Here is a 272,858-nt window from a genome sequence, read left to right on the forward strand (position 1 = left end):
AGCTAGAACCAGTGGCACTCAGCCTAGAGCTCAGAGCAGATTGCCAATCTAGAATGCGCATATTTCTGGTATTTTTACTGGTGGAATAGCTGCGCGGTATAATATTTTCCCTTCCCGAGAGGCAGCTACAGGTACGCGATTCTTTCATGGCATTCATGCATCCATTCAACCAGTTGGTGTTTCACACTCACTTTTACATGTAAATGACATTGCGTAAAGATAAATCAGTGCATGGCATGACCCATGTCCCATGACATGTTCCAAAATCCTCATTACTGTGCTGCCCAAGCATATTACATTGGGTTAGATGTAAGGTAAGGTATTTTGGTGTAATATATTTCAGGTGTAAGGTATTTTGGCATTCATTTATAATTTTTAGTTAATAATTTAATTATTTCAAGTTAGGAACCATTCACAATAAGCAATTAATATTGTAGAACAAGAGGAGATATATCATGCCAGGTTATAGCTGTTCGCTATTTTCCACCCAAATTAAGGGAAAACTGATAAACTAACTTACAACCATATATTCTTTAAAACCATATACCCTCAAGTTATCATTCATGAACTGTGGCATTTTCCATTTAAAAGTCTGGCTGATCCCTGTTTATTACAGCTGATTTTATGCATGTTCTTGATCTCAGCTAATTTGATCAGAGAAAAAAAGCTAATTGTTCATCAATTCCTTTGCAATTTAGGAGAAATAGGGTGAGAGAAGCTGTTTTATGAATGGTAAGGGCAGTGTCCCCGTTTTAGAATCAGCTCTTTTGTAGGTGAATCTCTCTGTTTTTTTGTAAGTCTCTCTCTCGCTCTCTTGCACTCTCTCTCTATTTTTCTCTCTATCTGTCGCTCTCTCTTCACCCTCTCTCTCTCTCTCTCTCTCTCTCTCTCTCTCTCTCTCTCTCTCTCTCTCTCTCTCTCTCTCTCTCTCTCTCAGTTGCTCTCTCTCTCGCTCTCTCTCTCTCTCTCTCTCTCTCTCTCTCTCTCTCTCTCTCTCTCTCTCTCGCTCTCTCTCTCTCTCTCTCTCTCTCTCTCTCTCTCTCTCTCTCTCTCTCTCTCTCTCTCTCTCTCTCTCTCTCTCTCTCTCTCGCTCTCTCTGCACTCTGAAGTCTATAGTCATAGACATTCTCTGCTGTCAGTGGCTCTGAAGTAATGTTTTCAGCTTGCACATAATTTCCCCAAGTGAGCCATATACAGCTCCTCCAGTCGCATCCTTCAAATACGATTAAATAACAGCAACTTTATAAAAAAATTCCTGCTTTAATGTGGATTTTAATAAATATTGTTTGTTGGCCATTTGAAATTGGATTAAAATTATATTGCGTTGGAAAACCCCAAAGCTAAAGATGTTAAGTAACAAATGTTGGGGTGGGGAGGGCGGGGGCTGAGTGACATGGACAGCTCTGCTCTCCTTTTGGTCACCGGCTATTTAATGACTCAGAATCTCCTCCCTTCAACAGAGAGGCCAGGTCTTCTTAGTTGTTATGGTTTGAGTTGATCGATGCTTAGCTCTGGATGCTGACACGCCATGTAGAGTGATCATACTGCATGAACTACACCAGATCAATACAGATTAACAGAAGGTCTCTTGAGTGACAGCTGGGTGGTTTCATAAATGGCTGCTCATCCCATCATGCCCTCTGAGAGCTTAGCCAATAGGGAGAGGCCCTGGAGTGATGATGCTGATTTCCCCCCTGGTATATAAACTTGAACAACCATGTAGACACTTCTGAGCAGTTGGAGCATTCCCAGCCTTGCCTCGGGTGTAGGGATTGCAAGGAGAAAGCAAAACTGCACGGCCTTATCACTGTGTAGTTTTGTTTTTAGGGGATATTTCGAGGTTCAACCGTTCTCTTCTTGGATTTTGTGGAATCTTCTTTGGATACGGAGACTGTTGCTTAAGTCACCTGGGCCTAGTCCCATCAATTGAAGGCATCCTTGTGGATACAAGTGAGTAGTTTTCCCCTTGTATCCATCTGATAGCTGCCTGCTTGTTCAAATTTATTATTTTTCAATCTGGTGGAGAGAAGGGACATAATTATTACACAGGGATGGGCCTTAATCAGGTTGGCACAAAAACTGGACTGGATGTCTTCAAGAAACTGTTATGAAACATTCCCTTTCCTTCATTTCTGTTTTCATATGAGGTATTTCAAGGTTCATTTCACTTTATGCCTGTAATTTGGTGACATGATTTCAGAAAGGCCAAGAATAGCCGCTGATAGCATGAGTGTGGCTTCTCGGCTGGGTGGCCATGTCTTTTTAAGGGAATCAGCAGCAGGGCTATCAGTTACACCTCCAGCTATGTGCCACATGGTGGCTGTCAATCAAGTCGGGGTGGGGGGAAAGAGTATTTTTGGCTACTGCCATATCTGTCCCTCAGATTCCAATCTGCAAATCTGCTTCTCATGGGCCTTTTCTGAGATTCTTGATTTAATTGGTAATTTCAGTTTAGTAACGATATTATGTTGAATGAATTTTGTGCTGGATGGTGTCAACCTCCGTACAATTTGTAAGATAACTATAGACTTCAGCTAATCAGACCAGTCCAGACCAAAATAAATCTCTTTCTGTTGGCCTGGCTTTGTTCGCCCTGTTCTGTTATACTGGTTCTGTTTGCCTGGTTCTGTTAGCTAGTTCTAAAGGATAGGTTGTATTGGGTTGGTTCCTTTGGCCCGGCTCTGGTCTGGTTATGTAGGCTAGCTCTAGGGTTTTGGTTCTAGTGGTCTGGTCCTGCTGGCTAACTCTAGACATGTTGCTCCTGTGGTCTGATTATATGGGTTTGGTTCTTGTTGTATGGTTCTGTTGCTTAGCTGTATTGGTTTGATTCTAGGAATCTCTTGAGGTTGGTGGGTAGAATGGGTAGGTGGTATTTGATGGACAAGAGTCTGTTGAGCTGGGTCTGAGTTGCACATCAAGGCTAATGACACTATTCCAGGATCTTCCCTGTTTGCTAACCACATGTGTTGGCTTGCTCACATGTTACAGCCATCTGCTATGTTAATCAGGTGTCAGGTTAACTTCAACTTTATCATTGTGCATTCGTATGCTGGTATTATTACTTCCAATTAATTGTTTTGTCCAGTTAAACTGCATTGTTCTGAATAGCACCTCCTTTTTGTAGATGTTCAAATGTTCAGAAAACAAACCCCAAACCAGATGCCGGTATGTTTAAAAGTGTTGAGGCCTGGGTATGTTAAAGGCTGTCATTGACGAATAACCAATTAATTAAAACTAATGACTGCAATATGCTGGAGCACTTATTATTCAAACTTAAATTGTGTTCAATAATTATCAATAAACACTAAATTGTGTTTTATCTTCAGATAACCTTTACTTCTGTTTTCTTTACTTCTGGCTATTAAATGAAAGTATTAAATCAAAGATGATGATCAATATGGCTGCCATATCTAAGTTGTAAACCTGATGTGATGTCATTATGTCTTAGAATATGCATTGGAGGATAACATGAATGCTGACATGTGCTGTGCTTCAAAGCTCAGGCCTCTTTCCATGTACAGGCTGACTGTTGACTATTAATAGATTCTGACTTGCTGTGGGAGACTAACCATGTCAGTCTCAAGTTATTCATTAATGGAAGTCTGTTTGTTAGCCTTCCATCAGACCCAAGTGTTGACTGTTGATTGGATGACTCAGGAGACTGCTTCTGATTCACTGGATCACAGTCTCAGCATAGAAGATTAACGCACAAATAGACAGGAAGTTAAAAACAACAGGCTCACTCTTTCCCATGAATGATTTGATTGACTCTGAGTCTACGGTGCAGAATACATAGAGCCTACAGGTCCATGGTGGCTGACTTTATAAAGTCTAGAGGTCCATGGTGGCTCAGTTTATACAGCCTACATGTCCATGGTGACTGACTTTATATGATCTACAAGTCCATGGTGACTGCGATATACAGCCCACAGGTCTTTGATTGACTTGACAGCCTACTGGTCCATGGTGGCTCAGTTTATAAATCAGACAGGTCCATGGTGGCACAGTTTATAAAGCCTACAGGTCCATGGTGTCTCAGTTTATAAAGCCTACAGGTCCATGGTGTCAGTTTATAAAGCCTACAGGTCCATGGTGTCTCAGTTTATAAAGCCTACAGGTCCATGGTGTCAGTTTATAAAACCTACAGGTCCATGGTGTCTCAGTTTAAAGCTTACAGGTCCATGGTGGTTCAGTTTATAAAGTCTACAGGTCCATGGTGGCTCAGTTTTTACAGCCTAAAGATCCATGTTGGACAGCAGGTGCAGACCAACAGAAGTGATGACTTGGGTCCTTCTGGTCTATATATACCCTGTTGCTTCCTCTCAGCTGCTCTCAGACATATCTGTCCTCCTCCTGTCTCTCTCTTCATAAAAGCAATGCTGATATGTTTCACAATTCTGGTTCAACCAATCCTTTAGGATGCGCTTCCATAACATTGCATAGCCCCAACCCTGGCTTTCATAAGAGCTAACCACATACTTATGATATAAAGTTTCATGACATCTAAAGGTCATATTCGACCAAAGTACACGGTCAAATAAGTAGTTGGTTTTGTTGCTCATCAAACTTTATAAATTCACTCATCTTTACCTTTACAAACATACTATCCTGTAAAATAAGCCTAGCATATTTTTAACCCAGAGACACTTTAAACACTTCAGTGGTAGCACACCAAAAAAAGTATAGCGTGTTTGCACACATTTAAATGTATTTTCTTGTAACATTATCTCTCTCTCTCTTTCTTTCTCTCTCTCACTTTCTCCCTCTCCCTCTCTCTCTGCAGGGTGCCGAGCAACATGTCGACACAGGCGCCAACATTCACACAGCCGCTGCAAAGCGTTGTGGCACTAGAGGGTAGTGCTGCAACGTTTGAGGCTCAAGTTACTGGTAAGAACAATCACTTCCTGTCCAATATATTCCTCAAATTAATCTTTAATCATTTTAAAATAAATTGAACCAAAATGGAGGATTACAGGATCCAAACACATAGGTCTACACTTATTCACTGTTCAAGGTTTAAGCATGGAATAGTTTAAATAATATTTCCCAATGCTACATAATCTACATAAGCTACATAATATTGATTATATAAATATATATGAAGTAGAGCTTTTGGTCTTCCATTTGTTTTAAATCTGTGCAAAAGGTCCCCTGTTTCCAGTTCTGCCAATCAGTTTTTCCATACGTAGTGCATCAGCCTGACTGAGATTTTTGCTGTTTGTAATGCCAACTGGTGAATAGTGCTAAGTGGTGGATCGTTCTAACTGGGAGATTGTGCTCATGGCGTCTGCTAACTGGTAGATAGTGCTAATTGCTCATGCTAACTGATGCCTAATGTCCACCAGGTTCCCCAGTTCCTGAGGTAAGCTGGTTTCGTGATGGCCAGGTCCTTTCTGCTGCCGCTCTTCCCGGCATTCAGATCTCGTTCAGCGATGGCCGCGCTGTTCTGAGGATCCCTGCAGTGACTGCCACACACAGTGGAAGATTTTCTGTGAGAGCCACCAATGGTGCAGGACAAGCCACTAGCACTGCTGAGCTCCTAGTTACAGGTGAGACATGACAAATGTACCACTTCTGAGCCCATAGTTACAGGTGAGACATGACCAACTAGCACTTCTGAGCTTATAGTTACAGGTAAGACATGAGCAGGTAGTACAGACAAGCTCCTAGTTACAGGTAAGCCATGAGCAGGTAGTACTGCTGAGCTACTAGTTACAGGGACGACATGAGCAGGTAGCACTGCTCAGCCCCTAGGTATAGGTGAGACATGAGCAGGTAGCACTGCTCAGGACATGACCAAGTTGCACTGCTGAGCTATTAGTTACAGGTGAGACATGAGCCGTCAGCACTTCTGAGATATAAGTTACAGGTTAGACATGAGCAGGTAGTACTGCTGACTGAGCTACTAGTTACAGGTGAGACATTCTTTCACCTGGTAGAATGGAACCGTTTCAACAGGAATTGACTTGAATCAAATATAGTCAAAACATACAATCAACATTTTAGCAGCTGCAATAAAGATATCATGAAGTCGTATATGTCGTCATTCAAAGTTAGTATTTTGTAGATGTGGTGAGTTGTAGTTGTTGGTCTTGGTTGAGGGCCCGCTACATGAACTTGGGTCTGGGCGGGGTGTTGTTAGGAGCTGCCTACTACGTTGCTTCCCTTAACGAGACCCTGAAGCTTGTTAAAAAGGAATTAATGAGGATCGTAATTCTCCCCACCATTCTTTGCTAGGATGTTAAAGTGTACAAGAGAAGGATAAAAACATGTCCAAGCACAGATTCATGTGCCCCGTGCAATTACTCCAGCGTTCTTTGACTTGTGCTATATTTCGGTTTTTCATCAGAATAAAACAAACTTAGACTTATTCAAATCTCTTCCTTTTGTTGACAGCTGAGACTGCGCCACCCAACTTTATTCAGAGACTTCAGAGTTTGACAGTAAGACAAGGAAGCCAAGTGAGACTGGATGTTCGTGTGACAGGAATCCCTACACCTGTGGTGAAGTTCTACAGGGAGGGAGCTGAGATACAGAGCTCCCCCGATTTTACGATTGTTCAAGAAGCAGACCTTTACAGTTTACTGATTGCTGAAGCCTTCCCAGAGGACTCTGGGACATACTCTGTGAATGCCGCGAACAGCAGCGGAAGATCTACCTCTACTGCTGAACTCCTGGTTCAAGGTATTGTTTCACTCCACACCTTTCTGATCACCTCACACTCACAGCAACATAGATACTTTTGATAAACAGCCATATTTCAATAAATGTCCATGGTATCTTCTTAAATTTGACATGTAAAACATTTCTAAAAGCTTGACATGTAATAAATGGCTGCGGTTTCCATATAAAAATGCTTGAATGGGTTTTGAATTTGTCCTTGTGTTCAGGTGAAGAGGCCGTGCCTGCGAAGAAAACCAAGACTGTGATTTCCACTTCTCAAATGTCTCAGAGCCGCCAGACCAGAGTGGAAAAGGTACTGCTGGACAAACTCGCTCTAAGTCTTAACCTAGCCCTAATGCTAACCCTAGTCCTAATGCTAACCCTAGCCCTTAGCCTAGCATTGATCACATCCCTAACACAAACCATTTTTGAGATACTAGAGTAGCATTCTTTTTGTACTGTCATGGAGGACAAACTATGGAATGGAAAAATGTAATAATCGAATAGCAGACTTTAATGCATGGTTGCTGAACAGCTGTGGGAGACAGTGTAGTGGGATAAACAGTGTGTTGGTGGGATAAACAGTATGTCTAGCCCTGCAGCGGGATAAACAGTGTGTCAGTTGGATAAACAGTATGTCTAGCCCTTGAGTGGGATGAACGGTGTGTCAGTGGATAAACACTATGTCTAGCCCTGTAGTGGGATGAACAGTGTGTCAGTGCGATAAACAGTGCGTTAGTAGGATAAACAGTTTGTCTAGCCCTGCAGTGAGACAAGCAGTGTGTCAGTTGGATAGCATGTGTGTCCTACCTTGCGCAGTTACAAACTCTGCTCTCCTGTGTTCAGCGGGCCGGGGCTGGTTTCCAGACCACCACCATGACTGAGATGCAGGTAGCAGGAGGCGGCATGACTCAACATTTAGCACACAAGACTCCCCCAAGGGTTCCTCCCAAACCCACCTCCAAGTCCCCCACCCCACCGTCTCTGGTGGCCAGGGTGGCCGGAGGTCGCCATCAGTCTCCCTCCCCGGTCCGACACGTGAAGGCCCCCACGCCCACACCTGGCAGGTAACATCTACACCCCTGATGCACTGGATGGGTTCGGCTATCTTCTTAATCAGAGTACAGTTTACAGTTTCACATGAACGAAAAGTCATGGTCTGTTTCATTAACTCTGTTACTCTTAAAATGTGAAATAATATAGTGAGGAGCTAATACTGCACCAATATTCACTGATCAATAAATGAAATAAGTACTGGTGCAGTGCTAACTTATGGTTATCTTATTATATACCTGCAAAGCCTAGTGCTGTGACAGGAATGAGCAGGTCTTCTCCAATCCCCAGGCCAATTTCTCCCTCCTCAAGAGTCTCGGTGTCCCCCATCAGGCCTGTCAAGTCCCCCCTCACCACCCGCAAACAGATGGCTTCAGGGGCCGACGTCCTGCCCCCCTGGAAGCAGGCCGGCTTCATGAGTGAGGCCAGCTACACCTCTATGACCTCCACCTCTACCCAGCTTAGAACCTCCTCCACTCAGATGCAGATGGAGCAGCACTGGGAACAACAAGTGATGGCTGTCAAAGAGGTAGGAGCCCTAGTGGTTGGAGGCAGACAAAACATGGCACTCGAGAGCTGGTTGTCTAACGTAACCTTATTCACCTCTTCCTAGAAAAGAGAGACCGACTGGGTCTCATGTCCCAATATCACTCTACATATCTTCTATCCCTATCTCTCTTCTCTTATTCAATGCCTCTTCCAAGACCATATCACACTGGCTTTGCCTCTTAGAATTTGCCTCTTAAAATGTGTAAATTAATCATCAATCAGCATTGTGTGAAATGGACCTCCCATTGAAGAATCCTGCATATTTGTAATAATGTCTCATCATCACCATCATCTTCATCTTCCTCCTCATCATCATAATTTAAATAATGCCACTTAACTGTAAATTGAGCCTCAACAGTTTACAGTAGAGCCTCAACAGTAATTACTAGCCTCAACAGTTTTCAGTAGAACCTCCACACGAGAGAGTAGAGCCTCAACAGTTTACAGTAAAGCCTCAACAGTACACAGTGGAGCATCAATCAAAGACAGGATTGTCTCAACAGTACACAGTAGAGCCTAAACAATAAAGCATCAACAGTAGAGACAAGGGGGCCTATGGAGACCTGGAGTGACGAGGTATTCAACAGTCTCTTCCCTCATGGTCTTCTACTATCTGTGGTATTTATGTCGAGCAGGTGTTTCTTTCTTATTGGCTTATCCTCCTCCATAATGTTCAGGTTGCTGTCTGAGTGAAGGTCGCCGCTTCAACTTGTTAAATCGCTCCGGTTCATCTGGCGATCTGAATTTATCAAGCTGATGATTTTGTAGCCATGGATACGCTGAGATATATGTTCTGTGTCTATCCAGCTGATGCTGATATTGCCATGGATACTATATCTATGTGCTGTATCCAACAAGCTGCTTGTTCTGTCTCCAGGGGGAGGGAGTTGGAAGAGTAGGGGCATTGGCCACCGTGATGGCTGCTGTTGACCTAGCTCGTGTTCGTCAGCCTGTGCATGTGGAGCAATCTGGAGCTGAAGAGGAGCCTGTAGCCCTACAGCTGCAGGCTGCTGCTCCACACGTTAGCCTTGATCTAAATGTGCCACTCTCCCAGGTTAGAAGGGGTCTTGGCAAACAGAAATGACAAACTATCAATTTGATTATATGCTATTCTCCATTATAATATCCACATGCCATGAATTTGAATAGAAGCTACTTCAAATGATTATAAATCAAGATCAAAGTCTTGTCATTTTTGCGTTGTTTTAAATTAAGAAATCATATAAATTATATACTGTTATATGGATAATGATAACTCTGTTGGTCACTCTAGATTCAAAGAACCACAGAAACCAGCAGCCAGGTGGAAGCTGGTCTTACCCCTTCCCCACTTCCAAAGTTCACAGTTTCTAAAGTTACTGTTCCTAAACATGACTCTAGCTATGAGGTAAGGACAGGCACCTCCAGGCAAGCAGTATAAACTAACCTAACCTAATACAGTTACCTGTAGAGGAAGTGTTTATTATCCTTTACCAGCCAGTCACCCAAAAATATTTACACATTAATGTGTGGGTAGGGTAGCAGTAGCATGTAGCTTCCTCTTTTCTAGTGCTCACTGCTTTCCTGAGATGCTGAATAGCTAACAGTAGAATAGAATGAACAACTCAAGTCAAGGATGACTTTCCTTTTCGTTGATAGTCTTAACCAAACTAACATAGTCGTCACCCAAAGGTCTTGGCTTCTAAACCTCAAGATATCTCAAAAGCTTTTCTCTGGTTGACGTTGGTAACACTGTTCTCCCCGGATCGGTCAGGTCTCGAGGGCAGGCTCTGCCATCTCCTCTCTGCAGAAAGACTTATCCTCCCACTCGACCACTAGAATGATCATCAAACCAGTCAAGTCTCCAAGTTCTTCTTGTAGGGTTGTGGAGACACGAGTGACCACAGAGCCCTCTCTGTTCAGAGATGTGGTGTACACAGGCAGCATGGAGGGGATGTATGAGGACTGGGAAGCCCTGGGGAAGGTTGGTAGTCCAGCGTACCAAAATCCTTGGGATTTCTGTCATAGACCAGTTCATACTGGCTTCCAAATCAGAAATCCCTCTTTCAGGAATAATGTTTTCTATGAGACCAGTAGCTACCGACACAATGTTAACTGTCTTCAACTCTTTCAGGAATGACAGCTCTTACTAGACCAGTAGCAATGACCATCTTCAAGTCATTCAGGAATAGCGTCTCCTACTAGCCCAGTAGCTATTACCATCTTCAAGTCTTTCAGGAATAGCATCTCCTACTAGCCCAGTAGCTATGACCATCTTCAAGTCTTTTAGGATTGACAGCTCTTACTAGACCAGTAGCTATGGCCATCTTCAAGTCTTTCAGGAATGACAGCTCCTACTAGACCAGTAGCTAAACACACACTGCTTACTATCTTCAACTCTTTCAGGTTATTCCTCCTTGTGCCTCATGCTGTTTTCTACTGCTCAATGTATTGATGTGTATGATTAACTGATAAATGTGGAGATAACGTGTTTATGAAGCGAAAGGTATAGCAAAGAGATGACCTATCACTGTCTTGCAGGAGACTGAGGGTGCTGCTGTACCCACTCCCACAGAGAGTGTCGTTCCACCCACGCTGCTGGCTGTAAGTCTTTCTCCTCATCACAAGACCGTTTTGTCATAGTTAAAGCATGGCGAAAATACAGCTGGTCTTCAACACTTTGATTCTGGATTCATATTTTCTCTCATAGGGCTTAAAGAACCTGACTGTTACAGAGGGCGAGTCTGTGTCTCTGGAGTGCCAGATCACTGCTAATCCCAGCCCGATCATCATGTGGTTCAGAGAGGACTACAAGATCGAGAGCTCCATTGACTTCCAGATCAGCTATGAGAATGGATTTGCACGTCTGGTGATCCGTGAAGCCTTTGCTGAAGACAGCGGCCGCTTTACCTGCACAGCAACCAGCGAGGCTGGGACAGTCAGCACGTCCTGCTATCTGCTCGTACAGGGTTAGCACCAATTAACACACATGCACAACATTTCCTGTTATCTATTGGTGCAGGGTGCCTCCCAACATAATAATATGTTCAATCCGAGGATTTTACCACTGCAGCAGATCTTTACGTAGTGAAAACATATCTTCATAAATCTTGAGAGACCTTTATCTATATTTCTCTGTGTTACCATCATCAGGTGTTCAAAACCTTTATATCAGTATTTTTTATAACAATCGGTGGACATTGCTTGTGAATACTGGCCCTAAACACAATTCTTCATTGAACCATTCACCAGTCTGTATCAGAGCATGGTGTATATCCATTATTATTGCTGATTATTTCAAGGTTTGGAACATTGTAGTAAATGTATTTTTCTTTTTAGTGTCAGAAGAGATTGAGAGCCGAGAGGAAATGGTTGCCATCTCCGAGCAATTGCACATTTCTCAGTGAGTAGAACAAACCAGTCCCAGTTGGTATGCAGATCACCAAGTTTGTAGTCATTGTGTGTAATAGTACCAGTACTTGATTGAGCAATATCTTTTACTAGAGTGACAGAGGTGTCAAGAGAGGAGACAATGTCCGAGATCAGCATAACTGAGTCTGATACCAGTGCTGCCATTGCACCATTCTTCATCAAGAAGCCCAGCGTCCAGAAGCTGGTGGAGGGAGGAAGCGTTGTGTTTGAATGCCAAGTCGGAGGAAGCCCTAAACCACATATTATCTGGAAGAAGAGTGGCTTGCCCCTCACTACCGGATACAGGTATATTCCAAAACATTTGACCTTTGTTACAATCTGCTGGATTATGAATTTATGCATCAATAATCTGCCCCATGTCTTTTTCAGATATAAAGTAGCCTACAAGAAGGAGACAGGAGAATGCAGATTGGAGATCTCCATGACCTTTGCTGATGATGCAGGAGAGTACTCTATTTTTGCCAAGAACCAGCTTGGAGAAGCCTCAGCTTCCGCCACTCTGATGGATGAAGGTTTGCCAACAATTTTATCTTCAACACAATCTAACAACACAAATGGGTCCAAATGCAGGAAAATAAATAATTCAAGTCAATTGTTTGGGAATGGTTGTCAACAAAAGTGTTTACAATGCGAGTGGTTTCAATGTGTTGTGTTGCACAGAGGAATATGAAGCCTTCATGAAGAAACTAGAAGCTACCTTTACCACTCAAGTGACCTCCATGGTGCTGGAACCCAGCGTGGGCGATGTTGCTCCTGGTGTTATGTCCTCTCAGAGGACCACCACCATTACATCCGGACAGGTCAGTCCTCTATCATCGGTCAGACGAATTGAAACCTGAGCTAAAGTAAGGTCCTTAAAGTAGTATTAAGCTCACATTAAGTCACACATGGTAGGAACATACGTTCTCAGTACACAGCTTGTGTATTGTGGCCTAATAGTAATAATGCATACTTACTATGCATATTCTTTTATAAATGTACAATCTACAGGAATTTCATCTTTCTGCGATTGAGCAGAGGATCATCCAGGAGATTGAGCTCAGGATCATGACAATTACCTATCAACACATTGTAACCGAGGATGGAGAACTAATGGTGACTGCAGCAGAATATGAGGCCTTGCAGCCAGGATTTGCCACACCAGTCAAAAACTACAGGATCATGGAGGGAATGGGAGTCACTTTCCACTGTAAAATGGAAGGAATCCCACTTCCCAAGGTAAGCAACTACGAAAATGCTAATTTTGATGAAGGCTCAATAAGAATATACCAGAATTCTTAGACCTTTTTTAACGTCAACAGATTGCATGGTACAAAGATGGCAACCGTCTTCAACATGGCGGCCGTTGTCAGATGGAGGTTCTCCAGGATGGCAGAGCCAGCCTTCGTCTGCCTGTGGTGCTTCCAGAGGATGAGGGCGTTTACACCGCCTTTGCCAGCAACATGAAGGGTAATGCTGTCAGCTCTGGGAAGCTGTATGTCGAACCCTCTGGAGCAGCAACTCCTCAGACATACAATCCCCAGCCAGCAATGCAGAGAATCAGGTATGTTACCAGAGAAGAGATGAATTGCAGTAAAGCTTCCTTTTTTTTGGATATGATGATACTTAGGAATTTCTTATATTTTCCAGGTCTACCTCTCCTCGTTCTATGAGTCGCTCCCCTGGCCGTTCTGCCAGCGGCTCTCCAGCTCGCAGGCTTGATGAGACGGATGAAGCTCAGCTGGAGAGACTCTACAAACCTGTCTTTGTCCTGAAGCCTTCCTCATGTAAATGCACTGAGGGGCAGACTGCCAGATTTGACCTGAAGGTTGTCGGAAGGCCGATGCCTGAAACATACTGGTTCCACAATGGTAAGCACAAAAAATTCCTTTTAACAATCAATTATTATCATGCAGGTCATGCGGCCCACTTTTGAACATTAACTTATCCTCTTCTACACAGGTCATCAAGTTGTGAGTGACTTCACCCACAAGATTGTTGTTAAAGAAGATGGAACACAGTCTCTGATAATTGTAACAGCCATGCCTCACGATTCTGGAGAATGGACAGTTGTTGCTCAGAATAGAGCTGGAAAATCCTCCATCTCCATCACTCTGACTGTCGATGGTAAGATTTCAGATAAATTACTGATTTAACATATTTTCATACAAACGTGAGAGACATGTGATGCAATGAATGTTCTTAAACATCCACAGCTAAAGAAAGCCTGATACGTCCCCAGTTCAGCGAAAAGCTGAAGAACATCAGTGTGAAACAGGGAACTCTGGTGGAGTTGGCTGTCAGGGCCATCGGAAACCCCATTCCTGACATTGTCTGGATGAAAAACAGTGATATTATTACTCCACACAAGCATCCTAACATCAGGTATGATTTATACCATGAGGTTTTTGTGATATTTTCTTTATGAGATAGTCCCTGATAGTGTCTGGTACACAGCTACAGCCAGTCCCTCTATCAACATTGGCTAATTCACCTTTGTTATTTTAATATTTCCCATGTAAGTCATCATCCACAGAATATTGGGCTTTTGAGATTAAACTCAAGACGGATCATATGAATATTTAAAAGAAAAACATAAAGTAATTGTATTTCAATATTGGTATTGGCTTCTTCAGGATCGAAGGAACTAGAGGAGATTCCAAATTCCAGATCCGTTCATCTGTTGGCTCTGACAGTGCCTGGTACACAGCTACAGCCATCAACAAGGCTGGAAGAGATACCACTCGCTGTAGGGTCAATGTTGAGGTAGAATTTGCTGAACCTGAACCAGAGAGGAAGCTGATTATAACCAAAGGAACCTACAAGTCAAAAGATATTGCTGCCCCTGAATTGGAGCCCCTTCATCAACGTTATGGCCAAGACCAATGGGAGGAGGGAGACCTTTTTGACAAAGAGAAGCAGCAGAAACCACAGTTCAAGAAGAAGCTGACTTCTGTCCGAATGAAGCGTTTTGGGCCAGCTCATTTTGAGTGCAGACTGACTCCTATTGGTGACCCCACTATGGTCGTTGAGTGGCTGCACGATGGCAAACCTCTTGATGCTGCCAATAGGCTGCGCATGGTCAATGAGTTTGGCTATTGCAGTCTGGACTATGAAGTTGCCTACCCTAGAGACAGCGGTGTTATTACCTGCAGAGCTACAAACAAGTTTGGTGTTGATCAAAATTCTGCCACCCTTGTGGTTAAGGATGAGAAAGGCCTTGTTGAAGAGTCCCAGCTCCCCGAGGGAATAAAGGGAGCACACAGAATTGATGAGATGGAGCGTATGGCTCATGAGGGAGGACCCACTGGTATAAGTGCTGATGATGAAACAGAAAAGTCAAAACCATGCATTGTTCTGGTTCCAGAACCAGCTGTAATTGTGGAAGGAGAAACTGCGAGATTCCGTTGCAGAGTGACTGGTTATCCAACACCAAAGGTAAACTGGTACCTTAATGGACAACTCATTCGCAAGAGTAAGAGATACAGACTGCGTTATGATGGCATTTACTACCTGGAGATAGTTGATGTCAAATCGTATGATTCGGGAGAGGTCAAGGTGGTTGCCGATAGCAACCTGGGCTCAGCTGAACACAAAGTGAAACTGGAGATCCAGCAGAAGGAAGACTTGAGAACACTTCTTCGTCGTTCAGATGGCAAAGTTCCAGAAGCTGTTTCTGAAGCAGGAAAAACACAATTCGAGCTTGTGAAGGTGGAGAAAACTGCAGAGGACTCTCAGCTGAAAGAAGTTGTTACACTGAAAAAGACCCAGAGAGTTGTCCATGAGAAATCCACAGAAGAAACAGAGGAACTGAGAGGCAAGTTTAAGCGCAGAACAGAGGAAGGATTCTATGAGTCAATCTCTGCTGTGGAGTTGAAGTCTCGCAGGAAGGATGAGTCTTATGAGGACCTACTGAAGAAGACAAAGGATGAACTGCTTCACCGTGCCAAGGCAAAAGAGGAGGCTGAGAAGTTAAAGGAAGAAGAACGTCGTAAAGTTACTGCTACCCCATTAAAACCAGAGAGGATTAAGCTCTCTGCAAGCATGGTAGCCCCGAAGATCATTGAGCGCATCACCAGCCAGACAGTTGCACAAGGTGATGAAGTTAAGTTCAGGGTAAGAGTTATCGGAAGACCAGAACCAGAATGTCAGTGGTTCAAGAATGGCGTTCAGCTGGAGAAGTCAGATCGGATTAACTGGTACTGGCCCGAGGACCAGGTTTGTGAGCTGGTGATCACAAATGTGACCCCAGAAGATTCGGCCAGTATCATGGTCAAAGCCATGAATTCTGCTGGGGAGACTTCTGGTCATGCTTTCCTGCTAGTGCAAGGTAAATTAACATTGACATCATGACAATATACCTGTATAACATTTATTTATAATTTACGCAATGTTTCAATGAATCATCCTCAATAATACTTCTTCCTATAGGAAAGCAAGTCCTCACCTTCACACAGAAACTTACAGAGGTCAATGCCAAGGAGAAGGACACCATGGCCACCTTCGAGTGTGAGACCAACGAGCCTTTCATTAAAGTGAAATGGATGAAGAACAACATGGATATCTTTTCTGGAGACAAATACAGGATGCACTCTGACAGAAAAGTCCACTTCCTGTCTGTGCTGATGATCTCTATGAAAGACGATGCAGATTACAGTTGTGTTGTTATCGAAGATGACGCAGTCATAACCACTTCCAGGCTAAGCGTTGAAGGTAACATTTCTGATATGTGATCTCATTATTTAGACAGACTTGAATGTATGTAGATAAAACATTTTCATCTCACGTATTTTCTCTCCTAAACTAAATATGGCATTAACAATTGATTGTATTAAATGATGCATAAATTAATGATTCTTCCAGGTGCTCCGTTGGAGATAGTGAAGAACCTTGACAGCACTGAGGTTCCTGAATCCTACTCTGGAGAGTTTGAGTGCATCGTGACCCGTGAAGATGCTGAGGGCACTTGGTATTTTGGAGACAAAGTGATCTCTAGTAGCAACAAATACATAATTTCCTCCCGCCGTGGAAGACACACTCTGTCAGTCAAGGAAGTCAAGAAAGAGGACCAGGGGAAATACACCTTCAAAGTGGAAGATTTCAAGTCAAGTGCATCTCTCAAGATGAAATGTGAGAAATATCATTGTTACATGAAAAAACTATTGTTATTGGTATTTGGGGTTTTGAATAACAAATTTGCTAATCCCAGTGTTCCAGATTAGAGCTGCGCACAGGTGCATGGTGTTTACAAATGTCTATGTCCTTGCAGTGCGACCTGTGACACTGATGCAGCCCCTGAGTGATCTGACAGTCTGTGAAGGAGACATTGCTCAGCTGGAGGTGAAGTTCTCCCAGGCGAACGTTGAAGGAACCTGGATGAAGAATGGCCAGGTCCTGTCATCCTCCAACCGTGTCCACATTGTTATCGACAAACAGATACACAAACTCCTGATAGAGGACACCATCAAAGATGACTTTGGAACATACTCCTTTATGATTCCTGCTCAGGAGATCTCAACCTCTGCAAAGCTGACCGTCCAGAGTAAGAGTCTTAACGTATAACATTTCTTCACAATTATCGGGGAATTATCCTGAGATGGAAAACACATTTAAAGTACATTTATAGGTGGCTAAATAATATCATATAATCATTGATGTTATCTTTGTGATCATAACACAATCATGTCCTCTGTGGTTTAGCTATCGGAGTCTTGATCACGCTGAAGGATATCAGTACTATTGAGGGAACCAAGGCTGTTCTGGAGACAAAGATCTCAGTTCAGGACATCACCGCTGTCAAATGGTACCAAAATGATGAACTGCTGATAGCCAGTGAGCGAGTTCAGATGGTCTCCAAGGGGGCCAAGCAGCGTCTGGTCTTCAACAGGACCTTTGCCTCCGATGAGGGACAGTACAAACTGGTGGTGGGAAAGGTTGACACCAGCTGTAGACTGTCTGTACAGGGTAATCTGTTCAATTAATTCCATCATTGTTTTTGAAAAAAATAAAATAAAAGTAAATCTGTCAGTGTGAACGTCAAATTAAACACAAATTTTTCCTCACAGAGGTCACGATTGTTAGCCCAATGAAGGACAAGGTGTGCTCAGAATCTGAAAATGTCACCTATGAAGTTGAAGTCTCACACCCTGGCATAGATGCTTTTTGGACCTTCAATGGTCAGCCCCTCAAAGCCGGACCGAAGTACAAGATGGTGTCCAAGAAGAAGAGCCACTCTCTCACTGTGCTGAATGCCATGAAGGATGAAGAAGGGGAATATATGTTTGGTGCTGGAGAAAAGTCCTGCTCTGCCACACTTACTGTTTCAGGTATATTATTTTATATAATAATGGAGTCGTTGGAAACCTGGATGAACCTCAGACACAAGAATTGTTCTAGTTGACCTCAGTACAGAATTTTGTGTTTTCAAGCCTGATATGAAACAAAGTCTGTGGTTTCTAACCCTAACCCTTTGTTACATTTTCTTTATTGTTAAAACAACTGCACTTATTTTCCCATACTAGGTGGAGCTATCAGGAGGCCCCTCTTTGACTTGGTGGTTGCCGACTCCCAGACTGTTGAGCTGGAGTGTGAGGTGGCCAATGCCTCTGTCGAGGGGAAGTGGCTAAAGGACGGCCAACAGTTGGACTACAGCGACAACGTTGTGAGTGAGGTGAATGGCGCAGTAAGACGCCTGGTGATCATCATTAGTAAAGCTTCAGACATTGGAGAATACACCTACCAGGTGGCCAACTCCAAGACCACAGCCAGTCTGAAAGTCGAAGGTTTGTCCTCACACAAGTTACATAGACATTGAAAAAGAAAAAACATAAAACAGAACTTCAATTTCGAAAAACTTAAATAATTGTTGGGCTTAACTTGGTCTTTACATTTGCAGCTGTGAAGGTCAAGAAGACCTTGAAGAATCTCAATGTGGTTGAGACCAAGGATGCGGTATTCAGTCTTGAGCTGACCCATGAGAATGTGAGAGGATCTCAGTGGATCAAGAATGGTTTTGAAATCCTCCCTAGTGATAAATATGAAATCTCTGTTGTGGGTACAGTCCACACACTGACAATCAAGAACTGCAACACCCAGGACGAGTCTGTTTATGCTTTCAAATTGGGGAAACTGTCTGCCAACGCTAGACTCAATGTCGAAAGTAAGTGCCTGCATTAACGTTTTTGTGGAAAGCTGGACCTGAGTGCCAATGTCTTTAAAAATCAATGGTCAATGTTCTTGCAGCGATCAAGATCCTGAAAAAGCTGAAGGATGTGACCTCCCTGCTGGGAGCGATGGTAACCTTTGAATTGGGGCTGTCAGAGGATGACATCCCTGTGCGATGGATGTTAAATAACGTGCCGCTGGAAGCCAACAAGCAATTTAGTATGCTCTCAGAGAAGAAGAGTCATAAGTTGATCATCCAGGAAGTGGACTCCAGTAAGAAAGGAGAATACACTGCTTATGCAGGCCACCTGCATTCCAGTGCTCACCTCATTGTGGAGGGTAAGGGTCAAATAATTGTTTAGCCAGAGACTACCTCAAAGGATTATTTGGTTTGGATCACTTCCTGTTGCATACTATGCACACAACACGGTGTGTTTACCATGAAATCAACTCAACCAATCCAAATCAGTCTTCTCCAAATAATAAAGCATTTTTTCCATTCAGCTCTCAGTGTGACCAAGCCCTTGAAGAATGTGGAGGTACCAGAGACCCATGTGGCCACTTTGGAGTGTGAAGTTTCCCATTTTAATGTCCACTCTACTTGGCTGAGGAATGGTGTGGAGATGGAGATGAGTGAGAAGTTCAGTATTGTGGTCCAGAGCAAACTTCACCAGCTCAAGATCATGAACACGACCACTGAGGACTCTGCAGAGTACAGCTTTGTCTGTGGAAATGACAGAGTCTCTGCGACTGTTACTATTCTTCGTGAGTATCCACTACACTAAACATTAGTTATTTAGTTTGCAAGCATTTTATAGGAATATACCATTTGCCATGAAGCAGCTCTGGAAGCCATGCGTGTAAAAGAAGGTACACATTAAAAATTGACATGTGACATTGTGTTTTCAGCAATCATTATCACCAGGATGATACAAGATGTGAATGCTCAGGAGAAGGAAACTGTGACCTTTGAGCTTGATGTTAACTATGAGGGAATCATCTATAAATGGCTGAAGAATGGTGCAGAGATACGCTCCACAGAAAGGAGCCAGATTCGCTGCAAACAGCTAACACACTCTCTTACCATCAAAAACGTCCACTTTGGAGACAGCGCAGAGTACACGTTCATGGCTGGTTCTGCCCTTACTTCCGCTAAAGTCTTTGTTGAAGGTAAACTGACTTGAGACAATATGAGATTTTTATCCATAAATGGATCTTTGAGTGAACCTGTATCTGGTATTATTTCATTGTCATCATCCAGTTAGCATGTTCTCTTCCTTTATCTGAAACAGCCCGTGTGGTAGAATTCACCAAACACTTGAAAGATTTGAAGATCACGGAAAAGAAGAGGGCAACTTTTGAGTGTGAGGTGTCTGAGCCTAACATCCAGGTCATGTGGATGAAGGATGGTCAGGAGTTGGAGATGTCTGGAAGGTAGTTATTAACCTCAAAACTGCATAGTGTTTCTCTGATAGAACCCTAAATAAGCATTAAGAGAATGTGACGGGGTTCATTTCAGACTGAAGATGACGTCAGAGAAGTTCTTGCATCGCCTGATCCTGCCATCGGTGCGTCTGTCGGACTCTGGGGAGTTCACTGTGGTCGCCGGGGCCAGCATGTCCAAGGGTCATCTGACGGTGGAAGGACGGGACGTTAAGATCTCTGAGCCAGCAAACCGAACAATCACCGTGAGTTATTTGCTAAGCAAAGTTATCCAAGGTCACAGTTATTATGAATGCCATTTTACATGTTATCAATGGAATCATTATTAATTTTATTAAGGTTGTGGAGAAACAAAGAGCCACCTTTGAGTTTGAGGTGAATGAGGATGAAGTAGAGGGCCGCTGGCTGAAGAATGGAATTGAGATCCAGTTCACAGTTGAGAAGAGGTTTAACTACGTGAGCATCAAGAAGAAGCACCGTCTCACCATCTCTGAAACCTACAGAAGTGATGCTGGCGAATATACCTTCATCGCTGGCAAAAACAGGAGCACAATGAACCTCCTTGTCAAAAGTAAGAACTAGTTCAGTTTCCCTCCATTTTCATCATGGAGACAAATATTGGACTTAGATGATTTCAACAGTGGCTGCATTTCTCTACCTCTCTAGTCCCAGAGCCCCCTCAGATCGTCAAGCACATGGAGCCCCAGTCGGTGGAAGCTGGAAAACCAGCTCGCTTCACGGTCGCAGTGACTGGTGTTCCCCAGCCACAGGTCTCCTGGTACAAGAACTCCCAGGCTTTGTCTTCTGGCTTCAAGTGCAAGTTCCTTTGTGAAGGAAACGACCACACTCTGCTGCTGATCGAGGTGTTCCCAGAGGATGCAGCTGTGTACAACTGTGAAGCCAAGAATGACTACGGAGAGGCAACTACCTCAGCTGCTCTTAATGTGGAAGGTTGTCACACTATTATTATTAAGTGTTATTGTTCAATGAAATGAAAACAATAATGATTGAAGAAACAACTATCAATATGCATGGTTACACAAATGGGATGTTTGTCCTAATTCTACAGATCGAAAATTTTACTGGTAGAAGTGGTTTTCTTGTAGACGTTACAGGGATGGACTCTTGACTGAAATGTGGTATTGTCTTGTAGTTCCTGAGGTGGTATCGCCAGAGTCTGGGCCTCAGATGTCAGCTCCTGTGATCTCCAGACCACTGAAGGACCTACTGGTGTTCCAGGGTAGACCTGCTCAACTCCAGTGCACTGTCTCTGGAGAAGGTACTGCAGATATTATTTACTTCTTCTGAAAAAGTTACAGCCGAAAGAACATAATCATGGCAAGCATTTGGATTTGTGGTTATTTCTGCTCCGCTCACTCCACAAGAGCAGTTTCACATTATAGCATGTTAATATTAGCCTATGAGAATGTAGAGGGATCAGTTTGCTCTGGGTATTTGGTCTCAATGAGTTAAAGTCAACCCTGTCCTTACAGACTTGCAGGTGGTGTGGTATTGTAATGGGAAAGAGATCAAGGACTCAGACATCTACCGGATGACTCGGTCCGGGGAGACCTGCCAGCTAGATGTGTCTGGGGTGCAATCAGCCCAGCAGGGAGAGTACATGTGCACCGCCAGAAACACAGCAGGAAGGGTGTCATGCAGTGCGAAGCTGAGCCTAGATGGTACGTTTGAACTCAGAGAACAACATTAGCAGATAACCGCCTGATTGCTGTTGGAGCTCAGACCCTGCATGCGCTTTATTTATCAAATTCAGAATCCCCATGTGATAGAGGTTTTCAAAACCTACATATTGTATGTGATAGAGGCTTTATTTAGTACACATTGTATGTGATATGGCTACATCTTTTAACATATGTATATATATGAAGTAATCTCCCTAGATAATCCTACTTTATTTTGAGACTCATTTATTCTGCCAAAACAGAATCTATTGGCTAAAATTCTATCTTAATGGAGCCAATAGAAGCCTTAGGATACGTGGCTCGGTTTCTCAGTTTGTTTGTCCAGCATGCCAGGAAGATATGAGTACTAGAACTAGAATAGTATATGTTAGTTCTGGTGCCAGCTCTGTCTTTATGTATAGTATATTTAAGTATACTATACATAATAATAATAATAATAATAATAATAATAATAATAATAATAGTATATACACTATACACTATGGTGTATATACTATTTATGAGGGTTTCTTAAACTTTGGGTCAAGACCCACCATAAAACACAGTTGAAGTTCTGACAAAATGTAAAAGTCTTTTGGGTCCCGAGATGAAAGGTTTAAGAAGCCCTGCTCTATACTATGATTATAAAGTCAATCTAATGTCTGATTGGAAGTTGACTTTGTAACCTGAAGCACGCTGAACAACAGAAGCAGCCAACCATGTTTGATGTTTGTCTCACGGAAATCACACTTTTCTTAATGCGTGTCTTGCATGATACACTTTCTTTCCAGCATAAAACACACTTTAACAATAAGAGATTAGTAAAGAATGAATCTTTTTCAGCGGAATGCATCACTGACTTGCACATGGAAACTTTGGAACTTTGTTTTCTGGTTCTGTACACACAAATAATTCATAGGTGTTGTCCTGTCAAAGCTTGCATGGAAAACAGCCACTGAGCCACCCTATCAATGATCAGAACTCAAACCGCCTTTCAAAGCACCACAAACCGCAACCTGCCAGGCTTTGATGCAGTAACCTGAAGAAGTCCCCAATGATGTTTTGACCTAATCCCTCTACTCTTTCTTGTTGCCCAGATGAAAAGGCACAAGCCTTAGCTAGCTCTGAGTGTGAAACAGTGGTCATTCAGAGAGAGCATGTTCAGTCAGAGAGCTCCCACAGTGTGGAGATGGTGTCGGAGATGTCCTCCATGTCTACCACGATCTTATCCTCTTGGAGGAGTGTTGATGTTCAGAGCTTCTTGTCTGAGGGTCTCCCAGCCGCCCCCAAACTGCTCCTAGAGATGACCGATGTCCAGGTAAAAAGTGGTGAGATGGCTACGTTTAGCTGTTCCTTCGATGGGCAGCCCTTCACTTGCATCGTGTGGGACCATAATGGCCATGGCCTGGGGGAGACGGAGAGGAGGAGGAGCTCTGAGAGAGGAGGGCTTCTGTCCCTGATCATCCAGAGTGTTAGCCTTGGAGACCAGGGAGAATATCGCTGTACGGTCAGCAACACACATGGCCACAACAGTAACTCTGCCCAGCTCATTGTGGAAGGTGGTTACTCTCTATTGTCCTTCATCTCATCTTTCCATCCGCTCTGCTCACGATACTGCTTTGTCCTTTAAGATGACCTTTAATCTTAGCGCACAATCTCTTAAGATATGATGAAATAACACTGCTAGTTTATAACATTTTCTACCATTAGTTTGTCAATTTGTAGTTTCACGCCTCCTGTTACCAGCTAACATCATCCATCCATCCTACTTACCCCTTTAGTTTTTACATCTTCAATTAATTCTATTTTTTGCCCTTTGATCCCTAATCCCTCTCCCTAACTTTATTTTCAACCAGCAAAAGAAGCGATTATCAAAGCAGAAAATTCCACCCCAAGCGATTGTGTTCGTAAAGTGTCCCAGACAGACAGGGACACTCCTGGGCTCTCTGTTCGGGAAAAAACGCTAGAGGAACTGGTTTCTGCAGAACTCCCTGGTTGGGACAAGCCACTGGAGGAACTGGCTCCTCAGTCTTTCCCAAGAACTCACAACCTCCTTAGCCTTCTTTACTTCCCTGATGTGGTGCCAGGAGAAGCCGTATCCAGCCAGCGTGAGCTGTTCCTCAAACTAAGCCCTGATATGCTCCTCAAAAACAGAGAGCTTGCTCTTTGCTGTGTCTTCGAGGGGGCTCCCACCTCCTTTGTTCTTTGGCTTCACAACCGGTTAAATTTCAACAACTCTCTGTCATGCCTAGACTTTAAGAATTTTGGGTCTGGACAAGGGAATGGTTCTCTTTTCCAAAATGCCAGCTCAGCCCTGGACGCTGAGGGCCACAGAGTAATGAAAGGTTTGCATCTGCATGCTTTCTGCTCAGCACTGGTCAATGCTTCCACCTCCACTGAACCAGAGCCTCAAGAGAAACACACAATAAAACAGCACAACACAGCACAATAGGATTCCCTCCACAGCCCCACACCGTAAACAATACAGGATCACTCGACAAAACTAATTAACACCAGACCGTACCATGCAACAAGAAGACAGATCTCAATCAATTGGTCTATTTGGAACATAATAATATTTTTTATTCCAGAGAGAGAGAGAGAGAGAGAGAGAGAGAGAGAGAGAGAGATTTACACCACCCTCTTTAATGCCCTCGACTGCCATCGACTGTCCAAAAGCATGTGACAAAGTCAACTAGAGGATAAGGATGCATGATCACTGATCCTAACAGTCATGCATCTCTTGTAAAGTTTGGGGACACTTAGATTAATTTATCTTTGTATAATTTCAGTTCCTGCAGCGGCGGTGGGAACTATAATGGAGCAGAAGGAGGAAATTAAAGGTAAATATCATTATATTTGATACCTAATGTAATTACATTTATCTGCTCATGTTTGGTTCAAATGTTGTAAATAAATGTATATGTTCTTCTGTTCAAATTGTCAAATGCTCAAGCACATGTATGCATATGATTTTAACTTGTTTTGAATGTAACTGAATGTATGGGCAGGTGATGTAATGTCATTATTCTACTCAGCTTTCTCCAAGGTGGATGAAGAGACTTACAAAACTGGTCTTAACCTGCACCATAGAACAACAGCATTCCAACTCAAGCCAGAGCCCACACGTAGTTCTTTAGAGAGGAAAAAAGAAAAGCCAGTTTTCCTTAGCCAGCTGTCTCCAGCTGCTGTGACCGAAGGGGAAACAACTAGGTTTACCGTCACAGTGGCGGGCTTTCCCAAGCCATCTGTTCAATGGTTCCACAACGGGAAAGGCATCACAGCTTCATCTACACATACATTCACTCATGAGCAAGATGAATACAGTCTGATCATTAACAAAGTTGAGAGAACATTTGAAGGAGAGTACTCGTGTACAGTATGCAACCGGTTTGGTCAGTCGAACTGGAGTTCATACCTGCATGTTCATTTGAAGGACCTAGTGGGATATGAAAAGGAGGTTGAAAAGGGGGATGACCCACCCAACAAGCCCCCTGACTTCAGTCAAAAGATTGAACCTCTTCATTCCCCTCAGGGGGGTCAGGCGTTGTTTAGATACAAGGTAACAGGAAGCCCCTTGCCTGAAGTTCAGTGGCTTAGAGGAAGCTACCGCATCAAACCAAGTCAATTCTGTATCATAGTCAACAACTCAGATGGCTCTGGCCTCATGCAAATAAAGAGCATCAAACAGGAGGACAGCGACATCTACACTTGTAAAGCCTCAAACCATTTTGGAGAGGCTTTATGTAGTGCTGAATTGGAGGTTTTCAGGGAGGCTGTTCAGCAGGAACAGCGCACAGTTATTCAAGAAAGAGGCTACAAGGTAACCATGACTGAGAAAGCCACAGAGTCATGCTTATACCCGGTCAGCCTTCTAGGACAGGAAATATCTAGTTCAGATCAGATGGTTTACACCATTGGCACTGAAGACAGGCAGGTCATTACCAGTGAGCAGGTGGGCACCATTAGAGATCTGAATATTTCTGCCACCAGTCTTCAGAGAGAGCAGGTCACCCACCAGGCTGCCGTTCTGCAGTCCCATGAAGTGGAGGAGAGGGTGTCAGTGGCTCCTGCCCATCCATCGTACATTTCAGCAGTCCCACTCAAACAGCTTCACATGGCAGCGTTTACCTCTTCTGTCCTGGAGAGTCAGCAGTTTATTGAGCAGCATTTCAACCGCATCCTGAGCCCTGAGCTGGTAGAGGTGGAATTTGTTAAAGAGCAGCCGTCTAGGCTAATGTCAGCCATAGCTCAAGAGGTTGTTCCTTTTACAACAGTCAAACCAGAGGTCCTTCCAGACAACGCATCAGAGCAGCTCCTCACATCTTCTGAACCCCAACAGGTTGTGTGTGGTTACCAGGTGCAGTCTGCTTTACCTATCAAAGAAACATCTGCCCTGATAGTGAGGCAGGAGGAACAGAAGTGCTTTAGAGTGAAAGAGGGCATGAAGATCCTGTACACATCCAATTGTGCTGGGCAGCTTCCGATAAATGAAAGACACGTAGAGCCTCTGGTTGCTTTAGAATCAGCCACTGAACCTCTGATAGACAAGGAAAGGCCTGAGCAAGTTCTAGCACCTGTCAGTGAAACAACTCTGATTTTAGCAAAAGAAAATAAGTTTGCAATGTGCCGATCAGAGGAAGAGAGTACGATCCCATGGAAAGACACAGTATGTTGGTCAGCTCAGTGCATTGAGGAAACCTACAAGATCCAAGCAGAGTACTCAGGGTTAAATCAAGGGTTGGAATCCTCCTTATCTCTGCAGTCCCAGAGAGAAAAGGAACGACTTCTGTATTTACAAGTTATCTGCGATCAGGACATTTTACAATCTGAGGGAAGATTTTTGAGTGAGGAGCCTTTATCAGAGCAGGCAATTGCCGGTAAGAATACTGCTTTGCTTTATCCAGTCACCCAGACTGAGCAAAAGTCATTGGTTTGTGAAACTACTTCTGGATTATCTGTAATAACCAAATCAAAAAGGGTTCAGCCTAAGAAAGAGGTGCCACCAACCTTTTTTCTTCATTCAGTCCAAGATGTGACTGCTTTACCTAAGGAGGGTTTTCTTAGCATTACCAAACCAGAGCAGCAGGTGGCAGCACAGAAACAGACGAAGACCAGGAGTCATGCAGCCACCTATGAGGAGCGAAGGGAGATCACAGCAGATAATCACAAAGATCTTGATATGTCGGAGACAGGAGTTAAATCAAAGCTAGGGTCGGAGCCTAGACCTCTTAATATCCTACAGGTGACCTCCCACCCCATGGAACTCCCAAAAGAGACTCCTTTCCCCCACGACATGAAACAGGAGCGTGCCTTAGTTCAGAGGGAGGAGCGTTGGAATTTGATGAATGTCACCACCTTAGAAGACATCCAGGCTTTGGTGGAGGCCCATACTGAGAGTCTGGCTGCTGAGAATACATTCACCTGCCAGACAGCTGTAGAGCCAAAGGTTCCCACAGAGCCGGTCCAGGTTGAGAAGAAGGAGATCTCTACTGAGATCAGTTTGTCTATAGAGGCAGCAGAGCAGGACGTTGCGGTTCAGATCCAGGAGGGCCAGTCAGTTAGACAGTCAATCATGATGGTCGAAAAGCATGTGCTGAAAGGAGAGTTTTCCCATGAGATAATCAAGTCAGAGTCCTCTAAAATCAGTGTTATCACACAGCCTGAACTATATTTAATGGCCCCACAGACTGAGGAGAGCACAGCACTGCCCAAAGAGCTGACATTTGTGATTCAGATTCCCAAACCATCAAGTGTAAATATTAGACGTCAGCTGAAAGATGCTCTTCAGTCTGCTGTGGCCCAGGAACAACCACTGCTACTGGCCGATGTGGTGGGAAAGTTAGAGGCAGCACAGATCCAGGAAGTTAGGGTTCAGAAAGAGCCAAAACTGGCAATGTTCACATACCTTGTCACGTCATCTGGTGCAGCCATAGAAATCTCTCTGGCTTTTGACGGTGAGTACCTCCAGACAGCTGACCTGAGGTCAGAACTGCAGGCAGCCTTCCACTCTATAGTTTACCAGGAGTCCCAGGTTCTGACTCTAGGGCCCAGTACTATTTTGCTAGACAGCCCTCAAAAGTTACAGGCAGCCTCTGCACTTTCCAAAGAGCTGCTGACATCTGTAGTGGACTCTATTACTGTATCAGAAAGAACAAGGGGATGGCATTCCCCTGTGTCTCATTCGGCTTCTGTGAAGACTGAGGACGGGGTTACCTATAACAGTGTTTCTGTTCATGAATGCGCAGAGATCCTGGAGTTAGGGTTAGGTCCCCAGCAGGATGAGGGAGCATCTGATCTGACCACCACTGTGGCCAAGGTGTCTGTTGAACAGCACGTTCATAGAGAAACCAAGGAAGAGTATCTCTCTGAGGCCTTTATGATCAGTGGGTTCTCGGACAGTATCGTAGACTATCCCATAGTTATGAACCCTCTAGATCATGAGTGCATTGAGGAGCACAGTCATGCTGTTTTAAGCACCACCATAAAGTACGTCACCAAGGTTAACTGGCTTTTCAATGGTAAATTGGTCAAATCTGGCAAAGACTTCACGTGCTCTAAAGACAATGACACATACACACTTATTATCAACAAAGTTATCAAGGAGCATCAAGGAGAATATATCTGTGAGGCTGAGAATGAAGCTGGCAAGACAAGAACATCCTCAAGACTAACTGTGGTCTCAAGAGGTTTGAAAATGAGGATTACTTTGATATCACCATCCCATAATAATACTACTGCTGTCATGTGAAAAACTTGGAACTCATTTCTTTCCCTTAGGAATGTTTACATTTAAATCAGGCTTCATGGACTCAAACAATGTCTGGCTTAAATGAAGTGACAATAAAGAAAATACTTTTGCTTAGGTATAGATGTATGTATTCATACAAATATATATATATATATATATATATATATATATATATATATATATAATTATAGTGATAGTTTGTTGTCCAAAATTAGTTTCAAGGTTTTCATCAGACTCTTACCTCCAAGATCATCTTTTCATCAACACCAGAATCTCAACAAGTCTTCCTCCCATCCACTCATCTTCATCGGGGAATCTACCATGTCTTCCACTCTTTCCTCACACCTCCTGAGCCTTTGTCTGCATGCATTCTCTTCTCTTTTCCCAGCTCATCCATGCTTCCTAACAGCATTTCCTCCTCCAATCACATTAGGTTAACCTTCCATCCTCGGTTTTCCTGATTTCACCAGTTAACCACCACCCCCTCCAGTATAATCCTTCCATGTTTCATATCCTAGGTTCACCATCTCGCCAGTTAAGTGTAACCCTTCCATAGGATCCATGTACTGAATGTTTTTCCTTTCCTGCAGTGAAACCGGTATTCAGGCACAGACCAGTGCCCCTGGAGGTCAATGTTGGGAACAACGCCAAGTTTGAATGTGACACTGAGGATGCTCCAAATGTCAACTTCAAATGGTTCAAGGAAGGAAAGCCTATTAAAGATGGGGACAGATGCAGGATCATCAGCCGCTTCAATGTCTCCTCTCTAGAGCTTATAAGCCCCACTAAAGCTGACAGCGGGGAGTACTGCTGCAAGGCCTCAAACCAGCACGGCTCCGACAGCTGCTCCATCACCCTGAACGTCACCGGTAAGAGAACCACAGCGTGGTCTTTAAATCCTCTTTCTGTATGAAGTACTTTTTTTATTCATTTTTGCGGCTGAAACCTTTCCTTTCTATTGGTGTTGGCTAAGTAGGCTTTTGTTCCTCATTCCATTATAAGCCTGGCAACCATTATGCTGGGGCTGTTTTTGTTATTATTTTTGGCTTCTCTTCAAGGTTGAGAGGTTGGCTTTTTCATTTTTGGACAGGGTATAATATCTTTGTGACAATTTTCTTTACATTTTTCATAGAAACCTTCCTTCCAGCGTTTATACGTAAGCCTGAATCTCAGGTTGTGTGTGTGGGAAAGAAGTCCACCATGCAGTATGTAGTAACAGGATCGGATCCACTCAGTATTGTCTGGCACAAAGACGATCAACTCGTACCTGATGTACCACACTACCACACCTCTTCAGAAAAGAATAAACACACTCTTGAAATCCCCAATGTGGAGCTGTCAGACCAGGGGGTTTACCTCTGTAGAGTGTCTAATAGCGCTGGGATCGCTATGTGCAGCACAGAGCTCAGTGTCATTGCCACGCCCAGCTTCGTGACGCCCCTTGGCTCTGTGGCAGCTGTTGTTGGGGCTTCTCTCCACCTGGAGGCCCAGGTGGACAAGGACACTGGGGTGACCATTATGTGGACCAGAGATGGGCGAAAAGTCCACCAATCTCCCGATTGTAAACTCTCTTTTGAGAGGAAAAGGGTCACGCTTGATATCCCAAAGATCACACTGAAAGATTGTGGCCAATATGTATGCAAAGCCACAAACGACGCTGGAAGTACAACATGCTCTGCCAAAGTCAGGGTGCAAGGTAAGACCATTTAGATAATTTCATGAGTACTGCAGCTGTTGAAGCTCTTGCAAATATGCAGTACTGGAAATGAACAACCCAGAAAGAACCCAGTAACCTGCTTCCCCCCTTTTGATGGTCAATTCTTAGTTTATATTGTGTTATATGATGCCGTCTTGATATTTTCCATCTCTGTAACCATGGGACCATCCTGTGCAGAGGCTCCAAGCTTCATAAAGAGGCTGGAGAGCACTGTAGCCTGGAAGCAGGGCAGCTCTGCTCGACTGCAGTGCATTGTTAGCGGTTCCCCAGACCTTCAAACATCTTGGTTCCTCAACGACAGAGAGCTGTCCCCAGGGGAAAGGTATAGCATCAGCCTGAAGGACAGTGTTGCTACTCTGGAGCTGAGAAGTGTCATGCTGTCAGACAGTGGAAACTACACCTGTGAGGTCCTAAACGAGTCAGGCTGTGAGAGCTGCACCAGTAAAGTTACTGTGAAAGGTCTGTAAGCTTGATAGGCATTATTGGGGACTATAAAGACATTTTAAATAAATGTACTAAGCAAATTGTGTGTTCTCTCTCAGAACCCCCTAGTTTCATGAAGGACCTGCTTTCTGTTGAAGCAGTGAGAGGATCTGTTGCCATGTTTGACTGTGAGATTGAAGGCTCAACACCATTTGAGGTGACCTGGCTGAAGAATGGAAAACGTATTTCTGCAGGCGGGAAATACAGAATAGTGTCACAGGGCTCCATGTCTTCACTTGAGATCCATTCTTTTGAAAGTTCTGATATTGGAGATTATAAGTGTGATGTATCAAATGCAGTTGGTGTAGCATCCTCCAAGGCAATGGCTAAGCAGAAAGGTTGGTGTTAAAAAATAACCAAATGTTTGCTATTTCTCTTTCGGTAACAATCATCTCTTAGTATGAATATTTGATTGTTGCAAAAATGATTTCAGAACCCCCAGCATTCTCAAAGAGAGTTGAGAGCATTGTGGCTGTGTTAGGAAACACAGTCAAACTTCAGGGCAGTATAAAAGGATCAGCTCCCCTCACTGTTAAATGGACGAAAGACTCTGAGATCCTAAGAGATGACAATGCCAATATCAGCATGAGGTTGGAGAACAATGTTGCCAGCCTTACATTCTCATCTGTTGAGGTGGCAAATGCTGGAAAGTATGCCTGCCAAGTTGAAAATGCTGCAGGACGTCAGACATGTGAAGCTGTTCTAACAGTCCAAGGTTAGTTTTGGTCAATCTTTCTTTGAACAAGCCGATTGTTTTACTAATGTAGAGGCTATTAAAGTGTTATATTAATAAAATGATAATATCTTACCTCAGAACCCGCCAGAATCGTAGAACCTGCAGAGTCCATTAGTGTGACTGCAGGAGATTCAGCCACCTTGGAATGTACAATCGCTGGAAGCCCAGACCTCAAGGTGCAATGGTTTAAAGATGGAAAGGAGGTGACGAGTGGTCGTAAATACAAAATCACTCTGAAGGAGAAAACTGCTATGTTAAAAATTCTGGCAGCAGAAAAAGAAGAATCTTCTGAATTCAGGATGGAGGTGTCAAACAAAGTGGGCAAGGACCAGTGCAAAATCTCTGTTACCGTCCTAGGTTAGTTTTAAGTGCAAATAACGTCCAGAATTTCTTAGTTGAGAGTTTTTAAAAGTACTCCCAGTGACCATCCATTTTCTTACACAGGTCGAGCAGTTCCCCCTTCCTTCACTAAAACTCTAAAGAAACTTAATGCAAATATTGGTAATGATATTACCTTGGAATGCAAATTCTGTGGGACCCAACCAATTGATGTTTGTTGGTACAGAGATGATAAAGAGATCCACAGTGATACAAAATATAAGGTTGAAACGAGGGAGAACATGGCCGCTCTCCTTATAAGGAGCCTGGGGCAAAGTGATGGAGGCAATTATAGATGCCGACTGACCAACGTTGCTGGTCAAAAGGACGACACTGGAACTCTCTGTATCAAAGGTCAGAAAAGTTACATTCAAATACCATTGGTCAGTGTAGGAACAGAGAGATCCATTCCGACTATAAGTTGATGATGACCATGACCATGAATTTTTTAACATTGTTTTTCTAGAACCCCCAGCTTTTACAGTGAAACCAGATAACCGGGAGGTAAAAGAAGGCTCCACTATTTCTTTGAAATCAGCCTTCACTGGAACAGTTCCTCTGGCTGTCAAGTGGTTCAGAGAAGAAAAGGAAATTTCCACTGGAGGCTCATATTTAATTAAGAAAGATGCCTTATCCAGCACCTTGGAACTCCACTCAGTGAAACCCAGCGACTCTGCTAAGTTCACATGCCAAGTATCCAACGATGCTGGGAAAGTGGACTGTACTGCTGTCCTCGTTGTGAAAGGTGCTGTTTACATTTTTCTCTCAGACGATGTACCCTGCTGTTCTGTCTTAATGTATGTTTATTTGTCCTAATTAATGCTGTTATTTACAGAACCACCAACCTTTTCATTGAAGCTTGTTCCCTCACGCCTAGTGAAAACGGGACAGCCTCTGACATTGTCTTGCAAAGTAGAGGACAGCCCTGGGCTTAGTGTGAAGTGGTTTAGGAATGGCTGTGAGATCATTTCAAACTACAGACAGCTGGTGCGTTTCTCTAACTCAGTGGCATCTTTGGAGGTGATAGACAATAGCGTGGACGATAGTGGAGAATATGTCTGTGTGGCGTCGAGTGCGGCTGGTAGCAATCACTGCAGCTGTACTGTAACAGTCAAAGGTTGGTTTCATCTTTTCGTGTCAAGGTTACGGGTGTGTGTGTGTGTGTGTGTGTGTGTGTGTGTGTGAAAGTGAAAGTGACAATACCGTTTCTCCACTGTAGAGCCCCCTGTTTTTGTGAGGCCTCTAAGGTCTGCCACCCTGGTAAAGGGATGCGACATTGTCTTGGAAGGAAGAGTCTCAGGCTCTTCCCCCTTTGAAATATATTGCTCCCATAATGGTGAGCCCATCCAAAATGACCGAAGGCATTACATCCATTTTGAAAAAGACACCATTACACTTATGGTCTCCAAGTGTGAGGCCAGAGATGCTGGGAAGTACCAGTGCACTGTTACAAATGAAGTCGGAGAAATATCTAGTTATTGTCACATATCACTGAAAGGTTAGTTTTCAAGGCGTTTCATGTATTACAACGTACTCTAACAAACAAGCCAATTTATTGAACATCTGTCGCTAAACATACAGGCTCTTGTGGAAGCTGTTTACTATGTAAATATCTATAGATAAACATGGATGGACTCTAGATGTCTGTGTGATCTTCTTTCACTAGAACCACCATCATTTGTTCAGAGACTAGAGGACCTGACGTACCAGGTGGGCTCAGAGGTCTCTCTCAAGTGCATGCTAACCGGATCACTCCCCATGGAGGTATCCTGGGTCAAAGACAACTGTGAGCTCAAAGAAGATGAGCACATCAAGATGTCTTATGAGGCCAAAACTGCCGTGTTGAATTTGAAAAACACTCAGAAGACGCACAGTGGGAAATATGTCTGTCATGTCCACAATGAAGCCGGAAGTCAGAAATGTGTTGCTGTTCTCACAGTGACAGGTTTGTTGGACCTTCTTCACATGCATTTACTGCATTTGTCATTGTCTTAACATTTGCATTGAAATGTTGGTAATTTGTGGTACAAAGATGAGAAGGAGATCCAGAATGTGGCTTTCTGGGAAATCTCTCGTCTTGACAGTAAAGTCTGTGGCAGCTGTACCTGCACAGCTAGAAACAAAGCTAGCTGTTATCCTTAGCATTGTTCTGGCATCCTTTTAATCAAAGGTTAGGTTTAATTTGTATAAGTGAAATATCACATTTCATCCACTAACAGAACCAACAGGTATAAAAAAGCTAGAATCCATGTCTGTTTCACCTGGGTTAAAGGTCAAGTTGAATGTGCTGATCTCCGGCATCCCATCTTTGACCCTCTGACTTGCTCTTTGGTTGAGTCCAACACCTCCACCTCGATTGAGCTCTTATTTGATAAGACAGAATCTGGATACTATATATGTGAGATCCAGAATGAGGATAGCTTTGCATGATACGCATTACTTATCACCCTTGGTTTCCATAGCACTACTTCAAATCAAAGAAACGCAAGAGGTGGTCAAATCGACTGGGGGATCCTGTCAGCTTGGAATGCAGGAACACCTAAGATAGGAACAAAATGGGGCAAAGATGGCAGAAATCTGCTGTTGAGCAGATATTATACCCATTCTGAGGAACTCAGTTAACTTAATATTTAGTCTTGTCAGTTGGGAGACGCAAGATGGTTGAGGCTACAGACTCTAGTTCTTTCAGGTGGAAGGTTAATTTGCTTGTTGCAGGTCAGAAGTTCATTTTTGACATCAAACAGTCTTAGGGTTTGAGAACCTTTTTCCCTCCGTTTCTTACCATTTGTTAATGTGACTCTTTAATACAGGTGGAGCAATTCCTTCATCATTCATTAAGAAATTAACCAGCATTCAGGAGATCTGGGCATCACATGTAACCTTTGAGTGTAAAGCAGCTGGCTCTCTGCCAATATTCGATGATTGGAAAAAAGGAGGCAAGAGGAGCCATGCAGAAAATACCATCTTATTGCAGCTGAGACTCAGTGAGAGCAATGACACAGGGGAATATTACTGTAGAATAATTAACCAAGCAGGGAGTTGTGTATGCAGTGGAGTACTTACAGCTAAAGGTTAGAACTTATTAGTTTAATCTATTTATTCTCTGTTTAAATGTCGATCGGCTTTATCATAATGTCTTTTCTGTGTGGGTTTCGGTGCCACCCAAATTCATAGATTGACCGGAACCTCAGAATGTGCTTCAAAACTCTTCTGTCCATCTGAGGAGTATGTTTGAAGGAACTCCTCCTTTCACTGTTAAATGGTTTAAAGACAACATCAAACTCTTCAGCAGTCCGTCATGTGTCATCAAAACAAATTCATCCTCTTCTACAATAATCCTTCACTCTGTTGGAGCATTGCAAATTGCGATTTATTCTTGTCAAGTTACCAACCAAGCAGGCACTGAGAAATGTGCAGCAGAGTTGATTGTGAAAGGTTGGACTTTTCTTTTTTGTCCACCTCCACTGAATTAACTATTTTTCTTGATTTCACTTATTCCATTCCACGGATCATGCCCCCTCCAAGTGACTTACCATGCTTCCTTTGCAGCCTAAACTGCAAAATATTCTTTCGGTATCTCATTCTCAGGTCACATCTTCTATTCACCCATTAGACAAAGTCTGGATTTCTCCCATATTAACCTCTTGTTTTTTTTACCTTGCAGAACCCCCTCAGTTCTTGGTGAAGCTACCTCCCAGTACGTTTGTAAAGCAATGCGAGAGCCACCGCTTTGAGTGCAAGACGAACAATGCAACCTCTATAAAACTATGCTGGTACAAAAATGACCAAAAGCTTACCGTGGGAGACAACTATAATATAGGATTTGCTGATTCTACTGCATACCTTAAGCTGCGTACCACAAGTGTTGAGGATAACGGAGTCTACACCTGTGAAGCGTACAATGATTCTGGTAATGCAAGCTGCAGCACTGTACTCACAGTTCAAGGTCAGACCCTGAATCGATTCATCATGTAACCCTTTTTTCTTCGTGTGGGATTCTGCAAAGAATTGAAGGAGCATGAAAGTCGAAGACTGACGATCCCTATGTACAATATTTTAATCAAGTATCCTCGCTGTGTTCACATTTATGATTTGAAATTCCTCAAGCATGGAACATAGATGTCTCATTGTGTTGGAAAGCATGATTCTTTAAAACACAAATATTTATCCCAACCACTGATGAAATGGTCTACAACTTGTGGCATGATAGGAGCTACATTCCCATTTCAGTAAATGCCCTCCATCACTAATGATGTCGACTGATTCTGTCTGATGTTATTCATGCATGGATTGAACACAAGCATGACAATCTTTCTTCCCAGTGTGCAAACAACACTGCTTGACAAAGAACATCACCCTTGTTAACAGCGTTATTTTACTTTCTAGAGCCTCCATCTTTCATTAAAATGCCGGAAATACTGGAAGTCGTCAAAGGAAAAGATGGTAGCTTGCACTGTGAGCTGTACGGAACTCCTCCTTTCCAAGTGAACTGGTACAAAGAAAAGAGAGCCTTGAAGGAGAACCATAAATACCGCATGGTCAGTGAAGGAGCTTCGGCTGCTCTTCACATCATGAAGCTAGACATGACAGACGCTGGTTTATATGAATGCAGAGTAACAAACAATGTAGGAAGTAACACCTGCCATGCCACCGTTAACTTGAGAGGTTTGTACTATTTCCAGCAATTACCAGCAGGGACTCTTACAATTATGCCAAAACCTTGATTCAAATCATCTTCCCACGCCAACATATTTCCTTTATCAATCATCCAGAACCACCATCTTTCGTCCAGAAACTGGCGGAGCAGTCGATAAGAGCTGGTCAGCAACTCACGCTGACAGCTAAAGTTAAAGGCTCTGAACCTATTACTGTGTCCTGGGTTCAGGACAAGGATCACATCCTCAGGGAGGGTGAAAACAGGATTATCAGTTATCTTAATGGTGAGGCCACCCTCACAGTTCCAACAACAGACCACACCACATCTGGTAAATACACCTGCCAGCTCAGGAACGACTCTGGCCAGGCCGAGTGCGTCTCGCTGGTCACTGTTCTAGGTCTGTATACCATTGGACTTCATTACACTTTAGGTCAAGCATATTATCTTATAGGATCAAATTATTTTTACCTGTTCTTTCATAATTTCTAGAACCTGCTGCTATTGTGGATTACCCTGAGACTTTAAATGTGAAGTCAGGAGACAGTGCAGCTCTTGAGGTATCGGTATCAGGCTCAGCAGAGCTCAAGCCCAGGTGGTTCAAGGACAACCAAGAGCTGTCTACCAGCACAAAGTTGAAGTTGTCTTTTTCAAATAAAGTGATGATTCTGATGATTCAACCTGCTGACAAGGCAGATACAGGAGTGTACAAGCTAGAGATCCAAAATAACATTGGGAAAGCATCCTGCAATATTAAACTCTCTGTCTCAGGTCAGTATACATCACATCTTTAGTCTAATTATCATCCAATATGATTCCATCCTGATGATGTGCCAGCACATATTTGAAAGCAAAGTATTTTTGTATAACAGATAAGATGATTCCAGCAACATTCATACGGAAGCTGAGAGACATTAATCTAGTTGCTGGTCGACCAGGAGAGATGGAGTGTAAGGTGGCTGGTTCAGCTCCTTTCACCACCACCTGGTTCCACAATGGCCAGGAGATCAAGGGTTGCCCAAGCTTTGAGTTAAGCCTCATTGATAACACATGTAAAATCAAAGTTCCAACTGTCCAGTTGTCTGACTGTGGGAAATACACCTGCAAAGCTACTAATGCTGCAGGAAGCAGTGAAACTAGCGCTTTGATGACTGTCAAAGGTTTGTAGTTAAAGTATAGAAGGAATCACCATGGCTCAAACATATTTTAATCCACAATGGGATCTCCTGCATACCAGAAAGGTCAAATGTATTTTACAACACTTCCTTTCTTCAAATTAGAATCTCCCTCTTTTCTGGAAACACCTGACATGAAAGAAAGTCTCCCTGGAAAAAATGTCACGTTCTCGGCCAGAGTGAAGGGCAGTGGGCCTCTCAAGGTGAGATGGTTCAGGGGAGCTAAAGAAATGCTCCATGGAAGGGGCTGTGATGTTTCCCTGAAGGAGGGTGTAGCTACTCTTGTGCTGAACGCTGTGGAGAAGAGCCATGCAGGGGAATATACCTGTCAGGCCATCAATGATGCTGGGAAGGAAAGCTGCTCATTCATCATGTTTGTAAAAGGTTGGTTAGAATTACAATTAACCTCAGAAAATCAATTCTTTTTCTTGTCAGCGCCTGCTTGTGAATGAGATATTATTGAAACTAACCAACATTATTACTTTACCAGAACCGGTTCACTTTGTGAAGAAGCTAAGGAACATTTCCTGTGAAAAAGGAGTGCCTCTGAGGCTTGAAGTCACATTTGCTGGCACCCCCCGGGTGGAGGTGACCTGGTGGAAAGACGGTGACTTCATTTGGGCTTCTTACCAGTACAACGTCATAAAAACAGACACCTCTTGTGTCCTGGAGGTCCTCAACAGTGACAAGATGGAGGCAGCTGGAACATACTCTTGTAATGTTGACAACGGAGTTGGAAGTGACAAGTGTGAAGCTCAAATCTCTATTTTAGGTAAAACTTCACAAGTCTTGGTCTACTAGTAGTTTAAACATTCAATCATTACTTTATCCTCCCGGCTATAACTAACCACTTCATCTGTTACTGTAGAACGACCTTACTTTGTTGAAGAATTGAAGCCATCAGAAGTATCTGCCGGTGATGCCCTTACCCTGAGCTGCCGTATCGCAGGAACACCTGACATCTCAGTAGCTTGGTTTAAAGCAAACGGAAAAATATGCAAGTCCTATACTTGCTCAATGGACTTTTCAAAAGGTGTTGCCACTCTGAAATTGAGTAAGACAACCACATTTGATGATGGAGAATATATCTGTAAGGCTGAAAACCGGGTGGCATCTGAATCCTGCAGGTGCATAGTAACTGTTAAAGGTGATGCTCAAATCTTCTACCTAAACATTCACTGATTACTGCATTACTAAAATGTTCTGCCCAGTAGGAGGTGACCGGACACAGTAGATGGGACAATAGATGAAACAAATGACCAGTAGTACTATACAGAAGAAGTCTTACTAATGCCACATTGCTCTTTAATACCTAACTAACCTTGCTTCTCTCATCAATGCTTCTCAGAGAGCCCGTTCACTTAATCGGGAAGACACTCATTTCTTAGTAGGTCAACCTCTTAAACTAGTGTGCAAGTACAGTGGAAGCCAGAGGGTCCAAGTCACCTGGAAGAAAGACGACAAGATGATCTGGGTGTCATACCTGTATAATGTCCTAACTACCGACTCCACCTGCTCTCTGGAGGTCCTCTACAGCGACCGCCCAGCAGCTGCAGGGAAATACTCTTGTGAAATTACTAATGGTGCTGGAAGTGATGTCTGTCAAGCTCATGTTAGTCTAGGTAAAGGCAAAAGCACTGACCTGCCAACAGCTTTCCATTCCTCTGCTAACCTCCTCAGTCACTATCTCCATTTGCTCAAGTGGTGCATGATTACCATCAAGAGCATGCTTCCAGAGAATATCAAAACTAGTCTCTTGACAATCAGAAGTTCATGTCCTTGTCCACTACTTTGAGGATGTTGTGGAGATACAGTTCGCTGCACTTCTAGGATGGAACTGGAAGAACTCCTTGACTAGTTGTCTTGTTTTGGCCTTTCATCAAAACCAAAACAATGTTTTAGGGCACTGAAAACTGAGCTTTTGAAAAAGTCTTTCCAGGGTGAAAATGTTTTAAACCCTTTTCTGTCATTTTCTATTGACCGGTGAAACTCAGCTTTTTGAAAACACTGACCTCATGTCCTTGAATTCATCCATGGCAATTCAGAGCCACCTAGAAATAGCTAATCATTACTGCGCCTTGTGGAGGCTTATCATATACTGAACACAATAATTTTTGTTCCACATCGCCATCAGACTTTCAATGTACACCTTTACCAAACTTTAGAATTGGCCCAGCTGAAAAATGTACTCAATGGTTAGACTTCCTGCCCCCTACTGACCCGGCAAGCTTATCGGAGAACTACCAATAGTTATTGCGTTCTCCAGTGGATGGTATATGGACCTTCTCCTGACGATATTTTGTTAAACAGATGGTGTGAACATAAAACTCCAGAATGAGAGGAACAAATAAGCTTATAAAAAATACCCACATTCATGTGGACTGGCCTTAGAACGTGATGATGGGTTAACCTAGCTTCTCCTGATGAGAAACTACAGATAAGATCTCTGATAAGACCAAGGCATTCCATACTGTAGAGGTCTCAGCGTTAATGCTGACTAACGGCACATTGCTCATTAATACCAAACTAACCTTGCTTCTCTCATCACTGCTTCTCACAGAGCCCGTTCGCTTCATCAAGAAGTTGGAGGACACTAGTTTTAGAGTCGGTCAACCTCTGAAACTAGTGTGCAAGTACACTGGAAGCCAGAGGGTCCAAGTCACCTGGAAGAAAGACGACAAGTTGATCTGGGCATCATACCAGTATAATGTCCTAACTACTGACTCCACCTGCTCTCTGGAGGTCCTCTACAGCGACCGCCCAGCAGCGGCTGGGAAATACTCCTGTGAAATTACTAATGGAGCTGGAAGTGATTTCTGTCAGGCCCATGTCCGTCTAGGTAAAGACAAAAACACTAACCTGCCAACAGCTTTCCATTCCGCTCCTATCCTTCTCAGTCACTATCTCCATTTCCTCAGATGGTGCTGGTTCCCCTCATAAGCCTGCTTACAGAGAATAACACAACTAGTCTCTTCAATACTGGAAAGATAAAAATCTTTCCAGTATTGACCTTCGGTTAAAGTCACCTTCACCTTTTGCGACGGTGTGATTTTCAATCTGCACCTTCACTGAACTTTAGAAATCGGTGCAGCTTAAAACATGCTCAATACACTCTAAATGTTTAGAGTTTTTGCCCCCTACTGACGGGGAGAGCATATCGGAGTATTTTAAATTGTTTTTGCATTATTCTATGGACAGCAATATTTTGTTGAACAGATGGCGTAGAAAGGACCCTTTTCCAGAATGAAAGGAGTAAATAAGCTTTATAAATAAGCATACACATGTGGACAGGGTTTAGAAGGTGGTGCAGGGCTAACCTTGCTTCTCTCAGTGAGACAGTTTAGCAGTCTCTGATAGGACCAAACCATTCTATACTCAAGTAGTCTCAGGGTTAATCCTGACTAACATCACATTGCTCTTTAATACCTAACTAACCTTGCTTCTCTCATCACTGCTTCTCACAGAGCCTGTTCGCTTCATCAAGATGTTGGAGGACACTAGTTTTAGAGTCGGTCAACCTCTAAAGCTAGTTTGCAACTACATTGGAAGCCAGATGGTGCAAGTCACCTGGAAGAAAGACGACAAGATGATCTGGGCTTCATACCAGTATAATGTCCTAACTACTGACTCCACCTGCTCTCTGGAGGTCCTCTACAGCGACCGGCCAGCAGCTGCAGGGAAATACTCCTGTGAAATTACTAATGCAACTGGAAGTGATGTCTGTCAAGCTCATGTCCGTATAAGTGAAGCCAAAAGCACTGGCATCGCAAAAGCTTTCCATTCTCCTGCTAACCTTCTCGGTAACTATCTCCTTTCCTCAGATGGTGCTTGATAACCCCCATAAGCCTGCTTACATAGAATAACTAAAATAGTCATGTCCTTCCACTACTTTGAGGATGTTGTGAAGATACACTTCACTGAACATCTAAGATGGACCTCAAAGAAATCCTGACAAGTTGTGTCATGCCTTTCATCCAAACTAAAACACTGTTTTAGGTCATTGAAAATTTAGCTTTTGGAAAAGTAATTTCAGGGTTGAGATGTTATAAAAAAAATGAATACATTATTGCTGACCGGTGGAACTCAGCTTTTCAAAAATGTTTACCACCTGCCCTCGAATTCGTCCATGGCAATTCAGAGCAATCTAGTGTTAATTAATCATTATTGCCCTTTGTAGAGGCATATAAATATACTGAACCCAATACTTCTTAGTCCACATCTCCCTCAGACTTTCAATGTACACCATGACCGAACTTCAGAAAATGGCGCAGCTGAAAACTTGCTCAAAACGCACCAAATAGTTAGACTTCCTTCCTTACTGACCGGGCAAACTTAACGGAGTACTTCCAATACTTTTGGCGAACCCCTTGGATAGAGATATATTGTAAAACAGATGGTGTGGACATGACAATTTTTAAAACCGAAACTGACAAACTGGTTTTGAAAAAATACAAGTACCACGTGGACTAGCCTTGGAAGGCAATATTGGGCTTGTCCCTCTATCACCTGGTGAGACAGTATAGCAGTCTCCGATAAGACGAAGCCATTACATACTGTCGTAGTCTCAGGGTTAGTGCTGACTAATGCCAAATTACTCATTAACACCTTACTAACCTGCTCCTTTCATCACTGCTTCTCACAGAGCCTGTTCGCTTCATCAAGAAGCTGGAGGACACCTCGCTTTTCAGTGGGTCAAGCTCTGAAGCTGGTGTGCAAGTACACTGGAAGCAAGAGGGTCCAAGTAACCTGGAAGAAAGACGACAAAATGATCTGGGCATCATACCAGTATAATGTCCTAACTACTGACTCCACCTGCTCTCTGGAGGTCCTCTACAAGCGACCGGCCATTAGCTGCAGGGAAATACTCCTGTGAAAATAACTAATGAAATTGGGAGTGATTTCTGTCAGGCCCATGTCAGTCTAGGTAAAAGCAAAAACTCTGACCTGCCAACAGCTTTCCATTCCTCTGCTAACCTGATCATAAGCCCCCTTACAGAGAATAATTAAACAAGTCTCTTCGATACTAGAAACATGAAAACATCACTACTGTAAACGCAATCTTTAACAGTTAGGAAATATTTCCTTCAAAGTAATGTCTTAAGCAAGGATGACGATGAGAAGTTCATCTCCTTCCACTACTTTGAAGTTGTTGTGGAGATACACTTCCCTGCACATCTGAGATGGAATCAGTAGAGATCCATGACGATTTGCCTTAGACCTACTCGTGTGCAATTTAATTATTTGAAAATGTATTGTTTTCATTGTGTTTTGGCATTTCATCCAAACCAATACCAAGTTTTTCGGCCACTTCAATCTGAGCTTTTGGAAAACTCCTTCTAGGGTGAATAATCTTGAATACTGTTTTCTGTGTAATAGTGTGGACTGGTAAAACTGAGCTTTTGGAAAATGCAGACCATCAAATTACTGCAAAGCAATTCAAGGCTACCTGAAATAACTTAAGAATTTCTGCGCCTTGTGAATGCATATAGATGTATTGCTCCCTATATTTCTCAGTCCACATCTCCCTCCTCGTTTCAATGAACCTTCAAAATGGGGCAGCTGAAGAAGATGCTCAATATGCTTCAAATAGTTCACTATTCCGTCGCTACTTACCTGGCATGCCTATCGGTATGCCTCGGACCGGTTTTTACATTCCCTATGGACAGAGATATATTTTTTTATGCAGACGGTGTGATGTGAATATTTCTGATAACTGAAACGGACAAATAAGCTTTAAAAAATAAGCACATAAGTTTGGACAACCCTTAGTAGGTGATGCCTGGCGTGTCCATAAATCTCCTCGTGAGACAGTACAGCACTCTCTGACAGGATCAAGCCATTCCATACTGTAGTAGTCTCAGGGTTAATGCTGACTAACGGCACATTGCTGTTTAATACCTAACTAACCTTGCTTCTCTCATCACTGCTTCTCACAGAGCCTGTTCGCTTCATCAAGAAGCTGGAGGACACTAGTTTTAGAGTCGGTCAACCTCTGAAGCTAGTTTGCAACTACATTGGAAGCCAGATGGTGCAAGTCACCTGGAAGAAAGACGACAAGATGATCTGGGCATCATACCAGTATAATGTCCTAACTACTGACTCCACCTGCTCTCTGGAGGTCCTCTACAGCGACCGCCCAGCAGCGGCTGGGAAATACTCCTGTGAAATTACTAATGGAGCTGGAAGTGATTTCTGTCAGGCCCATGTCCGTCTAGGTAAAGACAAAAACACTAACCTGCCAACAGCTTTCCATTCCGTTCCAATCCTTCTCAGTCACTATCTCCATTTCCTCAGATGGTGCTGGTTCCCCTCATAAGCCTGCTAACAGAGAATAACACAACTAGTCTCTCAGTATTGGAACATTTTATCAATCATTACTATAAAATAATTTTTACCATTTAGGGATCTTTCTTTCAATACAATGTGGAAAGCACCGATGATAATCAGAAGTTCATGTCCTTCCCCTACTTTGAGGAGGTTGTGGAGATACACCTCACCGCACATCTTAGATGGAACTTTAAGAAATCCTTTACTAGTTCTAATAGACCTAGTACTACGTACCCAAGTATTTTTTCAATATCACAGTATTTTGGCCTTTCAACCAACTAAAACAATGTTTTAGGTAATTGAAAACTGAGCTTTGGCAAATGTCCTTGAAGGATGGAAATGTTTTCAACTATTTTTTCAGTGTGTATAACTCAGCTTTTGGAAAACGCTGACCTCATGTTCTCAAATTTCGTCCGTGGCAACCTAGCATGACTTAATCATTGCTGCCCCTTCTGGAGGCATATAGATATACTGATCTGAATACTTCTTATTCTACATCTCCCTCAGAATTTCATATTACAACTTCACCGAACATTAGAAATTGGTGCAGCTGAAAAACATGCTCAATACGCTCTAAACGGTTAGAATTCCTGCACCCTACTGCCAGTAAATCTTATTGGAGTACTTCCAATAGTTTTTGCATTCTCCTATGACTGTGATATTTTGTTAAACAGATGGTGTGGACAGGTACCTTTTTCAAGAATGAAAGGAACAAATTAAGCTTTAAAATTACCCATAGTCATGTGGACTGGCCTTAGAATGTGAGGCAGGGCTAACCTTGGCTTCTGTTGGTTCTCTCAGACACCAGTCTATCAGTCTGATAGGACCAAGCCATTTGATACTTCAGTAGTCTCAGGGTTAATGCTGACTAACGGCACATTGCTGTTTAATACCTAACTAACCTTGCTTCTCTCATCACTGCTTCTCAACAGAGCCTGTTCGCTTCATCAAGAAGCTGGGAGGACACTAGTTTTAGAGTCGGTCAACCTCTGAAGCTAGTTTGCACTACATTGGAAGCCAGATGGTGCAAGTCACCTGGAAAGAAAAGACGACAAGATGATCTGGCATCATACCAGTATAATGTCCTAACTATGACTCCACCTGCTCTCTGGAGGTCCTCTACAGCGACCGCCCAGCAGCGGCTGGGAAATACTCCTGTGAAATTACTAATGGAGCTGGAAGTGATTTCTGTCAGGCCCATGTCCGTCTAGGTAAAGACAAAAACACTAACCTGCCAACAGCTTTCCATTCCGCTCCTATCCTTCTCAGTCACTATCTCCATTTCCTCAGATGGTGCTGGTTCCCCTCATAAGCCTGCTTACAGAGAATAACACAACTAGTCTCTTCAGTATTGGAACATTTTATCAATCATTACTATAAAATAATTTTTACCATTTAGGGATCTTTCTTTCAATACAATGTCGAAAGCACCGATGATAATCAGAAGTTCATGTCCTTCCCCTACTTTGAGGAGGTTGTGGAGATACACCTCACCGCACATCTTAGATGGAACTTTAAGAAATCCTTTACTAGTTCTAATAGACCTAGTACATACGTACCCAAGTATTTTTCAATATCACAGTATTTTGGCCTTTCAACCAAACTAAAACACATGTTTTAGGTAATTGAAAACTGAGCTTTGGCAAATGTCCTTGAAGGATGGAAATGTTTTCAACTATTTTTTTCAGTGTGTATAACTCAGCTTTTGGAAAACGCTGACCTCATGTTCTCAAATTTCGTCCGTGGCAACCTAGTATGACTTAATCATTGCTGCCCCTTCTGGAGGCATATAGATATACTGATCTGAATACTTCTTATTCTACATCTCCCTCAGATTTTCAATTTACAACTTCACCGAACATTAGAAATTGGTGCAGCTGAAAAACATGCTCAATACGCTCTAAACGGTTAGAATTCCTGCACCCTACTGCCAGTAAATCTTCATCGGAGTACTTCCAATAGTTTTTGGCATTCTCCTATGGACTGTGATATTTTGTTAAACAGATGGTGTGGACAGGTACCTTTTTCAAGAATGAAAGGAACAAATAAGCTTTAAAAATTACCCATAGTCATGTGGACTGGCCTTAGAATGTGAGGCAGGGCTAACCTTGCTTCTGTTGGTTCTCTCAGACACCAGTCTATCAGTCTGATAAGACCAAGCCATTTGATACTTCAGTAGTCTCAGGGTTAATGCTGACTAACACCACATTGCTCCTAAAAACGTAACTAACTTTGCTTCTTTCATCACTGCTTCTCACAGAGCCTGTTCGCTTTATAAAGAAGCTGGAGGACGCTCGCTTTTTAGTAGGTCAACCTCTGAAACTAGTGTGCAAGTACACAGGAAGCCAGAGGGTCCGAGTCACCTGGAAGAAAGATGACAAGATGATCTGGGCATCCTACCAGTATAATGTCCTAACTACTGACTCCACCTGCTCTCTGGAGGTCCTCTACAGCGACCGGCCAGCAGCTGCAGGGGAATACTGCTGTGAAATTACTAATACAACTGGAAGTGATGTCTGTCACGCTCATGTCAGTCTAGGTAAAGGCAAAAGCACTGACCTGCCAACAGCTTTCCATTCTTCTGCTAACCACCTCAGTCACTATCTCCATTTTCTCAGATGGTGCACGATAACCCTAATAAGCCTGCTTACAGAGTATAACTAAACTATAGTCTCTTCAATACTGGAAAGATAAAATCTTTCCAGTATTGACCTTCGGTTAAAGTCACCTTCACCTTTTGCGACGGTGTGATTTTCAATCTGCACCTTCACTGAACTTTAGAAATCGGTGCAGCTTAAAACATGCTCAATACACTCTAACTGTTTAGAGTTTTTGCCCCTACTGACGGGAGAGCTTATCGGAGTATTTTAAATTGTTTTTGCATTATTCTATGGACAGCAATATTTTGTTGAACAGATGGCGTAGAAAGGACCTTTTTCCAGAATGAAAGGAGTAAATAAGCTTTATAAATAAGCATACACATGTGGACAGGGTTTAGAAGGTGGTGCAGGGCTAACCTTGCTTCTCTCAGTGAGACAGTTTAGCAGTCTCTGATAGGACCAAACCCTTCTATACTCAAGTAGTCTCAGGGTTTAAATCCTGACTAACATCACATTGCTCTTTAATACCAACTAACCTTGCTTCTCTCATCACTGCTTCTCACAGAGGAGCCTGTTCGCTTCATCAAGATGTTGGAGGGACACTAGTTATTTAGAGTCGGTCAACCTCTGAAGCTAGTTTGCAACTACATTGGAAGCCAGATGGTGCAAGTCACCTGGAAGAAAGACGACAAGATGATCTGGGCTTCATACCAGTATAATGTCCTAACTACTGACTCCACCTGCTCTCTGGAGGTCCTCTACAGCGACCGGCCAGCAGCTGCAGGGAAATACTCCTGTGAAATTACTAATGCAACTGGAAGTGATGTCTGTCAAGCTCATGTCCGTATAAGTGAAGCCAAAAGCACTGGCATCGCAAAAGCTTTCCATTCTCCTGCTAACCTTCTCGGTAACTATCTCCTTCCTCAGATGGTGCTTGATAACCCCCATAAGCCTGCTTACATAGAATAACTAAAATAGTCATGTCCTTCCACTACTTTGAGGATGTTGTGAAGATACACTTCACTGAACATCTAAGATTGGAACCTCAAAGAAATCCTTGCCAAGTTGTTGTCATGCCTTTCATCCAAACTAAAAACACTGTTTTAGAGTCATTGAAAATTTAGCTTTTGGAAAAGTAATTTCAGGGTTGAGATGTTATAAAAAAAATGAATACAATGAATGAATACAGCTTTTCAAAAATGTTTACCACCTGCCCTCGAATTCGTCCATGGCAATTCAGAGCAATATAGTGTTACTTAATCATTATTGCCCTTTGTAGAGGCATATAAATATACTGAACCCAATACTTCTTAGTCCACGTCTCCCTCAGATTTTCAATGTACACCATACCCGAACTTCAGAAAATGGCGCAGCTGAAAACTTGCTCAAAACGCACCAAATAGTTAGACTTCCTTCCTTACTGACCGGGCAAACTTAACGGAGTACTTCCAATACTTTTGGCGAACCCCTTGGATAGAGATATATTGTAAAACAGATGGTGTGGACATGACAATTTTTAAAAACCGAAACTGACAAACTGGTTTTGAAAAAATACAAGTACCACGTGGACTAGCCTTGGAAGGCAATATTGGGCTTGTCCCTCTATCACCTGGTGAGACAGTATAGCAGTCTCCGATAAGACGAAGCCATTACATACTGTCGTAGTCTCAGGGTTAGTGCTGACTAATGCCAAATTACTCATTAATACCTTACTAACCTTGCTCCTTTCATCACTGCTTCTCACAGAGCCTGTTCGCTTCATCAAGAAGCTGGAGGACACTCGCTTTTCAGTGGGTCAAGCTCTGAAGCTGGTGTGCAAGTACACTGGAAGCAAGAGGGTCCAAGTAACCTGGAAGAAAGACGACAAAATGATCTGGGCATCATACCAGTATAATGTCCTAACTACTGACTCCACCTGCTCTCTGGAGGTCCTCTACAGCGACCGGCCATTAGCTGCAGGGAAATACTCCTGTGAAATAACTAATGAAATTGGGAGTGATTTCTGTCAGGCCCATGTCAGTCTAGGTAAAAGCAAAAACTCTGACCTGCCAACAGCTTTCCATTCCTCTGCTAACCTGATCATAAGCCCCCTTACAGAGAATAATTAAACAAGTCTCTTCGATACTAGAAACATGAAAACATCACTACTGTAAACGCAATCGTTAACAGTTAGGAAATATTTCCTTCAAAGTAATGTCTAAAGCAAGGATGACGATGAGAAGTTCATCTCCTTCCACTACTTTGAAGTTGTTGTGGAGATACACTTCCCTGCACATCTGAGATGGAATCAGTAGAGATCCATGACGATTTGTCTTAGACCTACTCGTGTGCATTTAATTATTTGAAAATGTATTGCTTCATTGTGTTTTGGCATTTCATCCAAACCAATACCAAGTTTTCGGCCACTTCAATCTGAGCTTTTGGAAAACTCCTTCTAGGGTGAATTAATCTTGAATACTGTTTTCTGTGTAATAGTGTGGACTGGTAAAACTGAGCTTTTGGAAAATGCAGACCATCAAATTACTGCAAAGCAATTCAAGGCTACCTGAAATAACTTAAGAATTTCTGCGCCTTGTGAATGCATATAGATGTATTGCTCCCTATATTTCTCAGTCCACATCTCCCTCCTCGTTTCAATGAACCTTCAAAATGGGGCAGCTGAAGAAGATGCTCAATATGCTTCAAATAGTTCACTATTCCGTCGCTACTTACCTGGCATGCCTATCGGTATGCCTCGGACCGGTTTTTACATTCCCTATGGACAGAGATATATTTTTTTATGCAGACGGTGTGATGTGAATATTTCTGATAACTGAAACGGACAAATAAGCTTTAAAAAATAAGCACATAAGTTTGGACAACCCTTAGTAGGTGATGCCTGGCGTGTCCATAAATCTCCTCGTGAGACAGTACAGCACTCTCTGACAGGATCAAGCCATTCCATACTGTAGTAGTCTCAGGGTTAATGCTGACTAACGGCACATTGCTGTTTAATACCTAACTAACCTTGCTTCTCTCATCACTGCTTCTCACAGAGCCTGTTCGCTTCATCAAGAGCTGGGAGGACACTAGTTTTAGAGTCGGTCAACCTCTGAAGCTAGTTTGCAACTACATTGGAAGCCAGATGGTGCAAGTCACCTGGAAGCAAGACGACAAGATGATCTGGGCATCATACCAGTATAATGTCCTAACTACTGACTCCACCTGCTCTCTGGAGGTCCTACTACAGCGACCGCCCCAGCAGCGGCTGGAGAATACTCCTGTGAAATACTAATGGAGCTTGGAAGTGATTTTGTTACGCTCATGTCCGTCTAGGTAAAGGCAAAGCATTCACCCACGCGAACAGCTTTCTATTCCTGTGCTAACCTCCTTAGTCAATATCTCCATTTCTTCAGATGGTGCATGATAACCCTCATAAGCCTGCTTACGGAGAATAATGTAACTAGTCTCTTCAATACTTGAAACATAAAACAATCATTACTGTAAACAAAATCTTTAACAGCTAAGGAATCATTCCTTCAACATAACTCCTGAAGCACAATGATCAGAAGAGGTTTCCCTTCTAATACTTGGAGGATTTTACGGAGATACAGTTCACTGCATGTCTAAAATGGAACTGGTAGAGATCAACGACTAGTTGTCTTTGGCCTAGCCCCTAAGGATCCCGGTATAAGAACTCATTTATTTGTCTTGGCCTTTCATCGGATCAAAAAACAATGTTATAAGTCGATGAACTCTGAGCTTTTGGAAAATAACTTTAAACAGTGTAGGAGTTTTTACCTCTATTTTTCTGTGTGTTAGAGAGGATCTGTGACAGAGATTTTTGGAAAATATTGACGGACATGGCCCTTGAGTTTGTGCATGGCAATTTAAGGCAACCTAGTATTATTAATCATTACTACGCCTTGCAGAGGCATATAGATATATTGAGGTCAATACTTCTCAGGCCATATCTCCATCTGGAGTTTCAATGTAAACCTTCACTGAGCCTGAGAAATGGTGAATCTCAAGAAGAAGTTCAATACTCTCGATATGGTTCACCTTGTTTCTTCCTACTGACCTGGCATGCTTATCTTTACTCTTCCAATTGTTGCGCATTCCCTATGGACAGATGTTTAGTTATACAGACGGTGTGACGTGAAGATTTCTGAAACTCAAATGAACAAATAAGCTTTAAAAAATAACCGTGTGTGTGTGTGGACTACCCTTAGTAGCTGATTCTGGGCATGTTTTTGAGTCTCATAGAGAGAAAGTATTGCAGTCTGTGATAGGACCAACCATTCCCTACTGTAGTAGTCTCAGGGTCAATGCTAACAAACGCCACACTGCTCATTAATACCTAACTAACTTGCTTCTCTCATCACTGCTTCTCACAGAGCCTGTTCATTTCATCAAGAAGTTGGAGGACAGTCGCTTTTTAGTGGGTCAACCTCTGAAGTTAGTTTGCAAATACACTGGAAGCCAGAGGGTCCAAGTCACCTGGAAGAAAGACGACAAGTTGATCTGGGCGTCATACCAGTATAATGTCCAAACTACTGACTCCACCTGCTCTCTGGAGGTCCTTTACAGCGACCGCCCAGGAGCTGCAGGGAAATACTCCTGTGAAGTTTCTAATGAAGTTGGAAGTGATGTCTGTCACGCTCATGTCCGTCTAGGTAAAGGCAAAAGCACAAACCTGGCAAGAACTTTCCATTCCTCTGCTAACCTCCTCAGTAACTATCTACATTTCCTTAGAATGTATATGATATCCCTCATAAGCCAGTTTTCAGAGAATAATGCAACTATTCTCTTCAATGCTGGAAACAAGAATCAAGCACTACTGTAAACATGACTTCCAACAGTTAGGGATTCTTTCCTTCAATGTAACGTCTGAAGCACAATGATCAGAAGATTTTCCCTTCCAATACGTGGAGGATTTTGTTGAGATACACTTCACTCAATGTCTAATACAACTACACAATTCCATACTGTAGTAGTCTCAGAGTTAATGCTGACTAACGCCATATTGCTCATTAATGCCTAACTAACCTTGCTTCTCTCCTCACTGCTTCTCACAGAGCCCGTTCGCTTCATCAAGAAGTTGGAAGACACTAGTTTTATAGTCGGTTCAACCGCTGAAACTAGTGTGCAAGTACACTGGAAGCCAAAGGGTCCAAGTCACCTGGAAGAAAGACGACAAGTTGATCTGGGCGTCATACCAGTATAATGTCCTAACTACTGACTCCACCTGCTCTCTGGAGGTCCTCTACAGCGACCGCCCTGCAGCTGCAGGGATATACTCCTGTGAAATTGCTAATGAGGCTGGAAGTGATATCTGTCACGCTCATGTCAGTCTAGGTAAAGGCAAAAGCACTAACCTGCCAACAGCTTTCAATTCCTCTGCTAACCTCCTCAGTAACTATTTCCGTTTCCTCAGAAGGTGCATGATATCCCTCATAAGCCTGCTTTTCAGAGAGTAACACAAATAGCATTTTTCAATACCTTGAAACATGAAACAATCATTACTGTAAATGGAATCTTTAAGAGTTGGGGAATCTTTCCTTCAATGTAATGATCAGAAGATCTTTCCCTTCTAATACTTGGAGGAATTTTGTGGAGATACACTTTCACTGCATGTCTAAAAGGGAACTGGTAGAGATCCTTGACTAGTGGTCCTTGGTCTAGCCCCTGAGGTTCCCGGTATTTGAACAAAAACACATTTTCAATGTGTTTTGGCCTTTCAGGGGTAATCAAACAATGTTTTAAGAAACTGATCTCTGAGCTTTTTGAAAATGCCTTCAAAGGTGTAGTACGAGTTTTGATCTCCGTTTTCTGTGGGTTAGAGGAGATCAGTGACAAAGAGCTTTTGGAAAATATTGACCTCATGTCCTCGAGTTTGTGCATGGCAATTTAAGGCAACTTCATATTATTAATCATTATTACATCCTGCACAGGCATATAGATATACTGAGACCAAATACTTCTAAGGCCATGTCGCCATCTGTGATTAAATGTAAACCTGCATTGAACCTTAGAAATGGTGTATCTCAAGAAGAGGTACAATACTCTCCATAATGTTTGTCTTGTTTCCCCCTACTGACCTGGCATGCTTATCGGTACTCTTCAAATTGTTACGCATTCCCTATGGACAGATATTTTGTAATACAGACAGTGTGACATGAAGATTTCGGAAAATTGTAAGGAACATTAAGCTTTCAAAAATAACTCTATGCTTGTTGACTACCCTTAGTAGGTGATTCTGGCCATGTCCTTGAATCTCCTATTTAGACAGTACAGCAGTCTCTGATAGTACCAAGCCATTCCATACTGTAGTAGGCTCAGGGTTAATGCTGGCTAACATCACATTGCTCAATAATACCTAACTAACCTTGCTTCTCTCATCAATGCTTTTCACAGAGCCCGCACGCTTCCTCAAGAAGTTTGAGGAGACTTTTTTCGTGGTCGGAGAACCTCTTAAACTAGTGTGCAAGTACGCTGGAAGCCAGAGGGTCCAAGTCACCTGGAAGAAAGATGACAAGTTGATCTGGGCTTCATACCAGTATACTGTCCTAACTACTGACTGCACCTGCTCTCTGGAGGTCCTTTACAGCGACCGCCCAGCAGCTATAGGGAAATACTCATGTGAAATATCGAATGAAGCTGGAAGTGATGTCTGTCACGCTCATGTCAGTTTAGGTAAATGCAAAAGCACAAACCTGCGAACAGTTTTCCATTCCTCTGCTAAGCTCCTCAGTCCTCATGATATCCCTCATAAGCCTGCTTCCAGAGAATAACACAACTAGTCTCTTTAATACTGGAAACACGAAACAATCATTACTGTAAACATGACCTCCAACAATTGATGAAACATTCCTTCAATGTAACGTCTAAAGAATTGTTGATGATCAGATGTTCATGTCCCTTCACCCCGTTGAGGATGTGTTCTGGAGTTACACTTCAATGCACATCTAAAACGGAACTGTGAGAGATCCTTGAATAATTGTCTTAGGCCTAATTTACATGTATCCCAGTATTAGAAAAAAAATCACACCTTGTTTTTGCTCTTTATCCAAAGTAAAACATGAACTAATAATCTTCTAAAAACAGCGTTAGTCCATGTGTGGACTAGACCTTAGAAGGTTTGCATCTTCCTTTTTTAGAGGGTTAGCAGTTTTGAGCATGAAGAAGCCATTCCATACTGTAGTAGTCTCAGGTGTAATGCTGATCAAAGCCACATTGCTCATTAATACCTAACTAACCTTGCTTCTCTCATCACTGCTTCTCACAGAAAACATGCGCTTCATCAAGAAGTTGGAGGACACTTGCTTTTTACTGGGCAAACCGCTGAAGCTAGTGTGCAAGTACACTGGAAGCAACAGGGTCCAAGTCACCTGGAAGAAAGACGACAAGTTGATCTGGGCGTCATACCAGTATAATGTCCTAACTACTGACTCCACCTCCTCTCTGGAGGTACTCTACAGTGACCGCCCAGCAGCTGCAGGGAAATACTCGTGGTGAAATATCGGAATGGCGTTGGAAGTGATGTCTGTCACGCTCATGTCCGTCTAGGTAAAGGCAAAAGCACTTGACCATGCCAACAGCTTCCCGCTCGTCTGGCTAACCTTCTCGTGTAACCATCTACATTTCCTCAGATGGTGCTTGAAAACCCTCATAAGCGTGCTTAAAAGAATAACTCAAATATTCTCTTCCATACCGGAAACATGAAACAATCATTACTGAAAACATGAGCTCCAAAGTGAAGTAATATTTCTTTCAGTGTAGTGTCTTTGGCAGGGCTCCTAAACCTTTTGGTTCTTTGACCTGCTTTCTAAATGTTAAATATATCTCCCACCCGGTGTACTTGTGGGAGGGGATGGAGGGCACGCAATGCAATTATTTTCTTCTTTGGCCATCGTTATTTGCCTGCTTCATCTAATCAAGTGGATGACATAATATTCTATACTTAGTTTATGTATCTTAGTTATGTATAAACACCAACCAGACAAATCTTCAAGCTCATGTTTACATTTTTTCTTTCATATGTGTCTGCATTGTTTTCAACTCGGCTAGATTTAGCGACTTTTTGGCCATCGCTGGCGACGGAAAGCTCTGTGGCGAATCTGGGAACTTTTTCTTGTTGACTGGCGACTTTTTTTCCGGGTTATCCCTCGTCTCTGCACTGCACTACAGTCTCTCTCTCCTCCTCCTCCATTCCCAATCCCAAATCCCTTTTTGCTTGCCTGCATGTTCCAACGAGTTCCGACCTGTCTTGCGACCCCGGATAACCTTGCGATCAAAGGATGCGTGGTGGCGTCACGAAAATGAACGTCAATCATGCAAACGCAGCGAGTTACAAGCGACTTCTTCTGATAACCAACAGTAACGATGTATGCAAATGAGGCAAGGTTTACGTCACATTGGACGTACACTTTGCTGTATTGCCTGGCACCTTCTCCTGTTCAGACAGACCTGTCTGAACAGACGTTTATACTAATATACGGAGCTGGTTTGATACGGGGCGGTATTTATACAATGACTGTGCTGAGGAAGACGCCCTATGTTGAGACATTTTGTCAATCAACAACCAGTATGGCGCACTGATATGCTCCACACAGTGATTCATTGTAGTTCCATCCAATTGAAAACAGACGTTTTGGTCTGTCAGTGGATAATCCAAAATAACCTGAGAGGCTCCAGACTAATACTCATTTGTGAATTGGTCTGGCGAAGTCAAGCTAGTATAACGAATCTATCCTCCATAACAAAGAGCTTTGATTACGTTCCCTGATCTCTGAACCATATATGGTCATGACTAAAATGACTAAATATGGATGTTTGGACAGGCATCATGTAGAGTGTAAAAACGATAATAGAACATATTCTATTCTATTATACTTTAGGATTTTGAATTTAATTTGATGGATTATTTCTAAATGTCTGTGGTTAAATGATGCTACTTTCCTTCACTAACAGAAAGTAAAGTTCCTCCGAGCTTCACCAAGAGGCCTGCCGAATCCATGGAGGATACAGTGGGTAAGGTGGTGAAGATGGAGGCTCGATTGTCTGGCTCCCAGCCCATCAGCGTCTCCTGGTTTAAGGATGGTAGTCAGATCCACAGCTCTGACAAACATGATGTCAGCCTCAGGAACAACACAGCCCTTCTCGCAATAAAAGACACCTTGGTCTTTGACCAGGGTCGTTATTCTTGTGAGGCAACCAATGAGGCTGGAAAAGAGTCCTTCCAGGTTTCCCTTACTATCTCAGGTGTGTATGTGTTCAAATTGAATACAGTAGGGTTTCACTCTCATATCATCTTTATTATTGAATGTAAGACTTACTCTCCTCCTCTCTTTACTGTTGTAACCTTCTTCAATCTACCTTATTAACGTTGTTTTTTAAGATTTTTTTAAGGAAAAACACAGTCCTTGACACTGATATGCAGTTTTTGTAAAATAATCTTCCAGAGGCTGCAAAGAAGCCTGTATTTGACATCCCTCTCAAATCGGAGACGGTGAAAGAGGGCGACAAGCTTAGCCTTACCTGCCACGTCTGTGGCTCTCCTCCACTGAAGATCCAGTGGATGAAGGATAGAAAGGAGCTGAAATCCAGTGGGAACACCAGGATTACTTTAGTGGATGGTACAGCAAGCCTGGAAACCAGCAAAGCGTCCAAGGCTGAAGCAGGAGATTATCTGTGCAAGGCCAGCAATGCTGAGGGCAGTGAGTTCTGCAAGTCCAAGGTCACTGTGAAAGGTAAACGCATTTGAATACAGGTACTTCTTCGATGATATGTTATGATGGACCTTGCATTTTATTTTTTGTCCAGCTCTTTTAACATCCACACGTTGGAGACCATTTCAACATAATTAGGTGTTTGAGGTTCACAACTGTTGTGGTTCTTAGACTTTATTCTTTCTTTCTTTCTTTCTTATTCTCCACAAATCTTTGGATCCTACTCCTTCCACAACCTAGAGACTCCATTCCACTTTTAAAATGTTCAGGTTAGCTTGGAATCACGCACTACTGTTCAGATTATATTAATATTTGTTACTTTTTAAGATATTCAAAAGTTACTAATTTAAAATATATTTTTTTACAATGGAAGGCAATGGGGGCCCATTCCCTGACACTTCAACTACTTCAGACTTCTTAACTTGGTCAACCATAACTTGGTCCGTTTTCAACCGTTAACCCTTTCGTTGAAACATTTAACAAATAAACACACTTTGATCTTCAAATATATGATATAAGATTTTCAATATCATTTGGACTTTTTCAGAATCAACAGTTTGATGTCAAACCCTATTCACGTTTGTATATTTTCAGTTGGTCTCATTGTCGTCCGTTGAGGCTAGAGCGTGAGCATTCCTCGTGCTATAGCCCAAGGCGGCTATCAAAAAAGCTGAATGATTAGATGAGAAGAGATATATTCAAACGTAATCACTTTAGCTATTTGTTTCACTTTTTGTTTAACTACATTCTTTAAATGGTGTACATGTTTATATTCTCTACTCCATTTAGACTCTGTTCAAATCTTTGCACTTGAATTCAGCCATTCAACATTTATTTACATTTTTAACTATGGGGCTTTATTAAAACATATTTTCAACCTCACTTTGCACTACAGCACTCACCACATTTTCTGCAGGAAATGCTTTTTCTAGTTGAAACTGCTGTTTAAGGCGTTATGGAGCCTTGTCTTCTAATCAGGTGCATTCTAATTTTGTGCATCAGAATAGGACTGTCTGCATCTTGGGAAACATGATTCATTGAGAATACCTGGTATAATATGATTCAATAATGTCATGACTGCCACCCTGATATCTGAATGTACTGATATCTGTACAAACCTATGCATTTAATAATTCGGCTTCAGTCTCATTAAAAATAATATTGAATTACTTTTGCTTGCAGGCCAAAGGATTCTACTTTCCATTAAACCGAGGTGCTGCTTCAGTGAATCAGTCATATTTTTAGCTTGTTTTCTAAATTACCTTTACTTAAGATTTGAAAAATTCTACTTCAGAAACCAGCTTGTCTTATACAAATGTATTAGAGGGTAGGGCTGCACGATTATTGCCAAAATGATTATCACGATTATTTTTCATCAATATTGATATCACGATTATTTACCACGATTATTCATTGAAAAAATTGCCGCCAGGCCACGCCCCCCCCCCCCGTTTTCACGCTTCGCGCCGCACTCACGCAGTCGCAGACAGGTGTACAGGGAGCGCTTGGTTTGCTTTGCAGCGGAGGTAGAGCGTTTACTGCATGGGCGGGGCTCGTTTCTTTTTTCGTTTTCTTTTTTTTGCGGATGCATTATTTAAAATGTAAAATTTAAATTAAAAAAAAATAATAAAATAGAATAATTATTTAAAATGTAAAAAAAATATCGCGAAAATATCGCGAGAACACTACGTGTCATCGTGGGACGCCAATATCGTCATCGCGATAAAAATTCGATATATTGTGCAGCCCTATTAGAGGGTGAAAAGAAAGGGTACGTATATTTGGTAGTTTAACCAATATCACCAGTTGTACTCCTTGCTTCATAATGATATAACTTGTATTGATTGCAGTGTGATCCTATTTGAATGGTTCTTCAGTGCTAGTATTTACTGATGACAATACTCCATCAGACAAAGGGACCAAGGCTGCACCTAGTGAGGCGGCAGCAGCTGCTGGAACTTCTCCAACAAAGCGTCTGGATAACCTCTTCTTCATCGAGGAGCCCAAGAGTGTCTCTGTCGCAGAGAGTGAGTAATTTCTAATGTTTGTCAGAAGCAATCTGACAAACAATCTGATAACACCTGTCAATAAAGGTGATGAAGGTTTTGAGACTATTGTTTGTTGTCTGTGTGTTGCAGAGGGCACTGCTACCTTTATCGCCAAGGTTGGAGGTGATCCCATTCCCAATGTGAAATGGATGAAGGGGAAGTGGAGGCAGATCACCCCTGGTGGTCGTATCTCTGTGGAACACAAAGGGCAGGAGGCCAAGCTGGAGATCAGAGAAGTGACCAAGTCTGACTCTGGCCAGTACAGATGTGTGGCCTCCAGCAAACACGGAGAGATTGAATGCAGTACAGACATGGAGGTCAACAAGAAGGAAGAGGCGGAAGGAGTTGGGGACTTTAGGGCCAAGCTCAAGAAGTAGGTGTTCATAAACACAGAGATTTATGCAGCCATGTTTCATCAGGTGTCATTAAGGCCATGTACAGTGGATGACTTGTGGAGGTGTGGAGTCCTCAATCTCCACCTCCTCTAGTGCTTTTTCTTGTCATGCGTCTCATGGTTGGGCAGGCTGGGTTTCTGCACTCAGTGAAGTGTGGCCATCACATGGGCCGCTACATGGGACAATATGAATGAATCAGTTTGTCTCCATAGGACTCCATCCAAGACGAAGAGTCCAAAGAAAGAGGGAGAGGTTGATATCGTTGAGCTACTGAGAGGTCATGACCCCAAAGATTATGAGAAGATTCTCCTCGACCATGACATCCACGACTACCGGGCAATTCTTGAGGCTATTTCTTTCTTGAAGAAAGAGAAAGAGGATGAGACAGGAAAAGTGGTGCGTAATAAACTGAGATCACAAAAAACACTTCTAATGCCACAAGGAACACATTTATGTTCTAGAGGTTTTGTCCCTGGTTTGATGGACAACAATCTACAGTAAAGGAGCAGACCTGAATCTGAAAGCTGTATCTTCTGTCCCTACAGGAAGTGGAGCGCGGAGGCCGAGTAACGAAGAGAGGACATGGCTAGACTCATCCAGCAGTTGGGAGGCCGCGCTGGCACAGAGGTACCGGTGGTCGTCTCCTCCGTCTCATCAGTCCTATAGAACATCAGATACACCAGTCTTATGCAAACATCAGATACATCAGTCTTATACAAACATCAGATACACCTGTCTCATACAAACATCAGATAGACCAGTTTTGTACAAAAACAGATACACCAGACTAATACAAACATCATATATACCAGGCTCTTCTGGCTCAGATTACAATGTGTTTTAGTTCAGGTTGATTGATCAATGTCTTCTATTTAGTGCTTTTAAAATGGCTGGCACGTTTCAAGGACTGAATAGAATAATTGTCGATGCATTCATCATTAATCCTGTGTTGGTTTGCAGCCTGTCTCTGTGTTAAAAGACATCAGTGACCAGACCACTGCTGAGAAGCAGGTGGCCACCTTTGAGTGCCAGGTCACCATCAACTACCCTGAGATCACCCTGTCCTGGTACAAGGGCACCCAAAAGCTGGACAACAGTGACAAGTATGACATTAGTGTGGTAGGGGATCGCCACTACCTCAGAATCAAGAAGTGCAGTGATAAGGACCAGGGCGACTACCGCGTGGTGTGTGGCCCTCATATCTCCAACGCCAGACTCACCGTCACCGGTAAGTCGCCATGCAGTAAAGGGTCCTGTGTTGTATTGTAATTTTCATCACCTTCCACTGTTCTTCAGTTCTTCTTTGGCTTTGGTATCCCACAAGCTGCCTCTCAGAACCAGCGACCTCTATCGTTGAATCATGTGATTTAGATGCTTTATCTGTGTTCTTTGGGTTTTGTAGTATGTTCTCCCTTGTGTTCTCCTTGTTGTCTTTATTTCCACACTTCAAACGGTTATAATGTCAAATCTTCTTAATATTGAGGTTAAATGTAGTACATAAAACATTGTCAAATGTTGCTACATGCTCTATTTTACCTTCTGTTTTTTAATTTACCAAAATCACTTCAACAAACGGATCTCAAGCATTGATGTGAAAGAGAAGCATTCTGCGACCTTTGAGTGCGAGTTGTCTTTTGATAATGCCCCCGTAGCTTGGTAAAAGGACACATGGGAGTCCTTTCTTCTTCAGGCGTGTATACTATAATACTCTATTGCTTCTTTGGCTTGTTCTCAGTGGTAGCGAGTGTGGACACACTGGGAGAGACCAAGAGCTCAGCAGAGCTCTCCCTTTCAGGCAAAGGTCCGTATGTCACAGCTGCTTCATAGTTGTGCAGTGATATTGAATATGTAATTCAATTATCTGGTTGTTAAACTTGATACCTTGTCCTCTTACAGAAATTGGTTTGGGACAGGTTCCCTATGGTGAGTAGATATTAATTTGAAGTGTTTCAAAGCAATCTTATTACCTTTCTGTAAAACAAAACTGTAGCATAATCTTTACATTTTATTAAATAGAAAATGGTTCAGTTCAAACTAATATTTCCTGAAGTTTCAGCCATTAGCTAAAATTGAGTTTATCTCCAAACATACCAGTAAATGAAGTGAAGGTAAACTTCCCAAAAATAGATAAAACAAAATGGATTTTATCTAAATCTTTAAATGGGTAACACTCTACAATAATGGTTTACTAATTAATCATTAATTGACCTTAGTTAATGGAGTAATTAGCATTATTATATAGCAATAGCATAGGGGTAAGGGGAAGTGAGTTAGAGGTAGGTTGTTGATTGTAAATCAGTTATTGTGAGTTTGAGGAACTCTGGTTCAATTGTATTATCAATTTATACAAAAGTTTACATTAATACCATAACCTTAGTTAAAATGTACACTATTAGGAAACATGAACATCATTCGTAAAATATTTCTAGATCATTAGTCAACTGTTATTACACTGTTAATTAATGATTATCACTGAATCATCTAATGTCATCATCTAAGTTCCTTAATGGTTCATCAATGTACCATTATAAAGTAATTTATGTATGGATACATCTCTAGATATCCAAGACAAAACAATTCGAGTACAAGAAACATCATCTCAGTTTACTTACACGGGTAAGACTAAACGTTAGTAATATCAATCATAAATCTCCAACTGAAATGGGACTTTTGAAGTTCACAAATGTTTGACGTTTCTACCTAAAGATTCGTCTGAGTTCTATCACTACGAAGAGAAAACGGAAGTAAAAGGTACAAATCCTTTACTCTGTATATTCTATAATCATATCTATAATGATTTAATAATCCTTGGATTCATGCCTGTTAATTCTAAATTAATTTAAAACCTGTTCTGTCAACTTCATCATCATCGTCCTCACCCTCCATCCTTAATACTTAATCCCAAAAACTTAAACAAAATAATAAAAATATTCTCAACTCATGATTTACCCCATTGAGTCATCGCTTTTAACCCTATCTGCGGAAAGAGCTCCTTTTGCACACGGGAAGTTGTCCTCTAACACCACAGCTAATCAGAGCTTCAGCACTGAAGAAAAAGCCATTTATTTTCAGTATTCTTCAACCTCAGTCACACAGGGCTGGAACTCATCTTCTCATTCTCATCTTTCATTCTAAACCCTGTCATGTCTCTAGCCTGCTGCCTGTCTGTCTGTCTGTGGTCTACATCACTTTGATTTTGATCTCATTTGTCTGAGTTGTATTCTCATTCCTAAATGTTTTTTTATGGCTATCAATGTTATTTGTACCATTGTGTGATGTATATTGTCTGATATGTGGGTGTTTCAAAAGGCCTATAGTTTGAGGTCCTAAGAAGTGGAGATCCTATATGTGGGTGTTTCCTAAGGCCTATATTTTGAGGTCCTAAGAAGTGGAGATCCTATGTGTGGGGTTTTTCTAAGATGACTTTCTTCCCTCCGCAGAAGAAAGGAAACCAGTTATAGAACGTGTTGAGAAGACACGAGTCAAAGGTACAGCTCTACCGGTTATCCATGCTAGTGTAGTGAACTAAACAACCTGCCACTCGTGCTTCTAGGCTTGTTTCCATGTAGACCTGCAGGCCTCCTTCTGTAGGACTTACAGCACTGCTTTCTGTTTGTGTGCTGAATGTGTTTGTGATCCACGTCTATGGACCAATTAGCAGCAGGTGTGGGCTGAATGTGCTAATTATTATTGGCTGTTTCACACTGTTTCAAACAAAGGCTTCTTTGTTCTGTTCAATGCTTTTCATTCTGCTTTACAGCAACTCTTTCAGCTCTTTTAAACCTAGACTCACTTTAACCAAATGTTATCTAGAATCTAATGGTCAAACTATCATTAAAGTTCCTGAAGCTGACCGCAGACCAGAGGAGAAACTCTCTGTAGCCCAGCCTCCTGTCCCTGTAGCACCGCCCCCTGTTCAAGGTATTCATACACATCTTTCTGCATTGTAAAATTCTGTCATTGTACTATTCTGAGTCTGTGTGGTGCGTCATGTAGACAGGTTCATTCTGCCATGCTTTTTGTTTCTCAGTTTCTTCCAATATTTCTTCCATTCTTGAACCTTTCTTGTGTTGAAGTCGAAATTCAGTGATGTTATGTGTGTCATTGCCTAGTTGAACTCGTTGAAAATGTTTTTAAGTACCTGAAATCAAGAAGCCTGAACCCCAAGTGAGCCCTGTTCCTTCGCGCAGAGAAGAGGAAACTGCAATCCCAGAAGGTAACATTACGGTATATTCCATATTCTTGGGATAGATACATTATCCAGCACACTTCAAGATCACAGTTTGCTATTGAAATTCAAATTATTCTTATCCACTCTTTACATTACATCTTGTAATGGTTCTATCTTGTCATTAATATTGTCACTGCCTAGAGTGAATCACTGTTGTACTGTTAGTAAACAATGCCTATTGTGCATTGGATTCTTTCTTCTTGCTTTCTTTTCTTTCGCTCTGATACTAATGTATTGTCTATTGTTCCTGTGGTGAAAGTCCCTGTGGCTCAGCCATCTGCCACCAAGGTCCACACTCCTAAAGCTCCTCCCATTACTGCCAAAGGTACTGCAGAGTTGATTTTACATTCTTCATCACATCTCTTGATGTTATCTGTTGTGTTTAGGAATGTGACAAAATGTAACAATGTAGTATATGTATTTTTTTTGTTTCCTAAATGTCTAATGCCAAGCACTCTTGAGTGTGATTCCTCAAATGTGCAGTGACATGTGTCGAATGTGTCAGTAATAAGTTAGCATTAAACGTGTGTTAAATGTTTCCTTAAAACCCAGTACCCAAGGAACCTGTTCAAACAATCACTCCTAAGCTTACCACACCAAAAGAACAAGTTCCTTCTGGAGGTATTTAAGTCTGTTAAGTACCTATTCTTTCTTCATTAAGTTTAACGCTGTCTCAGCCAGTAGGTTGGACAACATGTTTAATGTTGAATCTATTTGATGTAGTTGTTCCCAGACCAGTGGAACCAGTTGTTGATCGACCTGCCTCCAAGGTTACTCTGCCCATGAAAGATGTACCCCTACCTCAAGGTACTGCAAAGATGCTGTGATGCTTCCCTTTCTGGTCTTGTTCTAAGTTCTCTTCCAGAAGAGCTATCTGCTTCTTCTGCCTCTTTTTCATGTGCAGTTCTTATGAAATTGCACTCAGTGTGGGTTTACTTATAGCATCATATTCATAAACAATTATTTTTTCTTAAGTCTCAGAACCCAGAAAACAATGTGACCCACAACCTCCAAGCCGACCCCAGAAAACCCCATCAGAAGCTTTAAAAACAGGAGCTGATGTTAAACCTGATGCTGATCAGGCTCGGCCAGAACCGCTTTCTACTTTTAAAGTTCCAGAGCCACTGGCTCAGAAGCCACAGCAAGCCATGCCAGAAACAATAGCACCTGTTTCAGAAGAAACCAAGCTTGTTCCCAGGAGGCCCAGAGAGGAAACAAGCATTGTTCCTCAGCCAACAGAGCTGACCCAAAAGGCTTCTACATTTGTTCCATTCAGCCCAGAGGCCAGAACAGAACAAGTATCCAATAAAACTACAGAAATACCTAAACCAGCAGCAGTGGAACCAAAGCCACTATGTAAAGCTCCTGATAAGTCAAAACAAATCACAGAAAAACCTCAAGAAGGTAAATATGAGTTGAAATTTGATTCATATTAACTCATAGCCTCTTAACTTCTTTATCTTTCCTCTTCATATCTTCATATCTTTCTCATTCTTGCAATATTGTGTCTGTCTGTCATGAATATTTACTGTTTGCTTTGATGTTTGATGGATTAAAACAGTCAAACCAACGGAATTACCACAGGATAAATCTGGAGTAGATAAACCACAACTGGATAAGAGAACGCCCACCACAGGTATGCTTTGAACCAAACACTTTTCTGCAAGAAGTTCTGATAGTCTAGTGCTTCTAGATTACAATACAATTGCTGAAATGTGTGTTTTGTTGATTGTCTTGCGTCTTCAACTTTGTCACCGTTCTATGGTGTTTAAAATCTTGGTTGTATTCTTAAGATGCTCACCTTCTGATGAAGACTGAGCAGGAAGCAAGAATAAGAGCTGAACAGAGGAAGAACGTATCCACAGAAGAAATGAGGATTTATCTGGAGAAGAGTTCCAGTGAGCTGAATAGTCTGACAGAATTCAGATCCACTTCAGAGGAAGTGGGGTCATGTGATCACAGGAAGGAACCAATTAGAAGTGAGATGAGAAAAAAAACGGTGGCAGTAACAGATGAGGTTAGCACAGAGTACAGGGAAATACATAAAATACACAGCATTGAAGGTACCGTGGCCAAACCAAAGGAAAAACTTTACGAAGACATCAGACCTGCTGCCAAAGACGTAAAAGGTTTATCTGCTAAGTCTGTGAGTCCTCCTCAAATCAAGAAGGACTTAGCAACACCAAGTTCCTCACACCATTCTCCACTTAGCCAGTCTACAACAGCTAGTCCACCTAGCCAGTCTCCATTAGCTAGCCAGTCTCCAACAGATAGTCCACCTAGCCAGTCTCCAACGGCTAGTCCATCTCACCAGTCCCCGCCTAGCCACTCCCTTCCCAAGAGAGAAGTACTGATACCTGAGAAAACAGCAGAACCACCAATTCCAATATTATCAAGTAGAGTGGAAATCTCTTGTGAGAAGGCTATTTCACTGGAAAAGAGGGTTGATCAAAGACATGTGTGTCAACAAACTGAGAGATCCATTACTGCTCTTCCAGTGGAAGATTTGATCCTATTCAAAAAACCTTCTACCCATGCCGTTAAGATGCCACAAGCAACTAAGATGGTCCTTCAAAGGAAACAAGTTGACTCTGTTGGAGATAAGCAAGCTCCCAGAGCAAGGCAGTCTATGGGTGAATCAAGAGCAGTTTCTCCGAAACAAGAGACACCCGTAGAACAACAACATCCCACACCTAAATCTTCCCCACAAAGGCAAGACAGCAAGAAAACAAAGCAATTGGAGAACATCGAAGAGCCAAAGCAAATGAAAGGTATTCAGCAATCAATTAAAGAACAATTCACACTCTTATGATCTTATGATCAACCTGTCCAACGCTTTTAATGTAGAGATGTTATTCTACATCGCACTCTTGCCACACTTTCATCTGCTTTTAATCGTGTGTGTCTCAAGACACAAGAGTTCTTGATTAGCACCTCTTGATTAGCAGAAAATTTGCATTTGTGTGTAAATTGAACTCATCTTGGTGTTCATCTCTTCTGTATGCTTTGTGAACACCAGGAACATTGAACTTTATTTGAGTAGCACACTCTTGTCTGTTCAATGAATTCACGTTGTGCGTTATTGTGTCTTGTATTGTCATGTAATCACAAGGACTTCAAAGTATTCAGGAAACCACTTGTATTATTTGGGATCCCATTTATTCCTCATGATGGTCACTTTTTCTTTTGACACAGAGAATCCTGAAAGGTGTCTTTCTATTGTGTCCTAATGTTTGTGCATTATTTGTGTATTTGGTCGAAAAGCTTGTTGCTTTCTTTGTCTTGATATTGCACCTTATATTCCAAAGTGCCTCCTCAAGAAGAGAAGAAACCTTCAGAACCAGCAGCAAAGCCTGCTCCTACTCCTCCTCCTCTTTCAGTCACGGTGGATGTTCCTCCAGGTAGTTTGTTTGTTAGTTTGTGTTGTTGAGGTTTTGTTTGTCAGACATTCTGTTGGTAGTATCCATAGCATACATGTCCTCTCCAGTCTTTAAAGCTTGTGATACACGGCAGACATGTGACTGAGTTGATTTCTTGGTAGCTAAAGCCTATCCCGTGGAGAAGATAAAGGCTGCCCGGGTGGAGAAGAAAAGTCCCCCACCCGCAAGCATGGAGAACTCTCCTCCTGAAGGTACCATCTCTTGGCATCTATTCTTCTGTCTGTTGCTCGGCTGAAGCACCTCTTAAAATCCTCTTCCTGCATTGTCACATTTAGACAATATTATAATACTGTTATTATATATTATAATACATGTTCCATCAAATCGATACCCGAATCTTTAGTTTCATGTCTTTTATTAATTAACAATGCTTGGTTAAATATGTGTGTAAAGATTTTTCTTTTTGTATTTTATGTATATGTGAAGATGTTTTTATGTTCTTATAGTATGTATCTTATAGTTTGAAATATAAGGTACATTAAGGTGAAGTTGAATGGAAGGTAATTCTTTAAGAATGAGTTTTCCAACTCTCAACCCTATTTACTATGCCTGTCTATCCCCCTCTTCCTTTGTTTGTACTGTTGTCTGTACTCATGTTCCCAATTCTTAATTTTTTGCAGACAAGGGGCCTGTCACAACACCAGGACCAACTAAAGGTATTGAAATTTACAGTTTAAAAAAACCTATGACCTATTTACTTAATTGACAACTAAATTGTCATATATCTGGCAGTTTTGTATGATTTTCTAGTTGGCATTTCAAAGTTAATTTGTGTTATTGCAAATTAGCTCTTGGTTCTAGGTCTATTGATTCTCAGAAAAAAAAGGAAATGTGTCAACAATTCTGTAAAAACATATTTACTATCTTAAACACAGCTCTGTGTAGTAAACCAAAGGATAAGATTCCTGTTAAGGAGGCAAAGTATTCAGACACATCAAAGTTAAAGAAAAAAGTCCCACAATTGCCAAAAGAGGAGGATCCTGTCCCTGAAATGATCAAACTAAAGAAAATTCCGGTGCCAAGTAAACCCCAAGAATCTGATAAGGAAAACCTAAGGTCTAAAGTGGAGGTAACCAGGCGTCCTGACTCAGAACCCATAGCTCATGCACGTCATCATAGAGATCATCCTGAGATGAAAGAGAAGGCGGGAGAAGTCTTTTCAGCACAAGAAGAAGGGTCTGAACGGGGCCATTCTGAGGCACCTGAAATCACTGGGGCAGAAGAGGAGAATAATAGATGGACAAGTACCCCTAAAGTCTCGATGGAGGTAGAGCCTGAACCAGACCTTGCGAAAAAGAAAATTAAAAAGTTGTCAAAAGATGAAGAGGAGGAAGAAATGGTTAATTGAAAACCCATTAAAAAAGCATGTGAAACCAGAGGCGACCGAGCCCCCCAAAGCTACCAAAGACAGTGGTTCAAGTAAAGATATTGAGGCCAGACCACGGAGGACAGCTGGGACCGTCCAGATCGATGAACCCACTGTTAGGAAACCAGAGGGTGAACCAGCAGTTACCGATGGAACTGCTGATGCTGTCAGCAAACCAGGAGATGAAGAATCACCGCCACCTGCAACCAGGACCAGGAGGACTCCCGATGCCCAGGTGGACCAGGAGGTGTTCACACTTAAGAAGCTGCTTGATAAAATTCCCAAAGCAAGAGAACAAGATGCTGACAAGCTCCAACAAAGTTAAGGTTACTGCCGTACCAGATAAAGAAAAAGGGCAGGTTGCATTAAAACATTTAACCAAGATCCCAAAAGGATGACGAAAAAACTAACAACACCTCAATTACCTGATAAGAAACAATTGGCAGAGCCCACCGAACAGCAGCACAGGGATAGTCCTGTCAGTAGTGAAAAGGAGAAGGGCGTTAAGCCAGCCAAGTCCATCAAACATCCAAGTCCTCCTGGAGCAGAACCCCCAGCAACCAAAGAACAGCCCCTGCTGAAAGCAGCTGGAAAAACTGGAGAAGGAATTCAACAAAAGCTTCAAGCAGTTGGGAAGAAAGGTTTGGAAATGAAAAAGACTCCATCACCAACAGCAGTTAAAGAAATGCAAAAAGAGGAGGGACTTTTCGAGCTAGTTGAGCAGCTCAAGAAGTTTGAGTTGAAAATGACCCCGACACCCAAAGTTGATAAACCAAAGCCTGAAGAGGTGGAATCACTTCTAATTGAAAGAAAACTAAGTGGTTCAAAAGAAATCAGGATCCCGAAAACAGTTTCCCCAAAAGATTCAGTTGAGGCTGTGGCTCTCAAAACAGTTCCCAGGAAACCCTCCCCAGAAGAGGAGAAGGCTGGAGAGGCAGTGAAGCCCAGCAAAGGGAAGGTCCCATGTCCAAGGAGGTTTCTCCAGGATCCGTGAAGTTCCCCATGTCCAAGGAGGTTTTCTCCTGGATCTGTGAGGGTCCCCTTGTCCAAGGAGGTTTATCCTGGATCTGTGAAGGTCCCCATGTTCAAGGAGGTTTCTCCTGGATCCGTGAAGGTCCCCATGTCCAAGGAGGTTTTCTCCTGGATCCGTGCAGCTGAGGAAGGTCCCTACTCAGCTGGAGGAGGAGGTGTTTGGAGAGGAGTACGAGGGACAGCCAGACGAGGGGAAAGATAATGAGGAGGTTTGGGGCTGGGAGATGGTGCCCATAGAGGAATGTGAAGATAGAGAAGAGGATGGGTTTGTTGAAACCCCAGGCATGCCTGGAGCTAACGAGGTGAGAAGGAACATCCCTCCTGATGCCCGGAGCCTCATCAGTTCCTCACCCATTCTAATCATCTGACCCATCTGTGACCAATGGCGCCATCCTACCCATTCATTTCTTTACCTCTTTACAATCAACTCATCCATCATTCATCATCCATGATCTTCATTGTTAGTGTCAATCATTCTGATTCTTGATTTGGAGTTCTGTAATCTTCCTGAAATCCCATTCTATCATCCATATCATCATCATCATCATCATGCTTTTTCTGTATGTTCATCTTTGTATGTACATATTTGTTTGTTGCCACCATCATCCTCATAACTGTATTTTCTACATCTTCATCTTTGTTTTCAATGTGTTAAATGTATGTTTCTCAGGGAAAAAAATCTTTGATTATGTGTTTCCGTTTAGTCTAGTCCTGTGTCCAACTATCTTGAGTGTTGAATGAAACCTCACACTCTTGTTTTGTGCCCAGATGGAAGGCCAGCTGAAGAGCTTCCTAAAGGTAGAGGCCGAGGACTTGGGGGTGAGGTTATACTCTTATCTCAGACTAGATCACATTTTATACTCTTACTTTACTCTTCGGTGTGTCAGGGTGTTGACGACACTTCTTCTCTCTCCTTATTAACTCTCAGATCTTAGATCTATAATTCTGTTTCATTTCCTCACTGTGTTTTTCATGAATGAATGATCATTTTTAGAATTGTTTTCTGCCATTTCAGCCAAGCAGACCCCATCTCCTGGTGATGGAGGCCGAGGCAGGGGCCTGAAGCCTGGGGGAAAGGGCCCGTCCCCACCAGATGAGCCCTTCGCAGGATTCAAGCTCAAAGCTGTTCCTCTGAAGTTCATCAAAAAGCTTCAAAACATTGTGTTGACAGAGGCAGAGTCTATTGGCTCATCTGCTGTATTTGAGTGTGATGTTTCCCCCTCTACTGCCATTGCTTCCTGGATGAAGGATGGCAGCAACATTCGCGAAAGCCCCAAACACAAATTCACTGCAGATGGTAAAGACCGCAAGCTGAACATTATTGATGTGCAGCTTTCTGATGCTGGTGAATACACGTGCGTGCTCAAGAATGCCGGAAAGGAAATATCGTGCACAGCCAAGCTCATTGTTGAAGGTATGTTCATTTTTGTTTATCCAGCCCAGATAATTGAATGGGTCTGTACGTTTTTTAGGTGAAACAGCAGCACACATTCGTTCTAAGAAACATAGGCAAATGTTAAATTACGCAATTAGGTTTTTACTATGACGACGGGGCCTAGATTTAGCCAAAAGAATACCCAATAGAACATCCAGTCCTGAGTGTATGTGAATTGCCTGTGTCCGATGTTGTGTCCAGAGGCTGACTACAGATAAGGATGTGCTCAAAGCTCTCCTTCTGTGAGATAAGTTATTTTCAACGCACAAGAGATACATTGCTTTAGATCCCCTATTAATAAGAGGGACAATAACGTTACGCTAATTGATTTCTCATTATCTCATATTCCAAGACCAAGCTAAGACATATTAATTGTTACAAACCGTTTTATTGGCTAGATTAAAATGTATTTCAAGATTAGAGAACATGTGTCCCTCCTTAGTCTCTTGTAGATTGTAGAAGCAGAGAAGTTGAAATGCAGTTCAAATCTTTGCTGTTCTTCCGTCAGAGCTTCCAGTGAAATGGATCAAGGAGCTGGAGCCCGATACATCCTGCATCAAAAGTCAGCCCATGTACCTGATCTGTGAGCTGAACAAAGAGAGGGACGTGGTCTGGAAGAGGAACGGAGCGCCCCTCAACAGTAAGGCTGGCAAGATCGCCATTAACATCATTGGTCTGCAGCACGCTGTGACCGTCCAGAACACCACCGAGGAGGATGCCGGCCTTTACACTTGTGAGGTGGCCAATCAACCAGAAGTAAAAACTTCAACTGCTGTTAAGATCATTGGTGAGTATAAGCAAGAATTAAAGATGTAGGTGACATAGATTGTGTTTGATTATGATACTGCACAAAACTCTTGATTGATCACTTAATTTTTATTAATTAAGTGATCAATTAATTTTATTGCCCTTTTCAGAAATCATCAAGGACTGGCTGGTGAAGCCTCTAAGAGACCAGCATGTGAAACCCAGGTCTAAGGCCACATTCAAGTGCGAGCTGTTTAAGGACACTCCCAACGTGAAGTGGTTTAAAGGAGATGAGGAGATGGCTCCGTCTGATAAGGTGGAGCTGAAGAAAGATGGAAAGGACATGAGTCTCACCATCAACAACTGCCAGCCTAGTGATGTTGCAGAGTACACCATTGCGGTGGAAGATCGTAGATATGCAGCCAAACTCACCCTGGGAGGTCGGTTTCAGAGAAAAACACACATCCACATGTTTAAAGGGGCACTGGTAGGATTTCATGGCATCTAGCGGTGAGAGTGGAGATTGCAACCGCCCTCCTGCCTTACTTTCCACCAATGTAGGAAAAGCAATAGTGGCATATAGGCCTCCTGGCATGTAAGATATGAGTAGCTACTTAATTTATTATCTCATCCTCTACGACAGCATCGAGGGGCATAGCCAAATGGTCCATGATGAGGTAGATAGCAATTATGCATCCTCTTTAGAGCCATGCTGGGCTACTATCAAAACGAGCAGTGCAACTGCACGTTTCGGCATAATTTAAGAGGACCGACTCTCTATGCAGATAAACTATTAACTAAAGCTTATTCTAAGGTGACGATTATTTTGATTATTATTATACACTTATTGAAACATACTTCCTTCCTTCCGCTGGATGCCACTAAAGATAACACTGCACCTTTAAAAGAACAGTATGTCTGCATATTATTGCGTAAGTTGTACACTGTATTGTCTGATGTTGACATTGTGTTTTAATGCAGAGCGTGAGGCGGAGGTCCTGAAGCCACTCTCTAATGTGGAGGTGACCGAAAAGGAACAAGCTAACTTTGAAACGGAGATCTCCGAGGATGATGTGGTTGGAGAATGGAAGCTGAGAGGCCAAGTCCTGAGCAGGACGCCGGTAACACTCTCAATGCACAAAGCTTTACTTCGGATTCACTGCCTCTTAGAACCATTGAAGATGATTCATTGATCACTTATTTATCATCATATGGTAAGAAGACCATATGATGAACCGTATTTATCATGCTCATCGGTTCATTTTCATTAGACATGTGACATCCGGGCGGAGGGCCGAAAGCGTTTCCTGACCCTGAAGAACGTTCAGTTGGACCAGGCCGGGGAGGTGTCTTACCAGGCTCTCAATGCCGTCACCAGCTCCATGCTCACCGTCAAAGGTAGGCTCCTCTTCCTCATGTTCTTCCTCATCCTGCTGTTTATGACATGGGTGTTTCAACAGCTCTGCTCCTGCTGTGAATAACCAATGATAATTCATACCTCCCAGAAATCCAAATGGGCTTTGTTGTCCCACTGGAGGATGTTTCTGTGCATGAAAAGAAACAGGCTAAGTTTGAATGCATCATCACGAAGGAGGTGTCAAAGGTCATGTGGTTCAGACGGTCTGACATCATCACCCCGAGTCCCAAATATGAACTTATTGACGATGGAAAGAAACACATGCTGATCATAAACAGCTGTGAGATTGATGATGAATCCCAGTATTCTATTGAAGTGTTGGACCAAAAGTCCTGCGCTCAGCTCACTGTGGAAGGTATGTATGGGATAGCAGCCCAGGTGGATCTTAACCCCTCATTCTCTTTGCTGCTCGGAGTCTGGCCTTACACCAACCTGTCTGCTAACCTCCTGTATTCCAGGAATGAGGCTCAAATTTACCAAGCCCCTTCAGAACCAAACCCAAAAGGAAGGTTGCACGGCACTCTTTGAGTTGAAGCTGAGTCACGAGAACGTGCCAGTGGTTTGGTACCGTAATGAAGTAAAACTTCATGTGAGCAGAACAGTGCTCACCTATGTTGACGGAGTGAAACACAGTCTAGAAATGAGGATGCTCAGTCTAGACGACACTTGCCAGATTAAGGCAGAGGCCAAAGGCATTAACTCAATGGCAAAACTGACGGTCATAGGTAATGCACATCTTACTTCCATGTCTTCTGACTCACATCTCCAAAGTTATTTTCTTCTCTGCAGTGCTTCCGTGTTCCTTTCCCACAGAGACTGTACCGACTGAGTGGGTGATCAGATTGTACACTGTAGTTCCCCACCAGAGAGCTTCAGCCAACAGTTTGAATGTATCTTGTTGCAGAGGGAGATGCTCTGTTCACCGTCAAGCTCCAGGACTACACAGCGACGGAGAAGGATGAGGTGACGCTGGACTGTGAACTCAGCAAAGATGTCCCTGTGATGTGGTACCACAACGAGAAGGAGCTCATCACATCCAAGATGGTGCTGATGAAATCTGAGGGGTTGCGTAGAGTTCTGGTCCTGAAGAAGGTGGAGGAAAAAGATAAAGGACAATATGCATGTGACTGTGGAACAGACAAGACCACGGCTAAAGTTATTATTGAAGGTAAATCCATCTCATGGAAATATTTCACTGACCCCCCACTACAGTAAGGACACTTTAATGTTTTACATTTGTATGTTTGTTTATCTTTCCTCTGTAGCTCGTGACATCAAGGTGGTGCGTCCTCTGTATGGGGTGGAGGTGTTTGATGAGGAGACGGCTCGTTTTGAGGTGGAGATCTCGGAGGATGACGTCCATGGCCAGTGGAAACTGAACGGAGAAGTCCTCAGCGCTTCTTCTGTGAGTTATCCAACCAGGTGATTAAAATTAATATATCTGGGTGTTAGAATACCTGTTGAAAGAATCCGTTCTTTGTGTGTTGCAGGATGTTGAAATCGTTGAGGAGGGAGGCAAGCACACTCTGATCTTATACAACTGTAAGGTCCTCCAGACAGGAGAGGTGTCGTACAGCGCTGCCAATGCCAAGTGCTCTGCTAACCTGAAAGTGAAGGGTGAGATTACACTTCTCACAGGCTCACATTAACACTTCCAAAACTTGTGTCAACTTTAACAGCAGTACATACTTGGCTAATATTAGAACATAAAAAAAACAACGAAAGGGTTATCATGACAAATAGGTCCAGTTGCAAGGATACCTGGTCCACAGCAGTCTGGCTCAAAATCTCAACCTCAAGTATTTTCCTGATTGGTAATTGTATTGTGAAACCTTTATTCCCAGAACTCCCCCTGAACTTCACCACGCCACTGAGCGATGTGCTCGTCTACGAGAAGGACGAGGCCCGGTTCGAGGTGGAGGTGTCCAGGGCATCCAAGACCACCAGATGGTTGAAGGGAACTCAGGAGCTGGAGAATAATGAGAAGTACGAGATCATCCAAGAGGCCAACATGCACATGCTGGTGATAAAGTCTGCTGCCTATGAAGACGAGGCCAAGTACATGTTTGAGGCTGAAGACAAGCGCACATCGGCCAAACTTGTCATACAAGGTACAAGTCATTTCTAGATATATATATTGTAGTTCAAACCGTAGACTGATTATTGATCTTGCATTGTTCTGTCAGGTATCCGACTGGAGTTTTTGAAACCGATTAAAGATGTGACTGTGAAGGAGCGTGAGACCGCAGAGTTCAGCATCGAACTCTCCCATGAGAAGATCCAGGTCTCTTGGTACAAGAACGATGTCCGCCTGCACCCCAGCAAGGTGGTCCACATGTCGGACCAGGCCAAGACCCACACCCTGGCCTTCAAGGAAGTGACCATCGATGACACCTCCCTGATCAGGGTGGAGGCCATGGGCAAGACAGCCTCAGCCATGCTCACTGTCATTGGTTGGTACTTGTCTTATCCTCACCAAACCTGATGTTTAGATATATAGTGATAATGCCAGTGTTGTTCTATAAAGAGTATTTGGGATTTTGGCTAGTATCAAGTACATTTGATCAAGAAGTTTGGAAGATTGGGTTTTCAAATGCGTCAACATCTACACATGATGTTTTGTGATTTATTGCAGAGGGAGACTTGTACTTCACCACCAAGCTGCAGAACTACACAGCTGTGGAGAAGGATGATGTTTCTCTGGTCTGTGAACTCAGTAAGTCTGTAGCAGAGGTCAAATGGTTCAAGGATGGGAAAGAAATAATTCCCTCCAAGACAATTTCTGTCAGAGCCGATGGCAAAAAGCGCATCTTGACAGTGAAGAAGGCATCTAAGGCCAACATCGGGGCGTACACCTGCGACTGTGGCTCGGACAAAACCATCGCTAACCTCAACATTGAAGGTAAGATCAGACTAACACCCAAGTTATTTATTTTGATTTTCTAAATATTTCAGTGTCTCACTAAATGCTTTCGCATCTCCCTGCAGAACGCGACATCAAGGTGGCACGTCCGCTGTACAGCGTGGAGGTCACAGAGACAGAGACGGCTAAGTTTGAAACAGAGATCTCGGAGGCGGATGTGCATGGAAACTGGAAGCTCAAGGGAGAACCACTCCACCAGTCCAACGTGAGTGGTATTGGAGGATTGTATTGCCCAATGAAGGCCATGTTAGAACTACGGAGCCCTAGAAGCTTTGTTTGTTATTGCTGCTAGGACGTGGAGATCAAGGAGGAAGGCACCAAACACATGCTTGTCCTCTTCAACGTCCGCATGGATATGGCCGGAGGAGTGGACTTCTCTGCAGCTAATGCTAAATCTACGGCCCAGCTCAGAGTCAAAGGTATGGTCATAAAAAAGGCACTAGACTACGAATAGTATTGTATGACATGAATTAGGGGTGCAACGGTACACGTATTTGTACCAAACCGTCATGGTATAGGCACTTACAGAGGTGTACCGCGGTTCGTAAATGTGGCATACATAGTTAATATGGCGAATGTAAAGGCTTCTTTTGCGATGAAGAATTTAAAACTTGAATGCGGAGTTCCACCCAGACCGTATAGCCAAAGTATACTACTCTTGGAGCGTTTCCACTGCAGGGTGCGGAACGGATCGGATCGCAAAGGTGCGGATCGGGTCGCGTTTCCACCGCCAAAAGTGGGCGTGACCCGGACTTAGCCGTACCCGTTTTGGCCAGTTTCGGCCTCGTTTTCAGGACTCCTCCGTTGGGGTACTGAAAACGAGACGAGACGCCTGAAAGGGTCCCGGGAAATTCTAGCTACACACCCCCTCCGTTGATTGGTCGACAGAATCATCACTTCCGGGTGATGCGGGGATAAAAACAAACAAACAGTAGCCTCGAGGTATTATTCTTTACAATTAACATGTCGCGTAAAACGCTTGCTTGGGCGAACAAGGAGGTGGAGACGTTCGTCTGCATTCTTGGGGAGGAAGACGTTGTTTACGAAGCTGCCGCGGCGATCGACATCCGGCCTACCACAAGGGTACTGTTGGCAGTGGAAACGCGACCTCGGAACTGAGCTGGGCTATACCGCCCCCTCCCTGCCGCACCTTTGCGATCCGATCCGTTCCGCACCCTGCAGTGGAAACGAGGCAAGGTGCAAAGTAAAACCAGAGAAGTGATTCAGGAAATGATTTTTGAGGACCAATCACAGCCCTTGCCGTCTCCGTTGCGTCGACCAATAGGTCCATGGCCTCGACGGATAGTTAAAAAATATCGGATGCGCACGTTAGCTACGCAGAGGGTCTCCGACAGGCTCTCCGGCTATGGAGAGGGCTCTCCGTGTCTATGTACAGCACTTTAACACGCACACGCATTTGAAAAGGCACCATCCAGGTGTTACTATCACCGTTGCTGTGAAAAAATAATTAGCTGTGCAAACCCAGCTCACAACACTATTTCAACAACCTGTCTGGGAATTCAGAAAAGCAAATGCCATAACCAAGTTTATTGGTGTTTTAATTGCTGCTTATCTACGGGTTGAGAAAAAAGCAGGTTTTTTTTTATTCTCCCCTTCACTATTAACCGTACCGTACCGTGACTTATAAACCAAGGTACGTACAGCCCCGTGACTTTTGTGTACCTTTACACCCCTAATATGAATGTAGAATTAATTATTTTCTGAGACAACTTCATAGTCAAGTCTATCCAGATTAGAATGCAGCTGTAACAGACTGTTACAGGTTTTGGGTTATTGTGGTCTTATCTCAAGTGGCCTGAGAGACTCCTCTCCCAACAACAAAGTGATAGGGGCTGGGTCTGGGGGTCTGGGGGCTGGGTCTTGGTTTGGGGGTCTGGGGGCTGGGTCTGGGTTTGGGGGCTTGGTCTGGGTCTGGGGTTTTGATCTGGGGAACTGACCATCTCTGGTATCTCCTCTTCAGCCCGCAGTATCTGTTTGAGCAGACCTCTGAAGGACGTGACCGTGACCGCTGGAGAGACCGCCACCTTTGAGTGTGAGCTGTCCTACGAGGGCATCCCCGTGGAGTGGTTCCTGGGGCGGCAGAAGATGGAGGCCAGCAGCCGGGTGAGTAGAGAACCACTGGTTTACAACACTAGTGCTACTACACACTGGTTTAAAACACTAGTGCTACTACACACTGGTTTACAACACTAGTGCAACTACACACTGTTTGACAACACTAGTGCTACTACACACTGGTACACAATACGAGTCCTACTACACAGTGGTACAGACAAATGTATAGTCATGTATAACACCACATAGGTCTACACCCCAGTTTTGTACAAAGAATGCTGTTGAAGTATCTCAACAAGCTGACTACAGATAAGGATAACCTCAAAGCTCTCCTACTGAGAGATAACGGTTATTTTTAACGCACCAGAGGCACATTGCTTTAGATCCCCTTTGAATTAGAGGGACAATAATGTGACGCTAAATTATTCCTCATTATCTCATATTCCAAAACCAAGCTAAGACATTTTCAAAATCTTTTCAAGTTGAGAGAACACAGTGATGTTTAGAAAAAAAAAGTGGGTTTAGAAAGCGAATAAAAGTTAAAGGTTATTTTGTGGAAAGTGTTGTTGAGTTTTGTCACTGTGGTTTCAGGTTGTGACTCGCATGGAAGGCAAGACCCATTCTCTGACGGTCAGGGACGTTAAGCTGTCTGAAGCTGGAGAGGTCAAGCTCACTGCTAAAGACTTCCAGACCCAAGCTACGCTCACCGTCAGAGGTAAGGCTCAGTCTTTACTAACATTACCACAACACTCACCCACAGAGGTAACACTTAGTCTTTACTAACATTACAACACAACACTCACCTACAGAGGTTACACTCAGTCTTTACTAACATTACCGCAACACTCGACCACAGAGGTAACACTCAGACTTTACTAACATTACCAAAACACTCAGTAACAGAGGTAACGCGCAGACAACATTACTAACGTAACAACCCTCACTATCCCAAATAATATATCATGTAACAACGTTTTAAATACTTATGATAAAATGATAAAGCAGTGTTTCCAATTAGCCATAGATGCGGCATTCTGAAACAGTATTATTATAGTATTATTAAAGTGGTCATTATTGTGTCATTATTGTCATTGAAGAAATATATTATTCTGCTATAGAAGAATTAAAAATCGCATGATGAAACTGTAGGTGGTATTAGCTCATGAATGGCTTTAGACAAAATATAGGCAGCATTAAGAGAAGAACAAGCGACTTAATAACAGAAAATACCGTACAAATTGGATTGGATTGTGTAGAACCGAAGCAACACCATAATTCAACCCAGACGATTGTATGTCAACGAATTGCTAACTGAAAACTGAATTTGCACAATGCCTAAAATGAATTACTCCTGCATGCTATTTCATGTTAATTTATATTGTAACGCCATTGTATGAGACCATTTATTTTGGAATTCACTAGAACTATTGAAATCAATTATCAGATCAAAGTAGAAAATGCATTTCCTGCAGAAAATGCGGTGAGTGCCTTAGTGCAAAGGGAGGTTGCAAAAATATTTTTTAATAAAGCCACATAGATTAAGGCATAAAGAAACGTTAAATAGCTTAAATCAAGTGAAGGGATTTGAACAAAGTCTCAATGGGGTTAACAATGTAAACATGCACACCATTTAAGAAAATGTAAATGGTTGGAAACAAATAAAGTGACAGCTGAATGATAAGCACAAAGCATTGCTAAAAATGCAGAAATGTAAAATGAATTCAACTGAAGAATCTGAAAGGTCAAATGTATTGCCCTGCATTGCTTGTGAGTGTGCGGTGTGTGTGTGTGTGTGTGTGTGTGTGTGTGTGTGTGTGTGTGTGTGTGTGTGTGTGTGTGTGTGTGTGTGTGTGTGTGTGTGTGTGTGTGTGTGTGTGTGTTAGGGCTTTGACTTTTGCCCAAAAATCATATTTGAAGTTTGTTTGTATAATAATATTAATATTCGAATATTTAATAATAATATTTTGACCATTAAATGTTTTCAGTAAGACCTATGGTGTAATACTTAAGTTGTATATGTTTTGTCCACCAGAGGGCAAAAAGTCTGCAGCTTGCCGGGATGTAGTGTAGACGGGTGGGCTCTCAAGTTGCTGGTTGTCCCGTGGTATTGGTCCGAGAGTTTGGTCCTACATGTTCTACATATTACTTAATCCTTACCGGTTATTTTCCCCGGTATTTTTTCGAACCCAAAGTAGCGCCACACTTTGCTTTTGAAGTGGCCAGGAGTGTAAATTCCGATCTCCTCCTCGGGGGCTGTTGTAGGTGTTGACCATTGTTTTGCTATATAATACAAAATTGGCTCAAACCAGGACGCAACGCCACCTACAGGAGCCCAGATGACTAAATATAGCCTTGCTAATGAGCACGCGATTCACAACTTAACCAGGCGTAAAAAAAGCCTCGGAATCTCAATTGAAAACAACGTTCAAGCAAAGACATTTACAAAAAATAATGCCCATAACAGGTTTGAATTGCCTATTAATTATTAATATTCGTTAGAATATTGATTTATTTTTTGATATTCTAATTATATTCGAATAAAGAAGTTCGGAGTCAAAGCCCTAGTGTGTGTGTGTGTGTGTGTGTGTGTGTGTGTGTGTGTGTGTGTGTGTGTGTGTGTGTGTGTGTGTGTGTGTGTGTTTTAAGAGAATAGCGAGCTGATGCGTGATTAAAAGAAGCCCAATAGAGCGGGAAAAATAGCCCAATCTGGCAACACTGCCTGAACGTCCTCCAAAAGTAGCCCAAACTGGCGGGAAAAACGGAACGAACGTCCTCATGCTCCAGCGTCAACGCAAATCAATGAGGCCAACTGAAAACGAAGCCGGTGTTACACATGTGTTAGGGAGAGCCGGGTCGATTGAAACACTTTTCAGTTAAACGTCTTTTTCAAAGATGACGTTACGTATACAAATAATTTCAACATGTGATCAACAACTCACATGTGTGTTCTCTTAGTTACAAGGGTAATTTAATACATATGTTGGATCAGGGGCGCAACTGCCTACTTTCTGGGGGGTATGCAGACACATAGCAGGCGCCCCCCCCCCCCCCCCTTTGATCTGGGCACAAATTTGACCTAAAACACACTCTGATATTGAATCAAAAAATTCATTTTGAGTGCACCGGGACAGAGATGCCCTGCCAGTGTAACATCATACCGTGCTATATGAGATCAAGGATACCCAGAAAACACACAACTCAAGCCGCCCTCCAGTCTAGAACTCTGGCCCTCTTAAGAAGCACCAGAAAAGGTGTGGCTCAATTAATCTATGAGCCACAGCTGCAGACTATTACAGGGCTAACAGCCAGACTGGAACACGTGAATCTTTTAAAACATGTTAACACAGTGAAGATGCCATTCACATCTTCACAGTCCCCCTCAGTGGCAGGTTTCTTTCTGCAAGGAAGAGTATGCAGTCGATCACTCGAGTCAACAGGCTCTCTGCAATTCGCTATCAATAGTTTTACCTAGGCATGAGCGGGGTGCCAATTCTTTCCACATCAGATAAGCATTTATGTGGTAACCACTTGTTTCATGGTGCTTCAGTATCTTTGAAAGACACTGCCAGTTATTATACCCCACCACTCTAGTTTCACCAAAAAGCTTTCATGCAAAACAATAGACTCTGTTAGAGCTGTTGGAGTACAGTAACCAATAGGGTGGGAAAAATAATCGATTCTTCGATGCATCGTAATACTGTGTAGAACGATTCAGTCTCGATTCAGATACGATAACATTTTTATTTATTCTTTTGGATTATTATTTTATTCACTTTTGGATTATTAACGGAGTTATAAAGTATCAACTTTATAACTCTGTTTTTACTGGATCTATTGACATAAAACAAAGACTTGCATTGAAATTGAAGTAAAACAAAATAGCCACAAGCAAGTTCCTTTATTTTTCTTGTTATGATCCGTTATATTGTAGGCTCCATTCTGATCAGTACACAGTTGCAAGACAACAGTAACCTGTTGTTTTACTAGTAGTAGATTTAGCTAACCTGTATATTTACAAGCCTCCTCTTGATACACTGCCATAAAAACGACCTTCCCAATCTTTCTTTTTCTATGTTGTGACCCCGAGGGCTTTCTTCTCTGCCTCTCCATATTGAGCTACGTGTCATCCGATGACAATACGGTTCAAATGAAGACACTCTGGCGCTCGCCTCCAGGGCGTAGTCGAGGGGGCGGCCACTGGAGCGCCGTGTGGAGAGGAGGGGGGGAGGGAGGCGAAGGAGCGGGGGGGCGCCTTATCATTGACCTTCCTCTGTTATTGATCATCATATCATGTACACAAACGCTGTTAAATACAGAAAATGCAGACTCAAATAATTTTACTTCCATCGCTTTGGCGCCCCCTCTGGTGCGGCGCCCCTATGCGCCTCATATAGTGCATACCCACTTTTTGCGCCACTGTGTTGGATGATCGAGCTGTTTAACTTTGAATGTAAGTTGACATCTGTTTCAAACGCCCCGCCTAGTCGGGACGTTTGAAACACACATGCGGGACGAATGAAACAGCATATTTTAAAAATAAACTATTGACCTTACTCTTGTTATTATGCGACATACCGGACAACATAGTAGTGTACTCGTCATTGCTAAAATTTCACATAATTCTGCATAATATAAATAGGTTAAAATATATTTTTGGCACGTGCGTAATTGTCAAGATGCACATTTCGATTAAAACTCACCTTTCTTCTTTTGGACGACTAAATTTGCATTAATTGGGGGTCAAGCAGCGAAGCTGCGAGACAACCTATTGTTTTCGTACGTTTTCTTATTATTTTCCTGCCATGGCAGTCCATAGAATGCCTTGGTGAAAAGTTGTGAAATTTGGCACACTGGTTCAGGACAGTCCCATTAGCCCATGAAGCAAATTTGAGGTCGCTAGCTCATCAGCACTAGCGCCACCATCAGGTCAAAGTTGGACATGCATTCATGTTCATAACTTTCGACCCATTCGTCCAATATTCACAAACAAGGGATCATTGGAAGCCTTGGTCCAAGCCGAGTTCAAAGCACCCTATGACGTTATTTTGCGTTATGATGGATTTTCCGCCATCTTGGTTTATGTCAAAAACCTTCAAAATGCATCTTCTATCACAAATGTTCTCCAATCATCTCGAAACTTGGCACACATGATCTTCAGGCCATGCTTGATAAAAAGCATTGAATAGATTTTTCAAATTCAAAACCGTTTGCCCGCTACAGCCAATCAAATTTGACCGCCAAGTCGCCAAACAGGAAGTAAGCCGATATCTCAGCAGCCCTTTGACATATCATAACCAACCTTGGTACATAGACCCATGACATCATCATGGGGACACCCAATGAATCTGGTGACCTTTGACCTCTAGGGGGCGCTGTTATTAATGTAGATGTGTTTTAACTCCTCTCTCTTCACATGAGTATATTTCAAACTTATTTTCAATGTCTTGTGATGCTATCAGACCTCCCCATATAGTTAGTATATTATTTGTTGCAGAAATATCCGTGACAGCCAATCATATTCGACAGCGAAGCTGCCAAATAGGAAGTAAGCCAATTTCTCAGCAACCCTTTGACATATCATAACCAAACTTGATACATAGACCCATAACATCATCATGGGGACACTCAATGAATTTGGTGACCATTGACCTCTAGGGGGCGCTATAATTAATGAAGACGTGTTTTAACTCCTCTCTCTTCACATGAGTACATTTCAAACTTATTTTCAATGTCTGTTGATACTGTCAGACCTCCCCTTATAGCTTTTAAATTATTTCTCATGGCAACATCAGAACTTGGCTGGCATGTTGAAAGTTGTAAAAATCAGTTGTCCATTTCCACAGGCCACAAATTATGTCCAATCTTCATGAAACTTGATCTTCAGACCAAGCTGAACAAATATGTCAAACAGCTTCCTCAAATTCAAAACCGTTTGGCCGTGACAGCCAATCAAACTTGACGGCAAAGCAGCCAAACAGGAAGTAAGGAGGTTCTCAGCACTTCTTTAACATATCATAACCAAACTTGGTACATAGACTCATGACATCATTCTGGGGACATTCAAACTATTTGGTGACCTTTGACCTCAGGGGCACGTCAAACGAAGTGAGCCCATATCTCTGCAAGGCCTTCATGCATCCAAACCAAACTTGGCTCATAGTCTTATGACCCTATCCTGATGATGCCCAAATAATTTGGTGTGATTTGACTTTTAGGGGTGCGTTGTTAGCAGAAAGTCTATTCCAGCCCTTAGAAAGCAACTTCAATGTATTTTCATTGATACCCATTTGCCAATAACTATCATTGTCAGTAAAATCTAATCATATGTATTTTTTCATGTTCATATCATATACTGTTTTATATAAAACTGATAACATATCAATCATATTCAATCATCATGTACAACAATGACTATATTTACCATTCCGCCCACTTACAATATAAACTGCAATTCCCACTGGATTTGATGCTCCACAAACCACCTCCAGAACAGATGCTTGTTTACATTGTGTCTCTTTTAGGGATTGTGTTCCGAATACCCCTATGTATTTGTGACATTTGTTCTGTCAGGCAGACTGTATTGCGCCCTTACCTCTAGGTGGGGTAATTTTCCCATTTGGTAAAAATTGACGCGTACCCCCATAATGCTCATCCCACCGGCTGTCGGTATTACCAATTACCGAGACGGTAGTCATGTAGCCACCTAGCCGATTACGTCCGCCCAGCAAAATTAGTTTATCAAGTCCCATTATGCTTGACCCCCGGATTGCTGCTCACAGCTATATTTTTACTTATTTCCCTGTCTTGAGTCATGTTTAGGGATACAAGGTTGAACATCCTTTTATTTATTTTAAACAAAAACGACCACGTCAACCGGATAACATGACTCCTGTTGCGTTTGAAACAAGTGTTTCAATCGTCCCGACAGCGACTACTGACACTTAAACCTTTTTAACCTCTAAACTTCAAAACTCTGACATTGCACACTTTAGCACAGGTTTAAGTACTAATTCATCTGTTGCATAGTCATATTATTATGGCATGAAACAAAAAACACAACTATTTATTACAAAAAAAACTACCGCAGGAAGGATTTTACTTAGCGCTCTCGAAAACAGGTTCAGGTGATAACATTTGAACAGTGGGACGTCATCATTACATGAAATTTCGCGGGGTCGGTCAGTCTTGCGTGCTGAACGTAGTGACGGAATTTGACGTGAAAGCCTTGCATGGTTTTCGAGGAAATCACTGTGTTTCAATCGTCCCGTGTTTCAATGGACCTGGCTCTCCCCCACCGAATTCTCTCATTATAACAAAAACATAAATAAAACATAAGATCTCCCCCCACCGGTGGGCCTTTCTTTTCTTGATACTAACAATCATTCTAAACAGCGTTTTACACATTAGCTTATAATAGGAATTGCTCAAAGGTAAATCATCGTAATTTAACACTGACTGTAGCTTTTTATGGGTAAAGAAGCAACGGTGAAGGACCGTACTAAACGCCCTATCATTGTATGGGTCTGTAAAATGCTAATCAAATCAAAACAAATGTATTTATCAAGCACCTTTAACAAAAAGTTAATTGGTTGAGGGGAGATCTTATGTTTTATTTATGTTTTTGTCATGCCTGTCTACGCTTCAAACTCGCTGGTGCATGTTGCAAAAAATATGCAACAGCGCCCCCTGGGGTCAAACTTTTTGGTGGGTCGCAGAATTCGGTGTAACACCGGTATGAAACTAAAACTGTGATTCTGAATAAAGTTTAAATGATATCGAAATTCCGTTGGGATATTATTGAAGATACAAGTGTCGACATTTGTCAATTTGTTTGAACGAAGGTAAATGGTCGAAAAATTATTGAGTTACGATGTCTTAAAAGTACGAGTGTCAGAATGGACAGACGTCGTTCAAGGAAAACAGCTGAAAACGAAGCCGGTATGAAACTAAAACTGTGATTCTGAAGAAAGTTTAAATGTTATCGAAATTCCGTTTAGATATTATTGAAGATACAAGTGTGTAAAAAAAAATCTCATGGTCTCATTGTTAATGGTTAGAACGAAGATAAATGGTTGAAAATTGATTTAGTTAGGTCGTAAACACTTGAAGCACCAGAGTAGACTAAAAAAGATAGTATTTTAAAAGTAGAATATTTTAAAAAGTATAAATTATTTTTAAAATCTGAAAAGAATCGCGCGACTCCAAGCTACTCGGAACATTTTATAATTGGAATGGAGTCTCTAGGTGAAAAATGGAGGAAGCAGATAGGTCCCAAAGTTTGTAGAGAATAAAAAAGAAAGAAAGAAAGAATAAAACCTAACAAGAACAATAGTTGAGCGCTGCATGCAGCACTCACCTAAATAGTGCACCTCACACACATCTCAGCACCGCTACTGAAAACAATCATTGAGGAAACACTGAATACCTATTTCAAGAGCAGTAATTATACTTATAAATATCTGTTTGTGCAGAGCCACCGGTAGAGTTCAGCAAACCTCTGGAGGACCAGACGGTTGAAGAAGAGGCCACTGCCACCCTTGAGTGTGAAGTGTCCAGGGAGAACGCTGAGGTCCATTGGTTCAGAGATGGACAGGAGATCCGCAAGACCAAGAAACATGAAATTATTATTGATGGACGCAAGAGAGCCCTCATCATTCGTGACTGCACTACAAACGACGCCAAGATGTACACCTGCAACGCAAAGGACTTCAAAACCTCCTGCTTCCTGGAAGTCCAGCGTAAGGCCCTCACAACACTTTGAGGGGTGGTTGTTGTTGAATGTTGGACATGTTTTTTAACCTTGTTTCCTGTGCCTTCAGCTCCTCTTGTTGAGTTCACTAAAGGTCTCAAGGACGTAGAGGTTTTGGAGAAGGAATCAGCCAGGTTTGAGTGTGAAGTCTCAAGGGAGTCTGCCAAGGTACAACGATAATCACAAAACATGCATACAACCATACCGTAGAGTTAATTCAAGTGTGATAGCCAATTTAGTTTGTAATACAACGTATACTGTATGAGATGTAATACTTCTTGGTGTATAAAAGGTTAAAATTAAGGATGTGCTCATGCAGGTTTGCTGGTTCAAAGATGGAAATGAGATCAGGAAAGGAAAGAAGTATGAGATCATCGCCAAGGGAGTCCAGAGAACCCTCATCGTACACAAATCATGTTTTGATGACGAGGCGGAATATGAATGCGATGCAAGGACGTCCAAATCAACCGGCCTGCTGACTGTTGTCGGTAAGGAAACTATGGCACCACTATATTGTTAGTCTTAGCCTTTAACATATTGTCAGTTCTGGGTGTATGTCATCATTTATGAAAAGAAAAAGGGTAACCTCTCAATATATTTCTGAACTAGATGGTCATAAGGATTAGTTTGGAAGAAACCTGTAATAAAACGTGATCCACAGAGGAATGTAAGAGGGTCTGGCACTTTAAAAATATTTGTTTTATTTCATGGCTTCTTGCAGAGGAGGAAGCTAGGTTCACCAAGAACCTGTCCAACGTGGATGGGACGGAGACAGACAGTGTCAAACTGATCTGTGAAGTGTCCAAGCCCTGTTCAGAGGTCACCTGGTACAAAGGGGAGCGGGAGCTGCCTGAGGGAGGTCGCTATGAACAGATCATGGATGGAAAGAGAAGGATTCTCATCATCCAGGACCTGAAGATGGTAGATGTTGGGGAATACACCTGTAGACTGAGTCCCAATGTGAAGACATCAGCTAATCTTAAACTGAACGGTAAACTCAGTCCACCTTAACTATATTCATTCACAGAATAAGTTTGACAACAATGCTCACTTGTACTGTGTGCTGTACTGACATCTCCACATCAGTAAAGCTATCCTCCAGGATAGCTAACTTTCTGTTTGAGATCCAGAGATCTATTTCTCAAGAAATGTATACTTATACTTGGTTCTAAATTTTATCTTTAACTTTTTTGTTGAAATTGCCGATTTTAACAGTTGAGAGTTAAATAAGTGCATGGAAGGTAACAGGGTTTGATCTTCGTGTCTGTAGAACTCGCTGCTGAGTTCATCTCCAGGCCTCAGAACCAGGAGGTGGTGGAGGGAGAGAAGGCCGAATTCGTCTGCTCCGTCTCCAAGGAAACCTATGAGGTTAAGTGGTTCAGAGGTGACAAGGAGATAAACGTAGGTGACAAGTATGACATAGTGAGTGAAGGGAAGAGAAGAGCACTGATTGTGAAAAAATGTGAGACCAAGGATGAAGGAGGCTATGTTGCACACATTGGAGACGTCAAGGCCTCAGCTGATCTTTATGTAATTGGTGAGTCACGTTTTGCTTTTACCCTAACTACTAAGATTCTGCGATCTCCCCCAGAGTTTAAATGTTTTTCTTCCTTATTTCAGAGAAATTAAGAATCATCACGCCCATTAAAGATGCAGAAGTGAAGGAGGGAAGTGAGATCATGTTTAACTGTGAGGTGAACTCTGAGGGAGCCAAGGCGAAGTGGCTGAAGAACGTTGAGACCATGTTTGAGAGCGGCAAGTACGTCATGCTCCAGAGAGACCATGTGTTCTCTCTGAGGATCAAAGATGCCCAGAAGTCAGACGTGGCCAACTACTCCATCATCCTGACCAACCACAGAGGAGAGCAGGCCAAGAGTGAAGCCAGTGCTAAAGTAGCAGGTAAGACTAAACATCTGAACCTGCCCTGAAGCATGTAGATGTATGTAGCGTAATCCTGCTTACATGATGTGCCAACAGGGTTTTCCATAAGTCGATAAGGCATTTAGTATATAGTTTAAGATTCAGTATTTCTGTATTTAGTATCTGCAGATGGCTATGAAAACCAATCTAGTGACTCTTTGTTAGTTGTGTCATGAGGATATTTAGGGGCGCTTTCACAAACCCCAGAAATAGAAGTAGTGCTTAAGACCAAGGATGTTGTTTTGTTTCTCCTCCAGCGGAGAAGGTGAAATTCCTGGAGTCCATAGAGGATGTCGAGACCCAGGAGAAGAAGACAGTGAGCTTCAGCTGTAAAGTGAACAGACCGGAGGTCACGGTCCGCTGGACAAAGGCAGGGCAGGAGGTGGTCCTCAGCAAGAGGATCCTCTACAGGGTGGATGGACTCAAGCATACACTGACCATCAAGGACTGTGTCATGGATGATGAGGCAGAGTATGCAGCCATGGTGGGAGAGGACAAGTGTGCAGGAGAGCTGATCATCAGCGAGGCACCCACAGACTTCACAGCTCAGCTCAAAGACCAGACCATCACAGAGTTTGAGGATGCAGAGTTCACCTGCAAGTTGTCCAAGGAGAAGGCAGCTGTCAAGTGGTACAGAAATGGACGTGAGATCAGAGAAGGGACAAGGTAAGAAGCAAGACGGTTTAGTTCAATACTAGATCAAATGTGCTTCATACTGCAAAACGTGTTGTTTATATAGAAAACTAAATACAGATAATAGCCTATCCTAAATCAAATGCTGTGTCAATCAGTTGAGTTGGCATAATAAAGAATCCTGGCTAGGTAGCGTTCTTACTGGAGCACAATGCATTTGGAGTTCTAATGAATAGGTTATTGATCGGATTGAATTGCAGATACCACAAGGAGAGAGATGGCAAAACATGCAAACTGATAATCAAGCAGTGCCGACCGGATGATGAGTGTGAATACGCTTGTGGCTTGGATGAAAGGAGATCCAGAGCAAGGCTCTTTGTTGAAGGTGAGCATATTTTACTTGGCGGGTCAGGTGTGAATACATGAAGTAAATTTTTCTGGGAATCCTAAACATTTGTTTTCCTATTATCACAGAAACCCCAGTCGAGATCATCAGACCCCCCCAAGATGTGTTCGAGCCCCCAGGGTCAGACGTTGTGTTTGAGGTGGAGCTCAATAAGGACAGAGTGGAAGTCAAGTGGATGAGAAACAATATGATCATTGTCCAAGGAGATAAGTACCAGATGATCAGCGAGGGGAAGATCCACCGCCTGCAGGTGTGTGAGATCCGCCCTCGCGATCAAGGAGAGTACAGGATTGTGGCCAAGGAGAAAGACGCCCGGGCCAAGCTGGAGCTGGCAGGTAAGTCACCACTGTAAAGGTGTTGTCTTATACAGTCCTCTTTAGTTAAACTTAATAGCCCTACTCATTTATTTTCAACTGTCTTCATCAGCTTTGCCCTCAAATGTTTTGCAGCCGTGCCAAAGATCAAGACCACAGATCAGAACCTGGTTACCGATGCCGGGAAGCCCTTCGTCATGAGCGTTCCCTACGATGCGTATCCTCGCGCCGACGCAGAGTGGTTCCTTCAGGGTTCCTCTCTCCCAGTCCAGAACGTGGACACTACCACGGACAAGACTGAATACCGTCTGAAGTGTCCAACCAAGGAAGAAAAGGGCAGGTACAAGGTGATCATTAAGAACAAGCATGGAGAGGGAGAGGCTTTCATCAACCTGGATGTCATAGGTAAGGTTTTATTGCTTGAGAACATCATTAAGGACCATGAGATTTTGAAGATGTACGATTTGAAGAGAGATGTTGTGTTTTCAGACGTCCCTGGTCCTGTCAAGGCACTGAAGGTGACTGACACCACTGACGGTGAGGTGAGTCTGGCCTGGGAGGAGCCAGAGAGCGACGGCGGAAGCAAGATTGTTGCTTACGTGGTGGAGAGACGAGACATGAAGCGTAAGACCTGGACCCTGGCAACAGACCGTGCAGATACTCCAGAGTACTGTGTGAGCGGTCTGCAGAAGGACTCATGGTACCTGTTCAGAGTCTGCGCTCGCAATCGAGTGGGCAGCGGGCCCAGCGTCAGCACAGATGATGCTGTTCAGGCCAAGAATAAGTTTGGTGAGAAGGGACCTCCTCAGGATTGTCAGTAGGCCTACTTACAGTACTTACATGAGGTTGAAAAATTAAGAACACATGTGGTTTTCTTTCAGATGTGCCTGGTGCTCCTGAGAATGTCAGGGTCAGTGTGGTCAACAGGTTTGGAGCCACCATCACTTGGGAGCCTCCCATGTCTGATGGAGGCTCTGACATCACTGCCTACATCATAGAACTGCGCGATAGGACCTCCGTCAAGTGGGAGGTGGCCACTATTTGTAGTGTGTCTGACCGCTCTGCCGCCCTGAACGACGTGGTGGAGAATAAAGAGTACATCTTCAGAGTCCGAGCTGAAAACAAGGCTGGGATGGGCAGACCCAGCGCCGCGACCAAACCTGTCAAGATCATGGATCCCATCGGTGAGTCTTGGGATTCACTGTCATCATCGATTAACATGTCTGAATATAGCCATTGTTGCTCAACCTATCATCAGGTTTATAAGGATATGATGGAAACATAGATCTTTTAATTTGTTTTCAGAGAGGCCAAGTCCTCCTCTGAACCTGAACTACAGTGAGCAGACCAAGGCTGGAGTGTCCCTCTCCTGGGAGACCCCCACTAGTAATGGAGGCAGCATGATCACCGGCTACATCATCCAGAAGTGTGATGAAGGATCAGACAAGTGGCTCCGCTGCAACACCAGGCTCTGCCAGGACCTCTCCTACCGGGTACCCAACCACTCAGTTTTCTGACCTAAAGACGTAGCCTAACACAATAGTGGCTTGAGTGTTTAGGGTTAAGTGATGACTCTTGTTGATCTTCCATTGGTTGTTAAGTTGAATTGTAAGTCTGGCTGTTGTGACCTGGTGTATAGGTGACTGGTCTGAAGCCTGCTCAGAAGTACCTCTACAGAGTTTTTGCTGAGAATGCTGCTGGAATCTCTGATCCCACCGAGCAACTGGGACCCCTTCTGGCTGATGACACTCACGGTACCCAGAACTGACATGGCTGTGTTGTGGATACACATTATATCCATGTGCAAACAGGGATGTGGTTCATAGAACATAGATATACAATATATCCATGTGCACACAGGGATGTGGTTCATAGAACATAGATATACAGTACATCCATGTACACACAGGGATGTGGTTCATAGAACAAAGATATACAGTATATCTATGCGCACACAGGGATGTGGTTCATAGAACATAGATATACAGTATATCCATGTACACAAAGGGATGTGGTTCATATAACATAGATACACAGTATATCCATGTACACACAGGGATTGGGTTCATAGAACATAGATATACAGTGTACACACAGGGATGAGGTTCATAGAACATAGATATTTCCATATATCCATGTACTAGATCGGGACATGGGCAGAGGGCATAGAGTTCAAGTTCAAGTGTACTTTATTATTATTATAGATGTACAGAATATAAATACTACTATATATTGAGATGGCTCCTATAGCATACATATACAGTAGGTACAGGATCAGGGAAATTAGAAAGTAACTGACTTAATGAGGAGATCATTCTAAAAGTGTGTTCTCTCTCCAGTGGCTCCTACCTTCGACCTGAGTGCCTTCAGGAATGGACTGGAGGTGATAGTTCCTCAGCCTCTCACCATCCGCGTGCCAATCACCGGATACCCCACCCCGACTGCAAAGTGGACCTTTGGAGACAAGGAGCTGACTTCTACAGATGAACGAGTTACCATGGTGACCAAGTCGACCTACACAGAGCTGGTGGTGACCCCTAGTTTGCGTCCAGATCAGGGCACCTACTCCCTGGCATTGGAGAACGATGTCATCTCCGTCTCTGGGGAGATTGAAGTGACCGTCATCGGTACAGTACACTCTCCTCTCCTGCTTCATCAAACCTTCGAGCCCTCTAGCAAAGCCATTCTTCAGTGGAATGATGATTCAATGTTTTTCCCCAGCCTCCCCCAGCGCCCCCAAGGACCTGAAGGTAGCTGAGGTGACCAGGCGCCACGTCCACCTCATGTGGGAAGCCCCCGACCACGACGGAGGAAGCCCAGTCACCCACTACCAGATTGAGAAGAGGGAGGTGTCCCGCAAGACCTGGGTCAAGGTACACTTCCCTTCTCTTTTCCCAGTATGGCCAGGGTTACAGAAACACAACCATTTATCTGTTCACGTTAAGACTACAGTTACAGAAACACAACTATTTATCTGTTCAGAGTATTTAAACATTAAGATGTATATCTTCCCATTAGGACTAGAGCTTCATTAAGATGTATATCTTCACATTAAGACTAGAGCTACAGAAACAATAAGATGTATATCTTCACATTACGACTAGAGCTACATTAAGATGTATATCTACACATTAAGACTAGTTGTATATCTTCACATTAAGACTAGAGTTACATTAAGATGTATATCTTCACATTAAGACTAGAGTTACAGTAACATTAAGATTTATATCTTCACATTAATACTAGAGCTACATTAAGATGTATATCTTCACATTAAGTACAGTTAAATTAAGATTTATATCTTCGCATTAAGACTAGAGTTACAGTATCATTAAAATGTATATTTTCCCATTAAGACTACAGTAACATGAAGATGTATATCTTCACATTAAGACTAGAGTAACATTCAGATGTATATCTTCACATTAAGACAACAGTAACATGAAGGTGTTTATATTCAAATTTAGACAACAGTAACATGAAGATGTTTCTGTTGGGTTCCTCCAGGTGGCCGTGAACGTTCTGGACCTGGAGCACACGGTGACCGACGTGATGGAGGGTAAGGAGTACTTGTTCAGCGTTACAGCCTGCAACAAGTGTGGTCCAGGAGAACCAGCCTACATCGATGAGCCGATCAACATCTCCTCTCCTGCCAGTAAGGACCTCAACTATCACTCTACTTTGTCCAGATAGGAGCGGGATGCTTTGATGAGGGACATTAATGTACACAATGTATGCACCGTTCACATTGCAAACGACTTCATGAGTTCAAACTTCTCTGCTCCAAACCACGTTAACGACGGTAAGGCTAGGAAATAGAAGGACACCTTGAAATATCTTTCCATTTTACACAGTTTTGACTTGTCATTTTTGTATTGAACTTGACTCTTTTTTTTTTTAATCGCTGTCTGGTGTCTAGTTACGTCACTCTGAGAGATGCGCATGGACAGATTTTGTGGTGACATAGCCTAGGCCAGGGATGGGCAACTGGCGGCCCGCATCCTCACTCAGTCAGGCCCGCACATAATTTTTATTTAATCAAAAAAAAAGATAATAATAATAATAATTGAGTTACAGAAATCTTGGTTAAGAAAGAGGAAAAGCAGAGTATCTGTTCATACTATTCAAAGGCAAACCCATGTGTCTAGTTTGCTTGGAAACGATATCATGATATCAACGATACCACTTAAGTCGCCACTACAACTACTACAACTGCCCTGAAGTGAATATTATGCTTGTTGGGTTTGAGTTCATTGAGTTGTTGCACTTAATGTTGGGCCACTGTTTTTCAGTTTTGTGACATCATTGAATGATGATATATGTGAGCCCTTTGCACTGATCAAAATACTAACCAATCATATGGCTGTTTGAGCATGGAAAACATGAAATTAATGTATGTTGGTTCAATCAACATACCATACATAGGTTATGAATCTGGAAGATTTTGTAGGTAGTGGCCATCCCCAAAATGCACCAGAATACAGGAAATCATATCCAACAAATTCAAAAATGTGTAGCTTCTCTCAGTTTCCCTCTGATGGTGATGATGAAGAATTGTGGCCCTTTTTATCATGAAAGTTGCCCATCCCTGGCCTAGGCCCATAATCTATTAGTGAAAGCAAAACACCAAGCTCATTGATTTAACGAGGCAGGGTTATTTGAAATAATTAATTAAGTTAATTAATTAAGTTATACGTGAGAGGTCATTCCTCCTCCTTCCTATTTATGTCTAGTGTACGCACCCCTACTGTCCACAAGCACACCCCCCCCTCCCCATATGGATATGGAGAATTGTTGCCACGTCCCAGTGGTGGTGGTGTCATATATATGAAAGAGGGCATTCAAATATACTACAATGATCAATTAGGAGGCCGAAGCCCTAAAGGAAGTGATGCAATAGGTGACTGAGGCGAGGACATGAACAAGTAAGCTATAGACCTGGGATCTCTTTAGAGGGTCTCAAAGAACACACCTGATTATCCACTGGGGGCTCCAGCCCTACAGGAAAGGCTCACACAGCATAATCAAATGCTGCATTGAAACGCATTGGCAACAAGCCGTTACTAGAAATTAATCTAAATTAGTTGACAAGCGATGAAATCTTGTTCATTAGACCTTTAACCAGGGTGTATCTTAGAGTACCATATTAAGCGCTATATACATTTCATTTATTATTATTATTATTATTATCTTGGGATTGAAAATTGTGGGTCTCTGGAAAAAGGCCAGCCCTAATCCTTACCCTGACCCAAAACCTCAGATCCCCCCCCCCCCCCCCCCTCCCTGCCCTCGGGGTCAGAGAGGGCCAAGTTTCGTGTATATACAGCTGGCCTGTGGACAAGATTTTGAAGTCTTGGGTCAAAAAGTCAAAAGGATTTCTTGGCTTGATTCTCAGATATGAATGTTGGATGGCTAGGGTGTAGGTCTGGGAAGAATTTCAGGCCAAAATCTTGCAAGCGAGCCGCTGGGTGAGGTGCAACGAGATGAAGCACTTGCTGAGTAATTTCTTGTAGGGCTGGAATCCCTACATTGATGATCGTATGCATCCTTTGAGACCCCCGTTGATATAAAAGAGACCCCAGGTCTATAGATTACTTGTTACTGTCCTTAACTCAGAAGTTACCTATTGCATCACTTCCTTTAGGGCTTCGGCCTCCTAATTGATCATTGTAGCATTTGAATGCCCTCTTTCATAGATATGACACCAAAACCACTGGGGCATGGCAACAAATCTCCATATTCATATGGGGAGGGGGGGGGTGCTTGTGGACAGTAGGGGTACACTAAACATGAACAGGAAGCTTGCAATGAGCATTTCAATCAACACAAATAGTCAATACACACTCAGGGGGAGGAATGACCTGTCACACATGATATCTTAATGAATTATTTCAAATAACCCTGCCTCGTTCAATCAATGAGCTTGATGTTCTGCTTTCACGAATTGGTTATAGACTGTGTCACTACCAAATATTTCCATGCGCATCTTTCAGAGTGACGTAACAAGCCACCAGACAGTGATAAAAAAAATGAGTCAAGTCGATTTCAAAAGTAACTTATTAATTACAAGTCTAAACTGTGGAAAATTGAAAGATTTGGGGGGCAGTAGATGGCAACCACCATAGCAACCATGACAGTCACGTGACGTGGACACAGGCCCATTGAAAAGAATAGGCCAAAAAAACGTATACATGTCACATGTTTAGAGCCGTTATTGTAATGTATTTTCCGCTGTGGGCAGTTTTACTACAATCTGGTGTGGGACTGGGTTTAAAGAACGTGGTTAGTTTCAGTTTTTGAGGGGGTCTTCTCAAAAATCGGATAAATCGGATTCAGATATGACAATATTTAAATATTTATAATATTTAATATTTAGACTATTATATGTATAAGGTTATAGGCTGAATTCGGTTAAAATGGCCTAGCCGTTATTTTCTTGGCGTTATCATTACATCCTTTCTCGTTACATCGATATAAATTATTGTTATAACGAGATCTGTATCTGACCATTGACCATCCAAATGAATGAAATTCATATTGACGATATGGCACTATATCCCTATTCTCGCTGGCCCTTCTTGAAGTTAATAGACCGTTTTCGTTGCTTCGAGGAGGTCTGGTGGTCGCCGTATATAATAAATAAATGTATATAAATATTTATGTATGTAAATAGGTATATAGGCTACATACCTATTTATTTATATTTATTTATTCATATACGGAGACCACCAGACCTCCTCGAAGAATCAAAATAAATAAATATACAGGCCTATGTATAAATATGTATGTGTATATATGTATATATATTAGTGCTATATTAGTTGCTCAAAACAAAGAAGCAGTAGCCTGACTGCTATGTTCAAGGCAGTATGTTTGTATGTTCTTCGTTTAAATGCACTATAGGCTTTTTTTTTGTATCGTCCTGTTTTGATCAGTATATGCCAATGTTGTCATCCATAAAAAAACATTTGCACAAGGCAAGCCGATGCACTTATCCATGTTGATAAGAGCATTAAAATGAGAAAAATTAATGGGACAAAGAAATCAAGGGATATTTAGCATAGAAAAAAAATTGTTAGTTAACTATGAGTTAACTATGGCATTGATGCGATTAATCGCGAGAAAATATTTTTAGCGCTTGACAGCACTGATATATATATAAATACACATACATATTTATAGATATTTATTTATTTCGTTATATATAAATATTTATTTATTTATTTATTATACACGGAGACCACCAGAACTCCCTGAAGCATGGGCGAGAACAGGGATATAGTGCCATACCGTTAATATGAATTTCATTCATATATATATATATAGGCTATGGTCATTTCACGGATCCCTTTGAGACCAGGTTGACTCGGCCGTTGAGACGGGGATCTGTGTGTGTGTGTGCCACGGAACGTGAGTATCATTAACTTGCATCGGAGCAAATTCCGTTGGCATACCACAGACAATTTAAGTGATTCCATGAGGCCACCATGGATTATGAGTTAAGCGCCCGTGGTCGACTCGTTCATTTAAACGGGGATCTGTGTGTGTGCCACGGAATAGGAGTGTCATCAACTTGCATTGGAGCAAAATCCATGGCCATATCACAGAAATTGGCGTGTTTCCATGAGGATTCCACTGATTTTGAGTTAAGAGACCGTGGTCATTTCAAAGATTCCTGTTAGACCAGGTTGTTAAGAAGCCGTACGTCCAGAGGTAGCTGCTAGGGCAGAGGGGGTCTCCTCCTGGTGTGATATGTCTGGTAACCGTGCTATCCTGTGTATCCAGCTGTGCCTGACGCCCCGGAAAACCTGAAGTGGAGAGATAAGGGTGCCAAGACCATCTTCCTGTTTTGGGAGCCCCCCAAGTACGATGGGGGCTCGTACATCAAGGGCTATGTGGTGGAGAAGTGCCAGCGAGGGTCGGACAAGTGGGAGCCCTGCGGAGAGCCCATTCCTGAGCTCAAGTGAGACATCTGGACCTGGAGATGACATGGATAGCAAAGCAACCACACAACCAACTGCATAGCAATCACACAACCTACTGCATAGCAACCACACAACCTACTACATAGCAGCCACACAACCTACTGCATAGCATCCATACAACCCTCTGGTTAGATTAGATGTCATACTGGATGGCAACCACACAATCTACTGCATAGCAACCACACAACCTACTGCATAGCAACCACACAACCTACTGCATAACAACCACACAACCTACTGCATAGCAACCACACAACCCTCTGGTTAGATTAGATAGTGTGTTGTAACCACTCTACCTGAACCTTTCATGACGGCGTTCTGTATGTTGTGTGTGTGGCAGGTTCCTGGTGAAGGGTCTGATTGAGGGCCAGTGGTACTCCTACCGTATCAAGGCCTTCAACAAGCTGGGAGCAGGGAAGCCCTGTAGGGCCACCGACGAGATCCAGGCTGTGGACGCTAAAGGTCAGCTCACACATCCCTATGCATCTTCTGCCTCCAGGGGCTGGATCTTATAGAACCCTTCTCCACCACACAACCAAGGAGCATCTTTTGACGTGGTTGCTTCTGAAGTCTTCCATTTCCTTCCGACAGAGCCTCCAGTGATCCAGCTGGACGTGAAGCTGCTGGCAGGCCTGACTGCCAGAGCCGGCACCAAGTTTGAACTCCCTGCCGATGTTACGGGGAAGCCGGACCCCAGGGTGAAGTGGACCAAGGCTGACCTGGTGCTGAAGACCAACGAGCGCATCGCCATAGACACCAAGCCTGGACACTCCAAGCTGTCCATAGACAAGAGCACCAGAGGAGACACGGCGACCTACATCATCGAGGCCGTCAACACTTGTGGACGCGCCACCGCCACTATCGACGTCAACATCCTCGGTACACTCAGCTTGTGTTTCAGAAGTTGATTTAAAGTTGTTATAGTCAATAGGCAGAATATAGAGATATCATATTGGTGTGGAACAAAAGATGAGTATCAAATGTGTTGTCCGTCATGCAGATAAGCCTGGTCCTCCCGCTGCCTTTGACCTCTCTGAGATCACCAACGAGTCCTGCTTCCTGGCCTGGAACCCCCCGAGAGACGACGGAGGTTCCAACGTCACCAACTACATTGTAGAGAGACGACAGACAGACAAGGAGGAATGGGTCAAGCTATCAGCCACAGTCAAGCAAACCACCTTCAGTGCTTGTAAACTGACCCCTCTGAAGGAATACATCTTTAGAGTGAGCGCTGAGAACCAGTACGGAATCAGCCAGCCTGCCGAGCATGTCCCCATCGTGGCCAAGTACTCCTTCGGTAGGTTGGCCCCTGGAGAACATGTCATCTCTCAGTATTTGTCTGTGTGGAACAGGGATATTTACCAGGTGTGTCTCATGTTGGAACCTATAACCAGAAGAAGTAACGATGGTTCTTGTCTTTTGTTCCAGATCCGCCTGGTTGCCCAACCAGAGTCACTCCTTCAGACATCACTAAGGATGCAGTCACTCTCACATGGTTTGAGCCTGACGAGGATGGTGGCAGCCCCATCACTGGATACTGGATCGAAAAGTTTGACCGAGAGAGTGACAAGTGGATTCGATGCAACAAACTCCCTGTTAAGGATGCTACATTTAGGTAATGGTCAGATCTAATGTTCATGAAGAAAATTACATATGAATCCAATGGTTTCCAGTTCTTACCAAGAAATATGAGTAATACTGTTTATTCTTAGTAAGCTTGGGGACTTGGACAAAAATCCTGCGTGTGCTTCCAGGGTGAAGGGCCTGCCGACCAAGAAGAAGTATAGCTTCCGCGTTTTGGCTGAGAACTTGGCTGGACCCGGTAAACCCAGCGTGGAAACAGATCCCATCCTCATCAAGGATCCAATTGGTTAGTCACATAACCCCTACTATTCCCCACTTATTTTTGGTCAAGATACATACTAATCACCAAAAAACTGTTATTTGAATGAATGACCTGTAGAAATGACTCCCATGTTGACGTTGTGTTGTATCCAGACGCTCCATGGGCTCCAGGCAAGCCACTCGTGAAAGATATCGGCAAGACCACGGCCAACCTGCTGTGGACCCGGCCGGAGCACGACGGCGGTGCCAAGATCGAGGGCTACATCATTGAATTCCAAAAGGCAGGAAGTGAGGAATGGGTCCGTATCGCAGAGGACATTCCTGTGACGGAGCACCTGCTCAAAGGTCTGATGGAGAGGCAGGAGTACTGTTTCCGGGTCAAGGCCGTCAACAAGGCCGGAGAGAGTGAACCCAGCGAGCCCAGCGACCTTGTGCTCTGCAAGGAGAGACTCTGTAAGTCTAACCTCCATCAACAATAAGTCCCTTATCTCCTGGTCCAAGCTGTGATACCCGGCGTCATAATATATATAATAATAGCATTATAAAAATGCAGTAGGCTATTAGCCTACTGCATTATTATTATTGATGTAATATTAAAAAAATAACCCATGGTCCTAAACACACAACTCATAACTCCTGTTCCTCTATCTATCTGTCTGTCTTTCTGTCTCTCTCTCTCTCTTTCTCTTTTTCTTACTCCTTCTCACGTTTTCTCTCTCTCTCTCTCTCTCTCTCGTTGTCTCTCTCTCTCGTTGTCTCTCTCTCTCTCTCTCTCTCTCTCTCTCTCTCTCTCTGGCCCTAGATCCCCCGTCGGCTCCTCAGTGGCTGGAGGTGACAAACATCACCAAGGTCAGTGCTGACCTCAAATGGCAGTTGCCCAGCAGCGACGGAGGCTCCCCCATCACCAACTACGTGGTGGAGAAGAGGGACGTGAGGAGGAAGGGCTGGCAGGCGGTGGACACCACGGTGAAGGAGCTCAAGTACTGTGTGACTCCCCTCAATGAAGGCACCCTGTATGTGTTCAGAGTGGCTGCTGAGAACGCCTGTGGGATGGGGGAGTTCTGTGAGCTGGAGGATGCGGTGCTCGCCAAGGACACGTTCAGTGAGTGCTTCCTCTGTGTGCACTGCTTAACCAGTTAGACCAATGCTGTGGGGAATTGTGAAGCATTTGGCATTCACTTCTTGTTCATTTCAGCCACTCCTGGGCCACCGTACGCGCTGACGGTGGTGGAGGTTACCAAGAGACACGTGGAGCTGAAATGGGAAGCCCCCAAAAGCAATGGTGGAAGACCCATTACCAAGTGAGTCATCCAGCCAGTGTCTCAGTCCAGAGCATTGGAATACTGCTCAGACTAATACATTGTTCTGGTGATGTGATGTGGTTGAGAAATTTGTCTTCTAAACCAAGATTGGGGAGGCAGTAGATCAGGAGGTGGAGCGGGTTGGCTTGTAACCAGAAGGTTGCTAGTATGATCCCTGGCTCCTCCTAGTTGAGTGTTGAGGTGTTCCTGAGCAAGACGCCTCACCCTGCTCCTGAAGAGCTTGCTGTCTCCCTGTGTGGTGGACTCCGCCATCGGTTTGTGAATGTAATATGTAATGTATGAGAACCTTGTCTATTTCCAGGTATGTGATTGAGAAGAAGGAGAAACTGGGCAGCCGCTGGCTGAAGTGCTGTAAGACTCCTGACAAGCAGAGCCAGTACAAAGTGACTGATGTGGACGAGGGGACCGAGGTCCAGTTCCAGGTGCGAGCGGAGAACAAGGCTGGCGTCGGAGATCCCAGTGAGCCCACTGAGATCTTCACCATCGAAGACCCAACCAGTAAGTGTCCTATGCTTGAGACGTGTTCCTCTGAACAATACAAACCATCAGAGAGCCCGCCCTTAAAGTGGCCAACATTCGATTTAGCGTAGATGTTGCAAGATGGCCAACGGTTTTTCTTGTGCAGTTGAGTGACCAACCTAGACATATATGCAGTGGTGTAGTCTACGTGATACGCAGGTATACGCCGTATACCCACTAGGAACGCACCAGGATTTGCGTATACCCACTTAAAAATGTGCACGGATACGTATCAATCGTCTTGTGACAGATCTTTCACTTCTGTGTTTATTTTTCGCAAATACCGGTTGGGTATAACTAAGCAATAAAATACTTTAAGCAGGGGAAGTTATCTCCTACATTCACCATTCATAAAATTCCCCCTGCGTGCTCGCGCTCTGCCCTGTCTCTGTTACGAAGCGCGAAGCTGCCCCTGCATCTCTGCACGTTAGTTGGCGGGCCGAGCCCCTCCTTCTCGCGTGTGCGTGTGTGTGTGTGTGTGTGCGTGCGTGCGCGCGTGCGTGCGCGCGCGTGCGTGTGTGTGTGTGTGTGTGTGTCCAGTCCTCCCATATTAATGTGTAAACCACATAACAAGTAGTCAACAATGTTTTAATCCCACTTTATATCTCCTTGTTACTTTTAGATGAGAACCCCTGGCCACCCTTTCAGACTGGGTGTCAGTCAATTATTTTATTTATTTTGAGTAGATTTTGTCCTTGTTTAGCATGTGCTATTGCTACTATAGATATACACAGGACAACTTGTCATTTTTGTGTTCTATTTGTTCATACTGTTATTAAACTGATAAACCTACTCAGCTTTCCATGATTGTTGAAAATCGTTATACTCTTAAATCAGCGGGTTGTAGACCCCTGCTTTGGTGAGTGTGGTGCGACACCCCATAAGCGCCACACATGTACACGTACCGGTGGGACGGGTTTGTACGAGGCTGGGAGGGAATCATCACAGTATACCCACTACAATAAAATAGACTACACCACTGCATATATGCAACCTAACAGACTTTCAGATTGTCCACCTAGCCACCAAACTCAAAGCTCAACAATATCAACTTTGACCCCTAGATACAGACTACTGACGACCCAATCAGATAGAGCTTTATTTTACATTTTACAACCAGAAAATCGCTGTTATTTACTTTCTAGTTCTTTTAAAAATATTTAATATACATTTCGTGAGCTCATATGATTGTTCATAAAGATGATCATGTTACATTTGAACTTGTTGACCAACCATTTGTTTTTATCCTGTTAGGCCCTCCGTCTCCTCCCCAGCAGGTGGCCATCCCCGACGCCAGCAGGCTGCACATCAACGTGACGTGGAAGCCTCCTACTAAGGACGGAGGCTGCCCCATCACCGGCTACCACGTGGAGGTGGCAGAGGCCCGCCCAGAGCTTAAGTGGCTCCGGGTCAACACCCGACCAATCAAGGAGCTCCAGTTCCGCGTTGATGACGGAATCAAACCAGAGAAGAAGTATGTCATCAGGGTGCGCGCCATCAACTCCATCGGTGTCAGTGATCCCTCAGAGATAACCGACAAGATCTTCACCAAGGATCCTGACTGTACGTATAATCGCTTACACTCTTGATCCGTAGAGCTCAAGACTACTATGTTTCCACTTGTTTAGTTTGCGTCATCTTATAGATTACATCACCACCCTTCTTCCCCAGGCGCCCCGACCCTGAAGCTTGACGGAAAAGACATAGTGGTGGTTGAGGGGGAGAAGCTCCACCTCAACATCCCCTACACCGCCATCCCCACACCCAGCATGGTGTGGCAGAAGGACAAGGTGGAGTGTAAGGCAGACGACAAGACCTCCATGACCATAGAGATGAGCAATGCTCACCTGGAGAAGCTGAGGTGTTCCCACGGCGACGCCGGAGAGTATACCATCACCCTGAAGAATAGTCTGGGAATCGTCAGCGAGACCGTCAACGTCAAAGTCATTGGTAGGCCCCTCCCACAGTATCCACAGCCCACTGCTGATGATCTACTTTGATTGTGTTGAGGTCATTGGTAGGCCCCTCCCCCAGAATCCACAGCCCACTGCTGATTATCCACTGTCAGTAGGGATGGGAATCGAGAACCGGTTCTTGTTCAGAACCGGTGCCGAGTCAACCGATTCCTTTGAATCATTAGCAAGCCTGCTTAACGATTTCGCTTATCGGTTCCGGTCGCGGCAAATGCGTCATGACGTCACACACACGCTGCTTTGTTTTGGTTCAGAACGCAGCAAACATGGCGCTGTCACGTTACAATTGTACCGGGGGCGAAAATTGTACCGGCCTACGTCATCCAAAGTAATCCATTCCAAACCTGCCTGGCAACAGACGATCGCGTCGAATGACATGGAAGGTTCTTGAACATTCACGAACTCGTTCATTGAGCGCGACAAGACAGATAACACTTATTTTACAAATTACATTTATTAGCGTTCCTAACTTTATATTTGTATTGTATTGCATTGTATTTATCTATTTCCCTACACAGTAATAGCTAAATGTTATGGGGATAACGTGAATAATAATAATAAAAAACATTTACCAGTTAGTAAATGCCTGCTCACCTATCTACCCATTTATCTATCTATTATCTATCTATCTATCTATTACCTATAATCTATTCTCTAAATTTAATTAAGGAAATTAAATTAACACAAGCTAGCTAGACTATGATACACATTAAACACTCAGTTTACTAGCTAAATTCGATTAAACAATTAAATGCAATACAAATATAAAGTAAAAACAAGTGTTATCTAGCGATCCGTTATCTGTATTATATTATTTCGTCTTCGGCAACATGAGCGCGATTGAAACCTGCCTGGCAACGGACAACACCTTACGTAATATGTTGTCCGTTGCCTGGCAACGGACAACTGATGATGTAGGCCACACAATTTTCGCCCCCCGGTACAATTTTAACGTGACAGCGCCGCCGAGGAAGAAGGGCATTGTGCGTTCACACCAAACGCGACGGTGCGACAAGATCCCATACAAAGTGAACGTGGAGACGCGTAACAAGCGTATTTTTCGCGAGAGAAAACCGGCGACAAGTTTTGATTTGTCGCGCCACACTTTCGCTGTGCACAGGCGAGCGCGTTCACTAGGATTTGTGCCGCGACAAATTCGCTCGAGTTGAAATATTTCAACTTTGGCGCGAATTTCGCGTGATGACAGCCAATCAGCGTTCAACAGCGTGACAACTAAGTGACATGTGTAACGTAACAGCCAATCAGCGTTCAACCGTCAAACTCAGTGCAGTGCAGTCCGGGGTGAACTGCAGCATGGAGGAGAAAGTGATTGTTGTCGTTACCGACTCCCGGAGCTCTATATATAATAGTATATAATATAATATAATTGTATATATAATATCACAACCAAACAGCTCTGTGCGCCTCCGGATGGCCGTAGCGTGGGGAGCTCTCATAGGGATTGGGCTTCTCAGGGTTTGTTTACCGGCGTTGCCATGGTTTCCGGTTTTGTGTGTTCCAACGGTTTATTAGGTAGGCCCATCTAATAAATCTCTGTCTAATCAATACTTCATTTTGTTTATGTCAGTTTAATTTTTTTACAAGTTAAATGCAAATGAGCACTGTTAGTATTCCAAAAGGCACAAGCTCTTACTTGACTGTTTTCAGTCTGTGTTTTTAGTTTTATGGCACATAATGATGGCATTTGGGCTTAAAAAGCCAAACATATATTTTTTTGTCTAGACAAATTGATTTGAAAATGAACAATTTCCTAATACTAGACGCACCGATCAGATATTAAAGAGATTTAATACAAACAAACACATTTGTACTTATTTTCTCAGCCAATGAGAATCGATAAGAGAATCGATAAGGAATCGGATCGATAAGCGGAATCGGAATCGGAATCGTGAAATTCTTATCAATTCCCATCCCTAACTGTCAGTGTGTTGAGGTCATCGGTAGGCCCCTCCCACAGTATCCACAGCCCACTGCTGATGATCTACTGTCAGTGTGTTGAGGTCATCAGTAGGCCCCTCCAACAGTATCCACAGCCCCCTGCTGATGATCGACTGTCAGTTGAAGGTGCCCTGTCCGTTAACCCTGCAGGTCTTCCTGGTCAGTGTAAGGACATCAGCTCCAGTGATGTCACAAAGAACTCCTGCAAAATGAGCTGGAAAGCCCCCGAGAACAACGGGGGCACACCCATCGTCAGCTACACCCTGGAGCGCCGTGAGTCCTCCAAGAAGACCTATGTTCCGGTCCTGTCAGGGGAGGACCTCCTCTCCTGCTCCGTCAAGGACCTCTACGTCAACTGTCAGTACCACTTTCGGGTCAAGGCGCACAACAAGGTGGGGGCTGGAGAGTACCTCGAGCTGCGCAGCCCAGTGATCATTGAGGAGATCAAGCGTGAGTTCTTAATTCATATAGATCCTATGCATCAAATATAATGTACTAACATTTATACATTATACTATTGTTAGCACTGAAGAAATCACTTGTAATTTCTTTCATAATTTTTATCATATACCATCATATATATATCACATACTATCATATGTCATATACTGTTATGACTGAAGGAATCATGCATAAGTACTTCATTCATATATATTGCACTATCATATATAATATGCTATCATATATATACCAGGGATGGGAAACTGTCATGATAAAGAGGGCCCCAATTGAACCTACGTATATTATTTAATATTTTCCATTTTCAAATGCATTTTTTACGTGTCTGTACTCTTCTTAAACGACAAATACAACAAGTTTGTTTTAAAAGAACCAACAACAGGCATATGATTGATTCGTATTTTTTTAATGCGAAGGGCTCACATAAATCATCATTGAAGGATTGCACAAAACTGAAAAACATTTGCCCAATATTAAGTGCAACAACTAGCATTCAGTGCAGTTGTAGTAGTTCTAGTGGTGACTTACTTTGAAAGACCATGGCTCTCTGTCTTTATTCCTCAATGATGGGGAAGGCCCGGGGCCTTACTGCATCCCTGATATATATTTTATACTCTCATATGTATAATATATAGAAATCAACAGAAAACATTATTCAAATATATACTATCAAACAAATATACAGTTGTATATTAAATGTATGATCATTTATCTGATGTACTATCATATATGATTTACTGTGTTATTTGATATAAAATAAATACTGTCATATATATTGTGCTATCATATATTTTGTACAATTATATACTTTCATATATGCATAATACTATCATATATATTGTACTATCATATAAATTGTACAATTATATACTATTATATATATATATAATCTCTATTATATAATATATTATCATCTATATTGCACAGATAAGATACTGCATCATATCTGCATCAGATAATATACAACAAAATATTGTAATTTATAATATATATGATAAACTATAGACCCAACCCTGGACCTTATGTTACTGCCGTTATTATTGAAGAAATCAAGTTTAAAAAGGTTAATAATACACTATGATATGCATGTTATATATAATTTGGCGCAGACCTAACCTTAACACTGATGGATCCACAGAGAAACCAGACCCACCCATCCAGGTAGCGGGCCAGGACCCCACCTCCAAGTCCATCACGGTCACCTGGAAGGCCCCAGACTACGACGGTGGCTGCGCCATCCAGGGCTACATCCTGGAGAAGATGTTAAAGGACGGGGATCGCTACGAGAGGATCATTCCCAGCCTGGTCCATGGTCTCTCCTACGTGGTGAAGGAGCTCCAGGAGGACATGGAGTACCAGTTCAGAGTCCGCGCCGAGAACGCCGCTGGAGTCAGCGAGCCATCTCGCAGCACACCACTCATCAAGGCTGCTGACCCCGTGGGTAAGTACTGGACCCTGCTCGCCTGGGCCTCATGCCCCAGCACCACGCACGGAGGAACCGCCTAGAACCTCAAGACCCAGCACAATTCACTGAGGAACCTGCTTAGAACCTCATGACCCAGCACCACACACTGAGGAACCTGCTAAGAACATCATGACGCAGCACCACGCACTGAGGAAACGGCTTAGAACCTCATGACCCAGCACCACGCACTGAGGAACCTACCTTGAACCTCATGACCCAGTACCACACACTAGGGGCCCTATTTTAACGGTCCTAAACGCAAGTGGGAAGCGCAAAGCGCAAGTAGCTTTGTGGGCGGTTCTACGGCGCTATCGCTATTTTACAGGCGGATAAATGACACTTGCGTCGCGGCGCAAGTGTCAAAAGGGTTGGTCTGAAGCAGCCTAGTTACCCGTAGGTGTGGTTTGGGCGTAACGTCCAACAAACCAATGAGAGTGCCAGCTCCCATCCCCTTTAAGAGCAATGAGCGCATTTGATTCGGACGAGTTGATATTTTGACAGCGCGTCTGCAGTCTCCGATGAGACAAATGCACATGAATTTCAAACTGCAAATGGCTCAGTTTATTGCCAAATAATATGGCCTAATTCACACATGGAATAAGGAGTTTTCTTCCACAACTCCAGAAATACTGAGTCCTCAAATACATTTCGGCAAAGAAAACGTATATGATATAACATGTGATATGCGGTAACTGTGGTTCTATTTAATGATATACGCAATAGATTATAAACATTGTTTCTTATCAGTATTGTATGCTATCCTAATATGCATGTGTCCCCGCGGTAATAGACATTGCCATTGATTGTATTATGCGTTACGTCACGTGTTTAGTTTGCGTGTGTTTAAACAGAGCACACACGCGCGCATTCATTCATTCTTTACACTCACTCGCGGTAAAACAATGTTTTTCACGATCAAATACTCATCAATCCTAAAAGTTATGGGCATGTAGGCCTACACGATGTCTCTGTCAAGAAAATATGTGTTTGCTGTACGGTGTTTGCAGATGCATTGATTTAAAAGTACAACTTATTACCGCTGCATCAGCTGTTCTTTCCCAAATAATTTACCAAGAATGTGCGGCTAGGTAGATGGGAGAAGCAAAGTGTATACGCGAGGTGCACAAGCAATCCGTATGCATCGCATGCGCATGTATGCATGCGCCCTTAAAATAGCATCTGAACAACGCGCCACTGACTTTAAACCAGGTATTTCCTGGTCAGTAGCGCAATGGTATTCAGAAACGGCAAAATACCGTTTGCGCCAGAACACGCCTCCTCCTTCCGCCGAACCGCCCCTTGGGGCACATGATCATTCCCTAATTTACCGGCGAGTGGCGGTGGTGGGAAAAGAACGCTCTGCGCCAGTTGTAAACTAGCAACGACACATGCGCCAGTGACTAAGTCACTTGCGCCGGATGCAAGATAGGGCCCTAGGGCTTTGACTCCGAACTTCGTTATTCGAATTTAATTCGAAAATAAATCAATATTCAAACGAATATTAGGCAGCCCTTAACATTGCAAACTGTTATGGGCATTCTTTTTTATAAATGCCTTTGCTTGAACGTAGTTTTCAATTCAGATTCCGAGGCTTTTTCACACCTGGTGAGGTTGTGAATCGCATGCGGATTAGCAAGGCTATTATTGGTCATCTGGGCTCCTGTAGGTGGCGTTGCGTCCTGCTTTGCGCCAACTTTGTATTTTATATTTACACTCCTGACCAAAGTTTGGAGCTACTTTGGGTTCGAAAAAATACAGGGGAAAATAACCGGTAAGGATAAAGCAATATGTAGAATATGTAGGACCAAACTCTCATACCACGGGACAACCAGCAACTTGAGAGCCCACCTGTCTGCACTACATCCCAGCAAGCTGCACTCAATGTCAATTTGACGTTGACTGATACACTGCCCTCTAGTGGACAAAGCATATACAACTTAAGTTTTATACCATATATGTCTTACTGAAGGCATTTAATGGTCAAAATATTATTAATAAATGTTCAAATATATTCGAATATTAATATTAATAAACAAACAAACTTCGAATATGATTCTTGGGCAAAAGTCAAAGCCCTACCACGCACTGAGGAACCTGCTTAGAACCTCATGACCCAGCACCACACATTAAGAAACCTTATGTCCTATCAAAACCTACATAGAAACACAGGCCTCATACCCATCCACCACTCACTGAAAAACCAACTTGGCCTTGCAGAGAAACCAAAGGTCACCCTTCACGCCCGCGTGCAGTCCGGCGTGTGCGTCAAAAAGGGCCAGGAGGTCCGCATCGACGCCTACATCTCCGGATGCCCCTACCCTAAGATCAGCTGGCTGAGGAACGACGAGAACGTCACCAATGAACCTACCAAGAAAACTGCTCCAATCATCAAGAAGAAGAGCAGAGCCAAGGTCTTCTTTTCTCCATGATAACATGATGAAGTGTTTTCAGTTTGCATTGTCTCCTACCTCTCACCACCAGACCTTCTGCCTGCAGGTTCCAGAGCCTGTTGAGGAGTCTGTGACCCCGATGAGGGAGCGTCTGGGTCTGGAAGCCACCCAGAAGGGCCAGGCGGCCCTGATGATCCGAGACACCGTCCGGGCCGACCATGGGGTCTTCACAGTCCAGGTGGAGAACCAGCATGGAGCTGCCACAGCCACCTGTGTGGTCAACATCCTCGGTAACAAAGAACCCATTCATGTTATTCTCCCTCAGCATCGGACCCTCTAGTTCCACATCATTAGACACTAGACTACTGCTCTAGTGATAGACCACTACTCTGGTTAGGTAATTATAGTCTTAGATTCATACTCTAGTAAGAGACCACTTACATTGGACCGCTCCTGTAGTAGGAGACCAGTAGTTAGACTACTACTCTAGTAAGGGACAACTACTCTAGTAGGAGAGCAGTATTGTTAGACCACTACTCTAGTAGGAGACTAGAGCCCGACAGATTTATCGGCGGGCTGATGTTATCGGCGGGCCGATGTTAGCGGCCGATATTAGGCATTTTCCAAACTATCGGTATCGATAGTTTGGATTAATTAACGTTTTTGGTTCAGGACTTTGAGTTTCATGTCTTAAGTTTGTATTTCTATACATTTTATTTATCAGAACTTATCAGTATCAGTTTAGTGAAGTAATGAACGAGTCCGGGTGTGATAATAGAAGAAAGGAATAATTAAGTACCCAGCCTCGAAGAATCGAGAATCGGTGGCTGCTACATTCCAACCATATTCCAACCATATTCCGACCTATAAGCAGACCCACTGCCGATCAAAATGAAGGGTCTTGCCCCCGAGAGAGCATCGGCCCTGGAGGGAACGTCTCCCCTATGCTCCTCGACTACGGTCTGGGAGCCGACAGCAGGAAAGGTGTAACACCAACCATCACATAGTTGGAGGCGGAGCGCAAGAGGGTATACGTGCTCCAATAGTGCGAGTTAAAAATAAGGCACATAATTATATTTTAATGATTTTATCTTCTGATTTATCGCCGGCATGGGTCGGGTAACGGGCCAAATTTTAACGGGTCCGGGCGGGTGCGGATTTCATTTTGATATTATCACGGGTGACGGGGCGGATCTGGTGCTGAACTTTGCGGGTGCGGCGGGGGCGGGTCTCAAACAGTGGACCCGTGCAGGACTCCGGCCTAGGCTATTGGAAATAAACAAAATATTGGAAAGCAGAGTTGGTTGGGCCGCATTTGGGCACGTTGGTTGGGTCTGCACGAGAAAGTATCTCTAAAGGAATTGTAGCCCAAACAGTTGCATGGTATATCCATAGATCTAGTAGGTCAGATGGTTTTCCACGTCAGCTGAGCTACGATGCTGTCCATGATGCTGACTATGTCCAGCACCAGATCCGCCCCGTCACCCGTGATAACATCAAAATGAAATCCGCACCCGCCGATACCCGTTAATATTTGGCCTGTTACCCGACCCGTGCCTGCGATAAATCACACACAAGCAAAAATCATTCAAATGAATGTGTTTTATTTTTATCTCGCACTATTGGAGCACGTATACCCTCTTGCGCTCCGCCTCCACAGGGGGGACGTTCCCTCCAGGGCCGATGCTCTCTCGGGGGCAACACCCTTCACTTTGACCGGCAGTTGGTGCCAGAGCAGATTTACTGGAGGGGCATGGGTCACCAGCGGGGGGGCACTTCCGTTTCAGAAATATTTTAACTCAATGGTGACCTCATAGTCAAACACGGCAGAAATGCTATCAAAAACGACAGATATTTTTCTTTATTATTATTATTGGGCTAATTATTAATTATTTTTAGCACCAATATGTTCTTGTTGTCGAGGCTATGTGGTAGTAGCCCTATGCACACAGTTTACGCATCCACAAGCATGAAGACGAAAATAGAAGGCGGAGGGCTTTCGTGGAGGCTAAACGCAATAAATGCAGTTAACCCACCTCTGATATTTCAGAAATAGTTTATTCACCTCTCAACAGTTTATGCACCTTAAAAAAAGAACATTAAGTAGGCCTGCCACTGGTTATAGACCTTAGACAAGGTCATACACAAAAAAGCCAGGGCTGGCTTCAAGAAGTGAAATAAACAAACGGCTTACTGTCAGAAGAGTTGCAGGCGACGAGTAGGCCTACTGCTGCTGAAACACTTAAGTACCGTGTCCTTTTATTCGCTTGTGTATTTGCGTGTAAATGGTTAGCAAATTTCGTAAAACCATTTTTTGTTGATAATTAGGCTAACTGTCTTTGATGTAGGCGGACATATTATTTTTGATTCAAACCAGGATTTTGCGTGCTGTAGCTCAACGTTATGTTGAATCGATGTAACAAGTTTACTCAGCAGCCAATGAGCATTGACCAAGCCGAACCTGGTATGCATGCACAACCAAAGTGATGCGATTTCCACGCTTATTTATTTTATTAGGGGTCCAAGCCAACAGGTTGGATCCCTATTGTTTTTGTAAGGATTATTATTATTATACTATACGCCTTAGAAGTGGTACCACAGCCCAAACCGTAAATGGTGCCGACACGCCAATTGCATGAATAGATCCAGGTCCGGCACCGCTACTCAGATAACCAAATCCAGACACGCCGGCCACTAGGTGGCGCTATACCAAGGACAGACGCGTTTGGGGCTATAACTCCCACACCGAACCTCCCAGAGTCCAAAAACTTGTACACACAGATGCACTGGAGTCTGCTGCATCTTTTGGCCTAGGCCACGCCCATTTGCGTCTAGGAATATTTTTCGCTATATCGCGAAAACCGCAAAAATGTTTTTTCGCTACTCCTCCCACATTTCTCGACCAATTGACACAAAACTTTGCACACGGTATCTTCAGACCTACACGAAAATAATTCCTGCATTACTTTTTTGATCCGTCCTTCGATAACGAAACGGTAGCGTTTTGAATATTGGTTTATTAGCTAAATTAGACGTGGAATATCAAAAATCCAAAGAAATCCAAAATTAGACATCGGATCGAGTCCACATTTTACACACATGTTGGTGCTGACCTTATTGTCGTTCGATAAAAATTTCGGAAAATTTCGCCATTAGGGGGCGCAATAAACGAGGAAATTGTATATCTTCTACAAAATTTCGCCGCGAAAACGCTACACTGACTTCTCGCTACTCCTACCACAGTCAAATCCTTTGTATCCACAGGTTCAGGGTAGCGTTTTGAACACATGCTTCGCGTTGTGCCGGCGAAACGCACATTTCTTGTCGCGTTGTGCCGGCGAAATGCACACTTCTTGGACCCCTGCATAACTGCTTGCAGTTCTAGTTATATTTAAATTACAATTTGCACATTTAATATTAAAAGAATAACTAAAGGGGATATTTTTATTTTTGGCCATGCCATGACCTGTGGTAGGAGGGGCATTAATAACCGCTAGGGGGGGCACGGCTCCCAAATGCCCCACCTTAACGCCGACACTGCTGCAGTGGGTCTGCTTATAGGTCGGAATATGTTCGGAATGTAGCGGCCACCGATTTTTGACAGGCTGGGTGCTTTATTCTTTCTTACACACAACTGGACTCATTCATTACTTCACTAAACTGACATGCACACTCGCGCTCGTCCACTCACTAGCTGACGTCACACACACACACACACACACACACACACACACACACACACACACACACACACACACACACACACACACACACACAGCCAGTGATATGCGTACAAGATGTGCATACTTTCTCGTGCTCACAAGATACTTTCTCGTGAGCACCAAATACTTTCTCGTGAAAAAAAAAATACCCAATGTCGCTTTACGCGTTCCGCACTTTTCTGTTGTGACAATAAAACAATGAAATAAAGTTTATTTTTAAACTGACTTACCTTATTATTTTAGTGAGGACTCATAAATAACTACAAATAACCAATTTGAGGGAAATCTGTTTATGTTTTGTAACACGTTTCTGGAATTTATTTTCTAAATATATGTCGTAATATCGGATTTTTAAATCACCAAATATTTGTATCGTATCGGCTTTAAAAAAAATCCTTTATCGGTCAGGCTTTATAGGAGACCAGGAGTGTTTGACCGCTACTCTAGTAAGGGACCCCTCGTATTAGACCACAGTAGTTCTGAACCACTACCATTGACTGTGTCTCTTTGAAGACTCTGAGTGGGTCTAAGTGAGTGTCGTTGTGTTTTGTGATTGACAGACAAGCCTGCTGCTCCCATCAACTTCACATTCGATGAGATCAGGAACACCTCGTTGGTGTGCCAGTGGAAGGCTCCCGAGGATGACGGAGGCAGCGAGATCCTTAACTACATCCTGGAGAAGAAGGACAACAAGAACGAGGAGGTGGGCTGGATCACCATCACCTCCACACTGAAGGGCACCAGCTACCCTGTCACCAAGCTCATTGAAGGGAAGGAGTACATCTTCAGAGTCTCGGCGGAGAACAGGTTTGGCTGCGGACCCACCTGTGTTTCGGAGCCAGCGGTGGCCAAGAACCAGTTTGGTAAGTCATGACTCGTCCACACTATGGTCAAAGGTCTACCATGTGAGCTTCAGAATAGTCCTGAGAGTCCTGATACTGAGTGTGCTTCATAACGTCCCTCCCCAGACCCCCCAGACGCCCCCAACACCCCAAGGGTGCATGAGGTGACAGCCAGCAGCGCCCGTATCTCCTGGCATGAGCCCAAAGACAACGGCAGCCCCATCCTGGGCTACTGGATCGAGAGGAAGGAGGTGAACAGCAAGCACTGGACCAGGGTGAACCGCGTCCTTCTCAACTCCCTGGAAGTGAAGGTGATCGGCCTGATGGAGGGCCTCACCTACATCTTCAGGGTGTGTGCTGAGAACCTGGCCGGCCCCGGGCCCTTCAGTGAGCCCTCCGATCGCACCGTGGCCATGGACGCCATCTGTGAGTACCTTCCAGTGTTAACACGCCTCAGCGTACCTCCTACTTGGTTACAAACTCACAGACTTGACTGTAGCATATGCTTTAACACCTGACACGAAAATACAATAAAACAACGTAATGTATAGTTCATTACACCACAGAGACCTTATGGTAACCTATAGTTCATCACCCCACAGTAACATATAGTTTATCACCTTACAGTAACATATAGTTCATCACCCCACAGTAACATATAGTTATCACCTTACGGCAGCATTTCTTAAACTCTAGTCCGATCCAGTTGGAGGTGGCCAAACTTACATATATATATATATATATATGTATATATATATATATATATATATTAGTGCCCTCAGTTAAACGCGTTATTAACGGCGTTAACGCAAACCAATTTTAACGGCGTTAATTTTTTTATCGCGCGATTAACGCAATTCTTTTTTTCTTTTCTTTTTTTTTTTTTTTTCTTTGGCTCAAAACAAAGAAGCAGTAGCCTGACTGCTATGTTCAAGGCAGTATGTTTGTATGTTCATCGTTTAATTGCACTCTAGGCTTTTTTTTGTATCGTCCTGTTTTAATCAGTATATGCCAATGTTGTTATCCATAAAAAAACATTTGCATAAGGCAAGCCGATGCACTTCTCTGTGTTGATAAGAGCATTAAAATGAGAAAAATTAATGGGACAAAGAAATCAAGGGATATTTAGCATAAAAAAACATTTGCAATTAATCGCGATTGCTCGCGATTAATCGTGAGTTAACTATGGCATTAATGTGATTAATCGCGATTAAATATTTTAATCCCTTGACAGCACTAATATATATATATATATATAAAGGTTATCATACCTTAACAAATCATCCTCTTAATAATTTTCCTTCTCAGTGCCCCCTGGCCCCCCCATCCCCTGGGTGGTGGACACTGGGAAGGATTGTGTGATGATCGCCTGGAAGCCCCCTCTCTACAACGGTGGAGGAGACATCCTGGGCTACCATGTGGAGAAGGTACACACTGGAGATTGGATATAATATAGTACAACTACACCACCTGTGGCTCCACCACACTCCTACTTTATCACAAAGCTCTACCTACTAATACTAACACACTGGTAATTTGGTAACGGAGTGCAGTGACAGGGTAGTGGTTGGTTTTAATTTGGTACTACTACACTTCTACACCATAGTACTACTACACTATAATACTACTTCACTACCACCAGTGTTCATTTCGTTAACGAAAAATATGACGAAAAATGTTCGTCAACGACCTTTTTTCCGTGACTAAGACGAGACGTTGACGAGCTAAAAATAGATCTTTGATAATAAAAACTATGACGAAATGTCATTTTGTTTTCGTTGACGAGACGAGACAGGACGAAAATGTTAGTGGTGTGCTATTTGGACATTCAAAATGCACGATATTTTCCAATCAGTACACTCGTAAGGTTCTTATGCAACTGTTAACTCCTCCAGTAAATAGGACGGACCTTAGCTACGACTTGGCAACGGGAGGTATAGTCCACTCAGCTATGAGCGTTACGTTTCGATAGCAACAGATTTTCGGTTCTACACAAACCAAATTAACAGGGGGAAATCCTATGCCACACAAACCTTTTATAGAAAAGGAACAATCTTTTTGCGAATTGATTTGTGAGTTTGCTTTACCAATGATGTACGTAATATTGAGAATAGATTGTCTTGATATAAAAAAAAAACTAAACTAAACTAACGTTCACAAACTTTTCCTTTTAATACCCCAGGGGAATACATGAACGCCTTGACATTTTTCGATTGGTAGTGATTTTCACCTCTTGAAATTGATTTATTTTATTGAAAGAAACAACACATGGAAGCAATGGAGAACGCCATCTCTCGTTCGGTTGTTTAGAACTGAAAATCTGGTTGCCAGGACAACGTAACGTTTTCACTTTAGTACTCTATTTGAGTGGAACAACTTAGCAGGTGTCCATATATATAGGGTTAGCCTAATTGAATGAGTTTAAAAAGAGAAAACATTTTGACTAAAAGTTGACTAAAATGTAAGGACTTTTCGTCGACTAAAACTAGACAAAAACTACAAAGGAAAACAATGACTAAAATGTGACTAATATAATAAGCATTTTCATCAAAAGACTAAGACTAAGACTAAATCTAAAATAGCTGACAAAATTAACACTAAAGGTCTACCACACAATAGTACTACTACCCCATAGCAGGACTACTATGTTGAGGAGGTTCACAATGGGGAAGATACTGCTATATTCTGGTTTAGATACAGCTTGGTTGGGTTTGGTCACATGGTGTGGTGACATGGTGTGGTCACATGGTGTGCAGGTGGTGGCTGGGGAGAAGGAGTGGAGTCGCTCCACGGAGTTCAGGTGCAAGGAGCTGAGCTACACAGTGAGTGGTCTGACTGAGGGAACCGACTACTACATCAGAGTCCTCGCTGTCAACGACGCAGGTCCCGGAGCCCCTGGAGTCACCGAGCCAGTGACCGTCAAGGAGCCACAAGGTAGCCCCCAGACCCCCACTACACTGACCTTATCCATCCATACTACCACTCCACCCTGGTGACCCCTGCTGTGTTGCTCTGTGTGTGTGTGCAGAGGCCCCGGCGGTAGACTTCGATGTCTCGGTGAAGAACGGAGTGATGATCAGGGCGGGGGAGGCCCTGCGGCTGCCTGCCATGGTCAGCGGGCGCCCGCAGCCAGATGTGAAGTGGAGCAAGGACACGGTGGAGGTGGACAAGGAGAGGGCCCTGGTGGAGACAGAGGGAAGGAACAGTGTGCTCTTCATCAGGAAGGTGGTGAGGGCCGACCACGGAAAATACCAGGTCACCGGTACCAACAGTAGTGGAACTAAGTCTGCTGAGACCCGGGTGGACGTCATGGGTCAGTCACAACTACACTATTACTACTACTAGAGCTCAACTAACCAGCTACACTATTAGATTAATTTATTTACTCAAGTTAAACTATTATTGTAGGGTTAACCCTCACCCTAGAACTGAACTACTAAACCCTGTGTTTGATTACTATGTGTGTGTGTCTCTGTAGATGTCCCTGGGCCGGTTGTGGACCTGAAAACGGTGGTGGTGACTAAGAAGAACATCACCCTGACCTGGGCTGACCCCCTGGACAATGGAGGAAGTGACATCATGGGTTATGAAGTTCTAAGGAAGGACGCCAAGATGAAGCTGTTCCGCCAGCCGGTGGAGACGGCGGCCTGTAAGTGTGACATCCAGGACCTGCTGGTGGGCGAGGAGTACGACTTCAGAGTCATCGCAAGGAACAAGTATGGAGACGGAGCCCCTGCAGACCTGGGCCCCATCCTCGCTGTGGATCCCAAAGGTAACACCTTATCCTGACCCTTACCTTACCAGAGCCTTTACCCTGAAGGTCCTTTTACATTGAACACCATTATTCGTAGCGATTTTTTCCAACGTCAATACATTTATTCCAAATCATGGATCTGAATCGGACGGTTACCATATAAGGCTATTCTGATTTGCATAAAAATAAAAATAAATGTTATTCAAATCAAGGTCGACTTCAAGGTCAGCTATGTTGGTTGAATAATTTATCATTTTCAATTATGTATGGAAAATGCTGAATATATGATGCAAATATTTTTGTCATGACAATTCCGTGTGTGTGTTTTTTTGGTTTCTGCATCATTTATTCACAACGTGTCCAGTGGCCACAGTGGCTGTACAATATACATGACTTTATACTTTCATCAATCTGTCCTAAATTGCATGTCATTATTTAGTGTGAGTCAAAGTTAAAAGAAGAAAAGATGGCAGAATGAGGCCTGTTTTAGAGGGATCTGTGAACATCAGCATCACTATGTTGACCTTGGACCTCCAGGAACCCCCTCGGCTCCAGAGAAGCTGCACTACAGCGACAAGGGGAAGAACAGCATCAGTCTGGTCTGGCAGCTCCCCCGTACGGACGGAGGGAGCCCCATCCTTGGCTACTATGTGGAGAAGATGAGGTCGGACAGCAACGAGTTCGATGTGGCAGGACGCATGTTCCCAGGGTGCTGTGGAACCCTTGAGAACCTGTCGGAGAACCAGGAGTACCAGTTCCGAGTCTTTGCCGTGAATGAGGTTGGAAACGGCGAGACGTCCAAGCCCTTCTCAGCCAAGATCCAGGACGATGAACGTATGAACACATAAGTTAATTATTAAGTATTAAGTATAAACACTTGTTAATAGTGATTGCATGTCATATGCTATGGACACCTCTTAATGTTGATTACCTGGCATAAAGCATGAACAAGCACATTCTTATTTTTTTTCTTCTTCATATTGAACTTTTTCATTATAAAACCTTACAAAATCAACATTGAAATATATCAATATAATTCCGCACCCCAACCCCCTCCTGATGCACAATTAAATGCATGTAGACATAACATACACACACAAAAAAATGAATAGTAATAGTTGTAGTAGCATAGGAATAAATAAATATAACAAAAGTGATAGCACAATAAGTAAATAATAAAATACAATAAATAAAATGAAGAAATAATAAAATTAAAAATATGAATCATAAATTTAATTGAAACCACTCTTTCTGTCAGGGCATAAACACTTGTGGCACTACTCTATACTTTTGGAATCCACCCAGTCTGTAATTTGGGTAATGTCAAAATACGTGAAAAAGGCATCCATACTTTTTCAAATGTATTTGTTGCTTCCCTCAATGTGATTTGATCTTTTCAAGCTTTAAATAGAACATGATCTCTTTTAGCCATCTTGCATGAGGTGGTGGGACTGTTCTCTTCCAGTTAAGCCGTATAAGGTGGCGAGCTAGCAAAGTTGTAAATACGACCACATCATGCAACCCAGCCAGCCACATTGTATCTCTGGGCATCACCCCAAAAAGAGCAATGATTGACTGAGGACTAGGGTTGCCGCGGTATACGGTATTACCGGTGTTACCGGTGTTGAGGCCAACACCGTTTACTCTGTGTTGCACACCGGCAACACCGAGTATTCTTTTTTTATTTTTTTAGTAATAAAAAACAAATTCAGTAAAAATGAATAATATAATTATAATTAAGAAAATTAAAATGCGTAGAATAGGCCACGGTTCTGCTCTGTGCGGGAGAATTGTCGCGCCGAGAATTGACGTGCTTCCTTACAAGACCGGTAACCATAGCAACGCCGGTAAACAAACCCCGCGGAGCCAAATCCCTACGTGAGCTCCCCGCGCTACGGCCATCCGGAGTCGCACAGAGCTTTTGGCCGTGATATTATGATATATATTATCCTATTATATATAGAACGTTATAAGACGACGAGAATTGGCGCGCTGCCAGCCGCTGTCACCGAGTGTGAGAGGAAAGTTGACGGAGAAGATGGCGGTTGACCTATAGTTTCAAAGTTAATACCGTTTATACCGGTAATACCGGTTTTGACACGAGCGTATTACTCGGTGTGAAAATGTCCACAACCCTACTGAGGACTAATTTTATTACTGTAAATGTCGCTAAGAGAGCAAAAAATCTATGAGGGAATATGACGGATCTTGCCATCCCAATAAATGCACTTAAGTCTTGATCCAGTGTCAAAAATGTATTTTAGCAATGAAAATAGGAATACATTGAAATGAATAAAAAAACCTGGGGAGGATATTCATCTTGATTACATTAATCCGGCCAGCCAACAAAAGAGGCAATGTTTTTGAATGGAAAAACAGCTGGTGGTATATTGAGAGCTGCTGAATTAATGGGATAAAATTCGTTTTTTTGTCAATTAAATTTGTAACCTGAAAACTTTCCAAATTGTTCTAATGTTGACAGAACATGCAGCAATGATGATACTGGGTCAGAAATATACAGAAGAAGATCATCGGCATAAAGAGAAAGCTTGTGTGTAGTATTCCCTCGGGCTATCCCCTCAATTGCCTGCCACTGACGTAGGGAAGCAGCAAGGGGTTATATTTCCAAAACAAATAGAAGAGGGCTCAGGGGGCAACCCTGTCTCGTGCCTCTATATATTGGGAAATATTTGGATAGTAAATTATTTGTATTAACGGAAGCTAAGGGAGAGGCATATAATAATTCATCCCAAGAACTAAAATCCTTGCCAATGCGATATTTCCTCTGTCGGGGACAGCCCTATCTGCCACGAATAAATACGGTTTGGTCAGACAACACCAAATCTGGGAAAACGTTCTCGAGCCGCCTAGCGAGGGTCAGGATTTTATAGGCAAGGCAAGGCAACTTTATTTATCTAGCACTCTTTAAACACAAGGCAGACTCTAAGTGCTTTACATATAATCGTTGTCATACAGTAAAAGAAAAGAAAAGAAAATAATACAAAAGAAAACCTATGCAAAGAATATAAGTTAAAAAGGCGAAGTTAAAAAAGCATTTTAGAAAGTGCAATGTGTTTAAGATCAGATCAACATTCTCTCCGGTACTCCAACCTTACCTAAAGGAACTTGGTCCTTTCTATGGGCCTTTCTGTGGGACTCCAACACAGATTCTGGGACTCCAACCCGGATTCTAGGACTCTAACCCAGACAGAACTCGTGTCTCTAACCCTTATCCTTACTCAGATCAAATATCTCTGGTAATAATAGAAAATAAAGGTAAAGTAAAAAATAATTAGAATTTAAGAATTAGCAGAACACTAAAGCCAACATAAAGGTCTTCACTCTTGTTTTAAAAGTGGTCAGAGTTGGGGCAAGAAAAATTGTTGCATGGTAACTAAATCCTGCTTTCCCATGTTTCGTGTTTACTCTGGGGATAATTAACAGATTGGTCTCAGAAGATCTTAGTGGTCTAGAAGGCTTATGTAGTGGATTAATATCAGTTGAATATGTTGGCCCTAAACCATGTAGGGATTTATAGGTTAGCAACATGATTTTAAAATCAATTCTCTGACCTACAGGAAGCCAATGTAACAATTTAAGAATTGGTGTAAGATGTTCAAATTTGTTGGTCTTTGTTAGAACTCGAGCAGCAGCATTCATTTTTAAGGTGATAATATGCAGATTTTGTAACTGCTTTGATGTGACTGTCGAAATGTAAATCTGAATCCATGATAATCCCTAGATTTCTTGCTTTGAGGTTTCAGGGACAGAGAGTGAAGGTGTTGGGTTACTTTAAGCCTTTCCGTTTTAGTACCAAATACAAATATCTCGGTTTTTTCCTCATTTGGTTGAAGGAAATTTCGGCACATCCAGTCTTTGACTTGCTCAAAGCACCAGCACAGCAGATCTATGAGCCGATAGTCATTTGGTCTTAGCGATACATAGATTTGCGTGTCATTGGCATAGGTGGTCAATATTGTTATCTTGCATGATTTGCCCTAGTGGGAGCATGTAGATGTTGAATAAAGAGGGTCCTAAGATCGAACCTTGTGGGGCTCCACATGTCACAATCTAAATTTAGAAGGGATATTGGTCTGTAAGACTGACAACACAAAGGATCTTTGCCCTTTTTGTGTAGGAGACCAATAAAGGCCTGATTCAAGGTTTCAGGGAGATGACCAAATGAATACGATTCACTAAACGTAGACAGCATTAATGGGGTTAAATCCTTAACATTTAAAAAAAAAAAATCCACTGGAAACCCATCCAGTCCGGGGGATTTCCCAGATTGCATACTTAGAATGGAATTTGAAATTTCTTTCAATGTCAGACGGGAATCCAGGTCAATTTTCTGAGAATGAACAAGGGTTGGCAGTGTCAACTTGTGAAAAAAAAGAACTTGTGAACTAAAAAGCTTTTTTAGTGTATGAAGCATGTTCAATAATTTGGCCGCGTAGGTAAGCTTTTAGTGTTTCCCATATGGTACAATGAGATACTTCCGGTGAGGCATTTCTCTCACTAAAAGTCCCAATTTGTTTTTGAATGAATTTCACAAATGCACCCTCAGAGAGCAAAAGAGGGTTCAAGTGTTGTGATTTATACAGGGCAGGTTGATCAGGAAGATTCAGTTCAAGAATGAGGGGCGTGATCTGATATAACTATACTGTGATAAATAGGCGGGCTGGAAAGAGGTAAAAGCCTAGAATCTAAATAAAGAAGTTTATTCTAGAAAACGTATGGTGGACTGGCGAAAAGAAAGAAAAAATCCTATTTGTAGGGAAATGAAAACACCAAGGTCCAACCATTCCATACTGATCCATGGAAGTATTAATAGCTGCAGCAGTTTTTGAAAGGGGGGAGGGATTGGATGATGAGCGGTCCAGACCAAGGCAGAGCACACAATTGAAGTCCCCCCCAATAATCAACTGACGATTATTGATATCAGGGATAGTAGAGAAAAATGATTTACTAAAGCTACAGTCATCCCAGTTGGGAGCATACACATTAGCAAGGATGAGTCTTACTTAAAAGCTGACCGGTAGCAATGATGAACCTGCCATCTGGACTAGCAATTATTTTGTCGCTTTCAAAGGTTATGCCTTTGTGAATGGCCGTAGAATGGCCGTACCCCTAGCCTTAGAATTTAACTTAGAATGGAAGACTTTTCCCGTCCATCTCCTCTGGATTCTCATAACATCTGCCCTGCATAAATGAGTCTCTTGGAGGAATGCTATTCCTACCCCAAGTTGATCTAAATGGGCTAACACTTTATTCCTCTTTTCAGGGTGGTTCAGTGATTATACGTTCCAAGAGATGAACTTTACTTTTCTGCCACTCATCTTAACTGAGCTCAAACTTTTTTTATCACAGTAGTAATGATAAGTGTATGCCAATAGAGTAATATAAGGAAGAAAGAGGAGGAAAAAAATGTTGTATGAATATACATTATAATGACTCAAGAGGATGCCCACCCCCCTTCCCCAGTACTTACCCAAACTAAGTGCACTAAAACCCCAGAAAACACACAGGCACAAGAGGTGTATCCTTGCTCAACAATACTGTCTTGAACCTTAACTCCCCTCACTAGACCGAGGGTAAATAAACTTAAAAATACTCAATATTGTAATTTAGTACACAATTAGTTTCAATCATGTCCACTTTTTTCCCTTCAAATGTATTTTCTGACCATGACCTGCCCGGGCAGCCTCCACCAAACCAATAAAATAAAAATAAAGAAAGAAGGCTTTTCAAATACAACATGACACAAACTGTAAACATTGGCAACGCGTATTATTCAGACTAATAGCCTTGGATTAACTTTAAAGTAGACAGAAACGTTATGACCACAAGTCGGTTTGGGTAGGAATAGGATGATCACAGTAATTTACTGCATATGGTTGCAGTCCCACATACCATCACTCCCCGTTTTTTCTCGCCGTGCCCGCCGTATGAATCTTGGACTTACCAAACCAGCCGCCTCTGAGGGGTTAGCGAATTCCTGCTTCTTCCCGTCGAAAACGAACTGGAGCCTTGCTGGGTGTAGTAGGGAGTATTTCACGCCTGCCTCTCTCAGCTGATTTTTGACTGGAAGGAAAGTGGTTCTCCGGTGTAGTAAATCAGCGCTGAGATCAGGGTAAAAGCTGATCTCTGCTTCTTGGTAGGTCAGCTGGACTCTTTCGTAAGACATCCGTAGAATCTGCTCCTTCGTACGGTAGCAGTGCATTCAGACCACCAACGCACGTGGGGGACCAGTTGGCTGCGGCGGTCAAGTGCGTTGGGCTCGGTCTACCACAGGGGGGCGAGTGAAACTGTCCTCTCCAAAAACCTCAATCAGGAACTTTTACATAAAAGCAGTGTGGTGGTTACCCTCAACTCTCCTCAAAACCGGTGACACTAATATTATTCCTCCTGGAGAAGTTTTCCAGGGAGTCTAATTTAGCGAGATTGCAAGATTGGAGTTCTCATCTTGCAAAGCAGCGTAGCAAGTTTCCAGCTCACCCACTCTCCCATCCATGTCCGTCATAGAGGTTTCAATGTTGGATATTTTATCGGTGTGCACAGAAACGGTAGCTTAAAGGGATGAAATAGAAGAACGTTGCACTGATAAAATCTCGTCCTTCACAGCGGCCACATCAGCTTTGATGGCCTCCCGCAGTTCTTTCAGAGCCCTGTGCGATAGCTCCACACTTGCATCGAACACCGTTGGTTTGCTAGCAGCATTGCTCGTCGTTGTTGGTTTGCTAGCAAAGGCATCATGTAGCAGGAACTGCTCGGACTTGGCGTTTTTACCTCTGCTGGGTTTGTTCGACATGATAACCGGTCAGACAGTAAAAGTAAAGTGACAAAGGGCCGTGAGGGGGTAAACAACGTGACTTTAGGTGAGAAATAGGGCTTTGACGTCTTCACTCCGCCCAGTCCCGAACAAGCACATTCTAACACTTATTACATGTCATGCATCATGAACAGAGAAATGTTAATCCTGATTACTTGTCATACACCATGAACAGACACATGTTAATCCTGATTAAATGCAAAGCTGCATTAAAGTATTAGCTGTTTAGTGAATAAGATGAGCTAACTCCTGGTTTGTTTTCTAGTTCCTCCTGTCATTAGCATTATGAAGTACTTCAAGAGCAACACCATCACTGTGAAGAAGGGTGCCGTCGTGGACATCCCAGCTCAGGTCAGGGGCCTTCCCCTCCCAACCCTCCAATGGATGAAGGATGATGTGGTGATTGACAAGCCCGACCCGGAGAAGATGACCATAGACACAGAGGAAGTATGGCGATGCCATTCTTGAGGAAATATTATAACTAATAGATTTGTTTTTTCTTGTGTGTTGTTTTTGTATTCCAGGCTTTGAGATATGTTTTTGTGTTCAGGTGAACAGGACCACCCTGCAGACTAAGATCGCTCTCCTTGAGAGCATCAGAAAGGACAAGGGCAACTACACGCTGATGGCTGAGAATTGCTACGGGAAAGCCCAGCATATGATCCGGGTGGAGGTCTTGGGTAATAAAGCTTCTTCAACCTCAGCTTGGATGTGTTTGGTTAAAAGACGTGATAGAGCATACAGTAGTCAGTGAGTACTGAGTGTTGGATTGAGGTTGTGTTCTTTGCAGATCGCCCGATGCCTCCCAGAAATGTTGTGGCGTCAGACATCAAGTCAGAGTCCTGCTACCTAACCTGGGATGCGCCTGAGGACAACGGAGGAAGTGACATAACTAATTACATTGTGGAAAGGAGAGATGCCAGCAAGAAGAAGTCAGACTTTGAGGTTCTGACCATCAACCTGATCGACAGGAGATACGGGGTGAGTTCCAACACTAATAAGATACACTCACAGAATACACAATACACGTAAATCATAGGAATGGATAGCCCATTACATCTGGAGATAGAAATATAAGAGATGTAATCTGCTACACTGAGCTTCTCTGCTGTGTCCACTGTGGTCAGGTGTACAAGCTGTTCATAAATGGAGCCTACCAGTTCAGAATCAAGGCAGAGAACAAGTTTGGTGTGAGCGACGGCTGTGACTCTGAGAAGGTCCTGCTCCGGGATCCATTTGGACTTCCTGGTCCTCCACGCAACCCCAAGATCATCTCGGCCACAGGTTCCACCATGACCCTGACCTGGGAGCCTCCCCTGGACAACGGAGGATCTAGCATACAGGGCTACTGGCTGGAGAAGAGAGAGCGAGGAGCCGTGTACTGGGGCAAGGTGAACCGGGCTCCGGTCACCAAGCCTGCGGTGAAGGCCCTACAGTACACCGTGCTGAGGCTGATCGAAGGAACAGAGTACCAATTCAGGATTTCTGCTTGTAACGCAGCCGGCGTAGGACCGCACAGCGAGTACAGCGAGTGCCGCTTTGCAATGGACCCCTGCAGTGAGTGTCTTCTTCATCATGCATGCTTAGTTTCCCTAGTATGTTTTTTATTATTATTAATTATTATTATTCATTTATTCATCCATCAGCAGATTCAGTAAGAATAGTTATTATATCAGTAAAGTTTGGTGTGGATTCATAAGCACTTGAAGGATAGAGGTTCTCTAGTAGTGAATACTGCTACTCGATGAAGTGAAATGTGAACCAACTCGCTCCAGATCCCCCCAGCGCCCCTGGTTGTCCTGTAGTGAAGGACAAGACCAAGAGCAGCGTCACTCTTGCCTGGACCCCGCCAGACAAAGACGGCGGCAGCCCCATCAAGGGCTACATCATCGAGGTCCATGAAGATGGCTCTCCAGACTGGAGGAGGGTCAACCCTGCTGACAAGCTCCACTCCTCCACTGAGATCACAGTCCCTGACCTGAAGGAGAGCAAGAAGTGCCGTTTCAGGGTCTACGCCGTAAACGCTGCTGGCAACTCTGAGCCAAGCGCCAAGACCGCCGACATTCTGGTCCAGGACATCCTGAGTAAGATTCGTGTTGTTATTAAAAGTCTATTGGTAATGTCTGTTATTATTTCATGTTGTACACCTGAAGTCATATTTCCTACTGATACCTGAACTAGTATTCTGCGTGTCATACTGATACCTGACCTAGTATTCCAAGTGTCGTACGGATACCTGACCTAGTATTCTTTCTATTTGCCAGTTGAGCCCATCCTCAGTCTGGATGTGAGTGCCCACGATCTGCTGACATGCAGGGCAGGAAACAGCATCAATATCCCAGTCTCCATCAGTGGAAGACCAGTTCCCAAGATTACCTGGTCCTTCGATGGACCTGCAGAGACGGAGAAGAAGAATGAACTGCATACGCTGCCCATTGATTCTGAGGTCTGAACAAATTTTGTGGTTAAATGTGGTTGCCATGATAAAGTCTTCACTCTCTCTTCGACCCTCGAACCGGTTCAGTATTGATGGTTCAGTTCACTGATGATAATGAGGTATCATCAGGCTATCTTTGTCATGTGTTTGTCAATACCGCTTCATCATGTCTTGTAAATGTGTTGGTCATTGCCTCATCGTCCTTCTTGTATCTTGAACATGTTTTGGCCATTGCGTAGTCATCATGATCATATCTTGTACGTGTGTTTGTCTAGGTGGTGTCTACAGACACCTGCTCACTGCTGATGATCGCAGACAGCAAGCTGAACCACACTGGCCGTTACATCCTCAATGCTGAGAGCCCTGCTGGGCACAAGGTCCTCAAAGTCAGAGTCAACGTTCTCGGTGAGTGGGTTCCTCATTCCTACCTCCACCTCTTCAAACTCTCTCTCCAAACTATCTCTTCAAGCTACCTCTTCAAACTACCCCGACAAATAAATGAACTGAATATTTTCCTGAATCAGCAAAGTTTGAGAGTTGTAACTTAATTATGTTGTCCCTAGCTTGATTCCAAACCAGGGGTTAGGAATGCTGAGGCGTATCTCTGTAGACCAGGGGTTAGGAGTGCTGAGGTGTCTCTATGTAGACCAGGGTTTAGGAGTGCTGAGGGGTCTCTCTGTAGACCAGGGGTTAGGAATGCTGAGATGTCTCCATGTAGACCAGGGCTTTGGTACTGAGGTGTCTCTCTTTTCAGACCTACCCGGAGCTCCTCAGGACCTGAAGGTCAGTGATGTGACTCGAGGAACCTGCAGGCTGACCTGGAAGCCCCCACAAAGTGACGGAGGAGAGCGGGTTAAGAGTTACTTCATCGAGAGGAAGACTGTTCTGGGCAAAGCCTGGACCAAGGTACTATGATGCAACATCCACGTTTGCTCTAGCATGAACGTTTGCTCTAGATATCATGACCCTTGCTGTCGTCTTTTCCAGGTGAACCCATCTTGTTCAGCCCAATCTCTGGTGGTGGCTGACCTGATCAATGGTCAGGAGTATCTGTTCCGTGTCCGGGCAGAAAACCGCTTTGGATTCGGACCATATGCCGAGACCGTAGACGGCTCCATGGCCAGAGATCCCATCCGTAAGCCAATAACTTCATGTTACTCTTTATCTCGACAATACTTACTACATACTATTCTTTATATCAACAATACTTACCAGAAGAGCTTGTACTAAAAAAGTGTTCCTGTTGTCCCCAGATCCTCCAGACCCCCCAACAAGGCTGAAGATCCAGGCGGTGAAGAAGGACACCATCACCCTGACCTGGAAGGCCCCCAAGAACGACGGCGGTTCCCCCGTCACCCACTACAACATGGACCTGCTCTGCTGGGATTCCAGCGGCACCCAGAAGGAGTCTTGGAGAAGGTACCAGTATCAACATCTCTATCTACTAGAGTCTAGTAGATAGAGATGGTGATAATGGTCTAGTTAGACCATTATCACCATCTCGATCTACTAGACCATTATCAATATCTCTGTCTACTAGACCATATCATCATGTTTTTCTATTAGATGTTATCATCCTCCAAGTCAACTAAGGTTAGGGTTCTTCAACCTTTTCATCGCTGATCCCAAAAGTAAAATGTCCATGGGAGTGTTTTGTGCGTTGTCAGGTGATCCATGTCCAACATAGTTTGAGAATCACAATACTAAGATATCACTATCTCTATCTACCAACATATCACTATTTGTATCTACTCAAGTGTGACCATCTCTGTCTACTAAAGTCTCACCACCTCTATATACTAAGGTATCACTAACTTTGTCTACTACAGTCTCACCATCGCCAACTACTAAGGTATCACTAACTTTGTCTACTAAAGTCTCACCATCTTTAACTACTAAGATATCACTTTGTCTAACTTCTCACATATCATTATCTCTACTCATCTATCAGAGCCTTCGGTCTAAAGTTCTCTGTTAAAACTCTGCAGGTGCAACAGGCGAGACATCGAGACCACCTCCTACAAGGTGGAGGACCTGACGGAGAGAGATGAGTACGAGTTCAGAGTGACGGCGTACAACGACGCTGGAGCCAGCCGGCCATCGACCACCGCGGGTCCCATCCTACTGCAGGACCAGACCTGTAAGTCCTTAATACTTATGATGTATATCATGACATGAATGATGATCATGTTGTAACTGATTAACCTTGGTGGCAGGCGCTCCATCCATCGAGCTGAAGGAGTTCTTTGAGGTTGAGCAAGGATCAGACATCAACGTCAGGGCCACCATCCATGGCTGTCCCTTCCCCACCCTCACCTGGTTCAAGGCCCCTCCCCACAAGCCAGAGGACAAGTCGGAGGTCCAATATGACGAACACATCAACAAGATGGTTGCCGACGACAACTGCACGCTGCTGATCCAGCAGGGCAAGAGACCAGACACCGGCCTCTACACTCTTGTTGCTTCCAACAGCATGGGCAAGGCCTCCAAAGAGATGAGACTCAATGTCCTCGGTAGGCTTGACCATCTAGTTCTATATATCAACTGGTGAAGTTAGTCAGATGTTATAACTGTGGGGAATATAGTCAGATGTTATAACTATGGTGAAGTTAGTCAGATGTCATAACTCTGGCCAATACAGTCCGATTTTATAACTGTGGAATGCAGTCAGATATTGGTTATAGCTGTGTCGAAGACAGGCAGATGGTATAACATGTGAAATAGAGTCAAAGGTTGGTATAAAGATGTTTTATACCAAAGGGCATCCTGTTTCTAACACCCTGGTCTCCTCAGGCCGCCCCGGGGCTCCCTCTGCCCCCATCAAGTTTGAGGAGATCAGAGAAGACAAGATCACACTGTCCTGGCTGCCTCCTAAAGACGACGGCGGCTCCAAGGTGACCAACTACGTGATCTGGAGGCGTGTGGCAAACAGGAAGACCTGGGTGCAGGTGACCAGTGAGCCCAAGGAGCGGCTGTGGACGGTGGAGGGCCTGATGAAGGGCCACGAGTATGTGTTCCGTGTCATGGCTCAGAACAAGTATGGGGTTGGAGATCCTCTGGACAGTGAGCCGGAGGTGGCCAGGAACATCTGCAGTGAGTCCTACTACTGCAACTTCTAGTCCCTTATCAAACGTCTTCTAAGATAAACGACGGTCAGATTTGATAGTTTTCTTATCCTATAATATAATGAGGCAGATATAAATGACTGCAGCTCATTCTATAATATAATGAGGTAGATATGAAAGGCCGCTGCTCATTCTATAATATAATGAGTTAGATATGAATGACCACTGCTCACCCTATAATATAATGAGGTAAATATGAATGACTGCTGCTCATCCTCTAATATATTGAAGTAGATATCATTGAGGTGATATGGATGAGATGATGTGGAAGAGGGGTGGACCGAGCTGACTGTACTCTATGTTTTCCAGCTCCACCCGGTCAATGTGAGAAACCCAAAGTGTCCAACATCAGCATGGACTCCATGACGTTGAGCTGGGAGGAGCCAGAGGACGATGGTGGCACGCCCATCACCGGCTACTGGCTGGAGCGCAAGGAGACGGCCTCCAAGCGCTGGGCCCGCGTGACCCGGGACCCCCTCCGGCCCATGGCGCTGGGAGAGTCCCACGCGGTGACAGGACTGATCGAGGGGTCCCAGTACCTCTTCAGAGTTATCGCTATCAACGCGGCCGGGCCTGGCCTGCCCAGTCCCTCCACGGACCTGGCCTTCGCCAGAGACCCCATCTGTAAGGAACAGTCCTCCTGAAGCTAAGCTAGGCTATTTTAGACATGTTAAGGACGGAAGCGCTTAGTCTCTGCTGGAAACACTGTATTAACACTGTTTGTTATTCTGAGTGTGCAGTTCGTTTTGCATAATCTTTACTTGAAAAAGCTGTAGTCCTAGGCGTTGACCTCTGACCTCTGCACCAACAGCTCCTCCAACACCTCCGACCCCAAAGGTTTCGGACTGGAGCAAGTCCACCGTGGACCTGACGTGGATTCCTCCTCTGAAGGACGGAGGCTCGAGGATTATGGGGTACTGGGTGGAGTACAAGGAGGAGGGCACGGAGGCCTGGGTGAAGGTGAGGACCCTCATAGAGACACCAGAGAGAGACATGGAAACATCACACGACTGCTGGTTCTCACTACATGATGTGCATTCTCTATTTTTAGGCCAAGGAGAAGGAGGTGAGAGGCACAATGTTTGTCATCACAGGTCTGAAGACCGGGGGACTGTACAGGTTCCGCGTGATGGCCTTCAATGCTGCTGGGAACAGTGAACCAGGAGAGGTCCCTGAGGCCCTGGAGGTGAAGGACAGAACCGGTGAGTTATCAGGACCTCCTCAGAACTATGCTCTTCTTTATTCTTCAACTCCAATCCAACAGCCTAAGGCAAAAACCACCAGTCTGAGGCAGCTCAGTAATATTTGCAATGGGTATCGGTATAATCTATCCCACTGTAATGGTGAATATAAGAACACATCAGAACACAGGTAAAGGTAGAATGTTCTCCCTTATCTCCACAGTTGCTCCTGAGTTGGACCTGGATGCATCAGTGAAGGAGAGGATGGTGGTCTACGCAGGTGGGGTGATTCGGATCATCGCGTACGTCTCAGGCCAGCCTCCACCGGAGGTGACCTGGGGCCGGGACGGAGCAGCACTGCCAGCTGAAGCCACCGTGGAGACCACAGCCATCAGCTCTTCTCTGGTCATTAAACCCTGCACAAGGAGGCACCAGGGAGTCTACTCTCTCACTGCCAAGAATGCTGCAGGGGAGAAGAGCAAGAACATCACTGTTGATGTGCTAGGTGAGTGATTCTGCTGTCAGCACTATTCAAAAAACGATTAGGAACCTTACCTTTATAATATTATAGCTCAGGAAAACAGACCCGAAAGAAGTATATTTTTCTCTTCCGAAAGAAATTTGCTATTGATCTATCAATGTTAGTGACGTTGGATGTAGCGGTAAAAAGAGCTTTCTATGTTGCATCTGCTGCGTTCAGGAATCACTGTATGCAAGGAATTGTTATCAGGTTCTACATGGCAGATACAGATTGCAGTGGCGATCTGTGACTTTTTCCCCAGGCGTGCTGATAAGCCCTCTATTAACTAGTAGGCCTATCTGTCTGTTGTGCTGTGTCACCTGATCTTAAAGCTGAGCTGAATTCAGCTTTAAAAAACGACTAATCTAATATTTTAACATAAATAATGTTAATTACAGTAATGAGTTGATTAAATGTTATTTTCTTATCCCCAATTGTTCCGGACCTTGTTTGAGAACCCCTGATTTATCTAAACCAATGTTTAGAGCCGGTATAATAGAAAGCAACCATTGCAGATGTCCCTGGGTCCGTTGGCATCCCCTTTACGGCTGAGAACCTGACCAGCGACTCGTGCAAGCTCAATTGGTTCTTCCCTGAAGACGACGGTGGCTCTCCCATCACCAACTACGTGATCGAGAAGCGCGAGGAGGGCCGTAAGGCTTGGACTGCGGTGTCCACCAGTGTGGCGAGACACAGCGCTGTGGCCCATGGCCTGATGATGGGGAAGGCTTACTTCTTCAGGGTGGCTGTAGAAAACGCCATCGGTGTTGGACCCTTCGCTGAGACGCCCTGCGAGATCATCATCAAAGATCCAATCAGTTAGTCAACATTTACCTCGAAAATCCTGCTACAACTACCTTAGCTATACCACTTCATTAACCTCAGCATTACTGCTGCATAAACTTCGGCATTACTACTAGTTATGTCAACAAACCACACTCTACTGACAAATTAATTAGTTCTATCCGATTTTTGTCAATAAGAGGATTGTACTGATGCGTGGTGTATCTCTCTGCTCCAGCTGTCCCAGACCGTCCTGAGGAGCTGGATGTCAGTGCTGTCACCAGGGACTACATCAGCCTCACCTGGAAGGCACCCAAGTTTGACGGTGGCTCTGAGGTCATCATGTACATCTTGGAGGCCCGCACCATTGGTAAGGACAAGTTTGTCAGACTCACCAAGGAGAAGCTGATGGAGAGGAGGTATACATATGATGGTCTGAGAGACGGAGACACATACGAGTTCAGAGTCCTCGCTGTGAACGAGGTTGGCGCCAGCAAGCCATCCTTCTGCACCAAGCCCATCACCTGCAAAAATGAACTAGGTGAGGAATTTAATCTTGACTTGTTTTGTGTTTCAAGTATTAAAAATGTAATACACAAATTAAAAAATGTTATTCCTTCAATCAATGCTGATGATGTTTATTTGTTCAGAGCCTCCTACCATCGAGGTGGACTTCAGGGCCTCAGTCGTCATTCGCATCGGAGAGAGCTGTCTGCTGCAGGGTCGATACACTGGCAAACCCTCGCCATCCATTATGTGGTACAGGGACGACCAGGAGCTTAAGGCCGACCAGCACGTCATGTTCAAGAACACCCTGACCACCATGTCCTTGGGGCTGATGAAGGCCAAGAGGGAGCACAGTGGCCGCTACGTGGTAGTGGTGGAGAACAGCACCGGCTCCAGGAAGGGAGTCTGCAACATCACCGTAGTCGGTATGGACCAAGCTACCTATAGTTTGTATGTACTGTACATTATCTATAGTCGGTATGGACCAAGTTATCTATAGTTTGTGTGTCCTGTACATTATCTTAAGTTGGTATTGACCCAAAGTTAGGCATAATTGTACCCTACATTATCTGTAGTTGGTATGGACCCTAAGTTATCCATAGTTGGTGTGTACCCTACATTATCTGTAGTTAGTGTGTACCCTACATTATCTGTATTTTGCAAAGTCCCTAAATGATTTGTAGTTGGTATTGACCCTAATTATCATATGAGGTGTACGTCAAAAGAATCGCAGTGGTAAAAAAGTGAATCAACTGTTGCTTTCTAGACCGACCATCTCCTCCGGTTGGACCAGTGGTGTTCGAAGAGGTACACAGAGAGTTCATGGTGATCTCCTGGAAGCCTCCTCTTGATAATGGAGGAGTTGACATCTCCAACTACATAATTGAAAAGAGAGACACCAATAGAGATCTTTGGACTACAGTTACATCAGCATCTACAAAGACCATCTGCAAGGTGAGTCCCAAGGACTCTTGGCATGCCCCAATACAGTTGCTTTGTTGCTCTGCCAAAGTGTTTTTGGTTTAGGACAGGTATTCTGCATGGTTTTAATGCTGTTTGTCTTTTAGATTCCCAAGCTGACAGAAGGCAGGGAGTACATCATGAGGATCTCTGCTGAGAACATGTACGGCATCAGTGACCCGTTGGACTCAGAAGAAATGAAGGCCAAGGACCTCTTCAGTATGTCCTTCCTACTCCTTCTTCTCCCAAAACCTCCGTTATTTTCCCAAATAGCATAGTCAATGAGTATAATTAAAGCTCGTCATATATTGGTTCTGTACCAATCTTAAATCTGTGGCCCTTTTAGGAGTTCCTGAAGCCCCAGAGATGCCCTCAGTCAGAGAGGTATACGGCACCAATGCCCTGGTGTTGTGGACCCGGCCGCGTGATGGAGGCAAGCCCATTATCAACTACATTCTGGAGAAGAAGGAGCCGACCGCCAAGAGGTGGTCCAGAGCAACCAGGGACCCACTGTACCCCGCCACCCAGTACCGGGTGCAGGACCTTACAGAGGGCTGCCAGTACGAGTTCAGGGTCATGGCTGAGAATGAGCTGGGAACAGGCGACCCCAGTGTCCCATCAAAACCCATCCTTGCCAAAGACCCCATCGGTGAGTGGCCACATCCCTCTGACTTCATTGTTTTGAGTGTCATTGAAGTGGAAGCTAAGTGTTTTGTCTTGGTCTAGTTCCTCCCAGTCCACCAGTCACCCCAGAGGCCTGCGACAAAACCAAAGACTCTGTCAGTCTCAAGTGGCAGATGCCTCGTCATGATGGCAAGGGCAGGATATTTGGTTACTTGGTTGAATACCAGAGGCCCGGTTCAGTGGAATGGAGCCAGGCCAATGAGAGTCCGGAGCAGTGCCCTGACCTGCACTACGTGGCCACTGGCCTTGAAGACGGACAGGACTATACCTTCAGGATCTACACCGTTAACGCTGCCGGCAAATCTGAACCTGCTTACGTCAAGCAGAGCATCAAGGTTCACGATAGACTGGGTAGGTAGAGCTTTTTACTAACCTGATTGAATGCCAAAGGCAATGCTGGCCTCACCGACGGACCCACAATACGTAGGACCGGCATGGCCGATCACAGCTCAAGTTCTTTTTTTTTAATTGTCCCTTGGCGACAAAAATATAAGTTCCTAATTTGAACAATGGGTGTCGAATCCAATCATTATCCCCTCCTGATTCTACCGACCTAAGTATGCAAGAATGAGAACGGCAGCAACAGGAAAATAAATTCGGAATGCAGGAGATTTGATGAATCCATATTTTTTTATAATATAAAGGCAAATGTATCTGTTTCATTTGCCAGTAAACAATTGACCTGTCGTTCAGTCCCGCCCCCAAACGTTACCATGAAGAACTCGGACAGACAAACCAGACTAGATAACAAAAACATATGGAAAAATGTCAGCTAACAGTATATCAAGCAGGTTTTGGAGAAGTTTAGGGCGAAAAAGGATTTCATTTCTTCCAGGATCAATCAAAAGGGACTACATTCAAAACTTTAAAATAAATACAGAAGGTAACACAACAAAGCCTAAATTCCGTTGGTATTCTGACCTGCCACACAGTCTGATCCACATTACACATTTTTTCTTGTCCCGTTGTGGCTTGGGAAAAGGGATGAAATATACCCCATTCTGCAGCCTCTCGGGATACCGACCTTCCGTGTTACATGTAACCCAAGTACATCGTTTGACCATGTTTATTTTTTTTACAAAAACAACATAAATCCACCATTCAATTGTTATATTAAGCCTCCTCCATTTTGTTTTCAATGGAGTTGTCTGAGCTGATGACATGGGAAAAAAAAAAAAAAACATGGTTCATTACAGAGACACAAAATGCTTATCCACATATATTTATGTAGCCCACTACTTCTTAATGTTGCCTGTATCTGTTCCCCATTCAATTGTTTGGACACCTATAGGCTCCAAGGCTATAGGCCTTGGAGCAATCCAGGTTTGTTTCCAGCTTTCAGACGCATGCCAACCCACGTCATTCCCTCTCTTCCTCTTCCTCATTCCCTCTCTTCCTGATCTAATGTGTTGTGTCTTCAGAGGAGCCAGAGCTGTTGCTTGATGCTAACATGTCTCGTGACCACCTGGCCATGCTGGGAACTGACATCACACTGAGTGCCACCATCAGGGGTGTGCCCACTCCTACTGTCACCTGGAAGAAGAACGACGAAGATACCCCAGCTCATGCCACCATCGTCACCACCGCGAGCAGCAGCAAGCTCTTCATGCCCAAGTGTGTCCGCCCTGACTCAGGCAACTATACCATCACTGTGGAGAACACAGCTGGAAAGAAATCTGCCACCGTGGCGGTGCTCGTACTGAGTGAGTCAAACAACCAACCTTATTACACAAACTACCAAATTGGTTTACACTTTAAAATTTGAACTCTCTTCTATTCTTACCTTCAGACAAACCTTCCCCGCCAAGAGACCTGGTGTTGTCAGAGGTGACCAGCGAGTCAGCGTACCTGACCTGGAAGGCCCCTGAGGACAATGGAGGAGCCGTGATCTCCCACTACGTTGTGGAGAAGAGGGACGTGGCGGCAGAGCAGTGGGTTCCTGTGTCTGCATCCAATAAGAAGCCCAGCCTGATGGCCATGTACCTGATGGAGGGAATCCAGTACCTCTTCCGTGTGGCTGCCGAAAACCAGTTTGGCAGGAGCGACTACGTGGTGACCAAGACTCCCATCAAGGCCGTTGATCCACTCTGTGAGTGCCGCTGAACACAAGAAGCATAGACTATACAATCTTGTTGGGTTAGAAGTAGATTCATGTTAGATTCATAAAGATTAAGAACAAGAACTAGAACCAAATTAATTAACAAATATTATTAACAAATTAATTGACTTCCAGATCCCCCTGGGCCACCAAAGAACCTTCACCACACTGATGCTGACAAATCTGAGGTGTGGTTGGAATGGGAGTGGCCTGACAGGACAGGAGGAAGTGACATCACTGGATTCATCGTGGAGCACCAGGAAGACGGTCAAGCCGACTGGGTCGCGTTCAAGACAGTTCCCAACAACCACAGCCATGTGACCGGGCTTGTGGAGGGCAAGACATACCGCTTCAGGGTGAAGTCTCAGAACGCAATCGGAGTCAGCCGTCCAGATACCAGTGTTCCCGTCATGTGCCAAGAGAAGACATGTAAGACACATTCTTTTTTTTATATTTATAACATTTATGTATAAGTAATTAAAACGATGATTTCGACATGGTTGTTGTCTATCTTTCTAGTGCCACCAACTATTGAAGTTGACGTGAAGCTGATTGAGGGTCTCGTGGTGAAGGCAGGAGCTACCGTTGTGCTGCCAGCTAAGATGACTGGCATCCCAACCCCCAATGCCAAATGGATGAGTGATGGCAAGGAAATTATGTCTGAAGGCCACCACAACATAGAGTCTACTGGATCCTCCTCTATTCTCACCATCCCAGAGAGCGTGAGAGGAGACACTGGAGAGTACCTCCTTATGGTCTCCAACCCAGCAGGGAGCAAGACGGCAGCCCTGCACGTCACGGTCCTGGATGTGCCCAGTGCCCCCATAGGACCGGTCAACATCCTGGAGGTCACGCCTGACTTCATGATGATCCAGTGGAGGGCGCCAAAAGACGATGGAGGCACCTCGGTCACCAACTATGTGGTGGAGAAGAAGGATGTGAAGAAGCCCTGGGAGCCCTGGTCAGTGGTCAGCTCCAGTGGCACCAGCACCAAGGCCAAAGTGTCCAGGTTGGAAAAGGGTCGTGAATACATTGTCCGCATCCGGGCAGAGAACAAAATTGGCATCGGAGCTGGGCTGGAGAGTCCTCCCACTATTGCCAAGCATATGTTCGACCCTCCCAGCCCCCCTGGCCTGCCGGAGTGCTCTGATATCACAGAGAACGCTGTGACAGTGGAGTGGGCTCTGCCTGAGAATGACGGCGGTAGCCCCATCAGTGGATATGTGATTGAAAGGCGAGAGATGACCGGCAAATGGATCCGTGTGAACAAGACTCCTGTCCTGGATCTCAGATATAGAGTCTCAGGCCTATTTGAGGGAAATAGCTATGAATTCAGAGTGTTTGCAGAAAACGTTGCTGGAATCAGTGGACCTTCCCCTATTTCTGACCCCGTAAAGGCCACCCGTGCCCTGACCAAACCTGGACCACCTGGAAGTCCCAAACTCAAGGACTGGAGCAAATCATATGCAGACCTCTGCTGGATAAAGCCAACCAGAGATGGAGGCAGCCCCATCCTAGGCTATTCGGTTGAAGCCCAGAAATCAGGCAGTGCACAATGGGATAAAATTAACAAAGACAACATTAAGATCTGTGCCTTCAGAGTTCAAGGTCTTATTGAGGGAATGGAGTATAGGTTCCGCATCAGAGCCATCAATAAGATTGGAGAAAGTGAACCTAGGGAGCTCTCTGAGACGGTTCTGGCCAAAGATATCTTGGTGCCCCCAGAAGTTGTGGTGGATGCATCATGCCGTGATTCCCTCACGGTCAGGGCAGGACAGAGCATCAGCCTGATCGCCAGGGTGAAGGGCCGACCTGATCCTGAGATTACATGGACCAAAGACGCCAGAGCTGTGGGCAGAGACAGACGCACTGAAATCAACAATAACTACCCACTATGTGAGCTTGTCATCTCTAATGCTGTAAGGGAAGACTATGGTAAATATGCTATTTCTGCCAAGAACAGCAGTGGACTGGCCCAGGCTACCATCATTGTCAACGTTTTGGATGTTCCAGGGCCTTGCCAGAACCTTAAGGTGGCATATGTGACCAAGAACTCCTGTATGGTGTCGTGGGAGAACCCAGAAGATTATGGAGGTACTGAGATCACTCAGTACACCATTGAGTGTCGCCAGCCCAGCCAGAGAGGATGGACCGTAATCTCCAATGACTTCACCAAACGTCAGATGAAGGCTCCTCTTACTGAGGGATGTGAGTACTTCTTCCGGGTCAGTGCACAGAATAAAATCGGTTCTGGTCCTTCCATTGAGTCCAAGACCGCTGTACTGGCAGTGGATCCCATTGAGAAGCCCGGGGAACCCATTGACTTCCAAATCTCGGAAATTGGCAAGACCTTCTGCTTCCTTAAGTGGAAGAAGCCAGAGTATGATGGCGGTAGTCGGAATATAGGTTACCATGTGGAGAAGAAGCCCAAAGAAGCTGAGGAGTGGGAGAGGCTACACAAGGGAGCCATCAAGGAGACCTACTTCATGGCTGACCGATGCATTGAGAACCAGATCTATCAGTTCAGGGTCCAGACCAAAAATGAAGGTGGAGAAAGTAACTGGGTGACCACAGATGATGTTTTGGTGAAGGAACAGTTGGTGGAGCCAGGAATCAAGATTAAACTGGATGCGACTCTGGTTGTCAGGGCTGGAGACTGTATCGCTATTGAGGCAACTATCAAGGGCAAGCCACAGTGTGACGTCAAATGGACCAAGGACGAGAGCACCAAGGAAATCAGGAAGGGTCTCAGGCATCAGTTGGAATCTGGTGCCGACTTATCCAAGCTGCTTGTCACTGGAGCCAGGCGCACGGACAGTGGCAAATACATTGTAACGGCCTCCAACATCGCTGGAACCTGCTCTGCTGATGCTAAGGTCAATGTCCTGGACAGACCTGGGCCCATCAACAACCTCAAGATCTCAGGCATCACAAATGACAGGTGCCAACTGGACTGGGAGGTTCCTGAAGATGATGGTGGCTGTGAGATCTACAACTACATCATTGAGAAGTGTGAGACCAAGAGAGGAGTCTGGTCTGTCCATTCTAACGCAGTAATCACCAACAAGGCTAGAGTTACCCGCCTCATTGAGGGAAATGAGTACACCTTCAGAGTGCGGGCAGAGAACAAGATGGGCCCCGGCCCAGCAGTTCAGAGCGACACCATCGTATCTGGTACACAGTTCAACGTCCCTGGGGCTCCTGATACACCTGAAGTTACCAAAATCGTCAAGGAAGAGATGATTGTACAGTGGTCTGAGCCAGAGAGAGACGGGGGCAAGTCCATCATAGGATACCTGTTAGAGAAGAAGGAGGAGCATGCAGTCAGATGGTCTCCTGTTAACAAGGAGGCCATCCCTGCAACTCGTCTGACTGTGACTGGACTCCTGCCTCTCCATGAGTATCAGTATAGAGTCAAAGCTGTGAACGAAATCGGGGTTGGCGCTGCCAGCAAGCCTTCAGTGGCCATCACTGCTAGAGACTCAATTGGTAAGCAACAGACAATAAATGGAATGAAAATGTTTGAATGTTTTGAAATGTTTGTTTTCTGTATCTGTAATGAGAGAAGTATTTGCTTTTTAGAGAAGTGATGGTTAAATGTGTCCCACATATATGTCATGTCATTTTAGAACCCCCCGCACCGCCAACCAACCTGAAGGTCCTGGACAGCACCAAGTCCTCCATCTCCCTGGGCTGGACCAAGCCTGTCTCGACCGGCGGTGTGCCCCTCATCGGCTACGTGGTGGAGATCAGGGTGAAGGGAACCGCCAAGAAGGATGAGGGCTGGAAGAGGTGCAACGTGGCTGCCCAGCTGGTGGTGTGTCACTTCACCGTCAGTAGTCTTGAAAAGAAACTGGAGTATGAGTTTCGAGTGTCCGCCCAGAACCAGGTGGGAATGAGCCTGCCCTGCAACCTTGAAGGAGCTGTGATGCCCAGAGAGATCCTAGGTGAGACCTTCTCAGTCCTAATGTAGAAGAGAATATTTAAATTAGCTTGAACGTGAGTGTGAAGCCAATATGTTATATTTGATTGGTCACATGTGATAGCTGCGATGAATCCTCAGAAACGGGTTGGACATGAACCCTTAACAGAGGGGTTCAGTTCTAACCCCTTAACAGAAACTCCACTCTGATGCCTGTTCTTCACTCCAACAGAGTCTCCAGATATTGACCTGGATGCCAATCTGAAGCAGGGTCTGACTGTGAGGGCTGGGTGTCCCATCAGACTCTGTGCTACCATCAGAGGTAGACCTCCTCCCACCGTGACCTGGAGACGTATGGGTATCGACAACGTGGTGAGGAAGGGTCATGTAGACATCATCGACACCATGACCTTCCTGGTAATCCCTGACAGCACCCGTGACGACTCCGGCAAATACTGCCTGACCCTGCAGAATGCTGCTGGGGAGAAGGCTGTGTTTGTCAATGTCAAGGTTCTTGGTGAGTTACACTTTAATAGTTATTCATAGCAACTCAACCTCTCCCATCCGATGTCGATCTAGGCCTTGCTCCTCTATGTCCATCAATAGGAGGCAGAACCTGAATGCATTTTCTCTTAGATGAAGGATTATGGTGAGCAATGAATTAAAGAACATTTGTCCAACAGACACCCCAGGGCCTGTGGTGAACATCGAGGCTACAGACATCCGACAGACCTCTGCCAATCTGTCATGGAGTCCACCGGAGGTAGACGGTGGTAGTGAGGTCACACACTACATCATTGAGAAGCGCGCCATTGATCGCAAAACGTGGGCCGTTGTGAAGGGAGAAGTTGAGATAGACAAGATTCCCTTCAAGGTGGGCGGTCTGACGACTGGCACGGATTACTACTTCAGAGTCACAGCAGTCAACCAGTATGGGCCCGGAGTACCAAAGGTCTCCTCTACCTCCTACCTGGCCTCCGACCCTACCAGTATGTATGGCTTACAGATCAATACCTTCACATCATTCCCTAAATTCATCCGCTTTGGTCATGTTCAAACCATTCATTATCTTCACCTGTTTTTTATCTGTCATATATACTGACATTAAAACTTCATCCGCCCATTCAAGTAACCTGTATCTGTGTTCCTCTAGGTAAGCCCGACCCTTGTGAGAAGATTGAGGTCTTGGAGATCACCAAGAACAGTGCTACAGTGGGCTGGGTGAAGCCCATGAGGGATGGAGGTGTTAAAATCGACGGTTACGTTATTGAATACATCGAGGTCAAACCTCCCCCACCCCCACCTGCACCTGTGGAGGTTTGCTTTCTAGTTGCTTGTCAACCTCATCAATGCCTCTTACTTGATGTTCTTCTTAGATTATATTCATAATTTATCATAATAATAACAGGGATGATATGTCTTGTTGCAGGTTCCAGAGGGAGAGGAACCTCCTCCTCCTGCCCCAGAGCCGTTGGTGGAGTCAGATGAGGATGAGGATGAGGAGAAGGAGAGGGAGGTTTGGAACGCCTACACCACCGTTAAGGGTCTCAGTGTCTCCGTCAGTGGCCTGAAGGAGGGCAAGAGATACAAGTTCAGAGTGTCAGCCAAGAACATCATCGGCTGCAGCTCCTACACCGAGACCCGAGAGGCCTCTGAGATCAAGGAACAGATCCGTGAGTCACCTAGTTCAGCGTCCATCTGCTTTCTCTTCTTTCAACATGTATTTATATTTTTCCTCACTCAACATGGTGGAATCTACTCCTTATTCAACACGTTGTATTTTTTACTCCTCATTCAACACGTTATATTTCTACTCCTCATTCAACACGGTGTGGTCCTACTCCTCATTCAACACGATGTGTTTCTACTCCTCATTCCACACGGTGTGTTTCTACAGTGGAGCCCAAGATTGTCATGGCTGAGATGGTGAGTGCCAAGGCGGGGGCCAAGCTGAGGATCGAGGCGGTGGTTTCTGGTAAACCGATGCCCAGCTGTAAGTGGATGCGTGGGGAGAACGTGGTGGTGCCGTCCAGCCGCCTGGCAGTCCACAAGTCTGCCAACTTGTGTGTCCTCATCATCAAGGATGTGTCCAGGACGGACAGCGGAGAGTATAGCCTGTCAGCGGAGAATAGCTGTGGCAAAGTCGAGGAGGCCCTCAAGATCATCATAAGAGGTCCCTACTATTTATATCACTATCACTTTAACTGTCACTAATGTTACTGTCATTACTGGCCCTATTTTACATCTCCAATGCATGTGTGGTTCATGGTGACTATAATACCTCTCTTTGGTTAATGGGGATGTTAGTTCAGTAATACCTCTGTGGTGAAGGGTTATGTTGGCACAACAATACCTCTCTGGTGAAGGGTGGAGTGGCTACTATAACAGCATCATGTGTGTTTTCCAGATATCCCTGGGGCTCCAGAGGGTCCGGTGGAGATCAGTGACATCGACTCTGATGCCTGTTCTCTGTCCTGGAACAAACCCCTGGAGGACGGAGGCAGCCCCATTACCAACTACGTGGTGGAGAAGTGTGACGTGACCCGGGGAGACTGGGTGAACGCCGTCTCTTCTTGTGGGAAGACCGGTTGCAGGCTGGGCAAGCTGATCCCAGGGAAGGAGTATGCCTTCCGCATCCGGGCAGAGAACCGCTTCGGCATCTCTGATCCAATCCAGTCCGACCGCATGGTGGCCAAGTTCCCCTTCCGTAGGTTTCACACATTACAAATGCCAAACCTTGTTGCACCTACTAAACCTTTACTACTTATTACACCTACTACACCTTTACTATAAATTACGCATAGTACACCTTCACTACACATTACATATACTACACCTTTAGTACTTATTATTAGTGCTGTCAGTTTAACGCGTAATTAACAGCGTTAACGCAAACCAATTTTAACGGCATTAATTTTTTTATCGCGCAAATAATGCTCTTTTGGCTTGGCAAACTTAGTTTTTTCACCTGCTGTCTAGCAACAACTAGTCACGTTAGAAGAACTACAACATCATACCGGATCTAGCTACACCGGAATCAAAACAACAAGCACGCCGCACAAACTTGTTGGGGCAGGCAAGGATACGGAGCTGGTGAAAAACTCCTTAAAAGTGTGTGTTTGTTAGTGTGTCACTCTGTTCAAGCCTGCACGAGAGTTCAATGTTGCAGCATTAGCTGTTACGTCTTTCTGACCAATGGCAGTTCAAGGCCTAACTGGGCTGTACCACTTCGGGAGGGGCCGCTCAGTTACTCCCCTCTAAACAAAATCGACTTGGTTGCGATGTTGCGATGTTGAGTGTGGTGAGTGTTGAGTGAGTGAGAGGTTGCGGGTGCACAACTCAGGCTGCCGGACGGCGCTGCAAGGAACTTTTATGAACGCAATATTGTTATCCCGCAGGTTAACGTCCCGCCGGGAATTCTACAGACTCTCCCGATTATCACTCCGCCACAGTGTGTGTGTGTGTGTGTGTGTGTGTGTGTGTGTGTGTGTGTGTGTGTGTGTGTGTGTGTGTGTGTGTGTGTGTGTGGGCGTTATTCGATAGCCTGGTAATGTGTATAGGCCTACGTACGGTAGGAATATATTCTTACTGGTTTAAATAATAAATGTTTTAGTATTTCCCATCTGAGCTGAGCAAGAGTTTTTTTCGAAAGTTCAGTGATTGAAACAAATAAAACCCTGGGCTATACGGTAGGCCTACCACTGTCATGCACCTACCCAATGTCAAGGGGACCGAGTTGAATTCACTGCGGGTCTCTCTTCTTACTGTCCTTCTCAACACTCTCTGATCTCACTAAAATTCACTGATCACTGATCTCACTAAAAAATTGATTAATCGCGAGTTAACTATGACATTAGTGCGATTAATCGCGATAAAATATTTTAATCGCTTGACAACACTACTTATAACACATACTAACTACACTTTTCATACTTATTACATAAGTTACACCTTTAATACTTATTACACCTACTACACCTTAACTACTTATTACACCTACTACAACTTTAATACTAATTACACCTACTACACCTTTAATAATTAATACACCTAATACACCTTAACTACTTATTACATCTACACACATTTAATACTTAGTACACCTAAAACACCTTTAATACTTATTGCACCTACTACACCTTTACTATAAATTACACATACTACACCTTCACTACACATTACATATACTACACCTTTAGTACTTATTACACATACTATACCTTTACTATCAATTACAATTACTACACCTTTACCACACATTACATATACTACACCTTTACTACTTATTAAACCTACTACACCTAACATATACTACACCTTTACTACACATTACATATACTAAACCTTTACTTATTACACCTACTATCCCTTCACTGCACATTAAATATACTACACCTTTACTACTAATTACACCTACTTCACCTTTAATATTTATAACACCTACTACACCTCTAATACTTATCACGCATAGTTCACCTTTACTACTTATTGCACATTCTACACCTTTAGTACTGATTACACATGCTATACCTTTAATACTTATTACATATACTACAGTTCAAATTACTAAATATACTTAATACTAAACTTACAACTATGTTACTACGTGTCATACAAACAACATGTTTACTACAATTTACACATACTTTAGGTTTTCACACAATACTGTAGAAGCACCACAGGGCGGTACAACAGGCACTGCTATAGTTAGATTAGATTAGAATCTTTATTTGTCATTGGGTTAAATACAAAGTATTTACACAACGAAATTAAGGTGCAGATCTTGTTCAGTGCTTTTTTTAAATAAATAAATAAATAGAATGCAGTAAGAAATATTAATAAATATATAACAACAATAACAACAATAACCCCAATAACCCCTCCCCCTGCCTTCCACTTAAGGCACATTAAAGTGTCCTACACCCTCCCCTCCCTCCCAGACAACAACGCCTTCTGCCCACATATATCTAAATAGCAGCAGGTCCAGGAAGGTAAGCAAGATGAGGAATGTCAAGAGGTAGTGGTGATCGATTATGTGGTTGTCTATGTATTGCACAGGGGTTATTTTTGTTTAGTGTACGTATGGCCCAGGGGAAGAAGCTGTTGGTTAGTCTGGTGGTGCGTGATTTCATTGAACTGTAACGCCTGCCAGAGGGAAGCAGATCGAACAGGTGGTGAGCAGGGTGCGTAGCGTCTTTTAGAATGGCACTCGCCCTGTTTCGGCAGCGGGAGCTGGCCAGCTCTTCCAGGGAGGGCAGTGGGCAGCCTGTGATCTTCTGAGCTGTGCCTATGACCCTCTGAAGTGCCGTCCTGTCTGCCGCCGAACTCCCAGCATACCATGCTGTGATGCAGTAAGTGAGCACACTTTCAATGGTTGAGCGGTAGAAGGACACCAGCAGCTTTCGTTGAAGATGGTTTTTTCTGAGAATTCTCAGAAAGTGTAGTCGCTGCTGGGCCTTCTTTTTTATTGCCGTTGTGTTTGTGGACCAAGAAAGCTCCTGAGAGATGTATGTTCCCAGGAACTTGCAGGACGGAGCCCTCAACGCAATCCCCGTTGATGTGCAGAGGGGCATGGGCTGGGCTGTGTCGTCTGAAGTCTATGATGATTTCCTTAGTTTTGGATGTGTTTAGTTGGAGGTAATTTGCTGAACCCCATGCTGACAGCTGCTGGACCTCATCTCTATATGCCGTCTCGTCGCCCCCAGAGATGAGTCCGACCACAGTGGTGTCGTCAGCAAATTTTATAATGAGGTTGGAGGGGTGGGAGGGGGAGCAGTCAGATGTGTATAGAGTATACAGAAGTGGGCTCAACACGCAGCCTTGGGGGGAGCCAGTGCTGAGTGTGAGGGGGGAAGAGAGATGGGGGCCGAGTCTCACTTGTTGTGGTCTGTTGGAAAGGAAGTCCTTTATCCAAGCGGAGGTGGAGGCAGGGAGGTGTAGGCCCAGTAATTCATTTATCAGGATGTCCGGGATTATTGTATTGAAGGCTGAGCTGTAATCTATGAAGAGCAGTCTTGCATAGGTGCCTGGGTGTTCGAGGTGGCTCAGCGTAGAGTGGAGGGTGATGGCAATGGCGTCCTCAGTAGAGCGGTTAGCCCTATAAGCGAACTGGTGGGGATCAAATGATGCTGGGAGGCAGGCCTTGATGTGCTGGTTAACATGGTTGCAATGTCTTTGCTACCGATAGAGATTCCAGATGAGCCCCTTAACTGCCACATCAACAAGACAAACAAGGACTGCATGTTTGTGGCCTGGGAGAAACCAGAGAGCGACGGCGGCAGCCCCATCACCGGCTACTACATCGAGAGGAAGGAGAGGAACAGCCTGCTCTGGGTCAAGGCCAACGACACAGTGGTCCGCACCACAGAGTACCCGTGTGCCGGCCTCATCGAGGGCCTTGAGTACACCTTCAGGGTGTCCGCCATCAACCGAGCTGGCCAGGGCAAGCCCAGCAAGAAGACCGACTTCATCACCGCCAGGACCCCCATCGGTAAGGGCTGGTCCTCCCCATCACAGCCTTTTATTAATTTACACTAAATGGATGTGTATATATATATATATATATATATATATATATATATACACATATATATGAAGGACAAGCACAGAACCCACTGGTATTGTTCTTATCTTAATTATTAAAGATTAAAGATTTGAATTAAATATGTCCATTCCCCTTATAGACACACCAGGCAAACCAGACATTCTGGATGTGACCAAGAACTCTGTGAGTCTGGTGTGGAGCCGACCAAAGAACGACGGCGGCAGTAGGATCGTTGGCTACTATGTGGAGTACACCAGGGTGCCCGGGGAGGCCTGGCTGAGGAGCAACACCAGCAGCCAGAACGTTCCAAGGGAGGAATACACAGTCCCCGGCCTGGAGAGAGACCTGACGTTCCAGTTCAGAGTCATCGCCAAGACCGCCGTCAACATCAGCAAACCCTCCGAGCCCTCAGAACCCGTTCTGGTCTGCACTGAGAACGGTACAATACTGGAGCTCACTCACACATAATGCTCACCAAATGCTTACTTATTGCTTACCCAATGCTAACATAACACTTCAGGAGGTTATGACAAATGAAGACCTTTACATTTCAAAATAGATATATTCTTAGTCTTTGATGTACACAATAAGAACAATAAGAATTAAATGTATACTTATATTTGTCTACTTCTGTATTGTGCTCCTGACTGCTACTTGCTGGACTGCAGTTCTACCAAGAGTGGAGCTCAATGCTAAGATGCAGAAGGGGCTCATGGTGAAGGCTGGAGCCACGGTCCTGCTGGAGGCAGAGGTGTTTGGAAAACCTATGCCCAAGGTGACCTGGAAGAGAGGAGACACCAGCCTCCGCTCAACAGAGGGCCTCACTATCTCCAACCAGAGACAACAGTTCCAACTGGAAATGACCAGTGTGACAAAGGAACACAGTGGAACCTACACCATCACGGCACAGAACGCTAGTGGATCCAAGACAGCAGAGGTCATCGTCAAGGTTTTAGGTGCGTCAAGGTTATCAAATCATGTTGGTCTACGTCCTGAAGTCGAGTCATCTTCATGAAATGATTGATTTCATTGACTTATTCTAAAATGATGTTAGAAGTAACAAACCAACTGATATTGTGTTGGACTCTGAGAACTAACATTATCCACCTTGTGTCCAGATGTGCCTGGCCCTCCCACTAGTGTCCAGATCTCTGAGGTGTTTGCAACCAGCGTGATGGTGCTTTGGGAACCCCCACTGAATGACGGGGGAGCCATTGTCAGCCACTACATTGTGGACAAGCGTGAGACCAACAGGGCCAACTGGGCGCAGGTCTCGGCCAAGATCCATGCCGACACCCATGAGTGCAGCGTGCAGAAGCTGATCGAGGGTCGTGAGTACCAGTACCGCGTTCGTGCCGAGAACAGCTGGGGAGTTGGAGAGGCCTTCATCAGCAACCCTGTGGTCGCCAGAAATCCCTTCAGTAAGTCCAGACTGTGTAACCCAAACTGGTAAACTGTTGCAGTAAGTCCAGACTGTCTAACCCAAACTGGTTAACTGTTTCAGTAAGTCCAGACTGTCCAACCCAAAATGGCCAACTGTTTTAGTAAGTCCAGAATTTCTAACCCAAACTGGCTTAGTGTTTCAGTCAGTCTTGATTTACTATCCCAAACTGACTAACTGTTTTAATAAGACTAACCAAGCCCTCAAACTGTTTCTTATTGCGATGTTGTTTAAAAACCTTCTGTGTCTCTCTTGAATGAACCCTGAACTTGATGTGACCCCTAGCTGTGCCTGGCCCATGCGAGGCTCCAGTCATCACCAACGTGACCAAGGACCGCATGACGGTCAGCTGGAAGGACCCCGCAGACGATGGGAAGTCGACCATCCTGGGCTACGTCCTCGAGAAGAAAGAGAGCAAGGAGATGCAATGGATCAAGTTGAACCGGAAGCCTATAATTGAGCGTATGCTGGAGGTATCCGGCCTGTCAGAAGGAACAGAGTATGACTTCAGAGTCAGTGCTCTCAACCTGGCAGGTCCAGGTACACCTAGTGAACCTTCTACCTCGACCTACGCCCTGGACCCCATCAGTGAGTCTACCCCCTTTCCTTTCAATTCAACTTATTCCACAAAGTTGATGTGTCCAAAAGACTGTGTCATGAGTATTTGTATTATAAAGTAAGAGTTAACAATGTATATACAAAGAATCAACGAGTTCTGAGGTGTGATCTGTGCTTCAGACCCTCCTGGCCCAGTAGTGAACCCCGGCGTGACAGACACCACCAACTGCACAATTAGTCTGGCCTGGAGCGTCCCGGCCAGCAACGGAGGAAGTCCCGTGCTGGGTTACCTGGTGGAATGCAAGAGGACCGACGCAACCGACTGGATCCGCTGCAATGTTCCCAAGAACCTGCAGGACACCAGCTACATCATCCAGAACCTCATCGATAAGTCTGAGTACCAGTGCCGCATCACCGCCGTCAACAAGGTCGGCTTCAGTGAGCCCTGTGAGGTTCCAGGGAAGCACATCGCCAAAGACATCATGGGTATGTTACTGTGTTCATTTCAAACGCTTACATTGTATTCAGGCACATTATTTCTAGTGGATGGCCTCCTGTAATTTATGGGGTTATTGTTGATGATGGTTGTTGTGTGCAGTTCCTCCAGAGGCAGTGTTGAGTGCAGAGCTGAAGGAGGTGCTAGAGCTGCGCGCCGGAGCCACCATGAACCTCCAGGCCACCATCAAGGGCCGTCCCACCCCCAGAATCATCTGGGCCAAGATGAACTCCAACATCAAGGACCGCCAGGGAATCATCATGAAGTCCACAGCCACGGACACACTGGTTAAAGTGGAGAGCGTGAACCGTTACGACGCTGGAAAGTACATCCTCAGCCTGGAGAGTGTGTGTGGCGTAAAGATGTACACCATTGTCGTCAAGGTCTTTGGTAAGTTCCAATGATTGGTCATCATTTAATAGATCAGGCCCAAAAAATCAAGCCCGACCCTACCCGAGTGCGTTGTGCCAGAGACCGGCCCTGCCCAACACATTAACTGTAATTATTAGCCCGAGCCCTATTTAAACCCGACAATTTTATTAATACATTAATAACCTAAATAATAAGTAGGTTAACATATTGACTAGACACACGCAAACTGACAAATTTGACATAGATTTCTATGGAATCTCCCTGCTTCTGAAATGCTCAAACATCTCCGCCCAGCGCTGGTCCGCTGATTTAAATCAGCATTCCACTGTGTGACCATCCCTGTTGCGTATGCCCCCAAACATTGTTGAAATCATATGCTGGATGCTTTATTCTTTCTATGTGGTTTTTAGTTAATGATCGGGGTATGATAAGACCATTTTGACTATGAAATCATTGACAACAGGGGACATTTCATAGTGGTTGGTGGAAACCGGGACATTATAGTGTCCCGACAGGCTTTTGTCGGGACTCGGAACAAATTAATCGGGGCTGTCCCTGCAAAACCGGGACATTGGGTAACCCACTATAATGAATGATGTTCGGGCAGGTGTGGGTGTGAAAAAAATGTTGCATCAGGTGGATGGGGGGTGGATTATTGATATTAAGCAGCGGGTGCGGACTGTGGATGTCATTACAGCTAACCCGCGCATCTCTAGTAGCCCACACAATACAGCACAGCATGCAGATAGATCATGCGATCTATCTGTTACTTAGGCCTACTTTGCTAAAAATATATGTAATATATCTGATTATGGCATAGCTTCTCCCCACCCAATTAGGCTAATAAAGTAGGCCTAATGATAAAAAATAATAATAATTAAATGCTTGGTCAGGGCCCGGCCCGAGGATAGGGACGGGAAATCTCGTCCCGGCCCATGGGCCGGGACGAGATTTCGGGTCGGGTTCGGGCAGAGAATCTAAACTCTACTTCCAATCAACCCACTTTTATATCTATCTATCTATGTGTAGAAGGTTTAGTATTGTGTTATGTATATCTCCTGGGTGTTAACGTTGTGTTGTTGTGCCTCCAGACACTCCAGGGCCACCCGTCAACCTGATGGTGAAGGAACACTCCAAGGACAGCGCCTCCATCCTCTGGGACGCTCCTTTGATCACTGGAGGCTACGACATCAAACACTACATCGTTGAAAAGCGGGATGCTGAAAGAAAAGCCTGGTCCATCGTCTCCAACAACTGTGCTAAGACTTCCTTCAAGGTTCCCGATCTGGAGGCCGGTAGATCCTTCTGCTTCAGGGTCTCTGCCGTCAACGAGCTGGGCATCGGAGAGGCCTGTGAGACTATAGATGGCGTCAGAGCTTCAGGTGGGTGTCCTAGCCAGCATTTCTTAGGTCAACTCTAGTTGATCATTTCTTTAGTAGGACATGTAACTGAAGAGATGTGATCTTTCAGAGGAGCTTGTGTTAGTGACATGCTGTGGAATATGTAATCTAACTGAAGAGATGTGTTTTTACAGAGGAGCCTGGTCCTGTGATGGATTTCAAGACGCTGCTTGTTACCAAGGACTCCTGCACTCTGAGCTGGAAGAAGCCTCTCTCAGACGGAGGCAGCCGCATTATCTGCTACGTCCTGGAGGTTTTGAATGGAGATGAAAAGTACAAGGAGCTCATGAGGTCCAAGAACATGCAGTACAGTGCCAAGGACCTGATTGTGGGCCACGAGTACAACTACCGGGTGATGGCAGTCAACGACTCTGGAGATAGTCCCGCCAAAGAGCTGGCCGTGATCGCCAAGGACCAGATCAGTACGTTATATTCACCATGTTCTTTTAGTGTGTTTCTCTATTCATTGATAACATTTAATTAGACTTGATGTGTTTGGAATATAGAGAGATGCTTCAAAGTTCAAATATTTCCATGTATTCATCCTTCAGTTCATCCTACATGTGACTTGCGTGAGCTCCCCAACATGTGCTACATCGCTAAGGAGGGTAGCAACGTGCGTCTGAAGATCCCTATCATCGGCAAACCAACTCCTAAGGTATCCTGGAAGAAGGGTGATGATGAGGACCTGACGGACACAGGCAGAGTGTCTGTGGAGTTCACAGCCGTAAACACCACCTTGCTGATCAGGGACTGCCAGAGATCTGATGCTTCTAAGTACACCATCACCCTGAGGAACAGCGCTGGGACAAGGGAGTCCACCATTTTCATCAGGTCAGCATGGGACTTTCCTCTCCTCGTTGGTAAAGCATCCGTTAGAGAGATGTGTTAAGACCAAATACCGTCCATACACTACCAATAGCTTCACTACTGTACTGATGTATGTGATCATATTTCAGGGTCGTGGGTAAACCAGGTATCCCGATCCAGCCAGTGAAGTTCAAGGATGTGACTGCTGATGGCGCCACACTAAGGTGGGGTACTCCCAAGGATGATGGAGGGTCTGAGATCACCAACTACATCCTGGAGAAGAGAGACTCCATCACCAACATGTGGGTGACGGTGTCCTCCTTCGTGGACACCAACTCCTTGAGGGTCACCGGTCTTCATGAAGGCACCGAGTACATCTTCAGAGTTTGTGCAGAAAACAAGTATGGCGTGGGAGAAGGACTCAAGTCTGAGCCTTTGGTTGCCAAGCATCCATTCAGTAAGTTCCCGCCACCATGGCCAGGTGGTCTTTTTCAGCTTCAGTGCAGGGGGATGGCTCATGGTTCTGTCGCTCCTCCCTCAGATGTTCCTGACGCGCCTGCTCCACCTCAAATGATGAGCATGCGCCACGACTCAGCCTACCTGGCGTGGTCTGACCCCCGCAAAACTGGTGGCTCTCCCATAACTGGTACATCATCCATGCTGAGATAGTCATTAAACACTCATCCACGCTGAGATAGTCATTAAAACACTCAACCAAACTGAGATACAGCCATTCAAACAATAGGGTTTTCTCATATGTTTTGAGTGCAAAGTGTAAAGGGGTACAGATGACAGCAGCCTCATCTGTTCCTCAGGCTACCATGTGGAGTCCAAGGAGAGGAACAGCATGCTGTGGAGGAGAGCCAGCCAGGCAGCCATCAGGATGAAGGACCACAAGGTGACCGGTCTGACTGAAGGAATGGAGTACGAGTTCAGAGTCATGGCCATCAACCTGGCTGGCATCGGCAGACCAAGCCTTCCTACAGACCCCTATGTTGCCCTGGATCCCATTGGTGAGTTAGATTCTCTGTGGCTCCAACCTTTAGGTTGACTTGACTTTAGGTGCACCACTCAGTTCAAGACCTTTCGTGGACCATCTCATACGCAAACGGTAAACAAATTGACAAACACCCAGGTATTCGCTGAGCAGAGTACCAATGCCCTCTTTTATTATTTTTAGAATTATTACTGAAAGAAGGCCATTGCCAGTGAGAAAGATTGAAAAGTTTAGTAATCAAAGTTACTTATAGTTAAGTTAAGTCCTTTATTCATCCCTTTTTAGGGGGAAATTCTTTCTCTGCTTTTCGACCCATCCGGGTAGCCGGTGAACCACATACACACACAGAGGTCCACACACATGGGGGCACACACATGGGGGCACACCGGCACTACCGGAGCAGTGGGCTGCCGCGGTGCAGCGCCCGCTTATTATTCAACAAATTTAAATAACAAATTTGCCCAAAACATCAATGGAATTAATTGTAATGGCAAACATATGACGGAAGGCACTCATAATACCATATTTACTGAACACTATTTACTATTACTGAAAATTTACCTATTTAAAAAATCCCACATTCCACTTGCAGAATCACAGGTTGTAAAACAATGAGATAGTAAACCTTATTGCTAACACCTGTAGTGAGAACACGTAGAGGGTGTTGTCATGCTAAACGAGTTGTCTAATGACGTGTGTGGGGTTGTTAGATGCCCCTGGTCGTCCGGACGTCATCAGCATCACCCGGAGCTCCGTGACCCTTCAGTGGACCGAGCCCCAGTCCGACGGCGGCCACCGGCTCACCGGCTACATTGTGGAGAGGAGGGACCTGCCCTCCAAGATCTGGGTGAAGGCCAACAATGTCAACGTGGTGGAGCCGGCCTTCACCGTGAAGGAGCTGCAGGAGGGATGCAAGTACGAGTTCAGGATCAGAGCCAAGAACTCCGCCGGAGCCCTGAGCCCCCCCTCTGAGCAGACGGACACCATCGTCTGTGCAGACGAATATGGTGAGACCCCACCTGTCACCTCAAGAACACGTTTATCTGCCCTTCCGTACATCAGAGAAGACCAGGGCCAGCCCAAGCACTTTAAACTTCTATTTATGGTTCACTTTTCCGAATGTTAGTAAAATATTCAAAAGAAAATTAAAGATACATATATATTTTCAAGCCTCAAGAAGAGCTGGCGGAGACTGCTCCGGCCGAATCGCATTGTTATCAACTAATCTTTTTATTTTTTATTTTCTAGTGTAGTTTTAAACTTCAACAGACACCCGCCTTCAAGTGAATTAACGTTTGTCAATTGAGTAGGTCCAGACTCCCTGTACAAATGAAATGAAGTACCAGAGTCTGGTGGGACCAGGCTACTTGATTAGTACACCTGTGCCGTGTTCCAATAACCGTACTATCCGTACTTACTAGCCAAATTTTGAGTACGTAGTACGTTCCAATTCAGATCCGGCGAAAAGAAGTATACTTCAAGGACCCGGATGTCGTATTCAAAACGGGCTAATCGTGAAGTGTGGATCGAAGGACACTTTCCGTACTCAACGGCAGCCATCTTAGCTACGTAGCGGAAGAGGTGGAGCCAGGCTGAGCCAAAGTCGGCGCATTTTCCACATAGCCTGCATTAATAGAGTCATTTTGTAGTTTTTATAGTTTTTATAGCTGCTAGGCGTAAAGAGTTCACCGTTCAAAGCGGGATGTTTATTGCGGGGGAGGAGCCGCGGCGGCAGTCGTGATCGTAATTTCCGGTTAGTGCACCACGGAGTACTCGATTTGGAACAGCACTCACATCTTAACAATTAACGTACTCAGTGAGTACAGATAGTACGGATAGTATACGCATTGGTGTCAGTTTGGTTTGAAATGTGGTGGGGACAGAGACACAATTGTTGGGGATGCACCTTATTTTTCTTTAGCACAGGTCATGAAAGGTTCTGAAGACGGGATACCTTTGTAGCTTACTAATTAATACGATTTTTACAAAAAAATGATGTCTGACACGTTTTATGAAGAAAGCGTTTTCAAAAAGCATTGGACATGAATGACCCACAATGTTCTGCTCCATGATGCACTCAATGTTGATGTGACATGACATGAGCTATACCAAAATAAACAAAGAGGGGCTTATTACCTACGTGTTTAAGTTCAGAAGGGGCAAACGTATACACACAGCACTACAAATGTCAAGATCGAAAAAGCTAAAAATAATTATAGCTTTATATCACATCATGAGCTGGCTGTTCTCAATTCACAACACACATCCATCCAATCTACATGGCATTCTGACCAAAACCCATGCACTCCCCCCCCCCCCCCCACACACACACACAATTATTCCATAATTCAAGCAAAGCGAATGACCAAAAGTCACTTTGAGTCAACAAGAGACTGACTCCACCGACTACACTATCGCAATCTCCACCAGGCTATACCCAACACCGTAAGAACGCTAACACTAGATAATTTAAGTTAGGCTACTTGGAGGCTATGGCTAGTAGTACTATTTCAAGTTAAAACAGCTGACCACCTGAGGGCAAAAAACACAAAAGATCTTGCCAAAGTACCAGCAAATCTTAAGCAATAAATATTGCATCTTACCTTTATTAATGTGCCAGTGGTCTGCAGATGTATCCCGCTGTGTAGCCTGCGTGCCTGCTGCCTAACCACATCCATTTAGTTCAACAGGTTTTCGCTCTGACACTGTACATCCATGGTACTAGCGGTCTGGTGCTTTTTACCTATGTATTCAGGCTAAAATTAATTGACTGTCTGATGCCTCATCATTGCATACCAGTCATAGAGTATTAGTATTAATATCTCATTCATTGTCCAAGTCAGGCTGGCACCTCATACAAAAATAATCCACTACGGTGCCGCAGAGGGGACATCTAGTCACGACTGAAAAAAGGCGAGATAGCGATACAACCAGAGCCCGACATTCTCTGATCCTACCTAGTTAATTATACAGCAAAATGTCAAAAAGGAGTGGACAGGACATCAGAGCTTTTTTTAAAGCCAAGCAATTGAAGCTGACATGCACAGTAAGTGTGCTAGTGTCTTATGAGCTCAGCTAAATTAATATTTATTCTAGAAATATATTGTAATTATTGAGGTTTTTTTAGCTAGCTAGCCTCTACCGCGACACATTGTTGGCTAGCATGCCTGGTGCTACTGGAGTGTTTTGCCCTATGTGCTTTAACGTTTAGCTTTCCTATTTAAATTAATTTTGAATTTACAACAGTACGAATGATTAATTTTATTTTCACTTCAATAACGTTTCGTTAGCAGTTTTCAGACTCCCCACTAGATGGTCGTAAATCATCCATATTATTTGTACCAAGTAACAACCATGGTACCAGGCAACCGCACACTCCAAACCTATATTTTGTCAAAAACCAATTACAATATTGATAACATATACCACAACCAACATACCGTCATAGTGGTCATATCATTACAATAAAGGTTACAAGACTTTTGTTTGCACACCACATAAATCTCATAAAATAGAGGGCATAATCAATTGAGTTAACACATTTTTATTTATTTATAAGGAACAGGAACCAAGTGCATCAGGGCTTAATGAAAGGCAGGAACTGGTAGATGGCAATGAAGAGGTGAGTTGGCAGAAACAAGTTCCTAAAGGGAGAAAACACTGCATTTTAAAATAAATAAATAAGACAGAGCTAAATCAATTAAGTTATCAATCTTCTGTCTTTGTTTACATTTGATCAGGGAGAGGAACTAAGTCAATCAGAACTTAGTGAAGCTAATGTTGGCTATAGCTTCAACGTCAATGATAGAACTTAGAATCTATCAAGATAAATCGTTCGCTGCCCTCGGTCAAACTACGACAAAGGAGTTTGTACAGATTGTCATCATCATGAATAAATATAGATACGTTACGTTACCTCCTCCGGACCTCCTCTCCTCAAATGCATGAGGCTGCAACCGCAGCAGATTGTCCATGGAAGTGCGCAGGAAGCTGTCAGGTTCGGATTACACAGAGAAGGAGCCGCCCACCGTACCACCCACCCCTCCCCCATTCTAGAACTACTCATCCAAATGTTATAATTGTTGCAAATTGTTGACGGCTGTGTGCCGTATCCAGATGGATTGGTTCGCATCTGTCTCGCGCTATTAACATTCATTTTTAAAAAACTGCATTCAATTTTATTTTTTTTTATTTTATTTTTTTTCTGGTGGGGACAAAATTAGTCTTTACGAAAACTGGTGGGGACGCGTCCCCGGCGTAATCGACGCCTATGAGTATACGGATATATACTATTCCTTTAAGTATACTCATGGAAGTACAAGTAATGGAACACGGCACAGCTCCCAATTATCACAAAGCAAATAGGTGCATTTTGTGATGTTGATTAAAGTTTGGATTATTTTAAGTTGCAGAAATAGTGCTATTAACCCAAGTATAAATCACACAGGCGCTATTATGGATGACAAATGGCCATTAATGGAAAAATCATTGCAGCCTGAACCCTTCATGTTTGTTCTATGACCGACACCTTCTCTACTAGTGGGTAGAACGTTTTGGTATCTTTTGGCCTCGTCTAAACTTTGAAATAGCGTAAGTTAATTATTATTAACCGTCTAAAGCCATACTATTTTGGCAACACCTAAGTAGTGGTTAGGACCATCACCTCTCCGTTCGGATAAAACAGAACTTAAACAAAACTAAGCTTTCAAATCCTGAATTGAGATTAAAAAAAATAGCTAACGGATAAAAGTCCTAATATTAAAATATTCAGGCTCTGCACTAATAAGCTTACAATTATACGTCACTTTGAATAGAAGCAGCTAAATAATCCAATGCAATGGATCTGTCCGTTATAGCATTATATGTACAAATCCTTTCAGCTATTAGATTGCAGTGTTCCCTTAAGATGTGTTCCAGCAGCGAGTCGAGGTGTGCACGTAAACAGTGTGGATTTGCGCCTGCACGTTGTTTATGTGCATATGCACAGCGCTGATGTGTGTGAGGTTTAAGTGATGAAGGTTTAAGTGATTCCAGTTTGGCAATATTTTTGTGTTTCTTTTCTACAAGGCTGATGGTAGTGACACCTGTGCAGCGGTGCATGCAAATGGGGAGAACACTGGTTTTCTATTTTCTGACTCTTTTTTTCTGTGTTTTTGTCATCAGAGGCACCAACCATCATCATCGAGTCCCAGGTGAAGGAAGGCCTGACGGTTCGGGCTGGAGAAACCATCATCATAACAGCCACGAGCATCATGGGAAAACCTGCTCCCACCTCATGCTGGTCTCAGGGTGGAAAGAACTTCAAGCCATCCGACATTGTCCAGATAGAAACGACCCCCACCTCCTCCACCCTGTCCATCAAGTATGCCAGCAGGAAGGACTCCGGAGAGTACATCATCGCTGCCAGTAACCCGTTCGGTGTGAAGGAGGAGAGTGTTAGTGTAAAGGTCCTTGATGTACCCAGTGTGCCCGGGCCTATTGAAGCCAGCGGCGTCTCCTCTGAGAAGATCACCCTGACCTGGACAGCTCCCACTGAGGATGGAGGCTCCCCCATCAAGTACTATAACTTGGAGAAGCGGGAGACAAGTCGCCTGCTCTGGACCATCCTAAAGGAGCAGGTCATCGACTGCCACTTTGTTGCCCGCAAGCTCATCCAGGGCAACGAGTACATCTTCAGAGTGTCTGCAGTCAACCAGTACGGCGCCAGCGAAGCCTCGCTTTCAGAAGCAGTCAAGATGGTCGATAAATATGGTACATCCTATTCTGTTTATTCGTAAAAACATTGATGTGAAAGCTAATTAATGTATATTTAATTTGTGTCATGATAGTTACGATAACGTGTCGTTTCTGTGTGCAGGTCCCCCCGGCCCACCAGCTAAACCAGAGGTAGGAAACATTCAAGGACAGTCGGTCACAGTGACATGGAGGAGGCCAGCAGATGATGGAGGAAGTGATATCACAGGCTACTGTGTTGAGAAGAAGGAGAAGAATATGGTGCGCTGGGTCCGAGCCTCCCAGTGGTCCGTGGCTGAGCTGAGCTACGAGGTGAAGGGTCTGACCAAGGGCATGGAGTACGAGTTCCGTGTTAGCGCTGAGAATAAAGCCGGGTATGGAGAACCCAGTGAACCATCGATGCCCGTCATCACTAAGGTTGTTGCCTGTAAGTAAAGGCTTCTGCTCTATGGTCCAGTTGAATATAATATATCTCATATATGGGTACTTTTTATACCAATATATCCCAAGTTTCCATAACAACTATATCTGTGTTTTTCAGATGTACCTGGACCTCCAGTCAACCCAAGAGTCACAGACACAACCAAGACCACTGCCACTCTAAACTGGGGCAAACCCCTTACCGACGGAGGTATGGAGGTCACTGGATACATTATTGAGCACAAGAAGGAAAGCACAGACGATTGGGTAAAGGACAACCCCTCATCGCCACTCAGAATTACAGAGTTTGTTGTTGCCGGACTGGAAGTGGGAGTTAAATACCACTTCAGAATTAGTGCAGTGAATGCAGAGGGAGTGGGAGAAGCTGCAGAGACTCAGGAGTTGGTGGAGATTGTGGAGCGTGCAGCAGAGCCTGGCCTGGAGCTGGACATTGAGCTGAGGAGAACCCTAGTGGTCAGGGCCGGCTGCTCCATTCGCCTGTTTGTGCCAATCAAAGGACGCCCTGCCCCCTCAGTCACCTGGACAAAGGAGGGAGGTCCTGTACCGCGTGCAGTCATCGACAGCACGGAGTCGTTCACCATGCTGCTCATCCCCGACAGCACCAGGATTGATGCCGGAAAATATGAGCTCAACCTGGAGAACGAAGTTGGAACGAAGACCGCTGATATCAATGTCAGAGTTCTGGACTCCCCTGGACCTCCGATAAATCTCAAGCCAATCAAGATTGATAAAGAGAGCATCACTATTCAGTGGGAGATGCCTCTTATTGACGGTGGAGCCAAAATCACCAACTACATTGTTGAGAAGAGAGAGTCAACACGCAAGGCCTATGCTACTTGTGTCACAAAATGCCCGACCACCTCAGTTAAGATTGAAGATCTGGGAGAGGGATGTGAGTACTACTTCAGAGTGCGTGCAGAGAACGAGTACGGTATTGGTGATTCGGTTGAAACTACTGATCCAATCCGGGCATCCCAGGCCCCAACTCCTCCAGAGAGCATTATTCCTACTGACATCACTAAAACCTCAGTCAGTCTGGCCTGGACGAAACCCAGACACGATGGTGGAAGCAAAGTCACTGGATACGTACTTGAGGCTCAGAAGAAGGGAACCGATCAATGGTCCCATGTGAACACAGTGAAGACTTTGGATTTCACCGTGAAGAACCTCAATGAAAATGAAGAGTATATCTTCCGTGTCATGGCTGTCAATCATTCTGGCAGAAGTGCTCCCCGTGAGAGCAAGGCTATTGCCATCAAAGACTCCACCACCCTGCCTGAGTTTGACCTGCGTGGTGTGTGCCAGAAGACCGTCATTGCCAAGGCAGGAGACAACATCAAGGTTGAGATTCCAGTCATGGGACGTCCCAGACCGACGGTCTCCTGGCTGAAGGATGGTGGAGCTTTTAAAGTCACTCAGAGAACAAACGTGGAATCAACTGCTGCTACAGCTATTCTGACCATTAATGAATGCATTAGGGCTGATAGTGGCACATACACCATGATCGGAAAGAACATTATGGGCTCTGTGTCTGACAACATCGTTGTTAAAGTACATGATGTCCCTGGGCCTCCAAAGGGACCAGTTAAAATAGTTGAGATAACCCGTACCTACTGTGTCTTTGCCTGGGACACTCCAGACAACGACGGCGGAGTTCCCATCAACAACTATGTGGTTGAAATCAGGAACACTAATTCTCAGACATGGGGTGAACTGTCTTCCTCTGTCATCCGCACCATATTCAAGGCTGTTCGTCTCACCACTGGATCAGAATATCAGTTCAGAGTGAAAGCCAAGAACAGATATGGTGTCGGAGCTCCCATCACATCAGAAAGTGTTGTGGCTGCTTATCGTTTCAAGGTTCCCGGGCCACCTGGCACGCCTATGGTTGTTGCTTTCACTAAAGAAACAATGACAGTTGGCTGGAACGAGCCTGTGTCCGATGGTGGAAACGAGATCATTGGATATTACGTAGAGAGGAAAGAGAGGAGCAGCATCATGTGGCAGAGGGTTAGCAAGACTATGGTGAAGGGCAACCTCTTCAAAACAACTAACCTTGAAGCTGGGGTGGCCTATGAGTTCCGTGTCTTCGCTGAGAACATGGCTGGAGTCGGTAAGCCCAGCAAGGCATCAGAAGCCATGTTTGCCCTGGATCCTGTGGACCCACCGGGCCAGCCTGAGCCTCTTTACGTCAACAAGAATGTCATCACCATTCAGTGGACCAAGCCTGAATATGATGGTGGCTTCAAGATCACCGGCTACACTGTGGAGAAAAGAGACCTGCCTGCCGGTCGCTGGATCAGAGCTAACTTCACCAACATCATTGAGACGACCTTCATGGTGAGTGGACTGACTCAGGATGCAGCCTACGAGTTCCGTGTTTTTGCGAGAAACTCTGCTGGTTCAGTGAGCCTTCCTTCTGACCCATCAGATCCAATCACTTGCAAAGATGACATTGTTGAGCCACGTATCATGGTTGATGCAATCTTCAAGGATGTTGTTCTTCTGAAAGCAGGGGAGAATTTCAAGCTTGAAGCCGACATTGCAGGTCAACCAATTCCATCTATGGCTTGGACCAAGAATGGGAAAGAGATTGAGAACACAATGAAACTGGATATTAAGTTTACTGACCTTACAACCACCTTGGTCAACAAAGATTCTGTCCGAGCAGATGGAGGTGAATTTGTTTTGACTGCCACTAATGTTGGAGGATTTGCTAAACACATTTTCAATGTCAAAGTTCTGGACCGACCTGGGCCACCAGGGGGACCACTTGTGGTTTCTGATGTGACAGCTGACAACTGCATCCTGACCTGGACTCCACCAGCCGATGATGGGGGAGCCAAGATCGAAGCTTACGTCATTGAGAAACGTGAATCAACCAGACTGGTATGGACTAATGTGGTGTCCGACCTTCAGTTCACACAGTTTATGGTCACCAAACTGCTCAAAGGAAATGAATACATCTTCAGAGTGATGGCAGTCAATAAATATGGAGTTGGAGAGGCCCTTGATTCAGAGCCCACTCTGGCTGACAACCCATACATATCACCAGACGCACCGCAGAACCCTGAGGTCACCGCTATCACCAGAGATGCAATGTTTATTATGTGGAAGGCTCCTCAGAGCGATGGAGGTAGCACCGTTACCAACTACAACATTGAGAGGAAGGATAAAATTGGGCTGCGGTGGGTCAAATGCAACAAGAAGAAGGTCAAAGAACTGCAGTTCAAAGCAACAGGCCTTGTCGTAGGACATGAATATGAGTTCAGAATCATTGCTGAGAATGCTGCTGGATTGAGTGCTCCAAGTGTGGCCAGTCCGTTTTATAAGGCTACTGATTCCCTGGACCAGCCTGGGCCCCCATGCAATCCCAGAACTCTTGACACCACTAAGTCCTCCATCACTGTTGCTTGGAACAAGCCTGTTTATGATGGTGGCTCTGACATCACTGGCTACATTGTGGAAACCTGTGAACCATCAGAGAAGGAGGAAGATGAGGAATGGACCATTGTTACTCCAACAGAAGGACTTCTGGCCACCTCCTTCACCATTATCAATCTGAAGGAAAACCAGGAATACAAGATTAACATCTCTGCTTTGAATAGTGAGGGCATCGGAGAGGCAGCTTCAATCCCAGACAATGTAAAGGCTGAGGATAGGCTCCTCCCACCTGAGCTGGACTTGGACGCTGAGCTCCGCAAGGTGGTGAACCTCAGAGCGTGCTGTTCACTGAGACTCTTTGTTCCCATAAGAGGTCGGCCAGCACCTGAGGCCAAGTGGACCAAAGAAGACGGTGAACCGGTTGAGAGGGCCACTATTGAGAGCACAACATCCTACACTTTACTTGTAATTGAAAATGTCAACCGATTTGACAGTGGAAAATACAACCTCACAGTTGAGAATGGCTCTGGATCCAAAACAGTCCAAGTCCAAGTGAGAGTGCTTGATACACCAAGTGCACCACAAAACCTTAAAATCAATGGTGTAACGAAGGAATCTGTCTCACTCATCTGGGATCCTCCAGTAAATGACGGAGGAGTGAAGATTAAGAACTACATTGTTGAAAAACGAGAATCCACAAGAAAAGCCTATGCCACAGTCAAAGCCAACTGCCATCACACCACCTTCACAGTTGACCCACTAGTCGAAGGATGCAACTACTACTTCAGAGTTTTGGCTGAGAATGAATATGGCATTGGGTTACCCATTGAAACAGGAGAGTCAGTCAAAGTGTCAGAGAAACCACAGCCTCCAGGCAAAATCACTCTGAAGGATGTGACCAAGACCAGTGTCACTCTGTCCTGGGAGAAGCCAGAGCATGATGGAGGCAGCAGGGTTGGTTGTTATGTTGTTGAGATCCAGCCTAAAGGGGCTGATAAGTGGAGCCCATCTGTGATAGTCAAAGACACCGAGGCCACCATCAGCGGACTAAATGCAGGGGAGGAATACATGTTCCGGGTATCAGCTAGAAATGAGAAGGGAACCAGTGACCCACGTCAAATCGGCGTGCCTGTGATCGTCAAGGATCTTGTTATTGCTCCGGTGGCCAAGCTCTTGTTCAACACATTCAGTGTGCTGGCAGGTGAAGACCTAACAGTGGAAATACCGTATGTTGCCCGTCCTAAAGCAGCCGTGTCCTGGTTGAAAGACGGACTGCCTCTGAAAAGAACAAGCAGAGTTAATTTTGCTGCCACCGATAAAATACTGAACCTCACCATTAAGGAGGCTGCTAGAGATGATGTTGGCCATTACCTCATTACTCTCAGTAACACAGCTGGAGAGACAACTGTAGACATTGGTATTGTTGTTCTTGACAAACCAGGTCAGCCAGGTGGTCCACTTAAGGTCGAGGATGTGACAGCAGACTCTGTAACCATCTCCTGGAATCCACCAGAATACAATGGTGGATGTACAATCAAACACTACATTGTGGAAAAGAGAGACACATCAACAACCAATTGGATGGTTGTATCACCTAACCTAGCAAGGACTAAGATCAAGGCCAGCCGATTGAAGACAGGTTCTGAGTATCAGTTTAGGATCACAGCAGAGAACAGATATGGAAAGGGACCAGTTCTGGTCTCAGAGTGTGTTGTGGCCCAGTACCCGTACAAGCTCCCCGGATCTCCAGGAACACCTTCCATTTCTTCCTCAACCAAGGACAGCATGGTCGTAATCTGGAATGAGCCTGTGAATGATGGTGGAAGTACTATCCTGGGATACCATCTTGAACGCAAAGAAAGAAATAGCATCATGTGGGTGAAACTTAACAAATCTATTATAGCTGACCAAACCTTCAAGACCACTGGTCTAGAGGCAGGAATGGAATATGAGTACCGTGTTTACGCTGAGAACATTGTTGGAATAGGCAAAGTGAGCAAATTGTCTGAGGGAGTCATTGCTAGAGATCCTTGTGATCCTCCCGGCACCCCAGAGGCAACTCGTATCACAAATGAGTCTGTGTCTATTGTTTGGTCGAAGCCAGAGTACGATGGTGGTGCAAAAATTACAGGTTATGTAGTGGAGAAGAAGGACCTGCCAGAGGGCCGCTGGCTTAAGGCTAATTTCACAAACGTCATCGAGACAGAATATGTTGCAACAGGCCTCGTGGAGAACCAGCAGTATGAGTTCCGTGTAATTGCTAGAAACGCTGCCGGGGTGTTCAGCATGGCCAGCTACAGCACAGGCCCTATCACTGCCAAGGATGAGATTGAGCCTCCTAGCATCAGCATAGACCCAGGATACTCACAGACACTCGTGGTCAGTGCTGGAGATACCTTCAAGATTGATGCAGATGTTCATGGCAAACCAGAGCCTTCTATACACTGGATGAAGGGAGAGCAGGAGCTTGGAAATACGATTCACAGGGAGATCAAGAACACAGCCACACAAGCCTGCATGAATGTGAAGGAAGCAAATATTGAGGATGGGGGCCAATACATACTGCTGTTGAGGAATCCAGGAGGGGAGAAGGCCGTCACGGTGGATGTGGTCATCCTGGATAAACCAGGACAGCTTCAGAGCCTGCTGGTCACAGGAATAACGAAAGACTCATGCTGCCTTTCCTGGAAAGCACCACTACAAGATGGAAGCAGCAAAATATCCCACTACATTGTGGAGAGGAGAGAGACAAGCAGGCTGGTCTGGACGGTTGTTGATCAGAAGGTGGAGAATACTTGCCTTAAGGTTAAAAAGCTTCTTGAAGGAAATGAATACATCTTCAGAGTACGTGCTGTCAATCAGTTTGGAGTTGGGGCAGTTCTTGAGTCTAGTGCTGTGATGATTAAAGACCCATATGTTCCTCCCACATCACCCAAGAGCCTGGAAATTTCAGAAATTATGAAGGATTCAATGGTGCTCACTTGGGAAGCCCCCTCTGAAGACGGAGGCAGTCCTATCACTGGATACATCATTGAGAAACATGACAAGGAGGGGGTCAGGTGGACCAGATGCAACAGAAAGATGGTCACAGACTTGACATACAAGATCACCAGACTAATGGAGAGACACAGTTATGAATTCAGAGTTTTAGCTGAGAATGCAATTGGTGTTGGTGAGCCAAGCTCACCAACTGTCTTCTACAAAGCTCTGGATCCTATCTTCAGGCCTGGCCCGCCACATCACCCTAAGGTTACTGACACCACCAAATCATCCGTGTTCCTCTCGTGGGCCAAACCTATGGATGATGGTGGCTGTGAGATTCAGGGATACATTGTTGAGTGCTGCACTACAACAGAGACACCAGAGGTTCCACCTGAGATTGCAGTTGAAGATGAATTGTCTACAGAAAAAGCTGCTGAGTTATGGACCATGTGCACACCAGCAACTGGCATAAAAAATACCAAGTTTGAAGTGGAAAACCTGAAAGAAAATCAAGCCTACAAGTTAAGAGTCTGTGCCATCAATAAAGTTGGTGTTGGGGAGCATGCCGATGTGTCTGGGGCCATTATTGCTGAGGACAAGATTGAAGAACCTGACCTAGATATAGATCCAGAGCTCAGGAAGATTTTAAGTATCAAGGCCGGGGCTTCCCTCCGCCTGTTCATCCCCATCAGGGGACGGCCCACGCCCACTATCACATGGAACAAAGATGAAGCTGCACTCAAGGAGACTGCTCAGGTCGAGGTGACAAGCAGTTACACATCCCTTGTTATTGACAAAATGAACAGGTATGACAGTGGCAAATACACAGTGACAGCAGAAAACACTAGCGGAACAAAATCTGCATTTGTTGTTGTCCGTGTTCTTGATACGCCAAGTCCTCCTGTCAATTTGAAAGTCAAAGAAATTACAAACCGATCAGTAACACTGGCATGGGATTCGCCTCTTCTGGATGGTGGAGCCAAGATCAAAAACTACATTCTTGAGAAGAGGGAGAGTACCCGCAAAACATACGCTGCCGTGATAACAAACTGTCATGAACTCTCTTGGAAGATTGAGCCACTGCAGGAGGGCTGCAGTTACTATTTCAGAGTCCTTGCTGAGAATGCACATGGTGTAGGATTGCCAGCAGCAACTGTTGATCCTCTCAAAGTATCTGAAGTCCCTCAGGCTCCTAAGAACCTGATAGTCACAGACCAAACAAAAACCAGCATCGCTCTGGCCTGGGAGAAACCTGAGTATGATGGTGGCAGCAGAGTCCTACAATACTTACTTGAGATGCAAGTGAAGGGTCAGGATAAATGGTCTGGTGTTAACACATTTAAGACAATGGAAGCAACTGTTAGCAATCTTAACCAAGGAGAAGAGTATCTATTTAGAATTACAGCTATGAATGACAAGGGGAAGAGCGATCCCAAGGTTCTGGCCAGCCCAATAGCAGCCAAGGACTTGGTGTATGAGCCCGATATAAGGCCGGTGTTCAGCAGCTACAGTGTCAAAGTAGGGAAAGACTTAAGTGTAGACATTCCCATCTTTGGCCGTCCAAAACCAGTTGTGAATTGGTCTAAGGATGGTGGCCCTCTCAAGTTCACCACCAGAGTCAACATAATCAACACATTAAAACAAACAACTCTGAGCATCAAGGAGGCAGTAGGAGATGATGGTGGAATGTACAGCATCAACGCTGCTAACTCTACAGGAAAGAAGGACACAACCGTAGAAATTATTGTTCTTGATAAGCCCGGCCCCCCATCTGGCCCTGTGAGATTTGATGAAGTCACAACACAAAGTATTACTATTTCCTGGGACCCTCCAAAGCATAATGGTGGCTCCCAAATCTCCAACTACATTGTCCAAAAGAGAGACACTACTTCAACAACATGGGAGAATGTTAGCATCAACTATGCCAGAACCACAATCAAAGTACCAAGGCTGAAGACAGGAGCTGAATATCAGTTCAAGATCATTGCTCAGAACCGCTATGGCAAGAGTTATGGTCTTGACTCTCATGCTGTCTTTGCCCAATATCCATACAAGGAACCAGGCCCTCCAGGTACTCCGTCAATTGGCTCTCTCTCCAAGGACTTCCAGGTGGTTGAGTGGCACGAGCCTGTCTCCGATGGAGGCAGCCCTGTACTTGGCTACCATCTTGAAAGAAAAGAAAGAAATAGCATCATGTGGGTAAAGATCAACAAGACTCTGATTCATGACACGTCATTCAAGAGTCATCCCTTAGAGGAAGCTATTGAATATGAATACAGGGTGTCTGCAGAGAACATCGTGGGCATCGGCAGGTGCAGCAAGATCTCAGAAGGCTGTGTTGCACGTGATCCCTGTGATCCTCCTGGCACCCCAGAGGCCGTCCATGTGACCAAAGACACCATTGTAATCCAGTGGACCAAACCTGAGTATGACGGAGGTAGCAGCATTACTGGTTACACTGTGGAGAAACGGGACCTGCCAGAAGGCCGTTGGATAAGGGCTAATTTCACCAACGTCATTGAAACTAAATTCACTATTAGTGGCCTGACTGAAAATGCACAATACGACTTTAGAGTCATTGCTAAGAATGCAGTAGGCACTATCAGCAAGCCATCTTACAACAGCGGACCAATAATTGCAAGTAATGAGTTGGAGGCACCTAAATACTCTATTGACCCTGCATTTACTAAGACAATCATCATTAATGCAGGAGAAACATTCAAGATGGATGCTGATGTCCATGGGAAGCCACTTCCCACAATCCAGTGGATTAAGGACGAAAAACCAGTTGAGAATACACTGAGGTTGGAGATCAAAAACTCTGACAACCATGCTGTGATAACTATCAAGGATTCTGTCAGGGTTGACGGCGGTCTATACACTCTTCAATTGACGAATCTTGCTGGCACTGAGAATGTTCAGTTCAATGTTGTGGTCCTCGACAGACCAAGCCCATGCGAAGGACCTCTCTGTGTAACTGGAGTGGCTGAAGACCGATGCACGTTGGCATGGCGGGCCCCTCTACATGATGGAGGAAGTACGATTAATCGCTACATCATTGAGAGGAGAGAGACTAGCCGCCTTGCTTGGACTGTTGTCACCAACAGCTGTGAAACCACCTACTTCAAGGTCTCTAAGTTACTGGAAGGCAATGAATACATGTTCCGTGTCATGGCTGGCAACAGTTATGGAGTCAGTGATTCACTGGAGTCTGCAGCCGTTGTGATGAAAACCCCTTATGTTCCACCTGGTTCTCCGCATGTCGAGGATGTGTCTCAAATTGCCCACGATGGAATGACAATCACCTGGTCTGCTCCCGAGAGTGACGGTGGAAGTGAGGTCACTAACTACATCATTGAAAAGAAGGACAGGACTGGAATCCGATGGATGAGATGCAACAGACAGAAGGTGACTGACCTCTCCTTCAGAGTAACCGGTCTCACCACTGACCATCAGTATGAGTTCAGAGTAGCTGCTGAGAACGTGGCTGGGTTGGGCGTACCAAGCATGCCAACCTCCAGCTACAAGGCATGTTATCCGAAGTACAAGCCCGGTGCACCAGTGTATGTGAATTTGATTGACTCCACCAAGAGCTCCCTCACAGTTTCGTGGGGTAAGCCTTTGAGTGATGGAGGCACTGCCATCCAGGGATACGTGGTAGAGGTCTGTAAGGTTGAGGAGGAGCAGTGGACCATGGTGACCCCACCTACTGGCCTACGTGTCAACAAATATGAAATCTCCAAACTCACTGAGGGACAAGAATACAAGATCCAAGTGTGTGCTTTGAACAAGCTTGGGGTGGGAGAACCAACAGCTATCTCAGGAACAGCTAAGCCAGAAGAGAGGGTAGACCCACCAGAGATACTCTTAGACTCTGAGCTTAGGAAAGGAATCACTTTGAAGGCAGGTGGGTCTGTTCGGATCAGCATCCCCTTCAAGGGAAGGCCAACACCTGAAATCCAGTGGACTAAAGATGAGGTTGAACTGACAGAGAAGGCTGTTGTTGAGAAGGCCCTCAATTACACCCAGCTGTCTATTGACTCATGTGACAGAAGCGACACTGGAAGATACATCCTTTCCCTGACTAACAGCAGTGGTACTGCGTCCGAGCATGTGTCTGTTAAAGTCCTGGATGCACCTGGTGCCCCTCTGAAGCTTCAAGTAAAAGAAATCAAGAAAGACTCTGTAACCCTTTTCTGGGAAGCACCACTCATTGATGGAGGCTCTAAAATCAAAAACTATGTCATTGACAAACGCGAATCAACTAGGAAAGCATATGCCAACGTGTCCACAAAATGCTCCAAGACAACATTCAAGGTTGAAAACCTCATTGAGGGTGCTTTGTACTATTTCAGAGTAATGGCGGAGAATTTGTATGGCGTTGGTCAGGCTATTGAAACCAAGACAGCCATCAAGGCTTCTGAAGTCCCACAGCCTGTTGGAAAAGTATTCCTCACTGATGTCACAAAGGTCAGTGCATCCCTGGCCTGGGAGAAACCTGAACATGATGGTGGAAGCAGGATTGCTGGCTACCTGATTGAGATGCAGCCCAAGGGTACAGACAAGTGGGGCGTCGCAACCAGCACAAAGACCTGCGAGGGCACGGTCACAGGTCTTACTTCTGGGACAGAGTATTTGTTCCGTATTGTTGCTCACAATGAGAAGGGAAAGAGTGAGCCTCAGCCACTTGCTGCACCTGTAATCGCCAGTGACATGACTATTGAACCCAGTGTTAAGATGCAATTCAGCACTTACAGTGTATTGTCTGGTAAGGATCTAAGGATCGATTTCCCAGTGCTCGGCAGACCCAAACCTAGAGTCACCTGGACCAAGGAGGGCCAATCTCTGAATGTTACTTCTAGAGTCAATTTGGTTAACACTATGACAACAACTGGAATTCACATCACTGAGGCTTGCAAGGAGGACTATGGGAAATATTCCATCACAGCAGTTAACACAGCTGGAATATTCACTGAGTCGGTTGGCATCATCATACTAGACAAACCTGGTCGACCAACTGGTCCAATTAAAGTTATTGAAGTGAGTAACACCTTTGTCCACCTGTCCTGGGATGCTCCGGAGTACACTGGTGGATGCCAGATCAAGAACTACATAGTTGAAAAGAGGGACACCACGACAACTACCTGGCAGACAGTCACTACCCAGCTCGCCAGAACTGCTGTTAAGATCACCAAATTAAAGACTGGGGCTGAATACCAGTTCAGAATCTTTGCTGAAAACAGATATGGAAAGGGCATGTCTCTTGAATCTAAGGCCATCGTCATCCAGTATCCTTACAAAGTCCCTGGGCCTCCAGGAACTCCATATGTGAAGTCTGCAACAAAGGAGATGATGATCATTGAATGGAATGTGCCAGTTAATGATGGTGGTAGTTCAGTTACCGGTTACCATCTGGAAAGTAAGGAGAGAAGCAGCATTCTATGGAACAAACTCAACAAGACCCTCATCAATGATACTGAATTTAAGATCAGTAACCTGGAAGAAGGTATTGGATATGAATTCAGGGTCAGTGCTGAGAACATTGTGGGTGTTGGCAGATGTAGCAAAGTGTCAGACTCCTTTGTGGCCCGTGACCCTTGTGATCCTCCTGGCACCCCTGAGGCTGTAAAGATCTCCAAGAACGTCATTAAGATCCAGTGGACCAAGCCACAATATGATGGTGGGAGTAAAATAAATGGATACATTGTGGAGATGAAGGAACTATCTCTCGCTGAGGCACGTTGGATCAGAGCTAACTACACCAATGTAATTGAGACTGAATACACTACCACTGGACTCACAGAAAATGAAAAGTATGAGTTCAGAGTCATTGCCAAAAATGCATCTGGTGTGTTTAGCGACCCCTCAGACAGCTCTGGACCTATCACTGCTACTGATGAGATTGAACCACCAAGGGCCTCTATGGATCCAAAATACAAGGATGTCATTGTTATCCATGCTGGAGAGAATCTTCTACTTGATGCAGATATACATGGCAAGCCACCCCCTGAAGCCCAGTGGCTGAAGGAGGGCAAGGTGATGGACAAAGTGCTCCGCGTTGAAGTTAAGAACACACAGAAACATGCTGCAATGCTGATTAAAGATGTTACCAAGCTCGATAGCGGGAACTATGACCTCAGCCTACAAAACGTGGGTGGTGTGAAGACCTTCCCCATTACTGTAAAGGTTCTAGATAAACCCGGCCCCCCAGTTGGACCCATCAAAGTTTCTGGAGTCATGTCTGACCGGTGTATCCTTTCCTGGTCAGAGCCGGCTCTAGATGGTGGAGCAAACATCACACATTACATCCTAGAGAAGAGAGAGACGAGCAGGCTGTCTTGGACAGTGGCTGCCCCAAGCATTAAGGCGCTCTACTATAAAATGGTTAACTTGATGGCTGGAAATGAATACCTTTTCAGAATCAGGGCAGTGAACAAATATGGTGTTGGTGATTACTTAGAGACAGAACCTGTTGTTGCCCGTAACCCATACACCCCCCCGAGTGCTCCTGGAGGTCCTGAAGGAAGTCAGATCACAAAGGACTCCATAGTTCTCTCCTGGACCGCACCAGAGCACACTGGTGGTATTGACATTGATTGCTATCACCTTGAGAAGCGTGACAAGGATGGAGTAAGGTGGACCAAATGCAACAGGCAGAAGCTCACCGAAACACACTTCCAAGTGACAGGACTTATGACTGATCACTTCTACGAGTTCCGCGTCGCAGCCGAGAACGAGGCAGGGATGGGAGAACTGAGTGAGCTCTCGCTGTTGTACAGGGCATGCGATGCCACCACGCCACCTGGAGCTCCCCACCACCCTAAGGTGACAGACTTCACCAAGTCAACCGTGTCTCTTTCCTGGGGCAAACCACAGTCTGATGGTGGAGCTTACATCAAGGGTTACATTGTGGAGATGAGGGAGTACACACCAGAGCCTGAGGAGGATGAGGCCGAAGTGGCCCCAGCAGTGGAAACAGCAGTTGAAAAGGAATGGAGTATGTGCACTCCGCCTGCTGGAATCCAGGCAACTAAACTCACTGTAAAAGATCTAAAAGAAGGTGGAGAATTCCAGTTCCGTGTTTGCGCTATCAACTCTGAGGGAGTGGGAGAGGCTGCTAATGTCAGTGGCTCCGTTGTCACAACAGAGAAAGTGGAGGCTCCAGAAATCGAACTACATGCTGACCTCAGAAAGGTGGTGTCTGTCCGCGCTGGTGGAACCTTACGTCTGTTTGTCACAATCAGAGGAAGACCAGAACCTGCTGTCAAATGGGAGAAAGTGGACGGCAGTCTGACTGACCGTGCTATCATTGAGGCAACCAGCTCATACACTATGCTTGTTATTGACAATGTTAATCGCTTTGACAGTGGTAAATATTCTCTAACCTTGGAGAATGATAGTGGAACTAAATCTGCCCTTGTTGCCGTCAGAATTCTTGACACACCTAGTGCTCCACAGATGTTCAACATCAAGGAACTTAAAAAGAATTCAGTGACTCTTTCCTGGGATACCCCACTTACCGATGGTGGCTCTAAAATCACAAACTACATCTTGGAGAAGAGGGAGTCTGTCAGAAAAGCCTACACCACTGTGACAAGCAACTGCACAGCCAACTCCTTCAAGATTGAAGAGTTGCCAGAGGGAGGCATTTTCTACTTCCGTGTCTGCGCTGTTAATGAGTATGGCCAGGGACAGATGGTTGAAACTAAAGAAGTTAAGGTTTCTGAGGTGCCATTGCCTCCAAACAAAATCACCCTCACTGATGTCACAAAGACCAGCGTGTCACTTGCTTGGGAGAAGCCTGCCCATGATGGAGGAAGCAAAATTATGTGCTACAATGTTGAGTTTAAGCCTAAATCTGTTGATAAGTGGGGCACAGCATGCACAGTAAAAGTACCGGAAGCCACTATTCCTAATCTTACTCCTAATGAAATATATTCATTTAGAGTTGTCGCTATTAACGAGAAAGGAAAAAGCGAGCCAAAGGAACTAGGACTTCCTGTGACTGCCAAAGATGTTGCTATTGAACCATCTGTTAATCTGTTGTTCAACACATACACTGTGAAAGCCGGAGAGGATCTGACTGTTGAGGTCCCAGTAAGAGGAAGGCCTAAGCCTGTTGTTTCCTGGAAAAAGGATGCACTACCTTTGAAGCAAACATCATCAGTAACTATCCTAAATAGTGTGACTGCATCCAAGATCCTCATCAAGGAAGCAGGAAGAGAACATGTTGGCAAATATGAGATCACATTGGCCAACACTGGTGGCACAGTCAGTGCAGACATTGGAATAATAGTTCTTGATAAGCCAGGACCCCCCAAAGCTTTCAAGGTGGATGCTGTTACTTCAGACAGCATCACGGTATCCTGGTCTCCACCAGATTATGATGGTGGCTGCTCTATCAGCAGCTACATTGTAGAGAAAAGGGACACAAACTCACAAGAATGGCAGCTGGTAGCAAGCAATGTTGCTAGAAATGCTTTTAAGGCTGGTCGTCTGACACACAGAGCAGAGTACCAGTTCCGCATCTATGCAGTCAACCGTTACGGAAAAGAGTACGTATCTGGATTCTCCTGGAATCACTGCTCAGTATGACTCCAAACAACCTGGTCCTCCTTCTACTCCCATCGTAAAGCTAGCCACCAAGGCCTTCATGCTGGTGACGTGGAATGAGCCTGTCAATGATGGAGGTAGCACGGTTCTGGGCTACCACCTGGAAAGCAAGGAGCGCACTAGCATCCTCTGGAACAAGATCAACAGAGGCATGATCAAAGACACAGAGTACAAGGTCTCCGGCATCGAGGAGGGGATGATATATGAGTACAAAGTGTATGCTGAGAACATCGCTGGAATCGGTAAATCTAGTAAGGCATGTGAAGGTGTAGCAGCTAGAGACCCATGTGATCCTCCAGGCACGCCTGTCGTCACTGCAGTTACCAGAAAATCTGTTTCCCTGACTTGGACTAAGCCAGAGTATGACGGTGGAGCCAAGGTGTCTGGGTACACTATTGAATCCAGAGACCTTCCTCAAGGTCGCTGGACCAGATGCAACTTCACCAATGTGCCAGAGACCTACTATGACGTGACAGGCCTCACAGAAAACAGCCAGTATGACTTCCGTGTCATTGCCAAGAATGCAGCTGGATTATTTAGTGAGCCGTCAGACAATACTGGCTCCATCACCGTTAAAGACGATGTTGATCCACCACGCATCATGATGGATGTGAAATTCAGAGACACAGTTGTTGTGAAATCAGGAGAGACTTTGAAGATTAATGCTGATCTTGCTGGACGTCCTGCTCCTGTTGTGTCCTGGACCAAGGACGGTAAGGAGATTGAACTGAGAGCCCGTATCCAGATTATTTCCACAGAAACAAGCACCTCTGTCATCATTAAGGATTGCATTCGAAGAGACTCTGGCCAGTATACCCTGACTCTGCAGAACATTGCTGGAACTGTCACAATGCCAGTGAAATGTGTGATTCTTGATAAGCCAGGGCCGTGTGCAGGTCCTCTGCAGACCACCGGTTTGACCGCTGAGAAGTGTAATCTGTCATGGGGACCTCCTCAGGAGGCTGGCGGTGCAGAGATCACTCACTACGTCGTGGAGAAGCGGGAAACCAGCCGCTTGGCCTGGACACTCGTTAAAGGAGATCTCTTAAAAACATACCTTCAAGTCACGGGATTGCTCAAGGGCAATGAATACATCTTCAGGGTCTTGGCAGTCAATAAACATGGGCTGGGTGAAGCCCTTCAATGCGATACAGTCAAGATAACAGATCCATTCACTGTCCCCTTGGCTCCTTTCAGTGTTGAGGTCACCGAAGTAACTGGAGATTCAATGACTCTAACTTGGTCCAAGCCAGTCACTGACGGTGGAAGCCCCATCAGTGGTTACGTTGTTGAGCGTCTTGAGAAGACTAGCACGCGCTGGATCCGTGTGAACAGGGAACCAGTGGTCGAGTGCACCACAGTGGCAAGAAAATTGCGCAAGGGCTTGGAGTATGATTTCAGAGTTTATGCAGAGAATGCTGCTGGCTTGAGTCCGCCAAGTCCTGCGTCTGCTTCACAAAGAGCAGTAGATGCTCTGGTTGTTCCTTGTCGCCCCACCAAGCCCAAGATGGTGAACTCTACTAAGAACACTGTGACCGTTGTCTGGAAACCACCAACCGCTGACGGTGGTGCACCAGTCATTGGATACAGAGTAGAATACAGAGAGTTCATTCACAGACCAAAGCCTGAGGAGGAGGAGGAGGAATACTATGAGGATGAGGAAGAAGACCCTGAAACGCCAGAGGAGCTGGCAAGATGGATTGAAGCCATTCCTCTCACCAAAAGTCTTGAGTTCACCATCCCAGGGCTGAAAGAAGAAACTGAATACGAGTTCTGTGTTCTGGCTATAAATAAGGTTGGCATAAGTGTTAGGAGCATATATTCAGATCCAGCCTTTGCAATGGACAGAAGTGCAGAGCCTTCATTTGATGATGACCTTGATATGCGAAAGCTGCTTGTCGTCAAGCACGGCATTGCATTTACCCTGAATGTACCATTCAAGGGAAAACCAGTACCATCTGTTGTATGGGCCAAGGAGGGAGTCGATCTCAAGATTAGGGGAACCATTGAATCAACAGAATCCAGTACTTCCCTAACCATTGAGAACTCAAGCCGAAATGACTCTGGAGAGTACTCTGTCACCCTTGAATCTCCCCTGGGAACTCCAACTATGCCTATGGTGGTCAAAGTGCTGGACTCTCCTGGACCTCCGGTCAATGTGAAGGTAACAGCGGTGACCCGGGACTCTGCTAGCCTCATCTGGGAAGCTCCAGAGAATGACGGTGGTGATATCGTGAAGTCCTACCATGTTGAGAAGCGGGAGGCCAGCAAGAAGGCCTGGGTATCTGTGACCAGTAGCTGCCATGCCTTGGCTCACAAGATAGAAGACCTGCAGGAAGGAGCATTCTATTATTTCAGAGTAACTGGAGAAAATGAATATGGAGTGGGAGTTCCCCAGGAGGCCAAGAATGCCACAAAGATAACAGGTAAATGGGGGTAATAATAAAGGATGCACAGATCGATCAACTTCAAATTTGATGATTGCAGGAGTCGATCACGTGACTCAAAACACATTCCGTATGTTCAGTCACTAAGACAATTAATGTTATTCCTGCTTTGACATATTTCTTCTTTAAATTGCCCATGATTCATAAAGGTGTCTTAACTTAAAGAGCAAGTGAACCCCCAGTTTCAGGTGGATTTTGAACACACATGAGATAAAAAAAAAAAAAAGTGTGATTTGGGCAAAGAGTTCTATGAAGGAGGGGTGTCGTGTTGTCCCGATGGATACAACCTATGGCAATTTGATGATAGTATTCTAATACTGGCAATGTGTTTGAGTATATTAGTGAGCGGTGTTAAATGCTTCACACACCGTGGCGTAATACTTTAAGCCTCTCTCAGGTAGACATCAACCTCTTAACCCACAGAGCTCAACACACTATTTTCATTTATTTTAAACTTTGCTTACTGGTGATTTATGTTGACATTTTGGCAAAATGTATTTGTCCCAATGATACATTCATACACTTATTTACAACTTTCCTTGTGTGCAAAACTCCCTAAATAAAGCCCAATAATTAATGCTTTAGGTGCTTATGCTACCGTTGGTTAACAGTTGGAGTTGTCTGACTGAAAGACAATTGTTCATCAAATATGTCACCATAAACTATCCCTGACTTTATTGACTATTTAAAATCAGATGTTTTAAAGTATGCAGCCACCTGCAACGTGGTTGTATACTTGTGCTAATTGGCCTATGTCACATCACAGTAAAAATGTGTACAAATAGTAGTTTTCTATTAGTTTTCAGTAACATTCGTCCTAACATTACCTGATCGGTGGATCCCTTTTAATAATTGATAAAACTAATATGAGGCCCTTAACTTAATTTGTTTCATAATTCATTTATTTCTATTTACAGAGGTACCAAGTATTCCTATGAAACTTGGAGTTGCAAATGTTACCAAGGACTGTGTCACCATTGCCTGGACCCGGCCAGAGTGCGACGGTGGCAGCAGGGTGTCTGGCTATCTCATTGAAGCCATGGAGAAGGGACAGAGCAAGTGGGTTAAGTGTGCTACAGTGAAAACCATGAGTCACACCATCAAGAGCTTGAGGGAAGGTGCTGAGTACTTCTTCAGAGTGCGTGCTGAGAACCATGCCGGACTCAGCGAGCCCAAAGAGATGATTGTACCGGTTGTTGTCAAAGAAATACATGGTATGCACCCCAGGCTTGATTTCACACCTGCAATAAGTTCTGTACATATATTTAGTGTGCGTTTAATCCAGAACCTTTCTTAACCTTTTTTCCCTTCATTTGAACAGAGTTTCCTGAGTTTGATCTGAAGAACTACCCAAAGAACACTGTCTATGTAAGAGCAGGTGGCAACCTGACCTTTGAGATTCCTCTCAGTGGCAAGCCCATGCCTAAAGTGACCATGTCCAAGAACAACGTGGTTATCAAGGGCTCCAAGAGGCTACTGACTGAAGTCACCCCAGAGAGCCTCACAATCACCTTGAACGAGAGCACCACTAGTGACGCTGGGAGATATGAGGTCACTGCCTCTAATGTCGGAGGAACCACCAAGATCCCCGTCATCTTTGTGGTGCTGGACCGCCCTGGACCTCCTGTCGGCCCATTGGAGGTGGGAGAGATCGGAGAAAGTACAGTGTGTCTGAAATGGTCTCCTCCAGAATATGATGGCGGCAGCCCAGTCACAAACTATATTGTTCTCCGACGTGAGACCAGTACTCCTAGCTGGACAGAGGTCTCCACGAACATCGCCCGAAGTGCGGTCAAGGTGACGAAACTAACCAGGGGAGAGGAGTATCAGTTCAGAATCAAGGCAGAGAATCGCTACGGAGTCAGCAACCACATTGACTCTAAACCAATCACAGTCAAGCTTCCTTACAGTATGTATTCCTTTGGTTCTGTATCTTTATGTGTTTTCATCTTAATGGATTCGGTTCTGTGTACAATACTATTAACACCACATTTTGTTGACTTTAGCCATCCCTGGCCCGCCTTCCACCCCCTGGATCGGCTTTGTCTCGAGAGAGAACCTGCTGGTGTGCTGGAACGAGCCTGTGATAGACGGTGGAAACCAGGTGATCGGATACCACCTCCAGATGAAGGAACGAAGCAGCATCTTGTGGCAGAAGGTGAACAAGACGGCCATCCCAGCCAACCAGTGGAGGGTCTCCAATATCTGCCCTGGTCTCTTCTATGAGTTCAAGGTTGCTGCAGAAAACGCAGCTGGCATTGGCAAGTTGAGCAAAACATCAGAGGAAGTACTGGCTATCGATGCCTGTGGTAAGTGTTATTGTATTATTTAACCTATTGTTACCTAGTGAAATCTTTTGTTTTTATATTTTAGAAACTTTAAGTTTGAGGTTTAACGCTCTTTGTTTCCTCAGAGCCCCCAGCCAACGTGCAAGTGACAGAAGTTACCAAGAACTCCGTCTGCCTGGCCTGGCAGAGGCCCCCTTACGATGGTGGCAGCAAGATCACCGGCTACAGCGTAGAGATGAGAGATGGTCCCAAAGGACGATGGGTGAAAGCAAACTTCACCAACATCATTGACATGGGCTTCACTGTGTCTGGTCTGACCCAGGATGAGTCCTACGAGTTCAGAGTCTATGCCAAGAATACTATCGGCTCAGTGAGCAACCCATCCCTCAGCGCTGGCCCAGTCACCTGTGTTGATTCATGTGGTAAGTGGCAACTTCCATGCATTATTAATATTCTGTAGCTGGATATTTTCTACTTCTTTACTAAAATCAATGAATTATATCTCAGGTGCTCCTGCGATTGACCTTCCCCCCGAGTACCTGGATGTCGTCCAATACAAGGCTGGAGTTGCAGTGAAACTCATGGTGGGAATCATTGCCAATCCTCTGCCAACCATCGAGTGGCTAAAGGATGGGAAGGAGCTGGTGTCCTCCTCCATACTGTCTGTTGAAAGCACAACAGATTTCTCTGGTGTGCTCATCAAGGACGCCTCTCGCTTCAACACCGGCACATACGAAATAAAGATCAAGAACGCTCTGGGTTCGGCCTCTGCATCCATCAGGATCGAAATTCTTGGTAATTTATTAATCTACTAAATGTTTTATAATCATCTTCATATCTTGACAAATAATAACAACAAGAATGTTGCATTTTCTGAATAAAATGTGTGTGAGAGCTATCTGGCAGCTGTTAGATGCCATTGCTGCGGCCAGCAACAGCAATTAAGCTAGCTCTCATAGCAAGGGTGTAAAGGAAGAGCGATCAGCTTAATATTCCTGGCCAGCCCCAGGTGCAACCACTTCTGCTAATGACCCGCACATACCTGCAGACAGGAACACACGTACGCAGAGCCAAGATGAAAACGGGCGGGGACAACTCCCCTGCAACCGACTCCCATTATATATTTTAATACTTTAAACAATTCAATAAAATCAAAGAATTTTAAATCTAAGAATAACGAAAATGAATGGAGCAAATCTTCTGGAGAAGAGGTACATTTTTCTGCGACAAACAGTGCAGAAGTACATTCATGCCAAAACAACATCATTATCAACCAACAGCAACCTCTCCCACTTATGTTTACAAATGTTCACGCGTTTATCTCTCTACCTCCTACAGACAAGCCTGGTCCCCCGGCTGGTGAAATTACATTCAAATCCGTCACCGCCGACCGCATCATCTTGGGCTGGGAGGCGGTGCCCGAGGATGACCAAGGAGGCGCCAAAGTGACACACTACGTGGTGGAGAGGCGCGAAACTAGCCGAGTGGTTTGGTCCACGGTGTCTGACTGCTTGGAGCAGACCCATGTCAGTGTTTCAAAGCTGTTGAGAGGAAACGAGTATGTGTTCCGAGTGATGGGGGTCAGCAAGCTTGGAGTCGGAGAAGCTCTTGAGTCCGAACCAGTCGTCGCTAAGAATGCCTTCGGTAAGTCATTCAACAATACTTTACAACATTATTAATTACCGTGAATTAACAATGTTCAGTTGAATGTTTCACAACTAAAACTCCAAGCACTGTGTGTTTCTGCAGTGACTCCTGGGCAGCCACGCACCCCTGAGGTGAACACCATCACCAAGACCAATATGTTGGTGGAATGGGGCAAACCAGGCTTGGATGGAGGCATTGCCGTCTCTGGCTACTACCTGGAGAGACGTGACAAGAAGAGCTTGCGCTGGATCCGGGTTAACAAAGACCTAATCACTGACACCAAGCAGACCATCTTCCATCTGACAGAGGGCAATGAGTACCAGTACCGCGTATGTGCCATCAACAAGGCGGGATTAGGGCCCCTCTCTGAGGTATCGGACTACTACAGGGCCGCTGATCCAGTTGGTAGGTCCAGAGTAATACTTGAGACCATGATGATGTGTGTTCTGTAGCTCATCTACAAATCTAACTCTTACACCCCCTACTACTACATCAGAATATCCAGATGAGCCCTGTAAGCTGAGGGTGGTGGACTCCACCAAGACATCCATCACCTTGGGCTGGTCCAAGCCTGAATGGGATGGAGGCAGCGAGGTCATCAGCTACATGGTGGAGAAGCTTGTTGAGGGAGAGGAAGAATGGGCCCTTATTACCTCCAAGGGAGAGGTCAAAACAACAGAGTACACTGTCCATGATCTGAAGCCAGACGTCAACTACTTCTTCAGAGTGTCTGCCATCAACTGTGCTGGTCGTGGAGAGCCTCTGGAGATGACTGATGCTGTGCAGGCCAAGGACATCCTGGGTATGAACTCACAATCAGAACAACTGATTTATTCAGGATGTCTATACTCTAACTATACTCTGTCCGTATAAGAGTATAGAAAAGTAATACTTCCATCAATTACAACAATACTGGTTTATTAATGATGCCTACACTATATTCTATATTACAGTATTAATTGCTTCTGTGTATGTGAACTCATATGCTATACTTTCTGCAGAGGAGGCCAAGGTGGATCCAGATGTAGCCATGAGAACTCACTACATCGTCAAGGCAGGAAAGGATGTAGAGCTGTCTGTTCCCCTGAAGGGAAGACCTGCACCCACAGCCTCCTGGAGCAAGGGAGACGAGTGCATCAACAACGACCCCAAATATGAGTTCCACCACTCAGACACCACCTCAGTCCTTGTCATGCGTGAGATTACCAGGCTTGATACTGGAAAGTACAATGTCAAGATTGCGAATGGGGTGGGAGAACCCCAGACCGTGACCCTCTCTGTAAAGGTCCAGGACACCCCTGCTCCCTGTAGGAACCTGGTTCTGAAGGACGTGACTCGTGGGAAAGTGACACTCTGCTGGGAGACCCCACTTCTGGATGGTGGAGCTGAAATCAACAACTACATCATTGAGAAGAGAGATTCTTCAAAGAGGGCATATTCTGCTGTCACCAATAAATGCACTGACACAACATACACCATTGAAGACCTCTCTGAGAAAACGTCTTTCTTCTTCCGCGTGTCTGCGGAGAATGAGAATGGCATTGGTGACCCATGTGACACTGCTGAGCCAGTGAAGGCTACCGAGGTACCAGGACCAGTCAAGGAAGTGACCATGAAGGATTCATCCAAGACCTCCGTCACTCTCCAGTGGCTGAAACCGGATTATGATGGTGGCAGCATCATCTCTGATTATATGATTGAGAAGAGGCTGCAGAGTGAGGAGGAATGGTCCCTGGGAGGAACGAGCAAGCAGTGTGAGTGTGAGGTGAAGAAACTAAAAGAACATACAGGTATGTTCTTCAGAGTTGCTGCAAGGAATGATAAGGGTCAAGGTGACTTTGTGGAGGTTGGGCCAATCAAGGTGATCGACTACATTATTACACCTGAGGCCTGTCTTGCAGACTACCCAGGAGGAACCTTTAGTGTTCGTCTGGGACACAATGTCCACATTGAGCTGCCCTACAAGGGCAAGCCGAGACCAAATACCCTGTGGTTCAAGGACAGCATGCCTCTGAAAGAGAGCGACCAGATCCGCTTCAAGAAAACTGAGAGCAAAGCCACAATAATGATCAAGAATGTTACAAAGGAGAATGAGGGAAAATACACGTTAACCCTTGACAACAACGTCAACAGGAAATCCTTCCACATCCATGTGATCACATTGGGACCAACGTCCAAGCCGGTCGGACCGATCCTCTTGGATGAGGTGAGAGCCGAGAGCATCACAATCTCATGGGAGGAACCCAATGACGACGGAGGTGGAGAAATCACGTGCTACACTATAGAAAAGCGGGACGCCACTCAGTCTGACTGGAAGATGGCCTGCTCTAGTGCGCAAGGCACACAGTTCAAGATCCCCAACCTGATCAAGGGTTCGCAGTACCAGTTCAGAGTGTGTGCTGAGAATAGATACGGTCTGAGTGAGCCGCTTCTGTCCCAGATGGTTATTGCTAAGCACCAGTTCAGGCCTCCAGGCCCACCAGGCATTCCCTTTGTGTACAACGTCACCAACGACGGCATGTCCATCCAATGGGAGGAGCCCATCTATGACGGCGGTGCGCCCATCCAAGGTTACCATGTGGAGAAGAGAGAGATGAACAGCATCATGTGGCAGAAGGTGAACAACATGCTGGTGACCAAGAGGGAGTACCGCATCCTGGGCCTGATCGAAGGCCTGCAGTACTCCTTCAGGGTCTACGCCAAGAACGACTCTGGATTTAGCAGGATGAGTGACGTCAGCAAGCCAACCATGGCTGTCTCTCCTGTTGGTGAGGACTTGCATACTCACGAGTGATGTCTGTAGTAAATGTCATGTAACGTATCTTTCTCTGACAGGATAATATAATAATAAACTTTATTTTCAGATCCTCCTGGCCAGCCGGACTACACCGATGTGACTGGTGACTCTGTGAGCTTGAAGTGGGATGCTCCCAAACGAGACGGTGGCAGTAAAATCACTTCCTATAGCATTGAGAAACGGCAGGGCAAGGGTCGCTGGTTCAGGGCTAACCTGACAGAAGTCCATGACTGCGAGCACACAGTTACTGGCCTGGCTGTGAACGAGCGCTATGAGTTCAGAGTCATCGCCAGGAATGCAATTGGCGTTATCAGCCCACCTTCTAACTCCTCTGGCTTCATCGTGGTCAGAAGTGAAAATGGTGAGGGATTACCTCATAAAATGTTTGAACCCACAGAATAGCTCAGTGATCAAAACTATATTACTTGAATAAATAAAAACACAAAATTTGTCAGGCCAAAAATGTCTTGAATATTGATTACAAACTACCCTCTATTATTTTTCTCTTGTTAGCTGCACCAAACATTGAGTTTGGCCCCGAGTACTTTGAAGGATTAACAGTCAAGGCAGGAGACAACATCCGACTGAAGGTGACCATCACCGGCCGTCCTGTTCCCAAAGTGGTGTGGCACCGAGATGGAGTGGAGATAACCAAGAAGATCATGGACGTTATTAACATGGCTGGATCCAGCACCCTGTTTGTCAGGGATGCTGATCGTACCCATAAGGGTGTCTATTCTGTTGAGGCCACCAATGGCTCTGGAACCAAGAAGGAGACTATTAATGTCCAAGTCCAAGGTGCAGTTTTAGAGTTTTAGCTCCAGCTAAATTGATTCAATGAGAAATCTTATATACATGTAAATGCATACACAATGTGAAGAATTAAATTAGCTTGTTTCTTTGTGTAGACACACCTGGGGAGCCGGTGGGACCCATCACCTTCAGCCGTATCTCCGAGGGCAAGTGCACTCTGTCCTGGAGCCCGCCAGAGAACGATGGCTGCTCCGAGGTTTCTCACTACCTTATCGAGAAGCGTGAGACAGCCAAGATATCTTGGGCAATGGTTACTGATGAGTGCAAGGAATGCACCTTTGATGCCACAAAGCTGATAAAAACTAACGAGTACCAGTTCAGGATTTCTGCTGTCAACAAGTTTGGAGTGGGAAGACCTTTGGACTCCACCCCTGTCATCGCTCAGTTGCAATACAGTAAGTTTGATCTTACTAACTAGGGTGGCTGCGCTCACTGGGATTTAAGCATTTTTTTAAGCTGAACAAACTTGACCTTCACATTGTATGATAATAGTAATAATAATAATAATAATATTAGTATAAAGACTAAAAAGACATAATAATAAGGATAAAGAATAAAAAGTGAATATTTCCCCAGCAACTCCGGATGCCCCAGGCACTCCTGATGTCACCGAGGCGAGCGGAGACAGCATCACACTAGCCTGGACAGCGCCAACCTCTGACGGAGGAGACCCCATTCAGTCCTACATCCTGGAGAAGCGGGAGAAGAAGACCACCCGCTTCTACAAAGTGATCACGAAGAAAGCCATCACTGAGGTTGCTCACAAGGTGCTCCACCTCACTGAGGGAACCGAGTACGAGTTCCGTGTCATGGCCGTGAACAATGCCGGTGTGGGCACTCCAAGCAATGTCTCGATGCCCATCATGGCCGCAGAGCCCAAGGACATCCCCTGTGCCCCGTCGGTGGTCTGTGTGTCTGACTCCAGCAATACCAGCATAAGCCTTGAATGGTCCCGGCCCGCAGATGATGGAGGCACGGAGGTCCTGGGCTACATCATCGAGATGGTTAAGGGAGAAGAAGAGGAATGGACGAGAGTGAACGAGGAATTGGTGGCACAAACCACCTACGAGGTGATTGGCCTGGAGACAGGATCTGAATACCTGTTCCGTGTTGCGGCGGTCAACCATGTGGGCCGGGGTGAGGACCAGGAGACCCCCGAGGCTGCTCAGGCCGTAGACAGACTCACGCCCCCACAGGTAGACATCGATGCAAGCTTTAAGCAGACGCACATCGTCAAGGCTGGAGGCTCGGTATGTCTGGGAATCCACTTCAGAGGGAAGCCCATTCCCACAGCAAGCTGGACAAAGGAAGACGGGGAACTAGGTGTCTTGTCTGAGGTCTCTACTACAGAGGGCTACAGCTCACTAAGCATGGAAAACTGCAGTAGAAATGAATCAGGCAAATACAGCATTACACTGGAGAACCCCAGTGGTAGCAAGACTATTACCTATACTGTGAAAGTGATGGATACCCCTGGAGCTCCACAGGCCCTGGCCGTCCAGGAGGTGGGCAGAGGATCGGTCACTCTGACCTGGGAGCCTCCCATTAACGATGGTGGAGCCCGTATCCATCACTACATCGTAGAAAGACGTGAAGCCAGCCGCCGCACCTGGCAGCAGTCTGGTGGAAAATGCACCAAGCAGATCCTGAAGATTCAGAACCTGCTGGAAGGGGTTCCCTACTTCTTCAGAGTCTCCGCTGAGAACCAACATGGCCTGGGAGAAGCCCTGGAGCTGACTGATCCTACCATTGCTACAGCAGAGCCTTCGTCTCCAAAGAGAATGGACATCCTGGACACCACAGACACCTCTGTGGCTCTGGGATGGCTGAAGCCAGAGCACGACGGCGGTAGCCGTATCCAGTGCTACGTTGTTGAGGTGAGAGCTAAGGGTACAGATAAATGGATGGTAGTTGGAAACACAAAGAACCTCACATTCTCTGTTGAGAAGCTGAACAAAGGTGATGAGTATGACTTCCGTGTCAAGGCAAAGAACGAATCTGGCTTAAGCCAGCCGAAGGAGACTTTGGCCTCTGTTCTAGTCAAGGAGCCTCATATCGAACCTGCGGCTGACCTCAGTGAGATCATCAACCAGCTCATCACATGCAGGTCTGGAAAGACCTTCACCATCGATGTTCCTTTCAGTGGAAGACCTGCTCCTAAGGTGAGCTGGAGGCTGGAGGAGATGAGGCTGAAGAACACAGACAGAGTCTCCATCACGGTTGCCAAGGATAGGACCAGCATCACTGTTAAGGAGGCCATGAGAGGAGATGGAGGTAAATACTACCTGACCCTGGAGAACGCGGCAGGAAACAAGACCTTCACTATTAATGTCAACGTTATTGGAAGACCAAGTCCTCCTGCCGGAACCATTGAGGTCTCCTCCATCACTTCGGAGTCCTGTACGATTGAATGGGGAGCACCAGAGGATGATGGTGGAACTGACATCACCAACTACATTGTGGAGAAGCGCGAGTCTGGCTCCACCGCCTGGCAGCTCATCAACTCCAGCGTGAAGCGCACCACCCTCCACGTTAGTCACCTGACCAAGTACATGCAGTACACCTTCAGGGTCTGTGCTGAAAACCAATTCGGAGTCAGCAAGTCCACGGAATCTGAGACCATCGTTGCTGAGCATCCATTCAGTGAGTAATGCTTTTTATCTGGCCAGTGCCGTCATAGCTAGTTTGTTGTTCCATTACCCCCTGAATGATTTGTTGATCATATTTCATAATTTTTATTTATTGTGGAAAACAATCTGGATAAATGTTAGATGTCAAACTTTTCTAGCATATATATATATATATATATATATATACTAGTGCTGTCCGTTTAACACGTTATTAACGCAAACCAAACAGCTTTAATGTTTTTAGCGCGATTAACGCTCTTTTGGCTTGGCAAACGTTGAGTTTTTTCACCTGCTGTTTAGCAACAACTAGTCACGTTAGAAAAACCACAACACCATACCGGATCTAGCTACACCGGAAACAAAACAACAAGTATGCTACACAAACTTGTTGGGCCAAGCAAGGATACGGAGCGGGAGACAAACTCTTTAAAAGTGTGTGTGTGTGTGTTTGTGTGTCACTCTGTTCGAGACTGCTGCACGAGAATGCAATGTTGTCTTTAGCTGTTACGTCTTTCTGACCAATTGCTTTTCAAGGCCCACCTGGGCTGTACCACTTTGGGAGGGACCGCTCAGTTACTCCCCTCTAGACAAAATCGACTTGGTTGCGACGTTGACAGTTTGTTGAGTGAGCGAGAGGTTGCGGGCGCTGTCACACCAAAATTGTACCGGGGGCGAAAATTGTACCGCCTACGTTCGAAACATAACATCATCGTTCGACGCGATTGTCCGTTGCCAGGCAGGTTTCAAAAAATATTCGCGCTCATGTTGCCAAAGACGAAATAACATAATACAGATAACACTTGTTTTTACTATATATTTGTATTGTATTGAATTTAGCTAGTTGACTGGGTGTTTAAAGTGGATCATAGTCTAGCTAGCTTATTTTAATACACTTTAGTTTACTTGCTAAATGCGATTAAACAATTAAATACAATACAAATATAAAGTGTCATCTGATCTGAGGCCGCATGTTTTGGACACTCGGGTTAAGAGAGGGGCGGAACTGTCAACCGACCACCATCTGGTGGTGAGTTGGATCAGAGAATGGGGGAAATTTCCGGATAGACCTGGTAAGCCCAAACGAGTAGTGCGGGTGAATTGGGAACGTCTGGAGGAGGCCCCCGTCCTAGGTATCTTCAACTCACACCTCCAGCAGAGTTTTTCTGGCATTCCTGTGGAGGTTGGGGGCATTGAGCTGGAGTGGGGGGTGTTCAAAGCCTCCATTGCTGAAGCTGCGGCGGCTAGCTGTGGCCTCAGGGTCTTAAGGCCTATTTAGGGTCGTTTTAGACGCAGAGACGTAAGCACGTAATTTACACAAGGGACTTGTTTTAGACAAGTTTTGATTTACGGTTCCCTTAAGGTTCCTTAAGGATTGCGCGTGTTGCAAGGGGATTCTCCGCCAGAACAGTAGGGGGAGCAACGAACGAATCTGTGGGCGTGGAAGTGGAAATCGCTGGCTTGTTTATATTTATAATCATAGCCGCGGAAACGTATTCTCAGCAAGGGGTGCTGGAAAAAAAAACTCAGCCTGGACTCGACTCGCAACTCGCTACATTGATAAAAAAGATATATAGCACCGCAGCTCAATTACACCAGTGCATGCGCGCACAGTCGAAAATCGATCGTTGTGTTCACCCCATGGTTCACATCCAGCTGCTCACAGAACAAGTTTAGCGCGCCACCGCTCCCCTCACACTTTTTCACTCCCCTCACACTTTTTTTTTTTCATATTTCAATGTGACGCTTCAGAACCTAAAATCCCGTTCCTCCCCGTTGACACAACACATAACCGGCGTTTTCAGAAATCTCCACTTTGGCCGGAGTTTTTAGAAATAATCGTTTTCAGTGATAAGACAGGGCCTCAGACAGGGGGTGCGGTAGCACCCCCAGCACCCCTAGTTCCCGCGGTACTGTTTATAATTATCATAATTCGTTCTTGTGTTTTCTTCTTCTCCTTCTTCAAAATTCTTCATTCGCTTCTGTCACAGCCTTTTAAAAATGGCGCTATTATGCTGAAAAAAACGGAAATGTGAGACTCCTGAAAGGATGTGGTTAGCTGGCCAATCACAGTCTTTGCGAGCTGCGTAGGGCCGTAGTGTTTTAGTCGCATAGTCAGGAATTTGGGCCGACGCACTTAAGCACGTAAGGGGGGATATTTTACTGCGCAAGGGGGGGTTATGTATCTTACGTGCTTACGCGTTACGTCTAAAACAGAGCATATATCGGCCTTTAGGCTCCTCAAGGGGCGGTAACCCTCGGACACCGTGGTGGACACCGGTGGTCAGGGAAGCTGTCCGATTGAAGAAGGAGGCCTTCCGGGATATGATATCCTGGAGGACTCCTGACTCGGTTGCAGGGTACCGACAGGCTCGAAGGGCTGCAGCTGCTGCCGTGTCGGAGGCTAAGCAGCGGGTGTGGGAGAAGTTCGGAGAGGCCATGGAGAAGGACTTTCGGTCGGCACCAAAGTGTTTCTGGAAGACTATCCGGCACCTCAGGAGGGGGAAACAGGGAACCATCCAAGCTGTGTACAGTAAGGATGGGACTCTGTTGACCTCAACTGAGGAGGTCGTCGGACATTGGAAGGAACACTTTGAGGAACTCCTGAATCCGGATAACACGCCCTCTATGTTGGAGGTGTCATGCCAAATTTGTACCGGCTGCCAAATTTGTACCGGGCACGTCAACAGTAAGGGTTGTCCGTTCCCGGGCAGGTTTCAAAAAACATTCGCGCTCATGTTGCCAAAGACGAAATAACATAATACAGATAACGGATTGCTAGATAACACTTGTTTTTACTTTACATTTGTATTGTATTTAATTGTTTAATCAAATTTAGCTAGTAAACAGAGTTTTTAAAGCGGTTTTCAAAAAACATTCGCGCTCATGTTGCCAAAACATAACACAGAAAACGGATCGCTAGATAACACTTGTTTTTACTTTATATTTGTATTGTATTGAATTGTTTAATCAAATTTAGCAAGTAAACTGAGTGTTTAAAGCAGGTCAGGACGAAATAGCACAATACAGATAACGGACAAGTGCAAATGAACGAGATTGAAGGTTCGCGAATGTTCGTGAACCTTTCACGTCATTCAACCGGTGGATTGCTTACTCCGGGTCGGAAATGTGTCCTTAGCCCAAGTGAAGGAGTTCAAGTACCTCGGGGTCTTGTTCGCGAGTGAGGGTACGATGGAGCCTGAGATTGGCCGGAGAATCGGAGCAGCGGGGGCGGTATTGCGTTCGCTTTACCGCACCGTTGTTACGAAAAGAGAGCTGAGCCGCAAGGCAAAGCTCTCGATCTACCGGTCGATCTTCGTTTCTATCCTCACCTATGGTCATGAGAGTTGGGTGATGACCGAAAGGACGAGATCGCGGGTACAAGCGGCCAAGATGAGTTTTCTCAGAAGGGTGGCTGGCGTCTCCCTTAGGGATAGGGTGAGAAGCTCAGCCATCCGTGAGGAACTCGGATTAGAGCCGCTGCTCCTTTACTTAGAAAGGAGTCAGCTGAGGTGGTTCGGGCATCTGGTAAGGATGCCCACTGGGCGCCTCCCTTGGGAGGTGTTTCATGCACGTCCAGTGGGGAGAAGACCTCGGGGAAGACCCAGGACTAGGTGGAGAGATTATATCTCAACACTGGCCTGGGAACGCCTCGGGATCCCCTGTCAGAGCTGGTCAATGTGGCCCGGGAAAGGGAAGTCTGGGGCCCCCTGCTTGAGCTGCTCCCCCCGCGACCCGACCCCGGATAAGCGGATGAAGATGAGATGAGATGAGGCAAATATAAAGTTAGCAACGCTAATAAATGTCATTTGTGACGCTCAATGAATGAGCGTGAATGTTCGCGGATGTTCTTGAGCCTTCCTACGTCATTGTACGACGCGGTCGTCTGTTGCCAGGCAGGTTTGGAATTTTCGAACGCAGATTACGTAGACGGTACAATTTTCACCCCGGTACAATTTTGGTGTCACAGCGCACAGCTCAGGCTGCCGGACGGCGCTGCAAGGAACTTTTATAAACGCAATATTGTTATCCCGCAGTAATCAGCCCGACAGCTCCGAAACGTTAACGGCCCAACGGGAATTCTCCCGACTCTCCCGATTACCACTCCACCACCCTATGTGTGTGTGTATGTGTGTTTGTGTGTGTGTGTGTGTGTGTGTGTGTGTGTGTGTGTGTGTGTGTGTGTGTGTGTGTGTGTGTGTGTGTGTGTGTGTGTGTGTGTGTGTGTGTGTGTGTGTGTAGGCGTTATTCAATAGCCTGGTAATGTGTATAGGCTTATGTATGATAGGAATATTCATACTGGTTTAAATAATAAATGTTATAGTATTTCCCATCTTTGCTGAGCAAGAGTTTTGTTCGAAAGTTCAAGGGATTTTTAGAATAGAAAAAAATTGCGATTAATCACGAGTTAACTATGACATTATGTGATTAATCGCGATTAACTATTTTAATCGCTTGACAGCACTAATATATACGAATAGAACCTCATATAAACATGATTAAAAACTCTTCCTCCAGCACCCCCAGGCCCGCCAACCAGGCCAAGCGTGTCTGGAGTCACAGCCAACAGCATGCACATCAAATGGGAAGAACCCTACAATGATGGAGGCAGCAAGGTGACTGGCTACTGGATCGAGAAGAAGGAGAAGAACATCATCCTCTGGGTTAGAGAAAACAAGGTCCCCTGCTTTGAGTGTAACTACAAGGTGGAAGGACTGGTTGAAGGCCTGGAGTACCAGTTCAGAATCTCTGCCATGAACAGCGCTGGTCTCAGCAAGGCCAGCGAGGCATCCAAGAGGACTGTTGCTCAGAACCCCGTTGGTGAGCACCACCTCCACTGTAGAGCACCACCTTCACTGTAGAGCACCACCTCCACTGTAGAGCACCACTTCCACTGTAGAGCCGTGGTTATCATCTTTCATCACGTCCAACACGTCCAAGTAATAATGCCATGGTTCATGGTCCATGTCAGCAGCACTTATTAGAATACAAGGATATTAAACTCCATAATATAAAGTACATGATACATAGTGTTGTTTTCTATACCCTTCTAGCAAGCCAGAAGTATCTCTCTAGTGACTGTATGATAAGATTATTGTGTTTGGTTCTAGGCCCACCAAGCAAACCTGAAGTCACAAACGTCACCAGATCCACTGTGTCTCTCAAGTGGTCTTCTCCACTGAACGACGGCGGCTGTCCCATAGTGGGCTATATCATCGAGCGTAAGAACTACACCCTAACCGGGGAAGGTCGCTGGCTCAAGTGTAACTACACAAACGTGACTGATACCTTCTTCACGGTCACCGCCCTGGGAGAGGGAGAGCCTTACGAGTTCAGAGTCGTCGCCAAGAACACCAACCAGGTGTTCAGCATGCCTTCAGACTCTACTGGCTCCGTGCAGTGCAAGACCGACTTCGGTACGTTGTCAGATATTATTATTGTTGTTTATTAGGGGTCCAAGCAGCAAAGCTTCTTGGCCCCTATTGTTTCTGTAACGTTGTTTTTTTCCCTCAAATTCTGTAAAAGTCAAACAGCAGCCTATACAATATGTCGAAAACTCTTGACATTTTCAGGTATGGTTACCAATAACCCCCTCTACCCATAAACCCAAATTTGTGGTACTGCACCCAAAGGTGGCGCTATTATAAAAAATCATGATTTAGGCTTATTTCTCCTAACCAGATTGACCTGGACTCAAAACTCTTTCAGAATATTAATCTCTAGAATCAGACGCATTTATAAAATCCTTTCCCCACAATTTCATATTAAAGCTTAACACGATAAACAGATTCACAGGCTACAAAAATTATCAAAAATTCGCCAAAATCGCCACATAAAATCTTTAGAACAAGCCTCACAAAAATCATCGGACAGAATTTATTTTACTTAGTTCCATTGGAAAAATATTGGCCAACAAAGTTGGAGCAGTTAGCCCATTTTTCTTATATGACCATTTTGTTATTGTATAAAATAACATACGACTATTATTAGGTGGATATCAATACCCCCCACTACTAATAAACCCAAATTGTGGTCATGCACCAAAAGGTGGTGCTATTTTAAAAAAAATAGGAACAATCGGTAGACTTATTTCTCCTTACGAGATTGACCGGGACTTAAAATTCTTTCATCATATTAATCTCTAAAATCAGATGCATCTTTTTCACCCTGGTCTTCTGCTATATATTTTTTTGCTTTTCCCACAATTTCATAGAAAAGCCAAGCATCCAAAGTCTCAACCTAGTTTGCCTATTTGACCATTGTGTTAGTGTATAGCTACCATACGGCTATCATTAGGTGGATACCATTAACAGTGCATATTTTCAGATCGGTACTATTTTAAAAAAGCCCTTAATTCTCTTTTGAAATGTGTGCTTGAAGTTTTCTTGATGTTGTGTGCTTATCAATTGACATGGTCACTATGTGAATGAGACTTCATGTAGTTCAGGAATGTCAGTGGCTCAACGGGTTAATGCTGTGTACTGGTGATCCATAGGTTGAGAGTTCGAGTCCTGTTTAGAGCATTATGAACAAGCTGAACATGACATTCTGTCATTGCCACTCATTTAAGAAACATTGAACAGCACCTGAAATTCATCAGGCAATCAACATTCCGGCTCATTAATTCCAAGAATTGGACTGCTAAGACAGTATGGCATTAAGGAGAACTTCTTCGTGAACCATTTTTCCTTCATAATTAACTCGTCATATTTATATTTCTTCCGTTAGTGTTCTTGACTACAAATGTTTAATTTCCCCGAATTTGAAAGATTTTTCAGGTATATGCTTTGAAGAAAGCCCTTCATTCACTTGAGAAATAGGTGCTTTGAGTTTTTTGGATGTTGTGTGCTTATCAATAGACATTTTGACCATGTGAATGAGGCTGCAGTTCATAAATTGAACATCTTTCCTTAAATATGACAATTATATGTTATATTTATCTATCTTCCATTAGTGTGTTTTTGACTTTTAATTTTGCTCGGACCCTGTTAATCACGTTGTATTTATTATTATTATTATTATTATTATTATTATTATTATTATTATTGTGTATATATTATTGGGTAGGTAAACTCATTTCTTAACCTACCGTTTCTATTGTGGACTGCAGAACCTCCAAAGGCAAAGCTGGACAGCAAGTTGCTGTTGGACACGGTGACGGTCCGAGCCGGTTCTGACCTGGTCCTGGATGCTGCTGTGGGCGGACGGCCAGACCCCAAGGCCTGCTGGTCAAAGGGAACCAGAGACCTGGAGCTGTGTGAGAAGTACCACCTGCAATACACCCCCACCAAAGCCATGGCCATCATCAAGTTTTGTGACAGGGACGACACCGGCCAGTACATCCTGACCGTCAGGAACGTCAGTGGAACCAGGACGGCTGAGGTCAACGTCAAGGTCCTCGGTGAGTGGAAACACTGGTCTTCAAGAGAATTACTCACAGTTCATGTCCTCTCTCTTGTAGATCCTCCTGGTGTCTGCAGCATGTAATATGTCCTCTCTCTTGTAGATACTCCTGGTGTCTGCAAAGGCAGCATTAGGATCAGCAGGATCACAGAAGAGTCATGCACTTTGAGCTGGAACCCTCCTCTGGAGGATGGTGGCGACGATGTGTCTCACTACATCGTGGAGCGCCGCGACACCAACCGCCTCAACTGGGTGGTGATGGATGATGAGTGCAAGGAGCTGAAGTGCAACATCACCAGACTGTTCAAGAACACAGAGTACTTGTTCAGAGTCCGAGGAGTCAACAAGTATGGCTCTGGAGTCCTCCTGCAGTCTGAACCCATGGTAGCCAGGAACACATTCAGTAAGTCACTTTGAAACCTTACCTCATACAATGGGTTTTGGCCACACTTTTAAAAAATGTTTATAGAGCTAGAGCTCCGGCTAACTTCTGCTGACAAACCACCCTCTTCCCTAGCTGTGCCATCTCCTCCGGGAGCCCCAGAAATCCTGGCGTCCGGAAAGGACTTTGCCACCATCGAGTGGCTGAAGCCAGAGAGTGACGGGGGCAGCCCAATCCTCCACTTCCTGGTGGAGAGGCGTGAGAAGAAGAGTGCCCGTTGGGTCAAAGTGAACCGAGATGGGACCCTGGTAGACAGCATGCTGAAGGTGTCGGACCTCACCGAGGGAAACATCTACCAGTTCAGAGTTACTGCAATTAACAAGGCGGGAGAGGGTGAAGCAAGTGAGGTGTCGCTATATGTGATCTGCAGAGTGCCCACATGTAAGTCTCTGCAGAAAAAACACCTCATACACTTCTGGAGTTACATATGTTCTACGTGTCGTATGAATAATATTAACTATGAACTCCCATCACCCTTTAGGCACTCCTGCTCCTCCTTCTATTCCACGTATCGTGGACACACATGCCGATAGCATCAGCCTGGCCTGGTCGCGGCCGGTGGACGACGGAGGAGCCGACGTGATTGGCTACATCCTGGAGATGCAGGAGTCAGGAGCTGAGGAATGGACAAAGACCCATGAGAAGACCCTAAGGACCAGCGAGCATGTGGTACCAGCTCTGTCCTCAGGCAAGAAGTACTGCTTCAAAGTAGCCGGTATCAACATCAACGGCACCGGAGACTTCAGTGAAGCCTGCATAGAGACGGAGCCGGTTGAGAGGATAGGTAGGTCGCCTCTCCAACAACACCAGGGTTATAGATAATACCATGATCACTTGTGGATATTATTATAACAGTGATACCAGGATCCATTGTGGATATCATATTATATATATATATCAAGATCACTATAGTATTACATTATTATTAGTTATTGCATAATTTTTTTCATTTATATCAGCTTCACTTTAGTTATTGCATTATAATTAAAGCTATATCAGGGTCACAATAGCTATAGCCTAAAGTTATTGTTGACTAATGCTTTAAGAAGATGAAACTAAGAGGTGTTCTCCCTGTGCTGCAGAAACTCCTGACTTTGAGATGCATGACGACCTGAGGAAGACCATCTGCCTGCGTGCCGGCGGTTCCCTGCGCATGCCTGTCACGGTGACTGGCCGCCCCACTCCCGCCCTCACTTGGAGCAAGGCTGGCGTGGACCTGCATAACCGTGGCTTCATCGACGTCACCAGCACCTCCACCACGCTCATCATCGACAAGGTGCACCGCTACGACGCTGGCAAATACACCCTGGTAGCAGAGAACTCTGCCGGAAAACAGGAGGTCCATATCCTCGTGAAGATCTACGGTAAGATGGTGTCAGACTCATCTGGGAATCTATAAAAAGACAGATTACACTTGACTTTCTCTGAATAGAGTCAAGAGGAATCGTGACGATTGTATTTGTTTTTCAGACACACCTGGGCCAACTGGACCAATCAAGATCAAGGAACTGAAAAAGGAGTCTGCTACCATTTCGTGGGAGGCTTCCACAGTGGACGGCGGCGCACCAGTCAACAACTACATCATCGAGAGACGGGAAGCCTCCATGAGGGCCTACAAGACCGTCACCTCCAAGTGCAGCAAGACTTCTTACAAGATCGACGGTCTGATGGAGGGCATGCTGTACTACTTCAGGGTGCTGCCTGAGAACATCTACGGCATTGGTGAGGCCTGTGAAACACCGGACGTGATATTGGTGTGTGAAGTACCTGAGCCTCCTCAGAAGCTGGAGATGATCGATGTCACCAAGACCTCGGTGACTCTGGGCTGGGAGAAGCCAGAGCATGACGGGGGCAGCAGGCTGACCGCCTACACCATCGAAGCCTGCAAGTTCGGTACTGACAAATGGATGAAGGTGGCTACCATGAAGACCACCGACTTTGAGCACACCATCGAGAAGCTGAACGAGAACGAGCAATACCTGTTCAGAATCCTGGCCATCAACAGCAGAGGAGCCAGCGAGCCCAAGGAGATGATCACCGCTGTCACGGTTCAGGAACAAAGAGGTGAGAACATCCTCACAAGTTCTAATTATATCATATGTAGTAAACAATACATGAGGTAAGATACTAACATGTTCTGAATATATCATATGTAATAAACAGTACACAAGGTAATTACATCATGTGTAATATAGAGGTAAGATCCTCACATGTTTAGAAACAGGCAGTAGTAGAAATATACAACAAACACTTCCTGACTCCATTATTATCTGTGTTCTTTCTCCAGTGGTGCCCATCGTGGATCTGTCCAGCATTCCTCAGAAGGTGGTGAACGTCCTGGCTGGGAAGGCTCTGGACCTGGACCTGCCCATCGTGGGCAGACCTCCCCCAGTCTGCTCCTGGTACTTTGCTGGTACCAAGATGAAGGGGTCGGAGCGCGTCAAGGTGAAGAGCACCGGGAAGTTCTCCAAGCTCACCGTTTCCGACACCAACATCGACGACTCCGGCGACTACACCCTGGAGGTCAAGAACATCACCGGGGTCACGACCGAGGTCATCAAGGTCGTCGTGCTCTGTAAGAACAACTTTGAATCTCCTTCGGTTTGGATTGAATTCCATGGACCTCATCGACGATGGAAACTGAAATGTAACATGTTTCTTTTTGTTTCTCCAGCCAAACCGGACGAGCCCAAAGGCCCAATCAGGTTAGATGAGGTGGACGCCACCTCAGTGACCTGTAGCTGGGACCCCCCAGAGAGGGACGGAGGCTCCCCGGTCAGTGGCTACATGGTGGAGCAGCGGGACGCCCACCGCCCCGGCTGGGTGCCCGTCTGTGACTCTGTCAGTAGACCCACCTTCAAATTTGACAAGCTGATCGAGGGCAATGAGTATGTGTTCCGCGCGGCAGCGGTGAACCGTTATGGCATGGGAGAGTTCCTGCAGTCTGACGTCGTCATGTGCAAGAGCCTGAACAGTAAGGAGGATCCACATAATACCCTAATAACCACAGCACTGACAGTTTGATCTGTTGGTACAGTCACATTTCAGAATAACTTTTAGCATTTAGCATCATTAGCGTTCAGCACCACAAGCTGATCATATCAGCATTGCCAATATCGTTATTATGAATGAAATTAAATAGGGAATATAGATATTGATGAGACTGCTTCCTGATCTCCAGATGTGCCCGGACCTCCTGGTCGTCCGACCGTATTTGACGTGTCTCGTGATGGCATGACGGTGGCATGGAACCCACCAGAGGAGGACGGAGGTCTGGAGGTCTCTGGCTACATCATTGAGCGCAAAGAGGTCAGGGCAGAACGATGGGTGCGTGCCAACAAGAACCTGGTCACCATGCAGAGGTACAGATCCACCGGGCTGATCGAGGGGCTGGAGTACGAACACAGAATCACCGCCATCAACGCCCGAGGGTTGAGCAAGCCCAGCCTGCTGTCCAAGCCCGCCGTTGCCACAGACCCCATCGGTGAGAGGGCACTAACCCCTGACTCCCCTGTTTGGAGAGCACATCCTATCTTCTTTGTATGAAGTGATATATATATATATATATATATATATATAACAAATGGTTCCCTCTGTTTTACCCCCAAGACCCTCCTGGGTGCCCTCAGAACCCCAGGATCACAGATACCACCAAGACATCGGTGTCCCTGGCCTGGAGCGCTCCTGACGACGAGGGAGACGCCAGGGTGGACGGATACCTCATTGAGATGCAGAAAGTGGGAACTCAGGCTTGGACCAAGTGCAACACCACACCGTCCCTGATCTGTGAATACACCCTGACTCAGATGCCCCAAGGGGAGGAGTTTAAATTCCGCGTCATGGCGTGCAACGCCGGTGGCTCTGGAGAACCGGCCGAGGTCCCTGGAACCATCATAGTGACGGAGATGCTCGGTTAGATCACGCTCCTTAACTCAACATAATCATTTCCTACATTGTTAAAATAATATTACTAAATTCATTGAATGAAACTTCAAACTCCAAAGTTAACATGTATAAGTATACTTACATAATATGATCAATATGATCATATTCATTTAAGTAGTCAAACCCATTTACCCCGTGATGCCCAGTTGGGCACAACATTGGGCATTACAACAATTGAGTTGTACAGCTTTAACCTTAAACAACAATATTCTGGATGTTCTGACTAACCCTTTTCGGTCCCACAGAATCTCCGGATTATGACCTTGAACTCAAGTACAAGGACGTGTATGTGGTAAGGCTAGGAGGTGTGGTGAGGCTGTCTCTGCCCGTCAAGGGTAAACCCCATCCCACCTGCAACTGGTCCAAGGTTGGCAGCAGCATCTCAGAGAGTGCCATGATCGCCAGCACCGAGGACGCCAGCGAACTGGTGATCAAGGGAGCGCAGAGGAGCGACTCTGGAGTCTACGACCTCCTGCTAGAAAACAAGGTCGGTAAGAAGAAGGCTACGATCAAAGTCAAGGTCATCGGACGACCAAGCGCACCAGAGGGACCCCTGAGCTTCGATGAGGTCCAGGCCAACTCCGTTAAGGTGTCTTGGAAGGCTCCCAGTGACGACGGTGGTTCAGAGGTCCTGGGCTACATTGTGGAGAGACGAGAGGCCACGAGGAATGCCTGGTACACTGTGGACTCCCGAGTCACCGACACCCATCTGGCTGTGAAGTGCCTGAGAGAGGGAACAGAGTACCACTTCAAGGTCACTGCTGAGAACTCTTTCGGTGTCAGCGCTTCACTCAAATCTTCAGAACCCCTCGTTCCAAAGACCCCTGTGTGTGAGTACTGGCTTATCTTCACTGTACACGTTTCAGCATTGTTGATGACATACTTAAGCAATGACCTGAGTACGGAAGTATCGTTAATGTTATTAATATGAGGTGCATTGCTGTCTCCAGGTGTTCCCGAACCCTCCAGCATTCCACCAGAGATCATGGATGTGACAAAGAGCTCTGTGGCTCTGGCCTGGACCAAGCCCAAGGACGACGGTGGCTCCCCTGTCACCGGCTACTTCCTGGAGTACCAGGTTGTGTCGGCTGAGACATGGTCTCGCCACCAGACGAAGATCACCTCCACCATGTTCACTCTGCCAGGACTAACGCCCGACGCAGAGTACCTGTTCCGCGTCGTTGCCGTTAACGACATTGGTGAGGGCGAGGCTGGAAGTGTTTCTGAAGCCGTCACCTGCAAAGATCCATTCGGTAAGCCAACAAATTATCTACATAAACAGCAGTAAAGCTTCAGTAATCCTCAGGTCGTGGAGTTCCACTGTCAGATTTAGTATTAACATTTAATCAGCGATGTTTTTCACAAAGAATAGGAAATAGATTTGGTCTGAAAGCGAATTGGTGATCTGTTTTCCAGACAAGCCGAGCCAGCCTGGGGAGATTGACACGGTGAATGTAGCGAAGAACTTCATCGCTATTCGCTGGAAGGCTCCTGCGTGCGACGGAGGAAAGGTGGTGCTGGGATACTGGGTGGAGCACAGGAAGTCTACCGAAAGCAGCTGGAAGAAGTGCAACAAACTGAGGCTGAAGGACCCAGAATTCACCGTGCCCGGCCTGGCCGAGGCCACAGAGTATGAGTTCAGAGTGTTTGCTGAGAACGAGACCGGCATCAGCAGACCTCGCAGGACGGCCACATGCATCAAAACTAAACTCAGTGGTCAGTCAAGCTTCCATAAGCACATATATGCATATTGTTTACTTGCTATGCTCGCAGAATACCTATGACTTATTAATTAATAATGGTTTGCTGTGTGTTTTCAGTGGAAACCAAACCAAGCCTGAGGAAGGAGATGGATGAGGTGACTGCGAAGCTGGGCCAGCCGGCAGTCATGAAGTGCCAGATCATTGGCCGCCCCGTGCCCGACATCAAATGGTACCACGCCGGCAAAGAGTTGGTGGAGTCTCGCAAGAACGAGATGAGCTCTGATGGTCGCAACCACACACTGTCCATCATGACCGACCAGCAGGAAGACGAGGGAGAGTACACCTGCAAGGCCATCAACGACGCTGGGGACGCAGAGACCACCGGAGCGCTGGTCATAGAGGCGGCTCCCAGCTTCCATCCCGACTACCCCCTGAAGAACACCTACTACGCCGGGCTGGGCACCACCCTGCGCATCCACGTGGTGTACATCGGACGGCCCGAGCCCAAAATCATGTGGCTCCACGGTGCCAAGACCCTGGAGAACACGGACGACATCAGCATCGAGACCACCGAGCACTACACACACCTGGTCATAAAAAACGTCCAGCGCAGGGTCAACGGAGGCAAATACAGAATCCGCCTGCACAACCACTTTGGACGCGCCGACACTGCATTCAATGTGGAAATCTATGGTATGTCAATCTAAATATATCGCAAACAACAAGATATATGTTATATTTATAAATAGAATGTACTGGACGAGGGGCTGGAGGGGCTGGTCGAATTGGTATCGAAGTTGTATTTACTGGCGTTTGTTCCTGTAATTGCAGACAAGCCTGACATCCCAGAGGGACCCATCGTCCTGGAGGCTCTGCTGAAGAACTCTGTGGTCATCAGCTGGAAGGCTCCCCAGGATTCTGGCGGCTCCATTATCACCAACTACATCGTGGAGAAGCGCGAGGACAACGAGGAGTCCACCTGGGAGCTGGTGTCCTCCTCCATCAACGGCCTGTCCTGCCGGGTTCCCAACCTGGTCGACAGTGAAGGATACTTCTTCCGTGTGTTTGCTCAGAATCGCTATGGCAACAGTGAGCCACTGGAGCTGGCTGCACCTATCCTCATCAAAAGTCAACTGGGTGAGCAACACATTATATATGATTATTATATATTACACATGATGTATTTTTATTATATATAACCTAATCAGTCCACTGAGGGTAAATAACTACTGAATAATAACTTCAAATAACACAGTTGTATATTATATTATTTATGATATATTACTAGTATTTTTTATTTTGAGACATCTATCTAAAAGTCTTTGCTTGCTAACCATGAAGATTAAGAAGCTCATGAATATCCCTTAAACCCTTCTACAGCCAAACCATCCCCGCCACTGTCGCCTGTGGTCTCTGGAATCACCAGAGACTCGTGTGTCCTCTCATGGAAGCCTCCTAGCAGTGATGGAGGATCCAAGATCAAGAGCTACTGCCTGGAAAAGAAGGATAAGAAGGGTGACTGGACACTGGTGACCACAGACGAGATCAAACAGACCGTGTTCTCTGTCAAGCACCTCACTGAGGGCACTGAGTACGTCTTCCGTGTGAAGTGTGAGAACTTGGGTGGACAGAGCGACTACAGCGAGGAGACCGCTCCAATGGTTCCCGCCACAGCCGTGGACGTCCGGGCACCCGCCTTCAAGGAGGAGCTGAGGAACCTGAGCGTCAAACACAAGAGTAATGCCACGCTGGTCTGCAAGATCACTGGTCAGCCCAAACCTGTGATTAAATGGTTCAGACGAGGGAAGGAGATCCACTCTGACGGAAAGAAGATCAAGATACAGGAGTTCAAGGGGGGCTACCACCAGCTGGTAATCTCTGAAGCTGATGAGGAAGACTCCACCGTCTACCAGATCAGAGCCACCAACCAGGGAGGGTCCATCTGTGCTACAGTGTCCCTGGATGTAGAGGGTAAGCTACAAGGGACTACTCTCACATTGCATCACATATTAAAACATACACAATTTTATGCTTGTACACTATCCTGTGATTAACTTATTTATCATCTTATTTGTAGTTCCTGCCAAAATCCATTTGCCAAAGAACCTTAAGGATAAAGAAGCCATTCCTGCCCTGCGTGGAGAGATGGTTAACATCAAGATTCCTTTCGGAGGGAAGCCAGACCCTGTTATTACCTGGCAGAAGGGACAGGACCTGATTGACAGCAACGGATACTACCAGGTCATTGTCACAAGGTCATTCACCTCCCTGGTCTTCCCAAATGGAGTGGAGAAGAAGGATGCTGGTTTTTACATTGTCTGTGCCAAGAATCGCTTTGGCATTGATCAGCAGACAGTTGAGCTGGATGTGGCTGATGTCCCTGATCCTCCTCGTGACATCAAAGCCACTGATGTCTCTCGGGACTCTGTGTCCCTCAACTGGGTGGCCCCAGCGAACGATGGCGGCAGCAAGGTCATCAGCTACATCATTGAGAAGTGTCCCACCACGGCTGAGAGGTGGGAACGTGTGGCCCAGGCTCGGGACACCCACTACACCGTCACCGACCTCTTCGGAGGAACAGGCTACCAGTTCAGGACCATCGCCATCAATAAGTTTGGACAAAGCACTCCTTCCGACACCACCGGCTCAGTCATGACCAAGGAGGACAAATCCAGAGTTCTCCTGTATGACAGGGAGGTTGATGAATCAGGCCGCATGCCTAGGGGCAAAGCTCCCCACTCCGGGGCCAGCAATTTGCACAACAAGTTTGCGATAGCTGAGGAGCTCGGCAGAGGTCAGTTTGGTATCGTCCACCGCTGTGTCGAAAAGAGCTCTGAGAGGACCTACATGGCGAAGTTTGTAAAAGTGAGGGGTGCAGATCAGGCCATTGTTAAGAAAGAAATTGCAACTCTGAATTTGGCCAAACACATTAACTTCCTCATTCTCCACGAGTCCTTCGACAGTCCTGAAGAGCTGGTGCTGATCTTCGACTTCATCTCTGGTGTGGACATCTTTGAGCGCCTCAATATGGCAGACTTTGAGCTTAATGAGCGTGAGATTGTCAACTATATCAGACAGGTCTGCTCAGCTCTGGAGTTCCTGCATGATGAATGCTATGGGTGCTTTGACATCAAGCCTGAGAACATTGTGTACACAACAAGAACCAGCTCTAATGTGAAGATCATTGAGTTGGGCCAGTGCAGACACCTGACTCCTGGAGACATTACCAAGATTCAGTATACCACATATGAGTACGCAGCCCCCGAGATTCACCAATGCGACATGGTGAGCTCTGTGACGGACATGTGGTCTGTTGGTGTCCTGGCCTATGTCCTCCTCAGTGGCTTGAATCCATTCACTGCTGAAACCACCCAGCAGATGGTCGACAACATCTCCAATGCAGCCTACAGCTACGATGATGAATCCTTTAAGCAGGTCAGCATTGAGTCTTTAGATTTCACCGACCGCCTGATGACCAAGGACCGCAAGCACCGTATGCGAGCTGTGGAGGCCCTGGAGCATCCCTGGTTGAAGAGACCAGAGGAGGAGCTGAGCACCAGGCTGATGCAGACCAGCAGGCATAAGAGATACTACCAGGCCATGGTGAGGAAAGAGTGGAACACGGTGGTCTCTGCTGCTCGCGTGGCCAGTGGCGGCTCCATCCGATCCCAGAGAGGAGTCTTTGTTGCCAAGGTGAAAATCGCTCCATTCGAGCATGGCCCTGTAGCAGGGCAGATCAGCCATTCTGTTGTCAACGAAGGAGACAACGTCAAGTTCACGTGCAACATTGAAAACTATGACAGCACCACTGAGGTGACCTGGTACTGTGGTGTCAGGCAGCTTGAGGCTGGGGAGAAGTTTGAGATCGACTATGAGGATGGCCTTGCTGTTATCGCCATTAACAAGGTCACAAGGTCTGATGACGGTACTTACAGATGCAAGATAGTTAACGAGTATGGAGAGGACAGTGCCTATGCTGAGCTCTTCATCAATGGTGTCAGATCTTACCGTGACTTCTTCACCACCCGTGTAGTGAAGAGGGTGAAGAGGAGAGTTGACACTGCCAGGATGCTGCAGAAGCCCCCAGAGTTCACCCTGCCTCTGGTCAATCGCACCGCCTACATCGGAGAGGACCTGCGCTTCGGTGTAACCATCACCGTGCACCCTGAGCCTCGCGTTATCTGGCATAAATCTGGACAGAAGCTTAACCCTGGAAGTGATGATAAGAAATACACCTTCATCAATGACAAGGGTCTTTACCAGCTCATCATTCACAAACTGGATATGGATGACGATGCAGAGTACAGTGTTGTGGCTCGTAACACGTATGGGGATGACAGCTGCAAGGCTCGTGTAACTGTTATTCCTCGACCCAAGCAAGCAGACCTCACCCTGCGGCCCATGTTCAAGCGCCTGCTTGCTAATGTAGACTGCAGGGAGGGCCAGAATGCACGCTTTGAGATCCGAGTTTCTGGCCGGCCTGAGCTTATGTGGGAGAAGGACGGCACACCACTAGCTTATGGCCCGTCTATTGAGGTTGTCCATGAGGGCCTGGATTACTTCATCCTGCACGTAAAAGACACTCTCCCTGAAGACTCTGGTGTGTACAGAGTCACTGCAACCAATTCCGCTGGATCTGCTAGCTGTCAAGCCACCCTAAAGGTGGAACATGTCACTCATGTAAAGAAGGAGTTTGAGATGAGTGAGAAGGACAAGAAGAAGTTGGCTGTGAAGGTGGCCTTGGATAAGAAGGTGAGGCTGTCTCAGATTCTATCTGGCACTGAAGTGATGCCTCTGCCACCTGTGGCCATGCAGGCAGTCAGAGAAGCTGCTATCATGTTCAAACCTGCCGTGACAACAAAGAAGGGTGATAAGACAGAGGCTGAGATACAAAAGGAGAAAGCGGAAAAGAAAAAGAGGGTAAATGAGAAGAGGATGCGCATGCCATACGATGTGCCGGCCCCTCGCGTCATCAACCCAGCTGCCCTGGAAGAGGATGTAGAGATCAAACACTTCAAGCCTTTCTCCGACATGAAGTGGTACAAGAAGCTGCGTGATCAGTACGAGTTCCCTGAGCCCATGGACAAGATCTCGCAGAAGAGGCTGAAGCCGATCCGTCTCTCCAGGTGGGATCAGTTCTACGAAGTGCCGTTGCCAAGGATTAAAGACCAGTACAAGCCTAAGTGGCGCATCCCGTCCGTCAGCCAGGACGACCTGGAGACGGTGAGGCCTGCCAGGCACCGCACTCCATCCCCTGAGATGGAGGCGTACAACAGGATCAGGAGAAGATCTCTGGGAGACTTCTCTGATGAGGAGCTTCTGCTGCCAGTAAATGAGTATCTGTCAATGAAGAGAACTGAGGAGGAAAGGCTTCTTCTCGAGGATGAACTTGACTGCTCTTGCCTTATCCCCAGCTTCCCCCCGATAGAGTTTGAGCTGTCATCCTTGCGCCCCTCCTCTCCTAGAAGAGTCTACACCGATGACGAAGACAAGGAAGAGGTAAAGAGGTATGACTCTTATCGCATCCCATCTAAATATGAAGCAGGCCCAAGCTATGTGGACCTGCGCCAGAGACACGACACAGCAACTTTCAGACCTCCCAGACAAAAGCAACGGGTCCATGAGGAGAAGGAGGACCAGGAACTGCTGCGGCCACACAAAACCAACCAGAGAATCACTTCCTACAAAAGCCAGCTCAAGCACATGGAATTTGAGGATAAGACACGAGTCTCCAGAAAAGAGACAACTGTTACCACCTCCAAAGTTTCTGAAGCAGTGGAATCGGAGTACATCTCCTCAGTAGCCTCTGCATTTATAACTAAACCAATCAAGAAGCTTCCTCCACCTGAGCCTGAGAGGAGATCCCATTCCCCTGATAGGGCTTCCAAATCAGATGTTACCTTTCCTAAAGTCGACTTCCTGTCGCGGTACGAGGAGAGGAAGCAGGCTCTAAGGTCAGAGAGGAGGTCAGTGGAACGGAAGGTAGATGTGGTGAGTCAGGCCCCTTTCAGTCTGGACCACTCCCCACGTGTCACCATCAGGATGCGCTCACACCGCATCCCCTACGGCTCTAACACCAAGTTTACCCTCAACATCCAAGCAAAACCTGCGGCTGAAATCATGTGGTTCCATGATGGACACCTGATTCACCAGAGTAAGAAATACCACATGAGCAACAACAGTGGTATGCTGACTCTCCAGATCATTGAGTGTCTTACAGAGGATGCTGGTACCTACCGTGTTGTATGCAAGAATGCCAAAGGAGAGACATCAGACTACGCCACACTGGATGTATCCGGAACAGAATACGATGCCTTCTCTTCATTCCGCAAGGAGGAGGAGCCACCATCCGTTCATCTCCCCAAGATGACCACGACAGAGGTGTACCATGTCTCCTCTTCAAAGACCACCGTTCAGGAAACTGCCCAGGAAACTATGCATGAAACTGTCCAGGAAACCATTACAGTTGTTGAGAAGAAAAGGGTGGAGCCTAGACTTCCAGCCAAGATTTTGAAGAAACCAAAATCTGTCATTGTGGTAGAGGGAGACGTTGCCGTCTTTGAGTGTGATGTTGAAGGTGATCCAACACCTTCTATAACCTGGCTTCGTGAAGGGGTTGCTATAGCATCTTCTGCCCAACACCACATTGCCTCTACTCAGCAAAGCTCTACCTTTGAGATTTCTTCTGTTCAAATGTCTGATGAAGGCAGCTACACTCTGCTGGTAGAGAATCCTGCAGGGAAACAGGAAGCCTCTTTCACCTTGACCATCCGCAAGGTTGTATCTAAGGAGAAAGTAATAGCTTCGCCTAGGGTTGTTTCACCAGAGGCCAAATCTCCACTAGCAAAGTCCCCTGAGCCAATCAAGTCACCCCAAAGACTCAAGTCCCCTGAACCGATCAAGTCCCCCACACAAGTCAAGTCCCCGCAAAGCGCCAAATCCCCTACTCCCTCTGAATACATTAAAGTCAGCTGTGAGATGACAGGACAGCCCACACCCCAGTAGCTGCACAACAACAAGACGGTTAGTACGCTCCTTATTACCCTCTTCATATATTATTCGTTGGCTGAATTTACATAACCTGATTGGCAAATTACCATTATTTACATTTGTTCATTTAAGTAATTTTTGTAATTGATGTCATCTTGAAGCCAGGATTAACGGTAAAAATTGTTTGATCACCTGACTGGTATTGTCCTCTAAATTGTGGTTTCAGTTGCAGCTTCTTATTTAGATTACGTCTATTCCCTACCGTAGCATTAAACTGATGTTCAACCTCCATGTGCAGGTGTCTCTGGTCTCAACCAGGAGACTGACCCCCTCCAACAACACATGGAACAGAGAAACACATGTGGAGAGCTGCGACCTGCACACCTCCCTGAAGATCTGTGCTCTGAAGGAGACGGAGGCCGGAGCCCACACCCTCAGGCTCTCCAACGAGTTTGGCTTCGACTCTGCAGCTGTTAACGTCCACATCTGGTCCATGTAACCCCTTAACACTGTCTCCCTCCCCTCCTTCACAGCCTTTTTATTTATTGAATAAGCACAAATATTCTTACTTGATAAAGAACTGAATTTCTGTTCTTGTAAATATGAACTATTTTTATACCAAACTTGACATTAATTTATGCCAAACTAGACAAAAGTCTAAAGTTGTTATAAACTGTGCCATATTGGATAATTATGACTTAGGATTTTTGAACCACTTTTCTGGGACGTGTACATAATGTATATAGCCGAATATAACGGTTATGAAAAATGAATGAATTGTTATTTATGACAATATTAACTGAAACAAAAGCAACAAAATCTTTTCAAAGGGGAAAGTTTCAAATGAAACGAATACCCATGGAAACAAAGAAACTAAAACACTGTGCCTCAACAATAAGTTGAAGTCTTAAGATTGCCTCAACAGGTAGTGAGGCTCCCTGTTGACGTTATAAACAAGATTCAGAGACAAAACTCTAAATATGCACATGCCTCTGCGTGTGATATTACAGTATCTATGAACTGTAACATGAGCATAAGACCTTGAGTGCTGTTTGCATATTACCCTCATGTAAGCAGCATGAACTGGTCTTGTGCTCATACTGACCGTGTCATACCACCATTTGAATGACATGCCCAGAGTGTGAGCGGCCTGCACTTTGGACGTTAGATCATTGTGCGTTGTTTCTGGCAAAGGAGGACTGGGTTTTGTTTTAAACCAACATCACCAGGCCGAAAGGAAGATAAAAACAAACCCAGCACTTGTGTGCAGAAGCAGCGCTCTCTCTAGGAGGATTGCTCAGTAACGTGTGTGTGTGTGTGTGTGTGTGTGTGTGTGTGTGTGTTTCTAGCTTTTAGCCTTTCACCTGTCGCTAGTCAGGGTTTTCTTTAATGCAAATGTACCACAGCGATGACACCTGCTGTGTAAACAAAAGCAAATGTAATAGTGTGGAGCCCTGCACTTCGATTTAATTATCATGTTGATGTAGAATTGTGATTATATAAGTCCTCCTTGAGTTGTATGCATAACTGATTTATTAAAGCATGATTTCAGCACTATCAAACGACTCTGTCTGTTTACCCTTGGTTGTTTAGCAGGACAAAATCACCCCACACCTCACCTGGAATATTTTTTTTGGGGTCTTTCAGTGTTTTGGGGGGGGGGGGGTTTGAAACCCTGAAGGGGCCTAGTATACACATTTGGATTTTCCCACGTGTCCGTAGCAACTTGCTGCACTCAGGGCCGAAGCACCACATTCTGGGCCCTGTATACAAGAGGTGCATATGCCCCCCCCCCTCTCCGAATTCCCCCTACCAGCCCCCTGCACAGAATTGTTGACGGGGGGGACAATTGTTGACCGGGGGAGGTGGAGAATTGTTGCCTTGTGCCCCCCCACAACTGTGTACCTTATACCCGCAGTCTGGCGGCCCTGGCTGCACTCACTGAATAGCATTCTTCTTCAATTACCCTTTCTATGGGTTCTTTGGGGTTAGCAGCTCTTTTAAGCCCAGTTCAGACCAAAGATTCGCCTCTCAACGACTTGCAACTAGCAACTCCTTGTGACTCCTTGCGACGAGACGGGCTGCGACGTTCTAAAAACTGGGCAGTTCACACTGCCGCACCGGGCGCGGACGTCAGGTGGTTTCCCTAGCAACTGTGAACGCTCTGGCACAGCTGAGAGTCGCAACAGCATCAGCATCACGCTAAGAAGTAGCCTAACTTAGGTTTGCGATTAGGTTGCTTGAGCTAGCACCCCAATTGACCCTCCCGGACCCTACACACATTGCCGGTTTATTGGGTTTCATTCTGATGTAAATGCGACGCAGTTCTAACTGGAGAGAAAGTGAAACCACGAGCTGCTGATCATGTAAACCCATTAAACAAAGACGTTGAAAGATGGTGCAATCTACGAGAGAGACGCAGAGGAACCCTCCTTAGGATGCTTTTGTCGGGATTGAAAAAACAAGTGGTCAGCCAAATAAAGAATATGTTGGCGTTTTTGCACTAAATAGTTAATCGCGTCTGTAGCCTGCACTCAGACGTTAACTCATTCTTGCATGCGGGTGTCTTCATTCATAAAAAATTAAAAACATTCTGGAGTATGCAAATTATTCTAAAGCTGCCTTCTCCAGTGAACCAAGAAAGACTGCGTCGTGACAAACGGGGGATTTTAGCCCCTCAGTTTTATTGAATTTTTTTCCAAAATTTGGAATCAATCAAATAAATTACAGATAAATAAAACTGAAATGGCTACTTTTTGGTTCAACATATTTGAACGAAATATTAACGATCCCCCAATGGTAGGCCTACTAAAAGGTGTCTGAATGGGGGCATTTTGGAATGGCCGCATGTAGGGCTGAACGATTTATCGTTTTCTGATCGAAATAACGATTTCAGACAACGCGATCTCGGGATCGCCAAAGACACGTTTTTTTCGGTTTTACTGTGCGTTCACGCGTCAACGTAGAGACGCGAATCGGGCGAATTAATATAATATAATTTTATATATAATATCATGGCCAAAAGCTGAGTGAGCCTCCGGATGGCCGTAGGGCTGGGAGCTCTCTTCGAGGGGTTTGTTTACCGGCGTTTGTTTACCGGCGTTGCAATGGTTAACATGCGTTCAACAGCGTGGCCACTGAGTCACATGTGTAACGTAACAGCCAATCAGCGTTCAACCGTCCAACTCAGTGCAGTTCAGTCCGGGGTGAACTGCAGCATGGAGGAGAAAGTGAATGTTGCCGTTTGCGACTCCCGGAGCTCTATATAATAGTATCGTAATATAATATTTGTATATATAATATCACGGCCAAAAGCTCTGTGCACCGCCGGACGGCCGTAGCGCGGGGAGCTCTCATAGGGATTGGGCTTCTCGGGGTTTGCTTACCGGAGTTGCTATGTTTCCGGTCTTGTGTGTTCCAACGGTTTATTAGGTAGGCCTATCTAATAAATCTCTGTCTATTCAATACTTCATTCACTGCCTCTTCCGTGGTCATTACAATATTATGAATAGACTGCGTTGGGTTCCCCGACGTCTCTCCCTTTGTTGTTATACTCTAATGCACAAATTAACTAAAAGAGCCATCTTTGACTGTCTTAAAAAGTAGTAGGCCTAGTACTTTTCTAAGTTAAGACAGTCAAAGATGGCTCTTTTAGTTCATTTGTAACAACTGCAATTGGTCAAGGACTTTAGTTTACATTTATGTTTCTTAATAAATACATTTAAAATAAATTCTTAACTTTAGTTTTCATTCTTACATTAGAGTAATGGCATGTAATGTTTTAATGGTATGATGTCATGTTTGTAAATATTACTGTACATAATGAATATTGCACTGAAGCTTGATTTGAAGAAAATCGTGAAGAAAATCGAAATCGCAATATCTGCCAGAAAAATCGCAATGCAATCTTTTCCTGAAATCGTTCAGCCCTAGCCGCATGTAACCATAATAACGGTTATAGATAACGTGTTCTGTGGACAGTACGGGACCGGGACGGAGTAAGTCTGTGACGTACAAGTTGTTCTGTGCTGTGCCCTGTTTGGCTGTAGAGAAATAGCTACGTCGTTGTTTTCTAATGGTGCCTTCAAAACAGTCAGAGTTTCCAGGAATTTCGGAGGTTGGGACCTTAAGATCAGAGGAAATCGCCTTGAACACTGTTAAGTCTGAGATTTCCCTCTGAACTTTGTGCGGAAGTAGAGCAACCCGAGCCTCCGAGTTGACGTCACAACAATGGCTGCCCATTTCATTGATAGACTAAAGTGAACTTGCATCAAGCACTAAGAGGCGAACTTAACACCCAGTCTAACATTTGCATTACGATACATTATACCTTAAAATTAAAAACGTTAACTGATAAATTCTCCCTCATGTTCAACCATCGCAAACAGTTCTAATAACTTCTTCATCTGATTCAGTAAAGAAGCGCAAAGAGGTCCATGCGGGCATCCATACTTGTTATGAAGTCTAGTCTCACGAACAATCTCTGTTTTTCCAGTTTTATGTCATAGTCTACGAACGTTTCCTGAACACTCTTATTTCAGAAGAAGGGAAGGTTTACGTAAAGACACGAACCTCAGCTTCCGAACCTCCAAGCTGCTTTGAAGGCGGCATAAAACTGGACCTGGCGATTTGACATGTTCAATCTCTGGCGACTCCTTGCAACGGCATCAGCCACACTGCAATGACCAGTTCACACTGCTGCAACTTTTCCCCTGCGACGTTCCAAAACAGTCTTGTTGCAAGTCGTTGCGAGGCGAATCTTTGGTCGGAAGTGGGCTTAAGGAATGACAAAGTCGTCCTTATCAAAATGAGCACTGCAGACATGGTGATCCTTCTGCATCAGCATCTTGATTGGCGTCTCAATATCCATATTCAAAATGTTACTGGGGTGTGGCAAGGAGTCTAGCTGCAACTAACGATGTCGACAACGCCAGCTTGAAAATGTTATATTCAAGGACTATCTAACTGTCTTTTTAGTGTAAAATTAAACCCGGGTTCCAAAAATACGCAGTTTCGTCAATGAGACGGAGATGTGAGTTTCCCGCAAACAATTATATTAATTTACAATTCATAACAAACAGGTGTCATCCAAGGAGATGGCTGGCATCAGTGGCTGGCACCCACGACAACCGTGGTCAGGGGGGGAGCTTGCTCGCTAGGCTACTAACCCTTTGCACGCCCAGGCCTGTAAAACACACACACACATAAACAAAGCAAAATATAAGGACGGCACATATAGGGAATATTGCACTACGGTCCTCTATGTTGTTGCATATAGCGGAACAGGAAGTTAATGACTCTATTTGGATGTAAACATACCAGCACTTTTCGCTGCTCATAACATGTTTGATTATTGTCATTTCACTGCTATCGTTCATTTAAGCAAGTGAACAAATGGAAAGTTGTTCTTATTTATAATCAAACATCTGGATAAAGCCAAGCAGACATCCCCGACGTCGCGAAAGAATGCAGTCAAACAAGTGTATTTACAAGTGACGTCGCCTGGGAACCTGGATATATGAGCGCATCATCGAGAAAAAAAAAAATAAAAAATGCAAAACTGTGCGACCAAGGATGAATGTGCCTTGCCCTATCGAGGAGTGTGACTATGTGGCTACACATGCAGAAGCAGCAGTGGTGGTGGCCATGCTGAACATACACGTGACCACACACGCTGCAGCCCCCAGGGAACCGCTCGCAAATGCCAAAATGGAGAAACTCAGGCGCCCGTCCATAGCGTTGGCTGGAACAGCCGAGACCTGGTCATACTTCCTAACCCGCTGGGGTGAGTACAAGAGGGTCACTAAACTAATTGGATCAGATGTTGTCACACAACTGCTAGAGTGCTGTGAGGAGGATCTGAGAAAAGACCTCACCCGTGCTGCAGGCAAAAGCCTAGTGGACAGTGATGAAAAGGACGTTCTCTCTGCCATGAGGGCACTCGCTGTCCATGCAGAAAACACAATGGTAGCTCGAGTGGCCCTATCTAATATGCGACAGGGACACGAAGAGCCCATCCGATCATTTCATGCTCACTTAAAAGGGCAGGCAGGCACGTGTAAATACTAAATTACATGCACTAAGGAGGGGTGTGACCAGGTCAACGACTTCACAGAGGAAATATTGCGCGATGTGATCACCCGTGGCATAGCAGACCAAGAAATACAGTTCGTCGATGATAAGTACATCGAAGCCAAAGAGTCAGGAAAGCGCTCAGCGTCATGCCTGCTTGACCCTCAGAGCACGGACACTATGAGCAGCTCATATCGACGGGGGAAGCAGCAGGACGTCCGCGGCAGAGGTGGCGCCAGAGCGGAGGAATCCAAGGTCAAGGTCGAGGGGACGTGCACCTACTGCGGTGAGGCAGGCCATGGCAAAACACCTCAGTGGCGCGCCGAGTGCCCCGCGTATGGCAAGACGTGCCAGAAATGCAACCGTCAGAAACACCTCGACAAGGTCTGCCTGGGTGGCCGATCATCTAGGCCCGCACCGGAGGAGACTGATGGGGTGTGCGACGAGCAGCAGACGACCGCCTTCGGCGAGCTGTGCACACTCACCAGTAGTGGCGGCTGGTGAATTTTATTTTAGGGGGGGCAGAACGTTTGTAAACCAAACCCCTGTAGGGGGGTCTGGGGGCATCCTCCCCCCAAAGATTCTTTTGTGTTTTTCATATAAAAACGAAGCATTCTGGTTCATTCTGACAAAATAATAAAGACAAAATAGAACATTTCCTTGAGGATGATTTTATTTATTTACCTAAAATTCAGCAAGATTAAAAGTGCAAATACATCAATAATAATTGGGAAGTATACACAAGTTAACATTCTCTCTCTGTCTCTATCTGTATGTGTGTTTGTGAGAGAGTGAGTGAGAGAATGTGATTCTAAAAGAGGTGAGTGTGTTACGGACAATCTATTGTGTTGGTAACTTCACTCATAAATCTATCTACAGTTAGGTATGCATTTAGACAAATAAAATATCAATATAATATGTGCAACCTTTTATGTGAGGTTGTTCAAGACACTGAAGGCATGATGCCACCATAGGTTTGCAGAGAACTATATACAATATACACACTGAAGGCATGATGCCACCATAGGTTTGCAGAGAACTATATACAATATGCACACTGAAGGCATGATGCCACCATAGGTTTGCAGAAAACTATATACAATATACACTTGAAAGGGGTGGGATGGTGGTGTGGGGTTGTGAGGGCCGCTGTAACCCAGTGTCCATTGTCAGGGGAAGGGGGGGGGGGGGGGGGGGGGTGTGAGGGTGCTGTAACCCAGTGTCCATCGTCAGGGAAGGGGGGTTGTGAGGGCCGCTGTAACCCAGTGTCCATCCTCACGAGAAGGGGGGGTTGGGGGACAGAGAGAGAGAGAGACAAGAGAGAGAGAGAGACTACATTACTTGTACTGAAACTTTGCTTGTCTCTCTTTCAGTGTAGCAAAGCGGTCAATGACTTTCTCATTGAAATCACGCATGTTGAGGACTAGTTCCCTCTCCATGGAGAGCATGGCCAGTGCATTCAGACGTTCCTGGCCCATTGAATTTCGCAGGAATGTCTTGATTCTTTTCAAGGTTGAGAAACATCTCTCAGCTTCAGCTGAACTTTCAACAAACTCAGTCTCAGAGAATGTATTCTGGAGGTTGTAGCTCATGATGACCTGGGGTCTCATTTATAAAACTGTGCGTGGGATCGTTACTAAAAGTGTACGTACACCCAAAAGCCTTTGATGGGGTGTGCGACGAGCAGCAGACGAGTTTTGCGTGCGCCAAAAAATATTCAGATTTATAAAACCCTGCGTACTAGGGGTGTGAATCTTTGGCTTCAGACGATTCGATTCGATTAATGATTCAGTAGTTGGCGATTCGATTCAAGGACAAATTTCTTTTTTTGGAACGATTCGATTCGATTCTGTAAACCACGATTCGATTCCGTAACTTTGAACCAAAATTCCATATCCGTGAAATAAACATGCAATAATGTGAGTGAGACTCTCTGTATTCTTCTGAAAGGTGAAAAAATTAACAGACAACAGAATTAATTATTAAACATATTTATTCAATAAGAAAAGTAGTCTGGACTGAATACAAAAATGTAATTAAACATGTAATTAAAAATGTTCAATATGCTACATGCTGGCAGGGGAGAGAGTGGGTGGGTGGGTGGATGAGTAAGTGAGTTAAGAGTAGGGTTGCCAACTATCAGAAATGTAAATAAGGGACACATGCACGCGCGCACGAAGCGCGCGCACATATGTACACGCATGCATTTGCTACTACTGTGTTACTACTACCACTGTGTTACTACTGTGCTAGACTTACTGTAGCAAGTCCTATCCATTTAATAATTCATACCAACACAAGTCACAAGTAAAAAAGTAAAAAAAATGTATTCTTCAACCGCATCTATAATAAGCATGTACTAAAGACACATACCTTAACTTCAGTTTTGTATTTGCAGTATATACAGACTACACAAGTAACAGATTAACATTGAAGAATTTATTTTTTGTGCAAAATAACATTTTCTTAATTCTTTAAGGACTGGATCACATTTTTGTAACCCTTATTTTAGTGCTTTAGCTGTAAAATCCCTTCTCAGGCCTGAATGGGTTAATGGTACAGTAGTATTGCGTTTCTTAATGGAACAGTAGTAGTGCAAACATTTGGCCTCTTAGGCCTAACAAAAGTATAAAAACCCCTAGTGCAAAATTGATCATTAACTGTAAACGAAAACAGTGCAAAAAATACCACAAATTGGAACAAAAACATGCAATGTAAACTAGCACTTAGTGCAAAAGAAATATAGAAATATCACAAACTGTAAACAAAAACTTGCTGTGCCTGTGTCACGTTAAAATTGTACCGGGGGCGAAAATTGTACCGGCCTACGTCATCGTTTGTTTACATCCTGACAACCTGCCCGGCAACAGACTACGCGATGCAGAAAACATGTTTCCAAACGACGAAATAACAGTACAGATAGCGGATCGCTATCTGTATTATGATAGATAGCGATAACACTTGTTTTTACTTTATATTTGTATTGTATTTAATTGTTTAATCGAAACAATAAAAAAATGTGCCCGCGAAACGGGCGATCGCGTCAAATGACAAATGTTTTGCCCGCGAAACGGGCGATCGCGTCAAATGACGTAGGAAGGTTCTTGAAACATAATACAGATAACGGATCGCTAGATAACACTTGTTTTTACTTTATATTTGTATTGTATTGAATTGTTTAACTTGTTTGTCTTGTCACGCTCAATGAAGGAGTGCAATGAACGAGCATGACAGTTCGCGAATGTTCAAGATCCTTCCTACATCATTTGACGCGTCATTTGAAGCGATCGCCTGTTTCGCGGGCATATTTTTTTATTGTTTCGATTAAACAATTAAATACAATACAAATTAAAGTAAAAACAAGTGTTATCGCTATCTATCATAATACAGATAGCGATCCGCTATCTGTATTATGTTATTCCGTCGTTTGGAAACATGTTTTCTACATCGCGTAGTCTGTTGCCGGGCAGGTTGTCAGGATGTAAACAAACGATGACGTAGGCCGGTACAATTTTCGCCCCCGGTACAATTTTAACGTGACACCTCCAAAGCCATGACAACACCTGTGTAGCCAGCAAAAGTATGCTACATTCTAGGTATAGGTCACTTTTTGGGGGTTGGTTGTCACACGTTAAGTTACTTTTTTGGGGGTTGGTTGATACATGTTAAGTTAATCATGGTTTATATTAAATGGTTTAAAACAAATATAAATGGCCTTGGATATTAGAGATTGTATTTATAGTCAATTTAAAACTTATTTTATGTATCAACTCTCTAGCTTAAAAAACAAGAAAGTTACAAAAGTTTTTTTATCACATTTCCTGCTGAGGGGTTGGTTATAGATTAACTATGGGGACAACCATACACTGTGACAAGCTACCCCGTGATGGGGTTGATTGTCACAGCGTGTCAAAGTGGTTGAGAACCACTGTTATACATGCATGAGCTGTTTGAGGTGTGTAAAAGTTGTAAACAGACAGTATGCAATATTTATTTATATTATTAATTATATGATATCTACTTGCATTACACAATATGATTCAGTTGGTCTTATTAAAAAAGAAAATAGCACAGTGTTGATACTTAATTATATTGAACATTTAGCAGCATGAATTGACAACACAAAGTGTGAATAAAGGTATGATTTGGAAAATAGTCTGAAATGTAAAGTATACATTACTTGGATCTGTGCAGAGCTAAAATGTTGCTATCCCATTTATTAATTTTATTTATTATTTATTACTATACTTCTCCTTGACCTCATTTTAGACCATTTCCATTTTACAAAGCCATACAGTAGTGAGTCTTCTTCTGCTCACGCAGATGCTGACTGTTCTCACACTCGTAGACCTATCCACTCGTCTAGCCTACTACTAGCATACAACAAACATGCTTAGTTATTTGACATACCATGTTAAGCTTTTCGAGTTGCTTGTCGGACAAGGAACTGTGTCAGAGCTCCCTGATTTCTCCTCTGGTTCTCGTTCTTCTTGTGTGCTTCACCAGAAGCATGTTGTTTTACGTCTGTCAGACCACCGTGGCTGACCAAAAATTGACGTTTGCATACTGTACAGTTCGCCTTGAACTCATCTTCTCGAATACTGTCTATCCATTTAAAGTCCCTTTCCCACTCTTTTCTGTGTTTTGCTTTTCTTTTTCCTTTTTATCGTTTTGGCGTGGGGAGCCATTTTTGTTGGTGTTTTTAGTACACTTTTTACCTGAAGCCGGGCGAGACCGCTTCAGGCAGCAGCAGGGTGCCATGCCATAATTCCGACGCCTCATTGTTCCGACGTCTCAATGGTCCGAAATATTTCCCATTAGATCGACATGCCACTATGCCGACGGTTCAATGTTCCGAAAACGGAACCCATTGGTCCGAAGGTCCGTTTGTCCGACTATTCAAAAAGGAGGCGCATTAGGCCGACGGTTCAATATGCCGAATAGGCCATTAAACCAAAAATAAAAGACGATGTAGGCAGTGCATCGTCTTTTAAGTTCCAGCAGTGCACTTCACCAAGCCAGACTGTTGCTGTGGGCTTGAACGGTCACAAGAGGTGAATTTATGAAGCGCACGTTATACAAGGACTAATACTTTTCCCGTAAAGAAGTCAAACGGTGAGTGAAAAACAAATAAATTTTTTATCTTTAGTAGCTTTAGGGCTTATATGTGTTGTTTGCAGTGGGCTTTTAGCCTAAATAATTTCGCTGGTATTGATTTAGTCAAACTTATACCTCATTCTGTGCGTCAAGTGTGTGTGTGTGTGTGTGTGTGTGTGTGTGTGTGTGTTTGTTTTGGGGTATATAAGGACAGATTTCAAGACATTTCAAAGAGTTACGAGGACCCTCCGGTATATGAGGACAGTTTGCTGTCCTCATAAAAATAAACCCTTTTAAACCTTTTCTCAGCATGTTTTAATACCCAAAAAGTGGTTTTCTCAAAAGTCCTTATGTACCGAAAACCTGAGAGTTTTGTATATTTGTGTGTCCGCCACTGCCCCTATCGGTGGTCGTGGTCCCTGTATGCTGCGACACACAAGCGCGGGAAATTATACACAACGCGGGAGATTATACACAATGCGCGAAATTAGACGCTAGTCATAATAAAGAGATATAAAGTCATGACAGTAGGCTGCATCTAGATGGTTTCATCTCTATCAGTGTCGTAACGTCATGGAGTTGGATCACCACATTGAGCAATATTTCCAAAGACGATATACAAATGATGAAATTCTGGCAGTATTGGCTGAGGTGCATGGGGTAGTGCTGAGCAAGCGGACACTTGAAAGGATTCTGAGAGAGAAAAGATTGTGGCGCAGGAAGGGCAATACAGATGTGGCCGAGGTGGCAGCTTTCATTGAAGCGCAACTCCAAACGTCTGGGCAGTGTCATGGCTACCGTTGGATGTACCAAAAATGTTGGATAAATGGCATTATTACCGACAGGGAAACAGTACGTGTTCTCTTGCGGCTGTTGGACAGTGAGGGAGTTGACCTGAGATCAAGAAATAGACTACGGCGGAGAGTATATCACAGCCGGGGTCCCAATTACGTCTGGCACATTGACGGCTATGACAAACTTAAACCATATGGGATCTGTATAAGTGGATGCATAGATGGTTTTTCTAGGAGACTCATCTGGCTGGAGGCATACATACTAACAGACATACTAATAATGATCCGAACGTGATTGCTGGTTATTTCATGGATGCTGTACTAATAGCTCAAGGTTGCCCTGAACGATTACGGGTAGATTTAGGGACAGAAAATGTTCGTTTGGCCGAAATGCAAAGATTCATGCACTTTTCAGAGGGTCAACTTGAAATCGAACATGTCACATTTGGTCCAAGCACTTGCAACCAGCGCATTGAAAGATGGTGGCTGACATTACGCAGTCAGTGCGCCCAGTTTTGGATGGACTTTTTCGATAAATTGAAATGGGATGGATACTTCGCTGACACCTTCCTGGACAAGTCATTGGTCCAGTTCTGTTTTCTTTCCACAATTCAGGTAAGTTTCACAATTCACTGCTTTATTTTTGTCTGTGGCTTATTCTTATTTGTATTATTTTATTTTTATTGTTACACTATACTATTGATTTGGCAAAAAAGTTTAATACAAGAACCACACATTGCTTTCTGTGTGTAGGAAAGTTTTTTCATGCAATTCATTGCATTTCATTTGTATTCACTTTGAGCCTTGTCTTATCAGGAAGAACTGGAGGAGGTCGCATTCACCTGGAATGAGCACAGGATGCGTCGAGTGCACAACTCACGAAGTCCTCATGGCCGTCCATCCATCATCCATGCAGTGCCTCAACTCTACGGGGCCACGGACTACCTGTATCGCCCAAGTCTGGAGAAGATCGAGGCCTGCTTGGGGGAGTGTGTTTACAAAGACTTCCCATGTGATGAAGATGTGTTTCACATTTGTGTGGGGCTTATGTCTGAGCATGGCCTTGAATTAACTAACGACGTGTACAAGACAGTAGATCTGTATGTAAGACTTAGACAGCTAATTAACAATGAATTGCTACAGCCTTAAAAGCAGGGGTAGTTGTTTGTGCTAGATGAGCTGCAGTAGGCCTAATTCAGCATTAGGCCTACTGCAGCTCATTTAGCAAAACTTAACTTGTACCTATTGGTAACTAGAGTAGGCTTTATTTGGTTCTGCAACAATAAAAGCCTAACAATATACTGGGCCCTACCTTGCATCCGGCGCAAGTGACTTAGTCACTGGCGCATGTGTCGTTGCTAGTTTACAACTGGCGCAGAGCGCTCTTTTGCCACCTGCGCCACTCGCCGGTAAATTAGGGAATGATCTTGCGCCCCAAGGGGCGGTTCGGCGGAAGGAGGAGGCGTGTTCTGGCGCAAACGGTATTTTGCCGTCTCTGAATACCATTGCGCTACTGACCAGGAAATACCTGGTTTAAAGTCAGTGGCGCGTTGTTCAGATGCTATTTTAAGGGCGCAAGCATACATGCGCATGCGATTCATACGGATTGCTTGTGCACCTCGCGCATACACTTTGCTTCTCCCATCTACCTAGCCGCACATTCTTGGTAAATTATTTGGGAAAGAACAGCTGATGCAGCGGTAATAAGTTGTAGGCTACTTTTTAATCAATGTATCTGCAAACACCGTACAGCAAACACATATTTTCTTGACACAGACATCGTGTAGGCCTACATGCCCATAACTTTTAGGATTGATGAGTAGGCCTATTTGATCGGGAAAAACATTGTTTTACCGCGAGTGAGTGTTAAAAAGAATTAATGAATGCGGGCGCGCGTGTGTGCTCTGTTTAAACACACACAAACTAAACACTCTCATCATCATCTCATCTTCGTCCGCTTATCGGGGGTCGGGTCGTGGGGGGAGCAGCTCAAGCAGGGGGCCCCAGACTTCCCTTTCCCGGGCCACATTGACCAGCTCTGACGGGGGGATCCCGAGGCGTTCCCAAGCCAGTGTTGAGATATAATCTCTCCACCTAGTCCTGGGTCTTCCCCGAGGTCTCCTCCCCACTGGACGTGCCTGAAACACCTCCCAAGGAAGGCGCCCAGTGGGCATCGTTACCAGATGCCCGAACCACCTCAGCTGACTCCTTTCTAAGTAAAGGAGCAGCGGCTCTAATCCGAGTTCCTCACGGATGGCTGAGCTTCTCACCCTATCCCTAAGGGAGACGCCAGCCACCCTTCTGAGAAAACTCATCTCGGCCGCGATCTCGTCCTTTCAGTCATCACCCAACCCTCATGACCATAGGTGAGGATAGGAACGAAGATAGACCGGTAGATCGAGAGCTTTGCCTTGCGGCTCAGCTCTCTTTTCGTAACAACGGTGCGGTAAAGCGAACGCAATACCGCCCCCGCTGCTCCGATTCTCCGGCCAATCTCACGCTCCATAGTTCCCTCACTCGCGAACAAGACCCCGAGGTACTTGAACTCCTTCACTTGGGCAAACTAAACACGTAACGCATAATACAATCAATGGCAATGTCTATTACCGCGGGGACACATGCATATTAGGATAGCATACAATACTGATAAGAAACAATGTTTATAATGTATTGCGTAGGCTATATCATTAAATAGAACCACAGTTACCGCATATCATATGTTATAGCCTATCATACGTTTTCTTTGCCGAAATTTATTTGAGGACTCAGTATTTCTGAAGTTGTGGAAGAAAACCCCTTATTCCATGTGTGAATTAGGCCACATTATTTGGCAATAAACTAAGCCATTTGCAAATTCATGTGCATCTGTCTCATCGGAGACTGCAGACGCGCTGTCAAAATATCAACTCGTCCGATTCAAATGCGCTCATGGCTCTTAAAGGGGATGGGAGCTGGCACTCTCATTGGTTTGTTGCACGTTACGCCCAAACCACACCTACGGGTAATTAGGCTGCTTCAGACCAACCCTTTTGACGCTTGCGCCATGGCGCAAGCGTCATTTATCCGCCTGTAAAATAGCGATAGCGCCGTAGAACCGCCCACAAAGCTACTTGCGCTTTGCGCTTTGCGCTTTCCCACTTGCGTTTCAGACCGTTAAAATAGGGCCCACTGTGTGTCTTAACCCCTTTTCTCCAATCGTTGTAGTGTCTTTAACATTAAGTTGACATTTCTACTGCAAAAATAAATATATTTGATATAAACATTATACTTAATCATGCATCAGACTCATAATATTGATTATTGGGATATAACTAAACAGTTAGCCACAATTTAATGAACAGTTTTATTATCTTCCCATAAAACAGCTTTAAAAAACAACATAAGTATTGCTGGGATATATATAACCTGCTGATGGCAGCTGAAACGGCTAAACAATGTATTGGTGGTGATAACTTTAATACATTACATTAATACTATAGTTCATTATATAATTAAATATTTACACATTAATTATAATCCAGCATCTCAAAGTCTCTACTTTAAATCACATTACATTCTATAATTTCCTATTTACATATAATCCAGCATCTCAAAATCATTAAATTAAGTAATCTCGACATGAAGAGGCTGTTGATGGCATCTGAATCTGCTAAACTATGTATTGGTGGGGATGACTTCAAGACATTTCATTAATACAACAGTACATTATATAATAACATATTTACATAATCCAACATATCAAAATATGTACATTAAATCTCATTACATTAATACATCAGTACATTATATAATTTCATATTTACATATTACATATAATCCAACATATCAAAATATGTACATTAAATCTCATTACATTAATACATCAGTACATTATATAATTTCATATTTACATATTACATATAATCCAGCATCTCAAAATATGTGCATTAAATCATCTTGACATGAGGAGGCAGCTGAATCAACTAAACTATGTCCATTGCCCACACACCACTCTCCAATACTTTGTTCATTTCATGTCTGAAATCCGGGTAATTGTCATAATCAATTGGCAACTCCAAGTAGCATCCACATGTGTGGGCGATGGGCCGTCTCTGCATACCTTGCAAATTCGTGAAGTTCAAAGTAATGGTCTTACCAAGAAACAAATCAGAGCCAGTGCAAAACCGAAGGAATAGAGACAGGTGCTGTGTGTCAGATTCTCTAAGGTAAGTGCTCAGATGCTTTCCTATGTTCTTCTGCTGGTCGTTCATAGTAGTGGGGTAAGAGATAGACCTAATCACTTTCCTCAGTGTTGGATGAAGATTTACATACGCTTCTGAAATGCCTTCAAAATATGACCTAAAGGGTGCAAGCACCTTGCTCCACTGCTCTAGGACAAAGGCGGGTTCTTGAACCAGCTTTTGGTGGGCAAGCTCCTCCAAGAGCTGTTCAATATTATCAGCGGTTGGCATTCTTTGACAGCTGTGGAGATCCATTACTTCAATCAATTCTTCCTGATCCACACTTTCAAAATCTGAACGGCAGGATTCAAACACCAATCTCTCTGACTCTGTGACATATTTCAGGAAGCAGTCAACAAGACTACTCTTCACACTTCCCAGGGCAACTTTCTCCAAAATGACTGGGGCTATTTTTATAGGCAGGTACTTCTCTTTTTGCCAACCCATTATTATTCTGCCAATGCTTTCCCACTGCTGCTTACCAAAATCATGGCGTAGAAAAGGCACTTTGAAAGCATTTCCTAAAGTGCATTGCTCATAAAAGTCCAGCCAAAATTCAGTTAGCACATCCCTTAGCACGCCACCTTCATCAATTGCCATTTCCAAACTTCCATTGGGAAGAATTACTTGGATGAAAACATCATCTCGCATGACACTCGCGTCCAAAAAATGTGTGATTATTTCTCTCAGGATCTGCCCACGGTGAACAACAATTATTCTCTTTGTTCTTTCACTCTGATCAATGGGCACATGAGCAATATCTAGGGTCGGAGTAGATGAACTTGATGCCCGAGGAGACATTTGTAAGGTATCATCAAGGCTAACCCAGTCCAGATCATGTAGGTGTCCTTGGAAAAAGGTAACTGTGCCACTATTCTCCAAGACATCTACACCATTGGCGGCATCAAATTCGCTCACACTAGCCAAATCTGTCATGTCAACAGTGGAGAAATCGAAGGGCTCAGGATCACTGTTTGTATCAGACAGGACATTGCTGCTACTAACATGTACCACATCTGCGGTTTCCTGACCTTCAGCCAGAGGTAAACTAGGCCTAGGGGGGTTGGGGGAGGCTGCAAGCTGATTCTCACTGCAACCAGCCCTCTTGGTTGTTGCTAAGTAAAAGCGTAAAATGGGCAGCTTTGTTACTTCATAAAGTTCCCCAACTGTAGTCAGGGGATCTAACGGGCGCTCCTGAAAATCAGTTAGTTCAATCGCAAAATCTTGAACATTTCCTCTGCATTTTTCTGACCAGGGAAAAACTGGTTTTTGGCCTGTTCAATTAACTGATCTTTACAACAATTCTTGAACACAGAGATTTTCCTGGTCCCGCCCCCCTTTTTGGCCCTCATTTGTAAGAATTTCCCGTCACGGAAATTCAACCAGCCAATTTCAATTTTACGCTCTTTCTTCTGAGCATTTTGACATGGTAACTTCTCAGACAAGTGTTCACGATCCTCACTTTTTGCTACCTTGGCTTTCAGTCGCTCAAAAAGTTTTGATTTGCGGGCAACAGGATTCTTCCCCTTCAATCTGCAATATCCAAGGACAGCCAGTCGGTCTCCATATGATGGTAGATACTCGGTTAACTGGTCGTCGTTCATGAGCAGGAGGACATTGGGATCGATCTTAAAAAAAGAGGAAAACACACACACACAGCCACAAAACAAATATAATTTAACATCAACAGAAGCAGTAATTAAAAGGACTGCTCTGACAAAAAATGCATAAACACACAATTTAGCCTATCTTTCCCCCATTAACAGACTAGTTACCTTATCGTTTTCCAGTTGCTGCATGTTTTCTTCTGGTACATTCCGCGACCTCAAGAACTCGCACAACTCATCCATCCTGTGAGAGGCCAACACAAATATTTAACGAAAGGAACAGAGGCCAACTACATTGTGATGCATTGAGCACATGGATGAGCTAACATTATGCATTGTACATATTTATAATTCGAAATTCGTCCCAGCCTTTATAACACAGATACTCTAGGGTCTATAGCACATAACCGCGTTGTCTGATTACTGTTTAATTCATTTTTCACAATTTACCGGCTCTCGTTTTGGAGAGAATCACCGCGCCATTCGTTTCAATGGGAATCACGACGGTCTATACTATCAACATAAGGTGTACTTTGAAATTTGTCCCAGCCTTTATACCCAAGATACTATAGGGTTATTCAACTTCTTCTTCTCCTCCAGAAAAACACGACCGCATTGCATTGTGGTATACGGGAGTAACAGGTAGGGTACAGCCTTCGAATGATGCGTCCTATGAATTGGGACACAGCCGGTATTTTAAGTGCATGAAATTAACACTAGAAATGCCGGGCCGTTTTTACTTACTGCTAGCGTCACAAGAGGGGTCAAATGACCCCTAAGTCATTTGAATGAGAGGCTATGCTTTTGCACATAATGATCACTAGGTGGCGCCAATGAGCTATTACCGCGCGAGCGCCACATGTGTGTGTCTGTCACAAGCCTAGTCCTCACGATTTTGTCATAAATGTACATATATGAAGTACAAACAGCCTATATTTTCACTAAGGATTTAAGATTAAATGATGCAAATAAAGTAATTAAATTAATTGAGATATGCCTATATTGTTATCGTGGATATTTTCTCAAGACCACTCCATTCCATCAACTTTATGAACCAGCAGTTGGCTGAGTGGTTTAGGCCCTGCAATACGGGCGACCTGAGTTCGCGCCCTGGGTACGTCATTTAATTCTTGCCGTTGGCTTATTTTGTAATTTCCTTTATATCAGAGAAATTAGGCTTAACAATTTACTTTTTATGTACTCAGAATTCGAACACCACTACAAAATGGCGAGCATCCTATATAGTTCACTATATCCGTGATAGGGAACGATTTCGAACACTTAGCTTATTTGAGTCACTTAGCTTATCTAACATAGCTGCAGCAGAGTGCTTTTTCAAAGGAAACATAAACCAGATGAAAAGACGCTGAATTACTGAATATAGGCTTAAAAGAGCATCTCTACAAATTCGGTTACCTTGCTGTTTCGCCTTGCGAATAGGAGGATGACCGAGAGAAGTGATGACTTGCAGGTTCATCAGCCTCAGGTCCGAAATGATGGCGCCGACTGGTAGCCTAGTAGCGCGTGCCGCTCTGTCGTGCCGATTTCGAACTTGAAGGAAGTGAGGTCAGGGGGCAGGCTAACCGTCGAAAATCTCGTAATTATGACTTTAAATCTCATTATTATGACTTTATATCTCGTAATTATGACTTTAAATCTCGTAATTATGACTTTAAATCTCGTAATTATGACTTTAAAGTTCGTTATTATGACTTTTAATCTCATAATTATGAGATAGTTTGTGGTGTTTTTTTTTTTTCCTGTGGCGGGAATGGGCTTCCATACAATGGTGACTATCAATGTTGTTCAACTTTATTTGAAGTTGGACGCGCCCATCTAGGAAACTAATGGACTAAATATTAAGTAGCCCAACATTAAAGGCCCACTATGCAACTTCGGGAATTTCTTCGCTGTTTTCTTGGTTTTGGCACGCACATTTCTCTACACAGCGCCCCCTACAGCTTCGTAGTAGATATTTTACAACACTGTCGTAACAACTCGTTGACGACCCTTCCCCATGCACTTCTACGCGAGCCATGTGCATTTGTTTTCAAAGAAGCCGGCGAATGCGTGGAGCCATGTCCGAAGTAAATGTTCATAAAGTGTAGGCAAGGTTATACATTTTTAAAATGGTGTATTTGTATTGCAATAAACATAAAGCCATCCTTTTTATAGTTGACGGGGAGAATTGATATCCTAGATTATAATTGTTTTATCTTAGGTTGAACAGAACAATCAGTGTGAGAGTGTTGGCCAACATAATAATCTAAATAAACAAGAACCTGGATTCGGGGATTCAGTCTGTATCTGGGGGACGAGACAGACGAACAGCAAAACACCAATGGAAACAAAGGTGTTTATATGGCTGCAACCAAGCAACCTAGAAACATACAGGGCTCACAACAAAACGGTCGAGAAAACAATTTTTACAGGGCTCACAACAAAATGGTTGAGCAAACACATTTGTACAGAGACTATCAACATCAAGAATACCACGAGGACAAAGTTCACCCAAGGGTACTTTCAATTTCAAAAGCAACACGGCCAAGTCGGAGTCTGATTTGAAGTCTTCTCTTTCTTTCAGTTCACGCTATTCCTGAAAAGCTTGCCCAACGTTTACTCGTGTCTGGCCTCTCTGTCGGTCAGTCTCCCCTTTCTCTTCTTCTGTTCCTCCGACATTGGGTTTCTCTGTCTCTTTTTAGTCGGCTGATCTATGATGAATGTAACAATCCCTTAGTTACTTGTGTTTATATCGAGCCGGTTCCGTGTTTGGGGGTCTGTGCCGCAAAGCAATTCGTTACTTCGCGAGACCCGAGACTCCCGCGAGAGTGGGCGGCGGGTCGCCGGCAGAAACATATTCATTTTCTCCGCCAAGATGCGCAAGGGGGAGTTGAAACAACGAACAATCAAACAAAAATGTATAATGGAACCATCGCAATGACTCCTAGCCTGTTATATTAAGGTAAATCAAGCCAAATTGCCTGGCAACTGGCTGTTTATATCTAGCCGGTGCCATGTTTGGGTGTGTGTCTGTGCCGTAAAGCATTTTCGAAACTACAATCTGACTACATTTTCGAGGATACTTCCGCCGCGTCACATCCGGAAGCGCTCGGTCCGAACACAAGTTGCATATGCGCTTTTTCACTGTAGAGGCCACATGGGAAAATGACACACCCACCAATCGACCCAGAAATGGATGCAGAACCATCAGCATAACTCTCAACCTGCATACTTAATGTAATTTTGGCTAAAAAAGTTGCATAGTGGGCCTTTAACTCCCACGTGAGAAAAGTATAGCCAGAGGTTATGACTTGTCAAGCTTAATGTCCAGCGCTAGGGTTGTGCCGATGGACAATGTCATCGTCCATCGTGATGGCTGACCGACATCACGATGGAGAGCCACCATCGTGATGCCCCCCGCCATCAGACACACACTCATCCTCCTAGTCTCTTCTATAGTTAAGCTAAAAACGTTGCAGGGATTGCTCTGTAAATTAAATTAAGAATATAGCTAATGCATATGCATGGTATTTTAAATACGGTAGCCTATGCCAGCGACGGGATTTCCGCGATCTGATCGCATTTCTCGAGGCAGATTACAGTGCCATGTCGCCAAACTATGACTGTGCGGCTGGAGAAGATGTACAGCGAAGCAACAGCCTCGCTCCGTGAGATCCTGTCCTTAACGGAGAAAGTTGCCATCACCACCGGTGCTTGGACAGCGTTGACTACGGAGGCGTATGCCTACGGGACCGAGACCGTTCACTTTTTTACTGACTGGGTTGTGCCATGGACATGGGTTGTGCAGAATGCGATCCTGTAGACCCGCTCAATGCCAGAGAGGCACACTGCGGAAAACATGTTCGTCTAACATTTTTCGTTTCCAAATATTTATTTAAAAACGAAAATATCTGTTTTAGTGCTTGTGTGTTAAATTAAATGTTTTTATATCTTCAACAAATTCCGTTGCAAATAGGAGGCGCGCAGCTATCGCTTGTTAGTGCCAACAATCATAACCAAAAAACAGAAGTCACTGCTTGGTGAGAAGTCACATCTTGGTGGTCTTCAATATGGTTTTTAGTCAATCGTGTCTCTCTCCCAGATGATGACAGTGCAATGTACTTCTTGGAAAGAGGGGTCGAATCCAAAGGAATAGCTTTAACGAGACTTTATTTGTATAAAGTATTTTCGGTATGGTAAACTGATGCTCTGAAGTAAAGAGAGATTGGAGATGTGCCTTAGCACGTGCGAGAGTGTTCTCCTAGCTGATCCTAACCACAAACCCACGTATGGTAATCGCTGCCGGGAGAGTTCTAAAGGTTTCGTGGCCAGGTGGTCTTCTTTATGGACTCAGCGAGGACCGGAAGACTCGGAGAGAAACCGGTGTGACGTAATCCTCGGTTTTCCTCGCCTGGTCTGTGATGCTGCCCTCTGTGGCTAAAGTATCTATTGTAGCCTTCAGTAATGTCCTGCTTTCCCTTGTGGCTATGTGTAGTATTTACGGCTTATATATTTGGTCCTACCCCCTATTGGTTAAGTGAGGGAAATACAGCTTGTGTTCCTAAAATACGTAACAGTCCCTCCTTGGTCATCTTAGATGACCATACAATAATATTTTAAATTATAAACACCATTTACCACACCGAAAACATAGTCAAAGTAGAATCTATCATCAACACCATCAACCGTCATGGAAGAACCTCTTGAAGAGAGGGGAAAAACCACTACGCGTCCCCATAATACTGAGACGGCATTCACGTTGTGGGTCTTGTTGAAAATACAGGTCATTATTTAACAATACAACAATGAACATGAATCTTGTTATCATACAATCACATGGCCAAACAGCACACAAACAAAACTATCAATAGAAATCCTGAGCTAATACTTTTGGTCATGTGCTACAAGGTCATAAAATATTCAACAGGTGCAAAAGTAACGTAAAAATTGATGGTCATAACACAATTTTAAAATTTCAAAATGATTGATAGACTAAAATGGATTTGGGGGGTTCAGGTGATCTTCGTGTATTGGTGCGCCGGTTCATGTGGGTGGTTTGGGCATGGATTTGGCGGTTCAGGTGATCTTCGTGTATTGGTGTGCCGGTTCCTGTGGGTGGTTTGGGCATGGATTTGGGGAGTTCATTGTTTTTTCTGTCGCCGTCGGGTCTGTAATTCATGAACCCAAGACTCGTCCCTCCTTGTCAAGGGCTCATCTCAGAGAGGTTACTCCTACACCATGGGAGCCTCCTCACAGGTTCTCCGTCGTCGTGTCAGCAACAGGTGGCCTGTAAAACAATCGTCTCAAGGAAGATCAACAGTACCATTATCAATGCAGCGATTCAGAAATAACGTGTTGCATTCGCAACACTATACAATAACAAACAGCCTGGTATGGTTGTTGGAAATGTGTTATTCAAGTAAATCCGGGATATTGATTATCTTATATACAGGCGCTTCTACTAGAATAGTATAGGTGTTGACTATTCTACATATTACAGCTGGATATGGTCGGGCCCCTCAGGTGATGTATCATTCACTTTCATCGGATCATATCTGATCCCCATGTAAGCCTGAATGGTACTTGGCGCTTCTGTAGCGCCCACTGCTGTGGGGATCAGCAGATGCAGTAGCCCTCGTGCGCAGGGAATACAACGGCAGCCGGTGACAATTAACACGGTCTCAGCATTTATTCCCGCGACGGGCACTTACTGGATCATGCTTTTCCACCTCCCAAACATATTCTCCATCCAACCTGTGAAAGGGTCATTAATGCCGGAGTTCTCTGCCAATTCTAACCTGAGGGATTGTAATTATGCCAGCAACCCATCCAGAGCTGTGTTATTGGGGATAAAGTTGGCCTACAACACGTTGTGCCTATCGCATTTATCCCTCCTTGCTCTGTCAATAACATTTCCATATATATACATATTCCTTTTAACTTTATCTGTTAAACTGAACGAAGTGTTGCTGATTATGATACATGTAATTTATCTAAACAATATATATATACATAATTTTTATATGGTGGACAAGCAAAACAGAACCAATTCAACTCCTGCCGTTATTTGATCTCCTCATGTGACTGCTCCTTGCTCGGCGGAGGCAGTTTATCGGCTCCGGGTGTGTCTGCATCTGGTTCTGGAACTTTTGTTTCTATTGTAGAAATACAAACTCATGTACAGCAGTTAGTTGTTCAAAAACATTTCCTATAATTCTATTTTTAATTGTTCTAATGGAAGTCCATTATGGGACCCTAGAAATGTAAGTGTAAGCATGAATCTAACCGTAAGCATTAGGTGCAAAGTTAGCTGTGTCAGAGTGATACACTGTACTCACCTTGCTTCTGGAAACATAGGACCTGAAAGTTGTATGCGTTTCAAACATGTTTGTATTATAATTGATCTATTTAGTGCTTGTGCGGATTTTAAATTTTTGTTTTGAGGGTCCCATTCCTTATTCTGAGCTGATTTCAACCTTCAACCTTGATTTAATATTCACACTACATCCCTCCTTGCGCATTGCTTCAGCCATGCGCATTAGAATTAACCAATCCTAACAACGGTGTAGTGCAACCAAGTTGAAGTTCCTTTCCTTAATCATCTGTACCTAAACCAATCCATTATGAAGATATATGAAGACCAGTACATACAAAACCAAAGGTCGATAGTTGTGGGCCTATGCAGCCGTCTTGAGACCACGCTGTAGTTAAATGCAGTAAACCGTAAATGTTTCATGAGTCAGATGCGCCGTAACTTATCAGAGTAAAAATAAATATCAGACTATGAGAAGCTGACGTATCAAAGCGTTACAGCAGTAGCAGTGGCATTTGAAAGGTTAACCCTCTACTGCTGAATCTAAATTGAGCCTATGTTGTCCCTGGCGAGCAGATGTATTGCTAATCCCTTTCCTATCTTATAAACCTAAAAAGATGAAAAAAGGGAAATTAGAAAGTTAAAATTTGTATGTTCAATATCACTTCTTTGTAACCGTATCTGGTTCCAACAGCTACCTTTATTATACTACCCGATTGTCCTACACTATATGCACATCTGGGCATTAAATATAGGGTGATATTCTAAAACAAAACAAAACCTGAACCTAAAATAAAAATTCAGAAGTTATTGGATAAAGCAAAGTTATTGAAAGTTAATTATAACGAACCATTTTCTAATTATCTTAGTTTTATATGTGGTATGCTTTCAATATCCCCTCGTGTATGTAACAGTCGAGTAACCTCCATTATTGTGGTGGCTCTGGCACACACAAGAGGACATTTACACATGGTATATGAATCCACCATTTGTTTTCATTCTATATTTTTATTTTCATTTTATTTTTATCTCTATATACACATTCGTAAGAAAAGCACGAACGAAGATGCATCATAACATGCATCAACAGACCTAAAAATAAGCATATTATTCAACAATTTGAGACCTCAGATGGGATTTCTTCCTGCGGAGCCCTTCTTTTTCTAAAGGGTCCGCAGAGAGGTCTGCTGAGTGGCCAGGAGTTCTTACACATTCAGAAGTGTTGCTGAGGACAGCTGCCTCACCACAAACCAAATGCCTTTGTTAACCATATGGTCACCTAAGTCATCATTCCTTAAGATGTCATAAATATGGGGTTAGCCGTTCCTTATCACTTGCGTCTCTGCGCTTCTCTGGGGATCAAGGATAACGGGCCCAAACCAACACAGGACAACAAAGGAACAGAGTGAGAACTGATTTCCACTAACCTCAAAGGATTTTGAACGACCCTGCAGAATAACAGGGTGACAAGACCACATGGGAAAATACAAACATACAAAACTTAAATTTGAACATTATCAAAAATATCTTAATATTAAAAATCTGCATTTCAATATTAGGCATTCTGTTGTTACCGTAACGTTTTTTATAGTTTGTAATGAAATATATTTTTTAATCGTTCTTATTTTGGTATTTTTGGACCTCGTCAGGTTTGTTGAACTATGCATTTCTACCGCTTGTCCTCAGGATCCTCTATTGGGGGGGACTCTTCTGCTCTCCTATGAGGCAGGTTATCCCAAAACTCTTCTAATAAGAATTCCCAGGCCTGGTTAATCCCCGGACTTCTGTGGACGAGCGGTATGCATGCTATGGACAACTTTAAAGGTTAACCGTTCATGATGCGGAGTTTAGATAATTATTCCTATCTTAAGATCACCGTGTAATTGTCGTACAGGGATCTGGTTTGATGCAAGACCCCTGGGTTGGTGTCCTTTTGTAGGACTTCTTTCGGTTCTGGAATCCGGCATTCCTAATTGTTGAATACAAGATATTGCATGCATATTGGTGGTATGATATTATATCTATTGCAATCGCTCCAATGGAAGCAATAGTTGACCCTTGAACACCTCACGCAGTGTTATTCAGTCTATTCGTATGTAGTAGCTGATTATAGTAGAATTTAACCCATGTACCTTTAATATTCGCAAAAAACGTATTGTAATTGTGTCTACCGCAGTTGAGCTAACTCCCTCCTTGGGCACCGTTTAAAACCATGTGCACCATTTATTAATTAGACATATTATTCTAGCAGTTGAACCCCGTGTCTATTTGAACCAGCCTGGTTCTCTACCTGTCTTGCTACACAAAACGCATGTTGAATAGACAGAAGCGCTCAGCAACCTGAAAAAAAAAATAATAATTACTGTCCGTGTGTTTAGCATTCGTTCTTATACTGCCATTTCCTGGAGAGAGAAAGAATTAAGATCAATGCAGAGAAGTAAAAAGATGAGTGTTTGGCAACTATAATGCTTGTGTTGCCACCTTGTGTTGCTTGTGTTGCCACCTCCTAAAGAGAAATGAGAATTAATATTTTATGCACAGAAGTAAAATGATGATCGTGGGCAACTGATCGTTGTGTTGCCACTCCCTGATTAGAAAAGAGAATATTTGTAGTAATGTTAACGATTAAAAATGATGAATGTCGGGCATCCATTACTGCTCGGGTTGCCAAGGCCTGACGAGAAAAGAGAACAAATTTAGTACGAATGCAAGAGATCGGCTACTTGGAAAGCTGGGGGTCGTCTAGTTGGGACTCATAATAGTTATATATTTGTGGTACATTTGGAGATGTTGAGATGTAATTGGGAATAATCTCGTGTTAACGAGTAGGGGGCACTACCAAGAACTACAAATATGGCTGTGGTGCATACTACATACGTATCAGCCGACTACAGAAACTTCTTTGAGTTCTATCTGTCCGGCTGAAAATTGTGGTACCTTATAACATAAGGCTACCACTTAACCGCAATTTGTGTTCTCAATACACTATGGCTCTGCGTTGTGTGTACATTTATATGTAAACAAGTTATAGTTGTTAAAAATAGCGACAGAGAGAGAGATGTGTCGTGGGAGAGGCTGGGGGGTGGTCTTTATGATGAGGGTTTAGAGGGAGGAAGATTGGTGGTGGGGATGGGGTTCATTAAGACAGTGGAGGAGGAGACGCGGAGAAAGACGGGGTTGGAGTGAGAGAGAGATGGAAGGCCAGTGAGGGGACAGGGTGTTAGACTGGGCCTGGAGGGGGGGTGGTGGGGACTTTTACGAGTGTAAAGGGTTAGGAGGGACTCGTAGATTAATAATTCATCGTTTTTAATAACAAAATATCAACAGACTTGAATATAAAAGTAATCATGCAGTCTTGGATGTTATTAGCGGATCATCAGATAGGTGGTATTTACTCTGACCGTCCGCAATGGAGCTATTGCTTAGGAACACAGACCGTGCCGGCCTCAGGAAAGTTCAGAAGAATGGGAGAAGTTAAAGATAATAATGATTGGAACTCTCGTTAATGTTCTTTTGTGGCTCGATCTTCACAGAGACCGACAGTGGAGGACCTTACCTCGCACCCATAACCATGAACAATCGTTAACGACAAGTACTCAAAACGACGCCAGTGGGGCATTTAAGACAAAGCTATTCTGTGGGGAAGGGGGGGGGGGTGGGAGACAGGGAAAAAGGGTGGGGAGGGAATTTACGAGAGGGGGTTTAGGCGGGAGGAAGAGACGAGGAGATCTACGAAGGGGGGGATTTGGGGGGGTTGGATTCACTACCAAGAACTACAAATATGGCTGCGGTGCAAACTACATGCGTATCAGCTGACTACAGAAACTTCTCAGAGTTCTATCTGTCCGGCTGAAAACGGTGCTACCTTATGGCATAAGGCTACCACTTAACCGCAATTTGTGTTCTTAATACACTCTGTTTCTGCGCTTTGTGTAAATTTATATGTACACAGATAGCCCTATGAGATCCTTGGATGATAAGGGGAACTACAAATAGAAGTCATTGTTGTTAAAAATAGCGACATAGAGAGAGGTGATGTGGGAAGGGTGGGGGTTCGTTCTATTCTCTGGGGAAGGGGGGGGGGGGGGTCTTTATGAGGGGGGGTCTTTATGAGGGGGGGGGGTTGGAGATAGGGACTAAAGGATGGGGAAGGAATTTAAGGGGTGAGGGAGGGCCTATCTTTAGACAGGCAGGCAGACAGAGAGAAAGAGCGAGGAATTGGGAGTTACAAGATTGTACAACGTTAATTACTTTTCAATATTCCATATTGAAACTGTGGAACAACCTTCCTGGTTGCCCAAAAGCAATATGTCTGTACAAACAAAGTGGATTTACAGATTTATCACATGTATACATAAATATTGTTCTCCCATAGATGTTGAATTCTATTAGTTACAAAACTATAGCCAAAATATTATGCGTCAGAAACTATTGCTTTACCGATGGTTTTCAACTTAATGCTATGGATTTATTGATTCGTAGAGGATGAGGGCACTTAATGAGCGTGCGGAATACCTCAAATATTGGAATGAAATATACAATATAATACTTCCAGCTATTGACTAGTGAAATGTGACAATTATATACAATTGGCTGAATAAGTAACTGCCAAAACATTGTTATCATTTGAAACAGATGGATTTTTAAGGGAATATTTTTATGGAGAGAGAACATATTTCTAGAGACAGACAGACAGAGCACACCGGGGGTCCCTTTGTGCAGGCTACCATTGCCTTATCAAAACACCCAGGTCAAAAATGACACTTGTTGTCTTCAATAAGTGTGTGCTGAGAGAGAGAGAGAGAGAGAGAGAGAGAGAGAGAGAGAGAGAGAGAGAGAGAGAGAGAGAGAGAGAGAGAGAGAGAGAGAGAGAGAGAGAGAGAGAGAGAGAGAGAGAGGATGTAACACTTAAGTCGAGGCCCCCTGTTGCTCTTGAGCAATGGCGTTTGTTTCAGAAAGGGCTCCGACTACAAAGACTGTGGAGGTACGAACAAAGGAAACGCACGTTTCCAAGACGCGTTGTCCCTTTAAATCGTACACCACGTGGTACATCCAAAATGCTGCAGAAACAAACTAGTTTTGGATCTCTATAAGAAGTATGAGATTCCAGCAAGTTTGTCCCCACGGCGGGTTAGCGAGGGACTTGATAGCAGATGGGTTGTACTGCGTAAGTGCTACCTCTACGGCTGCGTTTTATACTAACCAAAATTGCACATTAGATGTTACATGAACCGGGCTGTGAGGAATCAATTAGATTTGAACTCCTTGGCTAACGCCGGCCAAGCCTCCGTCCGGTTCAATATGCAACTAAGCTAGATTAACGTTAAAAACCTGACCTTTCCTCGCCCCGCCGTAAGAGTTCGGAAGTTTATGGCCGGTAATAAATATACCTTATGGTGGCCCGGCTGAACTCGAAGCTTATCACCAAATAAATAACACTTAACCACAGGTAATACGTCTCCCACGTTGGTACAAACATTTAGATCTAATCAGGATTGGATACAGTCTATCTACAAACCCATATAAAACACACTCCGAGCCCTTTACTTCGTGAGCTCGTTATTCAATTTCAATCTGTTAGCGTATCCTAGGCCGTTCGTCTAACCGGCTGTATGAATTTAAACCAGTCCGAGATTACACGTCCCCGCAACCAGTCGAAGGCAGTACAAGCTATTCACCTAATGTTACTAATCTAACTATACAGAGTTTAGTCATGGACAACAGGTTCTGTTTACCTTTCTTGTGGCGCCTGTAAGTAGCTGGTACTGCTCCCGACGGCCCCGCGGTCGCAAGTCTCGGTCCGGAACTTTCCAATCACGTCAGGGCGTCACCAAATTGCAATGTACTTCTTGGAAAGAGGGGTCGAATCCAAAGGAATAGCTTTAACGAGACTTTATTTGTATAAAGTATTTTCGGTATGGTAAACTGATGCTCTGAAGTAAAGAGAGATTGGAGATGTGCCTTAGCACGTGCGAGAGTGTTCTCCTAGCTGATCCTAACCACAAACCCACGTATGGTAATCGCTGCCGGGAGAGTTCTAAAGGTTTCGTGGCCAGGTGGTCTTCTTTATGGACTCAGCGAGGACCGGAAGACTCGGAGAGAAACCGGTGTGACGTAATCCTCGGTTTTCCTCGCCTGGTCTGTGATGCTGCCCTCTGTGGCTAAAGTATCTATTGTAGCCTTCAGTAATGTCCTGCTTTCCCTTGTGGCTATGTGTAGTATTTACGGCTTATATATTTGGTCCTACCCCCTATTGGTTAAGTGAGGGAAATACAGCTTGTGTTCCTAAAATACGTAACAACAGCAAGCTTATCTGAATGTTTTGTAGATTCCCCCTACTGTTACAAGCACTGCTGCCCAAGAGTCTATCAAAGACCGTTTCCAAGCCCAAATCATGCCATCCACAGTCTGTATTGAAGGTCAGTGACTGTTTGACTAAATGTTTTATCTAGTTGTCAATGGTGTGCTATAGATGATTGAGAAACATTTATGCCACATATGGCCATGTTTACTGAGATGGTTTTTACATTAGTTATGGTGGCCGTATAAACATATTGTGTCTATAAAGAATGTGAACCAGTGACAGTGTGGTTGCTTCTAGAGTGATTAACAACCCCACACTCCCTGGCCTTCTTCATATTCTTTCCTGTATTCTACAGAGACCAGAGAAAGACCAGAAGTCCAGTACTGCAATATGACATCAGGCAGCTCTGCTTGTGAGGTAAGGTTGAATACGCCTGTCCCATTGTTTTACAATGGCTAAGGAAAGAAGTAGGTCACAACACAAAGCATCACCATGTACACCTGGCATCGTTTTATTGAACGAGGGCACAGGAAAATGTAGTGAACTATTCATAAATAACAATTTTTCCGCAAAATATATTTTCTCTAGCTGAATTGTTGGCAAGTAATTCACAAATGCAGACAGCGTAACTTTTCTAAGGTGTACTAACATAGAACAAAATGCAGAGATGGGAATTTCACAACAGGATCAAATGTGATCCAGCCGATCATATTCAAGGGTCATTTTAAATTGTTAATCTGTTATAGTCAGTTCAACTGTACAATAACACAATTGTGTAATTGATGTCTAAGTTCACATGTGCATTTTTCTGTTTAACTTGTTTAGACACAACTCAGTGGTGCAAGCTTCCCTTCTGGCCAACACTCCGGTGCAGAGCTTAGTGACCACGCCCATGACTTGGAACCTGATGTTTTCTCTACAGACTTATTAAGAGGTGAGTCCCTGCTTGAAGAAACAATGCCTGGTAAATACTAGGGTCTTGCAAGGCACTGTGCATTCATGTCCTGTGTTCTCTTCAACAGACACCGAATGGAGAGCAGAGTGTCAGTCATCCAGTCCCACACCAGACAGTCCAGCGCATGAGGTTAGTTTGAATTTAGCTGTTTATTTTGGGATGTATGAATGTTTAGAAATGATGTAGTTTCGTAAGGGACATATTTATCAATGAATTACAATTATACTGCAGGTACAGTCTGAAAATCTTTGTTGGTACAGATAGTCATCACTTAACACTTTGTCCCCCTGTCTACATCATTTTGAGTGTCATACACTTAAGGGTTTGAGTGAAATGGACACTGTACCAGTTGATGCCTGTTCAACTTTGCATATTGCTGTTCATTTTTTAGGTGCACTGTGTCAGAGGTCAAAGTGGAACTTCTTCTGCGAAAGAGGGGATTGGAGAAGTTGGTGTCCAGTACCTTGCTGTGTTCTCAGCAGACCTTGGCAGTGGTCAGTTACAGTTTTGAGTAAATGTTGTTAATTTCTGGCAATGCATGTCATGCCTGCCAAGGGGTTGCAGCATGAAAAATGTGGCGATATCAGGCCATTTTTCTATGTCTTGATGGACATTTTGAGTAGAATATCATCTGTCAGGGATGTGAGTTGAGTATGTTATGCCTATATGTGGTTTTATGACTTGAGGAAAGTCGAGCACTGAATCTCCCTGTGTTCTCTTGTACAGAGACCGAATCAAGATCAGGGTGTCAATCATCCAGAGCTGCGCCAAATGACTGCTTGTGAGGTTAGTTTGAATTTATGGCGTTTGGGTCTTATACTAATCCACTACGCTACAGCCGCTACCTCTCAGCGGTTGAAAACATGCGATACATTTCATAGGGTGTATTTAAAGTGAATTCCCTAAATGATAGAATAAGGCAGGATGGACGTTGCTAATGCATTTTTAAATCATCATCATTCTATTTGGATTAATGGCGAACAATTCTGCAATTGGCATAGTTATTTTATAGACAATATGCAGAATCTTTTCACTTATACGCATATAGACTGCTTGATCTATCGTAAAGGTGAGAAAAATTACGCAAAAAACGCCCCTTTCAAGTGAACGCGCACTGAACCTAAAGCGGAAAACCTGGTTCAACTAATTTAATCTAAAGTGAGCTTCGTGGTACCATTTAACTCTGATTGCGAGTTGCGGCTCTGTCGAGCCCGGTTTTCCCAAGAAAGCCTGGATATGTTCAGCGAGGTTCGTGGTATACCCCCTGGGCCTTTTAATGTCAGGATTCACTTTTATTTTCCTTTATTCATTTTTACAATGCTGTCCTTTGTTAAGGAAGAGATTCTTGAGGTGACCAAATCAAATATAGGTCAGTGATTCAACAAATGTTGTGTTGTGTGTTAATAATGACAAACATATGATAATTATTATATAATAAATAATTATTTTCAAAATTGTTGGCTTAAATGTAGATGAGTTAAGTTAATATTAGTATGGTGTACCTAATAATCCTTTAGGTGAGTGTATACCCTCACTTTGTAACTAACCCTATCCCAAAGTAGATAAACATGTTTTGGAAGAGTGGGTTGGTAAGGAGCAAGTGTAGTTAGTTATATTTGGAGAAATGAGATTCCTTTATTCATGTTGATGTTAAAAGTCCAGGTCACTTCGAAAGGTCGATTTTAGGGGCTATGGGCCAGTAAAATGTTATCGTGTTTGATCAGAAAGTGAGAGAAACATGATTGCAGGTTAGCAGTTGGTTCAGGACATAATACTAGGGAGCAAGGATGCAATGATATGTGCTGGTGGGGTTGAGTTCGTCCTAGTGGATGCAAGCACTGTTTTTGTGTTATGCTCCTAGTTGATTTAATGACACTTGGCCCACCGGTAGGTAGACCCCATCAGATAAGAGGCGTGGTGTTATCTGTAAACTTTTGTAACTTCACAGAATTTGATTGGATGTACTGATGTTTTCTAGAGGAAGAAGTGTAGAATGGAGTGATAGTGCTCCTCATGTACTGTACATCATCTGCAAAGTATGTCTCGATGTGATGAGTTATTGACACTTAGTTCAACTTATGTGCCAAATTGTAATGCACAACAGAGGTCAACAAAGAAAACAAAAATGACCTCTTAATATATTCCATATTATTATAATGGTGTGCCTCAGTCACTTTGGTCTTATAAACCATGTGTCCTTTCAAAACAGGTTATACTTGGTGTATGTGTATGGTGACCTGTCCCTACAGACCTTGTGTCCTTTCAAAACAGGTTATACTTGGTGTATGTGTATGATGACATCACTGACCTTGTATACCACACTGTCCTTATAGACCGTGTTACAGAGAAGTCCTTACAAACCACCAGAAAGTCTGAAAAACAGCCATTTCTTATATCTCAGTTGTGCAAAGAAAATCTTTTAATTTTAAGTTGTGTATAGGTTCGCAGATTTTTTTCATGATTTTACATATGTTTTTTGTAGCTCTAGCCCCACCGGAACCCGGTGTCCTCGTAAACCTATGCCCAGTCTGATTTGAGCAAAAAATCGAAAATTGTCCCTATAGCCCGAAAAACGGGTATGTGTGTGTGTGTGTGTGTGTGTGTGTGCGTGCGTGCCCGTGTTGAGAATTAGACCTACGCTCTCTGTCCATGGGGCTGAAACACTGTGTCGAAATGAAGTGAAGCGTTGTCACTTTGCTCTCCAATAATCATCGTGAACGTGATATGCCTAAGTTGTATTTTGGAGAGAGAGTTGTAGAGAGTGAGAGAGCGAGAGAGAGCGCGAGCGAAGTATAAAACTCTTTATATGTAGGCCTATTCGGCATATTGAACCGTCTGCCTAATGTGCCTCCTTTTTGAACAGTCGGACAAACGGACCTTCGGACCAATGGGTTCCGTTTTCGGAACATTGAACCGTCGACATAATGGCATGTCGATCTAATGGGAAATATTTTGGACCATTGAGACGTCGGAACAATGAGGTGTCCGAATTACGGGCAGGCCCCAGCAGCAGAGCCAATCACTGTGAAGAATGTGTCCTAGCAACCACACAAATCTACTGCCATTGGTCGGTAATCATGACAGCCGATTCCGTTTTTTACGGAACGGTTGACAAGTCTAGCCACACCACAGTGAGTGACGGAAGAGAAGAATCGCTCTCATTCTTCCACGACCCGAAATACGTGACAAAGTGCGCCCGTATCAGTTCATTACGGAACACGTCTTTTAGTTTCCAAATAAGGGACGATTCCGTTTTTTACGGGACGGTTGGCAAGTCTAGTTAAGAGTGAGTGAGTAGATTCTACATATGTACTTCTACATGTGTAGAAGTAACAATATTAACAATTAACAACTAACAATATTAGGCCTGCATAATATTATGCTGAATACAAAAATGTTGAACAATTAACAAATTAATTGCTCAGCCCTGTAACAGCTATTAACAGCTAAAGCTATTTTGAACATTTGTACTTTGCACACAGGTTGGTATGTGCGTGAGTTAAGAGTCTGTACTTCTACTTCAGATTTTTCTTCAGGAATATTAACTGGTCAACATGTTCAGGTTTATGAGTGCTCTTCTGAGAAGACAGCACCTGCGGTGCTAAACACCCTTTCGGAGGGGACACTTAGCTTAGCTAAGCATGGCAGTTCCCCCTCGTGAGACTTCCACTAGTCCATGGCACTCCCTGCCAGTGCGAGTGGAGCCTCTGCTCGGTATCTGCACTGTAAAAACGAAAACTCAAAATTGTTGGTCTCATTATGATTTCTGAGTAAAATGAATATAAAACATTAAGTATTCATGTACAACTGTGCAATGCAATTTAGTCCAACCAACAATGTTGAGTTTTGGGTCAAGAGTTGGGCTCACTGTAGTCTCTTTGTTAGCAAGACACACAGGTTTAAGTCAGACTCTGTCTGAGGCTGGGCCAACTACGGTGCGCATGCGGAGTCTGGGTATTCCTGATGCCGGTTGGGAAAAAGGGGTTTATTGCCTTTTGTCAATTTGTTTCTGTTAGGTTAAGTTGGGTTAACGGGTTTGGGGTCTTTATTGTTTGTGTGTTGTTTATTGTGCGTAGTGTTGCCGCTGTCGCGTTAAAATTGTACCGGGGGCGAAAATTGTACCGGCCTACGTCATCAGTTGTTTACATCTTGACAACCTGCCGACAACATTCGGCTCATGTTTCCAAAAGACAAAATAACATAATACAGATAACGGATCGCTAGATAACACTTGTTTTTACTTTATATTTGTATTGTATTTAATTGTTTAATCGAGGCGATCGCGTCAAATGACGTAGGAATGTACAAGAACCTTCCTACGTCATTTGACGCCATCGCCCGTTTCCCGGCAACAGACGATCGCGTTGTCTGTTGCTATTCGATTAAACAATTAAATACAATACAAATATAAAGAAAAAACAAGTTTTATCTAGCGATCCGTTATCTGTATTATGTTACTTCGTCTTTTGGAAACATGAGCCGAATGTTTTTTGCAACCTGCCCGGCAACAGACGATCGCGTCGTCTGTTGCCAGGCAGGTTGTCAAGATGTAAACAACTGATGACGTAGGCCGGTACAATTTTCGCCCCCGGTACAATTTTAACGTGACACCGCCACCGTTACCGAGACTTGCATGTCCGTTGGTTGGGTGTGCGGTGCGCTGTGTCTTGCGGATGTGTGTTAAATAATGGCAGCTCTCGGGATCGTGCGGTGTATGAGGCACGAGAGTTGCGTCACCGTTTAATAGTGATGGCAGTGTGACACTGAAGCTTCGATACGTGCTTCAAACCAACTCCCAAGAAGCACTGCTTCGAAGCTTGCTTCAGAGCAAAAAAAAACACGTGACATGTGACGTCCGAAGCAGCAACTGGTTCGTTGCCTGAATGAAGCACTTGACTGGTCCGCGGCTCGGTGGAGAAGCTTTGAGCAAAAAAAAAGAAACCGACTCAATCCATAAGGCAGCCTACCTCAATACAAATCTTTGAGTGTCTAACCCCAACCCACATAATCACCCCCTAGAGTTACTCAAGCACACCCAACCAACCTTGTCCGAAGCCAGCTGGTCACCGCCTAATTATTTAATGAAAAAAAAAACCACAATCGATGCGTTTAACATTAATCGTTTACGGGAGTTGTGCATAGTACGGTATGTATGTAATAGATCAACGTAAGGTATCGATTAGAGTAGACTAGGGGATAACACACTGACTGTGGAGTGGAGGACCCGGGTTCGAATCCCATTTCTGGGGGGAAAGTTTTTATATGCTGTTTCAATTATATCCTAGCCTACATCAGTTAGCCTATCTGGACAGAAGGCTAGGCATATCCCTTTAAGAACAATTTAGACATCTGTATTTAGATCAATCTTTATTCGTGAAAAGATCATGCTATTAAGTATTTGGGTTTGTGTGTTTGTGCGTCAAATCGTTTTCAAAGCAGGGATACGTTGAATCCACTGCAGCCTCGAACTTCGCCAGCAGAGGTCACTGTCACTGAAGCTTCGAGTAATGAACCCATTTTCGAAACATTTGGCTCAACTGGTTCGATGCTTCATAAAAGCTTCATTTGCCCATCACTACCGTTTAACCTGGGCTCCCGTCTCGTGCAGAACAAGTTTGACCATAATGTCAAACTTGTTCTGCCCTTTGGTTTGCTGCATTTAGACAGCGATTTTCTGCTGCTGAACTAGCTACATGTCGCTTGTTCTATTGCTGTCTGGCATTCAGAAATGTAAAATGGAAGTTTCAAATTATTAATTTTAATAAAGTGAACTTAAAACTCGTTTTGCATTCTTTGAAATTTTATTTTTTTAAATAATATTAACCTTAATTTGAAATATTAAGTTAACACCCCTGAATTCTTTTTTTGAGTTTGTAAAATATAAAAATCTTAGTTGGTATAACTCTAACTTTGAAGTTTGTCTAAAGAAGAAAATCACGTTTTTGATGGGCTCAAAACTCAAAAATTGATTGCAGTAAGTTGGCTTGCAATTTTGAGTTTGCCCAACTTTCTATTTTTTACAGTGTGACAACCTATTCCCTGGTCCTATATGCGCGTAGCTGTTTGTCTCAGGGATCTGTGCACGAACTCCCTTGCACTACAGGATTACGAGCGTCAGTGTCGTACGCGATGGAGGGTGGGTGACATTCCTACAGTCTGTGATGATAGGCTATATTTCTACAAATGACTTACTATTACTAGCGATTAACATGACGAAACAACACAAACTAAGCTAACATTAGACTATAGCCATACCAGATAACGCCATACCAACTAACCCTAGTTATTTCTATTAAACTCTGAACCATTTTGCAACAGGCAACTGTGTGTTGGTGTGTCTTATTGCTTCCCACGTCTGCGTCTGCATCTTTCCTATGCCTGGCTAATAGCTTCAGCTTTTGTACTGTACATCAGAAATGATCACCCTGTACCACACTGCTGACTTGTTGATGTTTCGCATTTCTCTAGGTATCTTAAGTTTCCTACTGGAGTCATCAAACTTTGGACTTTGTGTTATTGTAAGAAATGTTGTGTTGCAAAAACACTGTGTCTTACCCTTACCGTTACCATAATCTTAACCCCAGTAACATTTCTTCATCATAAACTACAACTTACGCAAAATGGCATACAAACATCCAGTCCAATATGAAAGAAAAAAGCTAGCTTCATTAAGGAATCGAACCCCTTATTCCCGTGTTAATGAGTTGTTCTCTGACCACTAACCCATCAGGTCATAACCTTAACCCCAATCTTTAAACTTTGGTTGCCTAGAAATTGTTAAGACAGTGTGTACATTGCGCGAGTATCCGTCACTCGCGATGTGTGTGCAGTCCAAAATGAAAGAAAAAAACTTGCATCATTTGGGAATCGAACCCCCAATCATCAGTCTTTAAACGTTGGTCGTTGGTAACTAAACAAAGAGATCGCATTTTGTTTAACTGCTAACTAACAAACGGGTTTATGCGTTCACTGTACAAAGATTATGGAAATAAAATACCACTTTTCCATCAGAAAAATCATCAGAACCGTTATTACCAACCCATAGACACTAAAAGCCAAAACGTTTCTCACATGCACACCCATCGCGAGTGACTACTACGCGCACACATGCACACTAGGGATGGGCAAAATGATTATTTTCCGGGAACTTTCTTTCAGTTCAGTTCACTATAACGATTCGTTTGTTTGATTCGTTCGTTTTGATTCGTTCGTTACGTCAGATTACGTCATTTGACAGGGAATCTCACAGGTGTCTGCCCCCCCCCCCCCTGCGAGACGGCCCTGAGCATAATTTATTCAAATTCAAATTCAAAAAAACTTTATTTGTCCCCAGGGGGCAATTGAGGGCACATAGCAGCAGCATTACAAAGGACAGGGCCATGTCCAAACAAAACAAAAAACAAACAAACAAACAAAAACAAAAACAAAAACACAGCATTGCTACCTGGCAGACAACACACACAAGCACAGGTGTCCACAAACACACACATCCATATAAACATGCATAAAATATGCAAAGTGCACGCTTACAAATGGAGAACTGACTCCCAAAAGTGCAAAATGTGTCAAATATGACATAAATATAAAGCGCAATCAGCTAACAAATACCATGCTGGTTACAATAAACCTGAGATGAACCGAGGCGAGGTACCTATGCTGTAACAGTCAATGGGAGTGAGAGGGCAAAACAGAGTTCACGGCTTCACCAGGCCATGTGGGGAGGGCACAAGCCCGGGTGGGGGGTTTAGGATGAGTTGAGGAGGTGAACAGCCTTAGGAACAAAGGTTGCTTTTCTCCTCTGTGTCCTACAGCCGAGGCAGCGTAGTCGGCGCCCTGAGGGGAGCCACTCAAAGGCGGGGTGTAGAGCGTGTGAGGGGTCCTGCATAATTCTGTTGGCTAACCGGAGTGTTTGCTGGTCGTGGATGGAGGAGAGAGTTCTTGTTGAAAGTCCAATTATTTTAGAGCAAACTCTGGCCGTACTCTCCAGGCGGTTTCTGTTTTGGAGGGTGATGGAGTGGAACCAGCAAGTTATGGAAAATGGCTGTCGAAGATGGTGCCCAGGTATTTATACTCCTCCACCAGCTCCACCGGCCTCCCGTGGATTGAGATGATGGATGCTGCGGCCAGCTCTCTCTGCCTCTTAGAAAAGGTCACCACCATCTCTTTGGTCTTACTCACGTTCATCTCAAGGCATGAGCTGTCGCACCACTCCACAAACTCCTGGAGAGCTGATCCATGCTGCTGTGAAGGACCTGAGAGCAGGGACAGGAGAACTGTGTCGTCTGCGTACTTCACCAGGTGGCACTGAGGCTGTGTGGATCTGCAGTCATCTGTATAGAGGATAAAGAGCAGAGGTGAGAGCACACAGCCCTGAGGGGAGCCCGTCGAGGTGTGTCGGAGGTCGGAGAAGGTGTTGTTGACCCGGACTCTCTGTGACCTGTCGGTTAGAAAGTCCATCCACCGGATGAGCTGGTCGTCTAGATGGAAGTAGGAGGTGAGTTTGTTCGCCAGGATGTGGGGCTGTAGTGTATTGAATGCAGAGGAGAAGTCTATAAACAAGAGTCTGGCTGATGTGTTGGGCCGCTCTAGATGTTTGTGTACAGTGTCAATGATGAATGCTTTTGCGTCGTCCACACCTCTGCTTGCGCGGTAAGCATACTGTAGTGAGTCCATCAGGGTGTCGGTTACAGTGAGGATGTGTTTTTTAACAACCCTCTCCATGGCCTTCACTCACCAGGGATGTGAGGGCCACAGGCCTGAGGTCGTTCAGAGTGTTGATGGTGCTTTTCTTTGGGATGGGGATGACTATAGAGTGTTTCCAAAGCTGGGGGACTGTGCTGGTGTCCATGGATCTCTGAAACAGGGTTTGGAACACTCCCCCCAGCTGCTCAGCACAGAACCTCAGGACGCGGCCACTGATGTTGTCTGGGCCAGGAGAGCTGTTCTCCCTGGTCTTCCTGAGGGCTCTGACCACCTCCTCTGTTTTAAAGGTGAGTGTGGAGTCACCAGGTTTCAGTGTTGTTAATGTATCTGCCAGTTGGGTGGAGTTGTCAGTCTCAAACCTGGTGAAAAAGGAGTTGAGGTCGTTAGGGAGAGATGTAGAGCTACTACCCGCCACCTGGATGGTTTTGTGGTTGGTAGCAACGGTGTTAACAGCAGCCATGGTTTTGAGGCCCTGCCAGGCTGAGCGGAGGTTCCCCTGGGTGAATTTTTCCTCAACCTTGTTCTTGTACTTCAGCTTAGCAGTTTTTATTGCGCGCTTAACTTCCCTGTTGACCTCCTTCTTTTCAGACTCTGAGCCAGTGAAGAAAATCCTTTTTTTTTTGTTAAGAATTTCCTTCAGTTCTTTTGTAATCCAGGGCTTATTGTTTGGGAAGATGGTGACCGTTTTGGAGGGGATCATGTTGTCCACACAGAAGTTGATGTAAGATGAGACGGTGTCCACTTGCTCCTCCATGTCATTTGAAGGGGTTAGGAGGTTATTCCAGTCTGTGGATTCAAAGCATCCTTGCAGCGCTTGGATGCTGTCGCTAGTCCACTGCTTGATGTTTTTAATAACCTTCTTTGCCCTCCTTATGACAGGTATGTAAGCTGGAGCAAGCAGGATGGTGTCATGGTCGGCAGTGCCAAGAGGGGGGAGGGCTATGGACCTGAAAGCATCTGGTACAGAGCCATAGCATTTATCCAGTGTCCTCCCAGGGCGAGTGGTGCATGTTACATATTGTTGAAAGCCTTTGAGTGATTTATCAGGAGAGCAGTGGTTAAAATCACCCAGGATGAATTTTGGGGAGTCTGGTGAGATGTGTTCTAGTCTATTTAATGAGCTTGTGATGTGCTCAGTGGCAGTAACTGCGTTTGCTCTGGGGTGGATGTAAGCCAGGATGATAAAAAGTTGAGGAAACTCTCTGGGGAGGTAAAAGGGTCGTAGGGAGACAGCCAGGAGCTCGATGTCAGGGGTGCACAGTTTCTCTCTCACTACAACTGTGGAGCACCAGCGGGTGTTTACATAGAGACACACACCGCCACCATGTTGTTTACCGGTGCGCTCACTGTCCCGGTCGAGTCTGAGAGGGGGTGCGAATCCATCAATATGCGTCGTGCTTTCTTCATCGTTCTTATTTAACCACGTTTCGGTGAAAGCAAGAATAGAGGCACTTCTGTATTCATGCATGTGGTTAACGTTGGCTTGTAACTCATCCATTTTGTTGCGGAGGGAGCGCACATTGGCCAAGATGATAGACGGAAGTGGCCGTTGTTTAAATTTCTCCCGTTTAAGCCTAGCTTTAATTCCTCCTTTTTTCTTGCCCCTTCTAGTTACCTTTTTTTGATTGTGTGCGCTGGATGAATTCTTGCGGATTATTTCATCGGGAAAAGTATCCGTGGTGCAGGTGAGATGAGATGAGAGTCCTGCAGCAAAAAGTCTCTTGTGTAGGTGATTTTGCCGTCGGGAATATTGTTCCGATTTGCAGAAACAGACTCACAGATAATCCACATTTGAAGAATAGTCCATATGAGTGCGCGGATATCCATGCCGGAAAACAGTTAGTCCAGGGAGCTTATCCTCGGCCAGGTAGCGATTCAAAAACAAACAAACAGTGATACAAAGTATCACTGTTTACAATGATGTTTACAGTGATACAAAGTACGCACCGTACAGGCAAATGGACAAAATCCGTCCAGTATTTCTTTACACAATGCTTAAAGTAGGGTAAGAGACAAAAAGTAGGGTAAGAGACAAAAAACAAGGAAAAAAGCTGCTCTACGTGCCGACCGGTCAACCGCATGAGCAGTGACCGTCTTCAATTCAATCAATCAATTTAAGCGACTTCTAGGCTCTCCCCCCCGTGAAAATCGACAAGATATACTATATAGTTTAACCAAACATCCCACCAATATTTATACCACTTGCTTACTCTCTATATGTCATTCATGGTTTTATATTTATAATTTAATTTTACTTTACATTTAATTCTTCATTATTCAGGCATTACAGAACTTTCATGGTCATAAATAAAAAATACGAATTGCAGTTTAATTTCTTAGTTTGTTTTTGAATTGACGTAGAATGGAGCGAAGACTCCTGGGATTGGGAAATACGTTTATCCAATAAACAGATGGAGGTCAAGTCTATTTTCGGAAATGTAGGGGGATATATGAGTGGCCCCACGTCGAATGGTATGACCCAAGATACGTCAGACAGAGAAAGCGCGGAAATTCGACGGTACCATCTTGTCATTTGTTTACCCAGGTGCCATTGCAACACCATTGCTACCTCTCATTGGCTGAATCTTTGAGAACGTTGTAGACTCAATCCATATAAGTCGCGGGGAGACGAAGCTCTGTTCGTTTGTATATTTTATTTACGTGACCATATTTTTGTTTTATGTTAAAAGAAAAAAATCAAATAACCAGTTCTTCTTGTTTTGGGGAACCAGTTCTTGTCGTTCACGTTCGGGATTCGTTCGTGGTGAACGATTCGGTCGCGACCGACTCATCCCTAATGCACACCCATAGCGAGTGACGTAGGACGTAAAGTCCCGCCCAGGGCGAAGTGGCGTCGATTTAGAGAGTCCCGGTGGATTGCAGAAGTATGCACTGTTCCTGGGGGCCTGCATACAATAATAGGTCCATGGTAGTGTGGACGGGCCTGCCCATGTGGGTCATCCTGCCCATGTGGGTCGGGCGGTGACATCACACGCACAGAGAAAAGCCCTGAGCGCTCAGTGCTGTCTGGCCTGGCCCCCGGACAGTGGCTCTGTGTTGCGTGTAGGCTGTTATATGCCTTTTGTCGTTTTTGAAGCGTCAAAGAATACTAAGCTAATTTTAGAAATCGTTTGATTTATTGTATTCTGCAGGACGTTAAGTGTTGGTATTTAGTTTGTGGTTATCGAAACTAACGGTTGGACGCGGACATGAATGACATCAAACTGGCCGTGCTGGGCAGCGGCGGAGTGGGGAAATCAGGTGAGGATGCGCCCTTGTGAGAGACAGGGGTCCCGTAGAGAGACCCCAGATAGCAAACAATCATTGAAACTATGTTAAATCAACATTCCGTTGTCATTAAATCATTGAATCAACATCTGAACTCTGATGTTGATTCTACATCATTTTGCACCATTTTTTAATATTGAAACAACGTTGAAATCCTATCCATAGATCAACGGAATTTCAATGGTATTTCAATTATCAGGAATATTGAAACAATGTTGAAATTTCAACTGACCTAAGGATCAACGTAATATCAATGGAATTTCAATCGTTATTAATATGATTACTAGGCATACGAAAATGTAATGCCCTAAATTAAATAGCCTATAATGAATATCCTGCTTTATCGACAGCCAAGATGTTCAAAAGTTATGGAAAATTTGAAAGCTTGTATGCCTATAGCCTAGCCTAAAACACTAACCACATCACACTGTTTAAGGTTAAAAAAACTAACATTTTATTACACGATTATATCACGTCACGTGATTACATCACGTCACTGACGTGACGTCTTCAACTCCCTCCTGCCCGGCCTGGCGCATAGCGCAGCCACTTTTGAACAGCCTGGGCAAAAGTGGATTGGGTGACGGCGGCTGTCCCGAGCTGCTGTGTATTAGCATCTAAAACAGAAAATACAAGCACAATGCAAAAAATGAGCCTTAAAGTTAAACAGAACTCCCACATATATGCACACTTTAAAACAAATTTGGCAGCGTAGGGGATTTTTTTTTAAAATGATATACATATCCAGTGGGGGGGCTTCCATGGTGGCACGGGGGGTACCCGCCCCCCCTGTAATCTGATTGGCCACCCTGTATGCCCCCCCCTCCCCCCCACCCGACCACCACCACCCACTAATGGTCATTGTTCAATAAATCAATGTTTATTCAATGTTTGCTTGCTGTCTGGGACAGGTTGTTAGGGAACAGGGCGGCGAGGGTTCAGCGTCAGGCAGGCAGACAGACAGGCAAGGACTCGACGACAGGCAGGTGGTCGGGCAGGCAGGGGTTCGGCGACCGGACTCTCTCGCCCGGGGCGGGACTTTACGTCCTACGTCACTCGCTATGGGTGTGCATGTGTGCGCGTAGCCGTTTGTCACAGGGATCTGTGCACAAACTCCCTTGCACTACAGGATTACGAGCGTCAGTGTCGTTCGCGATGGAGGGTGGGTGACATTCCTACAGTCTGTGATGATAGGCTATATTTCTACAAATGACTTACTATTACTAGCGATTAACATGACGAAACAACACGATCTAAGCTAACATTAGACTAAAGCCATACCAGATAACGCCATACCAGCTAACCCTAACTATTTCTATTAAACTCTGAACCATTTTGCAACGGGCAACTGTGTGTTGATGTGTCTTATTGCTTCCCACGTCTGCCTCTGCATCTTTCCCACTCCTGGCTAATAGTTTCAGCTTTTGTACTGTATATCAGAAATGATCACCCTGTACCACACTGCTGACTTGTTGATGTTTTGTGAGCACTCACGCATAAGTTTCCTACTGGAGTCATCAAAACTTTGGACTTTGTGTTATTGTACGAAATATTGTGTTGCAAAAACACTTTGTGTCTTACCCTTACCGTTACCCTAACCTTAACCCCAGTAACATTTCTTCATCATAAACTACAAGTTACGCAAAATGGCATACAAACATCCAGTCCAAGAAAAAAGCTAGCGTCATTAAGGAATCGAACCCCTTATCCCCGCGTTAATGAGTTGTTCTCTGACCACTAACCCATCAGGTCTTAGTACATGTGATTCAAGAGTTAACCACTTGACAATCTTTAAACTTTGGTTGCCTAGAAATTGTTAAGACAGTGATGTGTGTACATTGTGCGCGTATCCGTCATTCGCGATGTGTGTGCAGTCCAAACTGAAAGAAAAAACCTTGCATCACTAAGGAATCGAACCCCCAATCATCAGTCTTTAAACGTTGGCCGTTGGTAACTGTAAACAAAGAGATCGCATTTTGTTTAACTGCTAACTAAAAACGGGTTTATGCGTTCACTGAACAAAGATTATGGAAATAAAAGACTACTTTTACATCAGAAAAATCATCAGAACCGTTATTACCAACCCATAGACACTAAGGCCCAATCCCGTTTCTTTGCTCACTGTCTCAACCCTACATCTGAACCCTAACCCTTACCCTCATAGCTCATGCTCATTGCTACCCCTAACCGATCCCCTACTAAATGGGACAACCCTACCCTGTGACGTCATCATGGCCTCCCCGTGCCCCCTAGCAGATAACCAGACCCCTGGTAATGTTACAAGAGACAGACTGGCTGCCATTGTCTCGGGCAACGAGCAAGACCCATTGTAAAGATGTTTAACCTGAAATGGTATTTATATTTTGTAATTGGCATGTTTTGGTATTAGGGTGCACTCACACTAGGCCATCTGGCCGTGGCCGTTGGCCTTTTCACACCTAACCGTGCTCAAATGGCCCCATTGTTCTCTGGCCTGCACTCACACTAGGCCCTGGCCGTGGCCGTTGGCCGTCGCAGCTGGGGCCTGGCCACGGAAGGCTCTTGTACATACGTCATCACGTCGTAACACGTCATCACCAAGCGTCCGCTGCATGGACCATAATAAAGTCTGCCGCCAGTCAGAGTTTTAACAACAATGGACAGTAGGGCTGTCAAAATTGCTCAAAAATGACATTCGAATGTTCGTTTGGAAAAAAATCACGAATTCGAACTATTCGAATATCTGGTTGCCTATTTTACGCAGTTGCCGTCAATATGTCAATAATGCGACAAAACCAGTGCTTAATTTGAGGGGGAGCAAGGGGGATCGCGCTCCGGAAGCTCTGACGTGCACTCCGCCAGCTCCGCCACGAGCAGTATAAAAAAAAAAATGCGCTGCGTAGCGGTTATCAATGAAGTACGACATAACATTGTGTGGGGAATAGGTACTTTGGCGCCCCGTGCTGCAGGCGTACAAATTAAGCAATGGACAAAACCATGGTTCAAATTAGTGGGATATATATATATCCTATAAACAGCCCAGTAACGTGGAGGCCTAATCATGAAAAGCCACAACTTTGTATCGCTTGCATTTCACCACCACACCTGCAAGCGCGCAAATAATAGTAATCTGAAGAAGACGCCCGCTTCTGAATGTTACAAAGTATGCTAGTGGTAACGTTCCTTGCTTTGCTTATCATTTATCGAGAAGGCCTATTAAAATCGATAAAGAAAAAAATGCATGTCGCCTACGTCTTTCACCATGCCAGCGAAAGGGCCAGCACTACGCACCGTTCGGATTCATGAAAAAAAAGCTGTCTCGGACTTTGCCGAGAACATTGCGTTATAGCAGCTTTCACCAGCCAGACTACTAGCTCCCTGAGCTCTACTTCGGATGCTTATTGAATGGCATAGCCGAGCTGGAATACCTATATCCAAGTACGGAAACCCCGAGGGGATAAAATACATTCGCTCTTCACAATACTAGTCTGTTCCACTTGTACCGCGGGAGTGTTTTTTCACATTCGAATATTATGAGGGACATCGCGAACAGACAGAGGCTCATTCACAAAGCAGATAGAGGCGCTTGTACCGCGGGAGTGTTTTTTCACATTCGAATATTAACTTTCACGTTCGAATTCGCGTTTTTGGATACATTTCGAACGAATATTCGAACTTCGAATATTCGTTGACAGCCCTAATGGACAGACACAGAACAACACAGAGAACACACCAACAGTTGAACTGCTTGACGCGATGTTTACCGTTTAATGGGAAAGAAGGCTCGTCGCCTTTATTATGTCCGTGGTCGTCGCATTGACTATACGTCATCCAGCTCAGGTTGCGTAGCCGTACGTGTGCGCGTGTCGGCTCATTAGCATCTGTACCGTAGCGGCCCGTGCCGTAGCAGCACACCTCTCCCAAGTGGCCAAATTGGCCCGGCCTGGCCAGACTGGCCACACTCACACTGGCAGATTTGAGCATGGTTAGGCCACGGCCACGGCCAGATGACCTAGTGTGAGTGCACCCTTAGATAATAATCGGTTATGAACAAGAACACTTTAGAAGAAACACTTTATTTAAATAAGAAACACTGAACCACACATCTAAAAATACACACACACGCATCTAAAAATACACACACACACACACACCTAAAAATACACACACACACACACACACACTCTCTCTCTCAGCTTTTGAGAGAATGGTGGAGAATCACATCTTCTCAACCATTCCACCAACTTTGCCTCGCTCTCCTCATGCCTCGCCTGCTCCCTGGCACTCTCCTCTTGGAAGGGGTGTCTGGGGTGGTGGAAGAGGTGCCTGGGGTGGAGGAGCATGAGGGAGAGGTGGGGGGGGGGCTGGTGGCAGTGGACTCAACGAAGTCCTGAAAGAAAACGAATAAGAAGGAATTAGGAATTATATGCCAGAACTGGTTGATATGGCCATATGTTATGTACAATATATAATAGCTATGTACACAATATAGTACTGCCAAAAAATACATTGATTAACCATGTAATATTACTAATATAATATATTAGTATATATAATAATACTTATAGAATATTGCTAATATAATATAATATATTAGTATATATAATATTACTTATAGAATATTACTAATATAATATCATATATTAGTATAAAGCTTATTTTTAACCTGGAGTCACTAGAACATGGAAGATCTGGATATCATACGACATGATATGCAGCCCGGTCTGCAGAGCCCGGCCGAGATCCGGGGTCGGGCGGCCCGCGAAAGTCGGCCTCGCGATCTTCCGCGAAAGTCAGCCGCGGACTTTCGCGATCTTCCGAGAGTCCACGGCCGGGCTTCGAAGCCCGCGGCCGGGCTGCAGAGGATAATTAATAAAATAATTACTAGTTAATTACAGAGAAAACACTTACATTTGTGTTTTTCCAATCCTGTCGCATCTTTTCGCCCTCCATCTTGCCTAGGATATTTCTTGATTTTCCGTTTTCTCGCAAGGTATTGTGGGAGCAAGTCACAACTGAAGCGCTTTGAGGGTGCCCATCGAAAATCTCAATTTTGAGGGGATGTTAGCCCTCCCCCTACCCCTTAGCTACCTTTAAACTGGTATTGGGACATGGCTCCACGGCGCGTGAACGCGCAACAGCGAGGGTTAGGGCTGAGATTTTGAAGCGAGCCAAGTAATGGGATTCAACCTAATAGCCGCGGCTATTAGTCATTCAAAACCGTACGGAAACCGTACGGATACCGTACGGAATTCTTGCCAAACCGCACGGAATCCGTACGGTTTTGCACTTTTACCACGCCATTCTAGGGCCGGATTGTGGCCTTCTTGGCTTTCCATAATATTGTGGAGGACGGCGCATGCAACAATTATGTCGCATGCCCGTTCCGGACAAACTCTTAGCCAACGTAGGCATTGAAATCTGGACTTCAATATCCCGAATGTATTTTCAATTTTAACGTGGGTTCTGCTGTGTGCCCGGTTAAATGTCGTCTGCGGCCCAGGAGCGGGATTAGGGTACGGGGTGATGAGCGTCGGGAGGCACCGATACCCTCGATCTCCTAGGATCCACCACAAGCACAATTATATGAGGTCTATGATATGTTCAGAATGCAACTCACCCTCTTGAAATTTACGGCTCAAATTGGATTCACGATACATCCTGGCATCGTGGACTGAACCAGGCCATTATGCCTCTACATTGGTGATCATGTGGGAAGCATCACATATCATCTAGTGATAAAAAAAAAAAAAGATCGACAGCGATTAACAAACCATGGAGATATTGGAAATAGCCAATATAGGCAGTTTACACTTACCTGAACATTTATACTGTGATAGCCTTTCCTGTTCACAAAATCAGCCTCATTTATAGATGGGGCCAGTATGGGCACTTGTGTGCCATCAATGCACCCAATTACATTTGGAAATCCTGAACTACAACACCCAGATGAAAAGTCAACAAGGATCATTTCGGTGCCATTTGGGAACACGTAAAGTAGATAATGCTGACCTGCAAGTTGGTGAAACTCCATTTCCATGCGTCTCGTGGGTTTATGGCCTGGAAAAACGATGAAGTTACGCAACAACCGCTTCAGCGCAAGACAAACTTTACGTAGCCTACTGAGCGGCAGACCGTGGCTTTGTCTATGTGCTCAGCATCTCCTACACTGTATAAAAAGCTACCCGTCGAAAAAAAACTTGTTTGGAGTGAACTGAGGGCAGATCCACGATTGGTAACATTTGCAATGTAGGGTTGGAGAAGGTTATTTAAATATAGCAAAGAATCATGTGAAAAACGATATCTCTCCAGCAAAAAGTCCTCCGGAAAGGACAATCCCACCCAGCACACAACGTCTTTTGGACGTTGATATCTGGGCTAAATCCCGTCGGTCCGTTATGGCCGTGATTTCAACCAAAATTAGACGTAGAAAATCAGTCTTTGTTTGGCCGGTCCATTCTGGTCTAAATAAAGACGTCTTTTAGACGTCCGTTTCAGACCACATATCAACCAACTCAATACTGTTATAAATTAATTTAATCTCTTGGTAGCCATTTTAATTTTGGTCTGTTTTCATAGTTGTTGCTACCAAAATGGCGGCGTTATTAACAAAATTAATGTTCTTCTGGTTAATAACGGAAAGGAACAGCCTGTTGCAGGACGATGGAATGCTGTAACTCTTGATGACAAGAACGACTTTGAACGCGATACAGCCAATCATGTTCAAGCGCGGGAACTCTCCGTTTTGGTAAATGCATTTCTAAAACCGTCAGAGCTGTGGGTTTTGAGAAGGCTGGAGAGCGGTCAGAGATATAGCGTAGTGAGCGATTTTGTAATAGTGGTAGATTATATAGTAGATTCATACATTAATAGCTTAATAGATAATATATTAATAGTTATATATCGATATTATACTTAATAGTAATCATTTTTCCATAAATTAATTTGTTCCTGTTCGTCTGTTTGTGTACTCCTGTTACCCTATTCCCCCATTCCAGGATAAACACAATCATCATTTTTCAGGTGAGTTATAGTGTTAATTTATGAATTTAAATAGTTTAATTTCTTAGGTTTTCACTAATACAGATGACGTGAGCTTGCTAGCTGCTAATGACATTACCGGACTCTAACGTTACATGGCTGGCTAATAGGCCTACTAGCGCTAGCTAGCTGCTCAAACTAGCAACGTTTCTCAACGTGTCTTAGACAAGGTCTTGCATGGATTAAAGTTCTCCGTCGCTACGACGGATTTCCGTCATTTGGAGTTCACAGAGGCCACTTCACATCTCCGATAACGTCGGGACAACTTTACAAACAGGCGTCATTTGGATAAACTAATCGCATATTAAGGATCTAAATAGGTACTTTCTCGCATAAAAAAATATAAAAACTTAAGAAAGTGATGTATTAACAGCACTGAAGCGAGAATTAAAACAGCTTTTAGCAGCTTTACCGCTACCGCTGCCGCGAAATGCATTCTGGGAAACTTGCATACTGTATACTGCGGTGCAGTCGGTCTGCTGTATACTGCATACTGAATCCCACATTCAGTATGCAGTATACAGTACATACCGCGCAGTATGTAGTCGGCAGTACGGTAGTATGCAGTTTCGAACATGGACATAATACACGCGTGTATTATGTCGTCATACGTCAACGCCGGTAAAATTGTCAAATTATATAGTGAGTATTTAAAAGGTCTACCGTTAAAATTGACTGAAAACACAAGCATTTTAATGTACATCCCGATTATATATTAAATATATATTAAATATATTATATACAAATGTATATATATACACACCATTTTCGCGCCACATCTTACGTCTCTTTGTTGTGTTAGTGTTGAGTGTCAGAGCGAAAGTTAAGCTCCCTTATAATGATTGACGGCTCTGATGTATCGGATATTGATAAAACACAAATAAATAAATTGAGATGGGCATGGCTGACGGAAACGGGGAACGATGGCAAGCCTTTTTTAGAGAGTAAAATATGAGACAAGCTTTGCAAAAAAAAATCTTAGAGTCTAATTGAAAAGACAACAAAAAAATTGCAATAGATGCAAAAGAACAGCTGTTTAAAATCCTCCTCCTGTAAAACAGTATTGGTCAAGCATTTAAACGTGATGGCTGCATTTGGTGCTGACGTCTTATACATTTGTATTTCTTAAGCAGGTGTCAATTAACCTAACCTGGAACATGTTTCACACACTGCACGTGACTTGGCTGTAGCGCGAATAAAATTTCAGTCAGAAGATTTTTTTTCACTTTAATCCCTGAGGTCTTGATAGCTAACCTTGCCAGTAACGTTAGCACCGAACTAACGTTACCAATACACCTGGCAAACCATTGAGTATATGTGCATGTTCCTGATCTGGCCGACATGAACGGGTGCATCACTGCATCATATCATAGTGTTTGCCACTGACTTTGGCGCCATTATCTAAAAATTGATTTGAAAAAAATATGTTTGCCATCCCAAAGCATACCAGAGGCGCGGGAAGATATTTTCGGCGGGGGGATTCCACGGTCCATTTGCGGCTTGCATCCTTTCTGTTTTTGTTGTTTAGAAAACGTTTTATACTATGCTTGAATTCTTAGGCTAAGTTAATGCATTAGGTAGGTGTAAACATTGTTTGCTTTTAATCCATAATCGTTTTTCCATAAATTAATTTGTTCCTGTTCGTCTGTTCGTGTACTCCTGTTCCCCTGTTCCCCCATTCCAGGATAACTACAGAAATCATCATTTTTCAGGTGAGTTATAGCGTTACTTTATACATTTAAATAGTTTCATTTCTTAGGTTTTCACTAATATACAGATGACGTCAGGAGTTGGAAGTAGCCTAGGGCAAATTAATTTACGAACCAGAACGTGGGCCGTACAGTTGCCTAAGCCTCTATTGTAAAAACGTCCGCTAGATAAGACAGTTTAAATCGCCAACGACATTGTTTTTGCAGTAGCCTACCCTAGGCTACAGATTATTTCTTAAAAGTAATTAGTCCACTACTGGCTCATTTATCAAACGGGTGCTTTCACTCGTCCTCTGCAAATTAAGCTACAGGTAGTTCGGTGTGAATAAATTCGGGTTTGCGATTGACAACATTGTGATAAGTAGGCTATACTAACTTTGCAAAGTGCATCAATTTTGAACTCAGTTGTGTAGGCTACACCGCGCCAGTTGTAATCTGCATGAACAGTCCTTCTCAAGCCACTGATTTGATTTGCGTAGGGGAGGTGTGGGCTGAAGCCAACCTGTTTGAGGGAACAGTGCAGCTAGTAGCCCGGTCTTTTCTGACAGTCCGTTTCAGTAGCAACTAGACTTTTTAAATTACTAAAATTATCCCTCTCTTCATCCCACACCCCAAACATGACATACAATATGTCGTGGAACAGAAACAACAACCAGAGATATGCCTATGGCAAGTTGTAGATGTGTTTGTATAGTCTTCCACTACAATCTTTGACGTTAATTAGCATGTTTTATATTGAGGTTGTTAATTAGCTAGAGGATTAAAGAGGTCACTTCAAAAATTCCCCTCTTGAAACAAATAACAACAGGATAGTATTTTTGTACAGTTTAATCTATACTCCAAGCTCATAATGACTGTGTGAGAGAGCATAACCCGAAAGACATGATATAGCCTACCTAAAGTAGCCAGTAAAATAAAGTATAAACATTACAGTATGATGACCAGACCACCCCCCAACCCTCATAGTTTTAGAAAATTCTGTGGGAAACACTGCAAAGTTAGTCCAGCAGTTAGATAATGTGGACAGTTGATTCATTTTATTAAGCAATATGTAGTTTAATACAGTTGATCATTCACAGATAAAAGTAGGTAGCTAGTCAAACATTAGGAAATATAATTTTTCAGACATTTTGTTGGTGATCCAAAACACCATCTGGAATTTGTGAAATCAGTGACCCTACTACTTTGCCGGAGATTCTTTTTAGTAATTTCCCATGCGGCAATGCATCTTACTGGACATGACCAAAGCATGCAAACCTCAAAAACACAATACTACATTGTATGATTTGTTTCTTGTTTCAGTTTGTGGTCTAAAAACCATGGATTCGCTCTGGGTTGAGTCAGGGTTGAGTCAACCATAAAGCAGTGGGCTACTGAGGATGAAGAGAACTCAATGGAGTTAGAGTCCACTCACGATGATGAGGACATCAGCAACATTGATACGGCTAGTGGCAGTGATGACGAGGGATGTGACAGAGAGGCTGTGTGGCTTGAATCTGAAAACGAAACAGAGGCAACATCGGAAAGTGATCTGGGGAGTGACTTGGCAGATTGGGCATTGGCTAACAAACTTACCCATAAGTCAGTAAATGAGCTGTTGCAAATCCTACAACGACACGGACATGAAGATTTGCCAAGGGACTCGAGGACCCTTCTGTCAACTCCAAAAGTAGTGAGCTTGCAGGAGCGATGTAATGGCCGCTACATTTACTATGGTTTAGAGAGAGGCACACAAAGAGCACTTCAACAGTCTCCTGCCTGTATAGACCGAATTTCCTTGTGCATAAATGTGGATGGTGTGCCAATTTTCAAGTCAAGTGGGACTCAGTTCTGGCCCATCCTGGCAAAGGCAGAGGAATCAGAGCCATTCATAGTCGCACTTTACAGTGGCACATCCAAGCCTGAGCCTCTACAAGAGTACTTAAAAGACTTCGTGGAAGACATCAATAATCTCTCAACTAGTGGCTTTCAATATAACGGGGCAATTGTGAAAATTACGGTGAAAGCCTTCATCTGTGATGCCCGAGCAAGGGCTTTTCTTAAAAACATCATCTATCATACAGGCTATAATAGCTGTGAGAGGTGTGAGGAGCTGGGTGAATGGAAAGGAAGAGTGGTGTTCAACTCAAAAGAGAAATTCCCTAGTAGGACAGATGAAAAGTTCTGCCAGGTAGCCTACAAAGGACACCAACATGGAGAGACCCCACTGTTAAGAGCAGGAGTACCATGTGTGACGTCATTCGTCCTCGATTATATGCACCTTGTGTGCCTTGGTGTTGTAAGGCGAATTCTGCATTTTCTCTGCCGTGTGACCAACCCCCGGAAACTATCTACCAGGCAGAGATCTGAATTGTCTACAAGACTTGTAGGGCTAAGAAATGAAATGCCAAGTGAGGTGGCAAGGAAGCCCAGGGCAGTCACCGAGTTGGATCGATGGAAGGCGACAGAGTTCCGCCAGTTCCTTCTTTACACGGGACCTGTGGTCCTTGATGGACAGGTTGATCAAGATGTGTACGATCATTTTCTCTGTCTGACAGTGGGAATGTCCATCCTGCTTACCACCGATGCCAACAGGAGGAACACTCTACTCCAATATGCAGCTGACCTGCTGACCTATTTTGTTAACAGTTGTCAAGATATCTATGGAGACAGATTCACAGTCTACAATGTGCATGCGTTAAAGCACATTCATGAGGATGTTGCACATTTCAGTTGCTCTTTGAATGAGATTTCTGCCTTTCCATTTGAGAATTTCATGCAAACCATCAAGAAAATGGTCAGAACAAGTCATGATCCGCTGACGCAAGTGGCAAAGCGACTGGCAGAGAGGCAGGATCTGCAGGGGGCAAAATCAAAACAGGCCAAAGAAAGACTTACCGTTTCAGTGAGGCCCAAGGATGCCTGCTTCGTCCTAGGGGACAAGAGTGTGGCCATCATAGAAGAAGTTGGAGAAAATGGAAATTTCAATTGCAGATTTATTCCTGAAAAGCACACGTCAAACCTTTTCATAACGCCATGTGAATCAAAGCTGATCGATATAGCATTTATTGGCAATACCACATACCGCATGGCAAGCACAAAAATCCTTCAATCCAGTGACCTAAAGAGGAAAGCTGTGTGCATCCCATACAGAAGGGGGCATGCAATTTTTCCACTTCTGCATAATTGAACAACGAGGTACAGTGTTTCCCACAGAAAATGAGTTAGTCAAGGTGGGGGTGTACAGGGTTCTGATGGGGATGTTAGTTCGCATCACTAAATAATATAACATGTATAATAATATACTAAATAATATAACATGTATATTTTATATTGTGTTCAGTATAAGTCTGTTGCATAATAACTCTACTTTTATTTGTTTCAGATTATGGCGTTTGTGAGGGCTGTGTGGCAGGAGGGCGATAAAGTTTTTGAAGGGGTGCTGCCAATAAATTGGATTGACGAAGAAAGGAAAGTCCTCAGATGGCCAAAAAAGGGACGGGCGTCGGCCTGGAAAAACAAAACGAATCCAGCTGGAGACTGGCTGGACTTTCCCCTCATAAAAATAAAATTTACTTCAGGTATGTGATGCTTAAGGCGAGACACGGCAGGTGAAAACATCGATTTTTCATGACCTGGTCAAATTTGAGATTTTGGGCTAGTTTACATCCATGTAATTTTTTACACTGCTATAAAGAAAATTTCCAAATAACACATGTCGGTTGGTTTACATGACTTTGCAACTTCTGACTTTTTTACAGAAAGTGAAAAGGAGTGCACTGAGTTTAATTATACATCGTCAGCACAGACAGATTCAGAAGACCCTCCAGAACTGGGGAAAAGGGCAATAAAAAGAAAGCAATTTTCTGATTGTATTGAAGGCAAGCATACTTACAGCTGTTTGTAATCCATCACATTCCAAATGTTGAAACATTTGTATCCCTGGAATGTAAATTAACTTTTGTTGTAATTCATTAGAACCAGAACTATCAGATGAAGAACCCAGACCCAAAAAAAGTGAGGTTAGGGTTATCGCCAGGGTTGTTTAATGTAAAAAGTCTTAAATATGTCTTTGCCAAACAAATACTGTTTGCGACATGAATACTTTTTCTGTTTCTATGTAGGCAAAAGCACAGGACTGCTCAGCAAGCCACCAAAGCCACCAAATATGACTAATGGTAAGTCAAGTGGACTAGTTAAGAATGTCAAAAGAAATCCAAATCAGTTAGCAGGGAGAGAGTTCAACATTTTTTGGCATGATCATTTATATTTGTTACAGAGACACCCAGTGTCAGAAACCAGGACCAGACCTCTTTGGATAATACCCCAACTCTAGATTCATCATATAGTAAGTTTGCCTAAATGGACTAAAAAAAGAAATGTATGGATGAATGACTCAATTCAACATGTTCTCTCACTTTGTCACAGCCCACCCCCAGAGGAGCCCCTCCCCCTCCAATCATTCTGATGTTGGGGGTGAGTCCTGGCAGGATAGCTCACCTTCATCTCCAAGGAGTAAGTTAACCGAATTGAACTCAAGAATAAAGTGCCATCTACTTTCTGTCCACTTTCTGTCTAACACACGACCCCAACATGTTCCCTGTCTCTGTCTCTCACAGACCAGTCCATAAGGAGCCCCTCTCCCTCATCCAGTCATTTTGGGAACCACAGAGGAGGCTCCCATTCTGGTGGTCCTCCTAGAGCCTCAAACAGTAAGTTGGCCTAAATGAACTGAAGCAAAGAATGCTGTCTGAACGTTACTGTATAGCACACAAGCCCAACATGTTCCCCGTCTCTCACTCTTGTCACAGGCCAGTCCATAGGGACCCCCTCTCCCTCATCCAGTCATTCCAGGAACCACAGAGGAGGCTCTCGTCCTGGTGGTTCTTCTCGAGCCTCAAACGGTAAGTTGACCTAAATTAACTGAAGCAAAGAATGCTGTCTAAACGTTACTGTATAGCACACAAGCCCAACATGTTCCCTGTCTCTCACTCTTGTCACAGGCCAGTCCATAAGGACCCCCTCTCCCTCATCCAGTCATTCTGGGAACCACAGAGGAGGCTCCCATTCTGGTGGTCCTCCTAGAGCCTCAAACAGTAAGTTGGCCTAAATGAACTGAAGCAAAGAATGCTGTCTGAACGTTACTGTATAGCACACAAGCCCAACATGTTCCCCGTCTCTCACTCTTGTCACAGGCCAGTCCATAGGGACCCCCTCTCCCTCATCCAGTCATTCCAGGAACCACAGAGGAGGCTCTCGTCCTGGTGGTTCTTCTCGAGCCTCAAACGGTAAGTTGACCTAAATTAACTGAAGCAAAGAATGCTGTCTAAACGTTACTGTATAGCACACAAGCCCAACATGTTCCCTGTCTCTCACTCTTGTCACAGGCCAGTCCATAAGGACCCCCTCTCCCTCATCCAGTCATTCTGGGAACCACAGAGGAGGCTCCCATTCTGGTGGTCCTCCTAGAGCCTCAAACAGTAAGTTGGCCTAAATGAACTGAAGCAAAGAATGCTGTCTGAACGTTACTGTATAGCACACAAGCCCAACATGTTCCCCGTCTCTCACTCTTGTCACAGGCCAGTCCATAAGGACCCCCTCTCCCTCATCCAGTCATTCCGGGAACCACAGAGGAGGCTCTCGTCCTGGTGGTTCTTCTCGAGCCTCAAACGGTAAGTTGGCCTAAATGAACTGAAGCAAAGAATGCTGTCTGAACGTTACTGTATAGCACACAAGCCCAACATGTTCCCTGTCTCTCACTCTTGTCACAGGCCAGTCCATAAGGACCCCCTCTCTCTCATCCAGTCATTCCAGGAACCACAGAGGAGGCTCCCATTCTGGTGGTTCTTCCCGAAGTTCAAACAGTAAGTTGACCTAAATGAATTGAAGGAAAGAATGCCGTTTGAACCTTATTGTCTAGCACAGTGGCACAGTGGTTCACAAAGTGCGGTCCAGGGACCACTGGTTGCTTAAGATGTTGTTCTTTGAATACAAAGAGGCTCCCGTTCTGGTGGTTCTCCTCGAGCCTCAAACAGTAAGTAAATGAACTGAAGCAAAAGATGCTGTCTGAACGTTACTGTCTAGAACACAACCCCAATATGTTCCCTGTCTCTCACTCTTGTCACAGGCCAGTCCATGAGGAGCCCCTCTCCCTCACCCAGGAACCACAGAGGCTCCCGTCCTGGTGGTTCTCCTTTAGCTTCAAACAGTAAGTTGATCTAAAAGTAATGAATGTGTCTGTATAGCACATAACACTTAATCTAACATTTTCAATGTCTGATGTTCTTGTCACAGGCATCAGGGCCCGCTCCCCCAGAGAGAGGAACAGTGTATTCCCCATGGAAAATTACAGTGAGTTTTAAATATTCTTGCTACAACCAGATGTTTGAGCAATCTAGAGCTCTAACCACATTTCTATTGTTGATTTTCATCAGCTCAAATTGGAAATGTGTCAATCTGTTGCATTAAAGTGTAATTCCGGCGAAAATTGACCCAAGGGTGTTTTTCTGCATTAAAACACATCAAATAAGCCGTGGAGACAGTAATTATCAATGAAAATGACTGTCTCCAGTAGGGCACATTGGCCTGAAAACATGCCATTTTTAAAGGGGCAGGTATGGCTCCAAGGAACTGACTTCAATGTTATACAATTTTATCTTTGAAAAGATGGAATGTTCATGTTGCACAATTTAATACAAAACACTGCAGTTAACCTGAGTGAAGATATTCTGGAATACCAGTGTCATGCAGTAATCGTATGTTTACACATATCAGACATGATCCTGAAAGTTAGTCTTTGAATTCTATGAATGTGGCACTAGATCTAGATGCTAGATTTATCTTACATGTATAACCAAATCACTAGGCTATAGGAAGAAATTGAATAGATGAGAAGATAACTAATCCGAAAATGTCACATTTCAGAATTCCAGAGATGTGTGAAGAAAAAATTGGTGGAGATCATGGAGGTGGTGAAAAGAATTGAGGCGGACCACCAAAGGGGAGGGACATACCTATTAAAAACCATGTCGACCATGGACGAGGTCCTCATGTTAGAAGACAAGCTCAATCAGGAGGAGAGACAGGCTCTGGTAAGATATCATATGCCACTTATCACAACCAATGCAAACTGATGAGGGCATTGATGAGGTGTTGTTGTCTTATGCCCTCATCAGTAGGTTATTGACTTAATAATTGGCTTAAGATTCTATATTTACTGTCTATTTACTTCTTTCACAGATGGCACAGTTAAGCAAGGTCGGGGGGAAGGACATAAAAGACTGTGTTGCAAAAATTTTGAACAGGTATGTTCAGATACAGGGTACAGTACTTCTTGAAAATGTAGTTTTAGCTGTTTAACCTTTATGCTGACCTTATTTGGCCTGTGGCCTCTGATGTTTCAGTCTCTCTTGTGTGCCTTGGTCTATTGCATTGTCTCTTTCCTGTTTAATGAAATCCGGATCGGTTTTAAGTATCAATACTCTTTTGATCCCGTGAGGGAAATTTAGTCTCTGCATTTATCCCAATCTGTGAAACACACTCAGCACACAGTGAACACACAGTGAGGTGAAGCACACACTAATCCCGGCGCAGTGAGCTGCCTGCTACAACAGTCTGGAATGGCAGGAGACTTGTCATGGTTGCTACAACAGCGGCGCTCGGGGAGCAGTGAGGGGTTAGGAGCCTTGCTCAAGGGCACTTCAGCCAGTCCTACTGGTCGGGGTTTGAACCGGCAACCCTCCAGTTACAAGTCTGATGCGCTAACCAGTAGGCCATGGCTGCCCCTAATTTTAGTTTTATTTGTAATTGTTTTTTTGTAATTTAGTTTTATTTGTAGTTGTAATCAGATTAGCGGGAGTGCACTGCACACAATATAGAGACTCCACAACAGTGTAAAAAAATCTAGTGGAAAAAGTAATCTCATTTTGAATTTGTATATACAAGTGTAACTTTATGTGCTAATCTTTTCAGATTGATGACGAATGGCCTGATGTCCCATTTCAATATGATGGGCCATGGTGGGAAGACAGCTTTTAAAGCAATGACTCTCTATGGCGTCCTAACAGGTATGGATCTCTGATACTGGGTTATTTATCTTTCATTTGTTTGTTCAACTTGCACAAACATATTTTGAACAAGGAAGAGCACAGCACGGGCTACACTCTGCATTAACACATTTGTTCATTGTCCATTCATTTCTCAAGTTTGTTAAAGTCTCGATTAGAGCAGTTTCACATGTTCAAGTGCTGAATCTGCTATCTGAGTTGTCTTTGCAATATTGCCACTTCAGCACACCTGGTCTAATGAAAATGTTTTTCTTGTCATTTCAGCTGCTGTTAAAAAATGGAGTGAAAGGGCCACCGACCATGACATCGGGAGAGCTGTGGCAGATCAATTAAAACATGCGCCTGGACGCTCCGGTGGTGGAGGCAAGAACAATTAATAAAGGGATAAAGAAAGCAATCAGTTATTAAAATGTTTTGTTTGACTTATAGGCCTGTAATGATATCAATATTTCAGAATACGATTATCGCGACAAAATATATCACAATAACATTATTATTGTGATATCAATAGTAATCATTATAAGAAAGCAAACACTTAAAGTATATTACATTTCTTATTAAATGTCACTCTATTCAAAAACATAAAATTTGACAGTACAACTCTCACTTTTTCTCATAAAACAAAATTCCCAAACCCGGTCAACAACAATAGTTATACTCCTGTCAGAGCAGCTTAATTAGTGATAACGTGTGGTGATGCTGTTATCGCTTTGATAGCTCATAAATATCACTAAACATAGGTATGTTTTTAAGCCTACTTATTTATTATAATTTCTTTACAAAGAAACGTTTAGCATGATCTTCAAATTCATAGTGATGCTATGCTATGGGCATCATCATACGAATGGAAGATGAGAGTTACATTACAGCCTACTTACTTTGCATAACATTTCCAATAGGCCATGTTTATGTTAGTTCGGCTAGTTAGTTCATTAATAGAATTAGATACAATCTCTTGATATCGCCTTTTACTGCGCAGCGTACGTGCATGTGCACACGAGCATTTTCTAGCTGCGGGGCAGAGCAGTATAGAGACTGGAGGATAAATGTTTTTCCATCCCCTGCATTCTCCATCATGTCCGGCATGTTTTCAAGCCTACACAATCAAAAGTTTGGCGTTGCTATGACATCAGGTTTGCCTGTGTGACATTGAAGGGAGCAAGTGAGGAGACATCACTGGAGAGAAACCTACAGGGAAGCTATACAGGCGTGTAACTGAGGGTTCCGATCGCGTAAAAAAACTCACCTGTTGATTTAAATATAGCCTACCATTGTTGTGCGACACGGTAAGTGGGTGCATTATTTCCACGATATTCACATTATGTTTTAATGATCACAAAAACGGTAGGCTATATCGCGACACCCATTTGACTTGTTTATTTACAAAAGCCTTGTATTCGATTATGTATTTATCATCTTATAGATGATGGGTTAAGTTAGTAAATAGGAAATGCATAATGCACATTTTTAAAAGCCTATAATAGGATAATATAGGCTTATAAATGAATACATAACAGCAATATTCTAGTCGAAAATAGGTCCATGGCAGCACCTAAACCAGACGTGGTTTCAACCAAATATAGGCGTTGAAAAGACGTCTTTCAATAGACGTCTTTTCAACGACCGGGAAAAGACGTCGTTTCACCTTTCACTTTTCAACCAAACTTGAACGTTGTTTCGACGACTTGAAAAGACGTCTTTTCAACGTCTTTTCAGCGTAATTTTGCTGGGTGGGATATGTCGAGCCGTGGTCTAATTAATCTCTCTCTGTGAATTGCACTAATTATTTGCGCTCCGATATCAACCGGCCTCTCGTCAAAAGGGCATGCCATTGTGGTCACGTAAAAGCTGTGGTGAAGGCGGGTTTAAATACCCTGAGCAAAACCGGGTTATCTTTGAACTTAACCTGCGCAAAACCTGCTCCGACCAGGTTTGATTCAGAGCATATGTTTCTATAGCAACTAACATACCGTGTTCCTTTTGGAACGGAAAACCTAGGGTTACCGCAAACCCTGGGTTAACTTACCCGGTTATGTGATAAAACCGGCTTTGTGGACAAGGGACTCTCTAAATCGACGCCACTTCGACCTGGGCGGGACTTTACGTCCTACGTCACTCGCTATGGGTTTGCATGTGTGCGCGTAGCCGTTTGTCTCAGGGATCTGTGCACGAACTCCCTTGCACTACAGATTACGAGCGTCAGTGTCGTACGCGATGGAGGGTGGGTGACATTTCTACAGTCTATGATGATAGGCTATATTTCTACAAATGACTTACTATTACTAGCGATTAACATGACGAAACCACACGAACTAAGCTAACATTAGACTATAGCCATACCAGATAACCCTAACTATTTATATTAAACTCTGAACCATTTTGCAACAGGCAACTGTGTGTTGGTGCGTCTTATTGCTTCCCACGTCTGCGTCTGCATCTTTCCCACTCCTGGCTAATAGTTTCAGCTTTTGTACTGTATATCAGAAATGATCACCCTGTAGCCTACAACACTGCTGACTTGTTGATGTTTTGTGAGCACTCACGCATTTCTCTAGGTATCTTAAGTTTCCTACTGGAGTCATCATGCGCATCTTTTTGACATTCATACCCAACTACACAAAACCAAGGAACAACGGACCATCTCCTTCAGAAACATCAAACTTATCAACACCACAGACCTCTCCACCATGATCAGCTCCTACCCCAACCCTCCCCCAGCCTCCTCCCTGACTGACCTGGTGACTCACTACAATAGCTGCCTCTCCTCCTCCCTCACCACCCTGGCCCCCCTGAAAACCTGCTCAGTCTCATTCACCCACACTGCTCCCTGGTTCACTCCTCATCTGCGCCAGCTCAAAGCCACTGGTCGTCGACTGGAGCGACTCTACAATAAGACAAAACTCACTGTACACCGCCAAATGTATTCGGACCACCTCCATCACTACAAGAATGCCCTCACCACTGCCAAAACCTCATACTACTCCAACCTCATCAACACTGGTACAGGCAACAGCAGAGTCCTCTTCTCAACAGTCAACCACTTACTTCAGCCTCCTAAATCTCTCCCTCCAGATATTTCCACCACCCAATGCACTGCGTTCCTTGACTTCTTCAGCTCTAAAATCAACACCATACACCAACAACTGGCCTCATCTCGCACCCCCTCTGATGACCCACCCTGGATGATCACCTCTGGCCAACCTCTCATCAGCTCCCTCTCTGACTTCACCCTAGTAACAGAACAGACCGTCTCAGAACTCATCCGCAAAGCCAAAACCACCACCTGTCAGCTCGATCCTATTCCCACCTCCCTTGTCAAAGCATGTCTTCTGTCCATCTCCCCCATGATCACCAACATAATTAACTCCTCCCTCACTACTGGTACTGTACCCCTCACTCTCAAGCTGGCTGCCATCACTCCCATCCTGAAAAAACCTGGTGCTGACCCATCTGACCTTAACCATTACCGGCCCATCTCCAATCTCCCTTTCATCTCCAAAACACTTGAAAGGGTGGTTGCCGCACAACTACAGTCCCACCTCGACATTAACAATCTCCACGAACCGTTCCAATCTGGCTTCCGTCCAAAACACAGCACTGAAACAGCCCTAGTCAAAATCACCAACGACCTCCTCCTTGCAGCCGACTCTGGATTACTCACCATTCTCATCCTCCTCGATCTCAGCGCAGCATTCGACACCATCTCCCACCCTCTGCTCCTGGACCGCCTAGCTGGTATTGGGATCACTGGTGCTGCACTCTCCTGGTTTACATCCTACCTCACCGGCCGTCAACAATTTGTTCAACTAAGCAACCACAAGTCTGGGTGTTCAGGTGTCTCACTGGGTGTCCCCCAGGGGTCAGTCTTGGGTCCACTCCTCTTCACCACTTACCTCCTCCCGCTGGGCACACTCCTCCGTCACCATGGGGTCCATTTTCACTGCTACGCTGACGACACACAGGTCTACATCTCCACCAAACCCACCGCTGCCATCCCCCCCACCTCCCTCATCACGTGCCTGGAAGAGATCCGGAGCTGGTTGAGCAGGAACTTCCTGAAACTCAATGGAAACAAGACCGAGGCCCTGCTCATCGGATCCAAATCCACCCTCACTAAATCACAACACACCCCAGCTCCACTCATAATTATCGATGGATTCCCAGTACCCTTCTCCTCCAAAGTCAAGAGCCTCGGTGTCATCCTGGACAACACCCTCTCATTCGCACCCCATATTCATAACATCACCCGGACTGCATTCTTCCACCTCCGCAACATCGCCAGACTCTGCCCATCACTGACCCAATCCACCACTGAAATCCTAGTTCACTCATTTGTCACATCACGCATAGACTACTGCAACGCCCTCCTCACCGGACTCCCCACCAAACTCATCAACAGACTGCAGATCATTCAGAACTCAGCCGCCCGGATCATCACCCGCACCAAATCATCTGACCACATCACCCCTGTCCTCATTCAACTTCACTGGCTCCCAGTACACTACCGTATCCAATACAAAACCCTACTCCTCACCTACAAAGCTCTCCACAACCTAGCCCCCAGTTATCTCTGTGACCTCCTCCAAGAATACACTCCCTCCCGCTCCCTCCGCTCAACCTCGGCTGGACTACTATGTATCCCCACATCACGACTCACTACAATGGGTGCCCGGTCATTCAGTTGTTCAGCACCCAGGCTCTGGAACTCCCTCCCCCCACACATAAAACAATCAGACACCATTACAACCTTCAAGTCACAACTCAAAACTCGCCTGTTCAAACTCGCACACAACGTCTAACTGATCACTGTTTTGATTGTTTTTTTGTTTTGTTTTGTCTTGTTTTTGTTTTATTTATTTCTTATTGCTTATGTTTATTTATTTTTACACAATGTCTTGTTTTTTAAATAATGTATGATGACTATATGCTCTGTAAGGTGACCTTGGGTGTCTTGAAAGGCGCCTCT

At 44.4% G+C, this 272,858-nt stretch overlaps 5 protein-coding genes and 1 long non-coding RNA gene across 8 annotated transcripts; 5 read left to right on the forward strand and 1 right to left on the reverse strand.

The window, feature by feature from the left end:
- The first annotated feature begins 1,744 nt into the window (after positions 1-1,744).
- Positions 1,745-209,327, forward strand: ttn.1 (titin, tandem duplicate 1). Its single transcript, XM_030380517.1, is given in 209 exon segments — positions 1,745-1,950; positions 4,784-4,887; positions 5,346-5,549; positions 6,397-6,684; positions 6,891-6,976; positions 7,510-7,730; positions 8,008-8,245; positions 10,786-10,848; positions 10,955-11,213; positions 11,584-11,647; positions 11,749-11,961; positions 12,046-12,188; positions 12,337-12,476; positions 12,667-12,894; positions 12,978-13,219; positions 13,306-13,526; positions 13,618-13,782; positions 13,872-14,040; positions 14,292-15,985; positions 16,087-16,368; positions 16,519-16,785; positions 16,925-17,197; positions 17,356-17,619; positions 17,721-17,981; positions 18,177-18,437; positions 18,551-18,814; positions 18,898-19,158; positions 19,324-19,584; positions 19,729-19,989; positions 20,112-20,253; positions 20,339-20,507; positions 20,602-20,833; positions 20,929-21,213; positions 21,416-21,541; positions 21,756-21,944; positions 24,737-24,787; positions 29,286-29,564; positions 29,828-30,391; positions 30,590-30,871; positions 30,955-31,233; positions 31,329-31,610; positions 31,710-31,988; positions 32,076-32,363; positions 32,476-32,754; positions 55,718-56,008; positions 56,209-56,496; positions 58,386-58,502; positions 58,614-58,896; positions 59,131-59,314; positions 59,464-59,493; positions 59,495-59,545; positions 59,879-60,146; positions 60,654-60,719; positions 60,815-60,841; positions 61,478-61,534; positions 61,625-61,669; positions 62,359-62,406; positions 62,759-62,839; positions 63,057-63,134; positions 63,409-63,474; positions 63,702-63,770; positions 63,873-63,956; positions 66,458-66,550; positions 66,691-66,780; positions 67,210-67,245; positions 69,756-69,806; positions 70,003-70,401; positions 70,931-71,209; positions 71,340-71,609; positions 72,151-72,290; positions 72,441-72,567; positions 72,675-72,941; positions 73,045-73,311; positions 73,491-73,754; positions 73,852-73,991; positions 74,077-74,203; positions 74,431-74,697; positions 74,773-75,039; positions 75,222-75,488; positions 75,575-75,714; positions 75,802-75,928; positions 77,491-77,633; positions 78,177-78,300; positions 86,057-86,323; positions 86,405-86,502; positions 86,654-86,822; positions 87,056-87,325; positions 87,605-87,871; positions 87,955-88,233; positions 88,512-88,920; positions 89,148-89,272; positions 89,362-89,628; positions 89,743-90,012; positions 90,097-90,396; positions 90,489-90,791; positions 90,913-91,100; positions 91,247-91,361; positions 91,947-92,234; positions 92,329-92,480; positions 93,115-93,262; positions 97,393-97,570; positions 97,933-98,054; positions 98,184-98,471; positions 98,593-98,889; positions 99,021-99,207; positions 99,347-99,462; positions 99,591-99,890; positions 100,240-100,539; positions 100,633-100,738; positions 101,061-101,257; positions 102,533-102,841; positions 102,950-103,228; positions 105,361-105,660; positions 106,808-107,110; positions 109,352-109,545; positions 109,631-109,814; positions 113,807-114,109; positions 114,215-114,514; positions 115,397-115,515; positions 116,845-117,022; positions 117,117-117,401; positions 117,567-117,860; positions 118,380-118,676; positions 124,940-125,121; positions 125,225-125,354; positions 125,465-125,655; positions 125,802-126,231; positions 126,450-126,758; positions 126,939-127,120; positions 127,387-127,516; positions 127,866-128,017; positions 128,099-128,246; positions 128,365-128,530; positions 129,100-129,251; positions 129,328-129,624; positions 129,905-130,204; positions 130,546-130,860; positions 131,048-131,196; positions 131,288-131,438; positions 131,641-131,922; positions 132,453-132,755; positions 132,959-133,261; positions 133,371-133,652; positions 133,994-134,181; positions 134,295-134,406; positions 134,534-134,836; positions 134,914-135,222; positions 136,293-136,574; positions 136,661-136,960; positions 137,105-137,398; positions 137,489-140,458; positions 140,599-140,916; positions 141,124-141,408; positions 141,575-141,880; positions 142,045-142,208; positions 142,321-142,564; positions 142,789-143,064; positions 143,299-143,598; positions 147,079-147,381; positions 147,575-147,874; positions 148,104-148,391; positions 148,554-148,856; positions 149,162-149,464; positions 149,615-149,920; positions 150,033-150,320; positions 151,394-151,684; positions 151,837-152,124; positions 152,254-152,536; positions 152,662-152,969; positions 153,054-153,158; positions 153,328-153,525; positions 154,220-154,516; positions 158,673-159,260; positions 159,367-159,669; positions 159,784-174,599; positions 174,601-177,088; positions 178,027-178,323; positions 178,431-179,018; positions 179,116-179,418; positions 179,523-179,819; positions 179,905-180,192; positions 180,736-181,041; positions 181,147-181,449; positions 181,541-181,846; positions 182,046-183,812; positions 183,909-184,202; positions 184,355-184,639; positions 184,750-185,049; positions 185,231-187,297; positions 191,800-192,102; positions 192,393-192,698; positions 194,393-194,683; positions 194,789-195,088; positions 195,203-195,508; positions 195,609-195,911; positions 196,210-196,491; positions 196,598-197,191; positions 197,415-197,702; positions 197,802-198,101; positions 198,309-198,611; positions 198,737-199,039; positions 199,318-199,902; positions 200,023-200,325; positions 200,489-200,788; positions 200,893-201,468; positions 201,607-201,912; positions 202,156-202,746; positions 202,853-207,798; positions 208,064-209,327. Coding segments are annotated over 207 exon segments (78,609 nt in total). The 5' UTR covers positions 1,745-1,950; positions 4,784-4,796; the 3' UTR covers positions 207,781-207,798; positions 208,064-209,327.
- Positions 24,819-28,755, forward strand: LOC115560886 (titin-like). Its single transcript, XM_030380518.1, has one exon. It carries the CDS (start codon positions 24,964-24,966, stop codon positions 28,693-28,695), a length of 3,732 nt encoding a protein of 1,243 aa, XP_030236378.1. The 5' UTR covers positions 24,819-24,963; the 3' UTR covers positions 28,696-28,755.
- LOC115560887 (titin) lies at positions 36,103-42,411 on the forward strand. The gene is made up of 9 exons (XM_030380519.1): positions 36,103-36,674; positions 36,782-37,063; positions 37,156-37,434; positions 37,536-37,823; positions 37,944-38,222; positions 38,329-38,610; positions 38,707-38,985; positions 40,399-40,677; positions 41,303-42,411. The coding sequence occupies exons 1-9, from the start codon at positions 36,416-36,418 to the stop codon at positions 41,668-41,670; spliced, it is 2,595 nt and encodes an 864-aa protein (XP_030236379.1). The 5' UTR covers positions 36,103-36,415; the 3' UTR covers positions 41,671-42,411.
- On the forward strand, positions 52,973-54,302 carry LOC115560890 (titin-like). Its single transcript, XM_030380522.1, has 2 exons — positions 52,973-53,440; positions 54,033-54,302. Exons 1-2 carry the CDS (start codon positions 53,149-53,151, stop codon positions 54,260-54,262), a joined length of 522 nt encoding a protein of 173 aa, XP_030236382.1. The 5' UTR covers positions 52,973-53,148; the 3' UTR covers positions 54,263-54,302.
- A 15,911-nt stretch (positions 209,328-225,238) lies between the features above and the next one.
- Positions 225,239-227,180, reverse strand: LOC115561644 (uncharacterized). Its single transcript, XR_003979946.1, has 3 exons — positions 226,972-227,180; positions 225,724-225,799; positions 225,239-225,576 (listed from the first exon to the last, which is right to left on the reverse strand). It is a non-coding gene; the product is annotated as an uncharacterized LOC115561644 (long non-coding RNA).
- A 22,095-nt stretch (positions 227,181-249,275) lies between these two features.
- LOC115528794 (basic salivary proline-rich protein 1-like) lies at positions 249,276-268,330 on the forward strand. 3 transcript variants are annotated; one of them, XM_030337102.1, is made up of 22 exons: positions 249,276-249,515; positions 258,096-258,120; positions 259,823-259,850; positions 263,212-263,407; positions 263,588-263,707; positions 263,805-263,843; positions 263,951-264,004; positions 264,106-264,174; positions 264,255-264,341; positions 264,446-264,538; positions 264,638-264,730; positions 264,830-264,922; positions 265,022-265,114; positions 265,214-265,306; positions 265,406-265,498; positions 265,598-265,690; positions 265,954-266,034; positions 266,121-266,177; positions 266,751-266,917; positions 267,066-267,130; positions 267,798-267,892; positions 268,157-268,330. In XM_030337102.1, exons 4-22 carry the CDS (start codon positions 263,215-263,217, stop codon positions 268,267-268,269), a joined length of 1,791 nt encoding a protein of 596 aa, XP_030192962.1. In that variant the 5' UTR covers positions 249,276-249,515; positions 258,096-258,120; positions 259,823-259,850; positions 263,212-263,214; the 3' UTR covers positions 268,270-268,330. The 3 variants fall into 3 exon arrangements, with proteins under 3 accessions (XP_030192962.1, XP_030192965.1, XP_030192963.1); XM_030337105.1 differs by lacking the exons at positions 263,588-263,707; positions 263,805-263,843 and having other exon boundaries at positions 268,157-268,329; XM_030337103.1 differs by lacking the exons at positions 249,276-249,515; positions 258,096-258,120; positions 259,823-259,850 and adding an exon at positions 262,641-263,024.
- Positions 268,331-272,858: the final 4,528 nt, after the last annotated feature.

Source organism: Gadus morhua, chromosome 16, assembly GCF_902167405.1.
Source record: "Gadus morhua chromosome 16, gadMor3.0, whole genome shotgun sequence".
Taxonomy (NCBI): domain Eukaryota; kingdom Metazoa; phylum Chordata; class Actinopteri; order Gadiformes; family Gadidae; genus Gadus; species Gadus morhua.

Excerpts from the sequence above, each read along its gene's own strand:
- LOC115560890 (XM_030380522.1), top strand. The coding sequence starts at position 53,149 with ATGCTTTTCACAGAGCCCGCACGCTTCCTCAAGAAGTTTGAGGAGACT. Across the intron at positions 53,441-54,032 it reads TCACGCTCATGTCAGTTTAG|AAAACATGCGCTTCATCAAG; the intron begins GTAAATGCAAAA and ends TGCTTCTCACAG.
- LOC115528794 (XM_030337102.1), top strand. The coding sequence starts at position 263,215 with ATGGCGTTTGTGAGGGCTGTGTGGCAGGAGGGCGATAAAGTTTTTGAA. Across the intron at positions 264,175-264,254 it reads AACTCTAGATTCATCATATA|CCCACCCCCAGAGGAGCCCC; the intron begins GTAAGTTTGCCT and ends ACTTTGTCACAG. Across the intron at positions 264,731-264,829 it reads TTCTTCTCGAGCCTCAAACG|GCCAGTCCATAAGGACCCCC; the intron begins GTAAGTTGACCT and ends CTCTTGTCACAG.
- LOC115560886 (XM_030380518.1), top strand. The coding sequence starts at position 24,964 with ATGTCATTATTCTACTCAGCTTTCTCCAAGGTGGATGAAGAGACTTAC.
- LOC115560887 (XM_030380519.1), top strand. The coding sequence starts at position 36,416 with ATGCCGGAAATACTGGAAGTCGTCAAAGGAAAAGATGGTAGCTTGCAC. Across the intron at positions 37,435-37,535 it reads TATTAAACTCTCTGTCTCAG|ATAAGATGATTCCAGCAACA; the intron begins GTCAGTATACAT and ends TTTGTATAACAG. Across the intron at positions 37,824-37,943 it reads CGCTTTGATGACTGTCAAAG|AATCTCCCTCTTTTCTGGAA; the intron begins GTTTGTAGTTAA and ends TCTTCAAATTAG.